This window comes from Centropristis striata, chromosome 9 (assembly GCF_030273125.1).
Source record: "Centropristis striata isolate RG_2023a ecotype Rhode Island chromosome 9, C.striata_1.0, whole genome shotgun sequence".
Taxonomy (NCBI): domain Eukaryota; kingdom Metazoa; phylum Chordata; class Actinopteri; order Perciformes; family Serranidae; genus Centropristis; species Centropristis striata.
In genome coordinates, this window is record NC_081525.1 from 4,726,168 (window position 1) to 5,014,525 (window position 288,358).

At 38.3% G+C, this 288,358-nt stretch overlaps 8 protein-coding genes across 12 annotated transcripts in view; 4 read left to right on the forward strand and 4 right to left on the reverse strand.

Moving 5' to 3' along the window:
* Positions 1–2,330: 2,330 nt before the first annotated feature.
* Positions 2,331–3,777, reverse strand: LOC131977577 (leucine-rich repeat-containing protein 52-like). The gene has a single exon (XM_059340958.1). The coding sequence runs from the start codon at positions 3,321–3,323 to the stop codon at positions 2,601–2,603; it is 723 nt and encodes a 240-aa protein (XP_059196941.1). The 5' UTR covers positions 3,324–3,777; the 3' UTR covers positions 2,331–2,600.
* A 17,271-nt stretch (positions 3,778–21,048) lies between these two features.
* Positions 21,049–33,123, forward strand: echdc2 (enoyl CoA hydratase domain containing 2). Its single transcript, XM_059340960.1, is given in 14 exon segments — positions 21,049–21,563; positions 23,116–23,183; positions 23,800–23,887; positions 23,980–24,066; positions 25,210–25,302; positions 26,983–27,039; positions 28,059–28,126; positions 28,525–28,534; positions 28,892–28,923; positions 28,925–28,954; positions 28,956–29,006; positions 31,056–31,106; positions 31,187–31,234; positions 32,478–33,123. Coding segments are annotated over 14 exon segments (1,005 nt in total). The 5' UTR covers positions 21,049–21,319; the 3' UTR covers positions 32,556–33,123.
* Positions 33,124–33,473: 350 nt separating this feature from the next.
* Positions 33,474–55,571, reverse strand: zyg11 (zyg-11 family member, cell cycle regulator). Its single transcript, XM_059340948.1, has 18 exons — positions 55,101–55,571; positions 53,644–53,809; positions 51,499–51,710; positions 51,091–51,408; positions 50,425–50,538; positions 49,560–49,676; positions 48,616–48,756; positions 47,564–47,740; positions 44,706–44,770; positions 44,151–44,250; positions 42,680–42,730; positions 42,425–42,586; positions 41,756–41,803; positions 41,457–41,654; positions 41,299–41,351; positions 39,958–40,055; positions 39,645–39,837; positions 33,474–38,961 (listed from the first exon to the last, which is right to left on the reverse strand). Exons 1-18 carry the CDS (start codon positions 55,122–55,124, stop codon positions 38,955–38,957), a joined length of 2,244 nt encoding a protein of 747 aa, XP_059196931.1. The 5' UTR covers positions 55,125–55,571; the 3' UTR covers positions 33,474–38,954.
* On the forward strand, positions 55,572–58,785 carry LOC131977578 (cytochrome c oxidase assembly factor 7). The gene is made up of 3 exons (XM_059340959.1): positions 55,572–56,006; positions 56,127–56,267; positions 57,861–58,785. Exons 1-3 carry the CDS (start codon positions 55,901–55,903, stop codon positions 58,304–58,306), a joined length of 693 nt encoding a protein of 230 aa, XP_059196942.1. The 5' UTR covers positions 55,572–55,900; the 3' UTR covers positions 58,307–58,785.
* Positions 58,786–62,358: 3,573 nt separating this feature from the next.
* Positions 62,359–176,043, forward strand: ralgps2 (Ral GEF with PH domain and SH3 binding motif 2). Of its 4 annotated transcripts, none has more exons than XM_059340950.1 (21): positions 62,359–62,518; positions 90,152–90,263; positions 94,075–94,212; positions 95,403–95,510; positions 98,501–98,551; positions 110,031–110,114; positions 115,945–116,034; positions 116,135–116,227; positions 121,079–121,205; positions 155,011–155,148; positions 157,994–158,084; positions 159,238–159,305; positions 159,846–159,984; positions 160,442–160,593; positions 162,479–162,533; positions 164,774–164,851; positions 166,337–166,442; positions 168,896–168,988; positions 170,416–170,521; positions 170,937–171,028; positions 171,553–176,043. In XM_059340950.1, the coding sequence occupies exons 3-21, from the start codon at positions 94,150–94,152 to the stop codon at positions 171,580–171,582; spliced, it is 1,764 nt and encodes a 587-aa protein (XP_059196933.1). In that variant the 5' UTR covers positions 62,359–62,518; positions 90,152–90,263; positions 94,075–94,149; the 3' UTR covers positions 171,583–176,043. The 4 variants fall into 4 exon arrangements, with proteins under 4 accessions (XP_059196933.1, XP_059196936.1, XP_059196934.1 ...); XM_059340951.1 differs by having other exon boundaries at positions 62,362–62,518; positions 90,156–90,263; XM_059340952.1 differs by having other exon boundaries at positions 62,373–62,518; positions 90,159–90,263.
* On the reverse strand, positions 126,955–151,275 carry angptl1a (angiopoietin-like 1a). The gene is made up of 6 exons (XM_059340954.1): positions 151,154–151,275; positions 135,165–135,422; positions 134,416–135,036; positions 130,897–131,090; positions 129,239–129,509; positions 126,955–128,045 (listed from the first exon to the last, which is right to left on the reverse strand). The coding sequence occupies exons 2-6, from the start codon at positions 135,352–135,354 to the stop codon at positions 127,858–127,860; spliced, it is 1,464 nt and encodes a 487-aa protein (XP_059196937.1). The 5' UTR covers positions 135,355–135,422; positions 151,154–151,275; the 3' UTR covers positions 126,955–127,857.
* A 1,900-nt stretch (positions 176,044–177,943) lies between the features above and the next one.
* Positions 177,944–210,283, forward strand: fam20b (FAM20B glycosaminoglycan xylosylkinase). Of its 2 annotated transcripts, none has more exons than XM_059341588.1 (9): positions 177,944–178,107; positions 182,711–183,024; positions 185,400–185,647; positions 187,676–187,762; positions 191,275–191,384; positions 196,367–196,538; positions 200,081–200,272; positions 208,136–208,195; positions 209,254–210,283. In XM_059341588.1, exons 2-9 carry the CDS (start codon positions 182,896–182,898, stop codon positions 209,483–209,485), a joined length of 1,230 nt encoding a protein of 409 aa, XP_059197571.1. In that variant the 5' UTR covers positions 177,944–178,107; positions 182,711–182,895; the 3' UTR covers positions 209,486–210,283. The 2 variants fall into 2 exon arrangements, with proteins under 2 accessions (XP_059197571.1, XP_059197572.1); XM_059341589.1 differs by lacking the exon at positions 177,944–178,107 and adding an exon at positions 181,619–182,336.
* Positions 210,284–285,321: 75,038 nt separating this feature from the next.
* Positions 285,322–288,358, reverse strand: part of faslg (Fas ligand (TNF superfamily, member 6)) — a 3,385-nt gene continuing 348 nt past the window's right edge. Inside the window, exons 1-4 of the mRNA XM_059340531.1 lie at positions 288,119–288,358; positions 287,510–287,552; positions 287,313–287,366; positions 285,322–286,148 (exon numbers count right to left, since the gene is read on the reverse strand). The exon at positions 288,119–288,358 is cut by the window's right edge and continues 348 nt beyond it. Coding sequence (XP_059196514.1) covers positions 285,733–286,148; positions 287,313–287,366; positions 287,510–287,552; positions 288,119–288,358 — 753 coding nt within the window. The 3' untranslated portion in view covers positions 285,322–285,732. The remainder of the gene's footprint in view (positions 286,149–287,312; positions 287,367–287,509; positions 287,553–288,118) is intronic.

A 288,358-nucleotide genomic window follows, 5' to 3' on the forward strand; every position in this document is an offset into this window, starting at 1 on the left:
ACTGTGGCCTTGTATTTCACTGCAATATATAAAATACAAGTCTTGCAGCTCTTTGGATTCAGCACAATCATGGCTGAAAGTGTGAACAACTCAACAATGTCTTTTAGTCAGAATAACACAACCTCTTACAAGCTCTCCTGTCCACTCCTCTCAGCTCTGTGTAAACAGATTTTGAGTGAATATTTGTCATGTGACCGTTCGTCTCAGCAGCCTAACAGTGTCGCTGAGGAGCACAGAATATAATGTTTTTAACAGGATCTAATTATTCCAAACGGTTTACTTTTGGCAATGTAAATTTTAAATTAGACATGTAGAAAAAAAGTGTGATTTTGACAGAAATATCACAATTTTAAGCTTCGATTAATGCCAGTTTTTACTGTTTCTTTCTACAATTAACAGGGTATTTTTGAAATTGCTGAATTTTTTGATTACTGAAAGAAAACATATGTGGGGTTCAGAGGGTAACGTAACAATCACCAGCATTATTAAAAGCTCCTGAATGAGTTTTACTGTGTGAAGATGATTTACACACACGCAAACACACACACAAACACACACACTTGCCTGCACCTGATTCATATTCAAACTGAGAGGTAGCGACAGCTGGAATCTCTGTACATTAGACTCACAACCCTGCAGTCAGATCAGAGGGCATTCATGACCAAAGAAACACACACACACACACACACACACACACACTTGACCGCATTCTGAGTTGTTTATGAGTGTCATATCGATATGTGATTTGTGAGTCTGAGAGAGAGAGTTGTTTGTTTTGTTTTTATTTTTTATTTCTTCTTCTTTGCTGGGACGGTTAGATTGTATGAATGATCAATTGATTGTAATTCAATTATTGTAAATATTGTTTTCTTTTATTGTTATTAGTTTTTCTTTTCTTAATTCCTTTAAAATGAATAATAGAATTATAATAATTTATTGTAAATATTGCTTTCCTTTTCTGACGCTTGCTTTGGCAATATGTACAGTGTTACGTCATGCCCATAAAGCCAATTGAGAGAGAGGGAGAGAGAGAGAGAGGGAGCGTGTGTGTTACAGTGATGTGAGGGATTTCAGTCCTAACTCCTCTGGTCACATTTGTAACTTTTACAGTGTACTGTGAGTGTAAATACAGTTGTGATCAGGACAACAATAACTCTGTGGGAGTGCTCATTTAAAAGCACTTCTCTCAGAAAATGTGTCCAGATTTGTTTTGCAGAAATGTGTTTGTGTAAGGGCTGAATAGCAGAACAGAGCGTGTACAGTAAGTGTGTGTGTGTGTGTGTGTGTGTGTGTGTGTGTGTGCGTGCGCTAGTTTTTAAGCGTACTTCAGTGCAGTGTGTGTGGTGTAGATAACAACTCTGGGAGCTGCTGTCTTCAAGTGGCCTTCCTCTCGAGCTCCCTGTCTCTTGATCCCATGCCTGCTTCCCACAGGCCCCGGCCTTAGGGTCTCTCCTAACCTCCAGATCACACACTGACTCACACACACTTAACTGGAGTGAGTCACCTACACACACAAACACACACACACACACCACACGTACATGTTGTCCTTCTAATGGGAGCATAGGAGTCCAGCTTTTCTGAGCACCATCATTAACCATCTTGACTGTCGGGCCAAAGTGTGTGAGGGTGGAAGCGCCAGAGCACACAGGTGTGTGCCGTGTGTGTGTGTGTGTGTGTGTGTGTGTGTGTGTGTGTGTGTGTGTGTGTGTTCGTGTGTGTGTGCAGATAGGAGAGGCTAGCCAGAGAGGGAAAAAACAGGCACAAAAGGACACAATCATCCTCTCTGCATTATCTCTGCCTTCAGGAGGCAAAGCAGAAAGATCAATGTGATGCACTGACAGCTATTATAAGCAAGGCCACATTGTTACAAGACCTAAACTCATTCACCTGCTCAGGACCGAGCTCAATTAACATTTACCAGCAAAGATCATCTCGTTGAGAGTCCCATTGTTGGCGACTTCTTGGGTCACTCAAATTCAGTAAAGAATGGACAGCTAAAAGCTGCAACACAAGTAAACTTGAGACATTATTAAGACGTGAAGGGCAGTTTTAAGAGGATTGTATTGCAGAGGGGAGCAGGGGAAGCAAATCTTCAGATTGCTCTGACTCTGAGGTCAAGCCATTATACCTCTTGACTCTGAGCGTGTGTGTGTGTGTGTGTGTGTGTGTGTGTGTGTGTGTGTGTGTGTGCATACATCTCCACAGAATAAAGGAAGGAAGAGATATATTGCAATAAGCGGCCCACCATCAGGGACTAAATTGACCAAGCGCCCACAATCAAATTATCTAAATGAACTGATGTGACAACAACAAATGATAAGACCTTGGAGCGTCTTTGGCTCACAGTCTTAGCAGAGAAGCTGTTTGTTTACTGGCCAGCGAGAGGATCACGCTTCCCGAGCCAAACTAACAAGAGACCACCTGCAAGAGGTCAGAACCCCGTTCAGGAGCATAGTATGAGCTTACAGGCCACATTTTGGCAAAAGGATGCAGGCAGAATGTGTTGGGTTTTTTATTTATTTATTTTTTTACAACTAATCTGTGCTGCAACTGCCAGAAAAAGTCTTTATTTAATTAAAATGATCCTTTAGGACAGTTTAGATCACCCTGAGTGGTTTTCGTGTGTGTTTAGAGATTAACAACTGTGTGTTCAGACTTCTTCCAGCCTCACCTTGGAACTTGAAGCCCTCTATCTGCACCCAGAGGCAGAGGTCTTCCGTGTCACAGTCGCAGCTCCAGGGGTTCCCGCTGAGCCCCAGAGACCGCAGAGCAGGCAGGGCGATCAGGCTGCTGATGTTGAGGGCCGTCAGGTTGTTCCGGCTCACATCCAGCACCTGCAGCGCCATGTTCTCCGAGAAGGCATCCGGGTGGATCTCCCCCAGACTCGGGTTATCCGTCAGCCGGAGCATCACCAGAGACGACAAGGGCCCGAAAGTCCGGTCCTCGATCTGCAGCAGGGTGTTGAACGACAAGTCCAGGTAGGCGAGTTTCCGCAAATTCCCGAAGGTGGACTCGGAGATCTCGGTCAGAGAGTTGTTGCTGCAGTCCAGATAGACCAGATCGGACAGGTAGTTGAGCTGCAGCGCCGGAAGGTCCCCGATGCGATTGTTGGAGATAATGAGCTGCCGGGTGGCCAGGGGCAGGTCATTGGGGAACAGGGTGAGCTCCTGCCCGGCGCACTGGACCACCAGCTGGTCGTCGCACACGCATCTGTCGGGGCAGCCGGCTGTGAGAGCCGGGGAAGGGGTCACCCCCATCACGAAGATAAAGAGGAAGAGGAGCCGAAGGGACTGGGCGCTGGGCTCGGGCAAGAGACGCATGACGAGGCCGCCCAGAGCGTCATGAACTCGGGCTGAGCTGGACCAGGACTCCCCGGCGCTCTCCGGGCATCCTGCATGGGTGTGAGGAGCTGAGAGAGAGGCGAGATGGCTGCTCGGAGTGTCTGGCTGTGGCTGCCTGAAAGCCTGGCTGCTGTTTATATCCAGCCTCTCTCTTTCTCTCTCAGAAAGACTATCGGTCAGTCACTCACACGCACTCTGGCGCGCCACGCACGTCGCCACAAGACATCATTTCAGAAGGTGACCGAGGGACGCTTATCGCTCTGTGGGTGAGAATCGCGCAGCTTACCGGACTTTGTCCCGCCTGAGAAAACCACAAAACCTCTGGATGCTGTCGATCACCTCCTCGGTGACTCATCTTTGTGAATTAGTTGTCGCCAGCAGAGTAAATTGTTGTTTTACTTTCCAAACAAATGCCATGTCTTGCGCAAAAAAACAACAAAAAAATCCTGAATCCTGCTGCAGAGTCCCCCAGCTCACATGTGTCCTTGACTGTGTTGTTCTTCAGTGTGTGTGTGTCTGTCGTGCACCGCTGTCCAGCACACTGGTCGTTTTTTTTTTTTTCGTCCGGAGCGCGATGGAAAGCTGGAAAGCGCGTCTTTCCTCTGCGCTCAGACCGCTCTGTGTGACTGAGGCTCTGTGCTGCGCGGTGCTGATACTCTCTCTGCGCTCCCTCCCTCTCTGCCTCCATCCGCACACACTGCAGCCTGCACACACACACACACACACACACACACACACACACACGAACACAAGTACTTTATGTGTGTTGCATGTGTGTGTTTGCAATGGTATAATTGCCACAGTGACGTCACCAGGTGTTGCTCTCCTGAGAACACAAGTCAGAGTAATAAAATCTGATGCTTCTGATGGGAAAGTTTCATATCCACTGGGTGAAGTTTTCCAAATCCCTCCCTAACTTTAACGTTTTCACAAGAGAAATAAAATGTTATTTCGAAACTTTAGAGTTGATGTCAAATAAAAAATGTGAATGCACTCTCATACACTTTAAAAACGTATTTTCAGAAGCCCCAGAATAATATAAAGGGAAGCACCGTATACCCTATGTGCCTTGTTATGTTATTTTATTTTTATATATATATTTAATTCTATAGATACTGTAACTGACATTTTTCTTTGTATATCTTGTATATCTTGTTTATATGCTGAATGCCTGTATTTCTTTCATTGTTAATAAAGATCTGGAAAAAAAACACAAGTCAGAGTTAAAGTTCTTTTGGGATTCACAATTGATAGAGCATGTGTGTGTCCCTTCCAATTCTGTCTTTCAAATAAGATCAGAGAGCTTCATTTTAAAATTTTGCATAATATTTACCCATGTAATAAATTAATTTCCAGGTTTGCTGATGTAGGCGAAATGTGCACTGTTTTGGAGATGAGCCAGAGACAACTTTACTTTTATTTTATGTTTGCCCATTTGGAGGGATTTGGAAAAATTCATACTCAATAAGACTGGACAGCCCATCATTTTTTGACCTAAAGATATTATCTCAAAATTAGAATCTAATAACAAAACAGTATGTTTTATAACAAATGTTATGCTTCTGATAGGTAAATTCCACATCCACAAGATGACGTTTTCCAAATCCCTACCTAACTTTAGTGTTTTTACAATCGAATGGAAATTTTATACTTTAGAGTTGATGTCAAATAAGAAATGTGAACGCACTCTGTTACACTTTAAAAGCTTATTTTCAGAAACCCCAGAATAGTATAAAAGTAAGCACCTTATACCCAATGTGCCTTTTTATGTTATTATTTTATTTTTATATATGTATTTTAATGTACAGTAACTGTAACTGACATTTTAATTTTTATGTCTTGTTTATATCCTGAGTATCTTTATTTCTCTCGTTGTTAATAAAGATCTGAAAAAAAAACAGAAGTCAGAGTTCAAAGGTCAAATTAATGAGAGGACAGGTCTCTCTCTCTCTCTCTCTCTCTGTGTGTGTGTGTCTAAGTAGCAGCCCTCCTGGCCATACACAGATTTTAACAGGCCTTATCTCATGTGGTCCAGTGGCTAATTTCTCCTCATTTATGTCCCCCAGCGGCTTGTTGACAGCGTAATGCATTCAAATGGGATTGTCAGTTATTAATTTTTTGGCATTCTCAAATTTTAATTTGGGAAGTCACACATTGTTCAGCCGTCCACATTCATGTGCGTCACTTTTTTTTTTCTTTTCTTTTTTTTGCAGCAGCAGCCACCTCGTGTGTCTTTGCTGGCAACATCTCATTACTGTGTCATTCAGAGGAACAAAAGCAGTTAAAGGTAGACTTTGGATTAAAAATGAAATAATGACGTCTTATTTTTTCTTAATGCCAAGTGCCAAATGCCATGGCCATGAAATTATGTTCCTGTGGTTGTCTGTAATATGACTAAATCATGAATTAATTAAGTATAAATTAACGTAATTAGTAAAGAGATCATTATATCCTTATGAGCATACTTACTCATCTTTTATTACCAGTACTTTTGGATGCATATCAAACCTGTTTTCTTCAAGGGTCACACAGAGGTCATTCATACGGTGGCCCTGAAGTGCAAACCACACCAGCAATTCACACAACGCGCCAGCAATTTGCCACAACGCGCCAGCAATTTGCCACAACGCTCCAGCAATTAGCCACAACGCGCCAGCAATTAGCCACAACGCGCCAGCAAATTGCCACAACGCGCCAGCAATTTGCCACAACGTGCCAGCAATTTGCCACAACGCGCCAGCAATTAGCCACAACGTGCCAGCAATTAGCCACAATGGGCCAGCAATTAGCCACAACGGGCCAGCAATTAGCCACAACGCGCTAGCAATTTGCCACAACGCGCCAGCAATTAGCCACAATGGGCCAGCAATTAGCCACAACGGGCCAGCAATTAGCCACAACGCGCTAGCAATTTGCCACAACGCGCCAGCAATTTGCCACAATGCGCCAGCAATTTGCCACAACGTGCCAGCAATTAGCCACAACGCGCCAGCAATTAGCCACAACGTGCCAGCAATTTGCCACAACGCGCCAGCAATTAGCCACAACGCGCCAGCAATTAGCCACAACGGGCCAGCAATTAGCCACAACGCGCTAGCAATTTGCCACAACGCACCAGCAATTTACCACAATGCACCAGCAATTAGCCACAACTCGCCAGCAATTTGCCACAACGCGCCAGCAATTAGCCACAACGCGCCAGCAATTAGCCACAATGCGCCAGCAATTAGCCACAACGCACCAGCAATTTGCCACAACGCACCAGCAATTCACAAAACACACCAGCAATTCATCAAAACGGAAAGGGTAGGTACATATTGGACACTGGTCCTCCTCCTGATTGGATCCTGCCGTCATTTGCTTCTCCGTAGTAAAAACCAGCCGCCCCTATATAATGTAGTGCGCCCGTATTGTGATATTTATGGTAAATTCATTAAGCTTGTTCAGAGAGAGCTGACATGAAGGATAAACACTTTACTGTCATTCTTTCTCACTTTGCAGTATAAAACTCTTACCTGCAGAGAGGAGATGAAGTGTTAACTTTACATGGACACACGTGATATAATCAAATTGCGTCGCGCCGAAAATGTATTTGTTGTGTCGGCGAAATTCACAATACAGTATATTCATTCATGAATCTATATAATGTATGAGTTTCACTTTCTGAAATGATTGACAAAAAATATTGAACTTTTTCATGATATTCTATTTTTTTTTTAGATGTACCTGGTATGTTATATCCCCATGTTTACCAAGCTGACATTCAGTAAGTCCCAGCCAAAAATAAAGTACAGCTGATGCTGATAGGAATGTCATTAGTTTTTCAGGTGACCTGATAACAGATAAAGTCAGGGATCACCAAAGCTATTACAAATTATCCTCAAGGGGGATTTAACCACTGATCAGTGAACAGATTGGTTCAAAAAGGGAAGACAGAAAAAAAGAAAAAGGTTTATCAGGAAGCTGCCTAAAGAACACTCAAAAGTAAGGCTGAATTTTCACATGGGAAAAACTGACATGGTCATGTTCAAATGACCTCTGACCTCAACATATCTGAATAAAAATAGCTTCTATGGGTACCAACGAGTCTCCCCTTTACAAACACACTCACTTTTTGATAATCCCATGTAGTTTTTGGCATGTGTTGTAGTTGTAGTTCTTACCAACTGGATTGCCAGACAGCCCATGTTGATAAAATATTTCAGTCTGGACCACAAAAGGTGGACTTACTGACTGACTGATATTGCCATCTCTCCACGATTTGCCATCACATGATAACTGAATATGATGGAGCTGATAATATACTGATACATATACTAAATACAACCTGGTCTCACAGGAATCCGTGAAATAGCCACGGATTCTCTTAACTCAAGTTAACGCAAGTTAATGACAGTCATATCCAGTGGCTATTCCAACATAAAAAGTGATTATGTACATTCACTGAGTGAATATTTAGAAAATAAAACATATATTCCTTGCTAGAAATGTGATCAAAATCCATTTTTATGCAGAAACTAAGTCAAAATATTGATTTTTTTCACTAAAAATGAGAGAACTGTCCGCCATGTTTTTTGTTCTGACCGCCGGGATCTTAAAAGTCATGTGACTTGGACCACGAATAGCCACGGGATATGACTGTCATTAACTTGCATTGTAGCGAAATCTGTGTCAGTTTCACGGAAATTTGAGTGATTCCGTGGCTATTCCACGGATTTTGAGTTAAGCGAATCTGTGGCTATTTCACGGATTCCTTTGAGACCAGGTTCACTAAATATTATATTATATTATTCACTTTGTGACACTGACATTCCTTTGTACAGCTCTTCATATCAGAGCTGCAGTGGTAAGGCATGGGTATCTGTCTTCAGTCTGATGCATCATTATTGAAGGAAAACTCTAGCGAGCACAGAGCAGCCCGGAGGAAAAATGAGCCTATTTGATCAGTGTCGCTTTCTGTGGGCCTGTCTGCTCCCTCTGTCATGGGTTTGCTGTCTAAATGGCCCTGCTGGATCGTGTTTGCAGATAACTGCCTCGGTAAAGCCTGGCGATCAGAATCATTAATGTGACTTTCCTCGCTGACTGCTCCAAACGGTGTCAGCTTCCAGAGGTGCCTGTTCATGTGCACGCATGTGTGTGTGGCTTTATACAGTCGTGTGTCACTCATACATGCTATGTGGAGGAGGGGGGCATCTGTTGTATGGTCATGTGTGCAGGGGCATGATGGGATTTTTGAACTGGGGGGGGACGAAGCGGTCAGCAATTGATTTCAACTCAATGAGTTATTTTTCCACTTCATGCCTTAACCCAAATATGTTTTATTTAAAAAAAATTAGATTAACTGTAGTGTAAACAACAACCAACATATTAACATAAATTCAATTTTCAGTGCAGCCAAATAAATTTACTGACTTGAAGCTGACTCAATGAAGGACTCAAAAACATCTCTCCTCCTGTCATCACCCTGAACATACTGCTGGGCATTTTCTTGTCATGTCAGTCTGTTAATCCTTTAGAACCAGTGTTTCCCACATGATTTTCTCAGACTTTGATAGGGGGACCCAAACAAAGTAGCGGGGTCTGGGGGGTGTGCTCCCCTGGAGAAAAAATTTGCCCTAAATTTGGTGCCTCTCACACATTCTAACGCCACTATTCCATCTTAATCATTGCATATTTTAATGAATTATTGTAAAGGACAATAAGGGTTCTGTTTTATTTAAAGTGTCATATTTTTACAGTCTTCTTGTAAATTCTGTGTTGGACTCTGCTAACACATCCATGTGCTCTTATTTTGAAAGCTAAATGTGTTTGCTTTTATTTGGAAGGCGGGTCTAACACGTTCTTACCGTAACGCCTTATGGTGTTTAACTTACACTGAAAGTCGGAACTTTCGGAAAATTCTGATATTCGTGTAGACCGTGAATGCACCATTAGCTGCCAGACTCTCTATGTTCACTGCAATGTAAATTAGTCTAACTAACGGAACATTAATCCTCATATCCCCCCCGTCCCTCGTGCTATCTGTGTATGCAGCACATGTAGGCTATTATACTTGTCTGTTGATGTTCCCTGCCTTTGTGGCACAGTGTGCGGGCCTTATCTTTATTTTTTAATAAGCGTGTATGCAGTGTCGGCTATCAACTGCCAGACAGCCGGTTTGATCTGCCACCAATGCCATCAGGTGTCACTCACCTTCACTTCACACCCGTTACATCACATTGTAGCTTCTGTTTGCAGGACTCCCTGGACCAAATACTGACAGTAAAAGTTTTTCATAAGGGTTTTCTCTCTCCTTCTTCTATGTGAAGCTATAACTCCTCTTTCTTTTCCCTCTCACTGTGGCTCAGTACGCTCGTAACTCTTCTCCCATCTTGCTCCACTATTTATCCACTGAGTCCGAGGCTCTTTTTTTTCAAGCACATAACCAACTCCATCATTCTAATGTAATTGAACCAAGAGGACGACCCTCTATCAGTCACCCTTACTGCCCTTCTGCTGGATGGTATGTTAGTGTGTGGGTGGGTGTGTATGTGTACTCTGAGGATGCAGAAGATTAAATATAAAAACAGTGTGTTAATCCTACACTTTCTGCTTCAGTATTGCTTTGAAGAAAACTGATCTTAATGTTGGTCAAATAGGAAAATATTGTTTCTTTTGTGAAGTGCTGTGCATGGAGACTTTATGACAAACATTACTTTATATTCAATGGACATATGTGAAAGGACAAAGATCTATATTTTTGTTTCTGTTATTCGATGTTAATACTCTCTGACTTTTTGTCTGCAGCTCTCAGCTTGAAGCCAAATCATTCCACTGAAAAAGCACCTCTTTATAAAACAAAGATGTATTTTCATTGCTAAAGAAGACAAATCTGTTGCCTAACACAGTTGAACTGGCCTGGATCGATTTCTGAATTGGCCTAAACTCCTTCCTACTCTTCCTCTCGTGCCAACATGAGGTCAATATTTTTTTACTTTGTGCAATATTTTGGTTTATGACCAAAACACCTAATCTGGGAACCAGATGAATCTGCTAGCTCGTGTTTTATTTGCTCAGGCAGGTGTGTTCGATCTCGGTCTCGTTCAGACAAATTTCCAGCCGACCTGGTCATGATCGGGCCAAACACAACAGCAATCTTATTTGGGGTGAGTTTAAGACAATGACTGACCGAGGAGCTTTGTTGGTGTCTGTCATTTTTCCAAATAACTTTAGATGAAACCAGGTCCACTTCCGTATGATGCAGCAGCAGTTATGTGAATTAAATTACTGTTACTCTTTCATATTCTCTCTGGCTCTCAACAAAGGCGGCCTCTCCCCTCCCTTATCTTCCTGTCTTCGCTCCTCTCGTCTCGTCTAGTCTGCTGTCTAGTCTACTGTTTTATACTCTCAGCACTGCTCACCAAAACTAAAATTCATGGATTTGATCAACTGGTCTCTCAGCGTAATTGACACCATCTTCTCGATGAGAAGCCTGGGTTCAGGGGAGTCCACCAGTCCTGCTGGGACGTTTGTAGCCGGCTACACGATGGACACGTGGGAGAGGTGGCGAGTTGGGTGCCTGGAAGGTCTTTCCATGGAGGATATTGAAGATCTCTACCTATTCGGAACCATGATTACAGGTCTTTTGCTGATTGGATTAGGCATTTCCCTGGTTTATCGAGGGATACAGAAAATGGTGACACTTGTCCAAAGATCCATCAGGGTGCCCAACTTGATTGAAGCGGTGGGCAGAGCTGTCGGCAGACTGTGACTATAAACCGCAACATGGATAACATCATGGAGAAGCTGACGGCTCAGCAAAGGCAAACGGATCGATTCGGAGACCTGAATGGACAAGAAGAGTAGTCCTGTAAATTGAATGTGGCCACTCGCCCTAAACCCAAACAATCCCAATCTTATCTGCTTTCGGCACCCTCAACCAGCTCTGGCCTCGAGGCCGTTGCTGGAACAACAACTCCCCTGGAAGAACTCTGCAGCGAGACGCTCTTGCACCCCCTCCCCCACGTCCCACAGACACCTGCTGATGGTTGACTCTGTCTGGAACCTGACCAAGGCTGTCTCCAAGGCAACTTGCTGTGTTATCGCTATGACTTTCCTGCGAAACTGAGGCACTCAGGTTGCCAGGCGAGGCGACTCACCATGCCTCTACACCCACAAACTTCTACATACATACATACACACATGACATATATACAGATATGCAATCACCCCCCATGCTACCCCCATCCCATGCCTTCGCCGCTTTGTACCCCCAGTCACTCCCCTCCCCTGTTGCAAGTCACGAGTTTTCATGTTGTAAAGTGTATTGAGTATGTGCTTATGTTGCTCCTCCCCTCTCCTCATGTTATGCTGTATCTCTTTCTCGGATTATTATTATTATTGTTTCTAAACAAGAATTCCACATGAGGCCACTGTAGTGGAATTACTACCTCTCTTGAGTGAGAAAAATGAATCAAAGAGCACGTCGATGTTCCTTTTCGTTTCCATTATTATCAGACATCAAATTACACTGCCTAGGTACAGCGGGGAGAACACTTTGTCAATCATAAGCACTGCCGAAAAAAGTGTGTCAGGGCGTATTTAAACATTCTGTAAACCAGAATTGTAACAGCTCACAGCTTCAACGTATGGGGCACGCTGCTAGGTCTACTTTCAACCTTAAAAGGATACAACTCATACTGTTTGTTATGCTTCCAAATGCCTCTAATATCTGACAAATCCCAGAACCCGATAGTACATTATTTCTGGTTTGAACCGGCTGTTACACAATCAGGAGGTCAGGATGTGGAATTTAACTAAAGCAGAAGGCTTACATTAAAATTAATAATAAAATATACCACTTGTTACATAAAATATACAACACTATTATAGCATCAGTATTAAACTGACCCTACAGTATATTTTCTCTAAATCAAGAACAAGCTAATGCACTTACATTTTTTTGCTGATAAGAATTTTGTTTGCCGTATTTCCAAGTGACCAGTAACGATGTTTATCTTCATGTTCTCATGGCAACAAACACTCAAAGACATGGTGATGCTACACTGTTACAGCTCATCTCTGCACGCTGTAGTCTGCCACATGCATGTTTTGCTGCTTTAATTGGCTGTAGGTTTATGCAATTGCTTCCAGAGACATTTTGGTCTGCAGCTGTTGATATCCTCCATGGAAACAGAAAATGAACTGAGGAGTTCCAGACAACTTTTCCATTTGCAGACTACAAAACACCTTTAAAATTACAGTAATTGCAAAATCCCTGAAAACACTTAATTGGTTTTGGTCTTTCAAAGGGATTTTTTTGACAATCCGAAAACTGTAGAGTACACTGCAAAAAAAGAAAAGTTGGGTGAACTCAAAATTTCAAGGCAACAAACTTCGATAAAATTTTAAGTTGGTTAAGTTTTGTTTTTGAGTTTGCTCAATTCTGAATTTCTCTGGCACGATTGTAACGCCGCTATAAATGTCAGCTAATGTTGTGACCACAATTTTGAGTTAGCATTGATACGCTAATGGCTACTCTTGTAGCTGTAACAAGCAGCGCCGCTAGCATCAGTTAGCTGCTAGCTTTCGCTAATGACGGAATTTCACAACAAAGAAATAAGAGTTAGCAGAACTATTGTCCCTTGTTGTGAACCCCAACTTAAAGATATAAGTAACAACAACTCACAAACTTGTTTTTGAGCAGACAACTGGCTTCCTTTGTTGTGCTAACTTACATTATTGCCCTAAATGTCAGTAATTTATATTTCAAGTTTTACCAAATTAAATCACTGTTTTAGGCCAAAAAATACAAGTTGGCTTTTTTTTTTTGCAGTGTAGCACAACACTCATCCTTTAACATATAAAACTTCCAGACATTAGTCAGTAACAAAAGGATATCAGCAAGTGTCACCGACCCCATGTCTTTATTTTGATGGGATGTTCATGGTTGTTCTAGGCCTACTGGGGCGTTGATGGCTGTTGGTTCTGCAGTATCAGCAGAGCGTATTAATCCACTCTGCTTCTGCGCACTTCAGTCGAGTTAATGTGCTCACATAGTAGCAGCCCCTCTAGTTACGCCCCTTCACACACACTCACAAACAAATGTGCATCACCTCAAACAAAAAAAATCCTCTCATATTCTTTATCTCCATCTTTACTCCTCCCACTGAAAACACTCATGCAACACACCACAAACACATGAGATCAAAGATTGTGTTGCACAACTCTTGTTTTCTGCCATGGTTTCATAAGTAAATTAGCTCCTAACATGAGTTGAAAACAGCCTGGCCTGAGGGATGGCTTTTTTTGTTGTTGTTTTTGTGCAATATAGAGCAAAAGTCTATGAATGCAGATGGAGCTTTAGCTAGAGCATTATGTGTGTTACTATTACAGTATATTTGTGTGATAAAACATCAGACACAAAGGTCAAACACACTGTACATGCCCTGAGCAGATCACTGTGCTGTCTTGCTCGTGACAGACAGCTCCAGTAACAGGACGCCACTCACTCCCTCTGACTCATGCCCGGCCCGTGCCCCGTCACCAGGCCCAAACTCAGCCCTGGGCTCTGATGAGGCGACGGCCACAGGGCTGTCTGCGGCAGTCTGCACACGAGTCTGAACTCCTGCTCACATAAGCTCTTGCCTTTGAAAAGGGAGAGTGTCTTTTAGATTTCAGTGGACTGTCTCTGGCACTGTGATCTGGTGATGAAGGAATCAGTTTGTAAAGGCCCATAGTGAAATGACATGAGTGCTGAGTGCTCGGGACACACTGCTCCAATCTACCCTCTGATACAAGGCTGACCCCTGCAGGATAGGAGGGGGAATGGTGTGGCAGCAGCTCAAGATGTTTGTTGGCCGAGAGGGTGTGAATCTATCCAGGAAATGATGATACTGGCAGGGCTTGTAGAAAGGTGAGGGAGATGCATCAAACTTACTGAAACACACTGCACAACAGTGGTGGACTCGCCCTTATCCCCGTGTGGCCTGTGCAATCTGCTGCCCCCTTCATCCTCAACAGGGGAAACACTTGGTCCAGCCACAGCAACTCTCCCTGGAGAAACCTCAGCCCCTGACTGAACAGAGTCAACAGGGTCCATAAGGACCTGTAAGTCAATTAGTTTTTCAATAACTTTATTTTTGATTTCCTTTTTAACACCATACTTCTGAACAGGGATGTCAAAATGTGCTGCAATACAGAGCAAATCATCTTTGTGACATAAATCAAGTTGTTCAAAACTGGGATCAATAAAGTTCTCCAAATTTTTTGATTGTCTTAGCTCAGGAAAAAAGGATCCCGGACGAGCCCCCACTTGTTACGTCCACTGACCAAACCCAGCCAGCAGAAAATAACGTGACAATCAGAAAATCAAACAAAGTCAAAAGTGATGTGAACAATGATGATTTATTTTACAAACACCAAAAGAAAGACACACTAAGGTGGGGGAGGATGGGACAAGTGATTGTGCCAAAAGAAAGTTGAAACAAATATAACAAAAGAAGGCCGATCTAAACTAGCTGTGATGAAAAACAAACAAACAAACAAAAGGCCTAACTAACTTCTCTACAAAAAAGGCTTTCAGAACAATACAGGGGTGGCACAACCAATAAACTAATGGAGTAACAGAAAATATCCTACGTGAATGCAAAATGTACAGGGTACCCCCAACTTACCTAGTCCCAACCTCACCACAACAACATAGCACTAACAAGTCGAATTTAAATGTCAAAACACACAAAACACCAGTCTCAAAGACAGAGACACAACAAGAACAAGATGGCTCCGGTGATTGTCACAATGGTCCTATTTCAGCCTGAACACACCACCTCTGATTGGCTCCACAGGTGGAAATCAGCTTTCCAGGTGGATCCCAATCAGCTAGTTAACACCTGGGAAGGACACAGAAAGGAGGGGGCAGAAACACACACAAACAGTCCTCTGGCACGTAACAAGGGCACTTTAGCGCACTTTTTCAACCATGGACCCCCCTGAGTCCACCACTGATGCTACAGACAGGGCTTGCAGAAAGGTGAGGGAAATGCATCAGAGTCACTGAAACACACTGCACAAAGCAACTCTTCTTTGCCTTTTTTGATGACGATTGGCAGCTGTGTCCCGTGTGTGTCTCACGAGTCCGTTCTCCTGCTGTGACATGTGCCCAACCTGCGTGTCTTGTCAAGGGACACTGGCAGTGTTCGTCACAGGGCCATCAGTCTCAGTTTCTGTCACTCACACTCACACGTCAGCCACCATCAGATTTCCATCTCGAGTCGTTCGTACACATGAGAAGACGAATGCACGCGAGCCAGAAGTCAGATCTAAGCAGCCTGTTGGCCTCCACAGCAGAACCTTAGAGATCCATCAGGTGACATTTCACATCTCTGCAACCGAATCTGCGGACAAACGTGAATCTGAGTGATCTCTCTTTACCTCTCAAATGACTTGATCGGCTTAACCCTTAGTCCAATTACTGTCTTTTTAGGGGTGGAGAGGGGATCTTTAGGGAGAGATAACATGTCAACGGGCTCCTGGTTAGACACATTTTGATCATTCAAAATTCAAATCAAAATTACTTTATTTATCCCTGAGAGGAAATTCAGTTTTGTTAGCTCTGGAATAATGAGACAGTCTTTCTTTTGAATCTTTTGATCTTTTGAATCTCTCCGTCCTGCAACGGAGAGAGAGGAGCCGTCCACTGCAAGGTTATAATAGTTTTGGATTTTTCATTAGTTTTAGTTTTAATTTCATTGTCAATTTTTGTTTTCAAATTCAGTTATTTTTAATGAGTTTTTAGAGTGAGTTTGCTAGTTATGATTAGTTTTTTTTTTTGGAAAATGCTTAGTTTTAGTTTAGTTTTTATTGTTTTTTTATTTGTTTGTTGGGTGCCAGATTCAATAAGGTCACAATAAATGTTGCCTTTATTTCCTTTGTCTTATCCATCTTAGCCCCATACGTTTATTAAGTCATAAAACCAGATAGATGAAATAGGTTTCATATGAACCAAAAAGGTTTACATATGAAAAAAGTTGACAAAGACGAAAACGAAGGACATTTTCACTATAATTTTTGTTAGTTTTAGTTAGTTTTGTAACCACAGAAATACACTTTCATTTAGTTATCATTTTAAAAAAAACCTTTTTATTTTTATTTCAGTTAACGAAAATGTTTTTTCAATTCTAGTTTTTGTTATTTCGTTAACTATAATAACCTTGGTGCACTGCTGTTTTTTTGGTCCATAAAGGTGTTGATGGAGGTATATAAAAGCATTCTTATGCTCAATTATATCTTAAACCATTTTCTTCCATTTTAGAATTGACAAAAATGGACAAAAATCTCACCAAAATATGACATTAAGACACCAAGACCATGAGGAAAACCATTGAAAAAATCTAGAAACTGCTCGGAAACCCCTATTTTCAACATATGAACCTAGTCATCCATCCTCTGGATACGCTAAAGTTTCATGAGGCTGTGATTATCCTAGAGGTGACAACAGGCCACTATATATAATCAAGTTTTTTTTTAAATGCACTCACTACAATTGAATGCTACTATTGGGACTAACACCATCACACATGAGTAATCTCAATATGTCATGTAGAAATATGAATATAAGCTCATTGAATCCACAAGACTCTTTCCACTCATATCAAATTCATGCAATTTCAAGATTGTATAGGGGCTCCAGTATGCAGAAATATTCAAATACATAATGTGAAAATCTCATTGCAAAAAATGCATGTTTGTTGCCCCAAACAGAGCCGGCCCAAGGCATAAGCGAACTAAGCGACTGCTTAGGGCCCCGTGGCCACTAGGGGGCCCCGAGAGCAATTCAAAAATATATTTATTATTCCTCTCAGATTCCCCATAAGGCATGTCACTATACCTATAGACAGTTAGTCAATGGGGAAAAAGTCAAGCGGAGCTGGTTGACTTCGTCAAGAAGTAAAGATGTTATATGATATATATAGATATATAGATATTTCTTAGTGATTTTATTTGTTGTTGCTCTTTATTGTTGTTCTTGCACTACAATGTATGTATGCACATTGCTGTTGCAGTTTTTTTGAAGCCAAAAATAATAAACCAGATGACAATTTTACTTAAATATATATAATGTAGGCCGGCTCTGGCCCCCAAACTACATGAGATTATCATAAAATGGGCATGTGTGTAAAGGGGGGAGTTATGGGTACCCCATAGAACTATTTTATATTCAGATATGTTGAGGTCAGAGGTCAAAGGACCCTTTTCAAAATGACCATGTCAGTTTTTCCCTTGCCAAAACTTATGGGTGTTATTTTTCTTTCTTCCCGTTTTAACCAATCTGGGTTTTTTTTAACCCATTGAAGCCTGGAAAGTGGATACGTCGTTTTGTAGTATTTGTAAAAGCTCTCAAATACTTTTTGAATTTCCTTTCTAAAAAAATAATCTATTATTTAGTAGAAGCGTTGACACGCGTTGAATTTCCAGAAAAACTTCAGGTTTTAGGGGCTTATTTTAAAATCGCCCAGCAGTTTTTACAGGCGTTTTAGGCGTCAATGGGTTGAATCAGTGGTTAAATCCACACCAGTAAAACTATGTGTGATTAGTGAGTTTCTATTCAGCTCTGGTTATAGTTTCAGTTTCACTTCACCCACTTCACCCAGCCCGCCTCCTGACCCGTCACCCTGCAGTGCTCAGCCACCTACACCAGACACTTTGGATGAATTTACATCTCAGTTACAGATAAATATTATTCACTGCCCCGAGTCAGTGGCATCCATGTCAATTAGGAAGAGTAAATAAAGCCAAACAGCAAAAAAAAAAGTGCCTTCTGTGTCAGAACGGAAATAATCTGATCTTTTTTTTTTTTTTTCCAACACTATCTTTATTTATTTTCAGACATAATAACACTACTGGGACTCCAAACATATGCCCCAAACCATGTAAAACAACACAAATAGTAAATATAAATCACTAACGAAAGAAGGAAACTTAAATACACAATAAAAAATAAAAAAATAAATAAAAATAATGATACAAATACTACATAAGTAAATAAAAATAAATAATAAAATAATAAATAATAGAAATAGGAATACAGGTGGGAGAGAATAAATACAAAACCAACAATCTGATCAATTTAAATGTAATCCGAAGTACATGAATGCTAAAACAACTTTGGTATATTTCATAAATCATCCATTTCTATTAGAAAGTCTGGACCACATGCACACCCAACGTGCACACTCACTCACACACACACACACACGTCTGTCTCTCTGCTCAGACTGTTCAGAGCCACTGTCTGACTCTGTAATTGCATAACCTGTAAAGACCTGTTTAATAATGCATGGTCAGACTAGACCAGACGGAAAACCTTACCTCAACAAGCTGCTTTGTCTGGCCAAAGACTGGACACTCCAGAGACAGGACACAAGGCTGGAGGACAGTGTGTGTGTGTGTGTGTGTGTGTGTGTGAGTGTGTGTGTGTGTGTGTGTGTGGGGTGAGGACATTTCGGCCGGTCCTCACTTCTTTAAAGGCTTTTTTGAGATTTCAGACTTTGTTTTAAAGGTTAAAGGTTTCATGATAATGATAATTAACTGAAACTGTATTGTGTGGTTACAAAACTAACTAAAATTATAGTGAAAATGTCCTTCATTTTCATCTTTGTCAACTTTTTTCATACATAATGAAGATGGATCAGACAAAGGAGATAAAGGCAAAATTTACTGTGACCTCTTTTAATCTCCCACCCAACAAATACCCCATGACAAAAAACTAAAACTAAACTAAAACTAAAGCATTAAAAAAAATACTAAACTAAAACTAGCAAACTCACTCTAAAAACTCATTAAAACGAACTGAATTTGAAAACAAAAATTCACAACAAAATTAAAACTAAAACTAGTGAAAAATCCAAAACTATTATAACCTAGCAAGGGAATTCACTGTTCCAATGAGGGTCCTCACAAAGATAGAAGTACAAGAATGTGTGTGTGTGTGTGTGTGTGTGTGTGTGTGTGTGTTGAGGAAGTGAAAATATACTTTCACAATTAAAACATTTTCACTTTGAGTCTTGATGAATGAAATCGTGACTGAAAACAGGAAGTGCAAAAAAATCCTCAAACTTGATTCTCGTCATCATTTCAGGCATAAATTATAAATTGACAGAAAAACATTATATATATATAACTCTTTAATGTACTTATGGCCTTTGGTACAGGCCCAGGCGTCCAATGTGTCAGGTCACCCCAGGTTTTCACCTACAAAATGCCAAAGACATGCAAAATGGCTATAAAGAGACCAAACTCCTATAAAGTGAAGACAAAACCACCAAAAATGATCAAAAAGAGACACGAAGTCTACAAGTAGAATGCAAAATAACAAAAAAAAAAAAAAAAAAGTCTACAAAAAGACACAAAACTGCCAAGAAAGACAAAATATGACCAAATATTGACACAAAAAGTCACAAAAGAATGCAAAACACCAATAAAGGACACAAAAAAGCTACAAAGAGACAAGAAATGACCAAAATTAGACACAAAAATTCTACAAAACAATGCAAAACAACAACAAAAAAGTCTACAAAGAGAGACAACAAAAAAGACCAAATATAGACAAGAATTTACTTTTTTTTTTTGTTTTTTTTGTTTGTTTGTTCATTGTTGTCTCATTGTGACTACATGGGTGTATGTGGACTTATGTGTGTAAAAGTTAATAACAAGTTATGTATGTTAATAATGGTAATAATAAGTTTATATACGACATTACTATGTGTTATACATACATACATATATATATATATATATATATATATATATATATATATATATTATTGTTGTTATATAACTGAATATAGTAAATTAACATAGGGAGAAGGGGATGGATTTAATAAACTTTGGCTTCTTCCCACTCCTTTTGAACACAAATAAGTGTTGAGTCTTGTTGTTGTTTCATTTTTTGTTGTTGCCTTGTATCTACTGTTGTTCTATGGAAGTAAATCTGTGTCATCGGAGTTTGAAATAAAAAATATGTTGAATTTCTAGCACTGAATATTTATTAATTGAAATTATGTATCTGAATGTTTTTCAACGTTAAAAATTCAACCTCAAAAAATTGAACCGCAAAAAATTAAACTGCAAAAAAATTAAACTGCAAAAAAATTAAACTGCAAAAAAATATACCGCAAAAAATGAAACCTCAAAAAATTAAACCTAAAAAAATTAAACCGCAAAAAATTTTACCTAAAAAAAATTCAACCGCAAAACATTCAACCTAAAAAAATGAAACTGCAAAAAATGACACCTCAAAAAATTAACCCGCAAAAAATTAATCCTCAAAAAATTAAATTGCAAAAAATTCAACCTCATAAAATTCAACCGCAAAAAATTCAACCTCAAAAATTTATACCGCAAAAACTTCAACTGCAAAAAATTCAACTGCAAAATATTCAACCTCATAAAATTCAACCGCAAAAAATTCAACCTCAAAAAATTCAACTGCAAAAAATTCAAACTCAAAAAATTCAACTGCAAAAAATTCAACCTAAAAAAAATTAAACCGCCAAAAATTCAACCTCAAAAGATTCAACTGCAAAAAATTCAACCAAAAAAAAATTAAACCGCAAAAAATTTAACCGCAAAAAATTCAACCACAAAAATTCAACCGCAAAAAATTCAACTGCAACATCCGGGGACCCAAGGAGGAGCAATATTCATTCATGTCTTTTTTATTTCAAACTCCGATGACACAGATTTACTTCCATATTGTTCATTTGTTTTTAATTGTTCATCTTTTATTTTGTGTTCAAATAAATTCTCAATCAATCAATCAATGCTAAATAACAAAAAAAGGACACGTAAGGTTACAAATCTATCAAATAAACCCTAGTAACCTGTCTGATAGACACAGAAGCAGCCAAGTCCCTCCTCTCACAGGATGTAACCTGCACCAAACTTCCTGAAACTTTTCCTGCTTCTGAAAACCAAACAGTGAAGGACCAGCAGGCATGGCAGCTCTCCTCCGCAGACTAGCAGGGCCCCGGTGCTCCGCGAGGCGCTGGCTCGGTGTCATTCTGCAGAAAACGCACGGCCAGACGTCCCCCCGGAGCCCCCCGGACGGCCCGCGGCTCCTGGCCGGCTGCGGTCGCCCTCTGACGGCGTACAGTCGCGCACACAGCCGCAGGCAGCAGCACACAGAGGCGGCCGGTCCGCTGGAGGTGGATCTAAAGCGGTTAGAGGGGGAAGACGATGGTAGGGACACACTAATACAGGTACATCTAAAAAAAATAGAATATCATGAAATAATTCAATATTTTTTGTCAATCATTTCCGAAAGTGAAACTCATACATTATATAGGTTCATTACATGTAGAGTGAAATATTTCAAGCCTGTTTTTCTTGTAATTTTGATGATTCTGGCTTAGAGATAATGAAAACACAAAACTCAGTGTCTCAGAAAATTAGAATATTGTGAAGAGGTTCAATATGTGGTTCCTGGGTCAGTGGTGGTTTGGGGCCATGTCCTCTGCTGCTGTTGGTCCACTGTGTTTTCTGAAGTCCACAGTCAACATAGCAGCCATCTAGCAGGACATTTTAGAGTCTTCATGCTTCCACAAGCTCTTTGGAGATGCTGCTTTCATTTTCCAGCAGGACTTGGCACCTGCCCACACTGGCAAAGGTACCAAAAGCTGCTTCAATGACCATGGTGTTACTGGGCTGGACTGGCCAGCAAACTCCCCATAGGAGTCTATGGGCTGTTGTCAAGAGGAAGGAGAGAGACACCAGATGAGCTGAAGGCTGCTATAAAAGCAACATGGTGCTGTAGGCTGATCTCCAATGAAGACACTTTTCAGAAACATGACATTTGTGTTTAAAATATCCTTTTTTTTAATTGATCTTATGTAATATTCTAATTTTCTGAGACACTGAAATATGGGTTTTCATGATCTGTAAGCCAGAATCATCAAAATTACAAGAAAACCAGGCTTTAAATATTTCCCTCTATGTGTAATGAATCTATATAATATACGAGTTTCACTTTCTGAAATAATTGACAAAAAATATTGAACTTTTTCACGATATTCTAATTTTTTTTAGATGTACCTGTATATGATTTGGTTTTAAAGAGGAAACATTTTATTTATTTATTTTACAATACTTCACACGTAGAGATGCAATTACACCCATACATATTTATACTACTACACTTTGATATGTATGGAAAAGATTTAAACAAAAAAAGGGTATTTGGGGGAGAATACACTTTCAGTTCAGTATACTTCTGTGCAATTTACACTACACATACAATAAAGTGCTTTTCACAGTTTCCTGGAACCTTGAATATTTCCCAAAACCTAAAAGATATTTAATCACCTACAAATGTACGCCAGAAAGAAGCAGCTAATTCCCACATTTGCAAAGCTGCAACCATCAAATTAAAAATGTCTAATTGTTGAATACGTGCTTATTAATGCACTAATCATTTGACTCATTTAATCAGTATTTAGTTATAAATGCATCTTTCAAAGTCATAATCATAATCATGACATTAGCTTTTTATTTTCTGTTAATTATTGTTTATTTTACTCCATTTATTGACGAATTTAGACTTCCTGACTTGACTGTAGAGAACTATTAAGTAGGATCACAGTGGGAAACAAGTGCTGACATCAACAGCAGATAAAATCACAGTTTTGACATTTAGAAACGATTGATTGATTGATTGATTGATTGATTGATTGATTGATTGATTGATTGATTGATTGATTGATTGATTGATTGATTGCTGCTGTCTGTTTCTCAGGGATAGTGGAGGTGCTGATGTGCCGACACAAGGCAAGAAATGCTCTGGGCCATGTGTTTGTGTCACAGGTGAGCACAGACACACACACACACACACACAAACACACACACACACACACACAACTATATAAGCTATAAAAATATGGCAAAAAGGGTGTTTTTTTATATATATATATTTATATATAATCTGTAATATTTATGTAGATTATTCAATATATAATTGTATCTCAACTGAATATTAAACTATATAATTTTCATATGCAGTTATTGTGTTAAAATGAAAAAAGGGGAAGTTTCACTCGTATTTTTTATTTCTATTTTCTCTTAATTGAGTGTTAATTTTATGTGTATCTGTGACTGCCTGAGGGGGTTATTCCTAATAAAAAATGTCCATATATATATAAGTTTATATATATATAATGTAATTTTTTTCCATATTTTTTTAATCAATGTAATTTTAGTAATTTCATTTAAAAATGGTTTAAAATGTATATTATGAAATTATATATAATGTAATTGTTTTTTCATATTTTTCTAATCAATGTAATTTTAGTAATGTAATTTAATGTTTAAATGTTTTTAAATGTGTTTATGTTTTAAAATGTATATTATTATGATTTATAATTGTATATATATTATATCTCAACTGAATGTGTCAAAATGAAGAAGAATGTGTGTGCTTCAGATGAGGGAGCTGGTGTCCAGTCTGTCCAGTGACTCGGCTGTCCGTGTGCTTGTCTTCAGGAGTTTGGTGCCAGGTGTTTTCTGTGCAGGTGAGGTGTTGTGTGGAGCATCTGGAGCCTGTCTGAACCTTTTTAGATCTGTGATCAAAGCCTTTCTGAATGACGTGTGATGGTTGTGACAGGTGCAGACCTGAAAGAGAGAGCGCTGATGAACAACACGGAGTCTGATCTGTTTGTCCACGGCCTGAGATCCCTCATGACTCAGATAGGTAAGAGAGAGAGAACATGTCAGAGTCATAGACTGTATATAAATAATGGACGTAGTATACACTCGTCGCCATCTTGCGTCGCAATCTTGTTTCGGAAACAGGAAGCAGACCATATTTGGACTGTGGAGGAGTGAGAGGGATCTGATCACTGACTACAGCCTCTCTACACCTCAACCTGACTGAGAGAAGCTGCTGCTAATTCATGTTAGCATTAACTGGGATGTTAGTTTTGGCTATCAAAAAATAAAAACAAAATGTATCATTCTTACCTCAGTAAACTCCAGTCCAACCAAACGCTGAACAAGACATTTAATGAACAAAACATTCAAATAAACTGTCATTAAGTGAAAATACAGTGAAAGGGTCAAAGTTATGAGACCAAACTGGTAAACATCCTCTTTTCTATCTACAGTACAGGCCAAAAGTTTGGACACGCCTTCTCATTCAATGCGTTTCCTTTATTTTCATGACTATTGACATTGTGATTCATCAAAACTATTAATGAACACATGTGGAATTATGTACTTAACAAAAAAGTGTGAAATCACTGAAAACATGTCTTATATTCTAGTAAGCAAAGGGTGGCTACTTTGAGGAATCTAAAATACAATGAAAATAAAGAAAAACGCATTGAATGAGAAGGTGTGTCCAAACTTTTGGCCTGTACTGTATATAACGTTATATATAACTTTATTGACACGTTGCCGTGGATACGCATTGTTCTGCTTCTATCCTGATGACGGCTCGCCTTGTTAGTGACCTGTCAATCAAAGGTAGCCCCGCCCCAAATCATACAATTCTTTATCTTCTATTTTCTTCTAAATGGGGCCATTATTAGAACTATTAACATCAAATTTCTATTGAAGAAGATTTTTTACTAGCGATTGAGACCATAGTGTTGTTTAAAAAAAAAATTCTGAGGTAATAAATCAAGTGAGAAGTTTTCAAGTTTTGCACTGAAATGAATGGGCAGATTTTTTTTTGCAGCCAAAATTAGCGCCCCCTACTGGAATTTTCGGTAGATTGCAGGCTTTATGCACTTCCTGGTTGGCCTCCATGCTCAGACACGGAGGTTGCCGCCTGGTCAGAGTGAGCAGTTATTTCTCAGTAGCTGAGCTCTGAACTCTCCTCTCTCCTTCTCAGCATTGTTGCCCATGCCGACCATCGCAGCGATGGATGGCGTTGCCCTGGGAGGCGGGCTGGAGTTGGCCATGGCCTGTGACCTCCGCACTGCCGGTAAGTTTATTGTTTGTTGTTTATTGAATGGATCCCCATTAGCTGACGCCTTGGCGACTGCTAGTCTTCCTGGGGTGCCTCAAAAGACATAAAACATGATATACAAACAACAAAAACAGTACATACAAGAAAAACAATAACACAATTAATACATACATGCAATACTGTTAAAAAAATTGTACATTCATATTTACCCGACAAATGTTAAACTGTAAAAATCATTAATTCAGATATCTATGGTGTCAATATCAGCTGTATTTATCATTTAATTAGAGAACTTTAAAAGGAAAGATCATCAAGCTACAGATATAGCAGAGAAAAAGAAATAAAATAAGAAAACAAAATAAATCGCAACATATTAGTAATCAGTCATTTGGTGGGCGGCATCAAGTGTGTCTTAAGTAATTTTTTGAATGACAATTTGTTTTGCGTGCTAGAGATAAGTTGACTTCTGAATCTATCAACTCTAAGTCAGATCAGTCTGCATCAGGATTGAGTACATTGTAAGAAAAAAAATGTAAAAAGATATGAAAAAGTATGGCAGCAAAAGTCAAATAACAGCAAACAACCGTAAGTTATTTTACAGATAATTTCTTCAAAAATACGGAGAATATACGGCAAATATCTTTATTTAAAAATCTGTGGAATAACTACAGGTTTTTTTTCAACTTAAAAGTTCAACTTTTGCTGCCAGACTTTTTACTGTTTCTTTTACATTCAATTTAAAGTTTTACTATTTAAATCAACAACTAATTCAATCAAATCTTACATGTACATATAAATATATTCAATGTGATGAAAAAATAGGAAGTGGGATACAAAAAGTAAAATATGTAATAAAGAAAAAAAAAACTATAAATAATAAATTAATAGTAAAACCAGCTTAGAAAATAAAAAAAATATATTTAAAAGTTACTAAATAAATAAAGCATATATTTGATTTTATTTATTTGGCACAGTTTTCAAAGAAAGAAAATAACATAGTAACAACAACAATAATACAATTTATATATTCCATATACATATTGAAATAAAATAAAGACATGCCAGGAAAACCCAAAAAACCCTCATGGGGCTTGAATAGTGGGATTCCCTAATATAACATAAAAATAAAAAAGAACAAGGAACATAGAATCATACAGAGCAAGAAACTAGAAAAACAAAACAAAGGCACAACGTAGCAATGAAACAAGAATTATAATTATAAAATTAGGGTTAGTAGTTCAAAGCTACAATATCAGTGGTGTCCATTTTTTTCTATGTACGGGTTATAATGGTTACCATATAACATTACATTTGCATTAAAAATAGTATTTTATCTATCTTAAACAGGAATAAAATGTTAAAACAGAATGTTAAAGGGTTAAAAAAAGAAATGTAAAGCGGTGTGCTGTTGCTCCTGTTCAGCCAGTATTAATGATCAGCTCCTGAGACTAATGGCAGCTGCTGAGGCCAGACACATCTGCCCAGCTGTTCATGCAGCTGAATCTGCTTTTGATTGGCTAAATTGATGGTGGCAGCTCGTTGATTGGCTGAGCGCTGATGAGCGAGGTGAGCAGGTGTTTGCGTCTGTTGCTCTGACAGAAGCATCAGTCAGACTTTACCTCCCCGGCTTAACGGCCACAGACCTTCAACTGTCCTCTGTGTGTGTGTGTTTGTGTGTGTTTGTGTGTGTTTCAGCATATTCTGCACAGATGGGTCTGATTGAGACGACACGCGGGCTGCTCCCAGGCGCTGGTACGATGAAGAGGGGTTTACAAAAATGACCTTTACCCTTTTAATGCACAACATGGGTCTAAGTGACCCGACTTAAGTTTTTATATTCTATATCTTTGCAATAAATTAATTTCATCATTCAGTATTGCAGGTTTTCCTAAAATAACTTTTGATCGTCATATCTCCAAATTTTTTTTTTGTCATTTCTTACTTTTTGAATAAATCACCCTTTTTTTATCACTTCTAATGCAAAAGGTCATTTTTGACCCATGTAGTAGGTGTTAATATGTTGTCACCAATTCACCAATCAACAATTTAAAACCTAACAAAGAAGACACAAACATTATCTATCCTATTATGTTCCAATGGAAATTATTATTTGGTGGCTCTAATAAGTCTCAAATGTTAGAATATGTGATTTTCCAATGTAATCTGGTGGTAATAAACAACTCGTTTAAAGTTAAACCTTAGAAACAAGACAAACATAGTTACACATATACTAAATTGTTAATTTAGTGAATCACTTTTTGTATCAATACCCTTCTAATGCACAAGGTGATTTTTGACCCATGTGTGTAAACTTGATGTAAAAATAGAAAAACATTTTTTCTTCTTAAAGTGTGAAAGGAAAAATGGATTTAATGATCTGTTGTAATAAAAAAAAAAAAGCTAGCTGAAATTATGCCTGAAAAGTAGACGTTTGAAAATCTCCAATTATTGTTCTTTTTCGCTCATTTTTTTCTGGCCGTTCCATTCATTTCAATGCAAAATTTTGGGCAGTTTTACGTCGCGAAAAATTCATATTCCATAGAGAAAAGTAATAGCAACTGATCCCGATCAAACCGCACGTTTTGATATATAATATCAAAACGTGCCCCGAGCACTGGTCCCTACAGCTATTGCTGTATGGGACCAGTGACCCATGTTGTGCATTAGAAGGTGTTTATATGTTGTGCATCAAAGGGTTAATGTGTAAGTTAAGAGACAAAGCAGCTGAGAAGTTGACCTTGAGGTGTTTGTTTGTTTGTTTTGTCCTGCAGGAGGCAGTCAGAGGCTGCCGCGGATGGTTGGAGTCGCTCTGGCCAAAGAGCTCATCTTCACAGGTGGAGTGACAGAAACACAGCACACAGGACGTCTGTTGTTCAGCACAAGCTTTGTTTATCACACACACTCTCTCTCTCTCTCTCTCTCTCTCTCTCTCTCTCTCTCTCTCAATTCAATTCAATTCAATTGGCTTTATTGGCATGACATAACAATGTATATATTGCCAAAGCAAGCATCAGAAAAAAAGATAACAAGATAAGGAAAGCAATATTTACAATAAATTATTATAATTCTGTTATTCATTTTAGATGAAAAGAAAAACTAATAACAATAAAAGAAAACAATCATTGAATTACAATCAACATATAATTTATACAATCTAACTGTCCCAGCAAAAAAAAGAAGAAAAAATAAAATAAAAACAAAACAACCAACAGCGGTGTGTCACTGGCTGTCCCTCAGTGTGTGACAGGCAGAAACATAGACTGCTGCTAATCTAATCTAGAGCTCTGTGACTCTTCCCCGAGGAGGAGCGGCAGTTTTTCCTCATCTGACCATTTTAAAAAACCTTTTTTGACGGATTCAAATTTTTGGAAATATGTTTCTCTAATTAGCTCATATTTTTTTTTACATTTGGTGATGTAAAATCTCTCTCTCTCTCTCTCTCTCTGTCTCTCTCTGTCTCTCTCTCTCTCTCTCTCTCTCCTCTTCTCTCTCTCTCTCTCTGTCTCTCTCTGTCTCTCTCTCTCTCTCTCTCTCTCTCTCTCTCTCTCTCTCTCTCTCTCTTCTCTCTTCTGTCTGTCTGTTACCAGGTAAGCGTTGTTGGGAGGGCAGACAGCTCTGGAGATGGGTCTGGTAAACCAGAGCTGCAGAACAGAACCAGACAGGAGAACGCTGCCCACAGAGCAGCTCTGAGCCCTGGCCAGAGAGATACTGCCCCCAGGGTTAGAAAACAAACACAGTGTTTCTCTCTGCTCCGCTGCAGATACTGATGCATCCCTCCTCCTGCAGCAGGGACCCTGCTCTTACCTCTCCATCCATCTCTTCTGCTTCTTTTCATTCTGCCTTCCTTCCCTTTTCTCTCTCTCTCTTCAGGCCTCTGTCGCTCCATATTTTTTTCACTCAAGTTCAGATGCCTGCAGAGTGGCAGTAAAGTGGAGAAAATGGACCACAAATAGCACATCACACACACACACACACACACACACACACACACACACACACACACACACATTCTTGTACTTCTATCTTTGTGAGGACCCTCATTGAACAGTGAATTCCCTAGCAAGGTTATAATAGTTTTGGATTTTTCATTATTTCATATTTCATTTCATTGTTGAGAATTTTTGTTTTCAAATTCAGTTAGTTTTAATGAGTTTTTAGAGTGAGTTTGCTAGTTTTAGTTTACTATTTTTTTTTTTTTTTGAAATGCTATAGTTTTATTTTAGTTTTTATTAGTTTTAGTTTTTTGTAATGGGGTATTTGTTGGGTGGGAGATTAAAAGAGGTCACAGTAAATTTTGCCTTTATTTCCTTTGTCTTCTCCATCTTCATTATGTATGAAAAAAGCTGACAAAGATGAAAATGAAGGACATTTTCACTATAATTTTAGTTAGTTTTGTAACCACACAATACAGTTTCAGTTAATTATCATTATCATGTAACCTTTAACCCTTAAAACAAAGTCTGAAATCTCAAAAAAGCCTTTAAAAAAGTGAGGACCGGCCGAAATGTCCTCACTTTGCAAAAATGTCCTCACTCTGTTGGTTAAAAACCTGTTCCGGGGGGTCCTCACTATGTAGGAAGTACAAGAACACACACACACACACACACACACACACACATGCTTGTGTTGGTGTCGTTCCAGTGATTGACAGCAGTTTGCATTGAATGAGAGTGAGGTAGCACAGAGGAGATAATGAGCTGTTGAGCCTGAGGAGTTTTCTCTAAGTGTTGTTGTGGCTTCTTGGAAACAATTCTTGAATTTTACAAGACAAGTGAAGTAACAGTAACACGTTTTATTGTACCAGCGGAGGCTTATTCTATATAACTGGAAGAGCCGACACAGGTCAGAGTTTCCTGAGGGGCTTAAACTTATAAAAAAACAAAAACAAGAATAGCTACCAAAAAAAAAAACACTATTTTCTAGCTATACTGCCCTACAAAGCCTAACTGCAGTAACTACATTTTTGGTCGAAATTGAGTTATAAGTAAAAAATTAACAGCTTTATTTTATTTTATTTATTTGCTTATATTTACTTTATTTTAGAGAAATTGATATATAAAATATTTTACACATATAAACATTTACACGTACACAATCACATATAAGTGTCGTTTAAATTATATTAACTAAAAAAAAGAAAAAAAAAAGAAATCTATGATATTATAATAATATAATCTTTGGTGAAATATTCTTTTGATCTTTGACTTGTTCATTTAACACTATTAAACTTAATATAAACAATAAAAAAAAAATTAAATAGAAATAAAAATAAAAAATAAATTATATTAACTAATATATCTCAGTATGAAAAAAAACAGATAAAGGGGGTTACTTTAAGAAACAAGATTGTACTTATATATATTAATATACCCAGACATATATACGTTCGGGAAAAACAAAGAGAAATTAAAAATTAAATAAATAAATACAAAGTAAATAAAAAATTAAATAAAAGGGTAAATAAAAGTTCTTTCCTTCTAGTGGGGGTTAAGAGCACTTCTAAAACTTGTATTCTTCCTTTTTAAAGTAATTTTTTGGCCACTTTTTCTTTCAGGTAAATGTATTTTTTTAATGCAGTGTCAACTCAGAAAGGAAGTAGAATGTGGGAAAAATTGGAACAAACTTGAGTGGTAATCAACGTAAATTCGTATTAGCCAAACAAACCTTTTTTGTTATGTCATGCTGGATTATTTCTCTATATTTTCTGCCAGACATGTTTAACAGTTTATCAGTATTTGGTGTTTCATTTCTTTCCTTCCTGTCGTCAGGCTCCTCTCGCTGTGCGGATGGCAAAAGAAGCGATGAACAGAGGCGTCGAGGTACATCATGATTCATATTTTGTCATTTATTCATTTTTTTCCATCAGTTATGGGCAGTGACTGAAATCCGTCTCTTGCAGGTCGACATGAGTTCAGCAATGGCGATAGAAAGAATGTGTTATGCTCGGGTAAGAATTCTGCAGCTTTATTTAATGTTCATTTAGCTCATGACTGTTGTAACTACACTCAAAAAAATGTTTTGTTGAATGAACATAATTTTATTAAGACAAGTGGTTGCACAAATTTTTTTTTTAATCTAGATATGTTATATATCTAGATTCTAGATATATCTAGATATATTATGTTGACTGGACTGATACATTTTAAGTAAATAAAAAAAATGATATTATGTAATTCTTTCTCAATTATTTTGAGTTCATTTTACTCAAATTTTCTTAGTAAATCAAATTAAAGCCACTTTAAATTAACTTAAATAAATTGTGTATGCTTTTTAAATATATCGTACTCTTTCAAATCAATTAAAATGTTTAAATTGTACCTTTTTTATTAAGTTGATTCTACTTAAATATTTTTTAGCTATCATACATGACACAGAACCACAAGATGTGTAGACCACCAACTTTAATATGATACAAACAACAGAAACACACTGCTCAGATTCTGTCAATCATACTCATAAGCATGGAATAAACAGTCTAAACTGACAAAACATTTTTAAATTTGGATGAACTCAATTTTTTCAAGCTACATTTAATAAAATAAAATAAGATTGTCATGTTGAAATTACATGTATTTTATAGGTGGAGTTAAATAACACATACTTTCTATCAAAATATGCTTAAATAATATATGTAGCATTTACTAAAGGACAAAAAAAAATCACTTTTTTCAGTGTAATTAACCCATTTAAGCCAGGAAAGCATTAACGCATTTTTACCATTAAAACCAGTGGCGGTGTTGCATTATTCTGCGTTATTTCCACCTATTTTCGGTCTCTTGGCCAATGAAATGCATCAGAATACATGTGGGAGTGTCACAATGCAACACAATGATTTAAAAAAAGAAAATGTATTGAAGGTTTGGACACATAAACTCAACTTCTCATGAAAGCCACAGCTATAAGCTCTCAAATACTTTTTGAATTTAATTTCTATCTGCTACAGAGGCTGAAAAATCTATTATTTAGTAGAAGTGTTGACACTTCTGTTGAATTTACAGAAAAACTTCAGGTTTTAGGGGCTTATTTTAAAATCGCCCAGAGGTTTTACAGGCATTTTTTACAGGCGTTTTAGGCCTAAATGGGTTAAATGTGCATAAGATTCTAGTTGAGCTTTAATGCTCTACTCTGTGATGTCAGTAAAACCCTGTGAGGCTGTTGTCCCGCTGTGACCTGTCCCCCTCTGTTTTCAGGTCATCCCGTCACGGGACAGACAGGAGGGAATGGCTGCCTTCATAGAGAAGAGACCCCCGCGCTACACTGGGGAATAAACTCTATTGGATCTCTCTCACACAGAAACCTGAACCTCTCCATAACCCCGTGTCTGACAATCAACACCTATTGATTCTGTTTGTGCGTCCCAGCCAGTATCGATACTCTGGTCCAGCTCAGCACGACTGTTTGCTTTTGTGACGTTCAAGGTGATGAACGGAGATCATTTGATCAAAACTATGGCAAATAAAAGTAGATTTATACTAGGGATGCACGATATTGGATTTTTTGCCGATATCTGATATAGGTCTGGGCGATATGGCCCTAAAAGAACATCACGATATTTCAGGCTATTTTTGCAATAACGATATTCTTGACGATATTAGGAAATACTTAAAAAGATATAGAAAACATGATTTTTTTTTTATCAGCGTGTTTGCCAATGTCCGATTCATTTTTAACCCTTTATCAGGTGAAGAACTATATTTGGTAACTTCAGTGGATATCAAAATGGGGTCCCCATGTCTCTCTGTGAGGTCATAGAACCACATGAATTTGTAATATTTAGAGAAAAAAGTTGCAAATTTACTAGATTAAAGTGGCAAATCTACAAGAAAAAAGTCGCAGATTTAAGAGATTTAAAGAGGCAAATCTGTGTGAAAAAAGTTGCAGATTCACGAGAAAAAAAGTGGAAAAAACCCACTTTTTTTCTCGTAGATTTGCCACTTTAATCTAGTAAACTCTTTTCTCAAAATATTTTTTACACATTCTGGCTGTATGTAATATCCTCAAATATTCTCTAGGGTTGAAATTTGGAATTTGCAAGTATTTCAATGAGTGCCCTATTAAGGGTTAAGCCAATATTGGCCGATACCGATAATATAGTCCATCCCTAATTTATTCTGTTAATTCGCATGTTTAATACTTGTTAATCTCATTTTTGGAATAAAGAGAAAAGACAACACAAATGCAGTATCTCCAGTTTATGGGAATGTACATTCTTTATTTCCAAACTTAAAAACAAGACTCTCAGCAGCAACATGGCACAGTCAAAGCTGACAAACAGTATCTTTACTTTTTGTATCCTCCATCTAAAACTCGTGAAAAATAAAAACCAGCTTGCCTCCAATGCAATGTTCAGAGACTCGACCAAACAATCCAACACATCAAGAGCAACAGAAAAAAAACAAAAACAGATTCTGAGTCATCTGCTGCTCTTTTTGCCCCTCGTTAAAATGGATGAGATCAGCTCAGGACACATGCAGACGTAGCAAGCTCATACCAGATTTAACTGATTTAGTGAAAACAATAAGGCCATAATAATAATTCACTGAGCAGATGAGGTGATTTGTGTGTGATTTGCGGTTTTTAGAGCACCATTTAGCATCACAATATATTCTCCACATTATTTCAATCACTTTACAAGTCTTGTGACTTTATCGCCGTTATTCCTGCAGAAGCCAAAATCCACTTTGCCTCAAAAATGTTGTATCAGGGGTTTTGACAGCCGCTTGTATAAGCAACATTATTTTGATTGCATAGAGAATGATGACGGGGCCTTTAAAGGGATAATTTGGATTTATTAAAGTGGGGTTGTATGAGGCGTATATCCATACTCAGTGTGTCAACTACAGTAGAAGTTTGGAGAAGCGGGCAGCAGCAAAATGTATTTTAGCCCACCTTTAAAATACACATAATCACTTTAAGTGATTTGTAAGTATTATTTACAATACATACACTTAACCATCTGGTATCACTAGGGACATTTTCAGCCATATTTGTCATTTCTCATTTTGTTTTGGCAATCATTTTGGCTGTGATACTGCAAATGGCATGATTTTTGGAAGGAGGTTTCAAAAAAATGCTATAAAAACTTTACAGATTATTTTTTTTCTACTTTTTCCCCGCATGAACCTCTTAAACAACTTCTGCCTTGTTAAAATGACCAAACATTCAATCATTTTGGCTGTGATACTGCAAATAGCATGATTTTTGGAAGGGTTTTTTTCTTGATATATTTTGTAATTAAAATTAAAATTTTCTAATGGGTCTATAATACACTGTATACAAATTTACTACCCTTTCAGACCATTCGGGCTGAAAATGTCCACTTCCAAAACGCTATTAAACTTAAATTTTACATTTTAAAATTAATATTTTTTCTACTTTTTCCCGCATAAACCTCTTAAACAACTTCTGCCTTGTAAAAATGACCAAACATTCAATCATTTTGAGGATTTTAACCCTTTAAATGCGAGTTTGATCACGATGTCACTGTTTTTCCAAAGGAAAAAAAACACAAAAATGTAGTTATTTTCCATATAATAAATCATTTTTGGCTAGGGAATTGGCTTTTATCACAGTTTTGGAATATGTCAAAGATTACAACAAAACAAAATTGCTTTTGATGCATTATTTTTTTTTTTAGTGTCAGATTTAAAATGTAAAAACCCCTTTATGGCCACTTGATTTCAGACATGTCCACTTCCAAAAAAACGCTATAAAATATTACTGTTAAATATAAATATTTTAATCTTTGATAGTTTTGATCAGGAATGAAGTTGATTGAAAAATTTAACACCAAAAGTGAAAAAAAATATATCAGTACATTTTGTGGGGTTTTTTCCCCATAAAAAACATCAGTGACATTGTGCAATCAAAGTGGCATTTAAAGGGTTAAAATGCCAAAAATGTGTAAACATTTGATAGTTTTGAGCAGGGTGGAAGCTGTTTAAGATGTTTATGCAGAAAAAAATATTAATCTGTAAAGTTTTTATCGCGTTTTTTTGGAAATGGACATTTTTCAACCTGAAGGCTAGTAAATTCAAGTGGACCCAGAGGGTTAATGTTGCTGTCAGACAGCTCTTAACAACGGGGAACTGAAGCTATATTATTGATCTGTGCTTTATCTCATTGCCATCAGACTTTTTCAACAAAAATCAGTAAATTTACCTGGCAGAACACAGGAGTTACTGGTCTTCCTCTGCCTCGATAAGTTTGTTTGTGTTAGTGTGTGACTTTGGTGTTTTAATGAGTTACTTTAAATTCACCAAAGTCACACATTAACACAAACAAACTATCTGATCAAGGCAGAGGAAGAAGACCAGTAACTCCTGTGTTCTGAAAGGTAAAATGACTGATTTTGTCATTATACAGGCACATCTCAAAAAATTAGAATATCATGAAAAAGTTCAATATTTTTTGTCAATCATTTCAGAAAGTGAAACTCATACATTATATAGATTCATTACACATAGAGTGAAATACTTTAAGCCTGTTTTTGTTGTAATTTTGATTATTCTGGCTTAGAAATAATGAAAACCCAAAACTCAGTGACTCAGAACATTAGAATATTGTGAAAGAGTTCAATATGCTGGTCCTGGGTCAGTGGTGGTTTGGGGCCATGTCCTCTGCTGCTGTTGGTCCACTGTGTTTTCTGAAGTCCACAGTCAACATAGCAGCCATCTAGCAGGACATTTTAGAGTCTTCATGCTTCCACAAGCTCTTTGGAGATGCTGCTTTCATTTTCCAGCAGGACTTGGCACCTGCCCACACTGGCAAAGGTACCAAAAGCTGCTTCAATGACCATGGTGTTACTGGGCTGGACTGGCCAGCAAACTCCCCATAGGAGTCTATGGGCTGTTGTCAAGAGGAAGGTGAGAGACACCAGATGAGCTGAAGGCTGCTATAAAAGCAACATGGTGCTGTAGGCTGATCTCCTCCATGACACCAAGTATTAATGCAGTAATTCATGATTCAAAAGGAGCCCAACCAAGTATTGATGCATAGAAATGAAGAGACTTTTCAGAAGCCTGACATTTGTGTTTGCATTATCTCTAAGCCATAATCATCGAAATGACAAGAACTACAGTCTTGAAATATTTCACTCTATGTGTAATGAATCTATATAATATACGAGTTCCACTTTCTGAAATAAGTGACAATAAATATGGAATTTTTTTCACAATATTCTAATTTTTTGAGATGTACCTGTAGAGTGGTGGCTTTGAAGAGAGCACAGATAACAGCTTTAAATCCCCAAGTAAACTTAAACAGGGACGTCTGACAGCAAGGTAAAGTATTCTAAATACAGCACATTTTTTTTATGTTTGCAAAGATATATTTGCTGCTGTCCCCGTCCACAGCAGTAGCAGCATGCCGACCGTCCTCTACTTTAGGTAATACACTGAAGTTAAGTACCTCGTACAGCCCCACTTAAAAGAATTATCCCTTTAATGAGTCTCAGATGAAAAAGGATCATGTGGAGGTCCGGGTCAACCACCTGGTAAAATGGCATCCTTGAAGATACTAAAGTAATTTCAGTACAGAAAAAGGCTAATAGCTAATTCCCCCTCACTCTGTACGGGTAAACAGCATTTCTTCTCCGTTTGCTTTGTTCCGAATCATAATTCTCAGATACACAAACGATGGAACAAACCAACATGATCTCACAGAAATCCGTGAAATAGCCACGGATTTCGCTTAACTCAAAATCCGTGGATTAGCCACGGAATCACTCAAATTTCCGTGAAACTGACACGGATTTCGCTAGAATGCAAGTTAATGACAGTCATATCCCGTGGCTATTGTTTTGTTCCAAGTCACGTAACTTTCAAGGTCCCAGCGGTCAGAACAATCCGTGGCTATTTCACGGATTTCTGTGAGACCATGTTGGAACATTAACTTCCATGCAGCCAATTCAGCCAGTCCTGAACAAACAGTTACTATCTCTCTCTCTCTCTCATTTCCTTTTATATACAAATTACAAACACTCTTTAAGATGCAGCTACTTGTACAGACGTACATACACACATGCTCACACCGTCTCCGTCTCATTGGAAAGCACAGCGAACATACCAATAATATATACACACGTTTCTCAAAGAGAAAAGACTCAATACACATGTACATCCATCATGACTATACTGACCACATCGTTATTGCCATTTGGGTCCAAAGAGGACACTTGCAGTTAAACAGACATAACTGATGGCCTCATTCCAACTTATATTTGATTTACACTCTGGATCTTCTGATTTACAGCTGCTTTTTTCGCCACCGATACGACAGAGTTAGGGCTGTCAGACGTTTAAAAAAATGCACCGGGGCACTTTAAAGAGTTATAACTTCTCTATAATTTAGGTTTTTTTTTTAATGTTTTGAACCCACTGAACACCCTGGGCAAGTGTCCTGTCATATCAAATCAAAGGCTGATAAAAGACTAAATAAAGAGGCTGTTTTGAGCAGCCAGAGGCTCGGGGTTTCAGTGAACACAACACTGCTATAAACAAACAAGCAGGCATTTCCTAAAATGAACAGTACAAGCATTCAGACAAACTCCAGCATGCTTGAGCTCACAGCAGTGTCATGCGTATATCTAATGAGCTAATGGACCAGTTCAGACAACCAGAGCCTTCAGTAACATACAGGAGCCAGAGGGCCTCGGCCCTCACTGGAGCTTTTAGGCTTTTAGTCCTAAACAGAGATTTGTACACTACCGGTCAAAAGTTTTAGAACGCTCCAATTTTTCCAGTTTTTTATTGAAATTCAAGCAGTTCAAGTCAAATGAACAGCTTGAAAGGGTACGAAGGTAAGTGGTGAACTGCCAGAGGTAAATAAAAAAAGGTAAGGTTAACCAAAACTGAAAAATAATGTACATTTCAGAATTATAAAGTAGGCCTTTTTCAGGGAACAAGAAATGGGTTAACAACTTAACTCTATGGAGTCTTGGGCTATTTTGTCCATTTTTGAATTCTTTTCATGTCTTTGTAAGTCATTTTGTGTCTTTTTTTAGTCATTTTGTGTCTTTTGGTGTCTTTTTTGTCATTTTGTGTCTTTTTTTAGTCATTTTGTGTCTTTTGGTGTCTTTTTTTAGTCCTTTAGTCCAACATAAAATGTGATTTTGAATCTTTTTTTACTTTCAAAAACTATCATGCTCAATAAAGAATTTTAAATGTTGCAAATGTGCATTAATTTCAGAGTACACTGAGACATTAAACTGCATAATTTTCAATTAAATTCTGGAAAAGTTGGTGTGTTCTAAAACTTTTGACCAGTAGTGTACGTGTGCACTGATGAGTTTTTTTTTTTTTTTTTGGTACAAAAATCATCATGATGTCAGACTAATGAGCGAGCACAGACATGAACCTCATGTTGAGATTTTAGCTTAACTGACCAACAATTGTTCTCATAATTTAATTATTTTATCACAATATTAGCACACAGAAATAATCGTTTTTTGGGAACAATTACAAAGAAAATAAATAAAGTTTGTGTGCAAAGAATCTCGTAGTCTTTGTCCTGTAACGTTTCTTAGGATTCTTGATAAAGTGTGTTTGTGCGTGGGATATGCATATACACACACACACACACACACACATGCACACACACAAACATACATAATCCTCTCTGTGGTGGGACCCAACTTATGTCCTGCTCCTGGTCGGGGGGGAGGGGCCTCATTTTCTGAAAAAGAAAATGTAGGAAGATGAAAAAACCTTCAGCTGTTAGGGGACTGATAGAGCAAATGACCATGTGTGTGTGTGTGTGTGTGTGTGTGTGTATTCTTGTACGTCATACATAGTGAGGACCAGAACACGTTTTTAACCAACAGAGTGAGGACATTTTTGCACAGTGAGGACATTTCGGCCGGTCCTCAACTTCTTTAAAGGCTTTTTTGAGATTCAGACTTTGTGTTTAGGGTTAAAGGTTACAATTAGGTTTATGTTTAAAAAATGATAATTAACTGAAACTGTATTTTGTAATATTATAGTGAAAATGTCCTTCATTTTCGTCTTTGTCAACTTTTTTCATACATAATGAAGATGGATAAGACAAAGGAAATAAAGGCAAAATTTACTGTGACCTCTTTTAATCTCCCACCCAACAAATACCCCATTATAAAAAAACTAAAACTAATACAAACTAAACTAAAACTAAAGCATTTCAAAAACTAAAAACTAAACTAAAACTAGCAAACTCACTCTAAAAACTAAAACTAAAACTAACTGAATTTGAAAACAAAAATTGAAACTAAAACTAATGAAAAATCCAAAACTATTATAACATTGCTAGGGAATTCACTCTTCCAATGAGGGCCCTCACAAAGACAGAAGTACAAGAATGTGTGTGTGTGTGTGTGTGTCTACCTCTGTGAGGCTACTGTAGTGGAGGGCGGGGACTTGTGTGCAGGCTGCCCGGTGCGTGCTCTGTGGCGCTGCAGGCTCTCCAGGATGCTCTTGGCCAACAGTTTGACATCTTTGTGTGTCTGTGGGTGAGTGTGAACCAGCTCCAGCTGCTGCAGGCCGCCCTCCTCCAGCAGCATGCTGCAGTAGCGCGCGGCTGCAGAAACACAGGGATGAATACGCGGTCATATTTGTCATCAAGTAACTGCCTAAACAGATGTCACTAACTTATTGGAAACCAAAAAAAACAAGCAGTTGTTGCATGTTTCTGTCTCACCGTTCTTGCTGCAGACGTGCTGCATGGCCCAGGCCGCCCACAGCTGCACACCCGGGGTGTGGAAGCACTCCAGCAGGGGGAAGAAGGGGTTAAATGACCTGAGGAAGGTGAGAAAATAAGAATAGTTTTAGTATGTACTATACTAGGGCTGGGCGATATAGAGAAAAAGTCATATCCCGATATATTTAGGCTGAATATCGATGTACGATATACACTACTGGTCAAAAGTTTTAGAACACCCCAACTTTTCCAGTTTTTTATTGAAATTCAAGCAGTTCAAGTCAAATGAACAGCTTGAAGGGTACAAAGGTAAGTGGTGAACTGCCAGAGGTAAATAAAAAAAGGTAAGCTTAACCAAAACTGAAAGATAATGTACATTTCAGAATTATACAAGTAGGCCTTTTTCAGGGAACAAGAAATGGGTTAACAACTTAACTCTATGGAGTCTTGGGCTATTTTGTCCATTTTTTAGTTCTTTTCATGTCTTTGTAAGTCATTTTGTGTGTTTTTTTTCCTGCATTTTGTGTCTTTTTTTTGTCATTTTGTGTCTTTTTTTTGTCATTTTGTGTCTTTTTTAGTCCTTTAGTCCAACATAAAATGTGATTTTGAATCTTTTTTTTACTTTCAAAACACTATCATGCTCAATAAAAGAATTTTAAATCTTGCAAATGTGCATTAATTTCAGAGTACACTGAGACATTAAAGTGCATAATTTTCAATTAAATTCTGGAAAAGTTGGTGTGTTCTAAAACTTTTGACCAGTAGTGTATATCCCGATATTTTTTTTATCACAAAGTGAGAGCAAATGTTCAATCAAAGTCAGTCAGTTTTATTGAAACCATTTATTTAAGTGAACATAAATACTGTATAACAACAGGAGTACCTTTTCTTAAATCAAAGCTCTATAAAGTGCACATTTTAATAAAAAAAATATCTTAAATAAAAAGAGCCTATGAGATAAAATAGGCCAATCTTTTTCTGAAATAAATATTTTTATATGAGAGAAGAATAACGAACATTACAAAAAAACTAAATATGACAAACCCTAATAAGGGCAGCATTTATATATAAAGAGAGAAAAAAACTGAACCATATCGATATTTGCGATATGGTCTAATTCCATATCACATTTAAAAATATATCGATATATCTTTTAGTATGTACTCTATGTCAAATGTTCCTGTGATGATTTTGACTCTTTAGCTTTCAAAAAAAAAAAAAGTTGAATCAGTCATAAAAACTGTGTTATATACAGGTCTACTTGCTTTGGTGTAATAGTTTTATTATTATTATTATTATTATTATTATTATTATTATTATAGTAGAGAAGCTGCATCTCACCTGTAGGCCACCATTTCACAGTCCGGCGCCGGCCACTTCATAATGACATCATGCTGAAGAGACACAAATGCAAAAAAAAAAAAAAAAATCACATTTTTCAAAATAAAAGCATGCAGTATCTATGTACATGAGTTATGAGCGGTTCTGCTGATTCCTACCAGCTGCTCCAGCAGCGAGGATCGCAGCTCGGAGCTGAGCGTCCAGGCTTCCTCTCCTCGTGACGTCAGGTGTGCGAGGATCCCCGCGGCGAAGTAGCTGACCTCCACCTCCGGGCTGTGCAGCAGGGTGCTGATGTGGTCCAGGAAGCCCTGCACCATCAGCTCCACGTGCAGCTCCCCAACCTCCGCAATGTTGTTCTACACAACCAAAGGTGAAAAGGGAATAATCACGTTTGAATATTGCAAATTTATTCAGCTTTTGTTTTTTAACTAAAGGGTAATAAGAGCAGTAAACTCACCAGCAGGCCCAGAACCTTCTGCTGGATAGAGGACTCGTTGGGGAAGGACTGCACAGGGAACAAAATAATAAGAGTGAGTCAGCCGGCCCCGAGGCACACACACTGCTACAGAGCAGCATCTGATTAGGTGTGATCATTAGAAAATATGCTCAAAGTTGTTTTGCAGTTAGCGCTTATTATTTATTAACATGTTTTGTTTTTTTTAATATTTTATTTTCAGTTTTATACATGTAATGTGTACAAATATAAACATACAATATACCAACAGTATAGAGACATAACAAAGCCCCCCACTCTAACAAAAAACAAAACAAAAAAAAGTCAGTGTTCAAGGTCAATACAAACGATTACATTAAGCACTTGGTGTAAGAGATGTACCGATATGGTCTAAATGTGGCTGCCAAATTTTCAGAAAGGTGTTATATCGTTTTCTGAGACAATAGGTGCTTTTTTCCAGAGGGATACAACTATTCATCTCAACAGACCACCTATCAATAAGAAGAGGGGAGTCAGATTTCCATGATGCTGCCATGCACTTCTTAGCCACACACAGAGCAACTTCAATAAATTTCAGCTGTGCATTGTTCAAAGAGCGGCGAATACTTGTAAAGTTCCCCAATAAACAAAGTTCAGGGTCCCATTTATTAACACGTTGACATTTCTGTGTACCTCTAGAACCTTAATGAAGAGGTCCAGGCCCTGGTTCTCGATAAAATGGCGGCATGTCGTTGGTGATTCGTCAGTGAGGTTCCAGAGAGCGCTCAGTGTGAACTTGAGGGTGGCGTCCACCACGCCCTGAGTGGCCTTCTGACGCACGATGTGGAGCAGTTGCTGCAGGGGAGGGGAGCGAGCATATTAGCAATTTAAATGTGGCTTTTTTAAAATTTTAGAAATGAGTAAAGGCAGAAGAGAATAGAGCCTTACCTTCACTATGAACAGCTCTGCTCCCAGCTGAGCTGTCTGCTCTGTGGACAACTGGAAAAAGTAAACATCTTAGTGTGAATACCTCCATGAATGTGCATTAAAAATGCATTAACCCTTGTGTAGTCCTCCCGTCAACTATGCACCCATGGTCCTCAGGGGTCAAAAAGGACCCCATGACAAGACTGGACATGACACACTCAGGACATGTAGAAAAAAACTATTAACACATTTTTTTTCACCTTTTATGGCACGTCAAGACTAGGGGTGTGCCATATCGTATCGTTCACAATAATATCGGTATATTTTTTTTATGGTTAAAAAAAATGCATATCATGATATTGGCAACGTTCCTACTTCTTGATGTAGTGGTTAAAGTTGTTTTAATCACAAAAAGCTGCTTACTCCCTGTCGCTAAACACATGCAGCTTTCAAAATAAGAGCACAGTGTGTTAAGAGAATCCACCACAGAATTTACAAGAAGACTGTCAAAATAAGATGCCTTAAATAAAACATACAAGAACCTTTATTGTCCTTTACAAAATTTCACACAAAAAAAAAAACAACACAAAAAATGTTGTGTTTGGCAACTGTTGAGATTTGTACTTCAACTACATTTTAGATTTTTAATTATTTAAACAAACTAAAAAAAAAATCATATTTTCTACATCTTTTTAAGTATTTCCTAATATCGTCCAGAATATCGTTATCGCAAAAATAGCCTGAAATATCGTGATATTCTTTTAGGGCCATATCGCCCAGTCCTAGTCAAGACCAAGACATTGATATATAATTTTCAAATTTTTTCATTATTATTTGTCCATTTTAGTCAAACATACAAAATGAGGGCTTCATTTTGACTATGTGTGGATGCATGACATTTTCAGCATATGTGCCCCTCTGCATCCTCTATTGATAATATACATTTCAACTTTCTTCATACATTTTTATGTGTTTTATACATTTTTATAGCACCCATGGTCCTCAGGGGTCAAAAAGGACCCCATGACACAAGGCTGGTTTAAGCACATGTAGAAAATATTCAGGTTTAATAACTTTTTTCTTTTGAAATTAGGCCTAATTTTGTATATTTGACTAATATTGACCAATAATAATGAAAAAAATATGGAAATTAAATCATGATCGGTCATGAGTTACCTTACAATGTAAAAAAGAATAATTTAATAAAATAATTAATATTTTTCTTCTACATTCTTCTCGACCCCTAAGGACCACAGGTGTTATAAAAATGTATAAAACATGTAAAAATGTATGAAGAAAGTTGAAATATTATACACATCTATAAAGAATGCAGAGGGGCACATATGCTGAAAATGTCAAGCAATTCTATGAAAGTTAACCTATATTAATGGTATGATGAAAAAGATTTGGGGTCTAAAAGGACCCCAGGACTACAGGAGGGTTAAACCTGCACATGTAATATTACCAACATTCTTAACAACATAGCATGTACCTTAGCCGCCAGGATGGAAATGATGGCCACAGCCATCCTCTGCATGTTCTGGTCTTCATGGTTGCAGAGCCACTGCATCACCAGTTTGGCAGCTTCGAACCTTTTTTTAAAACAGGGTTATATTTTTTAGTCCCTCTTAATGGAATATTTCACTCAGTTGTGAATCAATTAGCACCAGCACGCCTGCACAAGTGTGAGACGGTTTGTGCAAAAGTGTTTTAAATTGTATGATTTTAGTGAAAATACATGTGAAATTAGTGAGCAAACAGCTGGATAAATGAGACTTGCGTGGGTCATGTGAGAGTTTGTAAATTTGATTGAGTTGTTGCCCTCATTTACTTAAATTCATCAAGAATTTCCTCCATTTTGGAATTCTTCATTGACTGTGAAGGGATGCGAGAAAAACAAACTTTTCTTACAAAATTTAAGTTTACACAGGGGGAGTAACTGATGGTTATTTTGTGGGTAAAGTATTCCTTCAATGACTTTGTGCCCATATGAAATGTACATTATTACTGCATGGTAAACATGATAAAGTAAAATGAGATTTCTCACCTGTTGAATGGAACCTCCTGCAGGATGCGATCACTGCACAGAGACAGCAGGCAATTCTTCTGCAGCTTTAACACAGAAACAAAAAAAGGCATCAGTCCAAAGCCTGAAAAACATTTGACTGCAAAGACCTCACACAGTCTGTTCGTACACTTTCCTCTTCTTATCATCTGCGTTTCTTTTACAGGCCCAGTGAAATGTTTATTTATAAAAGATAATCTCACGTCAGAGTTGGTACTTTGGAAAAGCAATGGTTAAAAGCTAACATTATGTTCTGTCCTCGTTGTGCCCATTTCAGTGAATGACATTTAGAAATGATTTAAAATACACAATATCCTCTAAATGCATCTGGCATATAACTGTATGTGTCACTTTTCATGATGACTAATCTGAAACGCACCTGCCCACTTCTGATTAAAACCTGCATTTGGTTCCAGTGAAAGCCGTACTGATAATAATTATCATTAACAAAGCACAGTGGTCTTACATCGCACTATATTTTCTATTTGCTTGTATGAAGCTCTCATCTCCATTCATGGCGAGTAAACAAAAAAAGGAAGCTGCACTTTCCTGGCAGTAGGAAACTCCCCCACACATCAGAATTACCAGGCTTTCACAATGCACTTTGATTGCATACTTTTTTGGGTCATTCTCATGAAAACCTGGCTTCAAAGATTTCAGACATGACATTTTTAAAAAGAACTGCATCAAAAACATTTATTTTTAGGCATTCAAATCAAAGTAAGTAAGTAAAGTTTATTTATATAGAACTTTTCACAGATAAAATCACAAAGTGCTTTGCAGAAGATAAAAATAAAGAAATAAGATAGGGGAACATAAGACAATTAAAACACAGTTAAAACACAATTTGAACACAATTTGTGGCAATTTTAGAGTTTTGGGTCCTTCATTGAGTCAGCTTCAAGTCAGTAAATTTGTTCGGCTGCACTGGAAATTTCATGCACAAACTTATTTTTATGTATGTAATATGTTGGTTGTTGTTTACACTACAGTTCATTTAAATTTTTTTAAGCCTTTGAAGCCTTTGAAAGCGGATACGTCGTTTTGTAGTATTTGCATAAGCTCTCAAATACTTTTTGAATTTCATTTCTATCTGCTACAGAGGCTGAAAAATCTATTATTTAGTAGAAGCGTTGACACTTCTGTTGAATTTCCAGAAAAACTTCAGGTTTTAGGGGCTTATTTTAAAATCGCCCAGAGGTTTTACAGGCATTTTAGGCCTCAATGGGTTAAATAAAGCATATTTGGGTTAAGGCATGGAGTGGAAAAATAACTCATTGAGTTGAAATCATTAGCTGACAGCTTCGTCCCCCCAGTTCAAAAATCCCATCTGCGCCCCTGCATTTTATCCACGAGAATCAACTCTTCCATGGAAAATCTAATTCTTTAGGTCAAAGCTCCCTGTGCTGGTAAACTTTATCAATGCATAGTTGATATGACGCGAGTGCAGAACTGAGAAAAATGACTTTAAAGTTATCCTGTAATCCAGCCTAAGTAGTTGTAGGTAGATTATTGGACATGTGGCTGTTTTGTTACTTTATATTAGCTTATTTTTTTGTACATATCAATGCTATCAATGCTTAATTTTATATTTTACCCCTATTTTGCAGTTACTGTAGTCTTGCTTTGTATTACTTACCAAAAACATGGCACCATCCCAAGGAAAAAGGCAGTATAGATTCTCCAACTATTTTGCCACAACTTGGGCTCTGGGTGTGTTAGATACACTGTATTTGAAATAATTGGAACCATTTGTTTCCCTGAACATGGATATACCAAACCCAGACTAATTTGACCATTTTAGGTCAATATTTTCCACCCGGAAGCTGTTCTGGTGCTGAAACGGCTGCTTAAAGTCTCACATCGCTGAGCTGTACTTCACTAGGGCTTTTTGCAGTTACTGTACAAAACGACTACCATTTTTCTCCAAAACGACACACATTTGAGATAAGATGTTTTGTCACATAACAAAGGATGACTAGCCTGGGTATACCCATACTGCCTTGCTCGCTCGAATTTCATTTCAAACCTCTAGGCAGTCTGGCAACCAGAGAGGTTTCTTAGCCCTGTTTTAGGGATCCAATGACGCATACTACTCGGCACTTGGAAGCTTGTAGTTTTGTAGTTTTCTTACGGATCCAATATGGCTGCAGCAGACGCGAAACTCTCTTTAGCTGTAGATGGTGTTTTAAATAGTTTAGAGAGAAACTTGAAAGGCGAAAGGTCTCTCATCGGCTCCGCTGTCCCCCGGCTCGTAGCGAGATCACCGGCGTTATGGTAGCGGGGCTATTAGCCGCTAGCGGCGCTAATCACTGGCGCTACCGTAATGCCGGTGATCTCGCTACGAGCCGGGGGACAGCGGAGCCCCCAGAGACCCCCAGCAGCTTGTTTATTGCCCATAAAATCAGTGGATGTGTGTGGCTGAATGACATGAGGGGGAATAAAGCGTGAAAATAAATAATCTTGCAGAAAACGGGAACTGGAGGAGCAAAGCAGCAAACAACACTCTCTCACAGACACACACACAACAAACATCCATCTCTGTTGCTCTACTACGTCATCTGGTATAACTGATCTGATTGGCTAAGAGCTACCTACAGACGCTTTGATAGACATTCTAAGCGTCCAATAAACGGCTCCGGAGGATCGTAAACCACACCTCCTCTACGGAGAAATGAACGGCTGGTTTCTAGACTAGATCTCATTTGAGATTAGTCTGGTGTTAGCCAGGCTAAAGGATGCCTTGAATATCATGAAAATGATAATAACTCATTTTTGACCAAAAATGCAGTTACTGCCTTTTTGCTTTGTGGGGCAGAGCAGAGCAGGCATGGAGCTACCTGTTGGTGGTTGGGGAACGTCCTCATGGCCTCCAGCAGCAGCTGGGTGACGGTGCTCAGCAGTCGGACCGGCATCCCTGCTGCCAGGTCCTGCTTGGTCAGGTTGAACACACAGGCGCTGGCTGCCAGCTGGACATTCAGAGTGGCGGGGTGATTCTTCATACCCAAAACCACCAGCTAGACAGAAAAACAAGAGAAGAAGGAAGTTATATTATGTTGATTAAGACAGATGAGGAAGTGTGTGGAAATGAAGTGGGAATTTACGTCTTTGACATAATGCTCTCTAAGAGGAAACGTGACACTCTATTGTTCATCAGATAATTATGTGGTTTCAAATATGACATATAATGTATTCCTAAAGCATGATAAAACAAATGTACATTGTTTTGTTTCTTAGAAATTTATTTGGGATATAAGACTTTCTAGGGTTGTCACGATACTAAAATTTTCAACTCGATATCGATACTCAGGAAAATATTCGATACTAGAAATAGAAATATTTTTATTAACAAGAAAAATGCAACATGTAAAAATTAAGAGAACCACAGGTTAAGTATTTAGTTTTAGTTAATTGTAGTTGTGCAAAAAGAAACTGCAACTATGATAACAAGCTTCAGGTCTGAGGTAGTGCAAAAAATAAATAATTACAATAAACAATAACAATTAGAATAATATTTTGAGGTTGAATGCTGTGCACAATATTAGGCAAGCTTGATAAAAATAATAACTTAACTTAAGTGTTCCTTCCTTGGCTATGCTTTACACACATAACAATAAACTAAATGACACTAGCCAAACCAGTTAACATGAACATTACATTGTTGAAATGCTGTATTCTCAGCAGCTGCACCCGTTACAAAAAAAGTCTGAAACTGAAAAGTGCACAGAATTATTAGGGGAGGTATCGATACTTTTGAAAATGAGTATCGTATCCGGATACAACGCTTTAGTATCGATGCTTTTTTGAGTATCGATACTTTTGACAACCCTAAGACTTTCTCAATGGAATGAGAAAAATTATCAAATTTCCAAGTACAGAGATGTGGGTTCACCTTGAGGATGTCGGGCCTGGGTTTCTCCATGACGTGTGTCAGGCTGAACAGGTGGAACAGAGCCTCTCTCACAAAACCTTCCCTCTCACTGTAGCGACGCAGGGCCTCACAGATCTGGGTCTCATTGGCTTCTCCTGTTACCTGTTTACACATAAAAGACATTTTTACTGCAGCAAACCTGAAAACCCATGCACAATGTTCTGAGATAGATCCAATCCACTTTATTTATAGAGCACAATTTTAGCAAACACAAGGTTTCCAAAGTGCTGCACAAACAATAAATAGATAACACAATACAAAGAGATGTAGTAAACAATAGAACAGTAAAATGCAATAAGATAAAATAAATTAAAAAATGGGATAAAAATAAATAAAAGAAAATGTAAAATGTACTGCCCGCACAAAATAAAATAGGCATGTATACAAATAAAAACAAAAAATCATAAAATCAACACTCGGTGATAAAAGCCAACGAGAAGAGGTGGGTTTTAAGAAGAGATAGATAGATAGATAGATAGATAGATAGATAGATAGATAGATAGATAGATAGATAGATAGATAGATAGATAGATAGATAGATAGATAGATAGATAGATAGATAGATAGATAGATAGATAGATAGATAGATAGATAGATAGATAGATAGATAGATAGATAGATAGATAGATAGATAGATAGATAGATAGATAGATAGTTCCAGTTGAGCTGCATTCAAAGCCACTGTAAAATACTCTATAAACCAACAGCTGTGGATGAATCACAATTTCAGCATCACTGCAGCAGTCAGTCTGCCAGGACCAGAATAGTCAGATGCACCCAATGCTGTCATTCAATGAATGTACAAAAGACCACAAAGATGCCAGCGAAAAAAACAAAACAGGCCTTCAGTACACTGTGAACTGCTGCCAAGCATGGCTTATTACCTACAGTAAATCTATACCTACCTTTAGGTTTCCTTCTCCAGAGAGGAAGTCAGAAAATCCAGCATCTGTGGCCAGAAGACCCATAAAGGTCATCCCTGGTCTCTCCTCAACAAAAGTCTTAACAGCTGCATCTGTCACCTGCAACGTTCACACAGAGAAGAAATGACATTATGCAGGGTTCGTACACTTTAGCAGTGGTCAAATTCAAGCATTTTTCAAGGACTTTCAAGGTAAATTTTCAAGCTTTTCCAGTATCTTACACCTGTTGCATGTTTTAGATGAGTACTTACATACTAAAAGGGGGAGATTTCACTGAACCATACCAACAGTGATGGTGTTACACTTTTAGGAGGAACGCTCTTCATTTCAGATAGGCTACTCATTATTCATTATTTATTACATTGAACATGTGATTATCTATAGTCTATAGATGGATACAGTCAGATTGCAAGAGAAATACAGTAAGAATTTCAAGCATTTACAAGCACTTTATCCAAAATCCAAGCACTTTTTAAACCTTGAAAATACTATACTATATTTAAATTCAAGCACCCGTATGAACCCTGATTAGAAGAAGAAGAAGATTACTTTATTAATCCCACAATGGGGAAATTCAACCTCTGCATTTAACCCATCCTTTTTTACACACAAGTGAACACACCATGCAAGGAGCAGTGGGCAGCACATTACTGCGCCCAGGGAGCTGTGCAGGGGGGTTAGGTGCCTTGCTCAAGGGCACTTCAGCACCTGTCAGTACCTGGATTCGACCCGGCGACTCTCCAGTTACAAGCCCGATTCCTAACCTCTAGGCCACGGACTGCCATTATGGCTCTACATGCTTTCTTTGCTCACATATGTACACACACACACACACACACACACCTACCTGTTTCCTTCCTGACACATCCAGGGAAACCAGCGCGGGCAGGATCCCTGGCTGTCCCAGCAGCTGACGAGCCACGTCAGAAGTGAACTGCTTATCATCACTGATGTCCAGGTGCTGCAAAAGCAGTGTTTCACACAAACAGTTATATTTTTAGCAAGCTGTGGCTGGTGAAATCACAGAAAAGTCAGGAGTCAGGACAGTCATGCCCAGTTACTTAAAACTCTAAAATAATACATTTTCTAAACCAACATTTTTTCCTCATTACCGCAACGCCTTCAGCAATATCCAATCTTATAGTTTTGATATTTTATTGGAACCTCACATATTTTCAAAATGCTGTGGTAAACCTGAAAGAACATAATAAATATGTTTTACCCAAGCATTTAAAAACAAACCATTATTTTTCGATTAAATACCTGTTGCGGTAATGATACATAGGTTTCGGAAATTAGGTTGATGGTTTCGGTAATGATAATAACTATTTTTTCTCCCTTATATTTCTGAGCTGACAGAGTCTGTCACTGCAAGTTGCCGACACTCACACAAGGCTTCCAATCCCAGTTTACAAGCAAGCTGTGGCTGGTGAAATCACAGAAAAAAAGGGTGCTTTTCAGCACAACTCAATCAAATAAAAAGAGGTTTATTGAAGGTGTCCCTTCCACTAACCTGCAGGACGTCCAGCTGGCCGATGACTCCCAGCAGCTGCGCGGTGCTCATCTCCAGCCTCTTCAGCTGGTGCAGAGTGAGCGAGCGCAGCCGCTCCTTCAGGCCCAGCAGCGGGCTCAGGTTGGTGACCGACGTGTTGGAGAGATCCAGGCTCTCCAGTCGAGGCAGGGAACACACTTCGACAAGCCCGGAGTCGTAGAAGTCTACGTTGGCTAGAGAGAGGGAGCGGAGGCCCTGCAGGGAGCTGAAGCGATATCGGATTGGTTCCTCCAGAGATGACATGGTGAGACCTGTTAAGACAAGTCGCTGGAGGGACTCCTACAGGAGGAAACAAGAAAATATTTGAATACTAATTAGAAAACGTGTCTCTTTTTAAGATTTATACAAGTTGATGTACTATCATTTCACCTGGCAGTATTTATTGGTGGCCAGTCCCTGTAGGATATCAGGGATAGTGAGGTCAGCATTGACCCGGGCAGCATCCAGCTCCAGCAGTCTGTGAGGGCAGAGGGCTTTCTGGAAGGCCTCGGCAGAGATACGGGCCGTACGGAGGCAGGCTCGCCTCAGACGCAGGTATTCACAGTTACGAAATACACCCACCGTGCTGTCATTCAACAGACCTGTGGTGGAAGGAACTAGAGTTAAGTTTCATCTTTGGGTTCATGCAGGACAGAACGGGGCAACTTGCACAATACTGCCTGTAGGGGTGTGAAATATCGTATCGTTCACGATAATATCTGTATTTTTTTATTTATGGTTAAAAAAATGCATATCATGATATTGGCAACATTCCTACTTCTTGATGTAGTGGTTAAAGTTGTTTTAATCACAAAAAGCTATTTACTCTCTGTCGCTAAACACATGCAGCTTTCAAAATAAGAGCACAGTGTGTTAACAGAATCCACCACAGAACTTACAAGAAGACTGTCAAAATAAGATGCCTTAAATAAAACATACAAGAACCTTTATTCTCCTTTACAAAATGTCATTATAATACGCCGCCGAAACCCCTAAATGGTTATTTTTATTATTTGCTCATACTCAAGAGTCAAGAGTAATTTTTTTTGTATTTGGCAACTGTTGAGATTAGCACTTCACACTACATTTTAGATTTTTAATTATTTATACAGACTAAAAAATAATATTTTTTACGTCTTTTTAAGTATTTCCTAACATTGTCAAGAATATCGTTATCGCAAAAATAGCCTGAAATATCGTGATATTCTTTTAGGGCCATATCGCCCAGCCCTAACTGCCTGTTTACAAACAGCAGGGTGACAAAATAGCATCAGATTGAGAGGCTTTTCTTTCCTTTATTTAAAAAGGTCTACAAGAAGCTTTGTGAAGTCACCTACGATATGTATGCAAGATAATATCTTTTTTTGTTTTCATCGAGTGATGATTGCAGCTATTTGCAGCTGTTATTTAATAGTTTAACAGGTGATTTAACAGTTTGAAACCAAACATAGATCTTAATAGTGACATAAAGGTCACAAATGGGTAAACAATAAGACCCAGCTCTGGTCTGAGAGCCATTATTTTTTTGTAGATCAATACAAAACAGAATAATAGAATTATCCTATATTGCATTTGTTAAATACAACCTAGAAATCTCTCACTTTTGTAATAACAAGCATGTTGAGACTTTTTTTTATATTACACCAGTGATAAAAATGTGAAAAGTAATAGTAAGTACTATCTTCATATTTCTTTATATGTATTGCAGATGAAGAATCTGGAGTTTATACCAAATATAATGTAAAATTATGGTATCCTGGAAATTAAAAGGTTTAGAATAATTTAAGTGGTACATGTGCACGCCAAGGTTATTATAGTTAACGAAAACTAACAAAATAACGAAATAAAAATAAAAACTAGAGTTTTTAAAAAAAACGATAACTAACTGAAATGGTATTGTGTGGTTACAAAACTAACTAAAATTATAGTGAAAATGTCCTTAGTTTTTTTTTTTTGTCAACTTTTTTTATTCATAATTCAGTGTTTCTATTTGAACATGCAACACATGGTAAATATGTTTACAGAGACTGGGATGTCGACACTAGAACCAAAATTCAAAACACCCCGAACTGTAAGAGTTAATAACCTTATTGGGGCTGAGATGATAAACCAAAGGAAATAAAGGAAACATTTATTATGACCTCTTTGAATCACGCACCCAACATATAGCCCATTACAAAAAAAATAACACTAAAACTAATAAAAAGTAAACTAAAACTAAGCATTTTCAAAAACTAAAAACGAAACTAAAACTAGAAAAACTCACTCTAAAAACGAACTAAAACTAACTGAATTTGAAAACAAAAATTCACAACAAAATTAAAACTAAAACTAATGAAAAATCCAAAACTATTATAACCTTGGTGCACACCCAACAATCATAGTCAAAACATCGCTAAATTCAGCGGATATATTATAAAAGCCAGAAGTAGTGGTAATTAAGTGGTCAGCCCAATGATAGAGCTCACTAAAAAGGAGAAGTTAATCTGCGGTGCATATGTCGGCTCAGAAACGTCTGTAATGGTTCAGTTTTACCTTCAGTGGCCATCTTGGCCAGCAGCTGGTCGGCCAGCTCCTGGGGGAAGAGGACAGCCTCTCTGAAGCACAGCGAGCCATCAGGACGCTTCGCACAGAAACAGTCCAGGTTCTGACTCACATGGGTCAGGCACAGGTCTGTCAGAGCCGGAGGAGACGACTCGTCCTGGAAACACAAAGAGGATGTTTGTTGTTGTGGGTGCAATGCATGCACTGCAAAAAAGGAGAGTCTTAAAACAAGATGAAAACACTAAATCTGAGGGAAATTATCTTGCTGCATGGACAAATAATTACACTTGACAAGATTTATTGAATTTAGATTGTTAGATTGTTGTTGTTACCAGTTTAATTATTACCATCATCTGTCAACCATCCTACCAACTGATGTTCTTCTTTTTAACTTATTAAGTGTCCTTGTTCTTGTTCTATTCTGTGTTTTTTTCTATTGTTGTTTTTATTTATGCTACCTCAGTATTTTATTGTATTGTATTTAATTGTACTTGAATACCAGACTGCTGTGACTATCGAATTTCCCTTCGGGGATGAATAAAGTAATCTATCTATCTATCTATCTATCTATCTATCTATCTATCTATCTATCTATCTTAATCTAGAAATAAGCATGTTGAACCCTTAAAATTAGAAATTAACTCTTAAAACAAGATAAATTATCTAACAATTCTAAATCTAGTTTTTTTTTTTTTTTTTATCTAGGTAAGAACCAAAACATTTGCAGTGTGCAATATGCTAGGAAAAAATGTTTTATTTATTTATTTACAAGTAATTGCTAGGGTTGGGTACCGAACTCGGAGTACCGACCGAATTATGTCGGTATTCCAGAGTACTTGAGAGCATCTGGCTGAGACAGTAATTTTTTTTTTTCACAGCATATTGAATGATTGGGGGGAAATGATGCTGAAAGTTATCTATCACGTTTGATAAAGAACCGAATTCAAGGTACATGTATTGGTTCAAATGTAGACGTTTTTGTGTTCATGCCAATTTTCACGCTTGTAGATAGATAGATAGATAGATAGATAGATAGATAGATAGATAGATATACTTTATTTATCCCAAGCTGGGAAATTACAGTATCATAAACTGAACAATTATATCACTTAGCCGCTCCACTAATAGGTGGCCGGCGTCATGAGGAGATGATTTAGGCAAAAAACAACAACAATTTTGACAAAAAATTACTTAGGCGATTATTTTAACACTGTGGCGATATATGTAAGAGAGACACAGGATAAAATATTCTGGGAAATGAATGTACAGACATCTTGCCAGAAAACACATAAAAAAGGACAGGACCAGAAAAAAGACAAAAAACAAAGATCTTCTTCACATTGTTTGCAGAATGAGCAGTTCACGTCAATCAAATGTAAACGGTTTCCAACCCTAGCACATAACAAAATGCGTCACACAAACAACCTTAAGGGAAAACTGAAACTCACCGTATTTAGGAAACTACAGGCCATGGTTTTGGAGGAAAAAAAAGACTCTAATTTTAGCTTATATGCAACGGAGACAGGTGGATCTTCCACACCGGGAGGAAAAAAATAGAGATTTGCTTGCTCGCCGTCGAGCGGCTCGACTTGAAGCCGTGTCAGTGTGCAGAGATCACCTGTTCATCCGCGTTTACCTGTCTGACTAAACGGTAACTAGCGGAGGAGACGCCGAGCGGAGCACAGACGGTCGTCAGCGGCGGAGCAGCTAGCTAGCTCACTTGTTGTCGCCTCCGCGGTGGAAAATCGCTTTCCGTCCTAGACTGTCTAAAGCTGTTTGCTGCAGCGGGATTCATGTTAAAAAAATGTCGACTTAACACTGCAGCGAGCGGAGCTGTGGACCACGGAGACCAGAGTGGAATATGGTTTTCACAGCCAGCAGGTCGGTCTATTTTTGACTAGACTGACTAGACAGACAGTAAACAAAGGTCACAGCCCCGGAAGTACATTAGCAAAGGGGCGGGACTACGGAAGCCTGGATGAGGGGGTTTCAAAACCGGGAAGCAGGAGACACGCATGCTCACGTTCTTTTTCTGTTTTTAAATGAAAACTATTTTATAAGCACGTAATAGTGCGATTTTCTAAAACTGCACGCGCTAATTAACTCTATTAAAGTGGTTATGTTAAGATAAGGCTTTTTAAAACATCGCTTAGGAACTCGTTCACCAAGGTCACAGTGGATGTAGTGGGAGCTAAGCCTTCAGCACATGCGGTTATAGTAGAGTTAAAAGCCACACGTTGCAAGGAATATGGCTGGACTTATAAACTTTGAGGATGAGAAAGAAGTGAAACAGTTTTTGGACAACCTGGCAGTGGAGTACAGCTTCCAGTGCTACAAAGAAAAGAGTCCTGAAGGTGAATTTCTTCCGCTGTTCACAGATAAATGGTGCTGAAACTCTGGACACCAGCTCCAGATGGAAATTAAATGTTTGAATTGTGTTAATTATGTCTGTCATTGTGCCATGTTCTTCTTAGGATGCCAAAGGCTCGCAGACTACTTGGAAGGGGTGAAGAAAAACTATGAATCTGCAGCGCAAGTGCTCAAACACAACTGTGAAACATATGGATATGGAGAGAGCTGCTATAAACTTGGAGCTTACCATGTCACAGGCAAAGGTAAACCAGCAATGTGGCTTATTACTTTACTTATTTTTACCTCTCTGTTTGTGGTTGCATTATATTCGGTGTCACATAAATTGGGTCGAAATTATATGCATGTATGAGACTAATGTGACATTAAGTATTCAGGCAAAGTCAGAATCATAAAAATATTTTCTGTCAAGTCAGGTAAATTTAATATAGCCCAAAATCGCAGATTAACAGACTTTACAGACAGTACATGGTACGACACCTTCTGTCCTTAGACCCTCAAAGCTGTATTAAAACTAAAGGTTACATTGCAAGATAAAGTTTTACAAGCAAAATATCTGAAAAGAAAGTTAAGTTTCCAACTACCTATCCATTATTAACTATCCAACTATGCGGGTTAGTTGGTAACCAGGCAACTTACTATAAATAACTTGTTTTTTCTTTGTTTAAATGCAAAGTTATTTATAATAATGAATAATAATTCATCAAAAATGTCAAACGTTTGCTGTTAAATTCAAGGATTTACTTTTTTTGTGTTTGGCTTTTTGTTAATTTTTCTGGCATTTTGTTGCAAGCATTTAATAAAAATAACATTATTTACATGTGAATTAATCAATATAAAATTCTTCCAATTAATTATAATAAGGCAGAAGTTAAAAGCATAATCAAAGCAGAAATTAGAAGAAAAAAATGGTATGAGGAATGGAACTGGGAGACTAAAGAACATTATTTTGTTATCCAAAAGAAAGTGGGAGAACTTAAAAAAAAAAAAAAAAAAAAGGACATCATCTCAAGGAAAAGATTGGGCACACAGAACACTAAAAGCATTTGATTTGATTTGATTTATTTGGCACAGTTTTCAAAGAAAGAAAATAACATAATATTAACAACAATAATACAATTTACATATTCTATATACATATTGAAATAAAATAAAGACATGCCAGGAAAACCCGAAAAACCCTCATGGGGCTTGAATAGTGGAATTCCCTAGTATAACATAAAAATAAAAAAGAACAAGGAACATAGAATCATACAGAGCAAGAAACTAGAAAAACAAAACAAAGGCACAACATAGCAATGAAACAAGAATTATAATATAATTTACATAAGTACTTTTTATTTTGATACTTGCATTACTTTAAAAAAGGGCTTAAAACTTTTTTGTTCAGGGAGGCATTTTTAGGTTGTCCCTAGATGTTTTTATTTTGTCTCTGCATAATGTACTTTATTACCCGTGTCTTTTTTATCTACTGCTGATTTTAATTAGTTTTCTCTTTCTTGTTTCTGGTTTCTGTAGCACTTTGAGATTTCTGTATGAAAAGTGCTTTACAAATAAAATGTATTATAATAATAATAATAATAATAATAATACATTTTATTTGTAAAGCACTTTTCATTGTTAAAAGCAATCTCAAGGTGCTACAGAGTACAACAAGATTAAAAACAGGTTAAAAAGGCCAAAGCACAATGATACATTTAATAAAAGGCTTTTCTAAAAAGAAAGGTTTTTAGGCCTTTTTTAAAAGAGTCTGTTGTTTATTATTATTATACTTCTTATGGAGTTTTTCAATGGTGTGTTTTTATTATTCAAGTGATGGTTTTGATTTCTCCCACCAGGTGGAGTGACTGAGTGTCTGAGAACGGCTGGGTCCCTCTTCATGCGGGCCTGCAACTCCAACGGGAAGAAAACTATAGACGCCTGCCACAACGTGGGTCTGTTGGCCCACGATGGACGAGCTAGCGAAGCGGGACCTGACCTTAATGTAGCTCGCCACTACTATGACAAAGCCTGCGACGGAGGCTTCGCTCCTTCCTGCTTTAACCTCAGCGCTATGTTCATTGAGGGCAACGCTAAAGGACTGCCACCAGATATGAAGCAAGCTTTGAAGTACGCTAACAGGGCTTGTGAGCTGGGACACGTGTGGGGCTGCGCCAACGCAAGTCGTATGTACAAACTCGGGGATGGAACAGAAAAGGATGAGAATAAAGCAGAGGAGCTGAAGAATCGAGCGAGGGAGCTGCATGGTGAAGAGAAAAAAAGGCAGCTCAAATTTGGGGAATGAATTTGACACTTGATTAAATTATCATTTGCCTACACGTCTTGTGTTTAGACAGGTTGTTTGTGGGGACAAGTGTACGCATGCATAAACTAAACCTGCTGAGGGGTCCAAAGGTAGGAGATGATATGATTAAAATAAAAAGAATGGTCCCGTTTGCCTTGTTTACAGTGTGTAGACAGTCAAATTCAGGCAGCTGAACTTCAACTAACTGTATTAGTGGATTGAGCCAAATATATAAATAATTTAAGAGTAAAACCAATAAAATTAGTTGTGATTCATGTGCTGTACTTTATCAATAATGATCAATAATGCCTTTGACCCATTTGGCACAAGCTTATAGGGTAAAATGGCAGTTTGAAATCACTGTACTGTCATCAGATTTCCGTACTTCTGGATCAACCTTTATACATGGATACATATTGAGTGAATATTATTAGTTTGGTGTGATGAAATCTAATTTAATTTTAACAAAAAATGTGGTTCACTCAACTGTAACTGATGTGCAAAATGTGAAAACAGGCAAACTGCATTTGGATGTTAGAATTGTCAATAATATGAGGACATTATGCTAAAAGTCAAAGGTGTGGACTCGAGTCAATGACTTGGATTCAAATAAAAAAATGTTATCACTTTTGACTTGAGGAAAGAGTTGAACTTTAATACCAGTGACTCATGACTTCACTTGGACTTTAAGCCTTTTGATTTAAAAAATACTTAAAGATACCATTCTCAAAGCCCAAAGATCAAAACCTCACACCACAGAGAGACTACTGCAGGACAAAAACTCCTTAAAGAAAATACCAAAGGGGTTGCTTAACACTGATGGGCTAAGTGACTTTTGTGTCTGGTTATTTTGTCACGCACAGATGAGAATTGACACAATCCCTCTGGATTAAATACACTGGATTAAACATTTATTTATTTTAATTTATTTGTGAGGTTAATATATTATTACCAAGTTGTTTTAATGGTGTTGCATTTGGTGAAGTCCAAATATTGACTTGTTAAGGACTCGAAACTCAAAGGTCTGAGGACTTGCATGTTTTGATTTGTGATTTAAGAGAAGATAAGACTTTATTTATCCCGCAGTGGGGAAAGTCTGTTGTCACAGCAGTTTAAGATATAGAAGTTAAATATATAACAAAGATATAAAAATAAAATAAGCTATTCCTTTATTAGTCCCACATGGGGAAATTTCCTGTGTTAAGGCAACAAAAAGTGTATCGCAAAAATAGAAGCATCAATAAAATAAAAGTATTTTAACAACAATTTGAGCAAGAAATATAAAGTTAGGGACAATATATACAATATAGACAGTCTCAACAGTTGAAAGTGCACCATTACACAGAGAAAAGTATTTATATTGCACAATGAAATGACAATACTGAAGTACTGGAGGTAGGTAGACATATACATACATAAATATACTTGCATAAAACACTCATAGCGTATTTATTATGCCTAAGTCAAAATAAAATGTGACTTAGGCAATTTTTTGAACATGCCTTTGTTAAGCAAGATATGGTAACACTTTATTTTGAAGGTGTCTACATAAGAGTGACATGAGCGTGTCATAAACATGACATGGGATGTGTCATGAACATTAATGACACTTTGAAGTAACATTAATGCTCATTATACTTGTCATGTCATGTTTCTGACAGGCTTGTGTGACTCTTATGTAGACACCTTCAAAATAAAGTGTTACCATATCTTGCTTAAGCCACAAAGTCATGTTCAAAAAAATGCCTAAGTCATTTATTTCTCTTAAGTTACATAATTTACACACAGTGTTATTACTATGCCAATAGCCATCATTTGTTACATCCTTTTTGAGTGAAATGATCAATAAATGTCATATGTTACACTTTTGGTGAAGTTTTTTGTGTTTCCTGCAAAACTTGAAAAAATGACTTAGGCGATTATTTTCACCGTGTGACGATATGGGTTTTTACAGTCGCTGCTGCAGGAACCGTGTTTTGACCACAAGAGGGAGTCAGAATCTAACACATGAACTTTGCGCCTTTTTTAAATCTCTCAGGGCGCTTTATTATCCTGAGGTCTCTACAATAAACACAGAGTATGCTGCTCTCATCGGTCAACATTCAAACCGACACTGTATCAGCTACCTGCAGTTATTGTAGACACTGTATGTCAGGGATGGGCAACTAAAATGCTGCAGGGGGCCACAATTTTCTCATCGACACTACCACAGGGCCACATAAAGGAGCGTGCACTTCACCAGAAATGATGAAATTGCAATTTTAAATATGTTTACAGTGCAGTAACTTAACATATTTCATGCTCAAACGCATGTTTAACAGTATAAATAGGAATAAAAAAGGTTTGAAGCTAATAAAAAACAACCACTTACTGTGATTTGAATGATCAGCAGCCTCTCCATCACACAGTAGAAAGACAGCGGAGCACCTTCTCTCACAGGCTGCTCCAGCTCCACTGTCATAGGGACAGATATAAAAAATCTTTCCTGCCACATGCCATCACACTGTACAATAACAAATAATAACCTGGTTCATTACATACTGTCTATGCACTTCATGTGTTTTTATGCACACTGTTCATTGCACCTTATTTGTTTCATAGCACCAACATTTTTATACTGTATATTCATATTTATTCTGCACTGGAATTCCATTCCACTCCTTCTTTAGACACTTTATATTTTATTGTATTTTTATTGTATTTTTATATTTTATTGCTTGAAGTATGCCTAGGTTGTTCTTTTTACTTAATTGTGTTGTTATTGTCTCTGTGTGTAATGCTGCTGCTACACTGTAATTTCCCAGCTTGGGATAAATAAAGTATATCTATCTATCTATCTATCTATCTATTTCGTTTTTTTCAGTGCAAGAACAGCAGACCAACATTAATTGCAAGAAGTAATTTTGTGCATTTTTACACTGCACTTTTAAGATTTCATGCTCAAATGCATGTAGTTGTACTGAGATCTTTTAAAATCAATTTATATTATGATTGAATAGTCCAAATATTCTTTTAATATATATTTTTTTATTACAGCCGATCATTATATCCTTTTTTACTTTCATACTTTATGAAGAAAAAAATGTTTTTTTTCCAATTTTACACACATGGGTTAAAATGACTCCTTCATCCAAATTTGATTTAAAATTAAATGACCTAATACTAATCAAATCAAATGAGTGATTGTGAGCCATTCCAAAAAAGTATATACGCACTCACAATATTTATCAATACTTCGGCTTTATCTCAGATAATATATCACAGCTGAGATGAAGGTATGTGGACCAGAACAGCAGACCAACATTAATTGCAAGAAGTAATTTTGTGCATTTTTACGCTGCACTTTTAACCCTATAAAGCCTGAACCGTGAAATAATTGCCAGAAAATTCTAAATTTTCTAAACTGGAGTGCTTGTTGAACCGGCTAACATTTTTTTTAATTCAATATCAATTTTCATATATGAATTTAATTTGGATCATATTTGATACATCAGGTCTTTTTGTGAAATTTGTTGCTCACAATTTGCTTTTCTTGAACTCACATAATCACATAAAACCTAATATTTTTAACCAAATAAAACTTTGACTTTCCTTTTAACATTTTCCTCAAACAAACAAAATATTTTTTTCCATATAAAACAACATCATACATCTGCTGATATGAAGTTTTCACGCAGCAATCACAGATCCACCAGTGGAACCAGCAAATCATTTTTGTTACAACTGGTATTTTTGTGAAATTTGTCGCTCAGTTTTTTTAATCATCAATTCATGTATTCATCAGGTTTTTCAGGAAAAGAAAATATCACACTGATGATGTAGAGGTCTCAAAAACTTATGTATCAAATATGATACACTTGGCTTTATAGGGTTAAGATTTCATGCTCAAATGCATGTAGTTGTACTGAGGGCCACTTCAAGTGAGGGTGCGGGCCGTATGCGGCCCCCGGGCCTCCAGTTGCCCATCCCTGCTGTGTGTCTCTGTACATGAGGAACTAAAGTGAGCCGGTGTTTGGAGGAGCATGATGGGCGGACTGGTCCGTTAGCTCCGCCCGTTAGCCGCGCGACTCCTCAGCCCTCATTCAAAACAGAACACAGCTGTCGCGAGGCGCATCGTCGCGTCCTGCCCGTTAGCCTCAAAACTGTTAGCTGCTGGTTTCTGATGTGCCCACTGGAATATCAGAAGAAGAAAGAAGAAAAAGGCGCACTTCGGTGAGTTAAAACAGTACGAGGCAAAGTTTTTTTTTTTTTTAAATCGTTTGACATCATTTAGAAAATCCCTCCCCAGCCGTCGAGGTTGCTAGCTAACGTAAGCCCCACTAACGGCTTTAGATGTGTTTGTTTTTATGCGCAGGATGCTCCGGTATCAAAAGTATATCGGTGTCTATCAAGAGGAGGGGACACGGGGGTGCGATAAGACTTGTCCTTGTTTTTGTAATGAAGCTAGACTATCTGTAGCTGGCTTTAAAGGGTTTATTTTAGCCGTTATTTTGTTTTCTCCTCCACCCACGTGAAGGCACAGTCGCCCCACCACCCACCGAGGAGTTTGATATGCTAGTAATAATAAATCATGCGCTCCCTCACTGAGCTAAGTTAGCTAACGAAACAAGCTAGCACGCTTAGAGAAAAGAGGGGTGAGAGTCAGTGAGTTAGCAATATGGGATCGCTCCCTTTGCACTTTGTTTACTTCAGTCGCTGCACAGTTTCTCCTGTTTATGGAGACGGGGGACTTTATGTCCCGTTTGTGCTGTTAGCCACGGTCCCTCCTGCAGCCGCTCCGCTCAGGATAGCAGCTCATTGGCGGTGAACCCCCTGCACAGTTGCCCTCCGGGGAGTACTATGGGTGTGGCGTGGGTTCACCCACGAACAATACTGTGTACAGCCACAGCATGTCTTGTCTTAGCATAGCACATCCCGGTTATAGAATACCCACTAAAGACGAGTCGTGAGGGTGTTTTGAGTCTAAGAAAAGGGGCTGACTAACAGTTCAAATCAAATCAAATCAAACTTTATTTATATAGCGCTTTTCATACATAAAAATGCAACACAAAGTGCTTTGCAAAAAATAAGAAAAAACAAACAATAAAAATGACAAAACCCACCCCTCCCTCCCCCACATACACATCTGTAAGTATACATCCACAAACATGCACACACGCATTTAGTCATGCACGCACACAAACACACTCAGACTCACACACAGCACATATTGATTGACAGTGTAGAGACATGGCAAGGCACCGAGGATCCAGATGAGGAAAAAAAAAAAGTTCTCGACTGCGTTTATGTGGGATGATTTAAATGAGGGAAACTTTCAGAGAGCTAGAGGGGGTTCTTCCAAGTTCAGCTGCTAGGTGTTTCACTATTACAGCACCCACATCTACCAGAAACACTCAGAATCAGCTGTTCTACGTGTCTCTGATACTGTCTAACCCCATTAACCCTTTGATGCACAACATATTGACCCCCCTTCTAATGCACAACATGGGTCAAACATGACCCACATTCATTTCTCATGTTATTTCATGCTGGCTGTGTGTTTCTTTGCTTTGATCTTTTAAAATCAATTTATATTATGATTGAATAGTCCAAATATTCTTTGAATATATATATTTTTTATTACAACCGATCATTATATCCTTTTTTACTTTCATACTTAATGAAGAAAAACATTTTTTTTTTCAATTTTACACAAAAATGACTCCTTCATCCAAATTTGATTTAAAATTAAATGACCTAATACTAATCAAATCAAATGAGTGATAGTGAGCCATTCCAAAAAAGTATATACGCACTCAATATTTATCAATACTTCGGCTTTATCTCAGATAATATATCACAGCTGAGATGAAGGTATGTGGACCATTTAATGTCAGATTAATCTGTGACAATGGTGCTGTGGTAACAGTGATCAGTGCACTATGTTTATCACAGTCTGCATTGCTAAAAAAGGCGGTGCAATACCACTACCATATTTAGTATGGCAGAAAATAATTTTGTAGTTTCCACTACAAAGTAACGCAATATGCCATGAATCATTTTGAAGTATGAAAGCTAGCTTGCTATCCTAGCTGTTCTCACCCAAAATATTGTTTGCAGAATATATAAAAGAGGGTGAAAGTTCAAAGCGCAATGTAATGATGAAGTAGTATGTCCCTTGCATGCAACAGTATGTGCTTTGTAAGGGCAGCTGCAGTATGTACTAAAAGCAAAAATATGTCATTGTTCCCCTAATTTGTGAGGTCAGTAATATCCTCATGTCCTGGGAGCACACACACACTTGAGTGGGCCATTTCTATTAGCTGTCAAACAGAATTAGTTTTCAGCTGAATTCAGGCCTTCTTCACTATTAGGCCGCCCTTTTTTCTTAAACAAAGCCTGCCTCTGCTCAAACTTCCTATGTAACACACTCTTTCTCAGTGTCCGGTCTTTGTGACGTTGCTGCTGCTGCTCGCCTCTCGCTCGCCATTTTAAAGGACTCTGAGGAATGTTCCATATCGATATTTAGTATGGGTGTGTGGTGCTGCTGTTCTCAACACTTAACATATGACCCAGGGGTCATAGGTTCACACTCATGACTGGCGTGCCTTTACAGTGCTGTGGTGTCGTATTATGCAGTAAAGACTGAAACAAGTCTTCTTTAACAGGAAAATGGATGCATAATCTATCGGACCAAAATCGGAGATGCAACCTAATTATTACCAAATGCAGGGAGTTCTCAGTCCTCCATATGTCTAGAGAAGGAATCTGCTTTGAATTCCTTTTGGTTCGACGTTGTCCGATTCAGGCTAAACCACAGAGAGAGCTGCAAACTGGTAAAGATCAACAGTGAAAGTTTCAGCTGCAGGACAGTGGTCAATGGGTGCAAAGGGTACATCCGAAACATTTACTCTAGTAGTCTTAGGGATTAGGTTTTTAATCCAATAGAATATGGTTGGTTCAGTATTCTGTCTAGTGTGGAGATTTGTACCGTTGGTCTTAAGCAACACAAGCCCCATCTGTATTCCTATTTACAAATGCTGCATTGAATTATCATTGTGTGTTTTAGGGTTTATCCTGTTCTTCGTCTCTCTCTTCAAAGAAGTCACGTTGCATAGCTGTTGCTTGCCAACAGAAACAGTGTGAGCGCCGGGAGGATTTGCTGAAGCACCCTTGGTTAGAAGGCTCTTCTTATTTTCAATTACATCACTTTGAGCATTACACGTATAAATGCTTTGTCTTTGCAGAGATGTAAGCCGATAGTTCCTAATGAAACATTTGGTCAAGTTGCATTCAGAGGGAGAAAATCATTCCAACCTCCTTCCTTCATAGTTAAGACTCTCCTTCGTGCCATTTGAGCACCAGCTACCTTTTTAGAAAGCGTCCCTCGATAACTCTACACACCACCTCCACCTTCTGGGCCAAGCTAATCCCAGAGATGCCTCGTATACGTGGGCCCATCTGTTCAGCACTGTGGTATGGCTGCTCCGTCCAAGGCCTGCAAATGTGATTAGTTGGAGATTACATCTGTGTGTGTGAAATGAAACTCCCCTCTCAGAATCAGAGCCGTGTGTTTACAAGAGAAAGGGATAAAACACTGTAAGGCTTTTGCGTCATCAAGTTCAATCTCTGGCCTTTCTCAGGTTATGTTTCTCTGCTCTGCATTGCATCATGTTCACTACACAGTTTATGTAAAACGTTCCTAGAAGCATTATGAATGTGTCTGCATGTAGCGATATATCGACTGCAGCTTACTATTTGACTAAGCCGTGATCTCACAGCTTCCTTCTAAGTGCTATACATATTCAAAAGGCGTTTTTGGCCTGCATCGAGCCTTTTCTCTCTGTGACCTCCAACCAGTGCTGTTGCTCAGTTGCCAGGGTAACTTTATGCATGCGTCTGGCACATCCATTCAGCACAGATGGAACTGCGAAGTCACATGTCGTCACACTCTTCCTCTGATGCCTCCCCAGCATTGGCTCTGTCACTACGAATGCAAATTCAAAAGCTAGTTATCTGTGTTCATTCTCTGCTCTGATTTTCATGTCTCTGTTACTGTTGGACGTAATACAAAAAGGTCTCCGGGCTTGACAAGTGGTTTTTGGAACACTGATACTAATATTGTGTATGATTGTGTGTTTGATAAAGACTTTATGAGATATGAGGTGTTTCTAATGTTGCTGGCAGTCGGCTGAAGTGGGTGTCATAGATGTGAGCTTGGCTAGCACCTGACTAGCTGACTGGCTGTGTGCGTATGTGTGAGAAGTCAGATAAAACACAAGGATAATTCATGTCCCGGCCTTCGCTCCAGAAATCTCAGAGGCAGGCAGTACGTTTCACTGCCTAGATTGAGCAATGTGCCTTTTTTTTTGCACAGCATTTGAGGAACCAGTGTGAAACTGCCTCTTCTTATTGTTATGAGTGTATTTGCCATGTGCTTCCTGCTGTGTTGTAATCACACAGCTCTTGTTTAGGAGAAGTAGAGGCCACAGATCAGCCGCCAGACAGTGTCGAAGCGGAGGCCGTACACAGAGGGTCCCTTGTGACTGATGGCTGCATCTCGTACACACAGACACACACACACAACCTGAGAAACACACTCCACAATAGGCCGAGCAGCGGCAGGAGGCCTGGAGCTTTGAGAGTATTTTAGCTTGAATTTAACCACCGACGGGAGTGGCTCACACATGAAAGGCTACACGGCGAGTGGACTCTCTTCTCTCTCGTTTCTAGCTTCTCCTTTGTATTATTTCACTCTCGGTTTCTTTTTCATGTTGCTTTCTTGTTGTGAGTGGGATCCGATACTATTTTAGTTCTGTCTTGTCCGCCCAAGATTCAGTGTGTGCAATTATTAGGTAATACCCCTCACAGCGACATATACAACATTCGCCAACGCACAAACCCCTGCTTCCTGTTTTCTCCTCCCTCCCTCTTCTCAACCTCTGGGGACTTTTGTAAATATGTCATTCGAGATCACTGACAGTAAATGCTTCTTTGAAAATCTCAACGTAGCATAAACACTTGTGTTTCATTTCAGTGAGCCAAACTTCTCAAATACATCATGGTTTTGTCATAACATAAACATGATGTTCATAAATCTTCACTGTATATTGTATGTTATTCAGGAAAAATGTGACTTAAATACTCAAATACTAATTCAGCCTGATACCAAGCCCTACCTGTAAACAGTTTATGGTTGTCTGGAGGTGTGCTGAGTCATCAATTATCTTTTGAATCAAAAGGCAGATCTCTTCTGACGTCATTGGTCGTAATTGCTCTTTCACTGTGACTGCCAACAATATTTAGTGTTTCTAGCCTCGTCAGCTTGTTGATGTTGGTCTGTATATAACATGCAGCTGACAACTGATGACTTGTACTGTACTGTGGATATTCAGATGTGGCAAAACTTTCTGGAGACGGGGGGTGGTAGCAGTCTAACCAGAATATCGATTCAGCAATGTCATGAGAATACAAAGTTGGTTTGTGTGAGCCGTTGTGGTTTTTGATATAATTGAGGTACTTTTTCCTCTCCCATTACATGCCTTTATATAGGGTTACTCTTATATCAAGGTATGAATTTATTATTAGGCTGACTAGCCAAAAAGTTTGAGGAAACCCCAGGGCTTTCCTGCCTGGGTTTCTGTTAAGCTCATGTGACTGCGTGTTTGTATGTCTGTGTTGAAATGTTGGTCTCAAGCTTTCGGTTTTTATTTGCTTTTCCAGTTTGTATGGAGAAGGCCTAGACCTTTATATCAAATGACAGTAAACTTGGATGTTGGATAAATTGGGATCACCAACCACACAGGTTTCTACTGAAATGTTTTCAATACTTACTTACAGTTATACCCAAACTTGACTGCCTGCCTGGAAACATAGATGGCATGAATTGAACCGGTTGTTGTTTGGTTATTTGTTTGAGTAATGTCTCAACTAATTGCTTTACCACTTGGTTGTCTTGCATCATCTGTATGCATGTGAATCCATGTAGATGTACACTACTGGTCAAAAGTTTTAGAACACACCAACTTTTCCAGAATTTAATTGAAAATGATGCAGTTTAATGTCTCAGTGTACTCTGAAATGAATGCACATTTGCAACATTTAAAATTCTTGATTGAGCATGATAGTGTTTTGAAAGTAAAAAAAAGATTCAAAATCACATTTTATGTTGGACCAAAGGACTAAAAAAAGACACAAAATGACCAAAAAAAGACACAAAATGACAAAAAAAGACACCAGAAGACACAAAATGACTAAAAAAAGACACAAAAATTACCAAAAAAAAGACACAAAATTACCAAAAAAAGACACAAAATGACTTACAAAGACATGAAAAGAATTCAAAAATGGACAAAATAGCCCAAGACTCCATAGAGTTAAGTTGTTAACCCATTTCTTGTTCCCAGAAAAAGGCCTACTTGTATAATTCTGAAATGTACATTATTTTTCAGTTTTGGTTAAGCTTACCTTTTTTTATTTACCTCTGGCAGTTCACCACTTACCTTTGTACCCTTTCAAGCTGTTCATTTGACTTGAACTGCTTGAATTTCAATAAAAAACTGGAAAAATTGGGGTGTTCTAAAACTTTTGACCGGTAGTGTATGTCCCTTTTTTAAACGTTATTTTAAGGTCAAAATGAGCTCACCTGTCTGAAGGGTGTTAGCCTGGGTTGGTGTGTCAGGTTGAAGTGTTAAGAGGTCGGGGGTTAAAGGGGAGTTTAGGGACAGGGCTGTAGTAAAAGGGCCCAGCCTTTGAGGCATGCAGAATGTGAGCAATGAGGGTCTTGTTCCACCTGACACTTTCAGGCTGGTCTTTTTCCTCCTGTGTCATGTGGCTCTGCATATCTGGAATTTTCTCACCAGAGGAAGTTTCATTTGAGGACCAAGTGCAGAGTATGAAGCAAGGCAGCAATGGTCTTTTTAAAGGAATATGACAAGGTAGGAGATTTTATCATTTGCAAATTAGGCTGCATCTTACTCATTTGAAGAAATTGGAAACTATTTTCACAATCGAATAAACATTTTAAGTAATTTAGTTATTTCCAAAAAAGCAACACTGTTGCTGGTTCCATGCTTCTTAAATGTGAGGGTTTTATGTTTTTCTTTGTCCTACATGATAATAAACAGAATAGCTTTGATATCGAATTGAAAAAGGAGATGATGTCGTGATGAGGAACATGCCTGCACAATGATGCACAAATTGAAAAAACGGATACGACTGAATTTCACTGGAATTGTACACTGTTCAATTACATGTGACATTTAAAACTGATGAACTGCATTTTTGGACTGTGAGTTGGATAAAACAGCATTCGAAGAAGTCCTTGGGCTCTGGGAGATTACACTGGGTTTATTCCATTATTTTCTAATTGTCTTTTTAAATGATTAATCAGTTAATAGAGGAAATAATGGGCAGATTAATTGATAATAAAAATAATCACTAGGGGGTTTAGATTGTCAAGGAAAGCTCTGGTTTTCTCTCATGAATATAAATGGTGGATAAACTCCTTTTGCATTAGATTTAATTTAGCTTTTTATACTTTTAAATGCTAAATAAGTAACGAGCAACCCAGCCACATTTCCAGCATCGTCCATCACACCAAGACTTGTAAACTTCATCCTCAAGATGCACATCTCTAGCTGAGTAAAGTTGCATTCAGCAGCATTTAAAATTAGGGCTGCAACGATTCGTTGACGTTGTCGACAAAAATCGATAAAAGAAATAGTCGACAATGAATTCCAATGCTGGTCTGTGATACGAGGTTCCAATAGGTGAGCCCAGTTCAACCCAGACTACATCCAGAACCCAGAACCAGTTCCACCCACTTGATGGAGCAGAAATACAGTTTTATAAAACACATTTTCCTGTCCAGAAAAAATGGACAGAGGTCAATTTATTTTTTGTATGAATCAGCAGCTGAATTGTTGAATAAAAGATGCTTTTTTCATTTCAGTACCCATCTTTCTTGTGTTTATTATCATTTGCCACATATTTAAAGCAACTTCATGCTAAATTTAAGAAAAGATTAATAACTATCCGATTAGTCGACTAATCGTTTCAATAGTCGGTGACTAGTCGACTATTAAAATAGTTGTTAGTTGCAGCCCTATTTAAAATATGCCTGAGACGTAACTTGTATGATTTCTGCTCTTGCTACACTGGACCAATGTGTGTGTTCAGGTGTTCTGAGTTAAAAAGGAGTCGGGACTTGTTTTGTTCTGCAGATGGAGAATGAGGACCGGGCTGTGATTCCCCCCCACTGGTCCAATTGTATATAAACAGAGATGCCGCACCCTTCCACTTCCCCTGCATATTGTCCTGATCCACCAGTCTGTATCAGAGACGAGGCTTTGTGGTCTCACAATACAGCCTCATCTATCTGTCTAAACCCTGAGTGTTTTGGCTTGGGAGCCTAACAGAGAGCTGAGCCTCGGCTATGTCATGGAAACTTGTGAACTCGGTCCTGAACCCTGCCAAAGACAATAGATCAGATACAGACAAACATGTTTCCACCTCTCGCTCCTTCTCTCTCCTCTTTTGCTCTTTCTTCCATTTGCTCTCCAACATTTTCTTTGGCACTTCCTCCTTGCCCTCCGCCAGGCCCGCCACAGGTACATTGTGGGCTTTTTGACCTTTTCAAAACGACATGTCTAAATATGAAGCCTCTTCCTCCGCACCTGTTTGGCTTTTATGTCTCCTTTTTTACCGTCCTGCACTTGATGAATCAATGGGGATGATTCACGTCTTAAGAAGATTTGTTTGTCTGTGTCATCTCACAGAATCAGTTTAGGTTCGTTTGACTGAGACAACCTGTTTGCTGTCTCCATTGTCAGGTTTCCCACAGGTTGGGTCTGGACATGCAGACAGAGACTTGCACTCACATGCCAACAGTTACACACTTTACATCACCAACTGTCACGCTGGGTGTTAATTTATCTCATTCACACTATTTTTTTGTGTTAAATGTCATCTGTCCTTTCATAAGAGCACAGTGAATCTCTTTTGCTTTACCCAGACAAGGCCGTTACAGAAGAAGCATGAACTGTACTTACCCAGAATCGTGCAGGAACTCTCGGGCGGGGCCAATGGGAGGAATGCTACTTTGCATATTCAGGGGCCCACATACTGTGAAAGTAAACCCCGAAAGGTAGAAATCATTTTTGTATAAGAACCAGACAAACAATTCTCATTGGACTGGATGGGAGCCATATTTGGGTCTGGTATCCAGATCTTATAATACATCCATGGTTTAGTGAGGAAACCACAACAACAGCCGTGTTTCCTTTAGGGGTAAGAGTGGTCGCTGGGAAAGTCTCAGGCCACGCCCTCTCAAATGTCCACTCACTCAGTGTGTCTCCATTACAAAAAAAAAGCCCCAGAGGGATTAACGAGACCCCAGAGGCGACGCATGGTTTTCGATCGTCGCGTAATCGTTTAGCGACAGTTTCGACCGTGATCCGTGATCACATACGCTGGATTAAACACAGGAGACGCAACTGTGGCCATCGTCACTAACTGTTCACAACGTCCGCCACTGATCATAAACAAACCAGCATGGCTAATTATGCACAGCATCTCCACCAAGGTTATAATAGTTTTGGATTTTTCATTAGTTTTAGTTTTAATTTTGTTGTGTTTAAAATTCAGTTAGTTTTAGTTCGTTTTTAGAGTGAGTTTGCTAGTTTTAGTTTTTAGTTTTTGAAAATGCTTAGTTTTAGTTTAGTTCTATAATAACCCTGGTCTCCACTGATCATAAACATCGTGATCGTGAATTAACCGGCATCGCTAACTGTGCACAGTGTGTCCAGTGCTTGTTGTAAACAAACAGAGATCGCTAAGTGAACACCTCCCTCAGCAGCACATACACACTGTACTGCTACAGAGCTAACTGTTAGCCTATTAGCAATTTGCAGACTGGATGTTAATGGGTTAACATCCCCTCCGGCTCTGTGACTGCAGCTGGGAGAGACTGCTGCAGGAGGACTGTGCCACTTCGACTGGTTCTTGCTCTTCTTAATGAGCCGCCGGCCCAGCGGCTCATTAAGATGAGTAAAAAGAGTCTCCAATAATACCAGAAAAAGTCGCTAGATTTGTCGCTATTTTAAAAATAGTCGCTAGGGGGGTCTGAAAAGCAGTGAAAAAATCGCTAAGTTGGCAACACTGCTTCGCTGGCTTTTACAAATGGCGCGTGTTGTTGTGGCGTCAAGTACTACGTCACATCCTGCTTAGCGTTCTATCCAATCAGCAACCAGGCTTTTTCAGGGGAGAAAAACGTTCCCTGCTCTTCAACAGGGCCAACAAAAGTGCGGTCAAAAGACCTCTCAGGACGGCTCATATTCAAATTAGGGGCGTTTCGGCGAGTGAGACCCGCCTCATTCTGGGTCTTGGACTGTAATGGAAACAGCCCTAACATCAAGACTCACATTTACTAGACAAGTTGTGTAGTGTGGAGAGTACAGTGATCTAATGACTTTGAATGTCATGTAGTGTCAACTGCACATAGCAGACTGACAAGTGACAAAGTGATAAGTAGCTGGAAAGACTTGATGGACAGCCTTAATTTGATTGTGTAAAGATAACCTGAATTTGGCTTCCCTTTGTCTCATAGTTGGACTCTCACAACGCTGGGAGGGTTGGGAGGATTCGGGAAGAGAAGAGGGAGGGCGACATTGCCGCTGGAAACAATGTCTTTCCTATTTTTAGTCAATAGATGAATGTTTAGTAGCACATGCATCCTGTCTGTACTTGTCCTCTGAGAGGAGAACAGAGGCTCGAACCAGTCCTGTCTCTATGTAACTCGGGCACATATTGTGTGTCCGTGTGCACGCAGGCAGAGCGTAGCCTCTGGCCATGCTGCTCGGTGGGAGAGGAGGGTCAGAATAAGGGGTGTGAGGGGCTCATTCAGGGAGAGCAGGGATGAGAGAGAGAGAGAGAGAGGGATAGAGAGAGAGAGAGAGAGAGAGAGAGAGAGAGGGATGGGGGAGGAGTGCAGGCGTTGAAGAGATACAGCTGTTTCTCCAGTCTCAGCTGTTGCTCCTCTTCCATTCGATGCAGGCTCAGTTTCCCCTCTGTCTCTCAAACACACACACACACACACACACACACACACACACACACACACACACACACACACACACACACACACACTAACTAGAAAAAGCACACAGTGTAACATTGTTCTGCCTTGTGAGAAAGATGAAAGAATCAATCTTTCATAGCTGCTATCAGATGGGAATAGTAAGTACTCACCACATTAGTTAGAGAGGCAGCCATGGCCAGATTAGGAGAAATGTGTCTCTGTTTTCATCCACATATTGTTGTTTTTACTCCTTTTGGCTGTGCTTCTCTGTTCCTGCCATGAAGTTAAATAGGATTTATTTTTTCTAAAGGTTGTATAATCGTTCCTCAGCTTTTTCTCCCCCTCTATCTCTCGTGTTTTCCCTTGTGTGTGGGTGTCCTGTCCTGGGTGTTTATTCCCCTGTGACCTCTGACCTAGTGAACTCTCAGAGCAAACTACTGTGTGTGTGTGTGTGTGTAGTTTATATCCCTCTTTGACCAGCTTTTGGTGACAGTTTGAATGTACTTTTGGTTGTTGCTCCAGTGCTGAAGTGTTGGAAGTTCACACACTTCTCCTTTTCCCTCTCTTACTCAATCCTTCCACTGGTTTTCCCTCTCGGCAGCGCTCCCTTTGTGTTTTAAGTTGTAATTGGACGTTTTATCAGGCCCTGGAGACAGGGCAATGCCGTGTTAAGGGAAGTCATGCGTGTAGCTCTGTGTGTGTGTGTGTGTGTGTGTTTAAGAGCATGAGTTAAGCCGTATGGGAGACCTGTTACCTCAGTCTTGCTCAGTTAAATGGCTTCAAAGTGACTCGTTCTGGATCAAAACTAATCCTGCAACTAGAAACTCAAAAGTTCAGCTGGACACTGATGTGAGCAAACGTCTTGCTTACTTAAAACTTGGCTATGTGGACATCATATTCATGATATAAAACTAACAATAGCTTGCCTGCAGTTTTTTTTTACCTTTAAAGACACTACAGAGCAGTTTGGTATTGGCTGGTGCTCTGCTCTTTTGGGTCGAGCTATCTGAGCAGAGTAGGCCAACATAAAAGAGGACAGAATAACTTGTTGGAGGAGGATGAGCTCATGGAGATAAAGATGCTTTTTCTGGAGAATGGATGACTTGAGAGATTTGACAGATAGAGCAGGATGAGAAGCACTCCCTCTGTTATTTTCCGCTAGATCTACTCCCTGACTTTCTCTAATCTCATTCTAGCGCATAAAACTTTTTAAAGTTTTGTATCTCAGTCCAAATTTGGCTGCATAGATGACCTTGAAAGGACCAATGAGCAAGCAGGCCTCCCACACGATGGCTACAACATGTGTGCAACTAAGATCAAATGAGGAGTGTTTGTTGGAGAAACGTTACGGCTGTTTGACCTTTTGGCTGATAAGATCGGGCTCATACAGTCGGAGGTTTGTCGATAAGTCATTCGTCAGTTTCCTGTGCCTGGATGTACAGCTTGTTCTTTCTGAAAAGACGGTATTGTTGTCCCAGAGCTGTAGGTGTTTGTGTGTGTGTGTGTGTGTGTTTGCTCTTGCCTAATTGTATGGTTTGTCAGGTTGCAGCACGTCATGTCTCTTAAATCTCACTAAGAAGCCCCGGGGGCCCATCCGGAACTCAATCCTCGGAAATGCAGACTGCCTTGTGTCTGTGGTACCATTAATGTAAAGGTGAAAGAACTGTGTTTTGATTGGCAGGCAGAGATTAAGATAAGGATGTTGTGGTCAAACCCCATCTGTTTGCTGAAGTTCTATTGATATGCAGTTCATATAGCTTAAAGAGGGGGGTGGTGTCTGTATGATGTTCTAATAGAGGCACATTTTGTGTCACACATAAAAAATGCAAAAACGATATCTACAAGAAAGCTTAAGGTTTTCCTTTTTAATGAGTGATTGACAAACCCTCAAAACTTAATCATGATTACAATATTGATTTTGTGAAATCAGTTTTTTATGCTGTAAATTCATCAGCTTGTTTTGGGGGACAAATATTAGCGGCAGGGTTCTTATGATTAGAATCCTAGTTTAATATCTGTCTAAGGAGCTTCAACTGCATAAAACTGATTCACCAAACAGAAAAAAATGCCCACTGTAAGGTTGCAAACTCTGTTAAAACCCACACTAAGACACTTCCAGTCACTATCATCCAAGGTTTTAGGTGGCTACCACAATAAAAGCCACATGGCTTTTACTGTAAAAAGCAGCTACAGGAAGTGTTTCCCTTGCATGCTGCCATCACTTACATATGTGGTAACGCTCCCCTGTCACTGTTGTCGTTTTGTGTTGTTGTTTTTCACTCTAGGCTGTGAGGGGGTGAAAACAGGCTTTCTGTTCAAACATGTTGCCTTAGAGTTGAGATAAGCACGACACCTCTGTACTAATCTGCTGTGACACAAAACTTCAGATAAGATATTTGCAGAGTTGACTCAGACACATATATTCACTCCAGTAATGTGATCAAAACTTGCATGAAAGTTTGTAGTCCTTTGGCTCAGACAGTACAGCAGTGTGTGCTGCACATGTGATGGGAGGATGGTTTGTGCATGCTTTATTATTGGAGATGCTTGCAAAATATCTGTAGAAGTGATGGATGAGTGCTGCTGAAAACATACTATACTTCTGTCAATAAACTAATTGTTGAATTTACTAATCCTTGCAGCTCTACATCCAACATCTCAGTAAAAGGTTTACTAATCCTTCACAAGTAACATGTAAAAGGAAGAAATATGTGTACATATTAGTGATTTTCCTAATGCTGATGACAGTCAATATAATTGTGCAAATTTTCAAAAATTTTAAATCTGCCCTTTTCTAGTACATAATTTCTAATCAGACAATCATGGTTTTATTCCTGGAGTGTTTTCAGTATAAACTGAAAGTCATTTGAGGATTCAGCACCCACACTGTAAAAAAACAACTGTTGTTTTTACGGTAAAAAAACGGCAGCTGTGGTTGCCAGAACTTTACCTTAATAAATACGGTGCAACTTTTTCTAACATTACGGTAAAATTATATTAGCACTTTTGATTTCACGTTTAAGATTGCCATTTTACTCCATATCTTTCCGTAAAAAATAAAAAGATTTTCCATCGAAAGAAACTTTGTTATATATTTTTGTTAGAGATATGGTGTTAAGTACATTTAACAGTGAGAAAAAGTATTTTTACAAAAAATAAATGCAAAAATGACAGTGATGCTTGTATATATATACTACAGCATTTTTTGGTTACAAACACGGTGCCAATGTATATGATATATATACATTTACATTGTTTTTTATCGTTACTGAAATTGAATTAACACATTTATCATTTTACGGTCCTTTACTGTCATGATTTAGCAGTTTTTCACCGTAAAATCTACAGACATTTTTTTACAGTGCACATGCTTGTGAGGGTGGAGCATGTTTTTTTGCTAAATCGTCATAATCATGCCATCACTCATCTGTTGCATTGTTGGACTGAGAATATATTGATGGATCAGTTTGCTGTGTAGGTTTTTACACCTGTGCCACTGTGCAGTAGTCTGGGCTCGGCTCACATTTATCTCTTTATTACGCACATTCACACACACTGAGAGATACGGGGATGACTTTGTCCGTGTAACCGGCATACAGCAGAGTTTTTATCCTGAATTAGTGTTTGCTCAGTCTCTATGAGGAGGTTTTACTGCCATGGGTCTGACTTGTGCCAGTCCTCAGAGAGTCATAGAGGAAGACATAGAGATCGTATCAGCTTCCTCTAAACATTACTGCTCTGACTGACTGCTCTGTTGCTCCGTATTGTTAGCCTGCCCTTTCCTTGTTAATAGTCCGTGCAGGGAATGACCACAGACATCAGCGCTGCTGCCAGCTCGCCACTTCCTCCGCTTCCTCTCCTTTTCCCTTTCTCCCCCCACTCATCTGTCACCACGCTCAGGTCGCCTAGTCTCCAGCAGCAGAGTTGAACTTGGGCTGGGCTGCCTGCCCGCTCTCATTTGGGCCACAAATCAGGCTGAAGCCAGCACACACACAGACATAAACGTACTCACAAACTGTAGGCCAGAGCTGTGCCCACACGTGACAGCCTGCTGCTCTGGGGCACCGCCACATGCCTCTACTCACAAACTTGGCACTCAAGCTTTTCTTTGGTTCATTTGATGGATAACCAGCTTTTTATCAAGACCAATCGGGCCTTTTCATCGGCTTTTTTCTAGTCTTGTCGGTATTTATTCAGTTTGATTGCAGCTTCTAGCCGTGCTGTCGAAGGTAGGCGTTATCTAGGTCTGCGAGAGTTGTACATACCAAGTGTGTCTGTGTCACTGGGGGATGTGCCAGGAGAAAAGACAGAAGCGGGGCCTGAACAGCCTGAGCTCTAATTATCAACCCGGCGAGCTGTAGGGATCGAGGGAGAAGGGAAGAAGGAGGGTGAGAGAGAGAAGCAAGTGTATCTAAAAAAAGGCCTAATCACACCCCACGGTGCGAGCTGCTGCTACCGCACCGATTTAGAACTAGTGGAATTTCACAAACAGGGTACAGATCTAACTAAACTAAACTAGGCTTAGAGGTTTGTGTGTGTGTGTGTGTGTGTGTGTGCGCTTTCGTTTATCTATCCTGGTGGGGACATTGACTTGAATACACACCAACACCATGGCACCAACCCTCTTCTTAAGTCCCCATCGTGATGGTAAATGTCATATGCAATAAGTGAAAAATTTAAAATGTGAAATCTTAACATTTTAAGTGATACATGAAAATCTAAAATTGAAAAAAAATAATTGGGACTTGGAACCATGTCTGTATCTCATTTAGAAAGGGTGGTCCCCAGCAGACACCTTTTTGTCCACTGTCCCCACCAAGCCAGATAAACGTGTGTGTGTGTGTGTGTGTGTGTGTGTGTGTAACAAGCATCATTGTTTCTGTATGTTTTCATCAGCTGATCAGGATAAGAATTAGCTCAGTGTTCATCCAGCTGACTGACCGGGTGACCGGTATTTTACCGTTTTAATTGTTAGCCCGCAGAACAGAAAATACTGCTTTCATTATATAATTACTACTGTAGAATACGGGCGTGTTTATTACGTAGATATAAAGAAGCAGTTGTTTCTCGGGACACGGGAAATCACCTACATAAAAAAAACAACATGGTTTTGAGGCAACTCAATAAAATGCATTCCATTTCATATATAAAGGAAGCCAGGCAAGCCAAGTGAGCTGGAAAGGGAGGACGGTATAATAGACAGTTATGCAGTTATTGGCACATCTGATTATTGCAATACACCCCCACGAGTACAAGTACCTGTGGGGGTGTATATGTACAGACAAAACCATGACTGAAAATGTAAGCAAGCCAAAGCGTAGATGGATTCAGAATGTCAAAAGAAAATATAACTTGGACTTGGAAGAAACTTCAACTTCTTTATTGAATTCAACTGCTGCTGCAACTTACATGTACTGCAAATTATACGGAAGGTACAGTCAGCACTGATAGTGACACAAAACCCTGTTTCCATCATGATGAGACATTACTCTGTATTTTTACTATATTCTAAGATGTTTAATTTGCCTTCACTTTTGGAAACAACTCCCCAGCAATGTGTTTTTTCTCTCTGGGCCAATTAAGCTCTTTGTTGAAACATGCAACATGGTATTTATCTATAATGGGAAACTACCATAGACTGTATATAAATAATGGACGTAGTCACCGTGACGTCACCCATTGGTTTGTGGACTGCCCGTTGGAAGCCTCGAGTTCAGCGTTACACTCGTCGCCATCTTGCGTCGCCATCATGTTTCCGATACGCAGAGCAGACCATAATTGGACTGTGGCGGAGCGCGAGGGATCTGACGACACTGACTACAGCCTCTCTACACCGGCAACCTGACTGAGAGAAGCCGCTGCTAATTCATGTTAGCATTAACTGGAGCATTAACTGGATTGTTAGTTTTGGCTAGCAAAAAACAAAAACAAAATGTATGTTACTGACCTCCAGAAAACTGAGCAGCGACTCCTTGGAGTGTCTGTTAGTCCAAACTAAACGCTGAACAAGACATTTTACTGAACAAAACGTTCAAATAAACTGTCATTAAGTGAAAATATAGTGTGAAGGGGTCAAAGTTATGAGACCAAAACCGGTAAACCTCTCTTCTCTTCTCTTCTCTTCCTCTTTTCTATCTATATAACGTTATATATAACTTTATTGACACGTTGCCGTGGATACGCTCTGCTTCTCTCCTGGTGACGGCTCGCCTTGTCAGTGACCTGTCAATCAAAGCTAGAAACGCCCCAAATCATACGATTCTTTATCTTCTATTTTCTTCTAAATGGGGCCATCATTAGAACTATTGACATCAAATTGTCTTGAAGAAGATTTTTTACTAGCGATTGAGACCATAATGTTGTCCCTGAAAAATTTTTCTGAGGTAATAAATCAAGTGAGAAGTTTTCAAATTTAGCACTGAAATGAATGGGCAGATTTCTTTTGCAGCCAAACTTAGCACCCCCTACTGGAATTTTCGGTGAATTGCAGGCTTTATGCACTTCCTGGTGGCTTCCATGCTCAGGCACGGAGATTGCCGCCTGGAAACTACATAAAAACCATGTATCCGATAAACATTTACTAGATTCCAACTGTGAAGGAAGATTATGTTGGTAAATATTGAGATCATATTTATTTATCACATTTTCTGGTTGACTTTGGAAAACAACATGCATTACTTGAACTTTCAATATAATTTAAATGAAACCCAAACAAAAAAAGTAAGAAGAAGAACAAACACTGCAGTTTTCAAATGATATATTTTAAGGTTGAAAGGACGATAATTGTCTACATTTCCCCCTGCTTCATGTCACGCCTGTTAAGACCCACTTTGTCCTTGGGGATTCTTGTTTTCTCCCAAGATCATGCTTATTTCCAGTCACAGGCAGGCCTGAATATTCATGAACTGATGGCTCGGTATGTTAGAGGGTAGAGCACAGCTGCTTCAGTGTCAGAGTGATGAAAGTCTGTGTGGTGTCACTGGGCTCATTGCCTATTGATTTTGCTGGAAAAAAGCTTTTTTACTGTGTAATAATATAGCACCATTAAGTTGCTTTCTTCCTTTTTGCATCACGCTGCTGCGATGAATCCGAAAAACACAGTCATCTTCTTCTAGGATGAGCGTATTTGGAATGTAGAGATATCTTCTCACTTCCTGTTGTGTGTTTGTGTGTGTTTATATATTGCTAGAGCCTCATTCTCTTAGCAACAGGGATACCAGAGTGTGGTGTAAGCTGTGTTGGCAAACCATGTGATTCCTCAGAATTATAAACCTGTTCTGTGTTAAACTGATGAAAACACCCTGTTCTCGAAAAAGGACAGTCAAAGAGCCTCGGGGGTGAAAAACGGATATTCAAAACGTGAGCAAATGGTTTTTATGTACAGATGTACAGTACAGGCCAAAAGTTTGGACACATCTTCTCATTCAATGCGTTTCCTTTATTTTCATGACTGTTGACATTGTAAATTCATCAAAACTATTAATGAACACATGTGGAATTATGTACTTAAAAAAGTGTGAAATTACTGAAAACATGTCTTATATTCTAGTAAGCAAAGGGTGGTTACTTTGAGGAATCTAAAATACAAGATATGTTTTCAGTTATTTCACACTTTTTTTGTTAAGTACATAATTCCATATGTGTTCATTCATAGTTTTGATGCCTTCAGTGAGAATCTACAATGTAAATAGTCATGAAAATAAAGAAAAACGCATTGAATGAGAAGGTGTGTCCAAACTTTTGGCCTGTACTGTGTTTGCATATGTAGTCTTTTTTCCCCTCTGCCCTTCATACAGTTATACTGCCTTTGTCCACTTATTGACATGTGAAAGGATCTGACCATCAGCGGCATGTTAAGTGATGGTGTGAAGAGGCTGTTGGTCATGTTCCCTCGACAGCAACACACACACACACACACACACACACACACACACACACCATTGTCCCCTCCGCAGGCAGTGCCACCAACCTCAGTGCGAACAGCCAACCTGCTGAGTGAAAGCAGTGTTTATCGAACTGATGTGACATGCAGCCACATGCTGTGTCCCTGTGTGTATGTGAAGGTTATTAGAGTGTGTGTGTGATCAATCGGGCCCCTCTTAGCTGCAGATCAATGGTGTTCTCTGGAGGGAGGCTTGACTAGAGCCCCGGGAACGACACAAACAGGCCTGTCACGGTTTAACCACCGAAATAATAACTTTACACGGTATGATTGTCATTTTAATACAATTTAATGCCACTGATATAATGATGATGATATAATGGCTTAATAATGCAGGTACACCCATGTTTTTTTCCAGTAATCCAGTGCTGCACCCAAGACTTATAATAGTATGAAAGCTAGATATAACCTCGATCTAATCTGAGATCTGTCACCGACTAGCTCTGCCGTTATTAAAACCTCGCTCAGACTTGATGACTTTCACATTGTCAGATGGCTTTATGTTGACGAATGTTTACAATTTGCCCCATATAGTATGTCTGGTCCCCAAACTACATTTTGTCACAAAAATCAGTAGCCATGCTTGTTGATTTTGTCACACGTTAAAATAGCCCGTGGCTATTGGTTTGTTCCAAGTCACGTGACTTTTAAGGTCCCGGCGGTCAGAACAAAAAACATGGCGGACAGTTCTCTCATTTTTAGTGAAAAATCTATATTTTGACTTAGTTTCTGCATAAAAATGGATTTTGATCACATTTCTAGCGAGAAATATATGTTTTATTTTCTAAATATTCACTCAGTGAATGCACATAATCACTTTGTATGTTGGAATAGCCACGGGATATGACATTAACAGTCAATGTTTAAAGTTAATGACTGTCATTAACTTGCATTGTAGCGAAATCCGTGTCAGTTTCACGGAAATTTGAGCGATTCAGTGGCTATTTCACGGATTTCTGTGAGACCATGTTGTAAAAATCACATGTGTGATCAGCATCTTTACTATTCACTAGTCACTTTTAAAGGTGCATTTAAAACATTTTGCATGACAATATACACTCACTGGCCACTTAATTAGCTAGCAAGGTGTACCTAATAAAATGGCCAGTGTGGTCTTCTGCTACTGTAGCCCATCTGCTTCAAGGTTGAACTTGTTTCAACTAAGGTATGCAGAAGACCATCTCTGAACACACTACAAGAGGTTATTTGAGTCTGTAACCTTTCTGTCATCTTGACCCAGTCTGGTCATTCTCCTCTGACCTCTGGCAGCAAGGCATTTCCTCCCACAGAACTGCCGCTCACTGGATATTTTTTCTTTTTAGGACCATTCTCTGTAAACCCAAGAGATGGTTGTTAGATCAGCAGTTTGTGAAATTCTCAGACAGGCCTGTTTGGCTCTAACAATGATGCCACATTCAAAGTCACTTAAATCACCTTTCTTTCTTATTCTGATGCTTGCTTTGAACTTCAGCAGCTCGTCTTCACCTTGGCTACATTAGATATTTGCAGTAACGAGCAGTTGAACAAGTGTACATAATGGAGTGGCCAGTGAGCCGTGTGTGTATATATATATATATATATATATATTAGGGCTGGGCGATATGGCCCTAAAAGAATATCACAATATTTCAGGCTATTTTTGCGATAATGATATTCTTGACGATATTAGGAAATACTTAAAAAGATGTAGAAAATATGATTTTTTTGGTAGTCCGTATAAATAATTAAAAATCTAAAATGTAGTTTAAAGTGCAAATCTCAACAGTTGCCAAATACAAAAAAAAATGACTATTCACTCCTGAGTATGAAGAAATAATAAAAATAACCATTTAGGAGTTCCGGGGGCATATTTGAATGAAATTTTGTAAAGGAGAATAAAGGTTCTTGTATGTTTTATTTAAGGCATCTTATTTTGACAGTCTTCTTGTAAGTTCCGTGGTGGATTCTATTAACACACTGTGCTCTTACTTTGAAAGCTGCATGTGTTTAGCTACAGGGAGTAAGTAGCTTTTAGTGATTAAAACAACTTTAACCACAACATCAAGAAGTAGGAACGTTGCCAATATCGTGATATGCAAAAATATACCGATATTATCGTGAACGATACGATATGGCACACCCCTAATAAATAAATAAATAAATAAATAAATAAATAAATATATATCTCCTTCTTTTCTCTAGCTGCAACAATAACTTGAGTAAGTGTTGGAAATGCCACAAAAAGTAAAATTCCTATTGCTATCCTCTTTTCCTAAAATAACCAAGTAGGGCTGCATGTGTTTAAAAAGTGATGCCAAGGGGTCCTGACCAAGTGTCTGCATGTGATGAATTGGTAATGAGACGAGTTGCACAGACGTCCCCTCGCCGGGTTCCTGCTCAATCTCATTTGCTGTAGCTCCCCAACAGGGCCAGATATTTCACCTGCTAGATATCTGGAATGAGTCTGCACTGCAGTGGCATTGCCCTTGGCTGCACCTTTGAACATTTCACACATGGCACTCAAGCACCAATTTGTGAGCGCCATGCCAACACCGGTTTGCCTCTGATCTGGGGTATTAGTTGGGGAGCCAAAAAAAAAACTGCCGGCGAGTGGAAAATTGGCAGTGGAGTCTTGTAGTGTGAACTATAGCAGGTTTTGCAAAAGTTATAACCAAGTACGGTTTTTAATTTTTGTTCCTGTAAAACATAAGCGAAAGGGAAAGCTGGCCTGTCGGAGTAGATTCACACCTCACAGCTTAAATTCAAACCTTGCTTTGAATTGTTGTAAATTCAAAATCATAAAAGAGGATTATGTTCAAACTTGTTTACAGGTTTGGCCCACCACATTGTCTCCCCTTCATATGATGATGTGGCTTAACACAATATAGTGCAAAGATAATTTGCCTGAAAGATAACTGCTTTCACTTTGTAGGCCCACAGCTCCTTACAGTGCCAATAGCCTGACGCTGTGTGTAATGTCTGTACTAAAGAGAAGAAGAAGAGTAGAGCTTAATGTGCTGTCAGACTCCTCACTGCTCAGCTCAACACACTGACCTACTTTGGTTCCCTGACTTTGGTGCATCTGCGGCATGCTTTACAAATGCATCAAGCCCTGCTGCTGCTGCAAGGCAAAACTGAAAGCACGTGTCTGTACAGTGCATGTATTATACAGAGGAGCTACTGTAAATTTAATCAGAAAGCACAGTGGAGGAAAAAAAATCAGATTTTTTTTTACTTTTTTTATTTTTCATAGGATGGTTTCTCTGTGAAAAGGCCTCACCTGTCCCCTGTTGATAATGATGAAGTCTGAGTCTCTTGCTGTGAGCTTTAGGCCCCGTTCACATGAGAGGATTCCTCTCAAGGGGTTTATCCTACTCAATAAAATTTCTGATGATGATGATGATGACGGTCTGAACAGAAGACGCAAAAGTGGCGTCGCGTCTTCACTTTTTATTCCTCGTTTAGACGAGCATTTTCGGGAGGAAATCTGCGTGCACACGGTGACGCAAAAGTGTGTGAAATTCGATTGTATGCAGCCAGGCGGCATCACTTAAAGCGATAAGAGCATCTTTGGGCATGCAGAAGTTTTCACGCCACACATTTTCATCAGCTACTCCTTCCACAAAGTTCTCCACCATCACTAGATCTCCCAGGTCTCGTTCACAGCCGTCTGGCTCGCCTCCGACCAATTGCTGCATCCAAAATGTGATGGAGGTAATTCCAGATCCTTCTCTGTTCACTAATACTAACTGTACATATCCTGTACATTTGGTGGAAAGGCTCCTGTAAGTTTATTAGAGCTGCCAGAGCAGCTTGAAGGTCCGACGCATGGAAATAATCCCACATGTTTGTTTATTTTCCTGTACTGGAGCATGTATGTGATGTAAACACATACGTGACGTGAGCAGATCAGATCAGAGTTTTGCGTCTTGGCGTGTAGACGGACACGGTACGGAGGAGCGGATTTAACTTTTCCACTTTGGAAGGTGGTTTCAGATTTTTGCGTCTTTAAGCCCCCAAAACGCCGTCACCGTCTAAACGAAAGGCACTTCCGATAAAATATTTTGTCGTTTTTACCCGCGAGCGTCCTCGTGTAAACGGGGCTTTAGAGGAGAAGGATGTTATTTGTGATGCTCTCACACACAGTGGGAGCAGATTGAGAAGCGGAGCCTGGCGTGCTGAAGGCGGCCACTGGCAGAGTCGTCGAAGCCGTCGAAGTCTCACAGCACTGTGTTAATGCTGAACGTTACACAAATCTCACATGTCTGATCCTTTATTTGCAGTCTCACATCTCGTGACCTTTCCCTGAACACACTTGAGGTTCATTCCTGCAAAGGGACACACAAACTTGATCCCTCCCTCCCACACACACACACACACACACACACACACACACACACACAAAACACATGCTAATCCTTTGTTACTGTTTATTATGTGGTGTTCTTGAACCTTGTGTTGGGGCTGAGACAGAGTAGTGAGTAAACATGTATACACACACACAAAAGTAAATGAGATTAAGGATCGGAGCCGTCTGGTGTTGAATGCCACATTTGTACAGCGTTTCTGTTATACAGGGCCATCTGTGATGCACTGCACAGTTGTATAATGGTATGATAAATTATGAACTTTCATTTTACTGTGCCAGGGGGAAATAACAGCTGCTGTCACAGATGTTGGTCAAGAGAAGGCTTAAGGGAAAATCATGGTACATAACATCATGTTTTACTAGTAATCAATCATAATTCAATTCCAGGAGGGAAGTATTGATAATATGTTTGCCATGCTGCTTGAGACATCCACCCAGAGTAGGGCTGCAACTAATCATTATTTTTATTGTCCATTATTTTCTCGATTCATCAATTAGTTGTTGGGTGTAAAAAAAATGTCAAACTGTGAAAAATGTCAGTCAGTGTATCCCAACGCCCAAGACGACATTCTCTAATGTCTTCTTTTGTCCACAACACAAAAATATTCATTTTTTTTTCATAAAGGTAATTTTAGGACAAGAAAAGGAAAAAAAAATCACGAAAATGACAAAGAAATACAAAGAAAAGCAGCAAATGCTCACATATTTTGCAAATAATTTCAAAAGTTGCAGATTCATTTTGTCAATAGACTCATTTATTGCACGGCTGTTTGTTTTTGTTTACTCCATCGCCACAAACATCCAGTGTACGCTCCTGGAAAATCTCCTTATTTTCTGTGAATCCAAACAGCTTTGCTATTTCTTGCTGCAAAATGAGGTTGAGGTGAAGAGTGAAAGGACGGGAGATGAGCAGCGTAAGGAGGACAGAGGTGTTGGAGACCTGTTTTCAGGGCCACTGGAGACAGGAATGTAAAGGGTCAGTGCTGGATGTGTGGAATGTGTTGTCACATGCACAAATACGCCGGCATGTGCATGACGACACACAAAAACACTTGCTAACAGTCATTGTGCCCTTCAGAAACCGGGCCTGTTGTGCTGCCAGCACCTTTTGTGTTTGAACTGCAGTGTGTATGTGAATGTCAAAAAGCAGTCTGACAACACCACGAATAGAGGGAGGGAGAGGCAGCCGACTCAGAGAGGTCTGATTCAACAGCACCTGCTATGCAGTATAATGAGTCACATTTAGCTTAACAGCGACACATCCTCTGCAACAAGCTCCAACATGAATCACTCCACTTTCTGTCACTCTTCTTCTGTTATTCTCCGCTTCCTCCTCTAATCCCCCTGATTCTTACCCCGGTGATGCCGAAACATTGTCAGCCCATCCAAACACGCACCTACATCTTATCACATGCTATTCCTGCAGCTGTGCATGTAAACATTCCCTGGACTTGATGAACCTCAGGAAGCAAAGCATGAGGACTAAACCACGTGGAATTATGTCACCACACACACACACACACAACACATTTCGTCTCAGCTCACTGTCAGAGGTGCACCGATGTTGCCAAAAGCAGAAGTGGTGGAGGTGGGGGGGGGGCTCTTACATCAGGAGGTCTTGCTTGTGAGGATTGGATAGGGAGGGCAGTGACTCAGAAGGAGGGGGTGCTGTCTCTCTCTGTGTTTTTAAAGTAGCATAGCTGGAGGTGTGGGCGTCGTAAGGAGCTGTATGCAAACTAGTCCAGGTTGGTTGGGATCATTACAGACACGGAAGCTCAGACAGACGGAGGGCAAACTAGCAGCAGACGAGCAGAAACCTGTTGCCGGGGGGTATTTACACTGCTCAGGGTAGAGACACAGCAACACTTTGTTTGTGACAATGACACACACACACACACACTATAGACATGAGCTCTTTGTAGGGGTGGGCGATATGGCCCTCAAAGAATATCACGATATTTCAGGCTATTTTTGCGATAACGATATTCTTGACGATATTAGGAAATACTTAAAAAGATAGAAAATATGATTTTTTTTAGTCTGTATAAATACATAAAAATCTAACATGTAGTTTGAAGTGCAAATCTCAACAGTTGCCGAAAACAAAAAAATTACTCTTGACTCTTGAGTAGGAGCAAATAATAAAAATAACCATTTAGGGGTTCCGGGGGCATATTTTAATGAAATTTTGTAAAGGAGAATAAAGGTTCTTGTATGTTTTATTTTAGGCGTCTTATTTTGACAGTCTTCTTATAAATTCTGTGTTGGATTCTGTCAACACACTGTGCTCTTATTTTGAAAGCTGCATGTGTTTAGCGACAGGGAGTAAGTAGCTTTTTGTGATTAAAACAACTTTAACAACTACATCAAGATGTAGGAATGTTGCCAATATCATGATATGAATTTTTTTAACAAAAAAAAAAAAATACCGATATTATCGTGAACGATACGATATGGCACACCCCTACTTTGTATACAAAGCTATGTTTTTTCTATCTCCCTAGTTGCTCATCAGGGATAATATGAAGCTCTGGGATGATGTTTACCTGTTCAGATGTGATCTTTGAAAGAATGTATAGGCTTATGTCAGCAAAGGTTTAAAGTTTACTTTGGTGAGTGGAAATCTTAATCCACTGTTTGTTCTGCTGGTGAGCTTTGCACCCCCACCAGGCAGGATAACAACCTGGAGGGGATGATGACAAGATGTTAGCCCCTACCTGATGGCTAAAGGCCAAGTTGTGTCTGCCAGCATGCAGCATTTGTCTTCAGCCAGTCAGAGTCCCACACAGAGCAGCACACAGGCTTTTATCTCTGAGAGGAGTGAGACACCTACTGGCCAATGTGAGTCGTGTAAGAGGTCTGGAGGCAGAGAGCATGATGGGATTTCCACATGATTGAGTTGCACCTGTCCTCGATGACGAAGAAGTTCCTTCAAAACCAACCCAATGTTTCAGATTTACTAAAAATCTGACTTGAAACTGAAACATCTAATTAATTATTGGATTTATCGATCAGCAGGGAATTAATTGGCAACTATTATGATAATCCATTAATTGTGTTAGTCTTTTTTATTTATTTTTTTTCAAAGCAAAACCTCACGGGCAATTTAAGGACATTACTTTTACCATTATGGTGCATTAATATGTTCCTCAGGTCCCGAGATGGAAAGTGAGACTTTGGTGTTTTCATGAGCTTTAAATTGTAAAAAGAAAACCGGATGGACACTATGTAGAAGATGTGCTATTCAAGTGTGCTGAAACAGTTTGAAGCTTTTTATTAGTGAGTTTGTTCCAGATTTTTTGCTGCCCACAATAGACTTCCCTCCACCATTTTTTCCCGTCTAATATGACAGCAACTGTGCAAGTTGTGTACTAGAATATTTGCCAACTTGCCAACTATCGTTCCAACATGGGAATTGTCCAATTTAGAAAGTAACTTACAGATAATTTGACAGTGACAATTATTGTTAGCTGCAGCTCTAAACTCTGTCTTGTCTGGTCTTTTGTGTGTTCGGTTAAAGTAAGTAGCTGCAGTGTTCATTTGAAATTCAGGTGCAGTATTGATGTTTGTACTTTAAATTCAGGTGAGCAATGAAGCCAAGTAATACTAAAATACTCTGTAATATAATATATCACACTACCAGGTTTTGGCATGGCAGTTGAGATGGATAGGTGCTCTAAGTCATATTTCATTCATCTACCTGCACTGCTGCTTTACTGTACATTCTTTACTGTCTATATTTCTATAACATATTCATTCACTGTATATATCCTATAGCATATTCAATTCAATTCACAACTGCGGTATATTTATACACTGTGTTCATATGCAAATACCTTGCACTTTACTACTCTGCACTTCTGGTTAGATGCTAAATTACATTTCGTTGTCCTAGTACTTGTACTCTGTTCAATGACAATAAAGTTGAATCTAATCTAATCTAATTTGTGAAAGAAGGTTAGCTGATTATTTGTGTGTTTTTATGGTTCCCTCAGTCAAACTGGCACCTCCATTATTTTTATTTCTGCAGTGAGTTCATAGTAGGGTTATCAAAAGTATCGATACTCAAAAAAGTATCGAAATTAAAACGTTGTATCCGGATACGACCCTCATTTTCAAAAGTATCGATACTTAGCCAAGGAATGAACACTTAAGTTAAGTTAGTTATTTTTAATCAAGCTTGCCTAATATTGTGTACAGGATACAACAACAACAAGTATCTGTATCGAGTTGAAAATTTTAGTATCGTGGCGACCCTAGTTCATAGTTGCTCAAAGTGAAAGTTAGATCAGCACTGAGGTTCCCATCAGAACAGACGCTATACAGATCTTGTCATTGCCATGACTGATGGTTTGCTAAGCACTTACACAAAATCAGATCATCTAGTGGGTTTTTGGCCATGTTCATTTCTAATGTGTGCGTGGGTTTTCCTCATGTTCAGAAGAATCATCCTGCCTTCCTCTGTCTCTCTCTTTTGTTCTCCTCACTTTGGCACAGACAGCAGGAGCCAGCCTCAGAGGAAGACGGGACTCGATAGACAAAGAAGACAGCAAAACAGAACAACAGGCTAACCTCACCTCCAATACAATGCACATCTGACACACAACTGGTAAGTATGGCCTTGTCTCTGCAAGGACAGCTTGTTTTTTTTCGAAATGTGGAGGCATCAGGGTTGTATACTGATAAGGGTTGTCAAAAGTATCGATACTCAAAAAAGTATCCATACTAAAACGTTGTATCCGGATACAATACTCATTTTCAAAAGTATCGAGTATCTGAAGCCTGTTATCATAGTTGCAGTTTCTTTTTGCACAACTGTTTTTTATTATAAATATTTAGCGTGTTAATTTTTACATGTTGCACGTTTCTTGTTAATAACAATATTTCTGTTAAATTTTGGGGTCTTTGTTTTTATCCTTGTGGTATCGAAAATGGTATCGAATATTTTCCTGAGTATCGGTATCGAGTTGAAAATTTTAGTATCGTGACAACCCTAATACTGATAGATTCTTTAATCCCCTTAGCATATGATTACAGTCAGAGGAGCATATATGACTGCACATGTCTTGTTGTTAGATATAGATGGAGTCCAAACAATCACAACAACTTTGAAGGTTAAGTTTAGTTGTAGATGCATTTTTCACTGAAAGGAAAATATCTTGTTACAGTGTTTCCCCTAAAAAAAATTTCAGCAGCGGTGCTGCTGTGTCTGTGGCCATGAGCAGTGTTGCCCACTCCTCAGTATGGACAGTAGCTATTGGCTGTCCAAAAAGTCGCTAAATGACTTCATTGTCTAATTTGCATAATTTACGATGTGCATGTACTTGTAATGGACGCTGTAGGAGAGAGGAATAATGTTGTGGGGAAGACAAAAAGTGAGTAAAAAACACTCTAAATATGTTTAGAAAAGCAAATGCACTGTCTTCTGTCACAATTTCAACCCTCCTCCTCAATCCGGACTCGGGACCGGCTAAAGTGACCCAAAAGAGACACGGACTGTAAACCAGCCAGCGGCGACTTTGCGCTTGTGCGATTTGCAGACTGGACGCTAAGGGGTTAACGTCCCCTCCGGCTCTGTGACTGCAGCTGGGAGAGACTGCTGCGGGAGGACTGTGCCGCTTCAACTAGTCCTTACTCCTTTTAAATGGAGTAAGAACGACTCTCCGAAAGTCTCCAGTAACACCAGAAAAAGTTGCTAGATTTGTCACTAGTCACTTTTTTGAAAAATAGTCTCTAGGGGGTCTGAAAAGTTGCCAAATCTAGCGACTCGCTAAGTTGGCAACACTGCCGCTAACTGCCCTAAGGAGCTATGCTGTTGTATTGACATTACTTTACCTGCGCTACTCGCTATATAGACCCTTTAACGTTGATGTCCTAATAGGGTCCGACAGGATTTGATGCGCTCGTTGATGACTCAGAACAAGTCAAAAATAACGTTGTGTGTTGTTGTGCTCACACAGTGCGAGTAGAAATCATTAGTGGTGCATTGATATTAATGATCATGTGACATTTCAGCAGCGGTGCACGTAACGCTGCTGAATGAATGTAGGGGAAACACTGTTTTATGGGACAATGGCATATCTAACTCAAAAAACCCTTCAAAAAACCTTGTGCTGTGTGTTTGTGTGGTTAAAAAATCCAGAGAAATATTTAAATCATAGCCCAGTGGCACAAAATGACATAGGTATTAGAGCAGGAAGTAAGGTAATTACAGACGTATGAGCGTATAAACAACAGAGGACTCAGACTTGTAAATACAGAACGGCTATTGCTTCCTGTGTAGTTATTCACTGCTGTCAAACAATAGGAGGGAAGTTGACATGATGTAGTGGTGTTTGTCCGTGGCTTAGCAGAATGCAACTGTTGAAGGCAGCTAATGGCTCTTAAAGCACAGGCCGTTTCAGTTTGAGCCTGGAGCAAGCCAAAAAGACAGGCCAGAGACGCACGCACACACACACACACACACACACACACACACACACACACACACACACACACACACACACACACACACACACACACACACACGCATAGAGGCCTGCATTGTCAAGTACACAAGGGATGTCTTTGCTGGCTTTCAGTATTCTAAGCAGCTTCCTATTTTTCATTAAGGTCTCTCTGCATGCTTTTGGCAAAGAAAAGTCTCTGAGGTGTTTTCAGTCATGGCCAGAGAAGAATATTAAGAAACATTAAAATATCATCATAACAGGAAATCATTCACAGTTGAAATTCCAGTCCAAGTGTTAGAGATGAAGACGCTGTCAGAGCCTCCAGTGTGACATTCACGCTGCATAAAAACATCAATTGCTTAAAAAAAAAATCTCTGGCTGTGTTTCCATCAGGATATTAACAAAGGTACAAGGATACGCAAATTGTCTTTTTTCACAACCCAAGGGTGAGACTTTGGGAGTTGTTATGAAAACTAAAAATGGAAAGACAACGAAAATTAATTTGCATCATTTAGTATTTGGTAGTCATGCTGAGCCTAACAAATGATTTTGTTATGCACCTTAAAAAATATAGTTGATTTGGTCGTTTGAGTGATTTACCAAGTAAACAAAAACATTAGCTCGTTACAGCTTTAATTACGTCTCTTTTATTTTACATTTGCTAAAAGAAAGTAAGCAATTTACAGTCCCAGAGTACACTTTGGGCTTTTTGTTGCATGTGCCATTCAAATTAATATATTTGCTTTATTTCATTGTATGATATTAGTATGAATGACATAAATTGCATGAGTACTGAGATACTCCACTAACTGTTCCACTTTAACACTTGGTACGCAGGTTTTTTGGAATAAAAACATAAAACAAACTAATTCCGGCCTCTTTTAAACATGTTGTCTATCCCTAAAAATTAAAGGAACATTTCCTGCATGGAGCGTGGGAGCAGGAATGAATATTCAGGGAAATCTGTACGTCAATTTCCCACCTCAAGACCTCATAACATTTCAGAGAAAACGCTGGTGTGGCCGTGATGTGCATTAACCCATTGAGGCCTGAAAAATCGCTGGGCGATTTTAAAATAAGCCTCTAATTTTCTGGAAATTCTGGAAAAAAAAGTGTCAACTCTTCTACTAAATAACAGATTTTTCAGCCTCTGTAGCAGATAGAAATTAAATTCAAAAAGGTATTTGAGAGCTTATACAAATACTACAAAACGACGTATCCGCTTTCCAGGCTTCAATGGGTTAAAGCAGTAACATTGCAGGGATAAGCATGTAATGGGGTACTGATTTAAGACACTTTAACATGGATCAGTCCCCACTGTGTTTACCTCATTGGACAATCATGTATTTAAATGAAAATCTTGGAGATTATGACTTTATTTCCGGTGTGTAGAGTCACTGAGTGGCAGCGGGTTGTGCTCTAGTGTCGGCTGTAAGCTGTTTACTGTTGTGGCTCCAACTGACAGCTGCTTTCTCTGAAGCCCTTTCACAGAAGATCTCTTCCTAATGCTCAGCACTAAGCTCCTTCTGTCCTGTCCTCTCTCTTGTGTGTAGTAAGTGACAGGCTGTGAAAGTGTGCGTCCATATGGCAGTCACAGGGCTGCCGGGACAATCGCTGAACCTGTCAGCACTCTGAGCGCCGTCTCAAGTTCAGTCCGACACATTTACTAAGGTTCAATTCAGTTCAGGAGTTGACTTGGTGAGGTGAGACTGCTCCCATCGACGTATTTGAACCAGTAGATGGTGCTGCTGCTACAAGCTCAATGATCTGTCTGCTTATGTTGTATGCTTATTATTTATTGCAGATTGTTATATGGAAGTGTTTGTTTTATTGTTGATTCTATGTACAGCACTTTGGAGATGTTTTTATTGTTTAAATGTGCGATACAAATAAAGTGGATTGGATTGGATGTTTGCAGTGATATTTGTAAAGATGTACTCTTTGTGAAATGCTCCTTGTGTGTGTTTTCAGAGGGCCGGGCGGGCGGGCTTTGCTGCAGCTGAGGATGATGAATGGTCTCGTGCGCTAGAGCTAGATGGTGTGGGAATGATGGACCTCCCTAATGGCCAATCAGGCATCACCACCACCAATGCTGCAACAGTCTCTGAGGTGAGGCCACGCCCACCCACCACACCTCCACTTACTTAACCCATTTAGGCCTAAAACGCCTGGAAAAAATGCCTGCAAAACCTTTGGGCGATTTTAAAATAAGCCCCTAAAACCTGAAGTTTTTTTTAGTAGTTGTATGTCTTTTTTGGTAATCCTGTGTCTTTTTTGATAATTTTGTGTCTTTTTTTGGTAATTTTGTGTCTTTTTTTGGTAATTCTGTCTTTTTTGGTAATTTTGTGTCTGTTTTTGGTAATTTTGTGTCTTTTTTTGGTAATTTTGTGTCTTTTTTGGTAATTCTGTGTCTTTTTTTGGTAATTTTGTGTCCTTTTTTTGGGTAAATTTGTGTCTTTTTTCATAATTTTGTGTCTTTTTTGGGTAATTCTGTGTCTTTTTTTAAAATAATTTAGTTTTTTGGTAATTTTGTGTCCTTTTTGGTCATTTTGTGTCTTTTTTTGCTGATGATTTCAAAGTTGTGGAAAAGTCCCATGTTGCATTGCAACACTCCCACATGTAGTCTGATGCATTTCATTGGCCAAGAGACTTAAAATAGGTGGAAAAAAAACTACAAATACTACAAAACGACATATCCGCTTTCCAGGCCTTAATGGGTTAAAAAAAAAAAAAAATCATGTTGTGCACTCCTCACACAGAACTTTTCAAGACTTTTTTTTTTTTTTTTAATACTTTACATGAATTGGATTGGGTGTAATCAATATTGGGGGGGAGAAAAAACGAGGGCTCCACCTGTTATACATATTAGAATAGTTACATTTTTCTTGTCCTCTCCTCTCTGCTCTGTGTAAACAACCTGCAGTTCAGTCAAAGTTTCCCATAATTTATGTTACATGACTGTTGGCCTCAACTGAATCATTCATGGCTTCCCAGTTGCAGTCCACTAGTTTAAGCTCAGATTTGGTTCCGTTTCCTGACTGAAATGTTCGTCACACATTATTTGTCCAAGGACCATCAGAAATTAGAAAATATGATCCAAATTGCCGTGAGAAATGGTGTCATTTTGGTGATTTGTTTATTTTTTTAAGAAAACATGCATTTCAACCTGCCAGCAGTGTGTAAGGTTTGGAGGACTATCATACATCACCACTCTCCTTCACTTGATAACCTTGTTTTTAACAGCACGGCCAGCGTTCCTCTTACTTTAATAATAACACCACTCTGTGTGTCTTCTCTAGAAGAGCAGCAGCTCAGAGTCTCTCAGCGATAAGGGTTCTTCTGACCTGAAGAAGAGTTTCGATGCTGTTGTGTTTGACGTGCTGAAGGTCACTCCTGAAGAATATGCAGTAAGTGGTGTGTGTGTGTGTGTGTGTGTGTGTGTTTGTACGTGTGTGTGTGTGTGTTCTTGTACTTCCTACATAGTGAGGACCAGAACACGTTTTTAACCAACAGAGTGAGGACATTTTTTGCAAAGTGAGGACATTTCGGCCGGTCCTCACTTCTTTAAAGGCTTTTTTGAGATTCCAGACTCCAGAGATTCCCTTTGTTTTAAGGGTTCAGGTTACATTAGGTTTATGTTTAAAAAAAGATAATTAATTAACTAACTGAAACTGTATTGTGTGGTTACAAAACTAACTAAAATTATAGTGAAATTGTCCTTCGTTTTCGTCTTTGTCAACTTTTTTCATACATAATGAAGATGGATAAGACAAAGGAAATAAAGGCAAAATTTACTGTGACCTCTTTTAATCTCCCAGCCAACAAATACCTCATTACAAAAAACTAAAACTAATAAAAACTAAACTAAAACTAATGAAAAATTCAAAACTATTATAACCTTGCAAGGGAATTCACTGTTCAAATGAGGGCCCTCCCAAAGATAGAAGTACAAGAGTGTCTGTCTGTCTGTCCGTCCGTCCTTGTCTGGTTAAGATGTATGAGTGTTTAAAAAAACGAAATGCTTAGTCAGCAAAAATGTGATGTGCTGACGTGAGACAGATGGGATGATGGAGGAGGAAATGGGGTCAGAGTTTGGATCAGTAATAATTGATGATGTTTGGCGGTGCCATGCAGGGACTGATAGATTTCCTCTGGCTGCCTCTGCAAAAACTTTCCACGGCAACTATGGACAAACAGAAGTCACATTTCTGTTGAATCAGCCGCACCCTCGCTGTGAGGAAATACTGCTCCGGGTTGGCCCATGATAAATAAATAAAAAAAACACGTTCCTCATCATGTCCGTAATCTTGAATCAGTGCTTTGATGTGTGTCCATTGGTCTGCATCATTCCACCACAAGGGAGCACTCTTTATCTTCTTTTTCCCTTAAGTGTCTTCGTTTCACATCTCTTCTTGGTATATAAAGGCATTTAAAGCTGCTCTCAGTACACAATGACAAGACTCACTTTTCTGCATTAAAATGTCTAAAAACAAAGAGACCAATGTTATTTTTCTGAGCTTGTCTACTTACATTCTCCCAAATGGAGTACAGTTTAAAAAAGAGAGAAATCGTTAATTATTAGTCAAGGTTAATTGTACATTTCATTTGGTCGCCTGTCAATGGCAATGTCTACCAGAAGCTGTCATGCACTGACTTTCTACAGCAAAATCTGTAGTGTTGTTTCTTCACTGTTAATAATTTGATGATTTTGGAGTTGTTTTAACATTGTAGTGATCAAAAAGCTCTGCCAGCGTTGTTACATGTTAACACCTGAGTTAGATTCACTTCAGCTGGAGTTGATTTTCAGATTTTGTATGTTCGGCTAAAGACAGAATGCACTTTTAATGTTTCCTCAAACAAAACAATGAATGTTAATTATCACATTAGGGAAAGGAAATAACACGATTTTAGTGTTGAAAATACACTTTAATGTGTCATAAAATAACACGATGTATGTTAAAAATTAACACTCAAAGTGAAAAGGAAAAACACGATTTTGAGTTAAAAGTGTACTTGTGTTGTGTCATAAAACAACAAGACTGTCAAATATTTAACACTATTAAAGAGTTAAAATATTAACACTTTTCAAAGTGTAATTTTAACTCAGAATCCGTGAGAACTATATATCAACTCAGAAAAAGTGTTAAATTTAACACTCTGTGAGTTGGATTAACACTCCTGATTTTGCTATGTAACTGATTTATCAGTTGACCAATATTATTGGCATTATTGTTGAATTTCTGCCTTCTAAAATCAGTATCCGTATCAAAAATCCTGGGCTCTGGGGCGTCCTGGGGACCAGTGGTAGAACGCATACCAACAAAGCTGAGTCCTTATCTCAGTGAACCTGGGTTCGGATCCGGCCGAGGTGTCTTTGCTGCATGTCTTCCCCTTCCATCCTCTCTGTCACTATCCAATAAACCATGAAACCCCCCCCCCCCAAAAAAAAAACAACTTTAAATATTCTGTGCACTAGTCGGTCAGGCACTAGTTTTATGCCACATTTTTACGATCACTTTTTACAAGAAGGGAAGGATTTTAGTCCCCAGATGTCTGGTTCTAAGTTATCAGAAAAACAATCTGAGCAAACAGCTCCTCCAGGACATCCTGTGCTCCGTGGAGAGGAGGATGCCTCTGCACATAATTTGACTCTCATTAACAACTTCTTAAACAATGAACACTAAAGGAATCCTACCCTGGGGACTGTTATGATAGACAATAACTCCCATGATCCCAAACAACTTTAGGAAATCACCAAACTCCATCTTTTGTAATTGTTTTAATTGAGAGACACGTAGAAGCAGTGGCTCAGGTGGTAGAGCGGTCGCCCAATTGATCGAAAGGTCGGTGGTTCGATCCCCGATCATGGCAGCCTACATGTCGACATATCCTTAACCCGTAATAGGGCGCTCATTGAAATACTTGTAAATTCCAAATTTCAACCCTAGAGAATATTGGAGGATATTACATACAGCCAGAATGTGTAAAAATGTGTAAAAAAAAAAAAGCATACGGACCTGGGGGAGGAGGGTCATATTTTGAGAAAAAAGTTTACGAGATAAAAGTAGCAAATCTACAAGAAAAAAATGTGCAGATTTATGAGATTTAAAGTGGTGAAAACTTTTTTCTCGTAAATTTGCAACTTTTTTTCTTGTAGATTTGCCACTTTGATCTAGTAAATTTGCACCTTTCTTCTCGAAATATTACATGGGGACTCCATTTTGATATCCACTGAAGTTACCAAATATAGTTCTTCGCCCAATAAAGGGTTAAGCAAGATACTGAACCGAAAATGTCTCCCGATGCTGCGTCCATCGGCGTGTGAATGAATAAACATTATACATTGCATGTTTAAGTGTCAGTGTGTTAACAACTGTTGTTTGTTTTTCTCCTCCAGGGCCAGATTACGCTCATGGATACTCCTGTGTTCAAAGCCATCCAGCCAGAGGTGAGCTGCTTTTGAATCTGTAGACGGAAGATAGAAGCTTCTTTTTAGTGTCTAGTGCGAGAAATCAACATATTTTTCATTGTGAGGTTGAGGAGGGACAGACGGACAGATAAAACTATATTGTATGTGACTGTCTGAACCTCATACCCTCACATCTCAAATCATGCAACAAAAACACACAAAACAAATGCCGATTAGTCTAAAACAAATAGGTATAGGAGTCTAATTTACATAATTGCATTTATGTATATTTAAGAATTTACTCCCCCATCTGCCATCTGTTCCGCTCTGTTCCTCTCTTTCTCTTTTCTCTCTTGCAAACTTTGCATGTGGTTGATATGGCTGTACCATGCTGCGCTATGAGCTGCTGTGATCCCAGCTCACACTCGGAGCCACAGATTATAATTATGTAGAACGAGGAGGCGTCTGTGTCTCACCTTGTCTGTTGCCTCAGTGAGATCCAGTGTAACCTCTGACTTGTTCCCCGTTTGGCCTGTTGGACCTTTCTGACAGCCGTCATAGAGAACCTGTGTTTAAGGTTGGCCACTGTGGCCTTATAAAAGCAGCACACACACCACATCCCACTGTGCTGTGGTACAGTCTGACTCCTGCTACGCCATATGTGCAACACTTGTTTCAGCTAACACACACAGAAAGACACAGACACACACACACACACACACACACACACACACACAAACACACACCGCACACACGCACACACGCACAAAACACACACACCACACACACACGCACAAAACACACACACCACACACACACACACACACACACACACACACACACAAACACACACACCACACACACACGCACAAACACACACACCACACACACACACACGCACAAACACACACACACGCACAAACACACACACGCACAAACACACACACACACACCACACACACACACACGCACAAACATACACACACCACACACACGCACAAACACACACACACCACACACACGCACAAACACACACACCACACGCACACGCACACACACACACACACACACACACACACACACACACACACACCACACACACTAGGGTTGTCAAAAGTATCGATACTCAAAACGATACTAAAACGTTGTATCCGGATACAATACTCATTTTCAAAAGTATCAATACCGCCAAAATATGATGCCAAGTCCACAGAAGCTATGAAAATAAACACAGCTGTAGCAGAGTACATATGTATGGATCAGGTTCCTATTTACACCGTGGAGAAACCTGGGTTCCAACAACTTATTAAGCAGCTAAACCCAAGGTATGCTCTTGCCTAATATTGTGCACAGCATTCAACCTCAATATATTGTTCTAATTGTTTTTGTTTATTGCATTTATTTCTTTTTTGCACTACCTCAGACCTGAAGCTTGTTATCATAGTTGCAGTTTCTTTTTGCACTGTTATTTGAACTGTTTTTTATTATACATTTTTAACCGGTGGTTCTGTTTTTGGGGTCTTTGTTTTTATCCTTGTGGTATCAAAAATGGTATCGAGTATCGGTATCGAGTTGAAAATTTTAGTATCGTGACAACCCTAACACACACACACACACACCTCCCTGACGATATTGTTCACAAACCTGCATTTTGTTTTAATTAAGATAACAATGTCCCTGTGTGCCATGGCCTTTTGGAGACTTGTAAATAGCTTGTTGTGTCTGAGTAATGGAAAAAGATAAAGATTAAAGTCCCTGAGTAGCTTTCGCCAGGCCTTGTCTTCAGAGCGTTGCTGTTTCTTCACTCTGACGTGGTCTGGACTAGAGCCCCTCTGCTCGGGGCCGAGTTCACACAGAGGCGACTGAAGGCTTTATAAGTGCAAACATGCTCCTGTGCTCAGTCCGACCGACCGGTTGAGTGGGTTTTATAAGCATAATGAAATTGCGCATTACAGTACTGTGTAGCAATTTGGAAAATAAGGTGAGGATTTAAAGGTTCAGGTGCACAGGGACGGGGTTTCACTTTTTAGGTTTAGGATGGTGAGATCTTTTGGAGAGTCCTGAAGTTGGGGAAAGTGAGCAAGAAGGAGTCAGCGGTCTGATTGAGGGGGAGGGCTGACAAGGAGATGATGGCTGCAGTCTGCAGGGAGAGAGAGAGAGCAGAGTGAGCAGAGTGACCCAGCAGCATGCTGGCAGGGACGGAGCGGACTAGAGAGGCTTTTCCTGCTCTCACGGTGCTTTTGTCTCAGGGCGAGGGCTGAAAAAAGCAACGCAGCTATGACCGAACTAAAACTCAACTAGAGTTTCCACTGCTGTCAGTCTCCTCACAGACAAAAATTGGAAAAGCAGGTGTGTGTGTGTGTGTTGGTGCACGCCTGCTGTTTCACTCGGCTAACTGCCTGAATAGGAAAATATTAAATAACTTTGAATCTGAGAGTTGTGCAATAATGTTTTTACTGACATACGGCCCATTTTTTTGCCTTTCTATCACCCTTTAAATGCCATTTTACAACATTGAGATCTACATATACATAAACTATACATACATGTATGTTATGTATATATATATATATATATATATATATATATATATATATATAACCTAAAGTAGGACTTAAAACAGTAACATGAAGGCCATGTTAATTTAGAACAAAGTTTTGAGATCTCAAACAAATTCAAGGAGTGTTAGTTTCCACAGTATATGTTGTAATTCTTTGTTAAAATAGTTAAGAGAGGGAGCCTGCTTTTGTTTGGATGTCTTCAGTTTCATGCATTACAGAAATTTGACAAGTCCAGATGTTCTTCAGAAGGTTTCAAGTTGATATATCTTGACTTTTTGCAGCATAACAAACGATAGAAGAATCAGATTTTCCACCAGATTAGTTCCAAGTGGTCCTGGTCTGTGGTCTCTGAATGCTCCTACGACATAGTTACTGTTGATAAACTAAGCTTGCTCTTTAGACCTATTGCTGCATAGAGCAAAATATTGTGTTACATGTTCTGTATCAGCAGCCTGTCATGTTCGAGTTGCTCTAACGTTATTGTATTTGTTGTTCTTTCAAGACTGCAGTTATTTCTTTAATAGCTGTAATGACTACTTGAAATAGTTGGAATGACCGTAAACTAGCGATGGCTTGGCCGCTCGGCGTCTGTATTTAATATTTTATTTCCCCCCTCTCCATAAACACATCATAACTGCCTTAATATAATTTGTGTTTGTGTTTGAGAAAGACAGTGCCATAGAGGGAGACGGAGTCCATTTTGCACGCTCGTGTTTACATCATTTTAACATGTGTATATGACGCACAAACATTCAGACGTTCTGGCATCAGCTGGAAAAATTACCGCAGATAGGATTGCAGTAGAACAGAGGATCTCATTAAGTGAAGTGTTCCAACGCTGACATGGAGCAGATGTATGGAGAGAAGCCTGGAGGCTTTCGCCAAACCTTCTGGACGAGGAAGAAAAGATAAGTGTCCGTCACAATAGCAGTTAAAAGATTACAAGAGAACTGTGGGTGGAGATCCCAGAAACAGCATGAGGAGATGGTATAAAGTCTGGCCAACACCTCTGGGCAACAGGCATACTTCACTATAATTTCTTCCAAACTGTGGATAGATATAGTGGGAAAGAAATCACGGATGATCACTGAAACGGCCAATGTTTTTAAATAACTCTTTAATATCTAAAAGGCCTCAAGAAAGCCAGCTTCAAAAGCTGAGAGCATGAACGCATGGCGCTCTGATTCAGCAGACAGCACACAATCTAAACACATCTGCTCCTGATGATTCGTTAAGTGACAGCTCATAAGACATTGCCATGCATGAGGGTTGCTGTAATTTACTTCCTACATGTAATGAACCCTCGTCAGCACAATATTCATGGCTCTCATCTGTGAACACAGCGGGGCTGGGACGCAGACGGCATGAGATACAGACGTATGTGACGTCACCTGGAGGTTTCTCTGAAGACCCGATGGTGGCTCCTGTGGCTCTGGCTCCCGCCATCTTTGCAGTCACTCAAGTGTACCACGCCCTCAATATTGTATAACTTTAAATTGAAAGTGCTGAGTGATATAGAAATTCGCCCATTTTATGGTTATCATAAAGGGGAAAATTAGTTATAGAGATCAGGGGCCGGATACTTACGAAGACTTTACGAAGATTGTGGCATTCAAGAATGTATTATTCCTGAACTGCTAAAGTTTTTTTTCTTTTTACCTGTGCTCCAACAGATTTACGCTTTGCTTTAGACATTCTGTTGCTGTTTCCTCTGTGTGGTGTCTACACACGGCCCTGCACTCCTTTTTATGGGTCCTTTTATGGGCATTAATGGGCGGTTACCTATGCTAATCCTATGTTAATTAGACTCACCTGGCACGCTTGCTCAAGTTACGAGGAGATGGCATTCATCAATTTAAGAACACTTCTGCGAACAATTCAGCGGCTTAAGAACACGTTAAGGCTTAAGTTCTTAGATTTTTAACTTAAGATCACTTGCGTGGTTTCAGTAACTTGGCCTCCTTAAATAATATGTTCATAATGATTAATTAAGTAGTATCAAATACAACAGCCGCCTCCGTGATTTATTAAGAGTACATTGTAGTGTAATCTAGGAATAGGCCTACATGTCACACAGACTGAAAGGACATTTACATTATATGTCAACTGCCAAAATAAGCTTTATGTGATACATTCACAAAAAAAAAAAAAAAACTACTCAGACCAACTTCAATGAACAAAACTTGTTAACACATTGTCTAGGGCTAAACTAAATATTAGTATTACTCCTTTTTCATACAGGTCAATTTAAACTACAAAAGTTAGTGAACTAGGTAACTTTAGCTACGGACCAGTTGAGTCACTGCTCACTGCTAGCTCTCAGCAGCAGATGTTTGTCATTTAAACAGAGTTATGAGCAGCAAACATTGTTTTAACTTTACTCAGAGGTAATGTTCAGTAATGCTACATGTCGTTAATATTAATATTACCCCAACATTTGAAGGCTAAGCCGCTGATTCCTTGCCAATCAGGTGTGAAGTTATAAAAAAGTGCAAACAAAAACCAGATGAGAGGTCGACAAAGAGCTGCTGAGTCTTGTGCATTATTGACGAGAACAGCAGAAGTTATTTTTGATGGTAAAATAATCTACAGCGCAGAGCAGAGCGATGTTGAATCTACAACCCTCAGATGAATTGCTGATATGTTCTTTGGCTGTTGGTTTGCAAAGTGAAATGCCATTGAAACAAAAACATGGATCACAGAGAGGAGGGGGGGGGGATGCAAGGGACTTGTAGCTTAATCTTTTTCTCTCATTTAAATTTACAGGGCAGTGATTACTAATGGGTCGTTGCATCAATATGGTTTGGTTGTGAACTGGATTTTTAGCTCATTATTGTTAAATGACGCGCAAGTTAAAAGGAGTGTAGAGAATTGAGATGAAATAAAAAATCGTTGGAGGACTTTTCCTCCCGTCATGTCTCTCTGTGTTTCTGTCCCAGTAGACCGTTTGTAATTTCATAATCAGGCATGCGGCGATGATCTGCAGCTGGATGTTTAGAGAAAGTTTATGAAATAGAGACTGAGAGGAAAAGAGAGCTTGAGCGATGCAGTGGGACTCGTGGGGGGGAGGGAGGGGTGCCTTTGTTTTTTAACACACAGTCATGACAACAGCCAAGTTGGTAATTTAGTGGCTTTGGCTGGCAAGCTTCAGCTCTCAGGGAATAACTATCAGATTGCATTTTACGTACCGCTGAGAAGTATGTCAGTTTCTCTCATGTCTGAACACCCGGCGCAGAAATCCTCCGAACAGATTGAAGGTCTCTTGTGAGACTACGATGACTTGTACTTGGGGGGGGGGGCAGGTAAAGTTTCATACACTAAAGCCTGTCTCGCTTGCAGGCTTAATGTTTCCCAGCACTGATTGTTGAGATTGTGAAATAAAAAAAAACATATGCTTATATTGCTTTTTCTGTCAGACAGTCACAGCTGTATGTGAGATGTAAAAAAAAAAAGGTGTTGAACACAGCTCTCTGCTGGGCCCTGGAGTCTGCACATGTTGTTTTTCTAGTGGAGGGATTGGACAATAATTGCTACACAACAAACACAGAAGGGAATCCCTCCCACACTACAGCCTGTCAGCATGATGGTCAATACACATTCATCATCCTGAAAGGTGGAGAAAATAATGTTTGGCAGCAGAGACAGAAAAACCACAGGGACACTTTTCCTTGTCAAAGAGGATTTTGAACCAACATTAAGATTCAGTTTGAAAAAGGTGAAAAGACTAAAAAAAAAAAAATCTGCGCCCTACCATTACTTACTTTTGTTAGTTTTATGTGTACTGTTTTCTTTTACGATATAAAAGTGTTTTTTTACAATGAAGTCTTTAGCAAATGCACTCTGGATTTCTAGTACAGCATCATGCATTGTGTGGCTTTACTAGCCATGACAGATGGCCTGTTCTACCAGAAGAATCACGTAGAGTACATGTACTAAAAGAACTCCTGGAAAAGTCATTCTTTCCATCGTGTGCACAGCAAGGTAATGGAGGCTGCTGCTGCCAGGGTCTACGCTTTAGAACTGTCTAACTGAGACAATAATGTATTTTATGGTCTTCTTTTCCATTTTTTTTGTTCCTTGTGTTTTCTGTTCTGCTCTGCTGCTCTTTTCTTTTTCCTTTTTTCATTTGGACAGATGAGAGCAGGTAAATCTTTAGTGGCACCATAAATATGGCACAACCTGGCAACCAGTTTAGGGGTCCTCTGTCTCACTTGAAGCTGAAGTACAGATCAGCAGCAGACACAACTGTGCTGATTTTCCATTTGACTCCTTCCTGTCATCCTCAGGTTATCTACAGTATCTCCTCTCTTCTCACAGCAAATGTTTCTCGTTCTTACTTCCTCCCCTCCTCATCTTACTTCGTTTTAAACCCTATTTTTCACTTTTATCAGCCCTTCTTGTCTTGGCCTGTGGCCTCTCACTAATATTCCCCGGGATCTCAACACGTCAGTTTTCCATTTACAATGTAGACAAAAACAAAAGAAATTGCTGTGGTATCTAATATGAGGTCATTGCAATCCGTGGCTGAGCTGTAGCTGCTTATCTGATTCAGCCCGTACCATTGTTTATGCAATACTCCTCACAATGTGGCTCTAAAACGGAGGAGGAGAAGATTTGGTAGTTTTAGGGTTAAACAACTACACCCATTGGTGTGAGGAAGTTCCAAAATATTAGTCAACATGAACAGCGCTCTCCTAAATCCAATAACTAGAGTGATGAAACCATAAATTTGGGAAGCAGACAAGCATAAAGTCTTAAAACTTTGACCCTTTCAAAGTGTGTTTTGAGATCATTAAAGTTTACTAAGCTCAAAAATATCTTGTTCAGTGTTTGGTTGGACCATAGACTGTATATAAAGATGGAAGGCCAAGTGAAGCCAAAACTTCTGTATTTTGCCCCCATGATCAGGGGTATGACATCATGATTGACAGCTCACATGTGATCTGATTAGGTTGGGCGGATGTTCTGAGCGCTAACCCGATACTGCAGCTCACTACTGTGCAGACTCTGGCTTCAAATGACGTCACCAGTTCACTGGTGACTTTACTTTTGTACAGCGGGAGGAAGTAGAGACGGGTCATCAATCCTTTATACAGTCTATGGGATGGACTAATGGACACTCTTTTCATTTTGAATAACAATTGCTAACCTAGCATAGCCTGGCTAACACCAGACTAATCTCAAATGAGATCTAGTCTGGGAACCAGCCGTTTATTTCTCCGTAGAGGAGGTGTGGTTTACGATCCTCCGGAGCCGTTTATTGGGCGCTTAGAATGTCTATCAAAGCGTCTGTAGGTAGCTCTTAGCCAATCAGATCAGTTATACCAGATGACGTAGTAGAGCAACAGAAATGGATGTTTGTTGTGTGTGTGTCTGTGAGAGAGTGTTGTTTGCTGCTTTGCTTCTCCAGTTCTCGCTTTCTGCAAGATTATTTATTTTCACGCTTTATTCCCCCTCATGTCATTCAGCCACACACATCCACTGATTTTATGGGCAATAAACAAGCTGCTGCGGGTCTCTCGCCGGCTCCGCTGTCCCCCGGCTCGTAGCCAGATCACCGGCGTTACGGTAGCGCCGGTGACGCTAATAGCCCCGCTACTGTAACGCCGGTGATCTTGATACGAGCCAGGGGACAGCGGAGCCGCCGAGAGACCTTTCGCCTTTCAACTTTCGCTCTAAACTATTTAAAACACCATCTACAGCTAAAGAGAGTTTCGCGGCTGCTGCAGCGATGTTGGATCCGTAAGAAAACTACAAAACTACAAGCTCCCATCTGCCGGGTAGTACGCGTCATCGTCTTGCCGTCCCTCCCCGTTCTGTGATTGGATCCCTAAAACAGGGCTAAGAAACCTCTCTGGTTTCCAGACCCTTTGGCAGTTCGAAATGAAATCGAGCGCGCAAGGCAGTCTGGGTATACCCAGGCTAAACCTAGCACTTTTTCGCCTTATACATAACTTCATAAACCAACATATTAGCACCAGAAAATCAGTCTCCCATTCATTGTCTATGGAGCAGCTCAAGATGACATTGCAAGTTTGAGACTTACTTCTCTAGTTTCTGGGTTTGAGATGGAGTAGCTCATGATCTCAAGCATTAATTGAATTTTCCGAGACCCTGGAAAGATCATATTGGAATATTTAGTTTATGCTATGTTCCCCTTTTTAGGATTAGTGGTGTTTTTAATTAGCTTTTGGTGTGGTTAATGTTTGGCTCAGAACCTAAACTTTGGTAGGATCCAAAAGAATGCTCTTTTATCTCATCAGCTACTTTTTCTTGATGATTCCAATTGGTGGGTTAATTAACTGACCAGCCAGAGTTGAGCTTAGTTTTCCTTGACAGCCTTCATGTTAGCTGTATCTACCTAAACAGTGCAGATACAGTCTGCCCTTTAATGAAAATGCTGCTCAGCCAGACCAGCATGTGGAAATGACGGGCTGTCTGTGGCTTGGCTGAGCAGGCGTTTTTACTGCGCTCTTTTACTGCAGCATTTAAAAACCCTCTCTTTACCCGAGCAGCCTCGTCAAAAGCCTTTCTACAAAGACTCAACCATTGTCGGAGTTTTTAAAGTGTTGCCTGAGTGTGAAATGAGACTATAAAGGAAAAAAGAAATATAAAGGAAATGAAGTCCTAATTGTTTCTGGAGAGGCTGGGGATCACTTCCCTGCTGCTTAAACGCCCATGAGGCACTGGCATCGGATATTACACAACAGCCGAGGAACAATAGAGCATGAATTACACAAAGCCTCAACTCCAAGCTTAGCATGATGGACAGATGGATGGGGGGGTTAGATTAGAAGACAGACCCAGGTGGTCCAGGACTGAAGGGTCAGCGTAGCTTGTTGAAATGTTGCGGTCTTGGTGAGCGAGTGAGACGTAGGAGCGTCTGTGGGCCGTTTCTCGGGTGCACCGCCTACCTGGGTGGCAAGGTGGTGGTACACAAACACATCCACCTCCCACGAACTATGGAGCGTCTTTGTTTAAGACTCATCACCAGTGTTGTGTGAAAACTGAAGAGGAGAATGATTGACATGACGTCAGAAGGAAGGGAATGGCTTATTTAAAAAGGACAGATGTTAAATAAACGATGAGCTCTCCTCGGTGAGGCGGGCTAGTGTCTCCCTCTGATTTTGCGACAGGGACAACATTCTTGTCCTCAGAGGAGGCTCCACACAGACTTGTAAACCTTGTGGGAAGATCCTGTTAGGTCTTATTCAATGTTGTTTTTTTATCCCTTCATCTCCTCTCCGTTCTCCTTTTTTCCTCTCCTCGTATCCTCATCCTGACTCAGGCAACATTGGCCCCGAGGCATCACCTCACCCACGCATGAATGTCTGCTTTTAACATCTGTATTTGATATGTTGCTTCTTTTACCCCCGCCGGCTGCCTCCAACCACTTAGAGACTCACCCTTGCATGAACAGGGCTCCTCTTTGCAAGGTCCTGATGCGGTCCAGGTCCAGGTCAGGGAGTTAGGTAGAGGTTGCTGCTTCCAGACAGTCAATCTCACAGGGAGGGGGTAACATGTGGGGGAGCTGTAGCCTGATTCAGCTGTTCATATTGTGGCCCAAGTCAGCCGGGCTGGCAGGGATTAGGAGGAGAGCTTGCACAACATTTTTCCTACTGTTACGTCAGTGTCCCTGGCCTGTGGACAGCCTGCGGGGGCCAAAGGAGGGTCTGGGTTCCCCTTGCAGTGTCTGTGTGGTCTGCGTCTTTCACCTCATCACTGAGGACAGCAGCAGAGGCCAAACAGAGTCCAGCATGGTACTCTGGAAGAAATGAATGTTTGTGTGTTGTTGGATTTTTTTTTTTTTTCTGTGTTCACGTTCCAAAATCACCGCCCTTTTTTAAACACTGTAATTAAAGTACTATCCGCACTGCTGCTGCCACAGCTGCTGCTACTTTGTAAGCGCAGCAATAATAGACATGCAAAAATGATTAATTGATTAGAAGATAAACATAACATGAATATACAACAATTTCCGTCAGTGAATAAAGTAAAGAAATCAAACCCTGATTGCATTTGGTGGTTAGTTTGGTTAAACATACGATAGGCTGTACTATTCCCTGCCTAAAGGATATCTACACCGGCAAACAAAATAATATTTGGAAGACCGTCACTTTGGTCTCTGGTCACATGTGATAGACATTTGCTTTCATTATACAAATGTACTTTTTATATCATAGAACGACAAAATGTGGAGACAAGCAACAACAACAACAACAACCAGTGTCTGTAATGGAGTTTTCATTGTTTACATTCTTAGCAAAATGCATTGTTTGTGTCTACAATGCTGCCCTTAAGGTATAACAAACATTCATGCGTCTCCAACCCTATAGAACATTTGCAAAGCTTGTTTTTAAATCAACATTGTTTTCATGGGCTTGCGGTTTGTGTCTTCATGTCGGCCTTTGTACTTTTTACATTGCATTACCACCCTCTGCAGCTGTACCACATGATCCCAGTGTTCATGTTGTGCACTTACATTAAAATGTGGGTGTTCCAGGGCATGACTAATTATCACTTGTGTTGTTAGTTACACCTTTGGTTTTCCTGCTCTGGCAACTTAAAATGTCCACTGTTAGAAAAGTTTTAAAGTTTTAAAGCCTGATTCCTTGAATTCCCAATCAGCGGACGGCTTGGCTGAGCATTGGAAAAGTTTTGATCAGTATTGAATTTCATACTGAGACAGAGAGTGTTTCAGCATAGCTTCTCGTTTTTGTTTTTACAGTCATCCATCAATCTTTCACTGGATCTCGTCCTCAGCTTCCCTCTAATTCTTCCCCCTCATCTGCTTTTCTCTCCTATCATTTCCTGCTCTCTGCTTGCTCTCCACTTCCCACTGAGCGACCTGACAGGACTGTTTAGTACATTCAATAAAATACAGTTGTGTACAAAAATATACTTGCTGCTGCTCAGTGCACAATAGCACTTTTCGCTGATTGTTTGTATGTTTTCAGGAGCTGTCGAGCTGCGGCTGGAACAAGAAGGAGAAGCACATCTCTGCTCCAAATGTCGTGGCCTTCACTCGCAGGTTCAACCAGGTGAGATGCACAGTTATGTCACAATCAGTGCTGCCTCGGGTCTCTCACAAAATGAGAGAGAAAACAGTCCCTGTTGCAGCGTTAAAGATTTATGAGCCTTGGTCATTTCGGAATGGAGAGATTACAGCTCCTCTTTCCATCCTGTCCTCTGCCTACATCCTCCGAGCACTAAATCATCACCGGGCTCTCCCTGAGGTGGCTGTTTTCAAAGCCCTTCTTGTCATGGCAGCGCCTAATAATCTCCTGTCTCCTCCCTGCTAGTCTTATACAACATAAATAGTCCCCAGGTGAAACCAGTCTGACGGAAGGTAGTTTAATTTGTCCTCAACTGGTCCTTGGTTCTGTCACTTATAAAGTTATTAATGCGCTCCTGCATGTCGGTGCAGCACGTGTGGAAACTTTTCCAAATGTATGCAGGAGAGTGTACGGCATGCTCCCCCAGTGCCCTGTGAAATCACCAAGAGGAAGTTGTGGGTAATGATCTAAGGGGCAGCCATGCCCTTTAATCCCCTTCCAGTGTTATTGCCAGGCTTCTTTAAGACCCACTCCACTGCCCTCCAGTATAAATATGAGATGATCTAACAAGAATGTGTTGCTGTGGAAACTTCCTCATGTATATCACATCCCAAACGGTGATTCAAGATGTTAGCTGCACACATTTTGGCTGCTGGGAGCCAAGGAAAATGAGCTTTTTGCATAATGGGACTTGGATTGGGAGGGCAGAGAGTCCCAGAAAGCTCCTTAGAATGTGCCGAGGCCATATTCCTTTTCCTTCAGGATGTGTTTTGTTGGCACAGCGCTCTGGGAGCCAGTGGAGCAGAAGAGAACGGGCCAGTCTATTCAGCAGGATGTGAAGAGAGAATAATTCAGAATCCATTATAATCAGTGTGCTCTGCTATGTCTTTGTGGGTTTTGTACAGGGAAATATTAGGAGCTCGCATACAGTAGTCAGAAAGCAAATGTTTTTGTTCCGAGATCATTACAGCAATAATGGCAATAGACTATATTCTTAACAGAAAGGAAGACCTATAGAAGACGACACATTTCTGGCGCCCAGAAAATATGCTAAACCTTTGACTTGAAAATCATTATATCTTGCAAATGTAATGGTCTGCCTCCAATGAATGGGTGAGAGCTGCTGCTCAGTGGGCAGCTGGCACAGCTCTAAAACTAAGTGTGACGGTAATGCCACACACACCCATACCCACATGTGCGCACAACTATACTTGGAAACATAGACTGTATATAAAATAATGGACGTGGTGACCATGACGTCACCCATTAGTTTGTGGTCTGCCCTTTGGAAGTTCACCGTTACACTCTTAGCCATCTTGTTTCCGATATGGGGAGCAGACCATATTTGGACTGTGGAGGAGGAGAGGGATCTGATCACTGACTACAGCCTCTCTACACCTCAACCTGACTGAGAGAAGCTGCTGCTAATTCATGTTAACATACATAAATGTATGTTACTTACCTCAGGAAACTGAACAGTGACTCCTTGGAGTGTCTGTTAGTCCAACCAAACACTGAACAAGACATTTTTAATGAACAAAACATTCAAATAAACTCATTTAATTAAGTGAAAATACAGTGAAAAGGTCAAAGATATGAGACCAAACCGGTAAACCTCCTTTTTAATATCTATATAACATTATATATAACTTTTTTTTTTTTTTTTTTTTTTTTAAAGATGATTTTTTTTGGCATTTTACATGCTTTATTGAAAGCGAGAGACAGATAGAAAGGGGGTGACAGAGGGGAGGACATGCGGTAAAGGGAGCTCAGGCCGGATTCAAACCCGGCTCCACCGCAGCGAGGACTGTAGCCTCTATACATGGGGCGCCTGTGTAACCCACTTCGCTACGGACCACCCCTATATAACTTTATTGACACGTTGCCGTGGATACGCATTGTTCTGCTTCTCTCCTGATGACGGTTCGCCTTGTTAGTGACCTGTCAATCAAAGGTAGCCCCGCCCCAAATCATATGATTCTTTATCTTCTATTTTCTTCTAAATGGTGCCATTATTTGATCTATTAACATTAAATTGTCTTGAAGAAGATTTTTTACTAGTGATTGAGACCATAGTGTTGTCCTAAAAAACATTTTCTGAGGTAATAAATCAAGTGAGAAGTTTTCTCATTTTGCATTGAAATAAATGGGCAGAAATGTTTTTGCAGCCAAATTTAGAACCCCCTGCTGGAATTTTTGGTAGAATGCAGCTTAAGGTACTTCCTGGTTTGCCTTAATGCTCAGACCTGGAGGTTGCAGCCTGCTTGACAATCACTATGTGTTATACTGACAGTGGCCGGATTGGAAATGAACCTATCAATTAACCCTGTTCTAAGATAAGCATCAGCTTAATGTCTAAAGTGCAATTGCAACACTTTAAAGGGGAAGCAACATTAACTGATCCCAGCCCATTGTTGGTGGAACAGCATGTGGGTCATTCTTTACACAGGTCTGTAAATTCAGTTTCTAGAGTTGCACAGACGTCAGCACATCAGGGGTCAGCTTGAGTCTGTGAGTCAGCTGTAGTCCCCATCGTCTTTGGCCAGATCTTCATCTCCATCCCATCCCTTCCTCCCCTCAGGCCATTAAAGGGGTTGATCCACAGCTATGAGCTTGTGGCTGGATCCATCTGCTTCACTTATTTATGATTATTGAAGCACTGGGGCCTCACAGCTCCATCTGGAGGCCTTGATACACTCATAAACACAGCTCCAAGAAGACATGATCTTTGCTTCAGGACATAATATGAGATCTGTAAAGACAAGACGGCCCCCGTACTGCCAAAAACCCTGACTCAGTCACACATACACACTTGTGAATGCACCTATGTAGAGCACTGCCATCCTGAGTGATGTCATTACTGTGCAGTTTTCGAGGCCAAGGCTGTCGAGGACACAGGCTCTGTAATGAGCCCCGGTTGTATAACGATTTGGACAGACACGCTTTGTCCAAATTGACCTCACATATCAAGTTAGACCACTGAGGAAACTAAATGTGAAGCTGCAGCATGTTTTGCTCCCAGATTGGAATCACATTTTACAGTCAATGGAAACTCCTGTCTACTGTAAACTGATGGCGGAAGGAAGATGTGACAATATTTATAAGAGGTTTTTTCTTTCTTTAGAGAGCTGCTAATTCACATGAGGTCATTTTTTTTCCAAGGATAGAGATGCAAATTAAAGTAGAAGCCAACTGTAACAGGGTGAACCATCTATGACCTTAGTCAGACTGCCAGCCAAAAAAAAAATCCAGATTGTATCCCTCCAGGTTGATTTTTAGAAAGTCAGCAACAAGGGCCAAAGAGCCTGGCTCGTTCTAAAACTGGCAAGCGACTTATCATCATCAAATGTTCCCACTAGTCCTCTCTGTACATAGCACCACACTTCTGGCTTCAAAATGATGCTGTCAGTGATCCCCCAGCGATGCTGCCACCTTAGCGAGGCAACAGGTTTGATGCAACATCAGTGGCTGCAGTGGTGAAATTACTATTTATCAGACAACAAATGAGACATATTAGCTAGCTAGTGCACCCAACTGTCCGTCCACCTTACACTGCTGGAAGACTGCTTTGCTGGGAGGAGATTGGATGAAGCTGTGGGGTTAGGGTTAGGATTCTCTCTCCATCACTGCACTGCAAAAAAGAAAAGTTGGGTGAACTCAAAATTTCAAGGCAACAAACTTCAATAAAATTTTTAGTTGGACAATTAAACTCAATATTTTAAGTTTTGTTTTTGAGTTTGCTCAACTCTGAATTCAGATTTTTGTCAACTCAACTGTAAGTTGTACTAACTTATAATTTTACATTGTAATAACTTTTAATCCTTACTTCTGCTAACTTCTGCAATGTGCTGAATTGGCACGATTGTAACGCCGCTATATGTCAGCTAATGTTGCGACCACAATTTTGAGTTAGCATTGATACGCTAACGGTTACTCTTGTAGCTGTAACAAGCAGCGCCGCTAGCATCAGTTAGCCGCTAGCATCAGTTAGCCGCTAGCTTTCGCTAATGACCGAATTTCACCGCTTTCCCGCATTTCACAACAAAGAAATAAGAGTTAGCAGAACTGTTGTCCCTTGTTGTGAACCCCAACTTAAAGATATAAGTAACAACAACTCACCAACTTGTTTTTGAGCAGACAACTGGCTTCCTTTGTTGTGCTAACTTACATTATTGCCCTAAATATCAATAATTTATATTTCCAAGTTAAACCAACTTAAATCACTGTTTTAGGCCAAAAAATACAAGTTGGCTTTTTTGCAGTGTGGCAGCAGCCTAAATGCTGCCGCTGCGGCCACCAGCACTCTGTTGGGCTTCTTTCTGTGAACAGTGAAGCATGAAAGCTTGGTTAAATTAGCAAGAGACCAGCAGACAGCTGATTTGTCCTCCCATGTTTTCATTCTACACTAGTTACAGAAAATTAGCCCAACAAAGTTGTTACTAACCTGGTTATAACGCTGTGCTTTCCTAAGCTGTGATAAGTTGGTGGATGAAAGATCATGTTTTTTAAATGACTAATTTGTCGAGACATGACCAATTTCAATGGTCATGTCTCAACACCCAAATCCTCTGCATCTTCTCTCCATCATTCTCCCACCTTGTTTATATCCTTGTTCATGAAGTGGTTAAAAAATTCAACCCATATGTCTCTGTTTCCTGGAGATCCAGTACCTGCAGAGTGTGAGTGTGTGTGTGTGTGAGTAACATGTGTTTATAAGAGAAGACTGAGTGAATATTTGGGTGAATTTATCTCTTCACTCCTCAGCTCCTCAGCTCTTCTCTGAAACAAAAACAAGTCTAGGGGCTCTTTCCAGGAAAAAGTAGGCAAATCCAGCTGTAGGTTAGAATTGGTGCACGTCAAGAATGTAGAAAAGCATGGAGACACACACACACACTTTAAATTATAGAAGCACACCTATCGGTCTTTGGCGCGAATGGAGGAATGTTGACCACATCGGCGAATCGTCAATTAATCAAGCAAAGAGAAGAACGGGCGCAAAGCATAGCAAGCAAATAATTCAGAAAGAGATAAAAGTCGTTAAAAGAGATGGTCAGTCAGTCTGCCTGGGACGGTCTTATCAGAACACAATGTGCAGACAGCTGTGGCCCTCCGAGCCCTGCAGTGTTGAGGCTAACTTCCCCTCCCATTACCTCCTCTCTTCTCCTTTTCCTCTTTCCATTCGCTCTCTCCCTAGAGCCTTAACACTGATTGATTCACTGACTTGTGTGTGTGTGTGTGTGTGTGTGTGTGTGTGTGTCTGTGTGTGTGTGTGTGTGTAATCAGAACTTTGGCTTACCAGCGTTCCCCCCAAAGAGACAGATTTCCGACATCACTCTTGGTCTGGCCGAGTACTCTAAACGCATACACACACACACCTCCTCTCTCTCGGTTGACATATTAGGAGTTATGGTGTGTATCTGTTGTGTAATCAGTTGGAATCAGACAGATTTTCCTCCGAAGCGCTTGTTTTTCCTCAAGAGCTGTTTTCTAATCGACTCTAATGGAGCATTCCCGTTAGCGGTCTGCCCTGTGCTCTCCTGCTCCACATTGTACTGGTCTCAGCCCAGAGTTGTCATGACTGTCTGCAGGCCTTGGCTCTGGACTGAAAGACTGGGGGTTTTTAACAAGGCAGAACTGTCTGTCTTTAAATACACCTGAGACTCCCATTGTGCTTTGGAGAGTAAACACAGGAGAGATAAAGTTTTCTGTGTAATCAGTTTTGCAGCATCTCGGCTCTGTTTTTGGTGAGTTTGTGAGTGTTGCTTGGTGCCCTAACATTGGTTTTCTGTGCTTTTTCCCCCTTTTTTTTTCCTAGACGAGTTTCTGGGTGGTACGAGAGATCCTCCATGCGCAGAAGTTGAAGATCAGAGCTGAAGTACTGAGTCTGTACATCCGCACTGCCAAGGTACACACATCCACGTGACACTGATGTTCTATCCTTATGAATGTTTGCATTGCCAACCCATTGACTTCATTTATGCTCTTTGTGCTTTAACTTTGAATAGAAACTGTGTGAAATGAACAACCTTCATGCGGTCATGGCTGTGGTGTCAGCGTTACAAAGTGCCCCCATCTTCAGGCTCACCAAAACATGGGCGGTGAGTATATTTACCTTCCTTTGAAGGCGAGTCTGGTTTATTAGCAGAGTGCTGTCAATAAACTGGGATGTCACGCAGATCTGTACCAAAACACAGGACACATAAACCAAGACTAGTAAAAATAGCACACAAGTGACATGACACCATGAATGGCAGAGTTCAGGAAGAATAAATAAATGAAGAGGATTATTGACTTAACTTTAAACACACCCTTTTTCATTAAATAAAATAAGAATATAACAAATAAAAGCCTTAAACAAGGAATGATTTGTTCTTCTCAAAGTGAGTTCTGTGGCACTCTGTCAGGGTGTCCCTCAAAATTTTTCCGACTAAATGTATGAATAGTAATAGTAGTTTGTTGTGATTTGCATTCATTCTATTTATTTGACTTCTTTCATTCAGCCATTAGTTTTCCACAAACTAGTCCAAGTCCAAGGCTAGTTGTTCTTTTTTTTAGGCATATAATTTTAAATTGGATATTTTTTAAATATAATATATTTTTATATATTTTGTAATGTATATACAACACTGCAAAAATCTTAGGCAGGTGAGAAAAATGGCTAGAAGAATTGATTTTTTTCTTCTGTTCACTCACTTTGCATTTTGTTAATTAATAAAAAATAAACTATAAACATTTCTATATTTGAAAGCATTCTTATTTTACAGCATTTGCTCACACCTGCACAGTACTGTATATCATTTTACTTAATTTCTTATTATTTTTTAATCAAAATGTATGTTTAATTCATGTTTAATTGAACCTATGGCTAACACTTTACAATAACAACTAAATAATGTTTATAGATGGTTTATAAACCAATTATTAACATTTACAAAGTGCTATACATATTTAATCTTTAAATGTTTTCAACCAATTTCTTAAAGGTATATGAATCATTTCAAAAATCATTAACATACTTAATATGGTGTTAAAAATGTTTAAATGAGTGCAACTAAAACTATTAATAAACTATTAATTATATTTAATTGTTTGTTAATGGTAAAGTAACTATAAACTTACATTAATATACCATCTATTTGCCATTTATAAATGATTTGGTTAGTTAAACATTAATAAATTGTGTTACCAACCTATGTTTGCAATAAGAGTGAAACATTTTCTTTCACTTTGAGTGTGAATGCTTTGAATACTTAGGTGTGTAAAAATAGGCACCATCAAGTTATATTAAAAGTATATTCTGTATCTTGTAAGGAGTCCTTGGCTGTAAAAAAAGATGAAGAACCCCGGTCTATTCTGAGATTTGTTCTTGCAGTTGTTGTGATGACTCAGCACCGTCACACAGATGTCGGCAGATTTAGAGTGGGAACATTTTGAAGACGTAATTCATTTGTAGAAACTTTTTATGTAGGAAATAATGCATCAGTATCCATTTTAAAAACGTGTGAGGGATTACCTATCTGTCTCAGTGTTCTCATTGAAGATGTAGAGCTTACATAATGGCGTGATGATGCTCTGATGTAATGGTGGAAACTTCTTATTCTCGGCCCCACAAAACCACAGGAGATTCCTTTAGGCAGTCAGCAAATGCTGTTGCTGGCCAGGACATAGCTCACCTGCCTCTTAGAAGGCAGAAGGGCACACACACACACACACACACACACACACACACACACACACACACACACACACACACACACTAGTGGTTTTCTGCTATTGTCACAACCTATAAAGTTCTAATGTCAGCATCGGCTGCACTATGGTCTGATGGTTTAACACTGCTCCTGCTGCTTTGGTCCACAAACTAACTACTCTGCAGTGCAGCCACCCTGCAGGAGTAGATGTCAGATTTGTAGTTTGTACAAATGGACAAACAGACATACAAGAGTGTGCAAACAAACAGCCTGTCTTTATAGAAAGATGCATGCCTCTGTGGCCGCTTCATTAAAACAAGCAACCAGTGTCGTGGCAATTTTGACAACTGCACTAAGTTAATGGGTGAGCTGGCCAAACACAAAGCACTCAATACTCTGTTCAGCAAGTTTTATTAGCACATTTGTGTTCCATACACCGCACAATCCCGAATGGCTCTTTTACAGTACAACAAAGTCCCATACACCGCTCGACTTATGACTGTTGCACTTTTCAGCATTGGCTTTTCAGCAAGACTCAATGCGGCCCTATCTTTCTCCCCTATACATCACATCAGGACAGAGCCCACTGGTCTACATGTTCCCCTCTCTCATGGTGTTATCAGAGTTAAGTTCACAGTTTGAGTTCCCACAATGCCTTGCGTCTTGAATATCAAGTAGGTCGCCGCATACTTCATATCCCACCATGCAGGAAACACCAAATTTCCTTCACATCAGCTAGAGAGTAGAGATTTTATTCTGACGTTGACAGCTTCTAATTGTAGTAAACTATTACCAGGTATTTCACTTTGTTAACAAATTAGCAGCCAATAAAACATGTAATTATTGGAACAGTCTTAAAATGTTTACAAGACTAACTTCAGCAACATGCCTTTATTTATTTAAGTTGGTAGAAGGGTGAGTAAAAGTTTTGGCTGCGAAATATAACACAAAATTGATGGTTTGTCACTAGATTAACAATTAACCAAAAGCCAGCATTCACACTGAACACTGTACTAGATTTCACTTATTAATAAGAGCACAGTATTTCTTTGGTTTGGCTGATGGGCCACATCGGGATAAACACAATTAAATGCTCATTCTACCACTTAAACCACACCACTAGAACACTTTGAAGTTTCTTTAAATAATTAGCGTGATCCACGCAATGCAATCCAAATGAACCACTCTTCACAGTGGCAGAAAATACGTCACTTTGGAAGCTGGTTATTTTTCTCCTTTAAAACAGTGGTGAGGAACACCAGAAGCAAATGCCAGGCATCGAGTTTTCATTAAAACAAAATTACAACTGGTGTTTAACTGCATGCCAAATTAACCACAGTACACAAGGCCAAAGTGCCTCCTAAGTTACCATATGACCAGCTGCTGACAAGAAATGTAGCATTTAAAATGCTATATTTTTCGGCGCAGTGCTCACTCCAAATTAAACGCACAGTGGCTGCATTACATCACTTCCAGCTAACTTCACAGAGAGCAGTAAGGGCAGAACAGCATCGCCAATTTGTTTCAACCAAATATTCTCTGGTCTAGCTCAGCTAAAAACAAATTTTAATTTTAATTTGTCAGTGGAAGAAAAAGCAGGATTTCTTCAGCAGCCGAATAAAGAGGGAAAGCCCAGTGTGATAATCCTTGTCTGTCAGATGATTTGGTTAAATGTGGTGTGAATCACCTGTACATTTGACTTTAGCAGTTTTGATAACAGACTCACTACTGTCCTGCTGACCACAGACTATTGCACCGTTATGGACTCACAGTGGATCGCTCTGAATGGATATTTGGTGTTATTTTTGGCTTTAAAGAAACTAGTGCAGTGCACGTAGGAAGTATGTACTTGTATAGTGGGAGATTAAGTAGATTTTTCAATACTGGCCAAATGAGGTTGTGTGTGAGAGTGGGATGTACAATGAGGTGTAATACTCTTTACTCTACCCAATTAGCTGATATACTATATTACATGTAAGTATCTCATATCAAATGATTATGGGCATTACGCTAAGCAACATGAATGTCATCACTGAATTACATAGTAATGCAACATAAGATGTGAATAAAGCTAAATCTCCGCTTAGCATGCTAATCATGAATAACAGAGTTTGCATATTACATGCAGACCACTACAACGTCTGCAACTCCATAAAACACTTAATTTCCTTAGGTACGAACACCATCCAGCACATACACATTGAACATTGATATTCGCTGGAAACTATTCGAATAGTATTGGAAAATCGAACCTTGTAGCGCACTTTAAAACTCCTAAAGACAGGTAGGCTAAGTAGACTTCCAGATGAGATGAGTCAGGGTGGAAATCCAGAGTGAGTTGTGTTACTGACCAGGTGTAGGCCTATCACACAATGGGGCGGAGCTCCCCTAAAAGGCGTCCAAACCTAAATAATGATATTTTGAAAAATGATGATGTACACTTTTGTGCCATGCGCAAGCCACATACGAAATCTTAGGCCAGTCTGAGTAACGATCAGCGAGATATGCCCTAGCGCAGTAGTTCTCAACCTTTTGGAGTCGCGACCACCAATTTAGCATGCATGTTGTCCGCGACCCCCGCTCACTGAACAGAATCTCACACGCAGAAAGGACTCAAATTTACCACAAAATGAGAAAAAATGACCACAATTTGACCAAAAAAGACATAAAATTACCAAAAACAGTAAACAAAATGACCAAAAAAGACACAAATTGACCACAAAATTATCAAAAAAGACATGGAATGACCAAAAAAGACACAAAATGACCAAAAAAAAGACACAATATGACCAAAGAAAGACACAAAACGACCAGAAAAGACACAATATGACCAAAAAACACACAAAATGACCAAAAAAACACACAATATGACCAAAGAAAGACACAAAATGACTAAAAATAAAACACACAATGACCCAAAAAAGACATGAAATGACCAAAAAAGACTGAAACACATTAACACATGAACACTGACTTCCAAAATGATTTGGCGACCCCCAGAAATCATCTCGCGACCCCAATTGGGGTCGGGACCCCAAGGTTGAGAATAGCTGCCCTAGACACACATCCACACACGCACATACAGACACTTTCTTGCTTTTATTTCTAGATTATTTTTTGGAGTGTGGCGGAAGACTAGTGCAGTTGAATCATGCCATTGTGTTTCTTCAAGCTTCTATGTCTTACTAACCAACTGTAGCTGTCTATTTCTATTAAACACCACTGTTCTCTCTTTTCCTTTTCCTCTCTGCCTCACAGTTACTGAGTCGGAAGGACAAGACCATGTTTGATCGTCTTGACTACCTGATGTCCAAAGAAGACAACTATAAACGTCTGAGAGACCACATAAGCAACCAGAGCATGGTCTCCTGTATACCATACTTAGGTAAGAAACACAAACATACACAACATGACCTTTAACCCTCCTGGGCTCCTTTTTCACCCCAAATCATTTTCATCATACCATTAATATAGGTTAACTTTTATAGCATTGCTTGAACTTTTCAGCATGTGTGCCCCTCTGCATCCTTTATAGATAATATACATTTCCATATGACTTTTTTTTTGCTGTCATCTAAAAATGTGCAATGCTTTCAAAGTTTTCAAGTTTTACTTAAACTTTACATAACCTACTCTGTGCATTCACATCAAGACTTAAACTTTTTTATCTCTTGAAATGAAGCCTAATTTTGTATATTTGACTCAAATTGACCAATAATAATGAAAAAAAATATGAAAATTATATATCAATTTGTTGGTCATGAGTAGCCTTTATATGAGAAAAAAAAAGTTGTTAATAATTTTTTTCTACATGTCCTAAAACCAGTCTACCAGGACTACACAAGGGTTAAAGGATGCACTAGGATCCTTATCTTTACGGGCTGTTTACGGACCACGGGTTAATCTCAGGACAAATTGTCAGAGTTTTATGTAACAAAGTGCTCCTGCCTGTGTGTCTGGAGCCGTTATTTCATGGATTGTTCAGTGCCACAGTCATCACGTTTAATCGTCTGTTGTTCAGTTTTTCTGTCTTCTCAGTAAGCCGCTTGTTTCCACTGCAGCCTCTAAATTTCACTCTGTCATCCGTTTCCTTGGTTTTCATTTTGGAGTGGAGGAAAGTCCATCATAAATTTTGCTGCTCCGTTATGAAACATGTTGAAGTAGCTGGAACAAACACATGAATCGGATGGGGGGGGGTTATATTTCTCGGTCCTTTCCTTAAATATTTATCCCTGCAGTATGACATCACACAGAAATCCCTGATGAGTTTTTCAAGGAAAGAGTGGGCACACGTGTGAGGCTTTATTGCAGTACTGTTTGTTCTTGTTTTGACTAGATGATGACTTTGATGTTTTATGCAGTCATGGTAATTCCTCGTACCATCACGCTCACATCGTGTCTGCTGCTGTGCGATTCAAACTTAAGAGGCTCAAGTACTCGCAAACAAACACGGACACAAACAGAGAGCTGAAGAGTCTGTTTGTCGTTAAAGAAACTTTTAAACACTCATTTTCCCCATCGCACTTCGTCACGGAAGTCTGGAAGCAATGATAGACCCCGAGACAAATGTGAGGCTAATGCTGTGAAAGCGTACGTGTTTGCCAGTTTGACTGTATGTCCTCATTGTGTGTGTGTATGTGAATAAGTAGGGAAGACTTTCCGTCTGGTCAGCATTTCAGCGATGCGTGACTAGTTGGTCTTTCTTTGGGTGGAGTCTGTTTGAGTTGTGAGCTGTTGTACGTGTGAGTGGGACGGTGTCTCCTATACAGTCGGAGCCCGTCAATGACGCGTGTGGCCGTGTGATGTGTGACCAGTTGGCTGTCCTCGGGCCTGAGTTGAGCCAAGTTGGCACACGGGAGGGAAATCGCCATTCTCTTGTTCTCGGACGCTCTCTTCCATCATAAATCCAGCAGATCCCTCCACCAGAGGGGAAAGTGGGATTGAATGAGTGGGAGACTGAAAGCCGCACTGCTTGTTCCAGAGCATCACTCCCAACATAAGTGCTGGGTGTGTGTGTGTCAAGGTTATTATAGCTAACAAAAACTAGAATTGAAGAGATTTGATTGATTGAGAGTTTTTAAAGAAACGATAACTAACCGAAACTGTATTTTGTGGTTACAAAACGAACTAAAACGACTAAAATTATAGTGAAAATGTCCTTAGTTTTCTTTTTTGTCAACTTTTTTCATTCATAATTCAGTGTTTCTATTTGAACATGCAACACATGGTAAATATGTTTACTGAGACTGGGATGTCGACACTAGAACCAAAATTCAAAACACCCAGAACTGTAAGAGTTAATAACCTTATTGGGGCTGAGATGGATAAACCAAAGGAAATGAAGGCAAAATTTATTATGACCTCTTTGAATCACGCACCCAACATATAGCCCAATACAAAAAAACTAAAACTAACACTAAAACTAATAAAAACTAAACTAAAACTAAGCATTTTCAAACAATAAAAACTAAACTAAAACTAGAAAATTCCCTCTAAAAACTAACTAAAACTAACTGAATTTGAAAACAAAAATTCACAACAAAATTAAAACTAAAACTAATGAAAAATCCAAAACTATTCTAACCTTGGTGTGTGTAATGGTTGAACTTGGGTTGGGGGTTTCTGCTGAGGGTTTTGTACACGTGTTTACCTCTCTGGTCACTAAACAGAAGACCTGTTGAAGCTCCAATTAAAGCCCCAACCTCGACACAAGCAACACAGCAGAGGGCTAAAATTACCACGTGTGTTTTTTGTTCATGCTAAACACACCACAGGAGGATTAACCTCTAGTGTACAAAGTGTGCAAACACACCGTGTGTTTGTACACTTCTGCCACTTTTGTAACTTCCTATCGTGTTTCTGTCTTTGCTCCAGTTCTACCTTTGTGAGTACGATGCTTATCTCTGGTGATAACGCAGCCAAAGAATGAGCCCTGTGTCTGCTGTATAGTCACCCAGCCTTACGTTTACCACAGTGCTACATTTGTGCTAAACTGTGTATATGTGTGTGTGTGTGTGTGTGTGTGTGTGTGTGTGTGTGTGTGTGTGTGTGTGTGAACTCTGACCTGCTATTAGGCTTTGGCAGACACAGCCCCCTCCTGTCTGTACTCGCTACAGGGCCGGCCTGTTAAACGCTCAGATGAGCTTGTTCCTGTTCTCTGGCTAATCATGCAAGGACAAAGAGCCCACAGAAATGTACGGCTCCACTTTGACAAAACGCACACACTTGATGCTGTTTCCCCCGACTCGTTATGCTTTCACCATGTCTAAATCGGCCACGTAGCGCAAAGCAGCACAACAGCTGCAATCCTCCGTCGGTGTTTAAGCTGAATGTGCTGCTGGGAACTAAATAGTTCTGACAGTGCTCACAGCCCAGCACTTAATCGTGCAGTTGCATTTGTAAGAGTAAAACATTGATTTAAAGCCTAAAGATGCAGTTACATGCGTGAAGCATAGGGATGGGTACCTTTCACATTTGAACCGATACGGTACCGATACCCGGTACCTGGGAATCGGGGAAAATTTTCGGTACTTTTGCGCTTGTTTATGTGGTAATAAATGTTAATTTGTTTAATAATAAAATCTATTTTTTTCAATTTAACATATTTATTTCTCAAAATATAAACTTTAAAAAATATATCAAAACAATATAAAATCCAGGATGAGCAGTGCTTTATTGTTTTATTGTAACATGAAGGTTGCAGTGTTATCAAAGAATGCAGAGGAGCACTCTCAGGTGGCAAGTGCACGAAAAAAAAAAAAAAAAAGGTTGCAAGTGCACGTGTGATTTGTTGTGATGACGTCGTAGCTGTGCAGCGCAGCACCGGTCAGACAGTATTGTCTGACCGGTGAGTATTGGCATAGCATGGTTGGAATAAACAAAGTTGAGTCAGGCTGCTCTGTGCACATATCGAGGATGACGCAGGAGTCCGAGGGATTTAATTTCAGCGAGGCAGTTTGGAGTAAAGTGGCAGGTAATATTCCTGAGTTGAAGAGCGGAGTATTAGCGGAGGACCAGAGATGCAGCAGCTAGCTGCTAGCTGCTAATGACTGGTCTACAGCAGAATGGAGAGAGCAAACGGAGTAAGGAAGGTCCAATCTGGAGGCAGACGAAGGCCAAGCCCGGGTAGAGACATTGGAGAGATAGCAGCTGGCGGCTAGCAGGCCTAGAGCCGGCTGTTCGTCTCTGCACCGGGTTGGAAGACGGCAGCAGCTAGTGGCCGCGGTGAGCAGACGGGACCAGACGAGGAGGTAAATAAAAAAAAAAAATAGTGCGATCGTCAGCACGCTTGTTAATCAAACACGTTAAATGAAAACCGGTTGAAATCAATGATCAGTTTAAAGGTAACGCCGTTTAGGTACCGAAACATGGTACCGTTTGATTTTACATGAATCGGTACTCGGTAGTACCGACGGAATGCGGTCGGTACCTATAAAAGTACCGAATTCGGTACCCATCCCTAGTGAAGCGTAAGCCGTTTCTTGGCTGGTGTAAACGGCTGCAATGGTTAAAAGTCATTCTGTCTGTTATGTTAGATAGATGAGTGAAAACCCAGCTGAAACATGTTTCAGCTTTACCATTACACCTCTGTGAATAGTCTGCTATTGAGCAAGAGCTCATTAATATTAATGAAAGTCCCAGTATGATTGTATTCTACTTATTACTACACAGCAAAATCAGGAGTGTTAATCCAACTCAGAGTGTTAAATTTAACACTTTTTCTGAGTTTATATAGTTCTAGCAGAGTTAAAATTACACTTTGAAAAGTATTTTAACTCTTTAATAGTGTTAAATATTTGACAGTCTTGTTATTTTATGACACAACATAAGTATACTTTTAACTCAAATTCGTGTTTTTCCTTTTCATCCTGTGTGTTAATTGTTAACATAGATTGTGTTACATTGACACATTAAAGTGTATTTTTAACCCTAAAATTATGTTATTTCCTTTCACTAATGTGATAATTAACATTAATTGTTTTACGATGCATTAAAAGTGCATTCTGTCTTTAACCGAACACACAAGTCACAAAATCTAAAAAATCAACTCCAGCTGAAGTGAATCTAACTCAGGTGTTAACATGTAACAACGCTGGCAGAGCTTTTTGATCACTACAATGTTAAAACAACTCCAAAATCATCAAATTATTAACACTGAAGAAAACAACACTTCAGATTTTGCTGTGTAGAGCAAGACCAATAAGGTATTTTAAAGGGGAAAAGCAAAGTCTGGCCTGGACTCCTGGACACCTTCCTGTCTGACAAGAAACCTCCCTACCAGCTCGGTTGGCTCACTGTGTGTGTGCGTGAGTGTTAAATGTGTTGACTGTGTGTGTGTGAGCTTCTTCTCCTGCGGTGTTTGCGTCAGACAGCTCCTATCTGCTCTGACTTACAGTTCCTCAGAGGGAAAGGTTCACGGAGGAGCCATAATTTCAAGATATACTGTATGTTTGTATTTGAGAGAAAGAAAAGCGTTCTATGGAAGGAATGTTCCGCGTCTATGTTTCTCCTGCTATTTATGACCCTTACTGTCTCTCTGAGTCTTTCATTTTAGTCTAAGTTCTTCTAAAGCAGCACCACTTAATACCGTCCGTGTTATCTATTTCTGACCCTCATATAGTTCAATCTGCTTCTGCAACACTTTCCTTTATTACATATTTCTTTGAAACCATTCCTTTTTTTGCTTTAGCCTTCATCCTTTAAACACACAAATGTCCTGTTACTGTTCTCTTACTGGTGGTTGCAGTTTATTATTATTCTGCCCACTTTCTGTCATAATTAAAACCCCTCTGACCTCCTTCAGTACATTGACGGTGTGTATTGCATTTGAATCAGATTGAAGACCTTTGAAGTGTTTCATTTCAGATGATTGTATCATCCTTCTTTTTCAAGAAAAGGCACAGCTCATATTCTACATACTGTAAGTCTTACTTCCACGCTGGAAATCATTTTGAGAGATTCTGCTATTCACCGAAGCTGATTGAAGAGCGAAAGACCATTCAGTGTTTACAAAAGAATTTAATTTTATGAAATCGGGCAGTACATGCCTCATGTTCTCAACTCCACATCCACATTGGATTTGTTTTGTCAGCCAGGTGTGTGTGTGTGTGTGTGTGTGTGTGTCTGTGTGTCTGTGTGTGTGTGTGTGTCTGTGTCTGTGTCATAAGTTTTATTTATGTATCTCCACATGGGATAAAACATATTAAGAATTGTTTTATTACAGGGCTAGATATATAAAATGGCCATGACTATACTTACTATAAATACACTGATAAATAACAAAGAATGGCAGAGTGACATCATTGTGAACATTCGGCCTGAGTAGAATCACACCTCTTAAATTACCTTTCACAAATAAAGCCAAAGATATTTACATACCAAAGCCAGCTCAGCCATATGCACATCGGACAAGCACACTGTTGCACAAGTTCATTTTCTGTTGGGGGGTCGAAGGAATCCCCTGAAGTCCAGACAAAACCCAGAAACGGGTAGACAGTAGACTTTGGATTGTCAGGGACTCTACATAACTCTAAATTTCACCATTTTTTTTTATGCTACTATGGTTAAACATCCCATTACATCTGTGATGACTGTGGTCCTCCCACCACTTACCCTTTGGTATGGGCAACATTACTTTAAAAAAAAGTCCCCATTAGCTGCTCGGAGGAAAACTTTTGTAAATGACTGTTTCCCTTTTATTATTACATACTGAGTTTTAACAAGAGTGAGTTAAATAGGACAGTTGGGAGTAATACCTAATGGTCCCAGGGAGCTCGATGAACCATTACTTTATGGATTGAAAGGAGTGGGAGAGCAGTTATCAGTCTTTATCTCAAAGTCAACTTGGGAGCGAGCCACTGTGCAGACTGCTGGAGTCATTATTGTCTAATGCCCCCGTCTCTTCCTCCTTCATATTTTACAAGGCACTGTTGTACGATGGCAGGGGTTCCTGGTTCTCCTGTACCGTCTTTGTTAATGGGGGGATAAAGATAAGGAAGAAAACTGAGGTGCATTTGAAGGAACCGCAGTCCAACGTTTCAGTCGATGGGCCGGATCATGAGGCGGGCGGACTTGAGAGAGTAGAAACCTCCTCCATAGTCGGCCCAGAAGATCCCATCCTGAAACTTGCTGCGGTAAACTCCCCCGCTGTACCACACGCCATTTAGGTTGGTCTGGCCGCAAGCGTTGTACCACCAGCCACCCTTATGGAAGTGGGCGCAGTTACCTGGTAGACAGGGACACAGTGTCATAAAACAAGATGAGTGGGATGGACAGACAAAGAAGGATCTCTGGTGTGTCCATAGACTGCAGAAAAGAAGTGGATGTAGTTTCTGGTTCTGAAAAGTGAAGCCAATGCGGAAGTGCTTTAAAAAAAAAAAAACCAACTGCATTCTTTCTAATGGCCAGCAGGGGCGACTCCACTGACTGCAAAAAGAGGTCTGATTGTATAGAAGCCAATGAGAAAACAAAGATGGCTACGTCTTAAATGCCAAATTTTTTGGCCTCAAAACGGTATTCCACAAGCCAGTTGGTGACGCCACGGTGGCTACATCCACTTCTTTTAATCATTCTATGGTTGCGCCATTATACTTCGATTAACCCTTTATCAGGCGAAGAACTATATTTGGTCATTTCAGTGGATATCCAAAATGTGGTCCCCATGTCTCTCTGTTTGGTCGTGGAACCACATGGATTTCTTCCAGCTAATCAGCAAAGATCAGGCTACATCACAGACAATGACACCATGACATTTGACCAATCAGTATGATAATAATATAATATAATATTAACTTTATTGACATGGACCTCCAATGTAAAAATGAAACATTTAGAAAAAAATCTGCAAGAAACAGTCATACAAACGGATATTCTTCAGTGACTTGTACGAGGAGAACAAGGGGGGGAAGTTGCAAATTTACTAGATTAAAGTGGCAAATCTACAAGAAAAAAAGTCGCCGATTTAAGAGAAAAAAGTGGGGAAAAAAACGTTTTCTCGCAGATTCACCACTTTAAATCTCATAAATCTGCACGTTTTATTTCTCATAGATTCGCCACTTTAATCTTGTAAACTTTTTTCTCAAAATATTACCCCCCCCCCCTCCAATATTCTCTAGGGTTGAAATTTGGAATTTGCAAGTATTTCAATGAGTGCCCTATTAACCCATTGAAGCCTGGAAAGTGGATACGGCGTTTTGTAGTATTTTGTATAAGCTCTCAAATACTTATTGAATTTCATTTCTATCTGCTACAGAGGCTGAAAAATCTATTATTTAGTAGAAGCGTTGACACTTCTGTTGAATTTCCAGAAAAACTTCAGGTTTATGGGGCTTATTTTAAAATCACCCAGAGGTTTTACAGGCAGTTTTACAGGCAGTTTTAGGCGTCAATGGGTTAAGGGTTAATAGTATCTCCCCTTACCAGAGAATGCATCCTTGTCACGATCAAGTGTGGTGAAGTGTTTGCCGTTGTGACTGCTGAAGGAGTCCCCGGCGTTGCCCTGGTAGGTGCCCAGCCTCAGCCGGTAGCCCTCGCTCTCTGACTCCAGGTGGAAGCTGCTGTATTCGGCGTACACCTTTTTCCCCGTCCAGTCCTCCAGCTCTATCATCAGCTTGTAGTCGCCCTGTTTCCCCAGGTTGTAAATATTGTCCAGGCCGAGCCAGTGTTCGCCGTCTATGTTTCCAAATCCTCTCTGCAGGGGAAGAGTAACACAGCATGTTCTTTTGTTATCCACTCAGGTTAAAATGGCATTGCAGTGTAGCCCAGATCAACAAAGTGGAGTATTAAGTTGACTTAGTCGATACTGAGGCTGACACTGTGAAAGAACAGATCTCCTTTTTATTCCGTGGTCACTGAACGCAAGTCACATCCAAAGAACACAAACACTAAAGCAGAGAAAGGTTAATACGGCTTCTTAACAGAGTGCTGAGTTTAAAGGAGTCCGGTGCCTGCAATCAAGTAAAAATCAAATCAAATCTGCTTCCCATTAAGATGCTAATGTGTTAAGGTTGTGATCTGTGGTTTCTCACTCACGACAAATTAGTTCAATGGCAGGGGCAATGGTGATTTGGCTGCAGTAAGATGCATAGTTGAATACAGCAAATGTAGAGCTGCAGAGACACATTTCTGTCCCTGATCCAAACACCATGTAAGCATAATTTTATGACCGAGAGGAAAACTCTTGCCTTTGCCATATGAAACTGGGAGACCAATAATTTTTTGTCAGGCTGTGTATCAGTGTCATTTTTTGTGTTGCTTCCTCTCTGTCCCCTGCTTGCTCTGTTAGACTCAGGATTACATCGCAATCACAAAGCCTGACGCATGAGAAGAAAAGGATGAAGGGATCATTTCCAGTGGGACTGAGCTTTATTTCCCTCTCAGCCCACCGTCGCTCTGTGATTGCGCAGATCTGTGTGTAGGTCCCTGGCTCCGGCTCTTGGCTGTGATTTCAGTGTGAGGAAATCCAACGCTAAGCTGTTTACATTGATGGTGCGAGTGCTTGCTTCGTGGCCCCAAAATGAACTGTTGAGACTGGGTCACTTGAGGATCGGGAAAGGAAAAGCTGTGAACATAGTTCTCTCTCAAGCCTAAATATATTTGATTCAAAATTTTTGGATAGGTTGCGTCATTTAACCCTCTCTGTGAGGTCGTAGAACCACATGGATTTGTAATATTTAGAGAGAAAAATTGCAAATTTACTAGATTAAAGTGGCAAATCTACACGGAAAAAGGTAGCAGATTTAAGAGATTTAAAGTGGCAAATCCGTGCGAAAAAAGTCGCAGATTTATGAGAAAAAGTGAAAAAAAAAACTTTTTTTCTTGCAGAATCACCACTTTAAATCTCATAAATCTGCGCATTTTTTTCTCGTATATTTGCCACTTTAGTCTCGTAAACTTTTCTCTCAAGATATTACCCCCCTCCCCCGGGTCCGTATGTTTTTTATACATTCTGGCAGTATGTAATATCCTCCAATATTCTCTTAGATTGAAATTTGGAATTTTCAAGTATTTCAATGAGAGCCCTATTAAGGGTTAACCTTGCCATTACCCTATCAAACTGCATTGTTTCTTCAGCTCACCTTGTAGTTCTCCCAGTTCCGAAAGAAGTTAACAGAGCCGTCTCTCCTCCTTTGTAACACGGTCCATCCTCCGTTGTCCAGGCCGTGTTCACACCAGGCTTGGATCAACCGATCACTGCCATCTGTCTTCAGCAGGTACATCCCACTGGTGGTGTGGCCTGCCTGTCGCACCTGGAAACAGTCTTTGAAGGGACCTGTGATGTTGTAGACAAAGAGGAAGACAAAAAAAAAAAACGTTAAATAGCGATTGTGCCAGTGGGTTTCAATTTAAAATGTATAATATATAAAGAAAAGAGAAATGTCACAATTTTCAGTTTGTATTTTTGGTTCAGTTGATAATGCTGCTTAGCAAGAAAAGCTGAAATGAATTATGTCCGCCAGTAAAAAAAGGCCAGAAATGATCGTATAACTTGAAGGCCTTGTAGATTGTATATCTATATAGTTTCAATTACAGTCAGTTTTAGCTTCCTGAACTAATATACCATACTGTGCTTTGAATTGAACAAGATGTCTTGTTTTATTGCATATGCAAAAGTCATCATCATCAGTCTCGGGGCTCTAGACAGCAGAGAGAAGAGAAGTGAGAGTTTGGAGCGTCTGCTAGGCCTCATGATTTGAATGGAAGTCTCATTGTGGCTTTGAGAATTATCTCCTTTTGCTCTGGCCATCCAAACTTTGTTGGAAGTTATACATGCATAACTGTGCACATTTATATCTTAAACTGATCATTCACCTAGATTTATCCTTCAGATGAAGCCATGTGCTAGCCCTGAAGCAGCTGAACCTAAACCCAGCATATTTCCTCTGTTTTCCCCTGTGTGAATATGTATTAAACCAGTATGAACACAGGCATTGTGTGGGGGGCCTCCGGGGCGTGAAGGCCCATGGAAGATGTATTTCTCAGCTGAGTGTAGGAGCACATAGGGACCCAGTGTATTGCTCGGGCACAGATATCTAAAACTCCCCAGCACAAGCTTGTGTTTTTCCAGTAATGAAAAGTCATAATCGGATCTGTCTGAGGGGGTTCTCTAACGTTTTCCACCTTTCGATTTGTTAGTTTCTCCAAACAGACCTCTAAGGAGTTGCATTTGAATTAAATCCAGTCAACAACCCGCAGTGAGAGAAGAAGCTCTGCTGGACCTAACTGTGGTCAGGCAATGTGTTTTACAGCAGGAGTCAATCTATTACTGCTGTTCTGTGGGTTGTTGTTTCTATTCCTGAAAAATGAACTTGTTGAAGGATGATGTTTTAGCCACCACAGTAAATACGATCCATCCCCTGGCTTTCTGTTGTTTCTCTTGGTTGTAGATAAATCAGTGGTGTCCAGATTGAGAGCTTTGTTTTAGGCATAGAGTCTTAGACCAGATAAGAAGCTGGCAGCTGAGGCCTGTGGAGCTGCAGAATCATTACATTGGAAATCTCAGTTCTAATGAGCTAAAATTGACTAACACAACACTAAAATTACAGTTCATCTGGGGCTTTGCTAGAGAGTAACATGAGTACACCCAGACTTATTTGGCATAATAATTAAATTAAGTTAAATTGTACCAGAATGTTTCTTTAATGCCAAGTAACAAGAGAGTAACGATGTCTTTATCTGCAGTCTTTAAGTGTGGAATTTAACCAGAGCTTTAAATATCTGATTTAATCAAACGTGAAATCAGGTATTCTTACCTCAACATTCTTCTCCTAACCATATTATCTGCTAAGTTACTCTCCTGTCAGCATTCAAACAGCTCTTCTTTTATTACCCTCTTTGTCTGAGGGATGTTATTAATGATTTCATCCATTTCACCATCTGGTTGTGTAACTCCGTCAACATTCCTCGGCATTGTCCACTTGCCATTCAAAATATAACGGCCCTGACCAATTTTTTGGGAGTTATTTCCAAGTAGCTTGGAATTCTAACCTTGCAAATTGGTTTCATACTGGAGATGAGCTTGCTCAGATGTCAGAATCGGTCAGTCTCTGCAGAGAGGCCCTCATCGATCTAATCTGATAGCTTTGTCTGGTGGACTCAGCCCATCAGATATGTGCTGTGTCGTCCCTTTATGTCGTGCATAAACTGAATGTAAATCCGACTAAAGCCTTGCAGCAGATATATATTCTCTTTCTCTGAAGTCTTTTTAATGCCGTTCAAAGATGCCTAATCCACATTCTGCTAATTTAGTACACATGCTCAGTGCAGTGCAGCCAATACAGGCAGCCAAGTGCGGATCATAGGAATGTATGATTTCACTGCCTCTGTAGCATGCCAAGGATTAGCCAACTGTGCCTCAGCAATACCAACTGTTGCAAGAAATTACGTACCAGTCCTAGTAATTGTACACGGCGAAATCGGGAGTGTTAATTCAACTCACAGGGAGTTAAATTTAACACTTTTTTTCTGAGTTGATATAGTTCTCACGGATTCTGAGTCAAAATTACACTTTGAAAAGTGTTCATATTTTAACTCTTTAATAGTGTTGAATATTTGACACCCTTGGTGTTGTTTTATGACACCACATAAGTACACTTTTAACTCGGAATTGTGTTATTCCCTTTCACTGTGAGTGTTAATTTTTAACATACATTGTGTTACTTTGACACATTAAAGTGTATTTTTAACCCTAAAATCATGTTATTTCCTTTCACTAATGTGATAATTAACTTTCATTGTTTTGTTTTACGATGCATTAAAAGTGTATCTGTCTTTAGCCGAACATACAAGTCACAAAATCTAAAAAAAAAAACTCCAGCTGAAGTGAATCTAACTCAGGTGTTAACATGTAACAACGCTGGCAGAGCTTTGTGTTAAAACAACTCCAAAATCATCAAATTATTAACACTGAAGAAACAACACTACAGATTTTGCTGTGTACACACAACTACTGAAGTGAATTTACTTAAGCGAACAGTCACTTATTTAGGTAACGCTTTATATTAAGGTCCTTAATAACCATTAATTAACAAGTAATAAGGCATTGTTCTCGCTTTAGATCCGGTAGTTGCAAAAAGCATAGTTAACTTATAGTTAACTTATAATAGATGAGCAATAAAGTATATTTTAATATCAATAAGCAAACAAAATAAGATTAATAAAGGCATGGCAAAGACATAATGGGTGGGTCACGGGTGTTTGTAATGCCATTATTAACACTTATATAAGCTTATTAACCCATTGAAGCCTGGAAAGCGGATACGTCGTTTTGTAGTATTTGTATAAGCTCTGAAATACTTTAGGAATTTCATTTCTACCTGCTACAGAGGCTGAAAAATCTATTATTTAGTAGAAGCGTTGACACTTCTGTTGAATTTCCAGAAAAACTTCAGGTTTTAGGGGCTTATTTTAAAATCGCCCAGAGGTTTTACAGGCGTTTTAGGCGTCAATGGGTTAACACACAATAATGTTAATAAGCATCTTGTAAGGACTTACAAGATGCTTATTACTTGTTAATTAATGGTTATTACAAGGACCTTAATTTAAAGCGTTACCCTTATTTCTTCATCATCTCCCGCCACTTTAAAACTGGTACGTACCCTCAGAGGTAAGTGTTCCCTGTGGTGGTGGAGGGTTTATGCCAAATGGGCTCACAGTGGGGGAGTCCAAGCGTGATCCTCTAGGAAAGGCTCGGTTGTTGTTGTCCCTCTGTATCTCATTGGTGAACCGGTTGTTAACGGGTAGATTCTGAGGAACCACCTGAACCAGAGGAGGAACCACAGGAAGCTCACTGCGTCCCAGCGTCCTCAAACACTGCTCCTCCAGCGCAGAGATGAGAACGGACTGGTTGTTCACCACCCCGGCCATGGTGGCGAACCTGGACTCCAGCTCCTTGTACCTCGAAGCCAGTCGCATCATCTCCGAGGTCACGTTGAGGACGCGGTTCTCCAGCTGGGCCAGCTCCAGAGAGTTGTCTCTTTTCCTGATGATCTCATGCAACAGCTGCATATAGAGCTGGGTCACCCTGGAGTTCATGTTCCTGCTCTCTTTCCGCAGCAGCTTCATCTCATTCACCAAGTTACCATCCACATCCACCACCAGCTGCAGCGTCTCAATCTCACGCCGCTGTTTATTAAGAACCTCCCGCACATCTGCGATGTCCATACGGGTCACTCTGTCCTTGTCTGGCTCTGGGCCCGTGGTGCTGGCACAGATTGGACCTGAAGACAGACAGATGGATAGATAGGGATTACGAAGAAGCTTTTTTTTTTAAGTAAGGAATACTTTAATGAGGACAGTATGATAAATAACTGCAAGATTATTAGAAAAAAAATGGTATCTTTTGAACCTATGATTTTCTGCTCCGGTACAAGGAAGGTGTAGGAACACTTTTTGGCATCAGGGTCAATCGGGGCTCTTTTACTCCTGTGGAGAGAAGGCTCTTTGGTCCTCCGGGCTTCCCTGGAGCTCCTGCAGTAACTTTCCTCCCAGAGTGAGAGGCAGAGCAATGCACACAGGCTCCACATCAGCCCCTGCATTGCTGCTGGCTGGTTAGATGGATAGATGGACAGCTACTGGTGCTCCCTCCGAATCCCCCCTGGCTTCCCTGCAAGAACACAAGAGCATTAGAAGACTCTGAAACAGACATGCATGTGTACAAAGGCTAAAAAAAGGAATGTTAACAGCAGGGCTGGTGATTGTATTGTCTCTGCCAGAGCAGGGAAGCTTACTGCCGTAAGATTTTAATGAAAAGGTATTTGACACGTTTTTTAAATATTCCCAGACAATCGGTAAGTGTTTAGAAAAGTGGTTACCTGGTGTGCAGTAGCAGACTTGTCAGGTCATTGTTCCACATAGAGTTGTTTGTGTGGAAAGATTGAAAGAGAGAACACATTTGCTGTCCAGCTCGTGGGATGAGGTCTGCTTTCTGTCTCAGCTAGTTCCCCTCCTGACAGACACCCCATTTTTCTGAGGTCCTGTTTGTTTCCCCTTATTAAAGAGGTCTGCCATATGGCTGCTGGCTGAGCCTTATCTTTTCTATCTGCCCTTTCTCTTACTTCATCTTTACTTTGCTCAACAAAATAATCATTTCAGTTCCAAACGTCCACTGTCTTGCATAGTATGTACCTGAATGGTCTTCATGATCTATTACAGTAACACTTTTTTTAGAAATCCAGGACATTTCAACATGTTTACTACAGGAACCTAGTTTCAGTTTTGGTTTCCGGCACATACGGTTGTTCCTGACCCCCCAAACAGTCATAGCACCTGAGCTGGTACACTTTGATGGCCCAGTAACTCAGGTTTGCAGCAATGAATGGCCGATTTGTCCAACATAAGACTACAGTTCATGTAGAGCATTCAGATATTCAACCAAGGGCTGAACAACTGGAATATTTGTGTTAATGTTAACTTTGAAACTAGAGATCATGTAGACCACTTCTTGTTTGGCCTAAACGACTGGGATTAAAGAGAAGCAGGTTATTACTTACTTATTGTTTTAGTACAATTAGACACTAAAACTATATGAAGTACCATCTCTTCATTGCTTTTGATGTGTGCTTATAGCTTCATGGTTGTGTCTAGTCTGCCTTTGCAACAGAATCAAAGCATGCCATATTTCATAATAAACAGTCTTTTAATTTGTGATTTATCTTCACACTTGTTTGGATACAATGGAGATGCAGCTGCTCAAGGCTCAGTTAGCTTCTGATTTATATCCTTGTGTTGTAAGTATGTGGTCCAAACGGCCTCCAAGAGGGTTCAAGACTTCACTTCCTGCTCAGAGATCTGACCTTGTTGTCCCAGACAACAGAGCCCCCCCCCCTCCACCAAAACACATTGACCTCTTATTCCAATGCAGCTTCCTGTGAGACAGGTTAAATATGCTCTCTACAGAGCGCCCACTTCACTCCATACATTGCACAGGAATGCGTAGTAGGAGGTAGTATTTGTGTTTCACTTGAAAGACTTCACAAACGCTCACATACAGGCAGTCACAACAGGGGTGTGAGACGAAGGCAAGAAAAACACTGTGTGCAGAGTTGTCTAATTTGAGGGGTGACTGCTGGCACTCTTTGCCTCCTTCTTATCCCTGCTGATTCTAGCTCTGTTTCTCATCAATGCACAAGCACAAAAACACTCACAAAGACGCACACACTGCTCCATTTAACACCCCGGCCTGTGCCTGCGCAAGGCCAAAACTGTCGAGCCCTTCTAATCCACTCCATCACTCTTCAGCCACTCTTTGCTCAGTGCCACATCATTAAGTTCCACCTCCACCCTCAAACTCAGGGCCTGTGTGTCTCCCATATGACGCCATTGTGGTTCTTCAGGAATTCTGGCAATTCTGTCACTTGGAACGACTTTGAGAGGGGACGGGATCACAGCTTATACAGATTTGAAGATCTTGTTGGTAGTCTCGTGTGTCCATCTGTATGATTGAATACTGCGTGTGCATGACTATCCAGAGACGTTATTCATTTTCATGGTCCTGTGTTTTTCCAGCAGCCGATGTGTCTGACAGCGTAACCAGGTACTGTATCCTTGCTGACCTCAGTTAGAGCTGCTAATGACTTTAACAGCAGCGTCAGCAGTATCGCTTCTCTAAAGCGCGCCTTCTCTTCCAAACTATGACTGGCTTTCTGCTGCTGGAAGCTCCATAAAATGTCCATATTCTGCATCATGGACATGCCCCCTCAGCATGAGAAAGACGGGCAACATTACAGCTCATCCATCAACCATCACCTCCTCCATTTCTCATTTCTTTTTTTTTTGTTATACCTTACTTTTCCATTCTGTCCTGTCCTCTGATGTTCTCTTGGGTGGTGGTTCTGTGTAAGAGGGGCCTCGTCTCTTACATGGAACCGCAACATATCAAAGACATTCCAGCGGACGCGGAGAGGTCACCAGTGTGTCTTAGAGTACAAGGTTTACAGCGTTTCCTCAGAACAAGCAGAGCGGCTTCTTTTTTTCTACCCCAACAAACTGAAACTAAACACTGCTGAAGTTCTCGGGGACCCGGGGAGGCTATTGAGCAGAAAACATAAAGTGCTCACCTGTGGGAGCTAGGGTTGTCACGATACTAAAATAAAACTCGATACAGATACTCAGGAAAATATTCGATACTCGATACCATTTTCGATACCACAAGGATAAAAACAAAGACCCCAAAATTTAACAGAAGTATCTTTATCAACAAGAAAAATGCAAGATGTAAAAATTAACAGAACCACAGGTTAAATATTTAAAATAAATAACAGTTGTGCAAAAAGAAACTGCAACTAATGATAACAAGCTTCAGATACTCAGTACTTTTGAAAATGAGTATTGTATCCGCATACAACGTTTTAGAAACTCAAAAAAGTATCGATACTTTTGACAACCCTAGTGGGAGCAAAACTTTATGCATGCTGATGTGGCTTCACATACTATGGTTGCAGTCAGTATGCGCATACATTGAGTTTTTTGTTTTGTAGAACCAAACCCATCTGAACCAAACAGGCACTCTGTTTTTTAACATCTGGACAAAGATATCATATATAAAGCTGTGTAATGGCTGGCGGAAAACCAACATACATTACATTTTCACTAAAAATAACTTGAAGCTCCATGTCAAGCAGTTCAACCCCAACGTCCTTTGTAAATGTTTTTCCGATCCTTGGAACTCCAAGGGGGCCGAGCCACACAGGACCCCTTCTTTCCTTCTTTGCAGCAGGTCTGGTATCAACACTCTCTATTATCTCTGTACTGATCTGTGCAGCTGCCCTGCTTGACCAGCTATATTGGGTCAGTAAAGATAAAAGGGGAAAACAATTAGGCCAGCAATGGCTCACATCTGTCACTGTTTAGATTTAAAAACAAAAGAAGCAAGAAATACCAGTCCATGCACGGCTGACTAGACACTTGGATGTGTCTCAACAGACTGCACTGACAATCCCTTAGTGCATGTGTGTGTGTGTGTGTGTGTGTGTGTGTGCCTTTTCATAACAAGTTCAGTGCACCGCAGCATGTACCATGTGCATTGTTTTATGTTTTAGTACTGAATGTCTGGAGTAGTGTGCCTTGGCATGGATGAGCAATGTCTCGCTGGTAATGCATTGTAAGGTGCTCCAGAAAAATCAGATACTACAGACAGAACAAGGGAAGGAGATGAGGAGTGACAGTCTTTACAGATGACAAAAAGCATAAAAGGCTTAAAATGATAGCACAGACATTAGTGGATGAAAGGTGGAAGAGGCTTATAGTAATATAACAACGGCTCATGGCCCTCTTCTCTTCCTGGCCAGGCATCATGAACATAACTCGAGGCAGAGCTTCTCTTGGATGAAATACTCCGATTTCTTTTTTAATCTTGACAAATTTATGGTCTTTTCTCTGCCTGTTTTTTTTCCATTTACTTCTTTCCTCTCTTTAACGCCCCCTCCTCCTGACTTTCCCTTCCTTCCTTTTTTAAATACTTTCTCTTTCTCTGTTTAGTGTTCCTTCCCCCTCTTTCCTCTCCAGCTCTTTTGGTTACAGCTAGATCAATTAAGTAGCTGATTGCAGATACTCACGAAAGCCACAGACTGTAAGCGGCACCGCAAATAAGATAAATTGAAATCAGTTTTCTCTTTAATTTGAGTAGGATTTATTACATCTGTTGTTGGCTAAAAAAAACCTGCTCTTGTTTTCCATAACATCCATGTGAAACCAGCGAGCGGAATAAGAGACATGACTCTGGCCTTTAACTCCGCCTGCAATATATTTTGGCAACATCATTGCTTCATAAGTCTTCCTAAGTGCTCTATTGGGCCCTAACCCTGCTAATAGTTATTAATAGTCAGGAGACATAAGACAGTGGCTTTTTAATTGTCCTCACTCCTCACTCTGTGTCTTTCTCTCTGCCTGGCTGAGCCCTGCTTTCATTTATTTATGTCTGTTATTGGAACAGTCTGAGAACATGCCGTGTGTTTATCTGTAGCGCACGTCCTTTGCTCATTTTACACTTTGATAAAGACCACAACTATTTTTGACCGGCTTTGGCTTGCTTTGATTATGCGGAGGTGTGTATATAGCGGTGACACCGTCTTTCGTCTCCCTCAGTTTTCTGCCTAGAAGTTTTACATTAGCGGTGATTAGCTTTACACCGACTAGGAGACAGAAATAATTCTTTTCTGCATGTCGTCAGAGAGGAAATGACCAGAAAACTCATTAAGCTAGACGGCTGCTTACATTACTGCTAGACAGGAAAACTTTGTTTTGCCTGGTTGGTTAAACAGCGTAATGAATGTTTGTCGTTACCCCAGAGAGAGACAGCCATATGTCTCACTGCTGGCTTCAGGTTACTCTCTATGTAGAACGTAGACATCATTTTGGGATCTGAACCAAAGCAAACGGCTTAATGAGCTGATTGATAAACAACCGATATAAACAGCTCCCATGGAAAACTGGAAGTTTGTGCTGCACGTCACTATCACACAGTATTTATTATATATTATATGCATGATTGTAAACTTTTGGGCCAATATATTAAAAAAATATATAATCGTAACATATGGACAGTGCAGTTTTGGAAGATGCTTGCTAGCACATAGGTAGTCAAATTGTACGTTTTTTTCTCTCTCCTGGTGCTTTGTAGTCACACTAACACAAACACCAATGGGGAGAATGTGTTGTGGTGATGTGTTAGTACATCAGGTGAGGAGCGTGAAGGCTTTGTTCCTGCCAGTTTTTAATCACAATTTGCGATACCAATGTTTGGTTTTTTTTAGTTATTTCTTAGCCTTTTGTGGCAGGGAAACAAAGAAATAACTGTACTAAAAGACTGTTTTATGGAAAAAGTGACTTTTCAACTAAAATTGCAAATGGACTTATTTTACAAAACTTGGTCAAAATGGACAGAATATGTTAAGCCTACAAGTTCTGACTTTATGTAAAACTGTTGTTTAACTAACGTTTAACTAACAACGACTGCTGCAAATAATTATGCTAGGAGAAAATGATGATGCTGTGTGATATAGGTACCCCCCCCCAACTGTTCCTGTTCCTTGTTCTGTATAAAATGTTTTTAAAAAATCCTCAATTAAAAGTGAATTAAAAAAAAAAAAAAAAAGACTGTTTTGCTCGCAAATAACCAACATTTAGCCAGCTCAAAATTGATGCCTTTTGTACATTAGCCACGGCAATTGGTAAATGTCCTCTTATTTGCAAAAGGCGAATATTGGTCAATGCAATGTTTGGCTGATATATCAGGGCATGCATTAGAATTAGTTTATTATAATCGTAACATATGGACAGTGCAGTTTTGGAAGATGCTTGCTACCACATAGGTAGTCAAATTGTACGTTTTTTTTTTCTCTCCTGGTGCTTTGTAGTCACACTAACACAAACACCAACAGGGAGAATGTGTTGTGGTGATGTGTTAGTACATACCAACAGGGAGAATGTGTTGTGGTGATGTGTTAGTACATACCAATAGGGAGAATGTGTTGTGGTGATGTGTTAGTACATCAGGTGAGGAGCGGGAAGGCTTTTGTTCCTGCCAGAAGTCTCTTTTGTTTGTTCAGAGCTCTTTGTCTCCTGCAGTGATTTACCAGTTCTGATGTGTCGGCCTGTAGCCTGATGGATCGCAGTTCAAAAAGCGAGAGAGAAATTGATTTAGATTTTCAGAGCCAATGTATTTCAAAATCCTGAGTGTCCACTCCCCCCATCTGGCCCTCAGACTTTCCTACAGCAAGTCTACCAAGCCCTGAAACACACAGCCCGTCAGCACTGGTCAGGAGGAGAAGGCGAGGGTTTGGACTTGGAGCAACAATAAACAGCAGCGCTGCTTTACATGACAACATGGAGCTCAGCCAGCTCTACTGTTGGTGCACAGCCAGAGACCCACTTCCTCCCTGCGTTTTATCCCTATATGATGTCACCAGCCACCGTTTTTGAATTACAGTACATGACCACTCATACGCCGACCCTCAAAGTCACAAATTGACTCATTCTTTTGTGCTTGCTAAAATAATTGCTTACAGAGCCTGAGTGGGAAAAATGACAGCTGAGAAAACTATGTGACTCATTTGGAATAAAGGATAGAAAATGCAACGAGAGTGAAGAAATAGCTTTGTGAGGTTAGGGAGCTGAACACAGCATGAGTGGGTAACCGGTAAAAGCACTGACATTATAAAACCATTATTAAAAACAACGCTAACAGCAACAAGGAAAAACCCATTAAAGCCTCATCAACAAAATTAAAGAAACCCTACAAAGATTAAATACTGCTACCACAGTGAAACAGGAAATACATAGTGGTACAGCATTAATGGAGTTGTTTTATATCTCCTCATTAAACCCTGCAGGTTGGAAATATCGAAAGGGAAATCAGGGTAGATTTAAAGTGCTAGAATGGGATTTTCTGTGCATTTCTTGCTTTGGGTTTTAATGGAGACTGGAGTCTCTCGCTAGAATTAAAAAGTGAACGATGAGGTGGAAAAACGAAGCAGTTGTGTTAGATTAAGTGGTTTTATTTAGGAAGGTATAAACCTGTGGTTAAAACAGAGCCAAACCCCAGAAACACTTCCTGCCTCCTGCTTCCTAGCTTCATGATGCTATATTTCTGAAGAGGAGAGCCCCCAAAACCCCCCAGAGGCCCCGCGGGCCCCATCTGTTTTCCTTCTTCTGTAGTGAAACTCTAAACATGTGGGCTGATGTTGGGGGGTCAGAGGTCTATATGTGGGATTAGGGTGCAGCCCCACCCTTCCTCTGCCTCACCCCGCCGCCACCCGTCCACTCCACAACCAAGCAATCAATTGGTCTTTGTGGAAAACGGGTTCCCACTCTTCCTTTTTTCTTCTTTTTTTGCAGAGCACATACATAAATGTACAAACTAGGGTTGTCAAAAGTATCGATACTCAAAAAAGTATCGATACTAAAACGTTGTATCCGGATACGATACTTATTTTCAAAAGTATCGAGTAGCTGAAGCTTGTTATTATTATAGTTACAGTTTCTTTTTGCACAACTGTTTTTTATTATAAATATTTAACCTGTGGTCCTGTTCATTTTAACATGTTGCATTTTCCTTGTTGATAAAAATATTTCTGTTACATTTTGGGGTCTTTGTTTTTATCCTTGTGGTATCGAAAACGGTATTGAGTATCGAATATTTTCCTGAGTATCAGTATCGAGTTGAACATTTTAGTATCGTGACAACCCTAGTACAAACATGCAGTTCTTTAGGTATCCAGAGTTCATATAAGGCCGTGTCTCTCTCTACCTGTCATACTTTGTCAAGATAAGGACTCTCAACTCTCCAACACCCTCCTCCATCACCCCATGACACCTCCCCCGTCACAGTACAAACACACAGCCTACTTCCTCAACACAAACACAACTCTCCTTGTTACACACACTTTCAATAATATATGCCGACATACAGTACAGGCCAAAAGTTTGGACACACCTTCTCATTCAATGCGTTTCCTTTATTTTCATGACTATTGACATTGTAGATTCATCAAAACTATTAATGAACACATGTGGAATTATGTACTTAACAAAAAAGTGTGAAATAACTGAAAACATGTCTTATATTCTAGTAAGCAAAGGGTGGCTACTTTGAGGAATCTAAAATACAAGACATGTTTTCAGTTATTTCACACTTTTTTTGTTAAGTACATAATTCCATATGTGTTCATTCATAGTTTTGATGCCTTCAGTGAGAATCTACAATGTAAATAGTCATGAAAATAAAGAAAAACGCATTGAATGAGAAGGTGTGTCCAAACTTTTGGCCTGTACTGTATATTCATTTTTGCCTTAAAAAAATCAAATCTAGCCAGGTAATGTGTTCTCCAGGCTGAGAGATTAGCTGTTAGCGTGCACCGTGTTCAGGTGGCTTTCCTCTCTGATTAAACTGAGTCGTAAAGTGACTCTTTGCTTTGAAGGAGCACATGCTGCCGCTAAGGTTTCACCCATTAACAAAGAGCTGGAGGAGAGTCAGGGCAGAGAGGAGAGCCAGGATCACGGGTGGATTATGAGATCGTGGGCACCTGGGCACCATCACCATCTCTCCTACAGAGGAGCAAGAGACACACACTTATAGGTGTTTAGTCTCTTTTTCTTGTTTTCTGCCTCTTTTGTCGTTTTGCATCTCTTTGGAGTTGATTATGTCTCTTTGTAGTATTTTGTTTTTTGGTTGTATGTAGCCGTTGTCTGTTTGAAATTGTTTTGTGTATCTTTGTAGTCATTATGAGTAGGGCTGGGCGATATGGCCCTAAAGGAATATCACGATATTTCAGGCTATTTTTGCGATAACGATATTGTTGACGATATTACGAAATACTTAAAAAGATATAGAAAATATGATTTTTTTAGTCTGTATAAATAAATAAAAATCGAAAATGTAGTTTGAAGTGCAAATCTCAACAGTTGCCAAATACAAAAAAAATACTCTTGAGTATGAGCAAATAATAAAAAATAACCATTTAGGGGTTCCGGGGGCATATTTTAATGACATTTTGTAAAGGAGAATAAAGGTTCTTGTATGTTTTATTTAAGGCATCTTATTTTGACAGTCTTCTTGTAAATGCTGTGGTGGATTCTCTTAACACACTGTGCTCTTATTTTGAAAGCTGCATGTGTTTAGCGACAGGGACTAAGTAGCTTTTTGTGATTAAAACAACTTTAACCACTACATCAAGAAGTGGGAATGTTGCCAATATCATGATATGCATTTTTTTAACCATAAATTAAAAAAAAATACCGATATTATCATGAACGATACGATATGGCACACCCCTAATTATGAGTCTCTTTAAGTCTCTTTTAAGTTGCTTTGTTTCTTTTTGTACTAATTTTGTGTCCGAAGTTTAATTGGTTTCCTTTTGTTGTTGTATTTTGTATCTTTGTGGTCTGTTTGTGCCTCTTTGTAGTCAATTTGAATTTCTTTGTAGTAGCTTTGTTTCTCTTTGAAGTCACTTTGTGTCTCTGTGTAGATTTTCGGTGTAGCCTTGTAGTAATTATGAGTCTCTATTGGTCTCTTTCTAGTTGCTTTGTTTCTTTTTGTAGTCATTTTGTGTCTCTGAAGTTTAATTTGTGTCTCTTTGTCGTCATTTTGACTCTCTTTGGCATTGCTTTGTTTCTCTTTCTAATCATCATGTGTCTGTTTTTTTTTGTTTTTTGCCCCCTCATAGCCATAGAACCATAGTTCTCTCTTGTTTTATGTCTCTTTGTGATCATTTTGAGTCTCTTCCAGACTTGTATGAATCTCCTTGAAAGACTTTTTGAGGCTGAAGGCTCTGAGGCCCCTGACACTCTGGACCCCTGGGCCTGAGCCCATTAATCCATCCAGAGTATTAAAATGTTACAGTGTTAACATAAATGTTTATTTTGCTGGATGGTGTAAAAAGCTTTAGATTTAGGAGATTACTCATAACCACTCTAACTCTTTCTCTCCTTTATTTCTCCCCTGAGTTGCACCTCACCTTAAGCTCTTACCTCCGACTGCACATGCTTTCTATTAGTTGATTCAATAACAACACACACACACACACACACACACACACACACACACACACACATTCACACACATTCACACGCATTCTTGTACTTTTATCTTTGTGAGGGCCCTCATTGGAATAGTGAATTTTTCATTAGTTTTAGTATTAATTAGTTTTTAGAGTGAATTTGCTAGTTTAAGTTTTTATTAGTTTTAGTTTTTTGTAATGGTGTATTTGTTGGATGGGAGTTTAAAAGAGGTCACAGTAAATTTTGCCTTTATTTCCTTTGTCTTCTCCATCTTCATTATGTATGAAAAAAGTTGACAAAGACGAAAACAAAGGACATTTTCACTATAATTTTAGTTTGTTTTGTAACCACACAATACAGTTTCAGTTAGTTATCTTTTTTTTTTAACTCTCATTTTTATTTCAGTTAACGAAAATGTTTTTTCAATTCTAGTTTGTTATTTAGTTTCCTTTTCGTTAACTATAATAACCCCGTTCCCTAGCCCCTTACGTTAACCCTAACATGAACCTAACTGTAACCTTTAACCCTAAAATAAAGTGAGAAATCTAAAAAAAAAAAAAAGCCTTTAAAGAAGTGAGGACCAGTCGAAATGTCCTCACTTTGCAAAAATGTCCTCACTCTGTTGGTTAAAAATGTGTTCCGGTCCTCACTATGTAGGAAGTACAAGAACACACACACACACACACACACACACACACACACACACACACACACACACACACACACACAGAATAACACAGTCATTGCCCACTGGCTCTACTTAGTTACATACCTCCACTCCTCCTGTCTGTTTGTGCTGACCTCCAGGCTGACCTCTTCCTCCCTATGGTGACCTGTCCGTTCAACTGTGTCCAAGCTCTCATTAGGGCGATTCTAGATGAGCTTCAGGGTGCAGCTACAGATTTCTCTTTGAATTTTGCAGCAGCTTTGGCTCTTTTTTTCCACCTCACATACATTTTTTGTGATTCTTTACCCAATCCAATAGTGCTACAAGTCAAGGTTATTATAGTTAACGAAAACTAGAATTGAAAAAACATTTTCGTTAACTGAAATAAAAATAAAAACTTTTTTATTTTTTAAAAGTTTTTAAAAAAACGATGACTAACTGAAACTGTATTGTGTGGTTACAAAACGAACTAAAACTAACTAAAATTATAGTGAAAATGTCCTTAGTTTTCGTTTTTGTCAACTTTTTTCATTCATAATTCAGTGTTTCTATTTGAACATGCAACACATGGTAAATATGTTTACTGAGACTGGGATGTTTACACTCCAACCAAAATACAAAACACCCAGAACTGTAAGAGTTAATAACCTTATTGGGGCTGAGATGATAAACCAAAGGAAATGAAGGAAACATTTATTATGACCTCTTTGAATCTCGTACCCAACAAATAGCCCATTAAAACTAAAACTAAAACTAACACTAAAACTAATAAAAACTAAACTAAAACTAGAAAACTCACTCTAAAAACTAACTGAATTTGAAAACAAAAATTCACAACAAAATTAAAACTAAAACTAATGAAAAATCCAAAACTATTATAACCTTGCTACAAGTACGCCTGTCACAATAATCACTATATCGACTTATCGTTTAAAATTTAAAAATGGACACGATAGTTTTTTTTCTGGACTCAATATATTGTCGTTTATATGCGTGACATTTTGTGCTTTTCTGTGTTGTGTTTAAAGTAATTCTGCAAATGTTTGACAGGCATTAACTGTATCTGCCAAGCAGCCATTCCAGCTGTTTATGTGTTAATTAAATAGTAAAATAATATAATACGTAAGGTTTATCTCACTGCAATATTTTGCTAACAGAGCCTGAAAGTCTATTCAATTTGTTTTGGTTGTAGTTTATTTATTTATGTTTTATTTATCTAGGATATTTTCATTTTCCACATTTGTATTCCAATGTTTAATTTTCTCAGGATTTAAAAAAATCATTGCTGTGTAAAAGGATGAACTTATTATGCTCTAATATCGTTTCTAAAACTAAAACATTGATACGATACTATCGTTTACCGTGATAGTTTCTGGGAAAATGTATCGTCCTAAAAATGTCTTGTATATGTATGTATAAATGTATTGTGACAGGCTCATAATGTAGGTTTAGGACAGGGGTCGGCAGGGGTTTTGTTATTGACAAAAGAGCCCCTGTTGGCCAAAAAAGAGAAAAAAATGTTGAAATGGAGACACAAACCTTATTTTAACCCTTAAAATGACGATAAAACAGCCTACTAAGTCTAAATTAGCCTACCAGCATTACTAATAGGTCATAATGAGCATTTATTGATTTTCGTCAGGGAAGCAGCGAAAAGCGTAAATGAAAGTCTGGACAGAAACAAACAAGAAATATCTCACGAGATTTGGAATCGAAAGCTAGCCTCGCTAGACTTGAAAACTGGATTTGAAGTTGGCAAAATTTTTGAGGTTAAGAAGCCAGGCCATAGACTTTTGTAAGCTATGATGCACATATAAGTTGACTCAAAAGTTAAAAAAAAAAAAAAATGTTTTAATGTCATATATAAGCTGCATATTTTTTTTTTTACAATTGAAGAACACAAATTACTTAGGGTAAACAGGGCCTACACCAATGTTAAATAATAAAGAAATAAATGTTTTATTTATCGTATAAATGTTTTGGTCACAGCCACAGGGAGCCACTGGAGATGGCCTTAAGAGCCACAGGTTGCCTACCCCTGGTTTAGGAGATCCAATGTTAGGGCTGGGCGATATGGCCCTAAAAGAATATCACGATATTTCAGGCTATTTTTGCGATAACGATATTCTTGACGATATTAGGAAATACTTAAAAAGATGTAGAAAATATTATTATTTTTTTAGTCTGTTTAAATAATTAAAAATCTAAAATGTAGTTGAAGTGCAAATCTCAACAGTTGCCAAACACAACATTTTTTACTCTTGACTCTTGAGTATGAGTAAATAATAAAAATGACCATTTAGGGGTTTTGGGGACATATTTTAATGAAATTTTGTAAAGGGGTTCTTGTATGTTTTATTTAAGGCATCTTATGTTGACAGTCTTCTTGTAAATTCTGTGGTGGATTCTCTTAACACACCATGCTCTTATTTTGAAAGCTGCATGTGTTTAGCTACAGAGACTAAGTAGCTTTTTGTGATTAAAACAACTTTAACCACTACATCAAGAAGTGGGAATGTTGCCAATATCATGATATGCATTTTTTTTAACCATAAATAAAAAAATATTATCGTGAATGATGCGATATGATATGATATATCCAATGTGTCCAGTTTGTTGTGCTGTGGTTGGATTGAACTGCATGTGGTCAGCACAGCACAAGAGCAGTGTATTTAGACAAGCCCATGTGTGTATCCAGAGTGTGCTATCTGCGTCTGCCTCTATATGAGTGCTAGTGATAAGATCAGCTGAGCTGTCTGTGAAGGGTCCACACACAGCCTCAGGTCACACTGAGATACGATTGGCTGCATGCCCATTGCCCAAAAACCACAAGTTGGCCGGTTGCTGGCTGAGTGAGCTATCAATCTCCTGCTGCGTTACAACATGGTGTGTGACAGGATGGCTGGGGGGGGGCGGCGGTTAACTGGCTCTGACAGCCGCCCACGCTCTACCTGACCACTATTTATTGGCTTGTCCTGGGAGTTTTATAAGCTTAAAATAGGAAAAACTTCAAACAGAAAGCCGGTTGTGATTTATAGAGCAGGGTGAGGGTTAAGAGGCTGGTTAGTTTATGTACGGGTTGGTTGTAATGATGCATTGAAAGTGTTCCCTCGTGCCCCCATTGAGGGGAACCTGAACGAGCACTGACGCCCCAGCACACAATGTTCTGGATGTTTCTCACACAGCTGCTCCCTTCTTCTTCTCTTTATCTTTTCAGCTTTTTTCCTTTTCTTTCTCTTTTTCCAGACTGAGTTATTGGAGGTATTGATATTATGATTTATTGCTCTACGGGAAAAACCAGCAAGCTCATGAGATGTTTTCTTAGCCTTTTGCCATTCCTTCATTTTAGCCTTTTTCTTCAACCTTTTTGAAGCTCAAAGAGTGTGTGTGTGTGTGTGTGTGTGTGTGTGTGTGTGTGTGTGTGTGTGTGTGTGTGTGTGTGTGTGTGTGTGTGTGTGTGTGTGTGTGTGTGTGTGTGTGTGTGTGTGTGTGTGTGTGTGTGTGTGTGTGTGTGTGTGTGTGTGTGTGTGTGTGTGTGTGTGTGTGTGTGTGTGTGTGTGTGTGTGTGTGTGTGTGCTATACTAAAAAGCCTTAAACGTGTCTCATTTTCATTGTTTTATGTAACAGTAGGTCCCCATTAGTCACCAAATAATCTATGTGAAATATGCTAATTCATGTAAATGATGTACCCTGAAAGCATGTTTACTGGTCTTTCCGGATGTCCCCATAAAGCCTGCTTAAAACATCACTTCATCATTTCAGAGGTTTGAAGGCGTGTATAGGTTAACTAAGCTATGGCAAGTTTACTCATTTTTTTCCAGCTCTCTACAACCTCTAGAAAGGGTGGTCCCCACAAGTGATGATTAAAACTGGAGTCCCCGTGATCTATGAAAACCAGTATGTATGTGTGTGTGTGTGTGTGTGTGTGTGTGTGTGTGTGTGTGTGTGTTCCCAGTCAGCACCGTCCTCTCCCTCATGGTCGTTTACAGCATTCACAGATGTGGCTTTGTAGCGAACAGAATATTTTCCACAGATCCCACCAACAGGCCAGGAACGTAAGTGAAAACATTTGAAGATAATTGCGAGTCGGTGATATGGAAGTGCAGCAGATTGATGCTGTTAGCGTTCAAAGCTGCTGCTATCATGGCAAGGTTGTGACTGAAGTGTCTTATGTCCATGGGGTGTGTTTGATAGAGGATGTGGTTAGCGTTGGAATACACTGTATCATCACTTTTTTTTCACAACCCTGTGAAAGTCTGCTAACATTTAAGGTTTTCACAAACTACAATGTGTGTTCTGTGCATCTCCATGCATGATCTCACCAGCCCCACATGTAACAGGGAGAAGCATGTGCTGAGAGACATGTCACCACCTCATTAGGCGTAATATTATTGATCTAACCCCGATTCCACCGGGTTAACTCGCCTCCATCCCTGCACCCCTGTTAGTGGCCGGGCTCAGATGGTGCTGTATTAGGAAACCGAAAGCCAAGAAACAATAAACAAGCCTGGCTCCAGAGCTCAAATCTCTCCATCTGATCAGATCAGCCTCCCTCAAGTGTTTCGCTGGAATGCCCCACTTTTCTCTCTCTTGATTCTCTCCCTTTTCTTTCTGTTTCTCTTTAAGCTGGGCGTAGTGTGAATTTTACCAATATTAATAGTTGGGGTGTTTCTCCTTTTTGGAAGAAAACATGTTTTTCATTTTTAAATATCTTCTTCTTTATATTCATCTATTAAAATGTATCATCAACGAAATGAAAATGCCAAAAAAACGAAAACACCAAGCACAGCACTTCAGAAAATCCATTCCTTTACCTTTTTCCTACACAAAAAGCATCCTACACACCCTTAGCATCTCTCACCTGGCCTCATTTACTGTAGCTCACAGGTTGAATGTATGCACATGATGCAATTCTCCACATGCTGCACACAGTATAGCCCCGGCCTCCGACTCCAGAGGAAAGCCAAAGAAGCGTTGCTAAATGTTTCTGTCTGCAGCTGGAGCCTGCAGTCACGAAACGTCCTAACCTCTCCAACCTCTCAGCCAGAGCTCTCACAGCTGCCCAGACACTCATGCACACCTACACACACACACACACACAGACACGCTGCTATACTGACACATACTCCAAAAATAAACTTGCAAACAGATCAAACTCAGGCAACATTTACCTTTTTTTGCTACCAGTAGTAGGGGAGTGTTTCCTTCAGTTATAGTTTCACGTGTGTTTTGTTTTGTGTCTTCACCGAGCTGCAGTGCTCAGGATTCATCTCTCTGTCTGTCTCTTTGTCCCAGTCTTCTGAGGTCCTTCCCCTCCACTCACTCCTTCTGTCCTGCAGCTGAAAACCACAATATATGAAGTCTTTTTCTCTTTTTTTTGTCTTTTTTTTTTGCTACTTCCCAAAGATGAGCTCTCCTCTCTCCTCTGTGGACTCAGCTGTCCCGGGGCCCGTCCTGGGGCATGGTTCAATAGCCGGCCACTCCAACAGACTGAGCTCTGAAGACTGATGCCTTGAGTTTTTCACAAAGGATGGGGGAGACTAGAAGAGGGAGGGGAAGGAGGAGTAGAGGGGAGGAGAAGGGGGATGAGGGTGTGGGAGTTTGAGATTGCCTTTTTTTTCTCTTTCTTCCTCTCAATTTTTTTTTTTTTTTTTTTTTTTGGAGTGGCCCAGCCTACCTCTGATGTCACTCCAGTGGAAAAAAGACAGAAAAAGAGAATAACATAGCTGCCTCATTAAGTTTCCCATCCTCAACAATGAACGTCTTGATTCTTTATAGAAGTTGAGTGAGAGGAAATGAGATCTGCTTGAATTCAGAAGTGTTTGTGCTGTGTCTGGGCTATGAATTGCTTTGGACCCTTTTTTCTTTGATAAAAGCATGCAATTCTCTCCATTTTTTTTTTTTTTGTTGCCTTTCTCCTGTCATGTAGCAGTTGGAAGAGCTGATTCTAATGCTGCTGAGGTTTCTGAGCAGCTTCCTGTAGCGTTTCAGCTGTGAGAGCAAAGAAAAATAAAGGCAGATAAAAAGCTGGAAAATCTTAGCTCCGGGTGTAGCTCATCTGGTCCTTATCATCACTATCATGTGTGCAGGTGTGTGAGACATGGACAGATATGATTTTTTTCTGCTAAAATATATGAAAGATCTGTTCGATAAATGGCTAAGAAGAGCAGGAGATGAGTGTTTTCTCCATACTTGGTGAGGCAAGGCAAGGCAAGTTTATTTATATATATATATATATATATATATATATATATATATATATATATATATATATATAGCACTTTGAGATTTCTGTATGAAAAGTGCTTTACAAATAAAATGTATTATTATTATTATTATTATTATTATTATATAGCACAATTCGGACACAGGGACATTCAAAGTGCTTTACAGGGGCAAGATTAAAATACATAAAACACATTAGAAGACATTTAAAAGTGAATAAAAAAAAAAAAAGGGAATGAATAAAACATTTAAGAGCGAATGAATAAAAATTACAGGTTAAAATGGAAACAGAAAAATCTTCAGACTTGATTTAAAAGAGCTGAGAGTTGCAGCAGACCTCAAGTTCTCAAGTGGTGATTACATTTTGCCCCTTTTTCCCCCTCAGGTATCATTTTGATCTTCTCCTATACATTTTGCTACATGTAAACAGCATACAAAGTGTATGTGTACCCTGACCACAGCTCCTCTGAGCACGCATCCGCCTGTGTGTGTTCCAGGCAATATGGATTTGTGCATGACTAACTGCTGTTATCCCTGACATGCTCTCAAAAGAGCAGCAACAGCGGTTAAGCCTTCAGGATCCCTCTCTTCCTCCTCTTCTGCCCATCTCTCACTTTCCCCCCTTACAGCTGTGTCTCCAAACTCTTGTAAACTGCTTCTCCTGCTCACAACCTCTCTCCGGCTGATTCTAATCAGATGGTGTTGTGTTTGTGTGTGTGAATGGTTATCCTGAAGACCTTTTATCTGCTGGATCTGCTCCTGCAGTCCTGCCGTTGCTTATTTTTACGTCTGTGTTTAGACTCTCTGTGCACAGCATTGTAAATGCATCTACATGTACTGTAACACCAATTTGGGAACTTGTGTGATGTAGGGTTGTCAAAAGTATCGATACTCAAAAAAGTATCAATACTAAAACGTTGTATCCGGATACAATACTCATTTCAAAAGTATCGAGTATCTGAAGCTTGTTATCATAGTTTCTTTTTGCACAACTGTTTTTTATTATAAATATTTAACCTGTGGTTCTGTTCATTTTTACATGTTGCATTTTTCTTGTTATTAAAAAATATTTCTGTTACATTTTAGGGTCTTTGTTTTTATCCTTGTGGTGTCAAAAATGGTATCGATTACCGATTATTTCTCTGAGTATCGGTATTGAGTTGAAAATTTTAGTATTGTGACAACCCTAGTGTGATGTAGTCTACTGTGTCATAACTTTTCTTACATCTGCACTCAATCTCAACGCCGGCGTGTGTGTGTGTGAAAGAAACATTAAGCAGAAAGAAAGAGACACCATCAGTTCACTTTAAAGCTTGTTAATCTCTGTTTTCAGAATGGTGGGAAGTCGCTCCTGGGTTTGTCTCTTAATCTTAATATTTATGTAATGAGAGACTAAGAATCTCAGCTCTGCTCCAAGTCTGCCAAAAAGAGGCTAGAACAGAGGGAACAGGGGGGAAAAGAAAGATGGCCTTGAGTTGGAAAGGCTGAAGAGAAGATCAGTCATCCACTCAAGACATTCTTAACTCCATGGGGAGCGGATCAGGGGGGGAAGTCTGTTGGAAAGTTGAGAAAAGTGTTGCAAACAGGAGAGTTTGTGTCGGGTTCTTCCTCTGGTTTTATCAGACAGGCGGTCTGTGATGACAAGCTGGTCTTCAGACTAGAAACCCACAGCTGCGTGGCACTTGCATCATTCATTGTGGCCCTTTTATGATGTCCAGCTTTGTTTGTGTCTACGTGTTTGCTTTCTAACGAGCTGAGCTTTCTGTGTTAAGGCAGCAAAACTCTTGTGTTCCCTGCTGGTGTTTACAATAACACCTGCAACAGATGGACACCGTCCTCATTTGGCTTGCAGCCGGACACTCGACTCACTAATAGGCAGAGGTGGACAGAGTAGCCAAAGAATGTACTCAAGTAAAAGTACTGTTACTTAAGATTATAATTACTCAAGTAAAAGTAAAAGTACTCATAAAAATAATTACTCAAGTAAGAGTAAAAAAGTATGCAGTGAAAAGACTACTCAAGTACTCAAGAGTACAAGTAGTTGCATTTGATTGGCAAGATCATTTTCTAATGTTTTTTATTGGCTGAAAGCTGAAGACGTAGAAATAGATCTCGCATGTAATTAAAAAAAAAGATTAAAAAAAAAAAAAAAGTAACTACCATCACATAGCCAAATGGAACGGCGTAAAAGTACCGTTCCTTCTTCAAATATATACTCAAGTAAAAGTAAAAGTATGGTCCAAAAAAACTACTCCTAAAATTACAATTTATGTCGTAAGTAAGTATTTGTAACGGAGTAAATGTAGCGCGTTACTACCCACCTCTGCTAATAGGGTTGTCAAAAGCATCGATACTCAAAAAAGTATCGATACTAAAACGTTGTATCCGGATACGATACTCATTTTCAAAAGTATCGAGTATCTGAAGCTTGTTATCATAGTTGCAGTTTCTTTTTGCACAACTGTTTTTTATTATAAATATTTAACTTGTGGTTCTGTTCATTTTTACATGTTGCATTTTTCTTGTTGATAAAAATATTTCTGTTAAATTTTGGGGTCTTTGTTTTTATCCTTGTGGTATAGAAAATGGTGTCGAGTATCGAATATTTTCCTGAGTATCGGTATCGAGTCGAAAATTTTAGTATCGTGACAACCCTAGTTTCCTGCTGGTGTTTACAGTAACACCTGCAGCAGATGGACACCGTCCTCATTTGGCTTGCAGCCGGACACTCGACTCACTAAGAAGGGCTGTGTGTTTCTCCTGCTTTGGTGTAACGTGTTGCATCTTTTTCTGTTTATTTCAGGGATGTACCTGTCCGATCTGACGTATATAGACTCAGCGTATCCCTCCACGGGCAGCATACTGGAGAACGAACAGAGATCCAACCTGATGAACAACATTCTCAGAATCATATCGGACCTGCAGAGATCCTGTACATACGGTGAGTTTAGACACAGCACCACATTCATGGGATGGCAGGAAAAACTGCAAGATCCATGTTTATACTTGGCCAACGTCAGTCCAGTTTAAGTACAGGTACATCTAAAAGATATAGAATATTGTGAAAAAGTTCAATATTTTTTGTCAATTATTTCAGAAAGTGAAACTCGTATAGTATATAGATTCATGGTAACACTTTAGATTAGGGAACACATATTCAACATTAATTAGTTGCTTATTAGCATGCAAATAAGTAACATTAAGTAGTGATTATTAAGTACGGTAGTTATTAACGCCTTAATCTGCATGACCTTATTATACAACCAGTAAGCCATTAACTGAGAGTTTCCCTCAATAAACTCAGAATTATTGCTTATTAGTAATAAGTAAGGAAGTCGTTGTATATGAGTTACCATCTTAATATGCTTTACTTTGTTTGGACTTTATAAGTCTCCACATAGTGGTGAATGAAACCATCGAAACGGCCGAAATATCCAACTTCTCCAGACCTTTGATGTGACTGGTGGCTTTACAAAGTAAAGCATATTAAGATCGTAACTCGTATACAACAACCTCCTTACTTATTACTAATTAGCAATAATTCTGAGGTTATTGAGGGAAAACTCTTAGTTAATAGCTTACTAGTTGTATAATAAGGCCATGCAGAATAAGGCATTAATAACTTCTTAATAATGACTAATTAAGAGCCAATATGTTACTTATTTGCATGCTAATAAGCAACTAATTAATGTTGAATGTGTTCCCTAATCTAGAGTGTTACCAGATTCATTACACATAGAGTGAAATATTTCAAGTCTGTATCTCTTGTAATTTTGATGATTATGTCTTATAGAGAATGAAAACCCAAAACTCAGTGGTTCAGGTGTATTCAAGTTATACAACTTACCATTAGATGAGTGACTACAGCTGCTGTAACTGCTGAGCGTGTTGGAGCATTATAATATCACTGTATGCTTTAGCTTGGCGGCTCGTCATAGTAGCACATTGTATTAAGTTGGATCGAAATTGAAATACATCAATAAGTCAGGTCCCTAGTGGTTTATTGTGTTGCAAAATAGTATAAATTTATGAAAAAGTGATGCTGTGTGGCAGAAATAAGTGTTGTTTTACTGTTACTAAGCATTATTCTGTGTTATTGCATTATTTACAATTACTCTCTGACATTATCTGGTGTTTCCTTGGAAGTGAGAGCAGCCGAAGGTGTTAAAGGGTTATGTGTATGACGCAATTGAAAGGCGACCAAATAAAACACATCATTACCATTAATTTGTTGGAAACATTTGAGATGATGTAAGTACACAACTCAACAATACTACTATGGTTTAGCTTGTGTTGTTTGTTCCTTAGTGATCTACAGCTTACTTTATGCAAAGTATACTGCCCTACAAAGCCTGACTGCAGTAACTACACAGAGGGGAAAACTGAGAAAAACAGTTTTTTAACATTTTTTAACCGGCCAGCCAAATGGGTTATAGGTAGGTTAGTGATATGACACTTATTTCTATATGTAGTGATGATGTAATTTGGTAACACTTTACAATAACCATCATTTATAAATGGTAAACAGATAGTTTATTAATGTTGAATCATCATTTATAAACCGTATATAAACCATTTAGAATGGTAAATACATCATTTATTAGTGTTTAACTAACTACATCATTCACAAATGGCAAATATATGGTATATTTATGTAACTTTATAGTTACATTACCATTAAAACACAATTAAATAATAATTAAATGTTTATTAATAGTTTAGTTGCACTCATTATAACATTTTTAACACCATATTAAGTATGTTAATGATTCATATACTTTTAAGAAATTGGTTGAAAACATTAAAAGATTAAATATGTATAGCACTTTGTAAATGGTTAATAATTGGTTTATAAACCATCTATAAACATTACTTAGTTGGTTATTGTAAAGTGTTACCTGTCATTTTTATGCTCAAATATCATGGCGATTTATTTGATCTTTGACCCAAAAAATTTAGTTACCAAAACCAGAGTGCAGTTACTACAATGTTGTTGTCTTCTTTCGGCTTTTATATTTTGTTTTCAGTGAATAAGCATTTTCAAATTGATTTTGTTATAAGTGTGTTTTAAAGTGTTTAACAGCTCTATTCAAAGATTTGCATATTTTAGACTTAACATCATAAAGTAATGTTCTATTTTAGTCTATTTTTAGTATATGTTATCATTTTATCTCACTTTTTTACTTGATCACTATCTAGATAATAATGTCCCTATCAAAATAAACTTATAATTTTTATTATTCTTGTCTTCACTATTCAACATAATGAAGAATATATATCATATATCATTGTCGTTTTGGTCATGGATCAGACATGCAATTTTTATATCATTATTTCTTTGAAATAAAGCAAAATTGAAGTCTAAAACTTTGTCACAAGATAAAACGGACATCAAGGAGTTCAATTTTACTCAATTCAATAAAAAAACTCAATTTCGCCCCAAAAATGTAGTTACTGCGGTTCGGCTTTGTAGGGCAGAATAAACCATGCACATCGTAGTGGAGAAATACTAAGTATTCAAAAATGAGTCACAGCTATAACCAAGGGTCCAACTACGACCTCTTTGAATCTCACACCACAAAGCCCATTCCAAATAAACTAAAACTAATAAAAACTCAACTAAAACTAGCAAACTCACTCTAAAAACGAATTAAAACTAACTGAATTTGAAAACAAAAATTCACAACGAAATTAAAGCCAAAACTAATGAAAAATCCAAAACTATTATAACCTTGGTCCAGACATGCTTTGTAGTCTAATGTTTGTAATCATCTTCCTCCTTTCAGATGTCCCAGTGTTGCCTCATGTCCAGAAGTATCTCAACTCAGTCAGGTACATCGAGGAGCTGCAGAAGTTTGTGGAAGACGACAATTACAAGTAAGAAACTGAATTCAGATGGACACCAAGCTGGTCTCATAACTTTACTCACACGGGTAGTTCTTCTTCCAGAAGGCTCAGAATAGCTGTTTTTTTTATCCTGTTAATAATTTATGCTACCTATATATCAGAAGACTTTGAAAAGATTTGGAAAAGACTTCTGCAAGACTATCAGCTCACATCTAAAGACAAGTGTTTAGAGTTTTTAGTCTCAGACTGATATTCTAGAAAGACTGTGAATATTGCAGGGTAACTATTTACAAGACTACAACTAGATTTCCTTCAACATTTTTTACCTACCATGCAATTTTTTTTTTTTTAAAAAGGAGAGGAGAAGACGCCACAAAAGGCCCCTCACAAAGCTGAAAAAGGGTTTCTGTTTTTATCACATGAAAAGTTGACTATTTTACAGTAAAAATAGATATAAGGAAGAATAAAGGAAAGGAACATTTAGAAATAAATTCACGATATACATTTGTCCTATTTAATAATAATTTGTTTAATTGAATAATTATATGAAAGAAACTAAATGAAAGTTGATAGAGCTGATAAGTATGACACATTAATCATCAATTATGTATTACTTATTTATGTATACATTTATTTATACATTTTAACTGGGTCTCCTTACTGTTCTCTTTACTAAGAAACAGCACCCCCAAAAATCCTGCTTGTGGCCATAAATATATGACATCACTATATTTTTATTTAGGACTGAGCTTACTAACATTATTGTGATGTTCCTTTTTCCTGTGGAAGTGGTTTTACTGGCCGATCTGGAACCGGGGACCTTTCCCCGCTCATCTATTGGTTGGTGATTGTGTTACGTCACTGAGACTTGAGATAGTATGAAACACGTTTGATATGATCCAAACCAAGACTAGGAAAAGACTGATATGAAACAGAGCAGATTACTACCTTAAACGTAACCATGGAGATGACGGGAGCGCTGTGACTCCAGTAAAAATCCTAGATTTACTAAAGACTTTCAGTTTTTAGTCTGGGAATGGGAAAATCGTTTGGTGTAAGCGCAGCATTAGTTGTTTGCTGTCTGGCTCAGTCCTCATCCTTCTTAACCAAAAACATTCCATCCCCATAATTACTTTGGTGGATGAATTCAAGCTGATGCATTTTTTGATTGTTCTTTATTTAGGTTGTCACAGAAGATTGAGCCAGGCACCAGCACACCACGAGCAAACGCCTCCAAAGAGGATCTAGTCGGTAAGTCGGGTGTTAAATGTAGAATTTAACCCATAATAACCCAGACCTGTTTATCCTTAAAGGAAAATGATGGGGGATATACCACAGACCAAGTGGACCCCATAGAACACATTTATGATGTTTTTAAAAAAATCCTACCCCTAAATGTCAAAGATCTGTGATGTGACATATATGATACATTGGGCGTTTATGATATTCATGTTTATAATATTTCTTATTTTAAAATGAAAAACTAGACACATTTTCTGCTTACAGAGACACAAATTTGCCTTTTTCTTTGCATCGCCACAACATTTATCAAAATTGCAGTCAATTCACAGTTCTGTTTCCAGTCACACCCATGTTTTGGAGAAGTCTTGCTTAGGGATTTAATGAGTTAAGGTGAAGCATAAAGCTGAATATGGGAGATTCTAGAAGATTTAAAGTGTTTGTTACACGGGTGTCACCATGGGTTCTTATGGGTTAAGCCGTCTATCATCTCCTTTATTTGCATTCTTCCTGCTCTATAAAACTGTCCTTCCCTCTCACTCTCACCTGCAGGTCAGGAAGCGTCAGCATCTCCTCTCTGCGGCCGTAAAATCACGGTAGCAGCTGAAGGAACCAAAGTCCCGGCCACGCCGCCCTCCCCCAGGAACCTGCTGCCCTACGGACACAGGAAGTGCCACAGCCTGGGCTACAAGTCAGTTTCTGTTTTCAGTTATAATAACGCACAACGTACGAAACTATGTTGTGAAACAAAAATAGGTACCGCTTTATATTAAGGTCCTTGTAATAACCATTAATTAACAAGTAATAAGGCCCTTGTAAGTCCTTATAAGATGCTTATTAACATTATTGTGTGTTTATAAGCTTATATAAGTGTTAATAATGGCATTACAAACACCCATGACCCACCCATTATGTCTTTGCCATGCCTTTATTAATCTTATTTTGTTTGCTTATTGATATTAAGATATACTTTATTGCTCATCTATTATAAGCTAACTATAAGTTAACTATGCTTTTTGCAACTACCGGATCTAAAGCGAGAACAATGCCTTATTACTTGTTAATTAATGGTTATTAAGGAACTTATTTTAAAGCGTTACCCAAAAATCCTACTGACTTGTTTCTTTCATCCTTCTGTGCCCTCATAGTTTTATCCATAAGATGAATACAGTAGAGTTTAAAAGTGCGACGTTCCCTAACGCGGGTTCTCGCCACCTGCTGGACGACAGCGTGCTGGAGAGCCACAGCCCCACCAGGGGACAAGCAGAGAGCTCCACTCTGTCCAGCGGGATCTCACTTGGTAAGACAAACACAGATATCATTCCACACTCTCAGAAAATAAAGTACAGAATTATACCTTTAGGGGTACGATGGCTTGTCACTGGGGCAGTACCCTCAGAAGGTACAATTTTGTACCCTTGACACTGGGTACTTATTTGTTCCCTTGTGGTTTGTACCTTACAAAGACCAATCTTCTACCTTTGGTGGCAATGAGCTAAAGTTTCCTGATAAAGACAAATTGGTGCCAAATTTCAAGCTCTCAAACTTCTTATAAATTATGTCAATGTGCAACATATAGGCAGAGAAATAACATTAAAATTTTTGGGAGTCTGACTGCTGATTAAAACAATGCATCGGTTTTAGAGCGTGTTTTAAAGACAACTTTACATTTTAATAGGTAAGTGTAATTTTATAAATTTTCATTCATTTGTTGGCTAAGAGCCCCGGCCGGCGGGGCAACAGCACCCCTGTATAAATGAAAAACGTCTCAGGGCAGTTAAACAAGCACGAATATAGTCATATAGACCCTATATAATAGAGAAAAAACTATTGAAAAATACATTTGTTTTTGGCAACTGACATTTGTCTATTGTACCCCTGCATGTAGAAAAAAAGGGTACATATATGTACCTTTTACCACTTGGGTACATATATGTACCTTTTGGGCCCTCAAAAAGGTACATTCATGTACCTTAAGGTCCAATAATTGGCCCTATGGGGTACATTAGTGTAGATTGTACCTCGAGGGACAAAAAAGGACTCGTACAGCACCCCTATTTCTGAGAGTGCATACTGACTCACCCAGACCTCCCAGTCAGGGGCGCAGATGGGATTTTTGAACTGGCGGGGAACGCCAGCTCAATGAGTTATTTTTCCACTCCATGCCTTAACCAAAATGTGTTTTATTTAAGTATTTTTGAATGAACTGTAGTGTAAACAACAACCAACATATATACATAAATAAAAAGGAGTTTGTACATGAAATTCCCAGTGCAGCCAAACAAATTTACTGACTTGAAGCTGACTCAATGAAGGACCCAAAAACATCTCTCCTCCTTTCATTACTTGTCTGTCAGGATTTTCTGAGACTATGATGGGGGGACCCAAACAAAGTCCAGGTGTGCTCCCCCAGAGGACCTTTTTGACCTAAAAGCCTAAATTTGGTCCCTCTCGCACATTCTAATGCCACTATTAGGGTTATTATATGTTTAATTTAAGGTGTTATATTTATTTTTATAACATGTAAAAATGAACAGAACCACAGGTTAAATATTTATAATAAAAAACAGTTGTGCAAAAAGAAACTTCAACTATGATAACAAGCTTCAGATACTCAATACTTTTGAAAATGAGTAATGTATCCGGATACAACGTTTTAGTATCGATACTTTTTTGAGTATCGATACTTTTGACAACCAATGCTAAACATATAGCAGCTAGCGTGGACGTTAGCCGGACTTGCTATTGCTAAACTTAATGGCAAAAATTGCACTGGTCTGTTGGACTTGAACAAATATAAACAATATTTTTGTTGCTTAAGCTTATGTATTCAGTCATTATTCAATGGTATACTAAAAATCCATGTGAAAAAATGACTTCTCACTGTTCTCAGGTCAAATATTTATATGCGATCAAAATGCGATTAATTTCGATTAATTAATTACAAAGCCTCTAATTAATTAGATTTTTTTTTTTTAATCGAGTCCCTGCCCTAATATAAATATATATGATTCATGGCATTATAACTGTTTTTTAGTTGAAAGACAAGTTTGCGTTCTCCCTACGTCTAACCACGATTGTGCTGATTTCACAAATGTGCAAGACTTGAAAAATGTACTACTTGTAACCATGATGCTCAGTTTGTGACTTCACTGACTTGTTTGTGATGGTTTGTGTGTGTGCAGGGAGCAGTGAGGGCTCTGAGCTCAGTGAAGAGGTGTCTTGGCCGGCTTTTGAGAGGTAAGCTCACCACGTCCGTGTCTGCAGCGCTTTTTTCATCACATCCACATGTAAGATCATAAAATACCCCCATCCCTGATGTGATTGTATCATTTTCCAAGCTCTGGCCTCAAGACGCAGCTTTGCAAAATGATCGGCCGTTAAAACTCACACAGGAGTGCCGCGTCCAGCTTTGCTTTGAGCCTTGCAGCCAGGGCCGACATGCCTCATCCCTCCAACGCTGCTCTCAGATGCTTCTGCAGCAGCAGCAGCCTGAAATGTATTAAGAGCTTAACATTTAAATCCCCTAACCAGCAAGTCTCTCTGTGCCAACAAGTGTCTGGAGCCACACTCACTAGTCCAAGAATCAGCTGGCCTGAAAAATCATCTGAACCTTCTCTCCAAAACCCCATTTCTTTAACCCTCTGAACCCCATATGGATATTTTCTTTTAAAAACTGTCAACATTGTACCATTTAGAGAAATTGTAAGAACAGGCATTATCTTCAGATTTTCTTCAGTCCTTAACAAATCGTGATTTTTAAATCAAAATCACTTTATTCTCATGTTTCAGTTTTGCAAAAATGAAACAGTTTGCACCAACCAGATCCTGTAAAATACATTAAATATTGCATTTTCTCAGCACAACTGTTAGGCCATGAATGTCACAGGAAAACTGGTAGTCTCATTTGATTCAAAGATTCAGTGAAACTCCAGCTGAACTGCAGGCTGTTGTCCTGAGAGGACAAGAGAGGTTGTCAAAATGTAAATGGTTCAAAATGTAAAACATATGGAGACCCCATTATTTTAACCCATTTAAGCCGGGAAAGCATTAAAACCTGGGGCGCTCTTGCGTTATTCTACCATTAAAGCTGGGAAAGCGGATACGTCGTTTTGTAGTATTTGTAGTTTTTTCAGCCTATTTTCGGTCTCTTGGCCAATGAAATGCATCAGAATACATGTGGGAGTGTCACAATGCATCATGGGACTTTTCCAGAACTGAAATCATGGCGGAAGACAACTATAGCAGAGGGAGCTCAGATATAACAGCTATAAGCTCTCAAATACTTTTCATTTCATTTCTATCTGCTACAGAGGCTGAAAAATCGATTATTTAGTAGGTGTTGACACTTCTGTTGAATTTCCAGAAAAACTTCAGGTTTTAGGGGGTTATTTTAAAATCGCCCAGAGGTTTTACAGGCATTTTTTTCCAGCTGTTTAGGCCTAAATGGGTTCATATTAGTAACACTTGTGGGCACTTGGAAAAAATGTATGTGTATATATTAATAAAATTAACGCGTTAAAAAAATTGACGCATTTTAATCGCACTTATTTTTGCACCGCGGAACGTTTCTCACTGGATGAGTTTCAGGAGGACCGATTATACTGGAGCACCAACTAGCGTTGATGAGTTCAGACAACAACAAACCACAGTGAACATGAAGGAAGAAGCTGATGAGACCTTTGGTTGGCCCCGTGGATGATGGGACATTTAGTTACTAAAAACCAACGGATGGAAGCGTCCATAAGAGCATGGTTGTGTTGCTATGCAACAAGGAATTCACATATCACCGCAGCACATCCAGCCTCAAGTATCACCTCAATGCAAAACATATAGCAGCTAGCGTGGACGTTAGCCGGACTTGCTATTGCTACACTAAATGGCAAAAATTGCACTGGTCTGTTGGATTTGAACAAAAATAAACAATATTTTTGTTGCTTCAGCTTATGTATTCAGTCATTATTCAATGGTATACTAAAAATCCATGTGAAAAAAATTACTTCTCACTGTTCTCAGGTCAAATATTTATATGCGATTAAAATGCGATTAATTTCGATTAATTAATTACAAAGCCTCTAATTAATTAGATTTTTTTTTTTAATCGAGTCCTGGCCCTAATATAAATATATATGATTTATGGCATTTTAACTGTTTTTTAGTTGAAAGAAAAGTTTGCGTTCTCCCTACGTCTAACCACGATTGTGCTGATTTCACAGATGTGCGAGACTTGAAAAATGTAAAAAGGAGCAAAAATGGCTCTGGAGCTTGTTGAGGTTCAGAGGGTTAAACAAGTTAAATTCCTCAAACGCAAACACGCATTCATCAATAACTCCTCTAACCAAACGGCCGCTCCTCCATCCAGCCCTAACTCATGCAACTGAAGGGAAAAACAACAACAGCATCAACAAAGAACACCCGCTCAGCCTTAACCGTGTCCCGTGCCCCCTCTATCCTATCCTGTCTAATCTTATTCTGAACAGGACTCGGTTCTATCACTCTCTGGGCCCAGTGACCCGTGTGGCCCGCATCCCCTACAGAGGAGTCCTGAGGCCCAGCAGGTACACACAACCCGCCCGGAACCAACCCGAGCTGAACCGAACCTCTCTTATCCTCACTTCACGCCCCCCCTCAGCCCCCCCTGCCAGGGGCCGCTGTGTGCTGGTGCTTAGAGTGTGTGTAGTGCTGGTGGTGGGAAGCGTGTGTGCGTGTGTGCGTGTGTGCGTGTGTGCGCGTGTGTGTGTGTGTGTGTGTGTGTGTGTGCGTGTGTGTGTGTGTGTGTGTGTGTGGTGGTGAAATCACGAATCAGGTGACGGGCAAGGGGTCTGTTTGGGGCCATGACTCTTCATCTTTTGCTGCGTACAATCATTCTATAATCCACCTTTTGCTTTCTTAGATTTCTTGCATGTCTGCCTCACGCACACACACACACACACACACACACACACTAGCGTTGTCACGATACTAAAATTTTCAACTCGATACCGATACTCAGGAAAATATTCGATACTCGATACCATTTTCGATACCACAAGGATAAAAACAAAGACCCCAAAATTTAACTGAAATATTTTTATTAACAAGAAAAATGCAACATGTAAAAATTAACAGAAACACAGGTTAAATATTTATAATAAAAAACAGTTGTGCATAAAGAAACTGCAACTATGATAACAAGCTTCAGGTCTGAGGTAGTGCAAAAAATAAATAAATACAATAAACAATAACAATTAGAACAATATTTTGAGGTTGTATGCTGTGCACAATATTAGGCAAGCTTTTTAAAAAAAAAAAACTAACTTAACTTAAGTGTTCATTCCTTGGCTAGGTATCGATACTTTTGAAAATGAGTATCGTATCCAGATACAACGTTTTAGTATCGATACTTTTTTGAGTATCGATACTTTTGACAACCCTACCACACACACACACACACACACACACACACACACAGAGCTTATGGTCAACCTGGACTTCTTCTTCTTCTTCTGATAAGTTTCCAAGATCTTTTGCAGCTTGGACCCAAAAATGAGTTTCCACAGTCAACACTGAGCTCCATGTGTTACTGGAAACAAACTGTTACATCCTCATTCCTGAGGTCGAGAAGAACAGACTCCTCAGGATTATTAAAGCCAATTCTCATGGACGTTGCATATAAAAGTGTCCTTTGCGGTTAGAGATGGTTCGCTCTGTCTTTCTTTCTCTCTTTCCACCAGGCTTTACTGGGCTCCTGCTCTGGGCTTCCTGCTCTGATCCTCCAGACAGACACAATCTGCACACCACCTTGTCTGCTCTGCTCCTCTCTCTGCAGATACCAGTGTTAAGATTTATATCTGTGAAATTCACTTCTGTGAAAACAAGACAGAAATAGATGTAGCTTTAAAAAAAAAAGTACTTTCGTGAAGCAGAGTTTAAGGTAGCTTTGCAGATTGCGTCTGCCTTTTAGTTCATTTTGATCCGGTATGTGTGCGTGCATGTGTGTTTATTTCCTGGCGTGTGTGTGTTTGTGTGTATAGCTTGTGATGTTTGTCTTTGTCCTGCTGTAGCTCAGCGGAGTCGGAGGAGCTCGCAGTTCACTTGTATCCCGGAGCGGTCACAGTGCAGGGGGTGTTGAGACGGAAGACTGTGCTCAAGGAGGGCAAGAAACCAACAGTGAGATCCCACACACACACACACCGACACACACACACACACACACACTCGTATATATACATACATATCCGTACCAAGGTTGTTGTAGTTAACGAAAACTAATGAAATAACGAAAACTAGATATTGAAAGAACATTTTCGTTAACTGAAATAAAAATAAAAACTAGAGTTTTTGAAAAAACGATAACTAACTGAAACTGTATTGTGAGGTTACAAAACTAACTAAAATTATAGTGAAAATGTCCTTAGTTTTCATTCATAATTCAGTGTTTCTATTTGAACATGCAACACATGGTAAATATGTCTACTGAGACTGGGATGTCTACACTAGAACCAAAATTCAAAACACCCAGAACTGTAAGAGTTAATAACCTTATTGGGGCTAAGATGATAAACCAAAGGAAATAAAGGAAACATTTATTATGACCTCTTTGAATCACGGACCCAACACATAGCCCATTACAAAAAAACTGAAACTAATAAAAACTAAACTCACTCTAAAAACTCATTAAAACTAACTGAATTTGAAAATAAAAATTCACAACAAAATTAAAACTAAAACTAATGAAAAATCCAAAACTATTATAACCTTGCTACGTACACGTGCATGTCTCCATGTGCTGTTAATACACCTTTACCTACCTACCTGCTATACAGAAGCAGATGGGCAATAAAATCTGTCTGCAGGTCGGACCTCAGAGACTCCTTAACCTGCAGAACATCTTTGTTTCTGTCGGTTCTTCATACTAACTCTAATTCTCTTCATCTTTCACTGTGCTTGCATTTTTTCCCGTTTACTGCTTTTTTTGCCCTGTGCCTCTTTAGCAATTTTTATATCTGCACTGAGATGATCCTATTCTGTTTAGACTGGAAACCAATCTGGAGCTCTTCATGCAGTTGAAATAACTTAAAGCTGTCATAGGCAGCGTGGGTGATTTACGAGCGTCTTTGATGATGTAACAGGGTCTCAAATATTTTTTCCCAATCTGGCAATGTAGTCAGGCCAAATCTCCCTGCACCAGGAGTATTAATTAGTCACTTAGTCCCTTTTCCTTTCACATGCTTTCTCTTCATCTCATAACTCTCTTTTATTTTTCTTGTATTAGTCCTAAAAAGCCCTCAGTGTTTATGGAACAAGATATTCATTTTGCGCACTTATTCTGCTCATTCAACCAAGAATAGACAAGCAAAGACTTTCAGTTCCCCAAACCTCACAGCCTGATTCATCTCTCCGCCGTTCTAATCTCGCCTCTTTATCTGTCCCACTCAAGCTTTGTAAGTCAGTGATGCAGCACGGAACCAGAAATCTAATAAAATCTTTTTTCTGATTTGTTTTATATTTATTTAATGATTTATATATATTTCTTTTTAATCAAAATAGATAATAAAAAAGAATGTACACCACTGGTCAAAAGTCTTAGAACACACCAACTTTTCCAGAATTTAATTGAAAATTATGCAGTTTAATGTCTCAGTGTACTCTGAAATGAATGCACATTTGCAACATTTAAAATTCTTTATTGAGCATGATAGTGTTTTGAAAGTAAAAAAAAGATTCAAAATCACATTTTATGTTGAACTAAAGGACTAAAAAAAGACACAAAATTACCAAAAAAAGACACAAAATGACAAAAAAAGACATGAAAAGAATTCAAAAATGGACAAAATAGCCCAAGACTCCATAGAGTTAAGTTGTTAACCCATTTCTTGTTCCCTGAAAAAGGCCTACTTGTATAATTCTGAAATGTACATTATTTTTCAGTTTTGGTTAACCTTACCTTTTTTTATTTACCTCTGGCAGTTCACCACTTACCTTTGTACCCTTTCAAGCTGTTTTTTTGACTTGAACTGCTTGAATTTCAATAAAAAATGGAAAAATTGGGGTGTTCTAAAACTTTTGACCGGTAGTGTATATATATATATGTATGCACAGTAGTGTTCAAAATAATAGCAGTCCAATGTGACTAACCAGATTAATCCAGGTTTTTAGTATATTTTTTATTGCTACATGGCAAACAAGGTACCAGTAGGTGCAGTAGATTCTCAGAAAACCAACAACGCTCCTAAGGCTGTGCAATTGGGCAATTAGTTGAAAGGGGTGTGTTCAAAAATATAGCAGTGTCTGCCGTTGACTCTACAAACTCAAAACTATTGTACAAACGTTTTGTTGGACTTTTATTTTGAACACTACTGTACATGTGTTTTAATTTGATATGTTTTGTTTTTCTGTTGAACAATATTTAATGTTATTTTTGAAAGTTCAATAATTGCGTGATGTTGCCATATATATCTATATCTATATATATATATATATATATATAAAATTGTTAGAAGCCAAACCTGTAATTCAGAACTATATTCAATTTAGAAGAACCCAGCTCTAACTGTAGCCTTTCATTGTCTTAATCAGGCTGATGTGAAGTTGATGATTAGATTTCACTTTTGCACCTCTAGGTGGCGTCATGGACCAAATACTGGGTGGCTCTGTGTGGAACCCAGCTCCACTACTACCCTGCCAAGTCCCTGAAGGCCACGGAGAGAAAACATGTAAGACACACAAACATTCACACTGATTCATCAGCCCATCCTCTGTGCAACAATCTCATTGGCACATTTGGGCCATTTCTGTTCTGCAGTGGATAATAGAAATGTCAGATGAGGATATTAATTGATTGAAGTCTGAAAGTCTTCCACTTCTTCCATATGAGCTGCATTGATAGAAGTGAGAGTAAATGTACCAAAATACCCCAAAACACATTCAGACAACACATGATAGCCATTAGCTACTCACTAAGACATTCTGGTTAAAGAGTGAACCCAGAGGAACAATACTTAACCCTCTATGCTACGCATTATGATACCTGAATGGAAAAAAAGTTTGGAGTTTGGAAATAGACTAAATAAACACAATTTGAAGATTTTTTAGAAGAAATGTAGAAATGTGGGCAAAAATGGGTATGTTGCCTGAGGGCAACACCACCGTGCCATAGAGGGTTAAAGATTCTGCCTTGTTTTCTTTTAAATCAATACGCACATGAAGAAGGAAATTGTAGCGTGTGCGTGTGTGTGTGTGTGTGTGTGTGTGAATATGTGTGTGTGTGTGTGTGTGTGTGAATACGTGTGTGTGAGAATACGTGTGTGTGTGTGTGTGTGTGTGTGTGTGAAAACGTGTGTGTGTGTGTGTGTGTGTGTGAATACATGTGTGTGTGCGTGTGAATACGTGTGTGTGTGTGTGTGTGTGTGTGTGTGTGTGTGAAAACGTGTGTGCGTGTGAATACGTGTGTGTGTGTGTGTGTGTGTGTGAGAATACGTGTGTGAATGTGTGTGTGTGTGAGAATACGTGTGTGTGTGTGTGAGTGAGAATACGTGTGTGTGTGAGAGAATACGTGTGTGTGTGTGTGTGTGTGTGTGTGAATACGTGTGTGTGTGAGAGAATACGTGTGTGTGTGTGTGTGTGTGTGTGTGTGTGTGTGTGGACACGGTCAGTTTGACAGGAGTATTTACTGAAACTGTACAGGAGCTCGAAGGGAAGAAAGGACAGTAAGAACTGGAAGAAAACATCAAATGAGTGGACATGAGATGCAATGACTGTGTGTTTGTGTGTGTATGTATGTGTGTGTGTGTGTGTGTGTGTGTGTGTGTGAGACTGGACCAGGTCTGGTGTAGCGGGGGGGCAGACAGATGGTAGCACTCATTGAATAATGAGACCAATGACATCACTGCAGTCCTGTGTGTCACTCACAGGCTAATGAGAACCTTGTGTAGTTCACATGGTGCAGCTAGCTCAGAGACCAGATCCAGAGGTTCACACACACACACACACACACACACACACACACACACACACACACACACACACACACACAGCCACACAAAGCCTGTTTTAACATCCTGTCTTCTTAAGTGGCATTTAAACAAAACAGTCGTCTTGAGGGAGAACATGAATTTAATTAATGAAGTCATCCTCTGTCCAGTTCAAGTCCACGTCCAGTAAGAGCGTTTGTGTGGTCGGTCTGATGGCCATGATGGCGGACGACCCCGAGCATCCCGATGTCTTCTTGCTGACGGACTCTGAGCACGGTGAGTCAAACACACCCACACACACACACACACACACACACACGAAAGAAAAGCTTAACGGAAATGACTAACGCAAACATGCAGTCAGCTCTCTGAAAACGGATGCAGTAAAATGTGAACTGGGTCAGTGGAGTTTGGTTTGACTGGTGACATCACCTGTACACACACACACACACACACACACACACACCGTCATATTGAGCATTTTTCATGTTCACACACAACTTTTAACTCTCACACACACACAAACACACACACACACACTCTCTGTCCTGAACTTTTCCACTGTGACTTTGTTTTTGTTTTATGGGCCGGGCCAAAGTCAATGGAGGCCTCGGCCATCTTTCCAGAGCGCTGAGAAAACAGGTGGAAACGAGAGACCTGGCAACTCATGCTGTTTGTCTCTGTCGCCTAGGTAACACCTACAAGTACCAAGCAGGGAACAGAATGAACGCTTTGCTCTGGTTCAAACATCTGAGCGCTGCCTGTCAGAGCAATAGGCAACAGGTAAGGAGCTGCAGAAACACACACACACACACACACACACACTGTTAACCCTCTATGGTACGCATTATGATGCCATTTAGGAAAAAACATGTTTGGAGTGTTTTTGTCTTAATACAGAGTCAATAAACAATCTGAAGAAATTTTATATATATATTTATTTATTTTTGAAGTTTTTGGGGTTTGTTGCCCGTAGGCAGGTAATTAATAACTAAAAAAAAAATTCTGAGGTAATAAGTCAATTGAGAAATTTTCTCATTTTGCATTAAAATGAATGGACAGAAATCTTTCTGCAGCCAAACTTAGCACCCCCTGCTGGAATTTTCAGTAGAATGCAGCTTAAGGCACTTCCTGGTTTGCCTCCCTGCTCAGACCAGGAGGTTGCCGCCTGGTAGAAACCTGTTAGCCGCCTGGTGATTTTACAGGTTTATTATAATCTGACAGAAACTGTTCATAAGTAAAGAGAAGAAAAATCCATTTTAAATATCTCATTTACCAACCACACACCTGGCTTGTTTCACCCACAGGTGCCAGCCAATCTGATGTCATTCGAGTGACCGAAGCTGAGGAAGTGTGACTGAGCAAAGAGGGAGAGAGGGACGAGGAGACAGAGGAGGAGGAGGATGAGGAGGAGTATTGACTCAGTAGTGGGAGCTTTCACTGCCATGAGCCCTGAACGCCGATTCTCCGATTCTAGCCCCGGCCTCACTGCAGCCTCACCTGCCACCACTGCCTTAACCAGAGTACCCTGTGTGTGTGTGTGTGTGTGTGTGTGTGTGTGTGCGTGTGCGTGTGTGTGCGTGCGTATGTCTGTGTGCGTGTGTGTGTGTGTGTGTGTGTGTGGATGTTTGTGAGTGTTTTGGGTGTACTGACTACTGAACAAGGACCTGCACCACTGCTCTCGTCTCCCATTTGCTCTTGGTGTCTTTTTGTTTTTACTGTCCAGCACTTCAGTGGAGCCGTTCTTCTTCTCCTCTCCTCTCTCACAGACTGACAGACTGTTCTCTCGGGTGGACAGAGATAATCCTGTCATCTGCTTTTTGTTTTGTTTTTTAAAAGGGGGTTAACTGTTGTGTGCCCCGCCCCGCCGCCATGCTCGAAATGCAAGATTTTCCTCCTTTTAATCAGCTGGACTCACAATCACAGCACACGCACTCACACTGGACTAACTCGTTGGACTTTGGAGGGTTTGCAAACACTTTCTTTTACTTCCTCGGATCACACTTTCAGTTGTTCTCTTTATTCACTTGTGTTGGCTTGGAGTCATAGGCTTATTAACACACACACACACACACAAACAGGCCTATTTGATCACATCGACGTAAACATAAGGGCTCTGATTCGCAATTGATTCCAGCAGAAACAATTCCCACACTTCCTGAATGTGTCTAGTTTTTATTACAGACCCTCTTCTTTCTCATATACTCGCTAAGTGTTCTGTACGTATGTGTGCGTGTTTGTATAACTGCATTGGGTGAGGAGGGGTGGGAGGGAAAATATTTGCTTAAATCCCAAGAATCTTGTCCACATAGGTACGATCATCCCAGAATCTAAGCTAAGACGAGTTCACAGCTGGGTAGACGACAGTTCATCCTTTTTACAAAGCTGTATTTTTTGTGTTCTCCACTCCAGTGTTGTCTGCTCTCCGTCTACTGACGCTCGCTTCACCAGACTCTCACTCACACTCACTAAACACTACAGACTCGAAACTGTGAAGGAGTCCAAGAGAGAGAGCAACGAGTACTCATGATACATGATTTTATCTCCTCCTCTTCTTGTTGCTTAACGTGGTCGGAGCCTCTGGTCTGGAGCAGACATTCAAAGCTACCTGGAGCCATACAGACTTAAAAAAATGTTTGTTAATATTGTTTTGTGTTAGTTTTATTTTCCTTTTTTTGGGAGGGATGGTGCAGTTTCACAGTATTACCATGTAGTAGATGATCGCACGTCAATGTTGTTTTGTCTGTTACATTTGAATGTTACATTTTTCTGTGTTTTTTTCCCTTTTTGAAGCAGTTATTTTGAATATTTTATGTACATGTGAATTTTATTTTAGTTTTTTTTTTTGTTTACCCCTTATTCTGTTAACTACGGTGCCTAGGAAGGGACATGAAGGGGGGAAATCTAAGGTTAGCACAAAAAAAAAGAAGTTTTTTGTGAGATTTCACAAAATGTCAGTGTAGTTCCAGGTCACTTTGGTGCCAATAGAAACCGTAGACTTAACCAGGAAAGAGTACACTTTGCTGGACTAATTTTATTATCAATAAATCTGCTGCCTATTTTCTCGATTTATCGTTTGGTCTATAAAATGTTGAAAAATAGTGAAAAATGTCCATCCAAGTTTCTCAAAGTCCAAGGGGATGTCTTTAAATGTCTAGTTTGGTCATTGCAAATTTTCAGTTCTATTTGATATAATATAAAGCAGAGAAAAGTCGGAAATCTCCATATTTGAGATGCTGAAAAAAGCATTTTCTGGCATCTTTGCATGAACAGTTGCTTTACCCATTGATTATTGAAATAGTTATTATAACAGTTATTATTTTTGTAGTATTCTCTCACTTGTGTAATACTGTGCCTACCACCAGGAACTGATTTAACAGGTATTTTATGAACCTTGTGCTTCATTGTTGTGGTTATTTCCATAATCTATGGTTTCTGTAGGTGCAGAAGTGACCTAGAATTACATTAACTTTTTGCAAAATCTCACAAAAGTACATTATTAGTATTTTTTTTTTTTTTGCTCCTCCATGTCCCTGCTCCTGGTCTGTAATTAACATGGATCAAGCTCAATTTTTAGGCCCCAACTGTGTTGCATCTGATTTGAAATAAGCACCTTGGTTATAACTAGTGCCAAGAGATGTAACGTCACTGTTTTGTGTGTGTGTGTTGACGAAATGTCAGGAGGAGCAGAGCTGCAGTGGAATCAGATGTGGGTATTGTCTCGTTACAGTGAGAGAAAGAAAATGTCCAGTTCCCACTGTGCATCACACGTGTGTCACGGTGCCACAAATATATGTTTGCTTTCATTTGGAGCAAATTGCACACAAATGATCAAACGTGATCAGAATGATGGAGATGACAATGAGGGGGAAGCTTTTTTTTGCCCAATAATAATCAAATCCTTTTTTTTTTTAAAACAGCTGTTTACATTGTATGTTTACACAATCGTTTGCCCCAGTTCACAATCCCTTCACATGTACTGTATAAACCTTAGTATTACAGTATGTTAGAAACAGATGTCCTGCCTATCAACCGGGTATATTAAGTTCAGAGTTGGTTATATAAGAGGGTGATGGGACGGAGAGGTGAACATATCCACACTGGCAGCACTGGATCCCCTCTAATGTGCATCAATCAGTCTTCTCGAGCTTAATATGCAGTCAAACTGTCCTCAACATGATATACAAGTCAGACAAACAACAAACTGAGGCAAAGACAATTAAGTCCCTGTAAAAAGTCCTTTGTTAATGAACTAAAGGAGGTGATGACCCTGTGGACGAGTGAATGAGGAAGCCAAAGACAGGCATATGTGTAGGTGTGTATGCATACTTCTCTATTTTTCTAAAACATTGTAATTGAAGCCACATTGGCAACCCCTGGAGGTTGCCTGGTCACTGCTGGGGGGTGACCGGCTACCTTAATCCTCTGACTGTGTGACTGACTGCCAGCTCCACCAGTCATTGTACTAGAAGGGTGGAGAAAAGACAAGTCACGAGCAGATAAGAAGTAGAAACTGGTACTCATCTTGTGTCCATTGTGGCCTGTGAAAAAGCTTTTTTTCTGCACAATGGAGCAGGGAGTGTTTGAAGTGACAAATCCCAGAGCTGAAGCATTATGGAGGCTAGCCATAGCTGGTGAAGAGAGTCTGTGAGTGAAATGGGTGAGACAGAGTTTGGGGCTTTTGGGAGGTTTAGAGAGCTGCTTATGTCTGCAGATGATAGAGCTTAACCTGCCGTCCTTTGCAATATATTTGGAGCAGTTTACTATGAATTGATGCTGTCTCAATTAAAAAACAAACAAGGAGCTGGGATGTAAACAAACCCATTGTAGACAGTTAGCATCCCAAGCACATTTCCAGTCTTTCTTTTTGCTTTATCTGATGTTAATTGAGATGTAAGCGATGTGGATTCCTGAGTTTTATACTGAAACAAACCTTTTGGAGTCAAAAGTTCATTTGGATCAATTTGGGTTTATCATTCTTCCCCTTGAGAATTACCCAGATCATGTGGAGTGCTTTTTTTGTGAGGATTTCCTCACTGTAACCTGAGTTTACACAATTTCCTTTTTCTTTTCTTTTTTTTTTTACCATTTCTGTACAGTGTGTGGTCAAAATAAGGGAAACGCGTTTCATTTTGGGATGTTTTGTGGTTTTAGCTGAATCATTTCTTGAATTTCAAGGAAGTTCAATCACTACTCATATAATGACTCTGTAATCATCTGTTTGGGGGTGAGAGTGGAAAATTCAAATGTCAGGCGCTCCCCCTTTAGGATAATTTTGGTTTATTACGAAGAAACTTGATGCAATGCTTGACAATTTCCCCTTTCTGTGGTGAGTTTGTTGTTTCCTTTAAATTGACCATACTGTCTACAAATGCACAATTTGCCCTGTATTACCTGTTTCGAGTGAATCTGCCTCCTGAATTCATTCTTTTTAATGCTCATGAAAAATGTTTAACAGTTGAGATGAAGGTTTGGACCAGAGGAAGTGTTTTCAGTGCGGTTATACAATGTGTTTGTCCTCTGGTTTGGTGGAGAAGTGGAATTAATGTGAATCTGGACAGGCATCATTCACTGTTTACTAAGGACATCAACAAAAACCTTTGTTCAAGTCACTGAAAGTGACATGGGTGATGTGTAAAATGACCTTTGACCTCCACCCTTTACCTGGCTCTGTGTGTGTCTGTCTCTGTCTGCCCGTGTCATGACTGTGGCGAGCGCTGTGACCTCACTGCTGAGTGATGCGCCGCCTGGTGTGAAGACTGAGAACCAATAAACACTCTGCCCTTTTTTACTCCACACATCGATCTCATGCTCATTGTTCTCTTCAAGATTGTGTGTGACTCTTTATAGCTGACATTGGCGTAGACATGAGATGCACTGTAACAAATTGCTGTGTATTTACAACAGTATCCTACTGTATTTTAAAATAATTGTAAAAAAAAAAAAAAAAAAGTTAAATATGCATCCCTCACATGTAAATTAACAGTTAAATCGGTCAATTAACACTTGATAACTGTAATTTAACAGCATAAAACTGTATAATACTGTTAAATAAATTATAAATTACGATAAATACCCTGTAAAATAACCCCAACACCCACCGTTACCCTACGGTCATATACTGTAATACAAAATATTATTATTTTCATTTTGACTTACTGGATCAACATTTTGAACACAAAAAACACACACAAATAATTACAAAAAACACATAAAAACACAACAAAATTACAAAAAACACAAAAAAAAGAAAAAATTAAAAATACAAAAAACACAAAATAATAACAGAAAACACATAAAAACACAACAAAATTACAAAATAACAAAAACATAAAAACAACAAAATTACAAAAAACACAAAAAAATAAATTAAAAACACAAAATTACCAAAAAAACGAATAAAAACAAAAAACACATAAAATAAGAAATAAATTACAAAAAAACACAAAAATACAAAATACACATAAAAACACAAAGAAATTACAAAAAAAACAGTAAACACAAAAGATTGCATTAAAAATGCTGAATGCACACAGCAAAATTAGAAAAATCTCAACTAAAAAAAACAACAAACAACTACACTTGAAGGTGTTTTTTTTTAGCTTTGCAAAATACGATAATATACTGTTCAAATAAATTATAGTACATGGACTGTAAAATAACAGTTAAATACTGGCGTCCCTGCTGCCAGTATTTAACTTATTCTACAGTGAAATATAATCCAGTGTGGTTCAATACTATTAAACACAGATAATCAGTTCAAGCTTTGAAAGCTGCTGTTGGAGTTGTTGCCGATCACCATGACGACTGGGAGCTTCTGTAACTGCAGGTGAAAGTTGCCTTAATGCTGGTTTACACCAAAAGATGCTCACAGTCCCAGAGTAAAAACTGAAAGTCTTTAGTAAATCTAGGAGTTTTACTGGAGTTTCAGCGCTCCGTCATCTCCATGGTTCAGTTGAAGGTAGTAATCTGCTCTGTTTCATATCAGTCTTTTCTAGTCTTGGTTTGGATCAAATCAAACGTGTTTGATATTATCTCAAGTCTCAGTGACGTAACACAATCACCAACCAATAGATGAGCGGGGAAAGGTCCCCGGTTCCAGACCGGCCAGTAAAACCAGTAAAACCACATGAGCGTGTCATAAACATGACATGACACAATGACACTTTGAATTAACATTAATGCTCATGATACTTGTCATGTCATGTTTCTGACAGTAACTCTAATGTAGACACCTTCAAAATAAAGTGCTACCATATCTTGCTTAAGCCACAAAGGCATGTTCACAAAATTGCCGAAGTCATTTATTTATTTTAAGTTACATAATTTACACACAGTGTTATTACTATGCCAATAGCCATCCTTTGTTACATCCTTTTTGAGTGAAACGATCAATAAATGTCATATGTTACACTTTTGGTGAAGTTTTTTGTGTTTCCTGCAAAACTTGAAAAAATGACTTATGATTATTCTACCAGGGTGACGATATTGCAGTGAAATACAAAGCCACAAAGAGGAAAAATGTCCAAAAAAAAGTCAAAAAAGTTGTTAGCATTGTAATTCTTTGCATCTATCTCAATGCATTAAGCCTGTGCTGAGGTACATGGTGCAGCAGCGCCACCTGGTGGCCGCCTGGAGCTCCTGCAGGAGGAGGAAGTGGACTCGGCAGGCCAGAGAGAGAAGGAACCGAAGGAAAAGGGCGGAGGAGAGGGAGCTACCGGGGGGATTGAGAAAATGATAAACCATCGTCACTTTTAGCAGCAGGACAATTTAATACATTTAAATCTCAATATCGGAGGACTTTACGGGCACCCGGAAGCTACTTTGCCTACTGTGAAGTGTGACACATATATGGCCATAAGGTAAGCGAGCCTGGTCGGCAGCCAGTAAAAACAACACACGACGTAACGTTAACTGTAGCTAGCTGGCAGCTGTAGCTAACCTACACAGCAAGGTGTTTGCTAAACAGCTAGCACTGATGGGATTCATGGGACCGAATTGTTGCAGGAACGGTGACCTGTTAAGGCAAATAACGGCTGAATAATTATCGCAGAAAGCGTGAAAGTGGAGCCATCATTGCGAGATTTTAGATGGGATTTTAATGCAGTCAGTCAGTGTTGAAAAAAAAACGGGTAGCAACATCATGAAAGACCGATTGTGTGGAAGAAGAGATTGCCTGCGTGGCCACACTGAGCCGTGTCAACACCAGCTCAACCGTCGTTTTTCACCTCGTGTCGTTTTATCGCGGGTTTGATGAGCAGCCGTTGGCGCTGACGTGTGTTAACGGTTAACTGGCAGTTGGAACGTGGCGGTTGTATTAATCCTAACTGCTGTGAACGGCTCACAACGTGTGAGGCTCCGTGTTTCAGCTCGGTTTATTCATGTGTTTAGCCGAAGCGGGCAGGTGAACATCACCGGGGCTCAGGCCGGTTCTCTTCCGCACGGTTTGACCGTCGGACAGAGGGGCTGAGCTGGGTCCAGCACCTCACATGACCCCCCTCTGCACCACAGCAGGGCTACCTGTCCGGCAGCTGCTCCCTGGGACGCTCACGGCTGCAACGTATGTAGAACCTGATAATGTAATAAAATAATAAAAATCTGCACTTGAGTCCATTGAAAATGTAAAAAAAAAAAAAAAAAAAAAAAAACCTGATAATGTAATAACTTCCTGATAATGTAATAAAAATTTGCACTTGAGTCCATTGAAAATGTAAAAAAAAACAAAAAAAACCTGATAATGTAATAACTTCCTGATAATGTAATAAAAATCTGCACTTGAGTCCATTGAAAATGTAAAAAAAAAACCTGATAATGTAATAACTTCCCGATAATGTAATAAAGTGCATTTCCCAATAATGCAATACACTTTTTTTTTTTTTACCAATAATGTCATAAAGTATAACATTAATGGGAGGTTATTACATTATCAGGTTAGCCTTCATTTCGCAAGTCCTGATAATGTAATAATTCCCCAATATTGTAATAATTTAACAGCAGACCACCCATTACTTGGGTTCAAGTGGTGATACTGTGTATCAACTCTAGCTCAAGAGCTCTAGCGCCACCAACAGGTCAAAGTTGAATGTTTATTAACTTTTGACCCGTTCATCCGTTTTTCACAAAGCATGTAACACTGGAACCCTTGGGCCAATCCGAGCTCAATACATCCTCAATGGGGTTTTTCGGCCATATTGGATTTTCCGCCATCTTTGATTTGATCAAAAACCTTCCATTAATGTTATACTTTATTACATTATTGGTAAAAAAGTGTATTACATTATTGGTAAATGCACTTTATTACATTATCGGGAAGATATTACATTATTGGGTTTTATTACATTTTCAATGGACTCAAGTGCAGATTTTTATTACATTATCGGGGTTATTACATTATCAGGAATTTATTACATTATCAGGTTCTACAACGTATCAGATTTTTACGGTACCATAACCTTGTCAGGAAATATCACGGTATATGGAATTACATATTTATTATTAATATTCATTTCTAGAAAATTATTGTTATTATTACCAATAGTGACCCTTAAAGAAATAAAAACAGAAGCTGTTATATAAATTTAGGGAAAGTAACTAGGTTTAGATCAATAAGGAAGCTGGTTAATCACTTAAGGAGAAGCAGTGGGCATTAATAAGTTTGTACTTATTCACTCGTTTTCAAACATGTTTACTTTTCATTTTCTGTAAATATTATTTGTACGATCATTTCTCATTACGATCATTTCTTATTATCAGTTATAGTGCCCTTAAAGGAGTACAAACAGAATACTTTAATACTAAAAAAATTAAAATATGCTTTTTTATAATTGAAACTTAAATTATTTTGTTAGTAGCAAAAAAGCCTTCCTTTCAAAAAAAAAAAATTGCAATACCATAGACAAGCATTTATCCATGGAATGATAATCATGATTTTTTTTTTTTTACACCCCAGTATTCTGCAAGACCTGTACATTGCAGCAACCCTCGGAGGAATGAAACCTTAACTGTCCCAAGGAGATTTTTTTTGCACTAAGCATACAGGAATATTAAAAAAAACTAGGACTGTATGATGGCAAGAATCTGTCGATACGACACATATAATGGTAATGCGGTACTGTAGGGAAGGCAATATGTTGAGATTTTTTAAAATTCTAACTTTAATGGAAACTGTCAGTATAGGGAATGCACTACCATATGCATTAAATCTGATTTGAATATAATAATTATATAATTTATGACTGCGTCCAACACCATAGCAACATTTTTTTCTCTCTGTCTGCTATAACAGGTTGTATGTAAGCAAAATAATTGATACAGTATCACCAAACATAATATCACGATACTCAGGTGTATTTATATGTTGTGTTTAAAGTAGGATTGTCACGATACTAGAATTTTCAACTCGATACCGATACTCAGGAAAATATTTGATACTCGATACCATTTTCGATACCACAAGGATAAAAACAAAGACCCCAAAATTTACCAGAAATATTTTTATCAACAAGAAAAATGCAACATGTAAAACTTAACAGAACCACAGGTTAAATATTTATAATAAAAAAACAGTTGTGCAAAAACAAACTGCAACTATGATAACAAGCTTCAGATACTCGATACTTTTGAAAATGAGTATTGTATCCGGATACAATGTTTTAGTATCGATACTTTTTTGAGTATAGATACTTTTGACAACCCTAGTATAAAGCTTGTTATGGGATAGCACTAAAATATATCTGCTGGGAGTTCAAGAAAGGGCCATATTCAGACCATGTGATCAGAGTTTGTTAAGCATATGAATGTTAAGTGTGACAAAAGATGTAAAGCCTTTTATAGCGCGCATCCTGACCATGCTGAACCTTCACCCTGAAGATATGTATGGAGCTGCATGTTCAGGCCTTAGAGCAGACCTGGGCATTGGGCGGCCCGCGTGAGGTTACCAAGAAATTAGAAATCAATATAACCGCAGTGCTTTTATTTTGAAAAAAATAGCAAATATTATCATTCGCACTGGAGCTAACAAGCACTTTTACTATAGTTAAGACAACAAATATAGCCACTAATATATATGACAGAAGAAAAGAAACTCTAACAAACCTTGTGTCCTGTCAGTCAGCCACTATAGAAGCCTTTTTCATACTTTATATCAACTTTAAATGAATTACGACGCACTCGTTATTATTTACTGTTCGTTTTTTCATTTAACCGTTCTACCGGTTATTTCCTGTCACCTTTCAAAATTAAAGCACCCGTTTCAGAGTGGACGGCACCTTTTCAAAATAAACGCATCACAACATTGTAAAACACGTTGAAAATGTACAAACATGAAAAAACAAGCTATATAATACAAAAACATAAATAGGAACCTTGCTAAAGATCATTTACAGTAGTGTGTAAAATAAATGGAGAAGTGATATAGTGATTGGAGTATTTACTACTTTTTACTGCTATATTTGATTTACTCCACATTAACAGTCTCATCATAACATGTGTTCCTATCAGTAGCAGCTCAAAACCAGATAATTTACTATATTTTATAAAGCGATTACATTAATATTGAGCAGAATTTAGTTCTGAGTTTTGGTCCGGCCTCTGCAACCTTCGTGGTTTTGGTCACGTGGCCCCTTGGGAACATTAATTGCCCACCCCTGCCTTAGAGTGTGCAGTGGATCTGCTGTGATCTTGTGAGCTAAATTCACGATGCACTGGTCTGCCTTGTAAGTAATAGCGCACATTGGTCCCACAGTTATCTCGCCACGAAGTGGAAACAGGCAGGATCGATAGAGAGATAAAGACTTCTTTGTCCTAAGTCCAGTGTTGGAGAGGAATGGAAGATATGAGCTGCCTGAGACGAGGAGGATTGTTGCTGTAACTCAGCCAAGGACACGTTGCCGTTCAGTTAACATACAATAGAAATCTCTGGGTGTGGCGTAGTAAATGTCACACATATATCCACAGAGCAGATTCCTGATGTAGTTACATATCCTGAACAGGCTTCAGCTGTGCTGCAGTACTGGGTCACTGTCTGCCCCGAGGGGGAAACAAACAAGAGGGGCGGCAAATCGATCACTTTTCTCTCTACATTTTATTGACGGTACACTTTTTCATCTCTCCCTTTGTTCCGTTTCCTGCTTCTCGTCCTCTTCCCTCCCTGCCCACTCTCATTTGTTCATTGCACCTTATTTGTTTCATAGCACCAACATTTTTTATTTTTATACTGTATATTCATATTTATTCTGCACTGGAATACTCCTTAATACATACTCCTTCTTTAGACACTTTATTTTTTATTGTATTTTATTGTATTTTTATATTTTATTGCTTGAAGTATGCCTAGGTTGTTCTTTTATTTAATTGTGTTGTCATTGTCTCTGTGTGTAATGCTGCTGCTACACTGTAATTTCCCAGCTTGGAATAAATAAATAATGTCTATCTATCTATCTCTCATTTCTCTTTCTTTCCCTCCAGGTGACTGCCTGTTTGCTCAGACTGCAGCTCCAGCAAACAGCATCTCCCGTCCTTCACCAGAGTTCGTCCGGCGGGTGCAGGTTGGCGGGCGGGTGACGGGGCGCTGCAGAGGCCATGCATCAGGGGTGAGGGGGATCCACACACAGCGTCGGGTGAGGAGGGGGTCGGGGCAGGTGGGCGTGGAGATGAAGCTCAAACAGCGCATGGTGGTGCTGTGTGCCGTGCTCCTCCTGCTGGGCCTGGCCAAGATCTTCCTGCTGGATGGAGGCGAGGGCTCCGCCGCCAGCCGACGGGACCTCAGAGCGTTTCGTAAGGTCAGAGCGCCAGTAAACACATCATGAAAACTTTCCAAAGCACTTTAAGACTTATTTTAAATTGAATTCTCAGATTCACTCTTATTCAACGCGTCAATCTTTAGATCTTCATCCTCCCAGATTTCTTTTTTTTTTAACTTAGTTTTTATTTAAGTTTCATTCACAATCGTGTACAGAATCATATTCAACATATCTGCTGTTTCATACACATGGTAACACTTATGGTACATCAAAAAAAAATACAGAGACTATAATAACAAAGAAAAATATAAATTAAAATGGAATAAAAGAAATAAAATTATATCAGTATACCCATAGCAGGGCTCCACCTTTTAGTGAATATATGTTTTTGAAGTCTTAAGGAGTATGTTATTTATTCCATTTGATATATTTCCTTTATTTTTTCAGACCACATACTATATGTTGGGGGGTCAGGCTTCAACCACCTTACTGTAATGCATTTAATTGCTGTTGCTAGTAATATCTGTAAAAGATATTTTTTGGCTCTTCCTTCAATGCCTTTTGGTAATAGACCTAGTAGGGCCACCATTGGATCCATAGTAATATTTCCACCAAATATTTTATTAACTGTTTCAAACACTTCCTTCCAGAATGCTTTCAGTTTTGGGCATAGCCATAGTATGTGGGTCTGATTGCCAATGTGTGGGCCACAATTTCTCCAATACTTATTTGAATGCGTAGTGCTAAATTTAGCTGTAATTTCAGGTGTCCGGAAAAACCTCATGACCACTTTCCATTTAAATTTCCATTTGTACTTCAGTACAAATTTATCCTCCAAGATTTCTGACATGCAGAGGTCAATTTATTGTTAATTTCAGGGACTAAATTATGGAAAACCTTTTCCCATCTTGAAAAGAAAAAACTCCATCTCTATAAAATGTTTCAAAAGATGTCTAAAAGCTCATTTAAGTGCTGTTTTAAAATTCTAATTCACACACAAATACACTTTTGTAACATGTTCATTTTTGTTTTTAATTGTTTTTGTTATTGTCATTATAACTTGTTGATGTTATACATGTGTTTTTTCTATTATCAGTTTATTAGTTTCTAATAACTATGAAATTTTAGGTGGAGGCTTTAAATAAGCCCATCTGGGTTTTCTGCCTCTCCCTGCACTTTACATTATATGTTATCTTTGTCATTTTATGTAATTCTAACTTTGCAAATAAAAATAAACCTAAACCTAAACTATTGACATTTTTAGTCTTTTACAAAAATATGTAAAATTTCTGTCATGTTGGGAGATATTAAAGGAGGATGTACAAGACTATAATCTGTTTTTGCAAGGATACAACCATTTGGCAGACATGTACATAGGGTTGTCAAAAGTATCGATACTCAAAAAAGTATCGATACTAAAACGTTGTATCAGGATATGATACTCATTTTCAAAAGTATCAAGTATCTGAAGCTTGTTATCATAGTTGCAGTTTCTTTTTGCACAACTGTTTTTTATTATAAATATTTAACCTGTGGTTCTGTTCCTTTTTTAATTTTATTTATTATTAATTTAAACAAAACACAACATAAGTCACCAATGGACAAACACAGTAAAAAAGAAAAAAGAAAGAAAGAAAAATAACAACAACAACAAAATCACTAAACCAACCTAAATAAATAAATAAAACAACAATAATGAATAAGAACTTTAACACATTTAATTACATTAGAACTAAAACATCAAACATAATTACCAGATAAAAAATACAGTATCATAAACTTAATAACCTAAGAGAAAATATTCTGTTCTGTTAATTTTTACATGTTGCATTTTTCTTGTTAATAAAATGTTTTGATAAAAACTTTGTTTTTATCCTTGTGGTATCAAGTATCGAATATTTTCTTGAGTATCGGTATCGAGTTGAACATTTTAGTATCGTGACAACCCTACATATATATCTTTACTAGGGTTGTCACGATACTAAAACTTTTCAACTCGATACCGATACTCAGGAAAATATTCGATACTCAATACCATTTTCGATACCACAAGGATAAAAACAAAGACCCCAAAATTTTACAGAAATATTTTTATTAACAAGAAAAATGCAACATGTAAAAATGAACAGAAGCACAGGTTAAATATTTATAATAAAAAACAGTTGTGCAAAAAGAAACTGCAACTATGATAACAAGCTTCAGGTCTGAGGTAGTGCAAAAGTAAATAAATACAATAAACAATAACAATTAGAACAATATTTTGTATGCTGTGCACAATATTAGGCAAGCTTGATCTGCTTCATTCTGGGACTTCAAGAGAGAAAATAACACTTTTCATCCATACTTTTTTGATAGCGATACTTTTGACAACCCTAATCTTTACACACAGTGTTATTATCTCACACCTCTGACAGATGGAAGCTGGTCTCTCTCTGTCCCGGGGAGCTCGCCTCACACACACCCTCCAGTCTCCGTGGGAGATAGCCAGCCAGTGGGTGGGCCCGAGAGAAGTGTACCCCGAGGAGACCCCTGAGCTGGCTGCGGTGCTCACCTCCCTCAGCACGGCCAGGATAGAGAGGGCCGATGTGGGCTACAAGGGCACCCAGCTCAAAGCCCTGCTGGTGCTGGATGGGGGGCAGAAAGTGGTCTTCAAACCCAAGAGGTCAGATTTATTTTTTGTTTTTTTTTAAATATGTGTTTTTTAAATTTTCAAAAGACAAAACAGGAACACATATGACAAAAACAAACAAACATACATTTGGCTCACATACATATTTAGATTCAGATTTAGGTGAGAGATTCAGGAGTCATGCTACACAAATAGGAAAAGCAAGTAAAACAAACCAAGTGTGCACTGTAGGGGTGTGCCATATCGTATCGTTCACAATAATATTGGTATATTTTTTTTATGGTTAAAAAAATGCATATCATGATATTGGCAACGTTCCTACTTCTTGATGTAGTGGCGTAAGGTTGACACTTAAACAACTGACTATACCGAGCTGCCCTCCAAACACACTGCTGCATTATGCCGTTCGTTAGCCACAAGCTAAAATTAGCTAACAATTAAGGTTGTTTTAATCACAAAAAGCTACTTACTCTCTGTCGCTAAACACATGCAGCTTTCAAAATAAGAGCACAGTGTGTTAACAGAATCCACCACAGGACTTACAAGAAGACTGTCAAAATAAGAATAAAACATATTTATTCTCCTTTACAAAATGTCATTAAAATATGCCCCCGGAACCCCTAAATGGTTATTTTTATTATTTGCTCATACTCAAGAGTCAAGAGTAATTTTTTGGGATTTTGCAACCGTTGAGATTTGCACTTCAAACTACATTTTAGATTTTAATTTATTTATACAGACTAAAAAAAATATCATATTTTCTATATCTTTTTAAGTATTTCGTAATATCGTCAAGAATATTGTTATCGCAAAAATAGCCTGAAATATCGTGATATTCTTTTAGGGCCATATCGCCCAGCCCTAGTGCACTGCCATGCATGATACATTCACATAATCAAAGAAAGGTAAACAGAAACAAGAACATATCAATGAAGCGGTAGGGTGTCACTTACAAGGCAGAGCATTCTCAGCTACGATACAAACCCTCTTGCAAGAATGGTAGAGATATTCAAACCAATATATGACAAAAGGGGTTCCCATGTTTTACAAAAAAAACATCATCCCTGCTGTGCAGTCTACATGTCAGATAGTCCAAAGCAACATATTCAAGTATCACCCTCTGCCATTGAGCCTTAGAAGGAGCTTTATCCATTATCCAATTTAAAAGAATACACTTTCTAGCACAGAAAGCAAGTTTGATGAAGTTTTCTTTTAAATTTGTCAGTGATGGACAAATCAGATATGCCGAGTAGGAGATATAAGGGGTCGTTATAGGGGTGTGCCATATCGTATCGTTCACGATAATATCGGTATATTTTTTTATGGTTAAAAAAAATGCATATCATAATATTGGCAACGTTCCTACTTCTTGATGTAGTGGTTAAAGTTGTTTTAATCACAAAAAGCTATTTACTCCCTGTCGCTAAACACATGCAGCTTTCAAAATAAGAGCACAGTGTGTTAACAGAATCCACCACAGAATTTACAAGAAGACTGTCAAAATAAGATGCCTTAAATAAAACATACAAGAACCTTTATTCTCCTTTACAAAATTTCATTAAAATATGCCCCCAAAAACCCCTAAATGGTTATTTTTATTATTTGCTCATACTCAAGAGTCAAGAGTAAATAATGTTGTGTTTGACAACTGTTGAGATTTGCACTTCAACTACATTTTAGATTTTTAATTATTTAAACAAACTAAAAAAAAAAGTCATATTTTCTATATCTTTTTAAGTATTTCCTAATTTCGTCAAGAATATCGTTATCGCAAAAATAGCCTGCAATATCGTGATATTCTTTTAGGGCCATATCGCCCAGCCCTAGGTCGTTATTTCTATTAGTGGATAGAATCTTATTCATTTCCTGCCCAATGACCTGCCAAAACTGCTGTATTTTTCCACAGTACCACAAACAATGTGTGAGACTGCCAGTTTTTATTTTACATTTGGGGCACAGTGGGGATGAGTTAGGAAGGTCAGATTTGTTAATAATGGGATTTCACACTTGTGAATGCTACAGAGTGATTCTTATCTGTGTGTTTGTTTCACCCTTTCCTAGATATAACAGAGACTATGTGGTTGAAGGCGAGCCGTACGCAGGCTATGACAGACACAACGCAGAGGTGGCTGCTTTTCACCTGGACAGGTGTGTAAACACAACTACTGGAGTGTTGTATCTTCATCCTCTCATCTGTCACTAGTGTAATAATGTTTCGCTATCGTGTCCTGCAAGGTTATAATAGTTTAGCATTTTTCCATTAGTTTTAATTTCGTTGTGAATTTTTGTTTACAAATTCAGTTAGTTTTAATTTGTTTTTAGAGTTTGCTAGTTTTAGTTTAGTTTTTATTTTTGGAAAGTGCTTAGTTTTAGTTTAGTTTTTTATTAGTTTTAGTGTAAAGCCTGATTTCCACCGGGCGCGTTACTGCAGCGTCACGTCAGCGTCGCGTTTGCCGCTGCAAATAGGTAACACTCTAATCAATGAGAGCATTTCCACCGGGCGCGTAGCGTAACGTTACAGCAGCGTCTCAGCAGCGTCTCTACGCGAGCATCAGGTAGGACTTCTATTTCTCCGCGAGACGCTGCCAAACCGCTTGAATCTCAACAGAGCAGATCGCACCAGACAGGAAGTCCGACTCAGAATCTGCGTAAAACACTTCCGCCCCTTTCAAAATAAAACACAATACGCAGTTCATGCAGCCTAAAACTACTTCACATCAACATTATGTTATGACCGGGGCACCAGATCAGCAATCAATCAATCAATCAATCAATCAATCAAAGGGTCTCAGAGGATCGGCGACACGAAAGACAAGAGACTGATTGTTGAAGTGGAACATCATACAATCATTTATGACATAACATATTGTTTTTATAAGGATAGATGGTCAGATCTACAGATCTTTCACCTCAGAGAAGCAAAGTAAGCTGTTGGTTGTTGTTGTTTACTTTATACACACAGTTTATCCATAGACTGTATAAATAGAGTTTAGACTTTATCACGGGATCTTGCGGTCTCCCGTATGGTCAGGATTATCGCGTGATCTCGTTATCTCGTTATCTCGCGTGTATACGGCCGGCTCGCTAAGCTGACGTGCTGCTGCTGTAACGCGTCCGGTGGAAATCCCCAGTTAGTGTAACTCCCTCCAAGCACCAGGCAAACGCAAGTTGGTTCCTTTCAACTGATTTATTTTGAGCGTCATTCTTCCATCTCAAAATCCCCCGTGAAAACTGCACCTAAATTATAATGAAATAAAGGTTCAATCAAATTCATTTAACATTACATTCCACAAAGTAAAATACAGATAAATGAAACAAAATACTTTGTTGGCTGCATGCTACATTAATGGAATTATATGTCATCCTTAGTCTTCTTTATATTAATGATCAGTCTCTTTTGACAAACAATTCCATCTGAACCATTGTTCATGCTTCCTGGGAATTCCCGACAGACAGACAGACAGACTTTATTTATCCCAAGCTGGGAAATTACAGTGTAGCAGCAGCATTACACACAGAGACAATAACAACACAATTGAATAATTAAATAAAAAGAACAACCTAGGCATACTTCAAACAATAAAATATAAAAATACAATAAAATGTAATGTAAAAATACAAATAAAGTGTCTAAAGAAGGAGTATGTATTAAGGAGTAGAATTCCAGTGCAGAATAAATATGAATATGCAGTATAAAAATGTTGGTGCTATGAAACAAATAAGGTGCAATGAACAGTGTGCATAAAAAAATAAAATAAAAGAACATTTAAAGAAACAAATACAACTTAAATTAATTCCTTTATCTGTTGCAATAAATTGGCAACAGTTACAGTTAGTTTTAGTGTTTGTTTTTTTGTAATGGGCTGTGTTGGGTATGAGATTCATAGAGGTCATAATAAATGTTGCCTTTATTTCCTTTGGTTTATCATCTCAGCCCTAATAAGGTTATTAACTCTTACAGTTCCAGATGTTTTGTATTTTGGTTCTAGTGTAGACATCTCAGTCTCAGTAAATATATTTACCATGTGTTCCTGCATGTTCACTAACCAGCAGCTATTTAGTTGGAGCAAAATAATTCCATTTCATATAAACCAAAAAGGATTATGCAGTGTTTCCCCTACATGTATTCTGAGGCGGTGCACTGCTGCTGCTGGATTTTCAGCCCCGCCGCAAAAAAAAGTGATTCGTAACATCATGTTTGAATTGAAACTTTCACTTCCACACAGTGAAAGCTCAACATCCAGAGTTTACTGAGTGTTGCACCGACAACTTTTACCATAATAACTAAACACTTTGCCCCATTGGGAAAATTCCAATGTTTTCCCGAAAGCTGGGAAGTTGCTCTTTACAGCCAACATGGTGTCATTACGGTAATTTCACTCGCGCTTCTCCTGGAAGCCCACAAAGCAGGAATACACACACGATCGATACTCAAAAAAGTATCGATACTAAAACGTTGTATCCGGATACGATACTCGTTTTCAAAAGTATCAAGTATCTGAAGCTTGTTATCATAGTTGCAGTTTCTTTTTGCACAACTGTTTTTTATTATAAATATTTAATCTGTGGTTCTGTTCATTTTTTAATTGTATTTATTTTTTATTTATTATTAATTTAAACAAAACACAACATAAGTCACCAATGGACAAACACAGTAAAAAAGAAAGAAAAAGAACAACTACAACAAAATCACAAAACCAACCTAAATAAATAAATAAAACAGCAATAATAAATAAGAACTTTATCACATTTAATAACATTAGAACTAAAACGTCAAACATAATTACCAGATAAAAAATACAGCATGTCAGTAAACTTAATAACCTAAGAGAAAATATTCTGTTCTGTTAATTTTTACATGTTGTATTTTTCTTGTTAATAAAAATATTTCTGTTAAATTTTGGGGTCTTTGTTTTTATCCTTGTGGTATCGAAAATGGTATCAAGTATCGAATATTTTCCTGAGTATCGGTATCGAGCTGAAAATTTTAGTATCGTGACAACCCTAGTAAAGATATCCATGTACCTGTAGGGTTGTCACGATACTAAAATATTCGATACTCGACAAGAAAAATGCAACGTGTAAAAATTAACAGAACAGAATATTTTCTCTTAGGTTATTAAGTTTACTGATATACTTTATGATTTATGTGGTAATTATGCTTGATGTTTGTTTGAGTCTAGTTTTAATGTTATTTAATGTGTTAAAGTTCTTATTTATTGTTGTTGTTTTATTTATTTATTTAGGTTTTGTGATTTTGTTGTTGTTGTTCTTTTTCTTTCTTTCTTTTTTCTTTTTTACTGTTTGTCTATTGGTGACTTATGTTGTGTTTGTTTAAATGAATAATAAATAAAATAAAAAAATGAACAGAACCACAGGTTAAATATTTATAATAAAAAACAGTTGTGCAAGTTGTGAGTATCGGTATCGAGTTGAAAATTTTAGTATCGTGACAACCCTAGTTGACAATGGACTTTATCACTATAGTTTTAGTTGGTTTTGTAACCACACAATACAGTTTCAGTTATTTATCGGGTTTTTTTATTTTTTTTTTTATTGTTTTTTTATTTTATTTCAGTTGACAAAAATGTTTTTTCATTTCTAGTTTTCGTTATTTCTTTAGTTTTGGTTATCTATAATAACTTGGTGTCCTGCTGCAGGATCCTGGGCTTCAGGAGAGCTCCTCTAGTGATCGGCAGATATGTCAACGTGCGAACAGAGATTAAGCCCGTGGCCACAGACCAGCTGCTGAGCACCTTCCTCATGCAGGGTGAGTGTCCCTCCTATCTTTCGTCTTATCTCACATGTCTAAAATAGCTTTGTAGTAAGATTTTTTTGTCTTCAGACCTCCCCAGAGTGAGAGTGTGGCTTCATTCTATTCATCTTTGCCTTTCTTTTGACTCATCTTTCCACTGTCTTTCTAATTCTAATATCCGTTTTCACGCTCTCTCTCTGTCTCTGTCTCACTAATCTTTCCTGTCATTTTTTTGTTTTTTTGTTTCAGGCTTACTCAGTCCACACACTAGACCAGGATATACAGTAAATTCCCAGACTAGTCCTGTTTGTCGAGGGCGTTGCATGCATTCGATAGAGTTTAGTCACAGGCCTTTGGAGATTTTAAAAGATGTGAATACTCTTCTTGTGTTGTTTTTTTTCTGTCATGAAGCAAAGATACATTGTGAAAATATATTGCATTCATCCCTGCAGTAATTTTGTTAAAGGGGAAGTCCAGAAGTGTTAAAAGCTTTGTTAACCAGTCCTACAAAGTACTGCTCAACCTGTGAAAACAATCTCTCATGGGAAAAAGAGCCGTTTGAAAGCGTGAGAAAATAACTGTGATGATGTCATTTAGGGTTATTTTGTCTACAACTTGAGATAGTTTTGTATATTTTAAACCTTAATTGGAATACTGGATTATCTAATAAGGTTTGGGCGTGAATGTGTTGATGTACCTTCATTCAGTTTCTCAGTTCATTTTCCAGAAAACGTGTTACATTATCATGACACATATTGATATTGGAATTTAAAATTACATATTTTCTGATGGATTTTTCCCACTTCTATCTTTCATTTAGAGGTAAGAATACTCCATAGATTTATATTTACTCTTATAACATTCGGTTTTTTTGTCACACATTGTTTGTTCTTGTCAAAACCTGACACCTACATTTCCCACAATGCAACACGACTAGAGACTGGTCAGGTGTCTTATGCTTGTAGCAGCTAATGTTGCCTTGAGGAGCAGACTGAGGTGGGCATTCTTTTTTAGAAACTATTTTCTGATATTTCAACAATTCATATAATCAATCGATCGATTACTCAAAAAAGGGCTCCTCAGACTCATTGTATAATATAATTTAAATATTGTAAGTTGCAGCTCTAGTTTTTTCTTGTCAGTGTTTTTGGTGTGCAGTGTGTTTAGACGACCTGGCTTCGTCAGTTGAACGGGTTTTTCCTCAGTCAGACTTCATAAATAATAATTAAATTGTTTTTAATTTAAATGTCTGGAAGAGCTCAGTAATGGAATTCTCAAGTCATACACTACTCACAAAAAGTTAGGGATATTTGACTTTCGGGTGAAATTTTTGGAAAATGTAAAAAGTTCAGGCTACAGTGACATTATATCATGAAAGTAGGCCATGTAGAAGCATGCAATGGTCATTTCTTCATCTCAAACAATTTATTCAAACAAAAGTGGGGTTATACCACAGCAAAAAAATGTCAATGTCTCAGGAAATTGTCGTGCGTCTTGAGCATCAAAAACAGCTCGACAATGACGTCTCATGCTGTTTACAAGTCGACTTATTGTCTGCTGGGGCGTTCCTCTCTTGTTGAAGGGCTGCCCTCAGGTCTTTAAGGGTCTAGGGTCCGAGGTAACGGCCATTTACAAGACAACTCAGCTGATCCCATAGGTTTCTATGGGACTCAGGTGTGGAGAAAGTGCGGGCCACTCTATCTGAGGAACCTCAGCCTCCAGCAGCTGTTCCCTGATGATGCCAACTTGATGAGCTGGGTCATTGTCGTCCATGAAAATGAAATCACGCCTGTGAGGCACAATGACTGGATTAATGATGTTATTCAGGTAGTATCGGCTAGTCACAGTACCATTCACAAGGTGTAGGGCAGTGCTGTGTTGACTGCCGTATTTTCCGCACTATAAGGCGCACCAGAGTATAAGCCGCAGCAGCTAAATTGAATGATGTGTACATATATAAGCCGCACTGGACTATAAGCCGCAGGTGTTTTAATGTTTAATTAGCATATGTAAGGGTTGGTGCACAGAGGGGATTGTCGGGAAAGAGATGGCTGCTTGAGGAAGCTTCTTTTACAGCCAGATTGACTGTCTTTAACTTAAAAGCTGCATCATATGCATTTCTACGTTTGTTTTCCATAATGACGGTTTGTGCATGAAAACTTTCTTTGCACAAACTATCTCGCTCTCGTAATGTCGGTCTGTCTCTCGTTCTGTCTCTCGTACCACTCTCGGTTTCACTTTTAATTTTGCTCGCTACCTGTTTCACTCTTTTCCGGCGCCCTGCCAGATTGGCACGGGGTCCTTCGTCTGCTAAGTAGCTTTCGACACAAATACACACAGACAAGTGAAAAATAGCTTAAAAGTATATGAAGGACCCCGAGCCGATCTGGTACGTACACCTGCCTCCAGCTTTTCCTGCTGGAGCCCGCCGCTCCTCGCGGACCGGTCATAGAGCCCATAGAGTTAAATTTGGTGGACTGTAGCCTGTAAAATCCATAGATTTAGGAGGTAACCTAGTGGCCGTTAGCTGTAAAAATCCATGATTAGCCACACCGTTATATAAGCCGCAGAATCGAAAAATGGGGAAAAAGGCGCGGCTTATAGTCCGAAAATTAGCGACCCCCGCTCACTGAACACAATCTCACAGTTCAGATCATACAAACTCAGTTGATATGATGAATTTTGGACAAATAATGAAGCAGACAACAACTAAAACATCTCTGTCTGTGCACAAATGGAAATTGGGTTGTGCCATCAGTAAATATTTTATCACTGTGGATATATCATTGCATTGTGCTGGAACTTTAGGTGTCTTTTAGTCAATGTTAAAATAAATTTCCACATGTGCCAGCTGCTCATCTTTTGCTCTTGGTGGCCCACGTTCTCATCTTGTGGCTTTGTGGGTTTCTCTGTCACATTTTTTTTTGTGTGTTTGCTGCTGATTCACCGGCTCACTCTCATGTTTTATGTGCAGTCAGTACTTATGTTAAAGCTGTCACTTACCGCCAATTAGCGTTGAAGTTAATATGACTCATCTCTGCAGCAGGTGGCCAGAAATACACCAACACCAAAGTGGCGTAGGCAGCCACATAGCTGTGTCTTTTAGTGCTAAACAGAAGTGTTTAAGAATGTCACAAGGTTGATGTCTCAGTACAAAAGACCCCTACTCCTAAATGCATCTAGTTATGCAAAAAGTTTGTGTTTCATCTGTCCAGGTTTTTTAATTATGTGACAAGGAGATAATATCATCTCCACAATTACAATCACCTCTGGATTATCGCACAGAGCTCATTATCAACAGTTTTCAACGGCACTTATTTTCTACTGTGTAAACTGTTTTTTAGGATTGTCAAAGAGAGCAAAAGTTCTGAGAAAATATACTTTTATGTAACGTGTGTAAACCAAACCTTTAAAGCTGCATCAGCAAACAGGAACCGTGTCCACATGTACACGTTCCCCAACACAGCCTCCTTGCGTTTTTAGGATATTTTACAGCCTTTACTCAACACCTGAACATTCAAAGTTCAATATATGTGATATTTATTGCAGGGCCTTCACATTTTAATGAAGTTGTGTATGAACAGACCAGGTATCTATCTGTTCATTTTAATGACAGATAGGTCACAAGCTTCTTTATCATCTATTTTTTTTCTAAATGGGACCATTATTTACACAATTATCATCATATTGTCTTGAAACTAGCGATTGAGACCATAAAGTTGCCACAGGGATTTCTTCTGAGGTAATAAATCAAGTGAGAAGTCGTCTCATTTTGAATTGAGATAAATAGGACCGGAGTTCTGCTGCTGTTGGCGACCCCTTTCAGATTTTTTGAAAGAATGCAGGCTTAAGGCACTTCTGGGTTTGCTTCACTGCTCAGACCAGGAGGTTGCCGCCTGGCTCAGACCAGGAGGTTGCCGCCTGGCTCAGACCAGGAGGTTGCCGCCTGGCTCAGACCAGGAGGTTGCCGCCTGGCTCAGACCCTGACACAGGTACAGGTGAAGTCAGTACTTTGAACATCTGCTGATAACACGTCTATTCACTCAGCTTGATTATAATCACGTGTTTGTGCTATTAGGTGCCATGTGAGTAATATGAGCCTTTTGAGAAAATTAATTAAGATCCTTCAGCAGGTTATTTGTTATTAAATAAGATAATGGTATTTTCTAGAGAAAGTTCTCTATCAGCATGTTACTTGTACAGGTGACACAACAGCCTCCAAATGCTGAAATGCTTTTTAAATTCTTCATACTGGTGTCATGGGTCAGAGTTGTTAATTAACTTAATTTCAATGAGAATTCTTTCACATTTTTTTCACTTCTTTCACTGTTATTAATTAACCATCTGGAGTCCATCTATTTATGAAAATACACGTTTTATTTACAGTAATACATTTATATATATATGATATGTAGACAAGCTGGGAAAGCCAGTTGAAAGTTCAATCATAGGGGCTTTCACAGTGTGCCATTTAGTTTCTAGACCATTTTTTTTAAAATGTAAATTTTCTTTCTACAATGAAAACTATTACTATTTTTAATTTACATGCAAATAGACTGTTTTGTAGTTTTATTATTTATTATTTTTTCTGCTGTTTTTGTGTGTATAAATGGTACAAAAAAATGGTACATTTCCATAGACACCAGTGTCTTTTGTTTGTATTTTGGGTTCCTGGCAGCTTTATACTTCATCAATTAAAATAAAATGAAAAATTTGACTGATAGCCAAGTTTGTGTGGAGAAAAAGGAGCCATGCATGTGATGTAAGGACAGACTGAAAAGATGCTAAACACAGACAGAAACGAATGCATAAGAAGTTGACAAATTTGAACCGAAATCTCGTGGACTTGAGAGGTTTAAGAACTCAGCAGACGGCTTCAGTCTGTACCAACTTACAGTGTCACGTTTGCATCTCTTTCATATGTTCTCATTAAGACTTCATGGTCAAGTGAATCAATCTTCATGGGTGCCTTTCTCTCTGTCTTTTTCTCTCTCCAGGTAATAATACGTGTTTCTACGGAAAGTGTTATTACTGTCGGGAGAGTGAGCCAGCGTGTGCTGAGGGGGAGATCATGGAGGGATCTTTAACTCTTTGGCTGCCCGACGTCTGGCCGCTGCAGAAGCACAGACACCCCTGGGGACGCACATACAGAGAGGGCAAACTGGCCAGGTGAGTCCCAATCTGTTTGAGTTGGGGGAAATCCTGACATTTTACTGAATTATTTCATTAACGTTTATCAGAAGGAAATGGAAATGTTTGTGCTGATGCTGAAGTGTCAGCTGCTTTTCCATGAAACTGATATTTGGTCAACATATTCAAAGAGACTGACCTTTACTTTCCCAATCGTAAAGAGCAATGACACTCCCACTCTTTTATTCTGAGAAAAGTTTCCTGAGTGGGAGGACAAATGAAACTGAACCAGTAAAAAAACATTTAATATATTCTATGAATTGAGTCCCTCTCTTGTGACATGGAGTGTCTTTCAGTCAGTGCAGAGAACTTAAATGCTAATATGTGAAGTTTGTATTAATATTTGTATTAACTTGAGTTTAAATTATATTATAATAAACATTTGTCTTTATTATTATTATTATTATTATTATTAGTAGTAGTAGTAGTAGTAGTACTATGTATTGTATAATATAATTTTATTTATATTTTCCATAATTAGTACTGAATTATATTTTTCTTTCCAGGAAATTATTTTTTTTAAATGTAATATGTAAATGTATTATATCATCATACAGTTTGTGGATCAGCTTCTATTGTCACAACAGCAAATTATTTGGTCATTGTGCACAGGTGGCTGGTTATAGTACACTGTATATGTGTCTGTGCATAGTGTTATATTGCCTTGCTGCAGTCAAGAAGACATAGTTTTTGTCTTCAGGGTCATCATCATTGCCGTATATGGTCTCATTTTTCTTCTGCCTTCATCAGGGGCGGCTGTGGCTCAGTTGGTAGAGTTGGTTGGCCCCCAACCGAAGGGTTGGTGGTTCGATCCCTTACCATCGCAGCCTACATGTCGAAGTATCCTTGAGCAAGATACTGAACCCCAAATTGCTCCCGATGTGCTGTGTTCATCGGTGTGTGTGAATGAATTCCCAATGGTGGCAGGTGGGACCGTTTAGGGTAGCCTCTGCCACCAGTATGAATGTGTGTGTGAAAGGGTGAATGAGCGCAGTCTGTAGTGTAAAGCGCTTTGAGTGGTCGCAAAGCGACTAGAAAAGCGCTATATAAGTGCAGGTCCATTTACCATTTACCATCAGAATGAAATTGTGAATGATAGCTTAAGGTGAGAGGTGCTTTAATGTAGACACTAAGGCACCATCAGCACATTATATTGACATCAGAGAGAATTCCCCTTGATCATGACAGTGCATACCCACTGTTGGATGAATATTAAGCAAACGCTGACTTCACAGAATGATTGAAGAGTGAATTTTGACAGAATTTCCCTAAAACTCCTGTTCAGCTGAGGACAGTGCACCTGCTAGGTTTTTTAGCAGAGCAGCTGTGTAACTGGGACACCTCGCTGTGCTCAGCAGTGATGCTCCCTGCTGAGCTCTGCTGACATCAGCAGATCTTTTTTTCTATCGCAGGAGTTCAATTAAATGTCAAAGTGCTGAAATTTTTATTTTTTTAATTTTTTTTTTTACTTTTTTTTTTTTTCCAGTCAATCAAAACACATACAGAAACACAAGGGGGGTTAACACTACTTTGTCACATAGAGATGCCATTTTGTCCATCTTACAACATGTAGCTCTGTTTTGATTCTAAGACTGTGGGTCATTTGTTCGATTGATCGAATTTCTTCTACAATGTCCAGCCAGTGGTTCAGTCCAGGAGGGTCAGTTCTCAGCCAGCTTCTTGTAATGGCTTTCTTAGCTGCAAGTGATAGGATCTTGAACAGACTATTTACATTGTAGATTCTCACTGAAGGCATCAAAACTATGAATGAACACATATGGAATTATGTACTTAACAAAAAAAGTGTGAAATAACTGAAAACATGTCTTGTATTTTAGATTCCTCAAAGTAGCCACCCTTTGCTTACTAGAATATAGTTCAGTTATTTCACACTTTTTTGTTAAGTACATAATTCCACATGTGTTCATTAATAGTTTTGATGAATTTACAATGTCAATAGTCATGAAAATAAAGGAAACGCATTGAATGAGAAGGTGTGTCCAAACTTTTGGCCTGTACTGTATGTCTTCTTTACCTATTACATTATCTGCTATCAGTCCTAGATATATACACTGTGGATCATTAGGGATATTATACACAAAAATTTCACCCATAGCTCTTAAAACCCCTTCCCAAAACAATTGTATTTTCCCACATGAAGAAAAAAATATATGAGAATGGTTGGCATTCAGTTGCCCACAATTTCTCCAACAATATTGTTGTTGGCCTAGTTGTTTATTTTTGATTTGACCCAAACTCGCTCCATTTTTTAGAGCTTGTTGAAGTATGTTGGGTCTGAAATATCTTCTGCCAATCGCTCCCAGACAACTCAATATCAAATTCTTTTTCCCATTTCACTTTTATATATTCTGTATTTCTTTGTGATGAAATTTTGAGATTATGTAAGATCACAAAAATCTGCAAGATAAGTTCCTGGAATTCTCTCTTTACACACTGTCGCGGTCAGGAGAGAGAGAGTGTCGACATAATACCAAAAACTTTCATTGATCATGAAGTACCATCTCACTTCCCCTTTTACTTTTTTCATTGTTGTTTTGTTTTTTATTTGATTTTTCTGCTGTGCCGGCAGAATTTTGCCAGCAGACACACTGCATGTTTTTGCAACTTTAGCGTTGAGGATAATGATGTTTCTCGAACTTCAGCAATATTTGTTGTAGGGTTGTCAAAAGTATCGATACTCAAAAAAGTATCGATACTAAAACGTATCCGGATACGATACTAATTTTCAAAAGTATCGATAGTATCGATATTGTTATGTGTGTAAAGCATAGCCAAGGAAGGAACACTTAAGTTAAGTTATTGTTATTTTTTTTATCAAGCTTGCCTAATATTGTGCACAGCATACAACCTCAAAATATTGCTCTAATTGTTATTGTTTATTGTATTTATTTATTTTTTGCACTACCTCAGACCTGAAGCTTGTTATCATAGTTGCAGTTTCTTTTTGCACAACTGTTTTTTATTATAAATATTTAAGCTGTGGTTCTGTTAATGTTTACATGTTGCATTTTTCTTGTTGTTAAAAATATTTCTGTTAAATTTTGGGGTCTTTGTTTTTATCCTTGTGGTATCGAAAATGGTATCGAGCATCGAATATTTTCCTGAGTATCGGTATCGAGTTGAAAATTGTAGTATCGTGACAACCCTAGTAGACATAATACCAAAAACTTTCATTGATCATGAAGTACCACCTCACTTCCCCCTCCCCTTTTTGCAGTTTTCGTACTTTATTCATTGTTGTTTTGTTTTTTATTAGATTTTTCTGCTGTGCCGGCAGAATTTTGCCAGCAGACACACTGCATGTTTTTGCAACTTTAGCGCTGATGATAATGATGTTTTTCGAACTTCAGCAATATTTGTTGTGTTCCGTTGGACAGACATCTCCACTCGCTCACAGACGAAGCTTCAGTCCCTCGTCTGTGTTTCATCAGGATGTGAATGTGTAAATGATTAATATACAGCAAGTGTTTTAATAGACTTGTGTCATTCTGATGATGCAGGTGGGAGTACGATGAGAGTTACTGCGAGGCGGTGAAGAAGATGCCTCCGTACGACGCAGGGCCGAGGCTGCTGGATGTCATCGACACGGCCATATTTGATTATCTCATTGGGAACGCTGATCGGCATCATTATGAGAGTTTCCAGGACGACGGCGGCGCCAGCATGCTCATCCTGCTCGACAACGCAAAAAGGCGAGTGATAACACGAATGATTCTAACAATCAATAATTAATTACTTTAGCCTTTGTATTTTTTTTAGAAATGTTTGGCATCATTTTTCACAAGGAAGTTCACTGGACTTAACAGCAGGCTGTTTTCACAGAGCCGAGAGGAGAGGTTGAAAAAATGCAAATAGTTCGAGAAATTCAACTTGCGTTTGAGCTTTTTTTTTTATTTTTTTAATGATGTCATTATAACTGTGTTATTCTGCAGAAATAGATAAATAAAACACATATGTGAGTTTTTCCACTTCTAGCCATGATTGTGCTGATTCCATAGAGCTGCAGGACCGAAGGATATTTTCTAATTATTTTATATATTGCCGTGAAAACCAAGGCAGCAGTAAATAAAATGTATAAAGAGCAAAGAACATCCTGAAGTGGCTTGGGGTTCAGAGGGTAAAGCCACATTGCTAAAAAAATAAATCAGTTTAAATGGAAATAAGTCTGATCTGCTCATTGCAACATAATCTGTAAATCAGCTGACTTCCTCTAAAATTCTTGATTTTTTTCGAAGCAACATGTTTTGACACATCACTTTTTCGTCATTTATATTTCATTTTCACTTACAGTTTGTTTACACATTTCCCACATGCTTGTCTGTTCAGGAATTCACTTGTTGCCACCGAAACTACTTTATGACTGACTCATAGAGGCCCATCCATGAAGGGAGGACATGGAACCGTTGAAGTTATTTGGTTTTGATGATCAAAAGCAGCAGTGGAAAACTTTCTGTTTTTGAAGAATGTAAAGAGAGCAGTTTATACAGGATGAGGTTTGATCATCAAAGAGCCATTTCACATTTAGGGTCATTTGAGTGGCTCTATCTTATTTGTTTGCCTTGTTGATGCTTCGTCTTTTGGCTGGAGACTGGCTTTTAAGTTCAGCCAGCAGCAGATTCTTGCTTACTGATTCCCAGAATCGTTCACAGACTTCATCTAAGTCATGTATGTGTCTAGTCAGGAAATTATTTTCCCCAGACATGCTTCAGCTTTTATTCAAACGGAAAATTACCAAACACATTTGACCCAGTAACTAGAGTCCTTTGTGTTCATTTATTAGGTCGACATTGTTTCACTTGGCAGTTAAAGAAAAAGTAATCCATGTAATAAAGCATGAGTACCATGTCTGGACTGGGCAAACCACTCTCAATTTTGAACTGCAGCTGGTATATAAAGCGGATGCCAACAGTCATGTGTGGGCACACTTTGACGTCATTTAATGTGACACAGAGCAAACCAAATGTCACTAGTGTTGGAGAGGAAATGGCAGCAATTCGTCCCAACATAACCATGAACAATGAACACATGGCCATGATAGAAGGAATGAAATAAAACAAGCTGAGCGTTGAAAAGAAACAGATTTTGTTAAACGCCTCCATTGATTTAATTCAAATTCACTTTGATTTTGTATTGAACTTTGCGTAATGGGCTGCATACCGTTTCAAGCTAAATAAAGCCAAATGGAGAGACGATAATAGACTTCCTCCTAAAGTAGTCTCATGGGCGGTGAATGTGACGGTGGACCCGAGGGCGGCACAAACTCACTTATTCTTGTCATATGTGCTGTGATTAAAAACAGCGAGAAGTCAAGAGGAATGTGTGAATCACTCACTCTATGGAGCTCTACACTGTTCAACTGCAGGAACTACATTTTTGGTTGAAATTGAGTTATGACTAAAAATGAACTCCTTGATGTGCGTTTTATCTTGTGACACAGTTTTAGATTTCAATTTTGCTTTGTTTCAGAGAAATAATAATGTAAAAATTGCAGTAACGACAAAATCCACTATGATACAGTGTAGCCTTGTATTTCTTCATTGTGTTGAATTGTGAAGTAAAGAATAATATAAATTATAAGTTCATTTGATAGGGAAATTAATATCTAGATAGTGATTAAGTAAAAAAAAAAAGTGAGATAAAATGATATAAAGACTAAAATATAACATTACTTTATAATATTAAGTCTAAAATACATAAATCTTTGAATAGAGTTGTGAAACACTTTTAAACAACATTGTAGTTACTGAACTGTTTTTGCATTACTATTAGAACCTTTTACAGCAAAACCAGAGTGCATTAACTATATTTTTGGGGTCAGAGGTCAAATAAATCGTCATCATTTTTTTGCATAAAAAATGACATCATCAATACATGTAGAAATAAATGTCTTATCTACCTATAACACATTTGGCTGGCCAGTAAGAAAAAGTTTAAAAAAGCATTTTTTCTCAGTTTTACCCTTTGCGTAGTTACTGCAGTTAGACTTTGTAGGGCAGAACAGTGATATAAGATATTGCCAATTTTAAATAGTGAAAAATAATAATAGAAAATGGATATGTGGCGGTCTAGTTCTCACTTTTCTATGCAGATTATGTGTGATGCTGCCGAAATAAGTCAAAGACTAACTATTGTGCATTGTTTTTGGAAAAATGCAGTGTCTAGAAGTGTGTGTTTTCATTTTTCACATAGTGTAGTGTTGAAAAAGTAAATGAATCTTACTTACTTAGGCCTTTGTGTTCCTTTCGGAACATAGGCCATTGATGAATCGTTTCCAACCCCGTCTGTCTTGTGCCATCCTCTCCAGCTGTTTCCACGTCAGTCCCTTCTTTTTCACATCTAGCTCTGTGCTCCTTCTCCAGGTGTTTTTGGGCCTCCCTCTGCACCGTTTGCCTTGTGGGTTCCATGTTAGTGCCTGTTTGGTTATTGCCGTTTTCCTTTTTCTAGTGTGTGTCCTATCCAGCTCCACTTTCTCCTTATCAGTTGTATCTCTACTGGCTCTTGATTGGTGCGTTCCCACAGGTTGGTGTGACTGATACGGTTTGGCCAGAAGATCCTGAGGATGCGTCTAAGGCAGTGGTTGATGAAAGTTTGCAGTTTATTGGTGATGGTATTGGTGGTCCTCCAGGTTTCTGATCCATATAGCAGTACAGATTTGACGTTGGAGTTGAAGATTTTGAGCTTCGTATAGAGTGAGATGTTTTTAGTTTTCCAGATCTTATTTAGTATATTGAATGTTGTTCTTGCCTTCCCCATTCTTGACTTCACATCTTCCTCTGTCCCACCGTCCACAGCTATCACACTTCCCAGGTATGTAAATTTGACGACTTCTTCTAGTGTCTGGTCCGCGATGTTTATAGGACTCACGCTTTTGTTGTTTATTCGCATTATTTTGGTTTTTGCTCCGTTTATTTTGAGCCCCAGTCCTGCTGCTGTTGTTTCTAGCAGTTGGGATTTCTCTCTCATCTGATGGTGGCTATGTGAGAGTAGTGCAATGTCATCTGCAAAGTCGAGGTCCTCTAGCTGTTCTGTCAGACTCCATTGGATGCCAGTATTTTTATTGTGGGTAGTTTGCTTCATGATCCAGTCAATGCACAAGAGGAAAAGGAAAGGGGAAAGCAGGCAGCCCTGTTTCACCCCAGTGAGCACCGTGAATGTTTCTTGTGCCTGTCCCTGTTGGAGCACTTGGCATTGCATGTCCTGGTATGTGTTCTTGATGATGTTTATGTAATAGGGGGGATTCCGTAGTGTGCCATTAACTTCCATAGCAGCTTTCGGTCTACACTGTCAAATGCTTTTTCAAAGTCGATGAAATTGACGTAGACAGGTGTGTTCCATTCTATAGATTGTTCGATGATGATCCTGAGGGTAGCAATTTGGTCACTGCATGATCTTCCGTTTCTGAAACCAGCTTGGTTTTCTCTCAGCTCATCATCAACCCCCTTTCGCAGTCTCTCTAAAATTATGCGATTGAGCACTTTGCCTGGTGTTGATAGCAACATGATTCCTCGGTAGTTCCCCTGAGGTCTCCTTTCTTAGGAATGATTGCAATAAGCCCGCCCTTCCAGTCTGCTGGTATATTTTCTTCATCCTCCCATATTTCCTTGATCAACTGGTATAGCATGGTGGTTGTGGTTTCCACATCAGCCTGAAGGGCCTCCGCTTGGATGTCGTCTGGTCCTGCTGCTTTGCCACGTCCTAGTGCCTTGATGGCCTTCCTTACCTCAGATCTTGTTGGGGGGACACAGTTGATGTTAAGCATGTGTGCTGCTGGTGGAATCTCTATCTCTTGGACAGGGGGTGGTCTATTGAGCAGCTCCCTAAAATGCTCTGTCCATCTTTGATGTTGTTCTTCCTTGGTGGTAAGGAGTCGTCCCTGTTTATCACAGATCTGTGTGTTCGTCTGTTTAAACTTTCCAGCCAGTTTCTTGGTGGTCATGTACCAGTTGGTCCTTGAGGTTGTTTTTTTTCAGCTGCTTCCTGTGCTTCTTGTGTCAAGGCCTCGATGTAATTCTGTCACATTTGCCGCTTTTCTTCACTTCCTTGTTTGCTAACTCGTATTCTTTGTGGGCTGCTGCCTTTCTTGCTCGGGTTTTGCATTTGTTTAGTGAGTCCTTTTTTGCCTTCCTCTCTTCTATTCTTTTCAGTGTTTCAGGGGACAACCAGGGTTTGTGTTTCGTTGTCTTTTTCCCCAACACTTCTAGGCATGTTTCCTTCCATATGTTTTTCAGGCTGTTCCAGTACTCTTCCACTGGTTGTTGGAGCTCTTGCAGGGCTTGAAACCTGTTCTGTAAGGTGGTTTGATACAGTTCAGTTGTTCCAATGTCCTGGAGGAGCTGTAGGTTGAATTTTGTTCTGCTGTCAGAGGGGTTGTTGCTGCGCTTTAGCTTAAGTTGGAGTTTTGCAGTCAGTAGGTGGTGGTCTGTCCCGGCATCTGCCCCCCTCTTCACTCGTACATCCAGGAGAGAGTGCCTGAACTTCCTGTTTATGAATCACAATACTTTAAAAGTTATTTTGCATTGTGTCTCTGCTCAGCAGTGTCTATCACCCTTGTCAGTCAGTCAAAACCCCGACCCATCTCTCCGTCCGCCTCCGAGACATGCGCGCGCATTCACACACTTACACACACACACACACACACACACACACTAATTATACCAAGCTGCCGTGCCAACCTGTCCGTATCAGTCCCGTCCCCACATCATCTCTCCGTGTGCATCTGCGTGTGTGCGAGCCGAACTAATTACTATCAACCTGTCCGGCCGGTCAGAGGTCCAAACACACTGTTGCATTATGCCGTTCGTTAGCCACAAGCTAACATTAGCTAACAATTAAAGTTGTGTTAATCACTAAAAGCTACTTCCTGTCGCTAAACAATGCAGCTTTCAAAATAAGAGCACAGTGTGTTTACACCACCACAGAATTTGCAAGAAGACTGTCAAAATAAGATGCCTTAAATAAAACATACAAGAACCTTTAGTCTCCTTTTACAATAATTAATTAAATAGGCAATGATTAAGATCAGTGTATATGATGGAGTAGTGGCATTAGAATCTGTGAGAGGCACCAAATTTGGGCTTCTATGAAGAAAAAAATTCACCAGGGGGAAACTCCCTCAGACCCCCCTAACCAGCTGTTTTTCATCACTGTCTGGCTGCTCCATGTCCGAGTGGAAAGCCCTGTTGACTGTAAAAAGTGTTATGTGAGGTGTTTGCTCACATTTAGCTCTCAAAATGGACGAGATTGATGCATTGCACTTAAAAATGTTCAACATTTTCTCCCGGGGCCCCCGGACCCCCTAGATGTTTTTTTTTTTAATCATTTGCGAATACTCAAGAGTCAAGAGTACTGTTTTCAGTTTTATTTATTTATACAGACAGAAAAAATCATATTTTCTATATCTTTTTCAGTATTTTGTAATACCATCAAGAATATTGTGATCGCAAAAATGCCCTGAAATATCGTGATAATCTTTTAGCGCCATCTCGCCCACCCCTAGTTTTAATAGGTTAGATGATAAAGGGAAAGTGTAAATGATGTCACTCATATCAAACCTACACTCAGGAATGATCAGCCTCATGAGGGACTGAATGAAAATGTCAAACGATGTAAAACTTGCTGACAGACGGACTCTCATACTTAAAAAAAAAAAAAACTTAAATAGTATCCATAATAATCTGAATGAGCGAATTAACGATCTTTCTTTTCATTTATCATAAATGTAGAAAGATGTTTGTGGTCTTTTTGTTGTTCAGGCCTACAATAAAACAGATGTTTAACTACACGGCGAATCAGACGCTTAATTAAATATAAAACTTGTGAGTGACACACTTGACTTTAATATATCATCTGTTTATATTTTGTGTTGGTTGGATGTGGCTGTTGTATGCGTAATGTAATTGATGCAGCAATTTCCCTTTTATCCGAGTCGAATTTCTCCTTTTGGAGACCAATAAAGAAGTGATGTGTCAGTCGCCAACGAGCTGGTTTGCTGCTTCTTCAAGCAAGTTAGAGAGTAACAAGGGATTTTACAACTGTAAATGCAATTGGCTACAGCAATTTATTGAAATTTAATTGATATATGTGTTCAAATATAAATCACAAGTCAAAACAGCGCTAAATTTGGCTGAATTATAAAACGTATAAGTAGTAAAATGAAGAGCCATTTGGGAGCCGGAAGAGGCGGCTCTTCTTGATGAGCTGAGCCAAATGATTCAGCTCGCTAAAAAGAGACCAAATTCCCAAAGTAACTATGACTTATGCTCCCTATACACCAGAAGACTTTGGAAATATTTGGCAAGACTCCTGGAAAACTATCAGCTCACACCTAAAGACAAGTGTTTAGAGTTTTTAGTCTCAGACTGAGATTTTAGACAGACTGTGAATCTTTCAGGGAAACTATTTACAAGACTACACCTAGATTCTTTTAGCATTTTTTCCTACCATGCAATTTTTTCCCCCATCATGCTCTTAGTAAAATCTTACAAAATGTAGGAGAAGCAGCTTTTGGCTCCAGCTGCTCTAATGTGTGCAGTAGTTTGTGTTAGAAACAACAAAAACAACAAAAAGAACAGAAGACGCCACAAAATGCCTCCTCACAAAGCTGAAAAAGGGTTTCTGTTTGTCTGACATGAAAAGTTGATTATTTTACAGTAAACAAAATAGATGTAAGGAAGAATAAAGGAATGGAAAATGTATAAATGAATTCATGATATACATTTATGCCCTATTTAATTATGTGTTTAATTGAATAGTTATATTTATCAGCTCTTTCAACTCTCATTTAGTTAATCATACATTAATTATCGATTATTTATTACTTATTTATGTATAGGCCTACATTTATTTATACATTTTTACTAAGAAACAGCGCCCCCAAAAATCCCGCTTGTGGCCGTAAATGTATGACATCACTATGTTTTCATTTAGGACTGAGCTTAGTAGCATTATTGTGATGTTCCTTTTTCCTGTGGAAGTGGTTTTACTGGTTTTACTGGCCGGTCTGGAACCGGGGACTTTTCCCCGCTCATATATTGGTTGGTGATTGTGTTACGTCACTGAGACTTGAGATAATATCAAACACGTTTGATATGATCAAACCCAAGACCAAGCATTTTCATGTCTTCTCCTAACTGCAGACAGGCCTCTGGCTTCAGTTGCTTTACTTTGCGGGCGGCTGTGGCTCAGTTGGTAGAGTTGGTTGGCCCCCAACCGAAGGGTTGGTGGTTCGATCCCTGACCGTCGCAGCCTACATGTCGAAGTATCCTTGAGCAAGATACTGAACCCCAAATTGCTCCCAATGCTGTGTTCATCGGTGTGTGTGAATGAATTCCCAATGGTGGCAGGTGGGACCGTTTAGGGTAGCCTCTGCCACCAGTATGAATGTGTGTGTGAAAGGGTGAATGAGCGCAGTCTGTATTGTAAAGCGCTTTGAGTGGTCGCAAAGCGACTAGAAAAGCGCTATATAAGTGCATTTTACCATTTACCATTTACTTTAGCTTTTCTTTGTAATTTATTTTAATGCTGTTTTTTTGTTTGTTTTTGTTTTCTGTGTGCAGCTTTGGGAATGCAGCTCTGGATGAGCGAAGTATCCTGGCACCACTCTATCAGTGCTGCATGTGAGTACTCAGGAACTGATCAAATCTCAATTCTTGACTTCTATGTAGGGCTGTGCAATATCGTATCGTTCACCATAATATCGGTATATTTTTTTTATGGTTAAAAAAAAATGCATATCATGATATTGGCAACGTTCCTACTTCTTGATGTAGTGGTTAAATTTCTTCTCGCTGTGTTTTTAATGACATCACAAAAAGCTGCTTACTCCCTGTAGCTAAACACATGCAGCTTTCAAAATAAGAGCACATGGATGTGTTAGCAGAATCCACCACAGAATTTACAAGAAGACTGTCAAAATAAGATGCCTTAACCCTTCATCAGGCAAAGAACTATATTTGGTAGCTAGAGTCAGGTAATATTTTGAGAAAAAAGTTGCAAATTTACTAGATTAAAATGGCAAACCTACAAGAAAAAAGTCGCAGATTTAAGAGATTTAAAGTGGTGAATCTGCGCGAAACAAGTCGCAGATTTACGAGAAAAAAGTGGGGAAAAAAGCTCATTTTTTTCTCCCAGATTCACCACTTTAAATCTCATAAATCTGCACATTTTTTTCTCGTAGATTTGCCACTTTAATCTCGTAAACTTTTTTCTCAAAATATTATTTTCGTATGTTTTTTTTACACATTCTGGCAGTATGTAATATCCTCCAATATTCTCTAGGGTTGAAATTTGGAATTTGCAAGTATTTCAATGAGTGCCCTATTAAGGGTTAAAGTGGTGAATCTGGGAGAAAAAAGTTGCTTTTTCCCCACTTTTTTCTCGTAAATCTGCGACTTTTTTCGTGCAGATTTGCCACTTTAAATCTCTTAACTCTGCGACTGTTTTTCTTGTGGATTTGCCACTTTAATCTAGTAAATTTGCAACTTTTTTTCTCAAAATATTACCTGAAGTTACCAAATATAGTTCTTTGCCTGATAAAGGGTTAAATAAAACATAAAATAACCTTTATTCTCCTTTACAAAATTTCATTAAAATATGCCCCTGGAACCCCTAAATGGTTATTTTTATTATTTGCTCATACACAAGAGTCAAGAGTAACTTTTTTGTATTTTGTCAGGGTCCGTGTGTCCACGTGGAACAGGTTAAACCTGCTGAGAAGTGGAGCTCTGAGCTCAGCGATGCGCCAGGCCCTGACCTTTGACCCCATCCAGCCGGTCCTGGCTGAGCCACACCTGGCCGCCCTGGACAGGCGCCTGTCTGGAATCATTGCAACTGTGAAGCAGTGTATGGAGGCACAGAGTCCCGACAGCACGCTAATAGAGGACCGAATGAACCTCCCGCACCCCTAGAAGAGGAGGGAGAGCAGAAAACAGCAGAAGAGGAAGAGCCAGGACTTCTTTACCTCATGAGCCTGGAGGAGAGAGGAGAAGACGGTCTGGTGTTACAGAGTGAGTAAATGGATCAACAGGGTGGAACAAAGACGATTTCTTCCCCCCATTTCCTCGTTTGTCACTCTTATAAGACCGGAGTGGTTTTCTAAAAGGAATCAAAGCGGCGTCACCTTCATCTTTATAAACTTTTTCTCAGGACTGATGTACACTATAGGTGGCTATCTGCTGTAAGAGCCCCTTCCTCCTTCTGCTGCTCCTCGCTCGTGCCAAAAGCTCCCTCCAACTTGTCATTAGGAGTCGACGAGGGAGGAGGACTAAACTGTAGACACTCTGAGGAGCAGGAGGGAAGAGGAAAACGAGCCACGACGTCTCCATGAAAGACTTCCTGTTGAATGAACAGGAACTTAAATCCATTTTAGAACTGAAAATGTTTTTGTTTGTTTCCCAAAATTGAAATTGATTGGAAGAAAAAAGGGGAATGATCTCAGCTCTTCCCCCCATCATTGTGTACATATTTAACTAAGTAGTGACATAGAATTATGAGACGAAAGAATATACATTTGTGGACTATAATATTAAATAAACTCAAGGGTGAGTGTGAGTGTGAATGTGTGTGTGTGTGCGAGGGTATGTTTGTATGGAAGAGCACCATATTGTGCCGTAAATAAGAAATGCTACTGACAGGACAGACTTGAAACGAGGGGACACAGATGGGTGTGTGGGTTCATCTTCAGCATTAAACTATGATCTATTTAATTGTGGTTCTCTCTCAGTCATCTCTTTTTCCGAGTGTTCACCACCGAAAAGCACAGAATCTGTTTTGAAATGTGTGTCTGTCAATGCCACTATGAAAAAAACCTTTTGCTTTGATGCGGTGCAGGCTTCGTGTTGGAAGGGACTTTCACTTTAGTCACTTTTAGTCGCTCATATATTTTTATTTTAGTCAGATTTGTTCTGAGATGTGTTACGGGTCATATCTGGAACACACTGGGGGTAGGTGACATTTCATTTCTAATAATTCCATTCAGCTTTCATCTCTCCCCGTCTCGCTTTCTGTAAAACTTTGTTTTCATTTTTCCAAATTTGAATCACTCATTGTGCACTGAATTGATTTGAAATTGAAGGCAACAGTAACTATTTCAGTCATGTATCAGTCAGAGAAGTGATTACTGTGTGGTTTTACATGACATTCACTGTATTGCAGTCTCTCACTGACTACATTTACATGGAAATTGTTCAGAAAAAAATTTTGGTAACGCTTTATATTAAGGTCCTTGTAATAACCATTAATTAACAAGTAATAAGGCCCTTGTAAGTCCTTACAAGATGCTTATTAACATTATTGTGTGTTTATAAGCTTATATAAGTGTTAATAATGGCATTACAAACACCCATGACCCACCCATTATGTCATTGCCATGCCTTTATTAATCTTATTTTGTTTGCTTATTGATATTAAAATATACTTTATTACTCATCTATTATAAGTTAACTATAAGTTAACTATGCTTTTTGCAACTACCGGATCTAAAGCGAGAACAATGCCTTATTACTTGTTAATTAATGGTTATTAAGGACCTTATTATAAAGCGTTACCAAATATTCAACAAAGCGGTTTACATGGCCTATCGAAATTAATATTCCACTAATATTCCTGTCTACATGCAGCCCAGCATACACTGATTGACCTGACCGGAATATCACGTCAAAATATGGACAAGTTGAACATCTTGATCTTTTTCTTCTTCACCTACTTTCTCTTCTTCATCACCTTTTTTTACCTCCAATTTCTTCTCTTGCTTCTTTACCTCAATCTCTACATTCTTTATCTTCGCTACCTTCTCTTTCTTCTTCTTTACCTCCTTTTTTACCTTCTTTACCCTCTGTTCCTTCACCTTCCTTTCCTTCTTCACCTTCTTTACCTTCTTTACATTCTCTTTCTTCTTTACCTCATTCACCTTCTTGTTTTTCACCTTCTTTCTTCTTTACCTCCTTTTTACACCTTCTTTTCTTCATCCGCTTCTTGTTTACCTTTTTACCTTGTTCTTTTTCTTCTTCACCTTCTCTTTCTTCTTCACCTACTTTTTCTTCTTCATCATCTTCTTTTTACCTTCATCTTCAATTTCTTCTCTTGCTTATTTACCTCCATCTTCACATTCTTTACCTTCTGCACCTTCTTCTGTTTCTTCTTCCTTACCTCCTTTTTCACCTTTTTACGCTCTGCTTCTTCACCTTCCTTTCCTTCTTCATCACCTTGTTTACCTTTTTTACCTTCTTGTTCTTGTTCTTCTTCACCCTCTTATTTACCTTCTTCACCTTCTTCACCCTACTATTTTGATCCTTTTACTTCTTTGGATCAGACATGTTTAACCGTGGGAAATCTAAAAACCTGTTGATATCCATGTAGGGCTGAACAGAAAATCAACATTTTATCGGAACCACAATATGTGACTAGAGCAATATTAAAAAAATACAGGAGGCAAACTACTTGTAAAAGGCAAAATATGGTTCAAACACCATTCTGAATTAAGCACAGTGGTGCTGAAGAGATGTCCCGGTCCATAAACTAGAGAAAACGTTTTTGTTTGGTCCACAGGGTTCCCGCAGTCATGGAAAACCTGGAAATGTGATGGAAATTAACCCTTTATCGGGCGAAGAACTATATTTGGTAACTTTAGTCTGTGAGGTCGTAGAACCACATGGATTTCTTCCAGCTAATCAGTAAAGATCAGGCTACGTCACAGACGGTGACACCATGACATCTGACCAATCATTATGATAATAATATAATAATATTAACTTTATTGACCTTGACCTCCAATGTAAAAATTAAAAAAGTTGATAATTTGCTAGAATAAAGTGGCAAATCAAAAAAAAATGCAGATTTAAGAGATTTAAAGTGGTAAATCTGCGCGAAAAAAGTCGCAGATTTACGAGAAAAAAGTGGGGGGAAAGCAACTTTTTTCTTGCAGATTCACCACTTTAAATCTCATAAATCTGTGTTTTTTCTCATAAACTTTTTTCTCAAAATATTCCCCCCCCCCCTCCCCTGGGTCCGTATGTTTTTTACACATTCTGGCTGTATGTAACATCCTCCAATATTCTCTACGATTGAAATTTGGAATTTGCAAGTATTTCAATGAGTGCCCTATTAAGGGTTGAAAATCAAATTTTCCAGGCCACCGTTCCAGCAATCTCTCATAGATACTTACTATCGTGTATGTTTCTCAATTTTTTCCCGCGTTCTGTATCTCCAACCTTTTTGAGTTGGCAACACATTCATACATGTATGTGATGTCTGAAAGAAATGACACGTGTTTTTTTTTTTTTTGGTCTTGTTATTTTCTAGTCCAGCATCCATTTGGTATTGAAAGTTTTTGCCCTCTCCCTTGGATAGAATGGAAGTGAACAGGCAAATATGATAGCGTGCCATGAGGCCTAATTTGAAATATCCAAAAGGAATTTTCTGTTTAAATATTTGGAATAATGTAATATATTAGTGTTCATGTAAACATGATCATAGTCTGATTCCTTTGATGAGAGATTGGTTTCATGCATGTCTACTAGAGATGTAAACAGACTTTGATGATTGAAACAGAGAGGTGTTTTCAGTTTTGGTTTGCACACCTGTATGTAAATCCAGCCGTACAGACTTTTTTGGAGCAGCTGACTGTGGGTAAACTGAATCGTTTCCCTCATTTTCAACTTTTCAACTGCAGCAAATTCTAAAACCGAGCTGACCTCAGTGGAGCATTTGCATGTTTTCTATCGCATCATGTTTGCACACTGAAGGTGCAGGGGTTTGTAATAGGGGTGTGTGTGGGCTGATGATGATTAATCTGATAAGGTAGTTTCTTTTTTCCACAAACTCGATCTTTCCTTTTTCTTTCATGTCATCTCTATCAGCTGAAATTGAAAAACCCAGAATGTCAAAAAACAAAAAAACAAAAATGCTTGACCCTGACCATAACGGAGTATTTCTTTAATCAATATTTGAAGCCTGGGACGTGTTGCTACGATACTTCTGCTGATGGATTTTCCCCGTTTCAGCTTGAGCTTCTGTTACACATCATCTTTGACCACAGAAGTTTATCCTTGTCACTTGACATTTACTTTATCTTGATTGTTCCCCCTGGCAGTGGTGATATCATAGCTATAAACTGTATGCTCACATTTTTTGATTTGATTAAGTTTTGTTGTGTTTACTTCACCCACAAAAAGGAAGCTTCATTGTGAAACCACATGCAGATGTTCGCTCTCAGCTGCCTCTCTCTCTCTCTCTCTCTCTCTCTCTCCCTCTCTCTCTCACAACAAGTCAGATGATGTAGGACACCTGTTTCGTTTAGACTCAGCAGGTGTTTCACTTGAGACACCTACCAAAACTTTGAAGGAAACCACAGTTTTTTCATCATGCCCGGGCATGTCAGGTCATGCTTTTCAGAGTAAACACTTAAGTTGCCTCCACACTGACTTCCCTGATATCTTCATATTGTGTTAATATTTTTACTTTTTTTATGTCAGTTTGTCTCTGTATCAACCAGCCTTTGTCACTTGAGTTTTTTTCCTCTGAATAATAAGTTTTGCTTCTCGCGTTTCATCAATTTCTGCGCTCCTTTCAGACGCAGTAAACGAAGTGGGCTAAAACTACCACCAGAACTTTTAACTCATTACTGCATACAACAGACACCAGATGTCCCTCGAGGTTCATTTATGTATAAATATCTTGCACAACGTACGACGGCACTCTGCAGTCATTGCAAACTCACTGCTGAATTTCCCTGTCTCCGCAGAAACCTTTAACAGGAATGTCAATGTGTGTGTGAGGGTGAAAAGCATAAGGTCATTAAGTCTGACATAATGTCTGTTGACTCATGGCAAAGTATCGAAAAGTCAGTGACATAATGAGACAAATGTCTCATGAATAATATTATATTTTGCAATAAGATGGCTAGACGGAGATTAAAAGTAGATTTTGTTGTGAAACAAGCTTGTTCAGCTTGACTCATCTTCATAAAACACTTTTCCTGAGATGTTAAACTATTGCTTAAAATAAATTCTCCAATCTAAACAACTGAAAGAGGCTGTTTGTTTCTACCCTCTAATATGATCCAGAGGAGCATTTCCTAAATTTGCAGAATTATAAGACTTTTAGCCCCCCAGTGTGCTGGACTGCATAAAATCATCCCAACAAGTGGCGAGATCGTAAGCACAAATCTAAGGTAAGTTCACACGGCAGGTCTTAATGCTCAATTCTGTTTGGCTGTTGACATTATTTGGTAACCCTTTATATTAAGGTCCTTGTAATAACCATTAATTAACAAGTAATAAGGCCCTTGTAAGTCCTTACAAGATGCTTATTAACATTACTGTGTGTTTATAAGCTTATATAAGTGTTAATAATGGCATTATAAACACCCATGACCCACCCATTATGTCTTTGCCATGCCTTTATTAATCTTATTTTGTTTGCTTATTGATATTAAAATATACTTTATTGCTCATCTATTATAAGTTAACTATAAGTTAACTATGCTTTTTGCAACTACCGGATCTAAAGCGAGAACAATGCCTTATTACTTGTTAATTAATGGTTATTAAGGACCTTATTATAAAGCGTTACCCATTATTTTTTAAATGTGGCCTATATCTATATATCAGACTCGAGTATGAACTTTTCACGGTGCAGTACTGACCTGCAGAAGAACGATAACAATGACCTCACACAGTGTGCACAGATGAAGGCTACTGAAGTTATGAGAACCACCGACTTACTCAGAGAGAAAACGATAAAATCCACTAATATAGTTAAGCAAAACTCCAACAGAGCTCGTTTTATTTACAACAGTGCATCTGAAGTCGAGCACTATGGTCAGGTGGCGAGCGCTAGTTGTGCTCCATATCCCTGTGGGGGTCCCACAAGGTTCAATATTGGGTCCTGTCCTGTTTACCATTTTCATTAACAACAATGTAACGCCCATGTCTACGCCAATGACACAGTTCTGTATTGCACCTTTAACACTGCACATTCAGCCATTGAAACTCTCCAGCAAGCCTTCGACAAACAAACATTCTCTCCTCAATCTAAAATTAGTTCTCAATTCAGACAAAACCAAATACACGATATTCTCAAGAGCCAGACATATTGCGTAAGATGGTCTACATATTACCACTTTAACAGGTCACAGCATTGAAAGGGTTTCACAATAGAAATACATGGGCATTTTATTAAACTGGTCACATAGTAATTATCCAACACGCTCTAGTGATTGCTTAATGCTAAATGTTCCCCGGACTAATACTGAATTTGGAAAAACTGCTTTCAGTTTCTCTGCTGCATCTACCTGGAACATCTTACAACATTCACTCAAACTCAACACAATTATAACTATGGGCCAGTTTAAAACTATGATAACCAATAACTCTGCCTTTCACTGTAACTGTTTTTAATGTTTTTGCATGTGTTGGTAACGCTTTATATTAAGGTCCTTGTAATAACCATTAATTAACAAGTAATAAGGCCCTTGTTAGTCCTTACAAGATGCTTATTAACATTATTGTGTGTTAATAAGCTTATATGTATGTTAATAATGGCATTACAAACACCCATGACCCACCTATTATGTCATTGCCATGCCTTTATTAATCTTAGTTTGTTTGCTTATTGATATTAAAATATACTTTATTGCTCATCTATTATAAGTTAACTATAAGTGAACTTATAATAGATGCAACTAGCGGATCTAAAGCGAGAACAATGCCTTATTACTTGTTAATTAATGGTTATTAAGGACCTTATTATAAAGCGTTACCCATGTGTTTTGTCTGTGCTGTTTGTTCTTCATTGTGTTTTCTTTGTACTCTCGACATCATTGTAAATGAGGGGTTGCCCTCAATGATTCCCTGAGAAATAAATAAAGGACAAATGAAAAATGTGGACACACTTTTGTGTTTACAAATCCTGCATCCCTTTAACTTATTACATAACTAAAAGGTGATAATAATAAAAAGTAACCTCCATGTTTCCTGAGACTCGAACTGTACTGTCTTATTGAATGAAGTGATCTCAGGCTGATGTATTACTTCTAATAAATGAAGGAATGTTAACGCTTTATATTAAGGTCCTTGTAATAACATAAATTAACAAGTAATAAGGCTCTTGTAAGTCCTTACAAGATGCTTATTAACATTATTGTGTGTTTATAAGCTTATATAAGTGTTAATAATGGCATTACAAACACCCATGACCCACCCATTATGTCTTTACCATGCCTTTATTAATCTTAGTTTGTTTGCTTATTGATATTAAAATATACTTTATTGCTCATCTATTATAAGTTAACTATAAGTTAACTATGCTTTTTGCAGCTACCGGATCTAAAGCGAGAACAATGCCTTATTACTTGTTAATTAATGGTTATTAAGGACCTTATTATAAAGCGTTACCCATGTGTTTTGTCTGTGCTGTTTGTTCTTCATTGTGTTTTCTTTGTACTCTCGACATCATTGTAAATGAGGGGTTGCCCTCAATGATTCCCTGAGAAATAAATAAAGGATAAATGAAAAATGTGGACACACTTTTATGATTACAAATCCTGCATCCCTTTAACTTATTACATAACTAAAAGGTGATAATAATAAAAAGTAACCTCCATGTTTCCTGAGACTCGAACTGTACTGTCTTATTGAATGAAGTGATCTCAGGCTGATGTATTACTTCTAATAAATGAAGGAATGTTAACGCTTTATATTAAGGTCCTTGTAATAATCATTAATTAACAAGTAATAAGACCCTTGTAAGTCCTTACAAGATGCTTATTAACATTATTGTGTGTTTATAAGCTTATATAAGTGTTAATAATGGCATTACAAACACCCATGACCCACCCATTATGTCTTCTTATTTTGTTTGCTTATTGATATTAAAATATACTTTTTTGCTCATCTATTATAAGTTAACTATGCTTTTTGCAACTAGCGGATCTAAAGCGAGAACAATGCCTTATTACTTGTTAATTAATGGTTATTAAGGACCTTTGTTCTTCATTGTGTTTTCTTTGTACTCTCGATTGTAAATGAGGGGTTGCCCTCAATGATTCCCCGAGAAATAAATAAAGGACAAATGAAAGCATCCCTTTAACTTATTACATAACTAAAAGGTGATAATAATAAAAAGTAGCCTCCATGTTTCCTTAGACTCGAACTGTGCTGTCTTATTAAATGAAGTGATCTCAGGCTGATGTATTACTTCTAATAAATGAAGGCATGTTTTTATATAAAAGTCATCGTTGCATGAGCACTTTTGCCTTTGGTTTCCTATAAATAAAGCGTGGCCGCACTTCCTCAGCCTCCACCCCCCCTGATGATGAACATGATGGGAACATGACCGTGACTGAAGACGACATGATAATGTGGGAGGTTTCACTCCACTCCGCTTGTGTGGCAGCATCACAGAGAGCCGATCAGAGAGAGAGGTTGCTGGTTTCACTCCTGCATCTCAAGCAGTGTGCGTGCGTGTGCGCGCCAGCGTGTGTGTGTGTGTGTGTGTATGCATGGACGCGCTGCAACCCCCCCACCCACACACACTCACAAACACATACACACATACACACACAAGCGCACAGGATATAATAAAGAGTCGATCACAGGCAGTTTCTTTCCAGTCACTCCCCTCCTTTCACCTTGCCCACTCGCGTTTCAAAAAGCGTCGCTGAGCTCCTGCAGCAGCTCAGAGCACTGATGGACCGGAGGAGGATGGATGCTGAAGTTGGCCCCGCGGTCCACCGTGAGAAGCGCCGGAGGAGGCTGGCGGTGGTCGTCGCCGTGCAGAACGTGCTGGTGACCGCGTGCCTGGCGGTCACGCTTTACGTCTGCTGGAAACTTCAGGTGAGCTGATGTGAAGACTGATGCTTTATTTTATTTTATTTTATTCTAACATCACTTTCACGCTGTCAGTGTTAAAATATATACCAATACTGCTATTAAACAAATCTTTAAAAAAAAAAAAAAATTTTTTTTAACTTTGCTTCTGTAGATATAATAGCCTAATAATAATCTTAGTGGCATTTAAATATCAGATACTAACGTTTAAGTTTCCTCTTCCTTTATCAGATATCATATGTCTGGCTTTTTTTGGTACTGTGTATGGAAACTTTTTTTCATTCATACTGTGTGTGGTGCAATCAAGTCTTGCAATCACAAGAGGCTGCAGTCTGCATAAACAAATGTCATTTTACAGTGAGATTCCAACCACAAAGAGCATCTTGCTTATTGGCTTCCTTTTAAAATCGAAAAAAAATTGATAAAAATGTGAAATGAACACCTGGTAACGGGGCTGGAAATTTATTCTAAGGGCTGTTATTACTGTAATAAGCCGTTTATGTGTGCCTATTCTTTATGTAGAGCAGCTGTTCTACTTTCATTGACATTTTTGTGTATTCAACTTCACTTATTTAGGGGTTTTTTTTGTTAAATCTTATAGAGTAACATTAAGTTGGTAGTTATAACAATATTAGTTTGAACTGAGCTTTTTTTTCCTGTAAGCAAGCTTTCTCTTAGAAATAGATGATATGTTGTCAAGTAGTATCGCTAAAATCGAGATGGACTGGTTGGTTCAGTACAGTGAGCTCATATTCAAACAGGATGTCACATCAGACCTTTCACTATGACCATATGGAACAAACAACACATCCTCAAAAGAGCTACTTTTACTGGTGTTTTTTCAGTCAAAATATAAGATAAGATATTCCTTTATAAGTTCCCCTATGGGGAATTTCCAGTATTACAGCAAAAATAGAAGAAGGAACAATATGTTTGTGTTAAATCCTTTAAAAGTTTGCTCGAGTCTGGTAGAGCAAAGCATTAATCTCCAGATATCGTCTGACCTGGATGACTGATAATCTGCCTGGACATATCAGCACAGTAGCTGTATAATGATCATTTGACTAACATTTGTTCTACATTGAGGCTGTGTTGTTTATCGCTGCGATGCTGCTCTCACTACAGTAATTAATCATCCCACTGTGAGACTTTCCCTGGTTTCTGTCAGACTGCCTGTTTCCACACCATGTCGCTTAACCACCAAATCAAACAAACAAGTGCTTTGCCCTTTCCAGAGTCGAACATCAAGAGCAGAACAGAACGTACACATACAGTTTAATCACATCTCAGGTAAGAAAAAAAATAATTTTTTTCTCATGAATTTTTGTTCGACACCCACAAAAAAAGTCTTGTGATCGTTTTTCTCACTTCCTTTGATTCCTCTTTGTTTCTCATACTCCTCCTTTCACTCTTCAGACATCACAGGAAATGTGACACTCCAGCTGGGTGAACCCCAAAGCAACAACAGCATCAGTCTGGCTGATGACAAGAAAGAGGAGATCTCCGTCGACTGCAACGGACCCTATGTTTTACATCTGTACGTGTGCTACATGAATTCCGAGGAAGGAGAGGGCAATGGGACCCTGCAGCTGCAGGTGGATGGGGGAAAAAAATGCATCAGCTCTTTTACGCTGCACGCTTCACAAGAGGTCTGCAGGGGGCTCTACAGTATCGCCTACCTCAGGAGACACGAGAAGGCCAGTCTGCGTTTGTACTCCACACTTGACTTCAAGATTAAGTCTGTGACTGTGGGGCTGAGCTATCTGCTGGGGAGCCGCTGTGACTTCTGATGAACGCTCGATGAAGGGAAAAGACACGAAGATCAAGATAAAGGGAAAAGACACGAAGATCAAGGCTGACTTGGAATTAGGAAGGGAGCACATCTGTTGCAGAGAGAGCAAACACACTAAGCAAGAGCTCTCACTTGACTTGTGTTGTGTTAATACCTCGACCGAGGGCGCTGTGCCTCTGGTAGTTTGACTGTCAGCAAGAACACGTGTGCAAAAACAAATCATGATTCTTGTAGTCACAGTTCACAATTCTCGTTTTGTACATGTGAAATAGCAAAAACAAGAAAAAGAACTGCCCTTTTATGTTTTAGGACAACATTTTTGTGCACAAGTCCTACATTTGGCTAATGTTTGTGAACCATTTTGATAAGGGCTACATTATTATTTTCCTTATCGATTAATTTACTATTAATCATTTAAGAGGTAGTGACAAATCACCATTTCTTTCGAGCCCCACAAGACATTTTCAAATTGCTTTCAAATTCAAAACAAAATCAAAATCCTAAAAGTTCAAAAAGTTATAGATAGTCAGTTGCCTGTAATGTAAAACAAAGAAAAATAACATATCATCACCTTAAGAAAAGCTGGAACCATAGAAATAGATTGAGAGTAGACATTTAAATCAGAACAGCAGGATGTTCAGAGATGGTGGACTTTTTTTTATGTAAGAATTGTTAACTGCTGTATAAGTTATCTTGCAGCAAGTCGCAGACTCACTGAGGTGAGTTTTTGCATTCACAACGAGCAGTGTAGTATGGAGAGTAAAAAAAAATTAATTAATTTAAAAAAAAAATGTAATAAGTTAATGCTTCATCCACACACTCTTGTTTCAGTGAAGGAGGCACATTGCTATCACTAGATGAGTGATTTTGTCGGGCCTATTTTCTGTAACCAGCGTAGCATTAACCCTTTATCAGGCGAAGAACTATATTTGGTAACTTCAGGTTATATTTCGAGAAAAAAGTGGCAAATTTACTAGATTAAAGTGGCAAATCTACAAGAAAAAAAGTCACAGATTTAAGAGATTTAAAGTGGCAAATCTGCACGAAAAAAGTCGCAGATTTACGAGAAAAAAGTGGGAAAAAAGCAACTTTTTTCTCCCAGATTCACCACTTTAAATCTCATAAATCTACACATTTTTTTCTCGTAGATTTGCCACTTTAATCTTGTAAACTTTTTTCTCAAAATATCATTTTCATATGTTTTTTTTTTTTTTTTTTTTACACATTCTGGCTGTATGTAATATCCTGCAATATTCTCTAGGGTTGAAATTTGGAATTTGCAAGTATTTCAATGAGTGTCCTATTAAGGGTTAAAGTGGTGAATCTGGGAGAAAAAAGCTCCCACTTTTTTCTCGTAAATCTGTGACTTTTTTCGCACAGATTTGCCACTTTAAATCTCTTAAATCTGCGACTTTTTTTCTTGTAGATTTGCCACTTTAATCTAGTAAATTTGCAACTTTTTTCTCTAAATATTACCTGAAGTTACCAAATATAGTTCTTTGCCCAGGGTTAAAGCAGACGGCGGGCTCATTAGCTAGTGTGCTTCCATGCTTTACTTACAGGTCACAGAAAATGAGCTCAACAGTGGGCAGGTGATCCACAACTAAGAGTCTACCTCGCCAGGAGGAGAGTGGACGGGAGTGTTAGCTAGGGAACTAGCCATCCGTTCTTCTCCAGAGCCCCATTGACGTGTACTACATATCAAATGACATTTGACAAATAAAATATCAGATAACATTTGATATGTCCCAGCTAAACAACCAAGGCGCACAGTGCAATGTTGGTTCTACTCTTGTTCACTTTTAATGGCTGGAGCCATTAAATGTTTGGTGTTTCTGTTGGAAAAATGACTGTCAAGCTTCGAAATAGTTGCTTATACTTTTTTTATTACAGTTCTTAAAACGAAGCTCCTTGAAGTTTGCTATGAAAAAGTCTGAGAGGTACAAAACCACGATAACAGAGGCACCTTTTTAAAAAAAATGTACCATCCTGTACATTTGGATCCTGAAGTGGTTTATAAGAAGCGGTTTTGCACTCCTCAGGTGCCTTCTAGTTTTAATATACGTATATATATATATAGCTAATATACCATAATTTGACTTTATTTCTTTAGAACCTAATGAATGTATTTGTTATCGGTGCATCTATTCTCCTGTGAAGCTCCAATCTGAGTCTCAAAACTTTCTGTGTGCTGTGTGGCTACCAAAACGTGTTTAACTGCCCTGGATTACCAGCCTGCTGTCAGTCTCGCTGACATGTCTACCATCTATGCACTGGGGTTTTTTTCTTTTCTATGACAGACATTGTCCGTTTCATCTTGATACAGCAGAGCTGGTTCTCCTGGAGAGTTTAACACATATCAGACAGGTTTGATGCTGCAGTCGCACTGACACACAGACAGCTCAGGGCAAAGACCAGAGTGGAGTGAAAAGGAATTTTTGATTGTATCTGCACACTCAGTGGTCTTATGTTTGTATAATGTTTGTGACATATTTCTGTGTTTTAAAATATGCTTATAGTTGTAAAGGAAGAGCCAAGTGTTGAGTGCTACTTGTATTTACCCATTAGTGAAGCTATGTTGTTTTCAATGAAAAGCCATATTGTAATAATGACTAATACTTTCTAAGTATCCTGTAAGGCAGCTGTTCTCAACCTTGGGGTCGGGACCCCAATTGGGGTCACGAGATGATTTCTGGGGGTCGCCAAACCATTTTGGAAGTCAGCTCTGTCTCCACTGTGTCTTTTTAGTCTTTTTTTTTTGTCATTTTGTGTCTTTTTTTGATCATTTGTGTTCATTTTGTGTCTTTTTTGGTAATTTTGTTTCTTTTTGGGGTCATTTTGTGTCTTTTTTGGTCAATTTGTGTCTTTTTTTGGTCATTTTGTGTCTTTTTTTGGTAATTTTATGTCTTTTTTGGTAATTTTGTTTCCTTTTTTTGGTCATTTTCTTTCTTTTTTGGGTGATCTGAACTGTGCGTGTGAGATTCTGTTCAGTGAGCGGGGGTCGCGGACAACATGGATGTTAAATTGGGGATCACGACTCAAAAAGGTTGAGAACTACTGCTGTAAGGCACATTGTACTGTACTCACTGTACTACCATCTGGTCCAAGCTTTAAACAAGGTCCTGTTCAGTGTTTAAATTGGTTGGTTTTGATCTATACTATATCATGAATAAAATATTTTATGAAATATTTATTTTATAAAAAAAGAACATTTTTTTAAAAACCCAATGAAAGATACATATAAGTGATGGTTTAAATGGCTACCACAGTTTCATATGAATGTGATATGATTATGCAATATGACAATGCCACTGTATTGTGTGTACTGTAGTTACCTCATGTAGGTTTTTATCACCTGTTGGGATGAAACTTTAATAAAAAAGGAATTTCCATGTCTGGCAATAAGCTTCTCTTGTCTGTTTACACAGCCCATTCACTGTCTGGCTGTCTGGCTGCAGTGAGAGTCAGCAGTTTCATCATCATTACCTGACACGTTAAATACCGCTTAACCAAAAGTGAAAGTGAACTGAAGAAGCAGCCGCTCCACGTCACACGACCTGACGTTGCACTGAAGGGGCAGACAGTTTGCAGACTGCACACAGCCAGAGGGCTGAAGAGCTTAAGGTTGCAGTTTCAGGCTCACTTCCTCTTTAATGACTGGAGGGTATTATCTGTGTTTGAAGTTCTGAAAAGGATTTATTTGCATTGGGTCATGTCATTCCTAATAATAGAACAAACTGTAACATTTCTATTGAAAGCCTATTCAGGTACAGCAGGCTTGTAAGGGCATGACCGGGGAAAATTCCACCTGTTGCAAGGTTTGCCAGTTTATGAGCTATTTTGGTATCAGGAACAAGGATGGGGTTTATTTTTAGCAAAGCGTGGCAAGTCACAAAAACAAGTCACGAAACAGTTGTCTCTTACAGTGTAAGAGATAGCTGTTTCGTGACTTGACTTACCTGTTCGTGTAAGACTTACACAAACAGGGAAGTACTGTACAGGTGTGCACATGCAAGTTGTAATTGAGCCTGTGAAATGGACTACAAATGTAAATCAAGTTCTGGGAAAATGAAGGAGGTACTGTCAGTGATTGTGGATCTTTGAAGTGTACAAAATTATTATCATAAATGATTTGTTATTTCTTCATCCAGCAGGCCTGAGAAGCTAAAAATCAACTCCTTTTCCATTCTATTCTTGTTTATTTCATTTGATTTAAAGTAGAATATGTTGATTATCATGCTCACATTTTCAGTCAATCGGAGCTAAAATACAGTTTAGCTCTACAAAAACAGCTACTGAAGTCTGAAAAGAAAATATAGATTTTAATTTTAGTGACAGTTAAGCAAGAGCTATGCAATTTCTCGAGAACCGTTTTTTTTTCTTTCTCGTCAGTAAACTTGGAGAAATCTTCTTCAGAATGTGAAAAATGTAATATTTACATGTGACTAAACCTGACTTGTTACATGTTTGATAAACTTTTACATTATATTACATTACATTACATGTCATTTAGCAGACGCTTTTGTCCAAAGCGACTTCAATAAGTGCATTCAACCTGAAGGTACTAGACATAGACCACAGGAATCAAGTAAGTACAGAACTTTAAGAGCCAACTGCCATCGCTACAGGAGTGCTATATGTTAAAGAAGAAAAGAAGAGAAGAAGAGAAAAGAAGAAGAGCATTTTTTAAATATATAAATATATAGAGATATAGGTATAGATAGGAGTGGAGGGGTGTTGTGTGTGAAAATTTGGGAAGATTGAAGACCAATCGAGCAGCTTTGGCAGTCAGACCTGCCATGTGGGAGTTGCAGTAGTCCAATTGGAGATGACCAGGACCAGGACCTGAGCTGCATTCTGGGTGAGAAACGGGCGGATTCTCCTGATGTTATGCAGCAAGAATCTGCAGGATCTGGTGGTAGCGGTAATGTTAGCATTGAGGGACAGTTGGTTGTTGAGGGTCATGCCAAGGTTCTTGGCGGTTTCTGTGGAGACAACCACTGTGTTCTGGACAGTGATGTGGAGGTCAGTGGTGGGGGAGCCCTTCCCTGGGAGGTAGAGTAGCTCAGTCTTTCCCAGGTTGAGTTTGAGGTGGTGCGAGGACATCCACTGGGAGATGTCGGCCAGACATGCAGAGATACGTGCTGCTGCCTGTGTTTCAGACTGGGGAAATGAGAAGATTAGCTGGGTGTCGTCGGCATAGCTATGATAGGAGAAGCCATGCGAGTGGATGAGGGAGCCAAGGGAGTTGGTGTATATCGAGAAGAGGAGCGGACCAAGGACAGAGCCTTGAGGGACCCCGGTGGTGAGTAGACAGGGTCCTGAAACAGAACCGAGGGTGGATTTCTTTAGGAGAGGATTCACCCTTGCTTCCTTCAGAGAGTTAGGAAAACAGCCAGTAGTCGAGGAAGTGTTGATAAGATGCGAGAGGAACGGGAGGAGATCAGGAGCAATAGACTGAAACAGGTGGGAGGGAATAGGATCCAGCTGACACGTGGTAGGACGGGCAGAGGTTACAAGGCTGAGCACTTGAGGAGGAGACAGTGGAGTGAATGCTGAGAGGGAGGGAGACGATGACGAGGGAGGAGGAGAGGCGGGTTGTAAGACTGGATGGGTAAATGACGAGCGTATGTCCTCAATCTTTTTCAGGAAGTGGTTGACAAAGTGGGTCGGTATGAGGGAGGAGGTAGGAGGGGGGGTTGGAGGGATCAGGAGGTTTGTAAAGATGGAGTAGAGCTTCTTCGGGTTGGAGAATGAGGATTGGATCGTGGTCTGATAGAAAGAGCTTTTTTTAGCTGAGATCAAAGATGAGAAGGCAGCAAGAAGGGATTGGTAGTTGCGTAGGTCCTCAGGGTGTTTAGATTTCTGCCACTTCCGTTCTGTGACAAAGTGATTTTGTACATTCACTGAGTGAATATTTAGAAAATAAAACATATATTTTCTCGCGAGAAATGTGATCAAAATCCATTTTTATGCAGAAACTAAGTCAAAATATTGATTTTTTCACTAAAAATGAGAGAACTGTCCGCCATGTTTTTTGTTCCGGAACCTTGAAAGTCACGTGACTTGGAACAAACCAATAGGAAAAAATATCCATGGAATAGCCACGGGATATGACTGTCATTAACTTGCATTGTAGCGAAATCCGTGTCAGTTTCACGGAAATTTGAGTGATTCCGTGGCTATTCCACGGATTTTGAGTTAAGCAAATCCGTGGCTATGTCACGGATTCCTGTGAGACCAGGTTGGTCGGTGAGGGCAGACAGTCCGATCGGGAGAGTGGGAGGGAGAAATTGATGAAGTAGTGATCAGAGACATGAAGTGGGGTTACGGAGAGATTTGTAGTAGAGCAACTCCTGGTGAAGATGAGATCAAGGTGGTTGCCAGCTCCGTGAGTAGGTGGTGAGGGAGTGAGCAGAAGAGCGAAGGAGGAGAGAAGAAGCAGTAAGTCTGCTGACTTCTCCAGCTGGATGTTGAAGTCGCCGAGAAGGACAAGTGGTGGATCTTCTTCAGGGAAGTTTGAAAGTAGGACGTCAAGCTCCTCCAGAAATTTGGTAACGCTTTATATTAAGGTCCTTGTAATAACCATTAATTAACAAGTAATAAGGCCCTTGTAAGTCCTTACAAGATGCTTATTAACATTATTGTGTGTTTATAAGCTTATATAAGTGTTAATAATGGCATTACAAACACCCATGACCCACCCATTATGTCTTTGCCATGCCTTTATTAATCTTATTTTGTTTGCTTATTGATATTAAAATATACTTTATTGCTCATCTATTATAAGTTAACTATAAGTTAACTATGCTTTTTGCAACTACCGGATCTAAAGCGAGAACAATGCCTTATTACTTGTTAATTAATGGTTATTAAGGACCTTATTATAAAGGGTTACCAGAAATTCTCCAAGGGGACCATGTGGGCGGTAAAGAACAACAATGGTTACTGGTGAGGGAGAAGTTATGGTGACAGCATGGTATTCAAAGAACCGTGGGGAAAACTGTGGCAGTGGATGGAGGGAGAACTTCCAATCGTGGTTGATGAGAAGACCTGTTCCTCCACAAAAAACCACTAAGTAGAATCAAATACAAATACAGCAAAACCACAGCAATAAAAGCAAATACTACACCAGAAACCAGACGCCAGGTAGTTCCTCAAAAACTAAAAATGCACCAGAGATTTTCAGCTTAAAGTAGAGTTATAAAGGCACTAGACCATACTAGACCACACCCCCAGAAACCAAAAACAAAGCCTTTTAACAGGCTAATTTCAGCTTAAGGGACTCAGGCCTGTCAGGTGAAAACCACTAAGTAGAATCAAATACAAATACAGGAAAACCACAGCAAGCAGAAAGCAAATTTAAAGCAAATACAACACCAGAAACCAAATGCACCAGAGATTTTCAGCTTAAAGTAGAGTTATAAAACTTTATTATTATGCAATTGTTGCGTTCAGTTCTTTGTTCAGAAAATGATGATGACATGCTGAGTCTCAAGACAAAAAATTTAAGGACATGAGAGACAGAATGTTTGCTCAGCATGCTAAACTGAAGCCTAAAATTACACTGTAAAAAAAAAATCAGTTTAATTTACGGTAAAATACTGGCAGCTGTGGTTGCCAGAACTTCACCGTAAAAAATACAGTGAGTAGGTTTTCTACTGTAGATTTTAATGTAAATATCAGCAAAAACTGTAATTTCGACCTTTATTTTAAGGGTTATTGCGTCCTTGTGACATTATGATCTTTCTCCTTTAATTTAACATGAAAAAACTGTGTGTTTTCTACGTTTATAAGTTTTTAACTATTGCTTGATTTATGGTTATTAAAAGCGTTTACTACGGTAATATTACATTTTAGGTTTTACGCCCCATTTCTAATGCAATTTGACCTTGTTTAACTGTAATTTCTACGAAAAATGTTTTACAGTGTAACTCATCTCATCTCTTTGTACTGGAGGTTTCTGTTATGACACTGCACACTTCACCTTTGTGACTGAAAGTAGGTGAAGACTTAAACCTTGATAAATAACAATGATCATAAACTCTCTGAGGAATTATTAGACTACATAGAGATCAAAGTTCAGCTGCATTGTGAGATATGTGGGAAAGAGCATGTCCTGAGATATGAAAATACATTGATAGGAAACTGTTTGTACAGCAACACGGCAAGTCGTTAATTAAGCCATTAAGGCCTAAAACGCCTGGAAAAAATGCCTGTAAAACCTCTGGGCGATTTTGAAAGGCTGCTATAAAAGCAACATGGTGCTGTAGGCTGATCTCCTCCATGCTACGTCATATTAATGCAGTCATTCATGCAAAAGGAGCCCAACCAAGTATTGATGTATAGAAATGAAGATACTTTTCAGAAGCCTGACATTTGTGTTTAAAATATCCTTTTTTTTAAAATTGATCTCATGTAATATTCTAATTTTCTGCGAGTTTTGTGTTTTCATCATCTGTAAGCCAGAATCATCAAGATTACAAGAAATACAGGCTTGAAATATGTCACTCTATGTGTAATGAATCAATATAATATATGAGTTTCACTGATATGAAATAACTGTTAAAAAAAATATTGCGTTCTATGACCCTGAAAGTCTGATGTCACTGCTGGGAATAACCACGTTAACCGTGTTCTGGTACAAATCAGATGAAGATGGAGGCTTCCAAGAAAACCCTTGTTGTGTTTTATATTACACAGTAAGGGAAGTGGGTAGACAGAAGGGATAGAAGTTGCACAATAACATGTTTACAACTGATTTAATTAAACACAGACGTTATGGAAATTATTGATCTTGACTCAGGAAAACAACAAGAAGATAAAATCAACAAGTTTCTGCCAAGAGGAGAGCAGTGCCATGTCTCGTCACTATCCTTCCTGCTCTAGTATTTATCCAATAAGATAATGTTATTTAACTGTTAGTTTAACTTTGAAAAGTATTGACAGGAAATAACAGATGCAACAGTAAAATGAAAAACGAGTACTTTTCCTAACGAGACATGAGCCGGACGTGAGCCGGCTCCCATCGTTCACTTATGGCAGGGGCGTCAAACTCTGGCCCGCGGGCCAAATTTGGCCCGCAGTGTAATTTTATTTGGCCCCTGAGGCAATATCAAATTATTATATTATTATTGTAAATTAATGACATTGATGTGTTTTTTATTTGAAATTTGATTTTGCATGTCTGCACTATTTAGTTATATATTGTATGTTTATAAGGGTGGCTGGTTCCATATTTAATGTTCAAGCAAAACATGTTTGGTATATATTAAAAGGTTTATTTGTTCAATGTTGGCCCGCAATTTTATTCAAGTTTTAGATTTTGGCCCATTGTGTATTTGAGTTTGACACCCCTGACTTAAGGCCTCGTTCAGACTGCCGGCCAAAATCAGATTTTTAGCCCATCCAGATTGGAACTGGGGGGCTCTTTTGAAGTCTGAACAGTCGCAAATCACATGAAATCAATATTCAATATTCTCTTGATTTAGAATTACATACACATAAAGATTATATTTATTGTGATCAAAATAAGTCTATCTCAAACATTTTTATGTTAAAGTTACTTAAACAACTGCCTCAAAATCAAGGACGCATTTATATTTATTACATTTTATCAAATATATTAAGTAAAATGAAATGACTACAGAATAATTTATTACAGTGTACGAACAAAATACAACAAAACTTAACTATATAAACAAATGAACACTAAAGACCAAAAGTTTGGAAGCAAGGCCACTACAGGCCAAACACTGGGAAGCAACTTACATTTTCTGTTCACAATGGCTTTCTTAAAAAACAGTATGGATTTTTGGGATTTTTGGGTGTGTTTTCTGCATGGTCACACTTTACTTTCATTGAATTGAACCATTTTCCTCCATTGACCTTTAGGTATACATTGATGTTACCGTACCATTGCTGAATAAATGTTAACAAAAGAAAAGAAGGGCTTAGTTTCAGGGTTGAGAAGATTTGGAAGAGTCACAACTTCAGTGCAGAAGTAAAAAACAAATCACAGCTTGAATTAATCGCTTTAGCTCTTTGGCTTTTGAGAGTTTGGTTACAAAAATCCTAATAAATCTCAACTGTGTTCATATCTCTGACAAACTACCACAGAAATAGCTAAAATTGAGGCAGCTGAGTAAAGAAACAGATTTATACATTAAGGAAAGAAGGATACACAAAGTATAAGCAATAAAAACCCAAATACCTGATAATTATAGTAAAAGTGTGTTCTAATAAGTGACTCTTTATATAATAATCACGTTTATTTTGTTGCAAAGTATAGCAATGAAACTATGATCTTTTTTTGTACAAATTTGATCTTACTTCCAAACTTTTGGCCTGTAGTGTATAAGTGCAGAGGGTTACCGACATTTATGGTTGTCTGTTGAAAATAAAATTCCAGCACAACATATAATAAAGAATATGAATTTTCAAGTGAGACTTCATGGGGCATTCCAGTTTAAAATTCCAGACTGGGAACTCCGATTTCAAATGGAACGCACAAAGAGCTAACAGGCTGAGCCCCAGATATTAAAGCAATGGGGTTTATTGTTGTTGTTATTGTTGAAGGTTTATTGTTAAGTAATGCATTACTGGAAGTAACAGCAGGTTTCTACTATAGAGGCTAGGCAAAGAGACCACACGAGACAGAGATCCCACAAGAAACAATGACACTTACTTTCAATTCAGACATGAGAAATGGAGCTGTAGTGCAGACTGGACATGTTGTATCAAGCAGTGCTGGAAAAAAGCTGCAAGCAGCAACAGTGGAGGCCATTCAGTACAGAAACAGTTTGAGGGAAAAACTGCTAAATTGAAAACAGACAGGATGGTCAACAAACTATAAGATCCCTGCTAAATATTGACCTGATGCAAAACCGCAAAGAGTGGTCGGTAATGAAAGTATTAATACAAGTATTAAGTATTAAGTATTACAGTAGCTACTCTTCATTATTTAGTCATTCTTTATCCTTAATCGGTTGTTCGAATGACATTGGCCGAGAGACGGGGTAGACTATTGCAGCTATTCTCAACCTTGGGTTCGGGACCCCAATTGGGGTCGAGAGATGATTTCTGGGGGTCGCCTAATCATTTTGGAAGTCAGCTCTGTCTCCACTGTGTTAAAGTGTTCATGTGTTAGTCTTTTTGGTCACTTAATGGTTTTATTTTGGTCATTTTGTGTCTTTTTTTGATCATTTTGTGGTCAATTTGTGTCTTTTTTGGTCATTTTGTTTCCTTTTTTTGGTCATTTTGTGTCTTTTTTTTGTCATTTAGTGCCTTTTTGGTTATATTGTTTCTTTTTTGGTCATTTTGTTTCTTTTTTGGGTGATCTGAACTGTGCGTGTGAGATTCTGTTCAGTGAGCGGGGGTCGCGGACAACATGCATGTTAAATTGGGGGTCGCGACTGAAAAAGGTTGAGAACTACTGGACTATTGCATGGCAGACACATAGAGACAGACCACCATTCATCCTCTCATTCACTCCTAGGGTCAATTACGAGTACCTAAGCTGCATGTCTTTGGACAGTGGGAGGACCCGGAGATAAATTAATTGCAGCTGCTTTCCTGTCTTTGGGATGCGGATGGTTGAATCCACAGAACCAGCTGTGACCCGCAATGCATTTAAAATATATACATATATATATTCATGTTTATATTCGGCGCACCACTTTCTGCTCATGGATTATTTGCCCTTTCGTTCCCTCTGACAGAACACTTTTATGAGACTTGATTTATAGACGCTGCAGGCACTAAACGCTGCCTTTATGGTGATACTGCCCCAACTCCTACAGAGTGTTGGAGCACTGTAACCTCAGGAAGTGCAAAGGGCAGCACATAAAAGCTAAAACATGCTCAACGCAGACAGTTGTTTGTGGTTTTTGTCTAAGCGAGCAGTATTGCATTTTCATTGCATTTTCAAGTGCTAGTCATAATCGTGTAAACAAGCTTTGCTAATTCGATATTTGCTGCAAGCCTTTCGGCATAATCTGATCACTGGAGGAAATAATGAGAAGCAGTGTGGTGGAACATTACTCCCTCAGCTCACAAGAGAAACTTGAAATGTAATTTATTCACTTGGCATGTTTTTCTTTGATATGACAACTGGAAGAGGTTAACAAACAGGATTTATGAGTTGATTCAACACCCATTTATTATCATTTTATTCAAACAAGGTGGGTGGCAGACCGAAGGCTACAGAGCTACTGTATCTGGTGCTTAGAGGGACAATGGGCATGTTGGTTGATTGGTGCACCAATGTGATTTAACCTGAAATGTCTCAAAAAGTACCAGCTGGATTTATATGATTTTTTGTACAGACATTTATGGTCCCCTAATGATAATTCCTACCGATTCTGGTGATCCTCTAATATCCTCTACACTGCAAAAAAAGAAAAGTTGGGTGAACTCAAAATTTCAAGGCAACAAACTTCGATAAAATTTTCAGTTTGCTCAACTCTGAATTTTGAGTTAGCATTGATACGCTAATGGCTACTCTTGTAGCTGTAACAAGCAGTGCCGATAGCATCAGTTGGCCGCTAGCATCAGTTAGCCGCTAGCTTTCGCTAATGACCAAATTTCACAACAAAGAAATAGGAGTTATCAGAACTATTGTTCCTTGTTGTGAACCCCAACCTAAAGATATAAGTAACAACAACTCACCAACTTGTTTTTGAGCAGACAACTGGCTTGCTTTGTTGTGCTAACTTACATTATTGCCCTAAATGTCAGTAATTTATATTTCCAAGTTTTACCAAATTAAATCACTGTCAAATCACAGGCCAAAAAATACAAGTTGGCTTTTTTGCAGTGTTGGTGCCACCAGCAGAACAAAGCTTTCACTTCTTCATTGAAATGTCTCAACAGACATCTATGTTAACTTTGGTGATCTGAACAGTGTCAGCATCAGGATGTGGTACAGACTTTCAGGTTCCTTGCTGGATGAATTGTAAAAAAGAAAATAACTTCTAGTGATCCCTTTCATCTATTGCCAAATGTAAATTAGTCAATTTTTTTTATTCATGACAAAAGAGTTGCAAAACTAATGACATCAGCCTGTATTTTATGCCAAGTGTTCAGCAGTAAGCAAACAAATGATAGCATGCTAGCACGCTAAAGTAAAACTGTCAACCCAGTTCAGCTTAGTATTGTTAAACACACCACCACGCCACAGACTGTATGGGTGGTAACTGCAGCACTAGTGGGTCAATCACTGTGATAAAAAAAACAACTTAAAATTGTCTTCTAACTCTGGGTACAAAATAATAGAATGCAGGTATCATTTGACTGAAAAGTTTGACTGATACCTCAAAGATATCCAGTATAAAACCTTAGAACCCAGCAAACATTTCACCTACTAATTGTCTGCAACTTATTTTGTCATCGACCATGCTGCATTTATCCGGGTGTACTGGCCAGGCGGTAACCTCCGGGTCTGAGCAGGGAGGCAAACCAGGAAGTACCTTAAGCTGCATTCTACCAAAAATTCCAGTAGGGGGCGCTAAGTTTTGCTGCAGAGAGATTTCTGCCCATTCATTTCAATGGAAAATGAGAAAACTTCTCACTTGATTTATTACCTCAGAAACACTATGGTCTCAATCGCTAGTAAAATAAATCTTCTTCAAGACAATTTGATGTTATTAGTTCAAATAATGGCCCCATTTAGAAGAAAACAGAAGATAAAGAATCGTATGTTTTGGGGCGGGGCTACCTTTGATTGACAGGTCACTAACAAGGCGAGCCGTCATCAGGAGAGAAGCAGAACAATGCGTATCCACGGCAATGTGTCAATAAAGTTATATATAACGTTATATAGATATAAAAAATGACGTTTAGCGGTTTGGTCTCATAACTTTGACCCTTTCACTGTATTTTCACTTAATGACAGTTTATTTGAATGTTTTGTTCAGTAAAATGTCTTGTTCAGAGTTTGGTTGGACTAACAGACACTCCAAGGAGTCGCTGCTCATTTTTCTTTGGTAAGTAACATACATTTGTTCTGTTTTTTGCTAGCCAAAATGAACATCCCAGTTAATGCTCCAGTTGATGCTAACATGAATTAGCACTTTTCACTTTTACCACTTCTCTCAGTCAGGTTGAGGTGTACAGAGGCTGTAGTCAGTGATCAGATCCCTCTCCTCCTCCACAGTCCAGATATGGTCTGCTCCCCGTATTGGAAACAAGATGGCGACGAGTGTAACGCTGAACTTGATGCTTCCAACAGTCCACAAACCAATGGGTGACGTCACGGTGACTATGTCCATTATTTATATACAGTCTATGGTACTGGCCAGCTGTTTCCATTAAAGTAGAAGCAAAATTTGAAGCCAAATTTTTGAAATGTCGCATTAAGAAAATGCGAATAAGGGACGTTACCATCAGCCGGTTTAGAGCGCATAAACAAAGCTGCATGAATGTACTTTGGTCAGAAGATGGCAGTGTGATGTATCGCTGTAGGCTAATCTGTCAGTAAACAATAGAAGAAGTAAAGAAAAAACAACAGAAAAAAGAGGCTGCTAATCGGACAACTTTGGCCACCCACAAAAGAAAATGGAGAGAAGTCTTCAGAAATTAGATTCACTTGGGCAACTTATAATTGTTCTTTCATGTCAGAGGAAACAGCTGATCAGTCATGTGAGTTAATGTCCGCTACATCTGAACTTATTTGAAAAATCGTTCCCATCTCCCATTTAGCGCATCAACTATTTTTTCTAAAAAAAAGACAAAAAACACCTCATGTGAGCATAAAAACTCTTATGCACATACAGAAAGTTTTATCGAATTTTGGTGTGTCAATCAAGCTTTTCTCATGCAAATCTTTCAAAATGTGCATAGAAAGTAATAGAAACATGACATGAAGTGAATGTTACCGCGCAGTTTGTGTACAGGTTAAGCTTTTTGTTGGGGAATAAATGGTACAACTCCTCAATGACACAAACCACCAGCTGATTTAATATAAGGGGTTAGTGCCAACCTTTAAGGTAGACCAGCTAAAGCATTTTAAAAATGAATCTTTCGAACCTCATTAAAAAATCGTAAGTGGAACGATGTACTGTGAAAAGAGCCGAACCACAGAGGATGTCTCCTGATGAAGGCTCCTTGCAGATACTGTAAGTGTGGTGAGACTGAGACCTTTAGTGAGGGTTCAGGGTAAATCCCTGTGGGTTGAGTAATAACTACTGTGGTTTCAGGTTAACAGCAGTTTCGACTCTAACTGGTTTCCCTACTGTTAGCAAATGAAAGATGATTTTAATCTGTCGTTGCATGTCGAATAAACGGAAAAAAGTGCACGCTGATCATCGGTTGGACCGCACATCTCAGTTTCTGTTGCTGCATTCTGGATATTGCTGTTGATTGTGGTTGGCTGTGGACTCCTTACTGAGATTTGTATTCATTTTCAAAGTCATTTTGAAAATAGTCTTTATTCACATTATCTTGGAGTAACTATTACTGCAAAGACATCCTTTGAAAAATGAAAAAGACTTGTGCAGTTTCCAGCAGATGAGGCAAATTGTTTTGAAATAATTCCTGTGCAAAGCCTTGAACTCATGCCTGTCTTCTATTTCTGCTAAAGGAAGTCACACCCAAGGGAATTTCTAATGGTGCTTACATAACCCAAAGTTTAGTCATTTTCAGTCGAACTCTGGTGCCGGTAAATTCTTGTTATGGTTCATTTGGTTGCTTGTGAAAGCTCCAACTGTACTCTGGTGCAACCAAAACAACCGGCTCGATCCCACGTTTGAGAGAGGGTCCATTTCCAAATGAAGCTTCGTGCGATTCGATTGCAGTGTGATCCTAATCTGACCCAACGCAATGGATTGTGGGCGACCTGCGTGGGCATTTTGTGAGATCTACACAGAGCGACAGGGAGACTGGGAGAGGACTGACTTCTGCTGAAGAACACAAACATGAGATGCTGAATTAAGTTCACAAAATCAATGACGTTTATAATATAATTTGAGATCAACTGGAGGAGAAAGGATTCGTGTGCATGATAAACCAGTGCAGAGTCAATTTAAAAAAAACATAGACAGCATTATTTCATGGTGTGTTCAGCTCCATGTTTTCAGCCCTCCGCAAATCTTTGTTTTTTTCTGTCTGGTCCGCTTACAGTCATGCACTGTGGAAGCAAACCAGACTAAAAACAATACAAAACAAAAGTATCAATTTCACTCTGATTCAGAGTAACTAAACACGCTTGGGTTGTGAAAGCGCCCTAAGACGCAGCACGTATGTGTGCACAGACAGATGAGCATTTGGCCTGCAGGGCGGTTGTGGATTATCTTACGGTAAGTATTTGGTTATATATATATCCTTTATTTAACCAGGTAAAAGTCTCATTGAGATTAAAAAAAATCCCTTTTCCAAAAGAGACCTGGCTAAGAAAGCAGCATGAAAAGTGACAAGTTACACAACATTTAAAAACAGTTATCATAAACAATTAGATACAAATACAGCATCACAACAACAGTGAAGGAGCCTCAGTAGAGACTTATTAGGAGCAGTCACACTGACCAAGGGAAGAGATTTCTTTGTCCTTTAGAATCTATTTAAATTCACCAATTGTGATCAGTTCGGACAATTTCAGTTCCTTTTGCAAATTGTTCCATGATAAAGGGGCGCCAAATTAAAACTTTTCTTACCTAACTCCGTTCTCACTCTTGCCACCAGCATCTGTACAATAAATTGAGAATGTAGACGATGTTTAGTTTGGTTTCGACACACGTATGCACACAGGTATGAAGGAAGCAGCCCAAGAATAGATTTATAGATAAAAAACTAACCAATGAGACTGCCTGCGAACATACAAAGATGACATTTCAGCCGTGGCATACAAAGTACAACGATGTGTACGCCAGTTATGAAACGCAGAGCACAATGATGAACAGTATTCATTTTTGCAGAAGAAAGTTGCTTTGCTTTCTGAGCCTCGTTCCAAGTTGAAAGTGTCCCACTGTCAATAAAAAAGAACACGTGAGCAAAAATAAAGTATCAGTATTCAACTGTTGGATTATGTATTCATGCCTCAGGTTACCAAATCAAGTTTGGTGGTAGAAATTCTGCATCGTGCCACGCCCTAATAACTGCATGGACAAGTAACTGCATAACTGCATGTAATGTAAACAAGAATAGCACTAAAGAGAAACGTGTCTCTGCCACTCGTCCAAACAACAGTTTGATGCCTGGAGCTCATAGAAACACTATGGTTATTATTGCTGTAGCTAAGCTACAGTTATGAACTTTATAATTGAGGGGGAATTCTTGAAGCATTGGAAACCTGTTCTAGTTATTAAACTATTTTGAGGTTTAATTTCATGTCCAAAATAATCTTACTTTACTGTGAAACTAGACACGAAACAGACTTCACACGCTGAAGACAATGAAACTAAACACACACATGAATTGAGATAAGAAATGCACAAGACTGGACTGTGCAAATAGATGGACTGATAAGCAGTTTTTCTCTGTTTTGAGCATGGGTCCACGCAAGTGTGAAACGTGTCATCAGACATGAAGGCTGATAGGACCTGAGCCAAGACGGATGTAGAGCAAGAGCAACAAACGATGATGCAAGGGCTGTTCTTCTGCTCAGTAAGTGTGGGCGGGACAATAACAGTGATGTAACGGCAGGCAGTTTCTCTTCTGGAGGAATTTCCTGCTTAGTGTGTCAAGGTAAACTGACTGAAACACAGAGAGAGGGAGAGGTGTTGCTGAAATAACCGTTTTGTGTTTCTTTGTACCGTCCGCGTTTCAGTCACCTTTTTGCCGCCTCTGCATTTAAGAAAAGCAGGTTGCACAAACAGATACAGTTTGGCAGGTGAAAGCACCATGTGCACAAAGTCTTATCATAAACAGATTGTGTAACCTCATATCGGCAAGAACACTGCTGTATTTAATGCACTTCACATACAATTTCTTCAAGTGGGAAGAATGAAGAAGCCGCAAATCATAACACACACAGCAGAGATGACAAAGCAGTGGCCTCAGGTGTTCATTTGTGCTTCATAAACAGAAACAAAAATAGCTCTTGGAGGGAAAATTTGAGATCTGCAAATAGCTCAATGCCTGTTCATGCATGTAGAACAAGATCCGGATGTGCCTGAATGAATGTTTGTATGTATGCATGAGAGGACTACACATGAATGATTGGGTCATCAATCCAGTCGATGACACCCATCCAGGAATGTGCATGAAAGGCGAGGATCGAGGGCGTAGGGCTAATCTTTTACATGCCGAGACAGTGACTGTAAAAGACCATTTAGCAGTTCTAATGCAAAAATCAAATATGCTGACTGTGCACCTTACCTCCCTTTCTTGCCTATGTTTTACATTATTTCTTATATTTTTTTTTCTTTACATTTACTTGCCTAAGTAGGTGTATGTTTATGTTTATATTGTATATATTTTATGTATTTTATTTATTGTCGCACTGCTTTCTGGAGTCAGCTCTTAAATCTCATTGTACATGTGTATAGTGACAATAAAGGCATTCTATTCTATTCTATATGAACTTGACTTGGAAACATACAGTACAGGCCAAAAGTTTGGACACACCTTCTCATTCAATGCGTTTCCTTTATTTTCATGACTATTTACATTGTAGATTCATCAAAACTATTAATGAACACATGTGGAATTAAGTACTTAACAAAAAAGTGTGAAATAACTGAAAACATGTCTTATATTCTAGTAAGCAAAGGGTGGTTACTTGGAGGAATCTAAAATACAAGACATGTTTTCAGTTATTTCACACTTTTTTTGTTAAGTACATAATTCCATATGTGTTCATTCATAGTTTTGATGCCTTCAGTGAGAATCTACAATGTAAATAGTCATGAAAATAAAGAAAAACGCATTGAATGAGAAGTTGTGTGTCCAAACTTTTGGCCTGTACTGTAAGTACACTATGTGTGTTATACTCCAGTTTCACAAGATAATAATCATGTTTTCAGATTCTGATAAGCACTGGCAGAGACTCAAATAAAGCCGCTATTAAACAGAGAAGACGGTGTAATCATTAAACCAGTTTTGTGGCATGTGTCGAGGGATTCCCTTTGCTCTCTCTGCTTGCATTTTTATTACAGTGCACGAGGCGGGACTTGGGATTCCCACTTTCTCTCTGTGTGGGAAGACATGGACTATATTAAGGAGGCAATCTCCACAACAAGTATCACAGACTTCATTATGGATAGACATCACACAGGACAGGAGGAGGCCCTGGTGGAGGTCGGGATGGGGAGTTTGAAAGCTGCTCATGGACCAAGAGGCTCCCCTGCGGACCGCCGTGGCTGCTTCAAGTGTGCGATTGCTTGTACAACAGTGATGGGACTGGTGATGGTGGGCCTGGTGGCGGTCTTTATCCTGCAGTTTTTTATGTTTACACCATCATGCAAACAGGTGAGAAACACCTCATAGCACTGATAACAAGAATTATCCAAGCAAATGTTATCATCTCTGTTATTCTGTAACCTTTCTGTCTGTCTACAGGTTGATGATGCCTTCAACAGAACAGGCAAACTAACAAGTAAGTTATAATAGTTTTAATTTCATTGTCAAATTTTGTTTTCAAATTCAGTTAGTTTTAATGAGTTTTTAGAGTGTGTTTGCTAGTTTTAATTAGTTTTTATTTTTTGGAAAATGCTTTGTTTTAGTTTAGTTTTTATTAGTTTTAGTGTTAGTTTTAGTTTTTTTTGTAATGGGGTATTTGTTGGGTGCCAGATTCAAAAAGGTCACAATATATGTTGCCTTTCTTTCCTTTGTCTGATCCATCTCAGCCCCAATGAGTTTATTAAGTCATGAAACCAGATAGATGAAATAGATTTCATATCAACCAAAAAGGTTTACATATGAAAAAAAGTTGACAAAGATGAAAACTAAGGACATTTTCACTATAATTTTAGTTAGTTTTAGTTAGTTTTGTAACCACAAAATACAGTGTCAGTTAGTTATCATTTAAAACAAACAAACAAACAAACTCGTTTTTAATTTTATTTCAGTTCACGAGAATGTTTTTTCAATTCTAGTTTTTCGTTATTTCTTTAGTTTTTGTTAACTATAATAACCTCGTAGTATCATTTAATCCAACATTTTATATTCAGAGGTTAATTTCTCAGGTTTCTGATGAAAATGATTCCCTTTCCCTCCACAGCGAGCGGTGAACAGGGAAGGTATGACGTCCTCACCGTGGAGAAGAGTGCAACCTACTTAATCTACGTCTGGGTGAAGCTGTCGACCACCACCAGCCAAGAAGTCTCTCTCCGGCAAACGTTGAAGGGTGACACCAGACTCATCCAAAAGAAGGACACCCGCGAGGGAGAGCTCTTCTTCTTAAACAACGTCAAAATGTTTAATGGCAGCAGGTTAAGCATTTACTCCAAGTCGGCCTGCAAAGACAGCTCGTTCCTCGTCCTCATGCTGAAATGAGACTGTGAGCGACACAAACTGCCGTCCAGGCTTCATGTTTATTTGCGGCATAATACTGTAAAAACTTGTTGCTCTGAGATTGTTATTCCAAATCCACACACGTGCACTTATCAGGAGGTAGTTTCATGAAAAGCGTGGCTGTGTTTGCTGTGGAGAAAGAGAGAGAGCGGGTGTGGTCGCTCTGAGGTCGCCAGTATCGCAAGGAAGGATGTGACCGAGCAGCAAAACAAGTTTAGGTAACGCTTTATAATAAGGTCCTTAATAACCATTAATTAACAAGTAATAAGGCATTGTTCTCGCTTTAGATCCGGTAGTTGCAAAAAGCATAGTTAACTAATAGTTAACTTATAATAGATGAGCAAAAAAGTATATTTTAATATCAATAAGCAAACAAAAAAAAAAAGATTAATAAAGGCATGGCAAAGACATGATGGGTGGGTCATGGGTGTTTGTAATGCCATTATTAACACTTATATAGGCTTATAAACACACAATAATGTTAATAAGCATGGGGCAAGGGCCTTATTACTTGCTAATTAATGGTTATTACAAGGACCTTAATATAAAGCGTTACCCAAGTTTAAGTTGATTTAACTTATTGTCAGAGAAATGTTCCTGATGGCTACACTAAATTACAGTAGAAAGTCCGTTTCCACAGAGCTGCTCCTTTAATTTGAAAATATGCATTTTAACAAGAAATTGCTACAAAGATGTCTCATAACTTTAAAGGTAACTCATAATGTGCTTTTAGTTCTCCCCACACCTTCGAGTGTTAACCACACTTTCACATGAAAAAGTTTCTTGTTAGTCATTTTCATCTTTCTGATTGAGTACTTTTACCTGTGAGGATGACCAACCAGGCGGGAGGCGCATGTTTCATTTGTCATATTAAAGGTTATATAATGACAGAGGTGAGGAGCTTCAACACTGTAAATGTCCTGAAGACATCCGTCCACTTTGCCTCCTGTGCATGATTACATTCTTGGCTGTGGATAAAAGCTAAAAATAGATGGAAACATAACAGGGATTCATTCAAACATTTGTACGCCATATTGGTATTAGTCCAGTATTGTATTTTATCAACCGATTCAAATACTGTGATCGCCATGTGCTGTAAATAAAGATGATTTAACTATTACGTTTGTAATAATTGTGATTCTCTGAGTTTTCTCTCACATTTCGTCTTTGTTTTATTGCGTTTCCAGAGAATAAATTTGTATATTTGAAGTGTTCCTCTTATCATCCACTCTTAATCTATTCAACAAAATGCACAGTCCTCATTCTATGCATTATAATACCTTATCATGTTTATCGAATTTTCGACATTGTTCCGAGCTCCAAGTTCAGACTTTCAGTGTAAATTAAACACACCATAAGGCGTTATAGTCAGAAACGTGTTAGACCCGCCTTCAAAATAAAAGCACACACGTGTAGCTTTCAAAAGAAAAAAGCACATGGATGTGTTAGCAGAGTCCAACACAGAATTTGCAAGAAGACTGTCAAAATATGATGCCTAAAATAAAACAGAAGAACACTTATTCTCCTTTACAATCATTCATTAAAAATATGCAATGATTAAGATGGAATAGTGGCATTAGAATGTGCGAGAGGCACCATATTTAGACCAACCTACTTTGTTTGGGTCCCCCATCATAGTCTCAGAAAATCCTGACAGATAAGAAATTTCCCAGCAGTATGTTCAGGGTAATAAAGGAGGAGAGATGTTTTTGGGTCCTTCATTGAGTCACCTTCAATTCAGTAAATTTGTTTGGCTGTACTGGTAATTTCATGTACAAACTTCTTTTTATTTATATAAATTTGTTGGTTGTTGTTTACACTACAGTTCATTTAAAAATGTTTGAATAAAACATATTTTGGTTAAGGTATGGGGTGGAAAAATAACTCATTGAGTTCAAAAATCCCATCTGCGCCCCTGCATTGGTACCTGCTCACTCAAGAGCTAAATTTAAATTTCAACAGGTGGTACTCATCTTATGCAATTTTTAAAAACTATTTCTGTGGAGTTTTGTTCGACCCGGGTAGGAAGGAGTTAGAATTTTTTCAAGCCAGACACTGTGTGGGCCGAACTGTCAAATAAAGAAAATATAATGTACTTATGCTTGTTAGTCATCATTGTTTGATATATATACTATACTATATATATATATATATATGTAGTATAGTATATATATATACTAAATTCATGCTATTTGAAATTGCCAGTGTCAACAGACTCATGTGAAATCGATAATGATAACAAGATATTTAACCAGAAAATGCTGAGTCATTCTGAACATGCTAAATACCATATTTTTCCTCCTCACATTTTCTGAATTATTCTGCAGTATTCTTCAGTTGATGATTGCTGGTGTAGGGTTTTTTTGCTTTTATTAAGTGGTTATGAAGACATTACTCCAATATATTCTCTCATTGTTGTTTTTGGGAGATTGTCTTTCCCAATCCTTGCTAAGTTTTTAGACTTTTCCTGCTTTAGTTTCTCTCTCGTTAATTACAATGTTTCTCCTTTCTGTTTTAAGATAATATTGATGTAATGCGCTCAAAGGTGTGTGTTTCTATTGGTGAATTGGTATTGAATTGGTATTTCATAATCAATGATCAGAACTATCTGATATTTAACTCCCTTGTGCTTTTAGAGGTGTTGATTCAGCTCTGGAGGGTGTAGCGTGTAGTGTTTCAGTAGAAAAAAAAACAAGTTAAGCAGTGGAAAAATTGTAATTGTGTCTTTTTTTATTTCATTTTAATTTTCCCAGTTATTCAATCATATTATTAAAATGCTTATAAAGAAATCCAGGCAGCAGGATACAGGTATGAAAATGACAGCAATAACAATTCTACAAATAAACAGCTACCTGTTTCGACATGAGACTTCTCTACACATACTACACGCCCACACATACTTGGTAAACAGACTGTTTTTGTTGGCCGTAAATCTCTCTCATTCAAAGAGGAAGTGAAAGTTGTCACGGTGATGCAATGTTTGAAGGAACACCTCCAGTTCTCCTGCCCCCGGCTCACACCCATTCACATCCAAGTACTGTTGCTTCATCAGACCAAAACCAAACACAAATCACAATGTTTATGCAACCCCTCAGGGACTTTTAATCAGCGTGGTTAGGACTTAATTTTTCGATAGGTCGGCCTGGGAATGAACAGCTTTTAGCTCTGAGGCTGGGAAATTACTTACACAGTCATAAAGTACTTCACACACACACATACACATGTTATGAGGTGGTGGAAAAACAAGAAAAAGAGAAAAAAGAAATATAAAACATTACCTTCATAAAATGGACATTGTTAAAAAAAATAATATTCTAATGATTTTATAAATGGAGTTCAAATTATGTGTTTATTGGCATTTATTTGATATGATTTAAATGATTTATTGTCTGAGGTAAAAAGACTGTTTCCGTTGCATGACAGTGAATAAACTGAGACTAGAAACATGACCTCTCTGACCTAAAAGTGACAACAAAAAACAGTATGAGAATGCCCTGCCCTTTCCAACCACAGTGTGGCAGTTTGTATAGTTGCATAGGTGATAGTGTGCAGATTGTGAGGACATGAAAGAGAAAGGAAAAAACACATACACTGGACTGAATACATGTAGATTTCAGTGATACTCCTGTTTATCAGATTGGTCAGAAAAAAACACGTTTTTCTCAGGTGAAGATCAAGTTATTTCATATTGTATCATATATTATAAACACCAGTTGTCAATGTTTTGACATAGTGGCCAAACAGTGGATTTGCAACTTCAAGGTCTGTCATGTGATGCCACTGGGCCCAAAAAAACTTCCCATAGCCTTTCATGATGAATAAGACATTTTCCATTATGAATGAGACATACAGTGCTTAACAAATTTATTAGACTACCTGTCATAAACATGAGAAAACATACACTACAGGCCAAAAGCTTGGAAGCAACTTAAATTTTCAGTTCACAATGGCTTTCTTAAAAACTAGTATGGATTCTTTTCTTACCTTTATCTAATTGAACCATTTCCCTCAATTTAGCTTTAGGTATACATTGATGTTAGCAGACCATTGCTGAAAAAGGCAAGGCAAGGCAAGTTTATTTGTATAGCACAATTCAACACAAAGTAATTCAAAGTGCTTTACATACACATTACAACAGCAAGACACATTTGAAAACAGTAAAAACAGTCAATTAAAACAGGGAAATAGAAATAAAAATGCTAATAAGATAACATAAGATACAGCAGGATAAAAACATAGATAAAATAATAAAAAAACACAAGTCAAACATTGCGTAGTTAAAAAGCAAGGGCAGTAGAGTAGAGCAGATAAGTGTTAAAGTTAAGAGTACGCTGCAGTAAACAATAGTGTTTTTAGTCCTGATTTAAAGGAGCTGACCGTTTGGGCAGACCTCAGATCTACAGGTAGTTTGTTCCACAGGTGAGGAGCAGAATAACTGAAAGCTGCCTCACCCAGCTTGCTGCCTCACTTTGTTCTTGTTCTTGGGACACACAACAATGACGCATGCAGCTGAATTTTGAACTAATTGCAGTTTATTGAGGTATTACTGAGGTAGACCATGTAGAAGGGCATTACAGTAATCGAGTCAGGATGTGACAAGGGTGTTGACCAGTATGGAGGTGCTATTATGGGAGAGAGATGGGCAAAGGCGATTGATATTGCGAAGATGAAAGTATGCAGTTGTTATTGATATGGGCAGTGAAGGAGAGGGTGCTGTCCAGGATGACGCCCAGACTTTTGACCTGAGGGGAGGGATGGAAAGGGGTGTTATTAATGTGCAGTGCTAAATTGCTGGATTTAGATAATGTGGATTAGTGGATTAGTGCCAACCAAAAGGAGTTCTGTTTTATTTTCGTTGAGTTTGAGAAAGTTGTGGGAGAACCAGGTTTTTACATCTTGCAGACAGTAAAGGAGGGGGGGTGGGGGGTGGAGGCGGAGCCAGGATTGCAGGAGAGATAGAGCTGGGTGTCGTCTGCATAATAATGAAAATTGAGTCTGTGATTCCTGAAGATATTACAGAGCGGGAGTAAGTAGATAATGAAAAGAAGGGGGCCAAGGACAGAGCCCTGTGGTACACCACAAGTGACTGGGGTGGGTTGGGATTTTTTGGTTCTTGAGCTGAACCATCTGTGTGCAACCGGAGAGGTAGGAGGTGAACCAGGAGAAAGTGGAAAGAGTTAAACCAATGGAGTTTAGGTGTTTAGGTAGTTTAGGTGGCAGAGGAGGATTCTATGGGAGATTGTTTCAGAAGCTGCAGTGAGGTCAAGGAGGATGAGTATGGTGAGAATATTGCTGTTTTGAGGGGGGCTGGAATGGAGCCAGAGGAGAGGGAGGAGTGTATGATGTCGGTAATGAGTGGGAAAAGAGAAGGGAGACAGAGTTTAACCAGGTTAGTAGGATTTCTGTATGATGATGGTTAATTCTGTGGGGGTTGGGAGATCAAAATTGGAGAATAATAATAACTAGAAAATTTCCTCTGGGGAAATTCTGAAAGGTCCACGGGGGCTACTGTCGGTGTGTGTACACTATGATGAGATTCTTCAGAGATTTCAAACTATGCCCTTTAACCTCAAAATGTGTGTGTGTGTGTGTGTGTGTGTGAAACATGTGTATCTGGAGGAGTGTGCGCGCTTATGTGCGCATTTGTGTGTGTGTGTAGCGAAAATCGCATAAAGTTACGTGTGTGTGTGTGTGTGTGTGATTAAAATCACATAAAGTTTTTTTTAAAGGAAAATTTAAAAAAATAATAATAATTATTAATATTTAATAATTATACATTTTATTTATAGAGTGCTTTTCAGGGTACACAAAGACACTTTACAGTTAAAATTGTTAAAATGCAGTTAAAGACAAAACAAACAATTAAAATCAACAACAAAGTTCACACATTAGTGAGTTTTTTACGTATGTACTGGAGTTTTTTGAGTGATTTGGAGGGAATGCCATACAATATGCTATTACAGAAGTCCAACAGAATGGGTGTATGAAAGGTGGAGCAGGGGTGAAGCAGTTGTTGCAGTCAGTGCATTTGCCTGGAGGAGGTTGTTCATGAATGCTACAATTTTGCCATTGAAAAAGTCCATAAATTTATTGCAGAGGGTAATGGAGTACATGTGAGGGGCAAGAGTGTCTGGGGGTGTAACATATTGTTGAGTGTGGTGAACAGAGTGCGTGTTTCCTTCAGCAGTCCTGATGACAAAGGCGTAGTAGTCTGTTTTGGCCTTGGCAATGGCATCTTTATATTTGAACAGACGGTTGTGGTACATGTTATTGTGAACAGTGAGACCGGATTTTCTTAACCCTTTATCAGGCAAAGAACTATATTTGGTAACTTCAGGTAATATTTCGAGAAAAAAGTTGCAAATTTACTAGATTAAAGTGGCAAATCTACAAGAAAAAAGTCTCAGATTTAAGTGATTTAAAGTGGCAAATATGCTCGAAAAAAGTTTACGAGAAAAAAGTGGGGAAAAAGCAACTTTTTTCTCCCAGATTCACCACTTTAACCCTTAATAGGGCACTTATTGAAATACTTGCAAATTCCAAATTTCAACCATAGAGAATATTGGAGGATATTATCAACTGACAGAATGTGTAAAAAAAACAACATACGGACCCGGGGGAGGGGGGTAATATTTTGAGAAAAACGTTTACGAGATTAAGGTGTCAAATCTATGAGAAAAAATGTGCAGATTTATGAGATTTAAAGTGGTGAATCTGCAAGAAAAAAGTTTTTTTTCCCCCCACTTTTGTCTCGTAAATCTGCAACTTTTTTCGAGCAGATTGGCCACTTTAAATCTCTTAAATCTGCACATTTTTTTCTTGTAGAAATTGTATTTTTATTCGTACTTGACCTTAATATGCCGTCATAGTCAAGTTTGGACAGGGATTAATCAGATTAGATGGAATTTCTAATGGAGTTCACTGGAAGAGTGCGGTGAGTAGGAGGGTGTGAAATATCCTCAGGCGGCCAGATCAGGAGATGTGCCAGTTGTTTTTTTTAGTTGAATATGATACGGGCTGCGGAGTGACAAGCTCTTTTGGGTTGGCTGAAGATCACGCCACCGCTTTCTGGACAGTACACTGTAACAGATTGCCGTAAGAAAACAGCCAAATTGTGACAGTAACATACTGTTTTCTATTAAAAAGGTATTATACTGTAGAAAACAATGCATTCTGGGCAATATTTGTAGGTAGGTTGCCGTTTCCCATAAAATATATGATGAAACACTGCTGCCAGTATTTAACTGTTAATGTACAAGACAGTTGTTTACAGTGTAACTAAGTACAATTTGAGGTACTACATTTTGTGTATATTTATACCTCTACTCCACTACATTTGAAGGTAAATATTTGACTTCTAGCTCTACATTTAGCTGACAGCTTTAGTTACTTTTCAGGTTGAGATCCAACATTAAAAAAACCTTCAATCAATTTTAAGTGATTAGACAATAAATTAAGAAGTCAAAATTAGTATTATGAGTAATATATTTGGAATATATAAAACTATCTGAGTGGGTGCTTTCTGCAAAACGAGTACTTTTACTTTTTCTATTTTGAGTCAAATATGATGGCGATACTTTTGTACTTTTACTTATGTAAGTTTTTAATGCAGGATGTTTACTTATAGTGGAGTCATTTCACAGTGTTGATCATCTGCAGAGGCTTCAAGGTGCATGTAAGAAAAACCTGCCAGTAATCCAATCCAATCCACTTTATTTATATAGCACAATTTTAGCAAACACAAGGTTTCCAAAGTGCTGCACAAACAATAAATAGATAACACAATACAAAGAGATGTAATAAACAATAGAACAGTAAAATGCAATAAAATCAAATAAGTTAAAAATGGGATAAAAATAAATACAATAAAATGTAAAATGCCCGCACAAAACAAAAATATGCATGTATACAAATAAAAAAAATTAAAAAATCATAAAACAGTAGAGAGTTGCAGTAGTGATATCACACTATACTTCTCTTTATGCATGCATAAATAAAGGTAAATAAAGGTGTAAATATCAACTAATGCTACCTAGACATCAGAAGACTTTGAAAAGATTTGGAAAAGACTCCTGGAAAACTATCAGCTCACATCTAAAGACAAGAGTTTAGAGTTTTTAGTCTCAAACTGAGATTTTAGACAGACTGTCAATCTTGCAGCGTAACTATTTACAAGACTACAACTAGATTCTTTTAGCATTTTTCCCATCATGCTCTTAGTAAAAACTTAGAAAATGGAGGAGAAGCAGCTTTTGGCTCCAGCTGCTCTAGTGTGCAGTGGTTTGTGTTGAAAAAACAACAAAAAGAAGAGAAGACGCCACAAAATGCTCCTCACAAAGCTGAAAAAGGGTTTCTGTTTTTATCACATGAAAAGTTGACTATTTTACAGTAAAAATAGATATAAGGAAGAATAAAGGAAAGGAACATTTAGAAATGAATTCATGACATACATTTTTGTCCGATTTAATTATAATTTGTTTAATTGAATAATTATATTTATCAGCTCTATAAACTTTCATTTAGTTAATCAGACATTAATCATGGATTATTTATTACTTATTTATGTATACATTTATTTATACATTTTAACTGGGGCTCCTTACTGTTCTCTTTACTAAGAAACAGCACCCCCAAAAAGCGCCAATAAATATATGACATCACTATATTTTTATTTAGGACTGTCCATCTGTGTGTAAGCATAATCCGGTCAAAGTCTAGTTTTATGGCCTTAATGTATATCTGGAGTCAAAGCACCAGGAAATCTATCAAACTTGCAGTTGTGAGCAGAGCAGCTGCTAAACTACACAGTGATGCAAACAGTCAGAATAAGCGGAGCACCTGTGAAATCAGAATCAGAAATACTTTATTGATCCTGCAGGGAAACTACTTTGTTACAGTTTAATGCTGTGTAAAAATAGAATAGAAAGTAATTCTGTACGTAAATAAATAAATAAATAAATAAATAAAGGTAAAAAGATAAAGAAGCATGCTACACTTAACATACAACAATATAAAATACAAATGCAAGTCTGTAAACAAACATTATGTACAAATAGAATGCAATAAAAATTTGACAAATTGACAATTTGAAGTAAATAGGGATATGTACAGATATGTATATATGTAACAGCAGAGTGACAAATTGAATTATTGCACATGGTTTCTATAAAAAGTCTGTATTGCACAGATAATTATTATAAATAATGTGAGTATGAAGTTTGTTTGCACATATAATTTAAAGTCTGTAATCCAGCTATTCTCAACCTTGGGGTCCCGACCCCAATTGGGGTCGCGAGATGATTTCTGGGGGTCGCCAAATCATTTTGGAAGTCAGCTCTGTCTCCACTGTGATCAAGCATTCACGTGTTTTAGTCTTTTTGGTCATTTAGTGAGATTTCAGTCCTTTTTTTTTGTGATTTTGTGTGTTTTTTTTTGTGATTTTGTGACTTTTTTTTGTCATTTTGTGTTTTTTTTGTGATTTTGTGTCTTTTTTTTGTGATTTTGTTTCTTTTTTTGGTAATTTCCTCTCTTTTTTGGTCATTTTGTGTCTTTTTTTTTTTTTTTACCATTTTGTGGTCAGTTTGTGTCTTTTTTGTAATTTTGTGTCTTTTTTTGGTCATTTTGTGTCTTTTTTTTTTTTTTTTACCATTTTGTGGTCAGTTTGTGTCTTTTTTAGTCATTTTGTGTCTTTTTTTGGTAATTTTGTGTCTTTTTTTGGTCATTTTGTGTCCATTTTGGTCATTTTGTGTCTTTTTTTATCATTTTGTGGTCAGTTTGTGTCTTTTTTGTCATATTGTGTCTTTTTTTGGTAATTTTTTGTCTTTTTTTTCAAATCATTTTGTGTTATTTTATGGTCGATTTGATTCTTTTTTGGGTACTTTTGTGTCTTTTCTGACAAATGCCAAAGTAGCAAGTTATTACTTTACAAGGAGTCTCTGGCTTGAAGCTGACTGTTTTTAGTTGTTGTCTGCTTCATTATTTGTCCAAAATTCGTCGTATCAACTGAGTTTGTATGATCTGAACTGTGCGTGTGAGATTCTGTTCAGTGAGCGGGGGTCGAGGACAACATGACATGAAAGGTTGAGAACTACCTGCTGTAATCAACCAGTGCAAGTACAATTGTGTGTGTGGGGGGGATTATACATGATTAACTTTTAACACCTCCGGTGTTGTTAAAACAGTTGCTGGAACATTTAAAAAAAAAAGTTTTATTACTGTTAATAAAGCTTCATCAGTAAGTGAAATGCTCAGTTTGATGACATCACCTTATACAGTAGATCATATCTCTGTCATGTAATTCTTGCTCCTTCTTTCCGTTCTTGCGTCTATCTGCGTCTTTTTAATCCTATTTTTTTTAGCATTAAGATCTTTTTTTTAATAATATTAAGGTTCAAAAGGGGTCGGGCTTTTTTTAAAAAATGTTCCAGCAACTGTTTTAACAACACCGGAGGTGTTAAAAGTTAATCATGTAGAATCCCCCCCACACACACTAACACCTCTATTATCTGACATTTGTGGTAAAGTTAAAAGTGTGGTCAGATAGTAGAGGAGGCCATGACATCAGATCCGATCAGATTGGAAAAAAAAAAAGAAGATGATTAAGACGTTCATTTCCAGTTTATCAGACAGAATTTCTGTGTGAAAAAGTACTTTTCCGTGACCATGACCATTTTATTTATATTGCAGTTGGTGAGGGTTGGGCTGTGTGTTGATTCTGGCAGCTTCTGGAAGTCTGGGCCAGCCTGTGCCTGTGAGCTGTAGATTGACACACGAAGGTGGGATTGTTAAAATAATAGATTTCGATATTGGGCAAGACCAGCAGGTCTGTAAGATTAACAGAAACAACAAACTATAAGTGATTCATAAATGGTTAACATTTTTGTTGGTGAGCAACCTGTCTGGAGGTTTTGGAAGTTGTTAGGAAAATTATTTCAACTTAATAAGTTATTTTTCCACTCCATGCCTTAACCGAAATGTTTTATTTAAAAAATGTTTTAAATGAACTGTAGTCTAAACAAAAAACACATAAATAAAAAGAAGTTTGTACATGAAATTCCCAGTGCAGCCAAACAAATTTACTGACTTGAAGCTGACTCAATGAAGGACCCAAAAACATCTCTCCTCCTTTCATCACCCTGAACAAACTGCTGGGTGATTTCTTGTCTGGCAGGATTTTCTGAGACTATGATGGGGGGACCCAAACAAAGTAGGGGTCTGGTCCCCCGGAGAACATTTTTGCCCTAAAAGCCTAAATTTGGTGCCTCTCTCACATTCTAATGCCACTATTCCATCTTAATCATTGCATAGGAAAGAATATGAATAAGATACATTTCAAGTATTCCCAACTGTGTCCCATCGCGTCCACTTCTCCCATTTAGTCAAAAAGACATTTTCCTTCATTCTAAGTCTATATGTCATTCTCTCCATGTTATGGATTTCTCTAATGATTTCTAACCATTCATTCACAGCTGGTGGCTCCACCTTATACCATCTTCTTGTTAACTCAAAACCTTTTAAGGACAGCTTACAAGACCTGACTCCCACCACCAAATCTGAACTATCATAAACTCTCATTTCTGTTCTGTTTGTTCTCTGTATTTTGTATCTGTATGTGTTTGTATATATGTGTGTATATATATGTATATATGTATATATATATATATATATATATCGTGACAACCCTATGTTATATATATATATCTATATCTATATATATATCGTGACAACCCTATGTTATATATATATATATATATATATATATATATATATATATATATATATATATATATATATATAACATAGGGTTGTCACGATACTAAAATGTTCAACTCGATACCGATACTCAGGAAAATATTCGATACTCGATACCATTTTCGATACCACAAGGATAAAAACAAAGACCCCAAAATTTGGCAGAAATATTTTTATTAACAAGAAAAATGCAACATGTAAAAATTAACAGAACAGAATATTTTCTCTTAGGTTATTAAGTTTACTGATATACTGTATGTTTTATGTGGTAATTGTGTTTGATGTTTGTTTGTGTCTAGTTTTAGTTTTAATGTTATTTAATGTGTTAAAGTTCTTATTTATTATTGTTGTTTTATTTATTTAGGTTGGTTTTGTGATTTTGTTGTTGTTGTTGTTTTTTCTTTTTCTTTTTTACTGTGTTTGTCCATTGGTGACTTATGTTGTGTTTTGTTTAAATTAATAATAAATAATAAATAATAATAAAAAAAATTAACAGAACCACAGGTTAAATATTTATAATAAAAAACAGTTGTGCAAAAAGAAACTGCAACTATGATAACAAGCTTCAGATACTCAATACTTTTGAAAATGAGTATCGTATCTGGATACAACGTTTTAGTATCGATACTTTTTTGAGTATCGATACTTTTGACAACCCTAATATAACATTAATATATTAATAATATTAAAAAATTAAATCTTAAACCTATTTGGTAAGGGGTCCAAATAGAGACAGTTGCACTGCTGACTTAATGTCCAAGTTATAATAACCAGTCATCCACTGTTTCAATTCCTTTTTGACATCATCTTATAAATCCCTCCACTGAGAAACAAACCTGTGTTAAAACCCTGACGAGCCTTCGTCTGTTTTAAGGAAAAAATTTCTAATTGAATTATGTTTCTCATCTCATATACCTTTTTATCCTCTAACTCTGTTCTATGTTATGTTTTATACTTTATTCTTTGTAAAGCACTTTGAATTGCACTCATGCATGAAATGTGCTATAGAAATAAAGTTGCTTTGCCTTTCAAACAAACCCTAACCTCAACCTAGACCTTTATGCTGCCTGAACTCCATCCACCATATTTGTGGTAGAATGACCTATGTTTTTGTTAAGACTTTCCATTTACTGAGAAACAAAACTTACATGAAGAAGGAAGCTACACAGTTATGTGACATGACCCACAAACATGTAGACTCAGGTTAAGAATCTGTCTTGTGTCCGGATTTCAATACCACAATACCACTGTCATACGCTTTTTTTTTGGTAAATGTCCCCCACGCCTCCTCACTGTCCGCTTTTAAAAGAAATCTTAAAACCATTTTTATTCACTGCCTTTTGCGGTTGATTTTTTTGCAGTTGAATTTTTTTTAGGTTGAATTTTTTGTGGTTGAATTTTTTTTTAGATTGAATTTTTTGTGGTTGAATTATTTTAGGTTGAATTTTTTGCGGTTGAATTTTTTTTAGGTTGAATTTTTTTAGGTTGAATTTTTTGAGGTTGAATTTTTTGAGGTTGAATTTTTAGCGTTTTAATTTTTTTAGGTTGAATTTTTTTTTAGGTTGAATTTTTTGCTGTAAATTTTTTTGCTGTTAATTTTTTTGCAGTTGAATTTTTTGCGGTTGAATTTTATGAGGTTGAATTTTTTGCAGTTGAATTTTTTGAGGTTTCATTTTTTGCGGTTTCATTTTTTGCGGTTTCATTTTTTTAGGCTGAATGTTTTGCGGTTGAAATTTTTTTTTTTTTTTTTTAGGTTTCATTTTTTGATGTTTCATTTTTTGCGGTTGAAATTTTTTTTAGGTAGAATTTTTTGCGCTTGAATTTTTTCGGTTTAATTTTTTGCGGTTTAATTTTTTGAGGTTTAATTTTTTTGCGGTTTAATTTTTAAAGTTGAAAAACTTTCAGATACATAATTTCAATGCATAAATATTCAATGCTAGAAATTCAACATCTTTTTTATTTCAAACTCCGATGACACAGATTTACTTCCATATCTGTCCTGCCATGTACAGCACTTTGTATCAGCTAACGCTGTCTTAAAGGGCTCTATAAATAAAGTTGATTTGAAAGTTGATTTAAAATAAAACATAAAAGGACATTTTCAGGGGAAGGTTGTTTTTTTTCATTCTTTGTCTTCTTCTCCGGTTCAGTCTTGATGGACTAACATGACCGTTGGTATCGGATACTGATGATTGACGAGGAGGACTTGGCAGTACACTCAACAAAATGATTCAAGCCCTTCTTAGATGTGACACATTAATGTATTGTTTACCTAATGAAAATATATCAATTAAAATCAAATCAAAAGTATCTTAAGAAGTGTAACCTAAAATGTATTAATTTACTCCCCTGTCCTTCCCTTCAACCCAAAAAGAATGAGTTTCAGCTTTCCAATTCTATGTTTTTAGGTTGAACGAACACAATTTCTTTATTTTAGCTCTCCTTGACATAAATGAGTTGAGGTCACTCAATTTAAATACAATACATACATGTTTTTAATTTGAGTTCGACCAAATGTAAAAAAGTGAGCTACATTAACTCAAATACATTATATTGCATCAATGCACTTTGTTTTAAGTTTGTGCTACATATATTTGTTGGATGGAAATTCTGCCCAGAATTTAATCAGTTCATCCAATGAGTTATTTTTTTGTTGTGAGTTTATACTTTTAGCATTTTGTAAAAAAAACCCCACTGTATCACTCTTAACACCTAATGGAAGTTGACTTGATGTTTTTCATTTGCTTCCTGACAAAGATTGTGATACAGTTTCGACCTCAGATGACATTTAAATTTTGCTGCATTCACACATTTACTTCTTCTTGTGAAGAACGTCAATCAAAGTAAAACATTTGAGACAAGAACATATAAGTAGGAGGAAAGAGTGGATTTTTCCCTTCTTGTGTATTTGTTAAAAGTCTGTGGTGTGCTGCCGTACGTCAGAAAACACTTTATTTTTCCACCTGTAACACAGTCCTTCAGGTTGCCCATCTGATCAGCTTCACACACACACGCACACACACACACACACACACCAAGCCATGTCTGAAAGTGTGCATCGCCTACAGTCTCTCCTTTACAATTCATCTACTGTGAGTGAAGTTGGAATATAATCTAACAATATCAGTGGTCTGTCTTTCCGCTGTGACACACAAACATCCTCCTCATGACTGCAGATCTCCCACCACACGGGTCAGCTGACTTCCTGTGTAGCTGTCTGGGCAGGTGAACAAATTGTCTATTGGTACACATTCATCAGTTAATCAGTTCAGCCACATGTACACGGACTGGGCCTGGGATCAACTGAGCAGGTAACGACACATCTGCAGAGTGTTACCTCACATTCTTTGTGACTGAGTGAAGCACTTTCCCAATTTACCATATAAAACATTTTTCTTCCCACACGTTACTCAACCACTCCCTGTTCGTAGGAATCCCTTATCAAAATATTTCACTATACTGATATTGTGTAATATCCCTGTCACAAATTTGTGAATTTGAAAGGCCTTTTTTTTTTTTTTTTAGCAGCGGCTCAAAGGGATTTCCTGTTTTTCGTGTCATTACCGAGTCACCACAGCTACCTCAGGTGGCATCTCTTCCACTCGCTGCAGACGCATAATGCTCTCTAAAGGCCACTTTGGAGCAGAACCTGTCAAGTGTAAAAACAAACCTTGAGCAATTTCCACATGTGAATTAAAGGGCAAATTCGTTAATTAATCTGAGCCAGAAGTTCAGCTCCTGGGCAAACAGGCCTTTGTATAGCAAGTGGCAACTCCTAAAAAATGCTCAATGCGAAACGAAATCATTTGTCATTTCTTAACAGATTAAAAAGTCTCATAAAGGAGACTGTCCTCCCTTAAAAAAATACCCCATGCATCACATGCATCCAGGGGCGCAGATGGGATTTTTGAACTGGGGGGGACGAAGCTGTCAGCAAATGATTTCAACTCAATTAGTTGTTTTTCCCACTCCATGCCTTAACCAAAATATGTTTTATTTAAACATTTTTATATGAACTGTAGTGTAAACAACAACTAACATACTAACATAAATAAAAAGAAGTTTGTGCATGAAATTCCCAGTGCAGCCAAACAAATTTACTGACTTGAAACTGACTCAATGAAGGACCCAAAAACATCTCTCCTCCTTTCATTACCCTGAACATACTGCTGGGAAATGTCTTATCTGTCCAGTCTGTCAAGCCTTTAGAACCAGTGTTTCCCACAGGATTTTCTGAGACTATGATTGGGGGAGCCAAACAAAGTAGGGGGGTCCAGGAGCATGCTCCCCCGGGGAACATTTTTGCCCTAAAAGCCTAAATTTGGTGCCTCTCGCACATTCTCTTCTCCTTCCTGAGCAGTATGATGGCTGGACATTCCCACGGTGTTTATAATTGGCTATAATTATTTGAACAGATGAATGTGGAACCTTCAGACATCTGGAAATTGCACCCAAGGATGAACCAGACTTGTGCAAGTCCACAATTCTCTTCCTGATATCTTGGTTGATTTCTTTTGACTTTCCCATGATGTTACACAAAGAAGCAGTGTGTTTCAGGTGTGCCGGGTGGGGGCGGGTTGGGGGGTGGTTAGGGGAGGGATGTATGCATGTCTGTATATGTGGAAGTTGGTGTGTGTCAAGCACCAAACAGTTCTAAGGACATGACCTTCCTTCCTGGGCTCCAGGGCAAAGGCAGACAGTTCAACAGGTGGTTGTGGGGGCTGAGAGGGGAGAGGATGGGATGGTAGTGTCTCACTACATTCCTCAACAGGGAAGATTAGCATATAGGAAGATTAATCATGCTTTTTCCGTTGCTTTTCACTCAGAAGCTTCCAAAGACATGACAGCATCATCTGGGCTGCTTTCCCAAATTGTTTCAAGGCATAATAATATCAGTGTACACTGTTAAAAAATGTTTGTAGAAATGACAGTAAACCCCTTCAAATTATATCAGAAATGGGTCGTAAAATTAAAAATTGTATATCACTGTAGTAGACACTTTTAATTACCGTAAATCAAAGAATAGCACAAAACTGTAACTTTTACTGTCATTAACTGTAGGAAACACAACGTTTTGCTGTAAAAATATAACACTTTTATGTAAAATGAATGGAGAAATACCATGATGACACAATTACCCTAAAAATAATGGGAATATTCAGTCTAAATAACAGTTTTTGCTGATATTTACATTTAAATGTACAGTAGAAAACCCACTCACTGTAATTTTTACGGTGAAGTTCTGGCAACCACAGCTGCCGGTATTTTACCGTAAATGAAACAGATTATTTTTTTACAGTGTATGTAAACTTCTGACTTTGAAGAAAGTAATAAAAAAGTGTCTAAAAAAATCCTTCTCTCATTATTCTGGCATTTAGCAAATAGAAATAATTTTGGTAATCCTAACGGACCTAAAACAGGAAAAGTGATTGTCTGATTTCATGTCAGACAGTGAGAAAAAAAGCATATGTGTCTTTTTATATAGTGTATGTAAATGTTTCAACTGTATAATCTCTAAATCAGTAATGGAAACTCAAATAATTCATTGGATTTTACATGTTATCCAAGACTCTGAAATCAGGGTTATGAAGTGCCAAATGTTTTCCTCTATAAATTGAAGAATTGCGCTTTCTATGTGAATCCTATTCCTTTTTAATATTTCCAAAAGCATTACTTTCACTTAGCTGTACCGCTCGGGGCAGAATATCAGAATAACTCCCATTATACACACTTAATATGGATTCAGTCAGTGGTGGAATGTAACTAAGTACATTTACTCAAGTACTGTGTTAAGTAATATATTGAGGTATGTGTACTTTACTTGAGTATTTACACTTCTACTCCACTACATTTTGGGGCAAATATTGTACTTTTTACTCCACTCGTTTAGCTGACAGCTTTAGTTACTTTTTAGTTCGAAATCTTACCATAAGAAACATGATACATTTCAACAGTTAAAATGAGCCCTATCTTGAGAAAATCAATGCTGCTTACATAAATGCTACAATAACAACAATATATTTTAAATATAAATAGCTATCTGAGTGGGTCCATTCTGCATAACAAGTACTTTTATGTTTGATACTTTAAGAACATTTTGATGCTGATACTTTTGTACTTTTACTTAAGTTTTGAATGCAGGATTCTTACTTGTAGTGGAGTAAGTTCACTGCATCGCATTAGTACTTTTACTTAAGTAAGAGATCTGAATACTCTTGGACTAAGACCTGGGTGCATTTAACTGCAGTCGGTTTTTAACTGTCTATCTCAGTAGTTTTCAACCTTTTTGAGTCGCGATCCCCGCTCACTGAACACAATCTCACACGCACAGTTCAGATCATCCATAAAAGAAACAAAATGACCAAAAAAAGACACAAAATGACCAAAAAAAGACACAAAATGACCAAAAAATAGGCACATAATGACCAAAAAAATTCACAAAATGACCAAAAAAAGACACAAAATGACTAAAAAAGACACAAAATGACCAAAAAAAGAAACAAAATGACTAAAAAAAGAAACAAAATGCCTAAAAAAAGACACAAAATGACAAAATAGACACAAAATGACAAAAAAGGCCCAAATTGACCACAAAAAGACCAAAAAAGACACAAAATGACAAAAAAAGACACAAAATGACAAAAAAAAGACACAAAATGACCAAAAAAAGACACACTTTGACCAAAAAAGACTAAAACACATGAACACTTTAACACAGTGGAGACAGAGCTGACTTCCAAAATGATTTGGCGACCCCCACAAATCATCTCGCGAACCCAATTGGGGTCGGGACCCCAAGGTTTAGAATATTGGGTCTATCTGACTTGGTGTGCAAACTTTGATATCCGTGCAGTGAAGTGACATTCAAGTGGAAAATCTGGAAAAATGCAGACACGCTGGTCTGCATTTTGTCAGTATTTAGGCCCTTTGACATGACCTTTATGAAAAGAAAACTCACTATAAATGTGTACTGTATTATGTCTTATATTAGTAATGTATTACTCACTGATTATGCACTGAATGTAAAGTCAGGCGCTCTCTGTGAAGTTACGAATAAAGTCCTCTTGAGGTACGTGTTCTCATTTATTAATGTAGTCAGTGTTAGATTCTGTATCTATGCTAATTAATCTGAGCTGATTCTTACAGGTCTGACATTACAGCATCTCTAGTTTCATGGCTGTTTTTAAAAAAATATGATAGATTCCTGTTTCACAGAAAAGAGATTGTCATGGACGGGGGGAGCCCCACGGTCTCTGCAGGGGCTTCAGACAACCTCCCACCTCTGTCTGAAGTTATTTTTCAGTTTCATTAAAATATACATGAGCTTTTACAGTTTTTCTTGATTGCTTAATCTTGTGTCTTTTTTTAATAAAGTTGTGTATTCTTTGGTAATTTTGTGTCTTTTTAACCCTATAAAGCCAAGTGTATCATATTTGATACACACGTTTTTGAGACCTATACATCATCAGTGTGATATTATTTTCCTGAAAAACCTGATGTATACATGTGTTGAAGAAAAAAAAAAGAGCAACAAATTGCACAAAAATACAAGATATAGCTAAATTTATATGCAGGTTCCACTGGTGGATCAGTCATTGCTGCGTGAAAACTTCATATCAGCAGATGTACGATGTTGTGTTATATGGAAAAAAATATTTTGCATGTTTGAGGAAAATGTTAAAAGAAAGTAAAGCCTTAAAAGGTTAAAAATGTTGGGTTTTATATGTTTTTGTTAGTTCAAGAAAAACAAACTGTGAGCAACAAATTGCACAAAAAGAACTGATGTATCAAATATGATACAAATTAGAATCATATATCCCTATTGTTTTTGGATTTTTTTTAAATGATCTGTCAGCAGGTTCAATAAACACTCCAGTTTAAAAAAAAGAAGAATTTTCTGGCAATTATTTAATGGTTCAGGCTTTATAGGGTTAAATAATTTTGAGTCTTTTTTGGGTCATTTTGTGTCTTTTTTAATAATTTTGTGTCTTTTTATTAGTCATTTTGTGTCTTTTTTGTCATTTTGTGTCTTTTTTTGGTCATTTTCATACAGCCTCCAGCGGCCCCCAGGTAATTTGAGTTTGAGACCCCTGCCTCACATCATTAGCCACAAATGTGATCAATTTTGAGTTGTTGTGTTCAAGTGGTGACCCTTGTGCTTTAATTGTGTTTGACTTTTGTCACCTGTGCTCACCATTATGCAGCATGGGTGCATCACAATGAAAATGTGTTGGAAAGTTGTGTCTAAACAGGTGAAAAGTGCTTATGTTTTTGCCAAAAGAGTGATTGATTCAATCAGTGGGTTCAGGCAGCTGAGCATTTGGTTCAGACAATAGGGTTTAGTGTTTTAGCAATTGAGAAAAACTGTAAAAAAGCACTTAAGTTTGGTCCAGTTTCTATAGCAGAAGTCATTTTGAGAGGTGAGATTATAAGAGCTCTATGTGATTCAGTGGAGTTTGGAGCAGTGCTGATCAGATTGGCACACATTTTAATTAGAAATCAACATTTAGTCAAAGATACAAACAACAGCAGCAGATGACATTTGGTAAAGAAGGGTTGCTTACGGTGGCCCTGAAGTGCCACTGGCTTGCTGACGTGTTGTGTGAATAGCTGGCGAATTGCTGGCGTGTTGTGTGAATTGCTGGCGAACATATCAAGTGGTCCTGGTGAAAGCCCTGGAAAGCTTGGTTTTAAGGTTTTCAGTACAATATTACATATTCAAAGTATTTTGCAAGAGTTAAGCTGTAAGAAATACTCAGCTGCTCTGTTTCTGTGTGGTTTGTTCAGATTTGATTTGAAATTCATGCTAACTGTGTTTAAAACTGCATCCAAGAAATCAGACTCAGTGTATGAGTAAATATATAGAAATAAAGTTTTTTATTGACTTACTACACAGCAAAAAAAGAAAAGTTGGGTGAACTCAAAATTTCAAGGCAACAAACTTCGATAAAATTTTAAGTTGGACAATTAAACTAAATATTTTAAGTTTTGTTTTTGAGTTTGCTCAACAACTGTAAGTTGTACTAACTTATAATTGTACATTGTAATAACTTTTAATCCTAACTTCTGCTAACTTCTGCAATGTGCTGAATTGGCACGATTGTAACATCACTATTAAATGTCAGCTAATGTTGCGGCCACAATTTTGAGTTAGCATTGATACGCTAATGGCTACTGTTGTTGCTGTAACAAGCAGCGCCGCTAGCATCAATTAGCCGCTAGCATCAGTTAGCCGCTAGCATCAGTTAGCCGCTAGCTTTCGCTTATGACCAAATTTCACCGCTTTCCTGCATTTCACAACAAAGAAATAAGAGTTAGCAGAACTATTGTTCCTTGTTGCGAACCCCAACTTAAAGATATAAGTAACAACAACTCACAAACTTGTTTTTGAGTTGTTGTTGTAGAACTTACATTATTGCCTTAAATGTCAATAATTTATATTTCCAAGTTAAACCAACTTAAATCACTGTTTTAGGCTGTTTTTTGCAGTGTACTTATAAGATTTGTTGTGTTAAAACATTTCCCCTCCTCTCAGAATTGCTAGCAACATGTTGCAAAGCAAATCGTGTCGTCTTCCTCTGAAACTGTGAAAACCATTAACACCAGTGACGACATGCTCAGCTGTGTTTATTGGAGGATCACAAACCAACATTTAAGGTGCACAGCGCCATCTACTGTGTCGGAGTGTGTGGGATTTTTAAGTCAATAAAAGCAACTTAGCTTTGTATTATATGCCAATAATGTAGACGTGGTGGTGGAGGGATCGATACAGAATGGTATTGCGATATTTTACGTGGCAAAATAATATTGATTCATGGCTGCCAAGTGTTTATATTTTGATATTTATTTAGTGTTCTGCCGGCCGGCCGTTAGCATTTTTGCCTTTTTTTCCATAGCTGGCTCACTTTTAGAATATACTGGAGATACTGGTATCATATGAAACTAGAAGAAACTCTAAGGAATCTATATGCACCATGTGCATCGTGATATCGTGTGAAGTTGTCGAAATTACACTGCAAATTTAAGCTTTTTTTTATGTTTCTTTCAAAAAAAAATTCAGAGCAGTGAAGTTTAAAGTTGAGGAAAGTTTGATAAAATGCTGCAGTTGTTGTCGTCCATACATGTTTGATATCAGTTCAGTTCAGTTCGACTGAATACTTTGTTGGTCAGTCTGTGGGTTTGACTCTCATTGTGGAGAAATAACAAAAAGACTGAAGTGAGATGAATAAACTGAGAATTTTCTCTTATTTGACAAAAAACAATTCTTGATTGAATTTGAATTAACTGCAGTTAAACAGTTAAATCGCAATATATCTTTTCTTCTTTAACATATAGCACTCCTTAGCAATGACAGTTAGCTCTTAAAGTTGTGTACTTACTCGATTCCTATGGTCTATGTCTAGTACCATCAGGTTGAATGCACTTATTGTAAGTCGCTTTGGTCAAAAGCGTCTGCTAAATGACATGTAATGTAATGTAATATATTGTATCGCATGGTCATCATATCGGAAAATGCTTAAAATCGCAACAATATCGTATTGTGATTCAAGTATCAGGATCAAATCTGGGCATCTGGGGATTCACACCTCTACAATAATGTATCGTCTAATATTTTATTATGGGAATACATAACAACGTACACTCACTGGCCCCTTAATTAGGTACACCTGAGCAACTACTAGCTAACGCAACTATCTAATCAGCCAATCACATGACAGCAACTCAATGCATTTAGACGTGTGGACACTGTGAAGACGCAACCTGGTCTCATAGGAATCCGTGAAATAGCCACGGATTCGCTTAACTCAAAATCCGTGGAATAGCCACGGAATCACTCAAATTTCCGTGAAACTGACACGGATTTCGCTACAAGTTAATGACAGTCATATTCCGTGGCTATTCCATGGATATTTTTTATATTGGTTTGTTCCAAGTCACGTGACTTTCAAGGTTCCAGCGGTCAGAACAAAAAACATGGCGGACAGTTCTCTCATTTTTAGTGAAAAAAATCAATATTTTGACTTATTTTCTGCATAAAAATAGATTTTGATCACATTTCTAGCGAGAAATATATATGTTTTATTTTCTAAATATTCACTCAGTGAATGTACATAATCACTTTGTATGGTGGAATAGCCACGGGATATGACTGTCATTAACTTGCATTGTAGCGAAATCCGTGTCAGTTTCACGGAAATTTGAGTGATTCCGTGGCTATTCCACGGATTTTGAGTTAAGCGAATCCGTGGCTATTTCACGGATTCCTGTGAGACCAGGTTGGAAGATGAGCTGCTGAAGTTCAAACAGAGCACCAGAATGGGGTAGAAAGGTGATTTAAGTGACTTTGGTTGTTGGTCTAAGTATTTCACAACCTGCCGATCTAACAACCATCTCTAGGGTTTACAGAGAAAAGTCCTAAAAAATAGAAAATATTCAGTGAGCGGCAGTTCTCTGGAGCGAAATGCCTTGTTGATGCCAGAGGTCAGAGGTCAGAGGTCAGAGGAGAATGGCCAGACTGGTTAGACAGTAACTCAAATAATCACTCATTACAACAAAGGCGTGCAGAAGACCATCTCTGAACGCACAACATGTCCAACCTTGAAGCAGATGACAACACCGCCACTTAATTAGGTACACCTTGCTAGCTAATAACCCTTTATCAGGCAAATAACCATATTTGGTAACTTGAGCGGACATCTATAACAGGTCTTCTCATAGAACCACATGGATTTCTACATCACAGATAGTGACACTTGTGGCATCTGACCTATCAGTAAATCACACAAGATTCAAGCTTTCCTTTATTGTCATTGTATTAAAAAAGTATACAACTAAATTTACGTGTGCTTCTCATTTATAAGGTGCTTTAAAAAAGACATTCAGACATTACGCATATCTAATAAATAGTCTAAAAAGATAATAAATAGTTTAAAGGTAAAAGATAAACTGGTGATGAATGCAAATGATGTGTTATTGTCTATTAAGGGTTACTTTGGGCAAGAGACTATAATAAACATAATAATAATATTGACTCAATTGATCTCGATTTGCAATATAAAAATGAAACATTTTGCAAAAAGTCTTGTAATATCCTCCAATAACACTTCAGGGTTGACATTTTCAATTTCCAGGAGTGCCCTATAAAGGGATAAAGTGGCTGGTGAGTGGATATTTCCCATTATTATATATAATTTATATAACATATAACATCCAGTAGATAAACCATTTGTCATGTTGCAAAAGAGGAACATTTTGCAGAACATTTACTTGACAAGAAATAGAGCATGTGTGGCGTGGTTTGATTATTTACAGTCATCATTGTAACATTGTGTAGTTAACATCTTTAACATCTATAACAGGACATCTCATGGGAGTTTAACTGCTTTTGCAATGACCAAAGAAGAAAAAAAAGTAAGAGTAAGAGTTGCTTAGTTATTTACAGAAATTATTGTTTATTTAATCTACCAATCTGCAACCTACATTTCTGGTAAACTCATACTTTCCATTTCATTCACACGGGGAAAAGATTGGCACATTTCTTGGACAATACACCCACACTTTTGGTACTGTGCTCCCAAAACAGCAAGTGTGATGGCTGCGGGGAGTGGAGAGCAGTGTGGAACAGGTTTCTGCTGCTGGCTGAGTCATTATGAACCTGTTTATGCATCAGAGAGGACAGTGTCAGAGGGACACTGGAGGAGAGAGAGAAAGAGAGAGACCTACTTTAGCACCTCGCACCTTTCTATGGAAAATCAAAAAAGTGTTGTGTGTGCACATGTTGCATGCTACCACAGGCAGAGATCGAAATTGAGAGAGAGAGAGAAAGGGAGAGGAGAGGAAGAAATGCAGACAGAGAGAGAGAAACAGAGACAGTGAGAGATAGATTTCCCAATATAAGGACTGGGGGAGTCCCCCAAGCTCAGTTACTGCGGGGCTCGTATGTCCCACCTCCACACGGGCCGATAGGCTTTATCTCGCGTCATGAGTGGGCTTCTGTCAAAGCTGTTTGTCTACCGCTGGCTGTGTTTATCCCTAAATAGGTTTACAAAGCTTGAAGATGGCACTGGGAATCCCCCCTGCAGCCCTCTGCCAGTATCTGTGAAGTGCTCCTGCTGCATTCAGCTTCATAGGCATGTTATAGGCATTTGTGAGCAATATATAGAAAATTAATACATACTGTACAATTCCAGGAACCTTTGTGCTGACTAAAATAATAAACACTGGTGGACCCCCTTAGTGTTGTTATTGGTACACTGTCAGAAGAAAGGTGCAGTCCCAGCAGCGATTGGATGCTGCTCTGTGCCTTTTTATTTGGGAGAAAGTCGTGGTCTCAGTTTCAGTACAGATGTTAAACTCAGTCTGAGACTGATGGGCTGATAATAAATGAAACAGACGTTGAAGGAATAAGATCATATTGCATCAATCAGCAGAGGTTCAGTGACCCGTGTGCACTACTGGTAACTACTCAGGATACGGATTAAAAAACAGACGCAGAAAGCAATTTTTAACACAATCAAAGCTCTTTTTCCTGATGTTACCCAAGTAGTTTTGTGGCCTAAACGTAACCAAGCAGCCCTGTTTTACAGTGTTAACATGTTTAAATAAACAACAGCCATGTAATTAAAACAGCAAAATCAAAATAACAAAAAAAAAACCCACTTTATTAGTATATGCTTGTAGGAATAAGATCATATTGCATCAATCAGCAGAGGTTCAGTGACCTGTGTGCACTACTGGTAACTACTCAGGATACGGATTAAAAAACAGACACAAAATAACTTACTCCTTGAGGCTTCAAAAAGATATATTTGTTAACAGATGGAGACCTGCCATGACCATATTAATGCAATAATCTCCTGTTACCTTTATTTTATTTTACTTTATTTCCCTTCATTTAATTTGATTTATTTCCATTTACACAGTTTATTATTTAATTACTTATTGTTTGTTTGTGTTACTTTTGTTTAACCATACATTATACATATTTGACCTGATATATATGCTTTAATGCTGTATTAAGCAGATCACAAATGAAAAACAGCAGACTAAATGTGAATTTGTATATAAATGTTTGTATAAGCTGCAAAAATTGAAATAAAATTTAAGTTAAAAAAAAAAAAAAACAGACACAGACAGTCATTTTTAACACAATCAAAGCTCTTTTTCTTGATGTTAACCAAGTAGTTTTGTGGCCTAAACTTAATCAAGCAGCCCTGTTTTACAGTGTTAACATGTTTAAATAAACAACAGCCATGTAATTAAAACAGCAAAATCAAAATAACAAAAAAACCAAAACAACTTTATTAATATATGCTGTAATATGACATCAATTTGGCAAGTTATGTAAAATCTTGCCCCAATACCAGCCATAACCACAAAATATAACATACACAAGTAAAAATCTCTTTTTCTACCAAACTACTCACTGCGAAACTTTGCCTGTGATTTCTGGTCTATGCCCCATAAATTTGTTTAACGGGGAATCACTAAATCAGACGAAATGACAGGTATTAAGAATAGGTTTATAGAAATGACAGTCTTTGTTCGCTTAGATGCATCAGTTTTACATTTAAAACCAGTTAAAAACTCCTTGAAGCTGCTTAAAGATCCCTTTCACGTGATTTTCATGATGTTATTCTGTAATGTTTATGTTTGCGGATATTTAAAAAAATAAAAAAAAGTAATTTAACACACAAAAAAGTTATTTTTTTCCTAATCTTAACCAAGTAGTTTCGATTTACAATGTTAAAATGTTTAAAACATTTTCAATCATGAGATATCAAATTGTTTTTTGTGAGAAATCACAAGTCGTGTAACAAAAGCTGATGAAATGACAAGTATACAGAAATAGCCAGTCCTTTGTTTGCTTTGATGCATCAGTTTTACATTTATAACCAGTTAAAAACTTCTTGAAGCTGCTTTAATATTACTTTCGTGTGATTCTTATGATGTTATTCTGTAGTGCTTATGTTTGCGGACAGTTTTACAGTGTGAACGTGTTTAAAAAAGCGACGGTCATGTAATCAAATAAATATGATTGATACGAGATATCATTCAAACTATTGTGAATACATTTTTTAGGATATCATAAGAAACTCTTCATGAGAATATAATAATAATAAACATTATTGTGAACATATTAAACCATATTTAAAGCATTGAATTCATAAATGGAAGTTAAAAATACAGAAAATAAAAAGTGCAGCAGAGCAACTTAATAAGTACGTTACAGTTGTGTGTGTTGGTGTAACGTAGTAATGAGTTCATGAAATTGATTCCACTTGCCATATATAAAAAACGCATCTTTCAATAACCATGGTAATTGAATGCAGCACCCCTGTGGTTTAGAGTCGTGCACCCCGGGGGGCAGCAACAGTCGGACCTTGTGGCTCCATGTGGTTCACGGGCTATGAGCTCCGTCTTTTTTTATATTAATTACTTTAATTTCACTGCAGTTGGATGGTTTAAGTTGTGTTTGATGGTTATATAGCTCCCTTACGGTTGAGCCTTTCTTTTTTTTTTTCGTAGAAAGTTGACAGTGTTTTTCTTTTATTTTTATTTACAAAATGGCTATTGCTACGAGTTAGCTAACCTGCGCTGTCTTTTAATTTTATATTTTTCAGATGTTATGTGTGTGTGAGAGAGCAACTGATTGACTGTGATTCCTGTAACAGAATAAACGGCTGGATGCCGATTGGATCTCTCCGTCTCATCATAAAATTACACAACGCATGACAGAGAGAGTACAAAGCCGCTACATTGGGTCTTTGGTCTTGTTTGATCGAAATTAAATCCACAATAATTCACCCTGAAAGTCTTCCCATGACTCACAGGTTGCAACATGTTGTGATAAGACATAACAATAAGACTATAATAATAATAAGTTTATTGTTCCAACATTCCCTAGAAGTGTTGTCAACCAAGACCGAGGAATGAATCATAAGGGGTTCCTTTTTTTTATTCTTATCCAAGCAATCACAGTGCCAAACCTAACAAAATGTTTATTATGTCTGTGTGTCGTAACGGCGCTCTCATAATGCAGCCACTGGTGCACCAGGAGTTCCTCTACATTGAGCAATTAATGAAAGTACATAAACAAAAGTACTTTGGAGTCTGAGCAGGGAGGCAAACCAGGAAGTGCCTTAAGCTGCATTCTACCAAAGATTCCAGCAGCGGGCGCTAAATTGGCTGCAAAATGCTTTTGTTCAGTTCATTTCAATACAAAATGAGAAAACTTCTCACTTGATTTTTCACTTTTTTTGGGACAACACTATAGTCTCAATCACTAGTTAAAAAAAATCCTCTTTAAGACAATTAGAATATTAATATATTAAATAATAGCCCCATTTAGAAGAAAATAGAAGATAAAGAATCATATGATTTGGGGCGTGGCTACCTTTGATTGACAGGTCACTGACAAGGCGAGCCGTCAGCAGGAGAGAAGCAGAAGCACTGCGTATCCACGGCAACGAGTCAATAAAGTTATATATAACGTTATATAGATATAAAAGAGGACGTTTAGTGGTTTGGTCTCATAACTTTGACCCTTTCACTGTATTTTCACTTAATGACAGTTTATTTGAATGTTTTGTTCAGTAAAAATGTCTTGTTCAGCGTTTGGTTGGACTAACAGACACTCCAAGGAGTCGCTGTTCATTTTTCTGAGGTAAGAAAGATACATTTTTTTTTGTTTTTTGCTAGCCAAAACTAACATCCCAGTTAATGCTCCAGTTAATGCTAACATGAATTAGCAGCAGCTTCTCTCAGTCAGGTTGAGGTGACTCAACAGTCCAAATATGGTCTGCTTCCCGTATCGGAAACAAGATGGCGACGAGTATAGCGCTGAACTCGAGGCTTCCGACGGGCCACAAACCAATGGGTGACGTCACGGTGACTACGTCCATTATTTATATACAGTCTATGGTTTAGTCACATAGACATGGTGAAGACGAGCTGCTGAAGTTCAAAGCTATTCTGGGGTTTGGTTACAAATAGCTAACCGCTTCATTACAGCCAACATCACATTCACTACTGACTTTACACCTCATTGTTTCTTATTTTGAAATATCTTTAATACATTGTTTATGTTACCAGTTCTCCCTTCTTTATTATGCTCTTGAACGAGCTGGGCATAATAATAATAATAATAATCATAATAATAATCATAATAATAATAATAACACTACCAGAAGAGGAATGGAATAACTTATGTGAGCTACAATGGAGGACTTCAAGTTCAGCTCCATGGAGAGAGTTTTGCTGGAAAAGTCTCATTGGAGTTGTTTTAATTACTCCTGTTCAGAAAAGCAATTCACTGTCACATATTATGGGCTTGTACATTATTAACTCTTTTTTGGCCGGGGGATTCAAACAACTCCGTTTCATGGCGTTTTCTTTTTGTTGTTGCTCTTTTTACATTTTACTCACTGTGGCCTTGTATTTCACTGCAATATATAAAATATATACAAAATCTAAAAGTCCTGCAGCCGTATGGAATCAGCACAATCATGGCTAGAAGTGTGAACAAAACTTAAAAAATGTCTTGTGCAGAATAACAGTTCTAATGACATAAATCGTAAAAAAAAAAAAAAAAAAATTAAATAAAAATTAAAAAAGAAGAAGAAGAAGAAAAAACGCAAGTTGAATCTCTGATGAATTGTGTTTGTTACAACTGGAATAAAATGTAATTTATATATACAACACTTTTCCAAGTGCTCACAAGTGTCATGAATATTGGAAAACAAAATTGGGTCACCACATGCTATATATATTGAAGTATTTGCATTTTTACAACCTCCCCTGTCCTCTCCTCTCTGCTCTGTGTAAACAGATTTTCAATCATGGCTTCACAGTGTTGCTGAGGAGCAGAATGTAATGTTTTTAACAGGATCTAGTTATTCCAAACTGTTTATTTTTGGCAACATTTTAAATAAGATATGTAGAATGAAGTGATTTTGAATTTTAAGCTTTGCTGTGGTTACTTTTTCTAACAGAAAGTTTTGTAACCTATGATCCGTTCAAGGACTGTCTGAAAGTTTAAATTTCCACGGTAATGCCCTTTTGTTACAGTTTCTTTTTACAATAAACTGTGTATTATTTTTTTCCTATCAGGCAACAGTTTCCACATGGCAGCCAAAAAAGAAACTGAGAGCAGTAAACAGCATTTAATTAACATTATTATTTTTATCTACAGCATTTTCATTTCTACGTTGTCTTTATAAAGTATACCCATGCTTAAACTGTAGTGTGGCAAGAACTGTATGAAAGCAGATTAATACTATGTTGGTGTAGTCTGGGTATACCCATACTGCCTTGCACACTCGAATTTCATTTCGAACCTCCAGGCAGTCTGGCAACCAGAGAGGTTTCTTAGCCCTGTTTAAGGGATCCAATCACAGAACGGGGAGGGACGGCAAGACGATGACGCGTACTACCCGGCAGATGGAAGCTTGTAGTTTTGTAGTTTTCTTACGGATCCAACATGGCTGCAGCAGACGCAAAACTCTCTTTAGCTGTAGACGGTGTTTTAAATAGTTTAGAGCAGAAGTTTATTTTAAAAGAAGAACAATGTTTGACTTTACACTCCTGTTTCACCACCAAAAAGGATGTTTTAGCCTTGCTTCCGACAGGATTTGGCCAAAGCCTAATCTACCAACTAGCCCCGCTACCGCTCGCTGCCGTAACCACGGTGATCTGGCTACGAGCCGGGGGACAGCGGAGCCGCCCAGAGACCCGCAGCAGCTCGTCTATTGACCATAAAATCAGTGGATGTGTGTGGCTGAATGACATGAGGGCGGATAAGGCGTAAAAATAAATAATCTGGCTGAAAGCGAGAACTGGAGAAGCAAAGCAGCAAGCAACACTCTCACAGACACACACACACACACAGCCGGTAGAGTGTGAGCAGCCAGAGTCAGAACATGCTGCAGAAAAACGTTGCAGAAGCAGAATTGAGCATTTTAGTCTCAAAGTAGAGATGGGCTAGTCTGGCTATGTAAACATCAATTTCTGTCGCTCTACATACATCATCTAGTATAACTGATACGATTGGCTAAGAGCTACGTAAAGACGATTTTGATAGACATTCGTATCGCCCAATAAACGGCTCTGGAGGATCAAAAAAGTTACTTTTTTTTTTGTTTTTTGCTAGCCAAAACTAACATTCCAGTTAATGCTCCAGTGAATGCTAACATGAATTAGCAGCAGCTTCTCTCAGTCAGGTTGAGGTGACTCAACAGTCCAAATATGGTCTGCTTCCCGTATCGGAAACAAGATGGCTATTCTGGGGTTTGGTTACAAATAGCTAACCGCCACACTTCACTACTGACTTTACACCTCATTGTTTTTTATTTTGAAATATCTTTAATAGATTGTTTATGTTACCAGTTCTCCCTTCTTTATTATGCTCTTGAACGAGCTGGGCATAATAATAATAATAATAATAATAATAATAATAACACTACCAGAAGAGGAATGGAATAACTTATGTGAGCTACAATGGAGGACTTCAAGTTCAGCTCCATGGAGAGAGTTTTGCTGGAAAAGTCTCATTGGAGTTGTTTTAATTACTCCTGTTCAGAAAAGCAATTCACTGTCACATATTATGGGCTTGTACATTATTAACTCTTTTTTGGCCGGGGGATTCAAACAACTCCGTTTCAGGGCGTTTTCTTTTTGTTGTTGCTCTTTTTACATTTTACTCACTGTGGCATTTTAGTCTCAAAGTAGAGATGGGCTAGTCTGGCTATGTAAACATCAATTTCTGTCGGCTCTGGAGGATCAAAAACCACGCCTCCTCTACGGAGAAATGAACGGCTGGTTTCCAGACTAATCTCATTTGTGATTAGTCTGGCGTTAGCCAGGCTAGATTAATACTATGTTGGTGTCGTGACCAATAATTTCTGCAGTGTGAGACAGTTTGATTCCAGTATAAAGAGTAAAATAGCTCTACGATGAACTGAACTGTATTTTGAATAATTAACTATTTAGTATGCAGCCAGTGTCTGATTAAACACCCACACTTGTGATGTCGAGCACCAAATAAGTGAGTGTGTCACCAGCGTTAATGACACTTGACCCACACACTCAACACACACTTGTCCCGATACCACTGTTGAGTGCTAATCAGGACTAAATGTGTCCCACAATTCATCAGTCTGCTGTTACACATCAGTCTGTTGCTGCCGGTAATTTCATTTTGGAAAGCTTGTTTGTGGACTTTTGACACATTTCCACATTTCCATTAAGAAATATGGCAACACTGTCATAGATGGTTATTTCAGGGACTTTGAGTAATACAACCCTGGAGATCATGTCATGCAAAAACATGTAAAGTCACATTATTCATGTTGGTTTCTTATTTCATGTGACTATTTATTTGCATCAGTCTGTTTTTCCATCCAGTGAATGTGAGTTGATGAATACATTTAGCTCCATCAACCTCAGATAAAAATGAATGAGCTTACACAACCGTAAGTTTTGTTTTACAGATAGTATTCATTAAATATCTTTATTTTAAAAAGATATCTATTGAATAACAAAAGGTTTTTGTTTTGTTTTTTGTTGTTTTTCCACTTTAATATGATGGTAAGTGTTAAAAACTTTTACTGTAAAAAATAAAAAGTTGCCTTAATTTTACATTTAGCCATATGATGTGTTTTTTTTTTTTTTTTTTTTAAAGCTATTGAATAATACTGTTAAAATATACGAAACTATAATGTCCAATATTGTTATTTACAGATTTCAGCTTGTATTTTATGCTTATTATTTGTAATTACAGTAATTAACTGTTAACTTTTTATGGCATTTGCACTTAATTTAAAAAACAACAACAACAACAAAAAACCCTGCAAAATAATGCAGTACATTTCTAGAAAATGACTCAGTAAAGTTAGCATAGATAATACTTTGTCGCCCTCTGGTGGCGTTAAGATGAACTGCATGAGAAAAGTTTAAACCTACATTACATTACATTACATTACATGTCATTTAGCAGACGCTTTTGTCCAAAGCGACTTACAATAAGTGCATTCAACCTGATGGTACTAGACATAGACCACAGGAATCGAGTAAGTACATAACTTTAAGAGCTAACTGTCATTGCTACAGGAGTGCTATATGTTAAAGAAGAAAATAATAGAAAAGAAGAAGAAGAAGAAGAAGAAGAAGAAGAAGAAGAAGAAGAAGAAGAGCAATTTTTTTTTTCTTTTTTTTTTTTTTCTCAATATATATATGTGTTAGGTGACCATGGCTTAACCGAGGTATTGTTGGAAGAGATAGGTCTTCAGCCTGCGGCGGAAGATGTCCAGGCTGTCTGAGGTCCTGATGTCGGTGGAGAGCTCGTTCCACCATTTGGGAGCCAAGATAGAGAAAAGTCTGGAAGTGGTTTTGAGGCGAGTTGACCCACGGAGGGTGGGAGTTGCCAGCTGTTTGGCTGATGCAGAGCGGAGAGGACGGGCAGGGGTGTAGAGTTTGACAAGGTCCTGGATGTAAGTAGGACCTGAACCATTAGCAGCAGAGTACGCCAGAGCTAGAGTCCTGAAGCGTATCCGCGCAGCCACAGGTAGCCAGTGGAGGGAGCGGAGGAGGGGTGTTGTGTGTGAAAATTTGGGAAGATTGAAGACCAATCGAGCAGCTGCATTCTGGATGAGTTGTAGAGGTCGGATGGCTTTGTCAGGCAGACCTGCCATGAGGGAGTTGCAGTAGTCCAGGCGTGAGATGACCAGTGCCTGGACCAGGACCTGAGCTGCCTTCTGAGTGAGAAACGGACGGATTCTCCTGATGTTATGCAGCAAGAATCTGCAAGATCTGGTGGTGGCGGTGATGTTTGTGGAGAGGGACAGTTGGTTGTCAAGAGTCACGCCAAGGTTCTTGGCGGTTTCTGTGGAGACAACCACTGTGTTCTGGACAGTGATGTGGAGGTCAGTGGTGGGGGAGCCCTTCCCTGGGAGGTAGAGTAGCTCAGTCTTTCCCAGGTTGAGTTTGAGGTGGTGCGAGGACATCCACTGGGAGATGTCGGCCAGACATGCAGAGATACGTGCTGCTGCCTGTGTTTCAGACTGGGGAAATGAGAAGATTAGCTGGGTGTCGTCGGCATAGCTATGATAGGAGAAGCCATGCGAGTGGATGAGGGAGCCAAGGGAGTTGGTGTAAATCGAGAAGAGGAGCGGACCAAGGACCGAGCCTTGTGGGACCCCGGTGGTGAGTAGACAGGGTTCTGAAACAGAACCCCTCCAAGTTACACGGAAGGTGCGGTCCTTGAGGTAGGATTTGAGCAGAGACAAGGCAGAGCCTGATACTCCAAGGTGGTGAAGGGTGGAGATGAGGATCTGGTGATCCACAGTGTCAAAAGCTGCAGAAAGGTCCAGTAGAACCACCACAGATGAGAGAGAGGCTGCCTTCGCCTTGTGAAGCTGTTCAGTCACAGCGAGAAGGGCAGTCTCTGTTGAGTGGCCCTTCTTAAAACCAGACTGGTGAGGGTCAAGGAGGTTGTGCCCATGAAGATAGCAGGATAGTTGGTTGAAGATAGCCCGTTCCAGAGTTTTGGAGAGGAACGGCAGGAGAGAGAGGGGTCTGTAGTTGTCCACTAAGGATGGGTCGAGGGTGGATCTCTTTAGGAGAGGATTCACCCTTGCTTCCTTCAGAGAGTTAGGAAAGCAGCCAGTAGTCAAGGAAGTGTTGATAAGATGGGAGAGGAACGGGAGGAGATCAGGAGCAATAGACTGAAACAGGTGGGAGGGAATAGGATCCAGCTGACAAGTGGTAGGACGGGCAGAGGTTACAAGGCTGAGCATTTGAGGAGGAGACAGTGGAGAGAATGCTGAGAGGGAGGGAGACGCTGATGGGGAGGGAGGAGAGGCAGGTTGTAAGACTGGATGGGTAAATGACGAGCGTATGTCCTCAATCTTTTTCAGGAAGTGGTTGACAAAGTGGGTTGGTAGGAGGGAGGAGGTAGGAGGGGGGGTTGGAGGGACCAGGAGATTTGTAAAGATTGAGTAGAGCTTCTTCGGGTTGGAGAATGAAGATTGAATCTTGGCCTGATAGAAAGAGCTTTTTCCAGCTGAGATCAGAGATGAGAAGGCAGCAAGAAGAGACTGGTAGTTGCGTAGGTCTTCAGGGTGTTTAGATTTCTGCCATTTCCGTTCTGCTGCCTGTAGGGAAGCTCTGGTGGCACGCACAGAGTCCGACAGCCAGGGGGCAGGGGAGGACTTGCGCACTTTCCGAGGAAACCTATTTTATACAGTCTGGTTTAAACGTATACATGATACATGTGTACATATGAAAAACTATTTAAGATCTTCAAATGACATCTACACACGGTTCCATATGATTACTGGCTTTGTTAAGAGAGAGAGATCTGGAGGTTTTAAGATAACCTTTACAATATTAATAATAGAGAACAAGTGTGATGTTTTCTTTTTGTGGAGAAGCAGGACTATATAAGACAGAATAGTGCCCAGCAATAATTTATTTTTTCTTAAAATATTTTTTTCAATTGTGACCCTCGTGGCAATATTTTGTGGCCCCCACCTTGATATGAAAGTTTAATGTGAGTTTTATATGAATGTCTCTTTACCGTGTTGTGTGTGGAAGGTCCCTTTATTGCTCCAGCTGGAGCTTTGTTTCACTTGTTTCTATGAAGACGTTAACAAAAAGAAAGGCAGCTGCTACCGGAGCGTTTATTATCTGCCGTGTTGTTGTTACCGGAGGAAGTGGAAATGTTATGTAATGTAATTTTGTGTCTTTTTTTGGTAATTTTGTGTCCTTTTTTGTTTATTTTGTCTTTTTTTTTGGTAATTTTGTGTCTTTTTTTAGTAGTTTTGTGTATTTTTTTTTTGTTGTTGTAATTTTGTGTATTTTTGTGTGGTAATATTGTGACTTTTTCTAATAATTTTGTGTCTTTTTTTTTTTTTTTTAGCAATTTTGTCTTTTTTTTGTAGTTTTGTGTATTTTTTTGTTGTAATTTTGTGTCTTTTTTGGGTCATTTTATGTCTTTTTAAAAAAAAAAGTAATTTAGTGTTTTTTCTGTCATATTGTGTCTTTTTTTTAATAGTAATTTTGTGTCTTTTTTTTGGTAATTTTGTGTCTTTTTTTGTAGTTTTGTGTATTTTTTTGTTGTTGTAATTTTGTGTATTTTTGTGTGGTAATTTTGTGTCTTTTTCTAATAATTTTTTTTAGTAATTTTGTGTCCTTTTTTGTTTATTTTGTCTTTTTTTTGGTAATTTTGTGTATTTTTATTTTAAGAATTTTGTGTCTTTTTTTGGTAATTTTGTGTCTTTTTTTAGTAGTTTTGTGTATTTTTGTGTGGTAATATTGTGACTTTTTCTAATAATTTTGTGTCTTTTTTTAGTAATTTTGTCTTTTTTTTGTAGTTTTGTGTATTTTTTTGTTGTAATTTTGTGTCTTTTTTGGGTCATTTTATGTCTTTTTTTAAAAAAAAGTAATTTAGTGTTTTTTCAGTCATTTTGTGTCTTTTTTGGTCATTTTGTGTCTTTTGAAAGTAATTTAGTTTTTTTCTGTCATATTGTGTCTTTTTTTTAATAGTAATTTTGTGTCTTTTTTTTGGTAATTTTGTGTCTTTTTTTGTATTTTTTTGTTGTTGTAATTTTGTGTATTTTTGTGTGGTAATTTTGTGTCTTTTTCTAATATTTTTTTTTAGTAATTTTGTGTCCTTTTTTGTTTATTTTGTCTTTTTTTTTTGTAATTTTGTGTATTTTTATTTTAAGAATTTTGTGTCTTTTTTTGGTAATTTTGTGTCTTTTTTTAGTAGTTTTGTGTATTTTTTTTGTTGTTGTAATTTTGTGTATTTTTGTGTGGTAATATTGTGACTTTTTCTAATAATTTTGTGTCTTTTTTTTTAGTAATTTTGTCTTTTTTTTTGTAGTTTTGTGTATTTTTTTGTTGTAATTTTGTGTCTTTTTTGGGTCATTTTATGTCTTTTTAAAAAAAAAGTAATTTAGCGTTTTTTCAGTCATTTTGTGTCTTTTTTGGTCATTTGTGTCTTTTGAAAGTAATTTAGTTTTTTTCTGTCATATTGTGTATTTTTTTTAATAGTAATTTTGTGTCTTTTTTTTTGTAATTTTGTGTCTTTTTTTGTAGTTTTGTGTATTTTTTTGTTGTTGTAATTTTGTGTATTTTTGTGTGGTAATTTTGTGTCTTTTTCTAATAATTTTTTTAGTAATTTTGTGTCCTTTTTTGTTTATTTTGTCTTTTTTTGGTAATTTTGTGAATTTTTATTTTAAGAATTTTGTGTCTTTTTTTGGTAATTTTGTGTCTTTTTTTTTAGTAGTTTTGTGTATTTTTTTGTTGTTGTAATTTTGTGTATTTTTGTGTGGTAACATTGTGACTTTTTCTAATAATTTTGTGTCTTTTCTTAGTAATTTTGTCTTTTTTGTAGTTTTGTGTATTTTTTGTTGTAATTTTGTGTCTTTTTTGGGTCATTTTATGTCTTTTTAAAAAAAAAAGGAATTTAGTGTTTTTTCAGTCATTTTGTGTCTTTTCTGGTCATTTTGTGTCTTTTGAAAGTAATTTAGTTTTTTTCTGTCATATTGTGTCTTTTTTTTTAATAGTAATTTTGTGTCATTTTTTGGTAATTTTGTGTCTTTTTTTGTAGTTTTGTGTATTTTTTTGTTGTTGTAATTTTGTGTATTTTTGTGTGGTAATTTTGTGTCTTTTTCTAATAATTTTTTTTAGTAATTTTGTGTCCTTTTTTGTTTATTTTGTCTTTTTTTTTGGTAATTTTGTGTATTTTTATTTTAAGAATTTTGTGTCTTTTTTGGGTAATTTTGTGTCTTTTTTTAGTAGTTTTGTGTATTTTTTTTGTTGTTGTAATTTTGTGTATTTTTGTGTGGTAACATTGTGACTTTTTCTAATAATTTTGTGTCTTTTTTTAGTAATTTTGTCTTTTTTTGTAGTTTTGTGTTTTTTTGGGTCATTTTATGTCTTTTTAAAAAAAAAGTAATTTAGTGTTTTTTCAGTCATTTTGTGTCTTTTTTGGTCATTTTGTGTCTTTTGAAAGTAATTTAGTTTTTTTCTGTCTTTTGAAAGTAATTTAATTTTTTTCTGTCATATTGTGTCTTTTTTTTATAGTAATTTTGTGTCTTTTTTTTTTGTAATTTTGTGTCTTTTTTTGTAGTTTTGTGTATTTTTTTGTTGTTGTAATTTTGTGTATTTTTGTGTGGTAATTTTGTGTCTTTTTCTAATAATTTTTTTAGTAATTTTGTGTATTTTGAAAGTAATTTTTTTTCTGTCAGTTTGTGTCTTTTTTTTTTTTTTTTTTTTTTTTGTAATTTTGTGTCTTTTTTTTGGTCATTTTGATACTGCCTCCAGGGGGCCCCCAGGTAATTTGAGTTTGAGACCCCTGCCTTTAAGTCACATTAACTGCAGTTCATTAAATATCTGATAGGTGGAGCTGAAGACAAAGCGAAGATGGTACTCAGCATTTAGTTTCACTTTCAGTCTCCTTTGCTTGCCCTCAGTGATCAAAATGGGTCATACAGTATGAGGACTCTTAGAGTAATAATGTGCTGAATAGCTCACATGACCACATGACATATTTTATGGATATTTCATATAATGTTCAATATTAAACAATAACAGTATTGAATAACTGATAAACTGAAACACAAAATGACTAAAAAAAGACACAAAAAGACACAAATTACTAGAAAAAAGACACAAAAATGACCAAAAAGACACAAAATGACTTAAAAAAGACACACAACATGAACAAAAAAGACACAAAATGACTGGAAAAAAGACACAAAAATGACCAAAAAAGACACAAAATGACTAAAAAAAAGACACAAAATGACTAGAAAAAAGATACCAAAAGAGACAAAAGACCTGGAAAAAAGACACAAAAATTACCAAAAAAGACATAAAATGACTAAAAAAAGACACAAAATATCTAGAAAAAAGAGACAAAATGACAAAAAAAGAGACAAAATGACTAAAAAAAGGACACAAAATGACAAAAAAAGACACAAAATGACTAGAAAAAAGATACAAAATGACCAAAAAAGACATAACAACAGACACAAAATGACCAAAAAAGACATAACAACAGACACAAAATGACCAAAAGAAGACACAAAAATGACCAAAAAAGACACAGAAGACACAAAATGACAAAAAAAGACACAACAACAGACACGAAATGACCAAAAAAGACACAAAAAGACATGAAAAGGATTCAAAAGTGGACAAAATAGTCCAAGACTCCATAGAGTTAACATGAAGACAGCCTCGAGCCTCCATGAAGCTTTAACGACCCCTAGTGGCGGTCAGGACTCACTGGTTGGGTACCAGTGATCTAAAATAATATAATAATATAATAAGTGTTTATGATGAAACATTAAAGTTCCTGACAGTTTATCTCAGTCACACACTATTTTATCCCAAAGTTAGATCAGTTCAGCTTATTTCCTGTCAGCAGATTATTTTTTATTTTTTTATTCCCACATAAAGCACTCACATGATAAACCACAGAAAAGGGGAAAAAAAATAAACAAACAGCACAGCATGCAGACAAGGAATACACCAAAATAAAAAATAAGAAAATAAAATAAAATGAAAAATAGTAGGTTACCACAGTGTTACCTATACATCTTTCATTTACTGTCAGTCATTCAGTCATTTGTACAGATATATAAGGCCGTACAGTTTACATGGTGAAAAGAAATAGGACAAAAAGAAAGAAAAAAGACCAAGGGAGTGAAGACTAACCACTAACGCTATAAAGGATCGCCAAGATTTGTGGAAACTCTCTGCCAAGCCTTGAAGGGTAAATCTGAGCTTTTCTAAAGCAAGGTGTTGCAAAACATCCCTCCTCCACATTAATATAAGATGGTATAAGAAGGTGGGATTGCCTGTTTCCACTTCAGCAAAATCAGCCTGCGGGCTAGTAAGGTTGTAAATCTGGCCACAATTAGATTAGATCCTGTGAGGGAGATTCTGTATTTCACTTTTTGGTAACGCTTTATATTAAGGTCCTTGTAATAACCATTAATTAACAAGTAGTAAGGCATTGTTCTTGCTTTAGATCCCTTTAGCTGCAAAAAGCATAGTTAACTGTTAACAAAAAAGTATATAAACACAAAACTAGATGTTATCCTGAATTTGAAACCTGGGTTCACATTTGAAACATTAAAATTTTTTCATGGTTTTATTGATAATAACCAAAATCATTATTACTGTATGTTGGAGGAAGTTGTGCTTATAACAATTACAACAACATGGCATGGTAAACATTTGGTAACACTTTATATTAAGGTCCTTGTAATAACCATTAATTAACAAGAAATAAGGCATTGTTCTCGCTTTAGATCCCTTTAGCTGCAAAAAGCATAGTTAACTGTTAACAAGTGCATAGTTAACTTATAATAGATGAGCAATAAAGTATATTTTAATATCAATAAGCAAACAAAACATTAATAAAGGCATGGCAGAGACATAATGGGTGGGTTATGGGTGTTTGTAATGCCATTATGAAGAATTATAAGATACTCATGAGGCTTTTATTAATGTTCTTATTATAAATCTCTTATAGCCTGCTATTAGCTGTATTATAATGCCATTATTAACACTTATATAGGTTTATAAACACACAGTAATGTTAATAAGCATTTTGTAAGGACTTACAATGGCCTTATTACTTGTTAACTAATGGTTATTACAAGGACTTTAATATAAAGCTTTACCCAGTTTTTTTTTAGTTCTTCTCTCTGGTTTCAAAGTGGGCAGAGCTCAGCTGGAAAAATATCACGTACATCACATATTCAATACGGAAATCAAGATTTGCGAAGACGTTTGAGTCACAATCTGATGAAAGTTGGAGCTTACTATCAGTCACATCTGACAAACAAAGCCCACACATGTTAAACTTCTCATGAAATACATCAGATTTGCAGCCAGATAAGAGTGTCCAAATACGACCTCCTCTACCACTACCGGAGTAGAACTAGAGCTTCAAGCCAACTTTCCTCATGAACTTGAACTAATGTAACCTGAGCAGCTCTGGCACGACTGTGATGTGCAAACTTTTAAATTTCATGTTATAATGCTTGTAGCTGTAGATTGTAGCTTTTAACTTGTAGTTTAATTTGTGTGCTTGTTGTGTGTGTTGCAGGCATAGACTGTATATAAATAATAAGTTTTAGCATAAATTCATGGTCATTTAAATCCGTGAAGTCATTGGAAGGTGGTTAGAAATGCAATAAATAAAGAGGTTAATGGGTGGGGTGTGGTGGTGGTTGAAAATGTACTGACAAAAAAAGGAAGAAGAAAAAGTACTGCCCTGTATGTGGAATTTTCTGCAAAACCTAACAGGGTCAATGTGAGATCGAATTATGAGGCCATGCCAGCTCGTCTGTACACTGCAAAAAAAAAGAAAAGTTGGTGAACTCAAAATTTCAAGGCAACAAACTTCGCTAAAATTTTAAGTTGGACAATTAAACTAAATATTTTAAGTTTTGTTTTTGAGTTTGCTCAACTCTTAATGCAGATTTTTGTCAACTCAAGTGTAAGTTGTACTAACTTATAATTTTACATTGTAATAACTTTTAATCCTTACTTCTGCTAACTTCTGCAATGTGCTGAAATGTCAGCTAATGTTGCGACCACAATTTTCAGTTAGCATTGATATGCTAATGGCTACTCTTGTAGCTGTAACAAGCAGCGCTGCTAGCATCAGTTAGCCACTAGCATCAGTTAGCCGCTAGCTTTCGCTAATGACCAAATTTCACCGTTTTACTGCATTTCACAACAAAGAAATAAGAGTTATCAGAACTATTGTCCCTTGTTTTGAACCCCAACTTAAAGATATAAGTAGCCTAACTCATAAACTTGTTTTTGAGCAGACAACTGGCTTCCTTTGTTGTGCTAACTCACATTATTGCCCTAAATATCAATAATTTATATTTCCAAGTTAAACCAACTTAAATCACTGTTTTAGGCCAAAAAATACAAGTTGGCTTTTTTGCAGTGTATGAATCTTTTATTTTTTTGCCTTTATTTCCTCTGTCTGATCCATCTCAGCCCCAATATGTTTATTAAAACCAGATAGAGTAAATAGATTTCATATCAACCAAAAAGGTTTACGTATGAAAAAAGTTGACCAAGACGAAAACGAAGGACATTTTCACTATAATTTTAGTTAGTTTTGTAACCACATAATACAGTTTCAGTTGGTTATCATTTTTTTAAAAAGTCTTGTTTTTTGGGTTTTTTTTTAACATAGTACAGGATGTACAAAGATACAACATTCACAAAAGAAAACTTTGGAAACCCCCCAACCCCAAAAAAACCCCCCAAAACAAAAACATGTCGGACACTGCATGCATTGCAATAACAATAATAATACTTATACTTATAGTAAGGAAAATCTGAATGAATCTTGACCATTATTTTGTTGGACCGGTTTAGTTATAATGCTGGACACGATTGCTTTGCAAGAGACTTTTATTTGGTGTTTAGGAAGCCTTTATAAGGTGTGAATGTGCAGGGTTAACACTGTTGCCTCGATCTGATCTTTATCTCATTTGTGTGGTTTTAAACTGCAGTAAACAATCTGCCTCACACCATTTGCTGTGACATACAAATATAATCTTCTGCCAAAGTCTAAGTGAACTTATTTATCAAACGGCTGTCAAAGAGCTATCCTTGATATATATAGATATATTAAAATGTTTTTAAATAATTTAATTACCAAACAAAGGTCAGCAAATACATTGTTGTTTAAAGATGGAGGGATTGGAAGGAACACAAGAAATAACATCAACATGATAAATAAGTGTTACGTGTTGCAAATGTTCCCATTTTATTTTGAGCTTTTATATTCCCAACTCTGAGATACTGGGAATAAAAAATGACCATTATTGTCTAGATTCAGCACAGATTCATGTGTAAGGACTGAGATGGAAAAAGTTTTTGGTTTATTGTTTTTCAGTCATAACACATAGTCTGATCAGGGTGTCACTTTCAACAGCCAGTATCATGATGAGTAAAAAGCGATTATTGGAACAAGATTAAACCACAAGACTGATTCCAGACTGAGGTTTAGTCGTCATCCTCAAATCTTCAAACTCAAAAAGATAACTCAAGTTAAGTTCATCTGCATCTTTGAGTGACTGCATCCTTCTTCAACTATCTCTCAGGAGCCTTGGGCATTTTGGTCCTTTTCATTCTGCCACTTAAAAATGTTTACCATGCCATGTTGTTGTAATTGTTATCAGCACAACCTCCTCCAACATACACTACAGGCCAAAAGTTTGGAAGCAAGATCAAATTTGTACAAATTTGTATCATTTGTATACTTTGCAACAAAATAAATGTGGTTATTATATAAAGAGTCACTTATCAGAACACATTTAAACTATATTTTTTGGGGTTTTCTTCAAAGTAACCTCCTCTGACTTTAACAACAGCAGGACATGTACGAGGCATTCGTTTATATTTATCTGCAAATTCTCAAAAGGCAAAGAGCTAAAGCGAATACTGCAAATGCAATAATGCAGTTTTTTTTACTTTTGCACTGAAGTTGTGACTCTTCCAAATCTTCTCAACCCTAAAACTAAGCACTTCTTTTCTTTTGTTTACATTTATTCAGCAATGGTCTGGTAACATCAATGTATAACTAAAGGTAAATGGAGGAAAATGGTTCAATTCAATAAAAGTGAAGTATGATCATACAGTAAATACATCCCAAAATCCAAAGAATTCATACTTTAAAAAAAAAAAAAGTCATTGTGAACTGAAAATTGAAGATTTTTGGCCTGTTTTGTCATTGCTTCCAAACTTTTGGCCTGTAGTGTACAGTAATAATGATTTGGGTTATTATCAATAAAACCATGGAAAATGTCACTTTAACTTTTCACTTTAACTTACTGGATCAACATTTTGAACCCAAAAGACACACAGAACACACCACAAAACCCGATTTTGAAAATTATGTTTTTGTACATTTCAAAACACAATCATGCTCACTGAAGAATTTTAAATGTTTCAAATGTGAACCCAGGTTTGAAATTCAGGATAACATCTAGTTTTATGTTTATATACTGAATACTCCAGTATTAATAATAAGGCCTATCATCATCAAACAAAATCTTGCATGGAGTTTCAAGCCAGTACTTTACAGGAAAGTTGACTTCAGTGCTCGACGTTTTTCATTTTTACACGGTGATGTCATGAAGAAGTAATACGCCGCCGCTTTCATGGACTCCAGGGGTTTTTAACTTGCTGCACTAACATATTATAACAGGAAACAGTGCACAGAAAGTCAGATATTTGTTGGTGTGTTGATCAGTAACCACTGAGATTCTGTTAGCGATTTGTGGTTCAGCCCAAAATGACTGAAACACAGAAGTCTGTTCACATGAAAGATGATTTTTCTGCTCTTTTTACGAGACAGAAAGTAACACATACATGGCTTTAGAAGTAACCACGTGGATATAAGGAAGCACACAGTCTTTCACAAAAATCGACCTGCACAGAAGTAAGACCCTCGTTATATTCACACAGGAAGGAAGCACACGTCAAACCCGCCACTGTTCGGTCCCCTCAGCTGTGCCCAGCCTGCACAATTTCTCACACTGCACTGACATGAATGTTTGTGGTGTACTGAAAAAGAACAGCACAATGTGGGGTGTTAAACTGCAAAAAAAAAAAAAGAGCCCTGCAATGGTGCAAATGCGCTACACTGTGGTCTGTATGCAACATTTTAAAACTTAAAGTGTGTTTCCCCAAAATCTCTCCTAGCTTGGAGCTTTTAACTGCATCTTCCAAATACAAACTTGTTTGTTTAAGACTTCTGGTGCATCTCAGTGGAAATAATGTTCACTATCAGGAGCAATGTGAGTCGGTGTCTTATCTAAATACTTTCCAGTGGTCATGAACAAAACTCATGTGGGTGTTCATTACATGGCTAACCCATAGAAACCCTTCTCAGATTTTACTAACAAAGCACTTCTCAGTTTCACCACATGAAAACTTAAATTATCTCTTTATTTCCGTCCAAACAACCTCCATAAACCACTTTTATTCACACATTTAGATATGATACATGTCAGATTTACACTCAAATAAATATTTTAAAAATGCTACAACTAAATTAGCATGTTAGTGTTAACTGACTTAACATTTATAAAAGGCACAATATCTGTTTAGAAACTGCTTCAATTAATTTAACCACCGATTTGTAAATCAGTTCCCTGAGTTTTTACCAGTGCAGGCCATTTTATATAATGCCATTCATTATAGCAATCACATTCAACATGATGAGTAAGATTCAGACCAGGTCACATTCTCTCATTGGAGTGAAATTACGACACTAAAGACTTCAGATCTTGTAGAGACCGAAGAAGTTGGCATAATGTGCATGAGTCAGATAATCGGGATGAGATACATTCACATAAACTTTGTCGGATTTCTCCAGATGCAGGGCGGAGCCGAGGTAGCTCTCCGTGGTCCAGGCGTGTTTCTGCTGCAGAGAGCAGAAACCCTCTCTGTGGGCCTCCATCAGGGTCATAGGAGTGGAGCGCCCCGATGTCCTCACAAACACAGTGTGAATGAATGAAGATGCAGGAGTGCAGGCCCTGAAGATCAGCTCCACTCTGGAGTAAACGTGGTAGAGTCCGGTCTCGTTGACTTGCAGGGCGCCATCTTCATACCTGTACGCCACTGCACCAGATACGAACGCCCGGCCCACTCGTGGATCCCACCGCAAAGTCTTCCGTGGGTGTATTTCAATCCTCCCTGCAAGAGGAGAGACATTAAGTTACCTCTTCCATCCCAATGTAGGGAATCAGAACATAAATTGCATTTTTTTTTTTTTTTTTTATGATTCAACTTTTATTGAGTTTTAACAATTTTTTACAAGACCACACTAACAACCAATTAAGAAAAGGAAAAAAAGGGGGCAAAATTAAGATACACAATCTTATGATAATAAAACATAAATAAAAATAAATAAATAAATAAAACAATAAAATAAAAATAAGTACATACACTACCGGTCAAAAGTTTTAGAACACCCCAATTTTTCCAGTTTTTTATTGAAATTCAAGCAGTTCAAGTCAAATGAACAGCTTGAAAGGGTACAAAGGTAAGTGGTGAACTGCCAGAGGTAAATAAAAAAGGTAAGGTTAACCAAAACTGAAAAATAATGTACATTTCAGAATTATACAAGTAGGCCTTTTTCAGGGAACAAGAAATGGGTTAACAACTTAACTCTATGGAGTCTTGGGCTATTTTGTCCATTTTTTAATTCTTTTCATGTCTTTGTAAGTCATTTTGTGTGTTTTTTGGTCATTTTGTGTCTTTTTTAGTCATTTTGTGTCTTTCTTAAGTCATTTTGTGTCTTTTGGTGGTTTTTTTTGGGTCATTTTGTGTCTTTTTTTGGTCATTTTGTGTCTTTTTTTAGTCTTTTAGTCCAACATAAAATGTGATTTTGAATCTTTTTTTTACTTTCAAAACACTATCATGCTCAATAAAGAATTTTAAATGTTGCAAATGTGCATTAATTTCAGAGTACACTGAGACATTAAACTGCATCATTTTCAATTTAATTCTGGAAAAGGTGGTGTGTTCTAAAACTTTTGACCAGTAGTGTAAGTCATAATGAACCCAGTCTGCCTCCACTTTCATTTCCATTCCAGTCCCCCAAGAACAGCCCATAATGATCAGTGTATGCAGATACATTTTAGCTACCCTGTTAAGAATAAAGTTTTAAAAACATTCCCCATTTCTCATTATATTTATCAATATCATTTGTTATACTATAGGATATCCTTTCAAAGGCAGCTACTTTGCCTAACTCTGTAAGCCAGTTTTGAAATACCGGACCCTCTGCATCTTTCCACTTTCTCATTATCATCTGTTTACCAATCAGTATAAATTGCATCTTAATTAATATGTTACCTATCACATGTGCTGCAGGTCTGTCATCCTCTTTTTTCAACTCAGGTCCAAATCCTGAAACAAAAGAGTCATTTTAGATTATTTGACTTATTTTTTTTATTTAACCTTTATTTAACCAGGTACTGGTTAAATAAAATTGGGTACATTTTCACTTTAGTGGGAATCCCTCACGTGTAGTAAGAGGTGTTTATATTTACCAATTTGCTTCTGAGGTGCATTAAACTCAGTCACAGGTTCGAACTTAAAGGAGACAAAAGAGAAACAGAGAAAATCTCATTACCACATCACACAGACGCCTCTGTGAGCACAGAGAGGAAATCCTGCCTCACTTGACCGGGGACCACAGATGGAACGATTTAGCCCTTTGGTTTGCATTTTTAAATGTCAGAGCAGACATGTTTTAACTCTTAAAATGATAGCAAATAATCAACTTTGCAGTGTTAACTTTCCAGCTCTGGGAGGGTTTCCACTCTCCCACCTTACACCTCCATCACCCCCTCTCTTTTTCAAAGGTGAGAGAAGTCGCACCTTTTTTAATTTGCAGCTTTGCCCCCATAGAAAATGTAAAATAAGCAACTTCTACACAAAGTAAAGTCCAATAATTTTTACAATATTTCTTGGGAACCATTGCACAATTGCTACATCATCATTTCTCTTATTCTATTAGACACTGTGGTCGTTCTACAACCTCAAAACTGTTTATCCCCCACACTGCTGCAGCTCTCATTAGAGTATAAATACACTAGAAGCTCGCCTAGTTCTAAACCACTCTTTGATGCTTTCTTTCTTTCATTCTCGACCCTTACCTGCCCCCCTTGGTTTCTCAGGTCCTTCAGTTCTTCCTGCATGTTGTGGATCTGGTAGGCTTCGAACCCCAGGGCTGTAAACACCAGCAGGAACAGCATCAGCACGGTCAGGGCTGAGCAGTAGCTGACTCCCATGCAGCCTGGACTTTTCCCACGACTCCTCACCCTCTCCTGGGGAGGCGGGAAGGACCAGCAGGGTACCAGACTCGGTGGCTGGTCGGCGTGCTGCTGACCTCCACC

Excerpts from the sequence above, each read along its gene's own strand:
- ralgps2 (XM_059340950.1), top strand. The coding sequence starts at position 94,150 with ATGATGGACCTCCCTAATGGCCAATCAGGCATCACCACCACCAATGCT. Across the intron at positions 110,115-115,944 it reads TCACTCGCAGGTTCAACCAG|ACGAGTTTCTGGGTGGTACG; the intron begins GTGAGATGCACA and ends TTTTTTTCCTAG. Across the intron at positions 158,085-159,237 it reads GTGGAAGACGACAATTACAA|GTTGTCACAGAAGATTGAGC; the intron begins GTAAGAAACTGA and ends TTCTTTATTTAG.
- angptl1a (XM_059340954.1), bottom strand. The coding sequence starts at position 135,354 with ATGCAGGGGCTGATGTGGAGCCTGTGTGCATTGCTCTGCCTCTCACTC. Across the intron at positions 131,091-134,415 it reads GGGAACACTTACCTCTGAGG|GTCCCTTCAAAGACTGTTTC; the intron begins GTACGTACCAGT and ends ACAACATCACAG. Across the intron at positions 129,510-130,896 it reads GGAACTGGGAGAACTACAAG|AGAGGATTTGGAAACATAGA; the intron begins GTGAGCTGAAGA and ends CTTCCCCTGCAG.
- LOC131977577 (XM_059340958.1), bottom strand. The coding sequence starts at position 3,323 with ATGCGTCTCTTGCCCGAGCCCAGCGCCCAGTCCCTTCGGCTCCTCTTC.
- fam20b (XM_059341588.1), top strand. The coding sequence starts at position 182,896 with ATGAAGCTCAAACAGCGCATGGTGGTGCTGTGTGCCGTGCTCCTCCTG. Across the intron at positions 183,025-185,399 it reads ACCTCAGAGCGTTTCGTAAG|ATGGAAGCTGGTCTCTCTCT; the intron begins GTCAGAGCGCCA and ends CACCTCTGACAG. Across the intron at positions 208,196-209,253 it reads CCACTCTATCAGTGCTGCAT|GGTCCGTGTGTCCACGTGGA; the intron begins GTGAGTACTCAG and ends GTATTTTGTCAG.
- LOC131977578 (XM_059340959.1), top strand. The coding sequence starts at position 55,901 with ATGGCTGGACTTATAAACTTTGAGGATGAGAAAGAAGTGAAACAGTTT. Across the intron at positions 56,007-56,126 it reads CAAAGAAAAGAGTCCTGAAG|GATGCCAAAGGCTCGCAGAC; the intron begins GTGAATTTCTTC and ends TGTTCTTCTTAG. Across the intron at positions 56,268-57,860 it reads TTACCATGTCACAGGCAAAG|GTGGAGTGACTGAGTGTCTG; the intron begins GTAAACCAGCAA and ends TTCTCCCACCAG.
- zyg11 (XM_059340948.1), bottom strand. The coding sequence starts at position 55,124 with ATGGCCTGTAGTTTCCTAAATACG. Across the intron at positions 50,539-51,090 it reads GCCAGCTGGACGTCCTGCAG|CACCTGGACATCAGTGATGA; the intron begins GTTAGTGGAAGG and ends CTGCTTTTGCAG. Across the intron at positions 41,655-41,755 it reads AGAAGGTTCTGGGCCTGCTG|AACAACATTGCGGAGGTTGG; the intron begins GTGAGTTTACTG and ends TTGGTTGTGTAG.